This window comes from Taudactylus pleione, unplaced genomic scaffold, assembly GCF_031769625.1.
Source record: "Taudactylus pleione unplaced genomic scaffold, aTauple2 ptg000086l, whole genome shotgun sequence".
NCBI lineage: Eukaryota > Metazoa > Chordata > Amphibia > Anura > Myobatrachidae > Taudactylus > Taudactylus pleione.
Window position 1 is genome coordinate 28,602,978 of NW_028284488.1, and position 288,358 is coordinate 28,891,335.

At 41.6% G+C, this 288,358-nt stretch overlaps 1 protein-coding gene across 1 annotated transcript; it reads left to right on the forward strand.

Annotated features, from left to right (window-relative positions):
* The first annotated feature begins 90,247 nt into the window (after window positions 1-90,247).
* On the forward strand, window positions 90,248-238,124 carry HGF (hepatocyte growth factor). Its single transcript, XM_088468648.1, has 18 exons — window positions 90,248-90,566; window positions 133,443-133,608; window positions 134,669-134,781; window positions 136,631-136,745; window positions 140,569-140,696; window positions 148,485-148,605; window positions 165,851-165,969; window positions 167,180-167,345; window positions 209,704-209,831; window positions 212,391-212,493; window positions 214,382-214,515; window positions 221,238-221,276; window positions 224,796-224,889; window positions 227,899-227,973; window positions 229,030-229,173; window positions 234,244-234,350; window positions 235,677-235,822; window positions 237,954-238,124. The coding sequence occupies exons 1-18, from the start codon at window positions 90,248-90,250 to the stop codon at window positions 238,122-238,124; spliced, it is 2,388 nt and encodes a 795-aa protein (XP_088324774.1).
* The last annotated feature ends 50,234 nt before the right edge of the window (window positions 238,125-288,358 follow it).

Sequence of the window (288,358 nt, forward strand, 5' to 3'; positions counted from 1 at the left end):
ATGCCATGGTTTTGAGCAGTCATCTTCATATATGTCAGCACATTGTTTCCAAGAATTTGATGTGAAATTTAACTCCAACTAAATCCATTATCCTCTGATCCGATTTCCAGCCATGGGCCCATGGGATACACACTGCAGCCTTTTAACAAGCCGGAGACTGAAAGAAAAGGCGTAATTCTTAAAAGCAGTGATAAGGCTGTTTTTGTTGGCCAGTAAAATGTACTTTATACCTTTTGATTGAAGCTGCCACTTGAAAGTAAAAATCATCAAGAAAAAATGTGTATGTTGATTAACTTTATTACTCTGTCTGAACATTATAAACACTTTGTAGACCAGATGCACAGATGATGTGTAAAACTAAGGGAGGAGACGAATACTTTGCATAAATAAGTTATAAAACAATCCCAGTTATACAGTTCTCACTCAAATACAGGATTAAAAAAAATCATAACATTAATGATTGTTAGTAATTCTAAAATTAAGTGTTTTTATTTATAGATAGTTTTGTCAGACGCTGCAAGTGGTGACACAGTTGTTAGAACTGTGTGACAGAACTGGGGCATTTGGTTAAATTCCAACCAGAGAACTATCTTTATTGAGTTTGTATATGGCCACTTGTTGTTATGGCTGCCCTACTTTCCTACCACAATTTAAAAGATAGTAGTAGGATATTTGCCTTCTGACGAAAATTACCAGAATCCAACAGACAAAACATATTCCTTTCACTCACGGATACATGACACGCTCTTTGGAATACACTACCACTACCAATTAATTTCAGATCATCCATTTTCTAGAATCACTGCCCTCCAGATGTAAAGCATAATAATATCTGACAATGCTCCCATTTATCTACAATTTTGCACTCCTCACCGGACATTGCAAATTCCTGCTCTACCTGAGTGAATCTAACGAGTTTGAAAAATATTTTAACAATAAATGTTTGGAATATCCATATAATTGGGATGACTTGGTATTGTTCTGGCAAGATTGAGGGTAAATCATTAGTATTAGGATAACAAGTAACATAAATACCGGACTAGATATAATCTTATAAACAAAATCATGCAAAATACCTTTGCGGAATAGATAACAAAATTCACAGAGTTGATTTGCTAAATTATATGAAGGATAGACAACTCCTTCTGCTTGGTATTTGCACCCCACCCATCTGCCCTTAGGTGCTTTTAATCATTAGCACAGATTCCTACATTTGCTGGCTGAAAATTAGAATGGGCACTATGATAGGTAAGTCCTGAATAAATTGACATGTGTTAGTGACCCATCTTTTGGGGTTCACCTTGACGTGGTGGAAGGGCAAACAAATTTGACCAAACTTGCGCTAAGAACTTCACTTATACTCCATTTTAATTGTAGAGTTTATCAAGATTATTTTGACTATCATTGTTCTTAGTACTCAAAGTGTGCTCCTGTGTTCTTTAACTCCTTCAATTTTGTCTGCTTTCTATGGCACAAACCAATGGTGATTACTCAGAAAAATATGTTCTAAAAGTGGTGGATCAAGATTTGTGGGAGTTTAAGAAGCACCAGAAATTGGTGATAAAAAGCTCAAGTACAGGGTGAGCCACACCTCAACAGCTGAAATATAGCTAGCCGAACATTCAGCATGGATGCTAACTAGCTACCAAAAATATTTATGGCCTCTACACTTTCAACCTGAGTAAAAGGATACAGGATCTAATAAAGGAAATTAATGGTTGGCAACACATTCTACTTAGACATTTGGCAAAATAATCCTTTCCCCCAAACTACTTTAACTATTAAAAATGCTATACATTTCCCTTACAGTCAAAGATGAAAATCAACCTACAAAAAGACTAATTAAACTCCAGCAATGTCCTTCTGCAGGACGTAACAATTTCCCCAATAGTTTATAGAAATATTTTGGGATTGTTGTATATGTCAGATACTGGATCCTTTAAAAGGATACTTGTGTTAATCTGGATGCTAAACAATGTTTCCTACGTAAATTAGCTCTGTCCCCCTTTTTGCACCTTAAGACAAGAAATACCAGATGAGCTTCACAAAAATGAATTACTAACAACAAATTGGGCAATTTGGCATGCTGTCCAGAATAAAAATTTATGTTAATAGCCATCACTCACATTATTTGCCCCTTGTACATCATCCAGACTTTAAAAATGGACAACCCTTCTATCAGTTTAATCTGTGACAAACAAAGGGTATCATGTCTGTCAGATCACTGATTGACCTGAAAACAAAAAAAGCCTTGACAGCCACCCCAATACTTGATAAATGTAAATTAAATAGTGCAAGCAGCAGCCATTCTAGACGGATGTACCTTGGATGAGCTCCATGTACTCAGGCAATTTTTCTGCTGCTACAGTGACCCTTCCTATACCTTTTCCAGCCCCTGCTGTTTACTAACCGATCAGACATACCTTTTGGTGCCACTGGTTACGGTTATTTAATCCAGGTGCTTTCCAAAAGCTCTCTCCCATGGGTTTGGATCCATTCATCTGAGGGGCTCCCTTTATGTCAACCTTTCTCCACCTGTGTTGGTATTCCAGAGCCTCTCTCCTCTGCGCTCTATGGTCATCTGCGCCAAACTCCCGCAAATGGTGCATCAGCTCCTGGTCTGCCTGTCGCTCTCATTCCCGGCCACCTAATTATCCGCATATTGGGGCTCTCTTCCCACCACCTGATAGATGCTCCATGCCTCTGATGCTTTTGTTTCCTGGCCTTCTGCTGAGTGACTCATGGTGAAGACACCAATTTCTCTGTAAGTCCTACAGAGGTCTGCCTGCCACTTCCAGCTGCCTACTGGCTGATCCCCCTGCAGCTCTAGGCATGAAGCCTAACATAATGGGTCCTTTGACTGACCACTCTTTCCTGTGACTCGTAGCTTTGCTCTCTGCCAGCCAGAAATTCTCTGTAGCTGTCCATCTTTGACCTTTCCCTGATTCTGCTTTTGTCCCTTTGTCAAGCCAGTTGAGTCTCTTACACACTACTCCCCAGTGTTACCTAGCTGCTCCCAGGTTTGTGCAACCTGCATGACCCCTCTCTTCTATAAGGTGCCCTCTAGATATTTGCCCAGGACATTAATAATTATTCCTCTGAGCTCACTGCCCCTCCCAAGGTATTAATAACAAAATCTATTACTACGGGTGTCCCTTACACAGTTTACTGCTTATCTCTGTTGTCATGCACTGTCTTTGAGGCTTTACCCCCCCCATATTGGTACTTCCTTTGCATTGGGATACATTGAGTGTCCTTAATAGTATATTATGCTTGGCAGTCCTACAACACTCACTGAACGCCATTCGAGAGGGTCTGTAAAAAGAGAGATATTGTGTCTACTGTATGCCGGAGTAGTCCCACATGTATCTTCCTTGCTGCTCTATGGTCTTTTGCTGCCTTTCAGAGACTAGTGCTATATATCCTTTCATATGATGTAACTCGATTTCCTGGTCCTGTGTGGGGGCTAATTTCTGCTGGAACATTGCTGATTGTCACGCATTCCTCTTCTCTCTAAAACATCTAAAAAAAAAAAATCAAGTTCCCAGACCCTTGTGAATTTTCTTAAACAATCTACTCCTGCCTTAACTCGTAAACCTCCTCCATTGGCTGCATCTAGCAGTGACTCTGATGTTGATACATCTCCAGCTACCAAAGCTGATATTTCTGCTATCCTCTATGAAGTGAGATATATTAATCAGACCATTAAAGATGAGGTAGCTAAAGCAATTTCTAATCTCATGCCAGAAGTAGCTGAGATTGGCACCTGGGTTTATTAGTTGGAGAATAAACAGGATGAAATTATTCAATTTCAGCACACCCCTGACAAGGAAATGTGCTTAATGCAGACCAAAATTTCTTCCATGGCCTTTTTTAAAAAGCAAGAAGATATGGAGAATCGTGGCAGAAGGAACAACCTGTTCATTCGTAACAATCCTGAAAAGATCAAGGGACCCCTCATGATGTTCCTGATGATAGGGATGATTGAGTTCTCCGGTCCCATTCTCCGGATCCTTATACACCATGACATGTCATCCTCCATTTACATTATTTTGATGCAAAAGAATGGATTCTTAAAGAGGCTGAATCACAACCTGACATCGATGGAACTAACGACCTGATTCAGAGCCGCTCGCTAGATGCGTACGCTCGCACCCAGCATATGCAAATTCGGCTAAGTGACGGCACGGCAGGCGATCACACGGCAAAGCATAGGCATGCCCACTATGTCATGGCGTGCAATCGCTCTGTGTATGTAGATGCCCACCAGCCTTTCTTAAGATACCCACTTGTGCACATCATCTCCAGGAAGTGTATGCAACCATCAGTACATTGGGTACCATCAGAAGCGAACGCAGCGCTTGAGGTTGACTATACCCTACCTCAAGCACTGCGATCACTTGAGTGCAAAAATCAGCCAGGTGACATGTACAATGATGCTGCCTCTTAATTATGCACGCCTCTGAAACAGCATTGAGACGCTCAGGCACGCCTGTGTTTGCACCTCCACTCCCCCATTTATAGTGGTCAGCCCCTGTCACCACCCACAAATGGCTTCTCCTGTCACTCACTCTGCTGGGCAGTCTCTGCGCAGCGACTGAACACTTCCCAATCTCTAGCACTGGTTCGCTCACATGCACTGTGATGCGTACGCATGCACAGAAAGCGACAATTGGCCACCTACGAGCAAACGCATACTAGTGAGCGGGTCTGAATCAGGTCCTAAGCTTCTTATCTTCCAGGATGTGACTGCTTCAACACTTCTTAAATGAAGAGAGATGAAGAATGTGATACAGATTCTTTGTTAAAATCAAGTCAAATACTGATTCCTCTTCACACTCTAAGTACATGTGGATGGCAAGATGGCTAAAACACCCAGATGAGGCCCTGCAACTCCTCCAAAAATTTAACCTATCTGATCCCAGTACTTCATCACCCCCTGCTTTTTCTGACACCACTGAATATCTTCTGCCCCAAAGACCTACAAAGAGGACATGGCAGTGGTATCTTCCATGACTTCTTCCACCCCGACTAATTGAACTTGGCAAAGTTTAGTTTTGCTTTAAGCACTATTGTTACCAGTTTCTAATTTCTTAGTTATTTTATTTAGGTTTAAACAGTTTAACTTGTAAGTAATTGGTACACTTTTTTATCAGACATGCCCCACACTGTTAAGTTGGGGGGGTTCAGTTTCAGAAGAGATAGTTTTGAATGTAGGGTTCCTATCTGTGTAAAATGCAAAATTGTAGAAATGTCCTCACCTGAACTTTACTGAGATGCAACTGTTGCTTATTCTAGTATGTGGTATGTTTTACATTATTTTCCATTTACATCATTTTGTGCTTGTTAATGACAAATAAAGGTATTCATATTGGCAAATTTGATTGGTCTGTCGTGGACTGTCCATGTCCTCTCCAATCTGCTTGTGCCACCATCTCACCAGATGGGACTGGGGACGGGACTATTTGCTTACGAACTGGTTTCCTATTCCGAGCACCAGCTTTTCTTGGACTCCCAGAAATGGATAGCCTCTCAAGCTGCTAACCTCCAAATCATATATGTTGTTTGTTTATATGCTGTTTTTGTGTGCTCTATTGTTCTCTCTCCTTGTAGGTTCTCAGCTGCTCCATACTGCCTGCTTATGCTTTGGCATACCATTGTTACTGACCCTCCAAGAATTGATCACAGTTATTCCAGGCCAAGTGCTGAGATAAAAGACTTATATGTGTTGTTTTCACTTGGTCATTTGTTGTGTCAACATATACCTACATATACATTAAGTTAATCTGTTTTGACAGTTTTTTTTCACAGATCTGAATGCCCTCATTTTCTCTATATGCTCCACCTTTCCCCACATTTCTGAACATGTTTAAATATAGTTAACCCCACCCACACATTGTATACTCATTTGGACATAATATTTCTTAGTATAGATCCAGCACAACAGATCTTTGACATTACTATTACCAATTGCTTGTGTTCAGATCATGGTTCAGTCACAGCTATCATAGAGAACCCCAAACCCGTGCCCCCCATCTCACCTGACGCCTCCAACTTTGCTCGTAAATAGATTTGGACCTCTATCACTAAGTTTCCACTAATGTAGGCCCAGATATACTGTGAGTTGCCATAAGGCATAAGGCATTTTGTCTGCTGCCAAAGAAAGCTTGCTCATAAAAACTATTTATGGCTTCTGATCTACATAAAGCTTCTGGATCTGAGGAGGACTACTGCAAAATAGTTGTTATGAGAGAAGTGAATTAGGACTTCTGCTCACTGCAAAAGCTGAATGGTCCCTTAAGTGGTTGAATCAAACCATTTATGAAAAAGGCAATAAGGCAGACAAGTTGTTGGCATCCAGTTGGAGAACTGAATTCTCACTGGGCAATGTTCTTAAAATGAAACCCCAATTCGGAGCACTCATCTATGACCCCTTCAAAAATAAAAGGAGAATTCCATAAATTCTACTCTAAATTATATAATGTTGCACAATCATTGGCTAGCCTCCTCCCTTTATTAAGCTTGTACAATCCTTTCTGATTTAATGACACCTCCCTAACCTTTCCTCTTGTGCTTTTCAGTCTCTGAGTGCTAAGATTGAGATGCAGGAGGTTTCAGATCCGATTAAGAGCCTGAAGGCTACTTACTACAAAGCATTTTCTGTTTCTCTTTTCCCCCATCTTGCTGTGGTGTTCAATAGCCTACTTTCAGGTGGTTCCTTCTTGGAAGGCTCTTGAGGCCCGAATCATAATTAACCCAAAAGAGGGTAAGGATATCTTTGATTGCGTTCATTATGGGTCTATTTTGCTGCTGAATGCTGTCATCAAGGTACAGTCAGGTCCATAAATATTGGGACATTGACAGAATTTTCATATTTTGGCCTCTATTCACCACCACAATGGCTTTGAAATGAAACAAACAAGATGTGATTTAACTGCAGACTTTCAGATTTAATTTTAGGGTAATTACATCCAAATCAGGTAAACGGTGTAGGAATTACAACGGTTTCTATATGTGCCTCCCACTTTTTAAGGGGCCAAAAGTAATGGGACAAACTAAACAATCCTAAATCTAATTTCACTTTTTAATACTTTGTTGCAAATCCTCTGCAGGCAATTACAGCCTGAAGTCTGGAACGCATAGACATCACCAGACGCTGGGTTTCATCCCTGGTGATGCTCTGCCAGGCCTCTACTGCAAATGTCTTCAGTTCCTGCTTGTTCTTGGGGCATTTTGCCTTCAGTTTTGTCTTCATCAAGTGAAATGTATGCTCAATCGTATTCAGGTCAGGGGATTGACTTGGCCATTGCATAACATTCCACTTTTTAGCCTTAAAAACTCTTTGGTTGCTTTTGCAGTATGCTTCGGGTCATTGTCCATCTGCACTGTGAAGCGCTGTCCAATGAGTTCTGAAGCATTTGACTGAATATGAGCATATAATATTGCCTGAAACACTTCAGAATTAATTCTGCTGCTTTTGTCAGCAGTCGCATCATCAATAAATACAAGGGAACCAGTTCCATTGGCAGCCATACATGCCCACGCTATGACACTACCACCACCATGCTTCACTGATGAGGTGGTATGTTTTGGATCATGAGCAGCTCCTTTCCTTCTCTTCTCTTCCCATCACTCTGGTACAAGTTGATATTTGTCTCATCTGTCAATAGGATGTTGTTCCAGAACTGTAATGGCTTTTTTAGATGTTGTTTGGCAAACTCTAATCTGGTCTTCCTGTTTTTGTGGCTCACCAATGGTTTGCATCTTGTGCTGAACCCTCTATATTCACTTGATTGTTGACTTTGACACATATACATCTACCTCCTGGAGAGTGTTCTTGATTTGGCCAACTGTTGTGAAGGTGTTTTTCTTCACCAGGCAAATAATTCTTTTGTTATCCACCACAGTTGTTTTCCGTGGTCTTCCAGGTCTTTTGGTGTTGCTGAGCTCTCCGGTGCATTCTTTCTTTTTAAGAATGTTCCAAACAGTTGATTTGGCCACACCTAATGTTTTTGCTATCTCTCTGATGGGTTTGTTTTAAATTTTCAGCCTAAGGATGGCTTGCTTCACTGATAGTGACAGCTCTTTGGATCTCATATTGAGAGTTGACAGCAACTGATTCCAAATGCAAATGTCACACCTAGAATCAACTCCAGACCTTTTACCTGCTTAATTGATAATGAAATAACGAGGGAATAGCCCACACCTGTCCATGAAATAGCTTTTGAATTGATAGTCCCATTACTTTTGGCCCCTTAAAAAGTGGGAGGCACATATTGAAACTGTTGTAATTCCTACACCGTTCACCCAATTTGGATGTAATTACCCTCAAATTAAATCTGAAAGTCTGCAGTTAAAGCACATCTTGTTTGTTTCATTTGAAAGCCATTGTGGTGGTGAATAGAGGCCAAAATCTGAAAATTCTGTCAATGTCCCAATATTTATGGACCTGACTGTATATGCCAAAATCTTTGCTAGTCATCTGTTCTGTCCCATTTCATTCATATTAGTCAAGTTGGCTTGATTCCAGGATGACAAGATGCAATAATACTAGATGGGTAATTAGTTTAATCCTTTAAGTGTGCTCAATCCCTAGTTCTTTCCCTTGATGCCGAGAAAGCCTTCTGATCCTCCTGTACCGCAATTAAAATTTCTCCTGGTGTACCTCCAAGATTACGTACCTAGAGATTTTTATTACTGACAATTATGACTCTTTATTCTGCAAACTACGCCTTCACACCCTACTTAAATCCATGAAGCTAGATCTACTTAGGTGGTAGAAATTAGTTAACTCTTGGTTATGGAAGTTTGTGTTTCTTAAGATGACACTTCTGCCCAATTGCTCTACCATTTTTTAAACCCTTCCTGTTAAAGTCCCTATATCTACCCTCACTCAAATGCATGGATGGTTTATACAATTTGTGTGGAGACTTACTCTAAGCCACCATGAACCAGCTTCCTCAACCTCCATCTGGCCACTTCTAATGGTGGGAGGGGGTTTCCAAATGTCTGTCTTTTTTACTGCATATGGCTGCCCACTTGAATCAGATGGTGGCCTGGTCCAAATGTCTGTCTTTTTTACTGCATATGGCTGCCCACTTGAATCAGATGGTGGCCTGGTTTGTGAACTCACAGGCTCCGCAATGGACTGCTCTGGAGGCCAGTTCCTGCAATATTACCTTCCTGTCTTCAGTCAAGTATCTGCTACCATTGAATCCTCCTCAGTTTGGTCCCATCCGGTCATTGCTTTTTTGCTGCTCCATATGAGACTACTGTAAAACCCATTCTCAGACTACTATCTATCTCTCCCCTGTTACTCCCCACTTGAAGACCCCAGAGTTCTGTCTGGGCCACTGTTAAACCGACTTTCACTAGTGGATAGAGAAAGGTGTTAGGGTGGTATTCAATGTTTTTGATTCTGGTCAAGGTGCTTCTCTGGGTACCTTGAAAACTATATTTGACATCCAATCTCTCAGCCCATTTGCACACCTCCAGGTGCATCATTATGTTGATTACCTGCATAAATCTCTCACAGATAGGGCCTTGACCTGTTTTGAAAATGTATGTCTCCACTGTCTCCTTTTAAAAGGCATTGGGCCTGATTCAGAGGTGGATGCCCTGCTGATGTCAGATGTAGAGGGGGTAATTTTTGCTACTGTGCATCACACATGTATTCCGATTGTGTCCATGCAGTGTCTCAGTTATCATTTCAGGTGCATGCAGGGAGAAGTGTATTGAAAACGTATAGGGTGTTGCTGCGCATGCCAGTGAACACCCAGAGATGGGCTGTCGTATGGGTGTGTTATGGAAGTGTTACGTGTTAGTGAAAGCGTTTGCGTACACAGGCACTCAACCGCCATACATGGACAGAGAAACTGCACCTGCCACAGGGCTGATTCAAGTTTTCATGGTGCGACGATGGTGGTGTCTATGTATCATCAGGGTACCGCAGCATATATAGGAGCCACTATCCTTGCATGTGTTTTTTTTTAATATATCTGAGTGATCTTTAATTTCTTATTGCTGCAATAAGATAAACAAAATGACTGTATAGGAGTGGAGTGGGTTAAACCTCCTAGGCTGGGGGTGGACCTGTGTGGGGGGGGATCATGTGATAATAAGGGCCTATGGGTTTTTAGGTTTGCAGTTTTTAGCAGGGATATTAGAGTTGTTGGAGGTGGACTCAGCCTCTTTTGTTTCTGTCTTGAGAGTGGGTAAGTGCTCTTACCTTAGCTTTGTATCGGTGTACAGGCTGTCTATCCATTACAGTGTAGTGCTACTTCTGTTCATTTATTTCTTCTTTTTCTCTTCTTTCCTGCATCCTACCCCTTTTACTTCTCTTTTCTGTCTCTTTGCTCTCACCCCTCACACAACGACCCCCACCAAAGCCTATAGCCCATCTGCGACCATGCCCCGCCCCAGGCTCGCAGCGCAGATCCCCGCCCATTACCGGGTACCGGATGCTAGCACTGGTGCTCTGGTGGAGGCTCCTGCCTCTCATGACGGTCCGGAGGTGGCCAGTGGGGAGTCCCCAGCCCAGCAACAGCGGCAGAGGTCAGGCGTGGCTGCGCTGTGCAGCCATGAGTGAGGGTCAGGCATGGCAGCTCTGAGCCACCACAATCAGCATGTAGAGAGCCCGTGGGCAGGCAAAGCCGCCGTGAGGAGGTCGGCGAATGCTCGCCCCCCGTGGGTGCAGATTCCACGGGGGCGCGTGTGCTCGATTAGAGGGGGGGGATAACAGCAGCGCCAGTGCCCAGAGAGGCAGTGGGGATCAGTTCAAGCAATGAGGGAGGAGAGATGCCTGGCCCTGTCAGTAGTGTAAGGGCTAGGCTAGGCAGGGAGGCTGGTGGCCATTTCAGGGCAGTGGGAGCAGGTATAAGAGGGGAGGGGCTGGGAGACAACATGGAGGATGATTGGCAGGCTGTGCACAACTCTGATAGCAGCAGCCTGTCAAGTCCTGTTGTACAGTCCGAATCCACTGCTGCTGGTCAGCACTCAGCATACAGAAGAGCATTCCTGCTGTGGCAGTTTCCGGCTCTGCGGATATCCAGTCCAGTAGTGGGGTTCCGAGTCATGCTTTTGACCCTGCAGTGTTTGCTGCCATGATGTCATCTATGGCATCTGCATTTGCTCCCATGGTAGCGTCATTGGGTCCTAACTATGCAGCTAGTGCAGGGGTCAATCAAGGGCAGCGTTCAGTTTCTGCTACTCTGGGGCCTGCTGTAAATCAGTTCTCGCAGTTCAGGGCTATGGGCTCCACTGCAGCTCAGTTGGCGGCTGGACCAGAGATGTCTGTGGCGCGTACTTCTGTGTCTTCTCCTGCCGTGTTGGCTGGGTCTGGGGTTTCGGCTTTGGGGCCAGCTTTACTGTCTTTTTCAGATGCTGTTTATGGTGAGGCTATGGAGCAGGATGACAGAGTCGAGGAGGCTTCATCATCGGCTGCTTCCAGGGGTGATCAGGCTGGGTCGTCAGGTGAGACCTCAGAAGTTTTTGATGACGATGTTTCTGATTCTGCCTCCTATTCCTCCTCTGTCTCAGACTTGTCATTGTCCTCTTCCTCCTTGGCTTCTTCTGCCAGCAGTGCGACAAAGGCGTGGAAGAGGGTGCTAGATATGCATGGCGAGAGGCGGCTAGGCACGATAAGCGGGCCAAGTGGCGGCGTAAGGGGAATAGTTTGCGTAAGTCCAGGAAGTGTCAGGGTCAGCCAGGTGTGGTGCATTGCAACAATACAACTGTATTGCGGGGTTTGCACGCTTGTTGCAAGAAGAAAATCAAGAAGGGCGATTATGTGGATATGTTTATATTAACTGAGCAAGCCAAAAAAAGATTTTAAAGCAGCTAAAGGAAAAGGCAGTGTGGGGGTATGATAACTGGCTTGCTGGGTCTTGCGTATTTGCAACATGTTACTTGGAAAACCGCCCAGGGGAGCACCTGAATGTTATACATATATCCACCTGATTCACGCGATGCAGCGTAAATTGAGGGGCAACGCCTGGAGGGCCTATGATGAAGAGTTTAGGTGCAAGCAGGACAGATCCAAATGCTTAGATTTTGGGTGTAAGGATGTGGAAGTGTGGCTTGACATCACACAACCACCTAAAGGTGGAGCGGAGGAGTCTCGGGTAGGCAGGGATATTAATAGGGTGGGGTCTGGTGTGTGGCGCCCAGGTTCTGCTCTCTCCCCAGGGTGCCGGCTGACAGGCCTCGGACATCTTTATGCACAGACGCCTTTTAAAGGTAAATGTTTCGCCTTTAATAATGCCACCTGTCCCTAGGGTCAGCGGTGTCGTTTTCGACACCTTTGCTTGCTTTGTAACGGATCACACCCCGCCTCTAATTGCTTCCAGTTGTCTGCCCAACAGGGATCCAGGTCAGGGGGAGGAGCTATTCCCAAAGCCGGAAGTAGCACAGGCGCTAAATAGAGCCCCAACCCCTATCTGTTTGGATGCTATTTCCAAGTGGCTAGGGTTGTACCCTAATAGAAAAGACGCTGAATTTTTGTTTTTTGGGTTCAAGTTGGGTTTTTGTTTACCCATTATAGGCGATGTTTGAGTTGGTTCCCCTAGAAATTTACAATCTGCTCGAACTTTTCCGGAAGTCCTTCAGTCAAAGATCGAGAAAGAGGATCAGTTGGAACGTATGGCGGGCCCCTTTGCGCATCCTCCAGTGGGGAATCTAATTCTTTCCCCCGTGGGGGTGGTGCCCAAGAAAACTCCAGGAAAATTTCGGAGGAGTTTTGTCATCACAAAGCCCTTGAAAGGTTGGGCGCGTGCTGCGCTGGTGCCCCCTGATAAAAGAAGTCCCATAGACGTTTCCTTGTTACCGTCTATCCTGGGAGCTGTTGCAGACATTGCCATTTCCGGTTTCGAGACGCTTTTGTTTGAGTTAGCTTTTTCCATGGCTTTTCATAGTGTTTTCCAGGTTTCAGAATTGGTTGCTCCCTCCAAGTAGAGGGATTCAACTATGCTTTGTTCGGATGTGAAGGTGGGTGAGATCTCCTTGCTGTGCAGATTGCATCGCTCTAAGACTGACCAGCTAGGCAGGGGTCACTGGATAACATTTGTCCCCTCGGTGGATTGTCGAATTTGTCTGGTAGGCTTGGCCACTCGTTATGCATCGATTAGACCTTCATCTGAGGGTTCATGGCTGATGAATTGCAATGGGCTCCCACTGACAAAATTTCAGTTTAGCTGGATGCTGCGGTGTTGTCTTTGCAGTGTGGGCCTCTCCCCAGGGGAGTTTGGTACGCATTCATTCTGAATCGGTGCCGCCACTTCCGCCGCCTCTGCGGGATTTGCCCAGTCAGAGATTCAGGCTCTGGGCTGGTGAAAATCAGCCAGTTATAAGCGTTACATTTGGCCAAATCATTTAAATTTTATGTTGGACATGCACACTACATCTGGTCTGTTGTGCTGTGCTGAAGTGTCATTGCTGGTCTTGTTTATTTTTCCCCCGTCTTTCCTACTCAGGGATTATCTACTCGCCATTGATTTCAGTGGGATTCTGGAGAGTTTTGACAATTTTTTTTGCCTGATCTGATGGACTTTATTCGGCTATTTGGTTAATGATTATAATTATATGTCCCTCAGCAGGTTTTCATGTTTTCTCTCCGGTCAAGTTCATTTGTGTTATCCCAAAACTCCTTCCAACCCCCCCCCCCCACCTTTTATTGGTTTTAACTTATCGTCTTGTGTCTTTATGTCACTTCAGATTGGCACAGAAGCTTGTTGATAATTAAAGATTCAAATCAAATTTTTTCTTTTTGGCAGATCCTCAATAATATTTTCCCCTTTAGATATACATTCTCGAATATGCTAAGGTTTTACAATAAACTTTAATCTTTTCTTTGTTTTTTCCCTCATTTATAGGAGTGGCTGTTGATGACTGTTCTGTCTGGATAGTTGGCCATTCATTTGTTTTTTGGGTGGCTAAGTTCATGACTGCGCAGGAGGTGCCATTTTTTCTGAGATCTGGTGGAGTTAGATGGCTAGGGGTTAGAGGTATGGTTAGAGGTTTGTTGTGGGAGAACCTTAAGCCTAAACTCTTGCAGCACGTTCGGCGGTATGGCTTACTGAGAGTCTTGGTGATACATCTAGGCGGGAATGATGTGGGCAAGAGGACATCTCTGGAGTTAAGGCATGCGGTTGTGGATGATTTGGGTCAGATTATGCTGGCATGGCCATCTTGCAAAATATTCTGGTCTTTCATGGTCCGTAGATTGGTTTGGCGTGGTGTGGTTGATGGCAGAGCCATTGATAAAGCCAGGAAAAAGGTGATCCTGGCTGTTTCAAAATTTGTTTTGAGAAATGGCGGGGTGGTGGTCAGGCATCCTAGGAATAAGTTCTGGTATACTTACCTTTTTTGGTCTGACGCGGTACATTTAGCTAAGGAAGGTTTGGTTCTTTTTCTTGAGGATCTGTTTGAGGTTGTGGTTTTTGTACGTTAGTTTTATGGTGGCAGTGCAAGGTTTCTTTTAGCAGAACCGTGCTTTTGACAGGAAAGAACAGCAGGTTACAGTATCTATCAGCACGGTGAATATTGGCTTACTCTTTGTTTTGCTCACCTTCGTTGACTGTTTATGTCTGCTGGACGACCCTGCCGGGGGCAGCATCATCACCTGATCGGGTGGGTAGTCAAGGTAGAAGGCTTGAGTGTATGTATTGTGGTTAGAGTGTTTATAGTGCTAGGCTTGGGCTGTTGTTAGCTGTTGTTTCTTTGCCACCATATTTAAATTAATTTAATTAATTTTAATAACTAATTTCATTATCTGTTATTTAAATAAAATAGCTAACAAATTCTGCCAAATACAAGTCTCTGTGTCTTTATTTCAACTGAGTATGTTTTATTGTCACTGATTCACATGCGGGTCGATGGGAGGTTTAGTAGCGATACATAATGTTAATTATCGGGACTAGGACTCAATAATTAATAAATATGCCCATAATTATGTCCACCTTTTAAAGACAAACTTGCATTTGTGTTTTTATACAGATCTCTCTTTGTATGCAGGCAGTATAACTTTGGAAGACAAATGCATTAATCACACACTACTCATATTACTCTCTTGACAGTTTTTTTCTTAATAAACATTTACTGCAAGTGATGTTAGGCCAAAAGCAGGCACAACAGTCTTCAAACATCTTAACATACTGTATGCCAGAATAGTGTTATATGAAGATTTAATGTTATTTACATTATCATAATGTTAAGCACTTTTAAACTAATATTTTATACTACAAGATCTGATATTAGAGTTTGAGTTTAAACATGCTCACCCAGTTTATAAATGATATACAGGTTGTGTCTCCCATATCCAAAATGCTTGGGACCAGGGGTATTTTGGATATCGGAATATTCCGTATTTTGGAATAATTGCATACCATATTGAAATGTCTTATGAATAGGGCCCCAATCTAAACACAGAATGCATTTATGATTCATATACACCTTATACGCACAGCCAGCAGGTCATTTTATACATTTTCAATTATTTTGTGGCTCAAGCAAAGTTTGTGTAGATACATGAAATTCATTTATGTCATATACACCTTATACAAACAGCCTATAGGTAATTTTATACTTTATTTTTAATAATTTTGTGCCTTAAACAAAGTTTGTGTACATTGAACCATCAAAAATCAAAGGTTTCACTATCTCAGTCATGCTGAAAATATTCCGTATTTCGGAATATTCCGTATTTCGGAATATTTGGCTATGGGAGACTCAACATGTACCAGGATTTTTAGTTTTACATATCATTTAATATTTGGAAAGTACTGTACAAGCATAGATTGATCATACTGGAGCAGATTCAAGAAATTTTAGCAGATTCTAAGTCACACGCAAAGTGGCTGAAGTTGTGGGCAGCCATGGAAGCTTGATTTACTTCTTATGCTAATATGAGAATCGGTAGGGCTAATGCCGGATGGGGGGGTATGGTTTGTGCATCTGCAGGCGGAAAGTCATGCCGCCCACTGATTTTATGCCAACTGCTGCAACCGTCATCATTAATTTCAGCACTTGCACCAGCCCCATGCTACTGTAGGTGCAAAAGATCCAACAGAAACTGGCTTCCCTTTCCCATAAGCACAGTGCCTAGATACATGCCCACGACACTCTTATGACTCTCCTATGACAATCTCACAAAGTAGGGTGGTTCTGTGCACTCACATTGTTGCCACCCAGTTGCTGTCCCAAAATGTCCAATTTCACTTTCAGACAGATCAGACTGAGTTCCGTATGACTCAAAACTGGATGGAGTTACACATAAATACGTAAATTTGCATCTGCACATGTGCTGTATGCAAACACTCGCTGTTTGCACCCATTCCCATAGATCTATCAAACTCAGTATTAGTCTCACCATTTACACTCAATCCTGACCCCCTTCCTATTGAAACTGAAGGGATAGGGAAAAAGTATTGCAGTTTGATATAGTGTGCCAGCCATACATGGTCGCTGAGTGTGGGCCAATTAAACTAGCTCTATTTGTGTATGGTAAAGAGCAGGTGCTAAATAGTAATCCTAGTCTTGCTTAATGGCCTATTATGGTGTTTTCTTACTACAGAGGACCCGTGATACAGTAAGTTCTTTGTTAATTAATAGCTTTTCAAAGGTTGTGAAAAACTCTCTTCACCAAGAAGAGGTTTTGGTGGATTTGATTATTATTATTCTAAGCATGGGGTTTAAAATGTTAAACTGGTCATCTAATGGTCCTTAAGCCTTGTACAGACTTATACAATCATACTTCAGATACAATTCTTCTTAGAATTACACTTATGATCAAAAGTTAACATGCAGATTCATGAGAAGACACCTTTACAATCTAACTTGTCATTCGCGATTCTCATCTCTCTAAACCATATTGTGAAAAGATTGTGACTCACTATACACAATACAGATATCTGAGAACACAGCTTGAGAAGCACTGGTAGAAACATAGGACAAAACGGTTGTTAGCGTGGACACGATTTCAGGTTTGTCCAGCATTGTACCATTGCATCTGATGAATATTAGGACGTCCATGAAACCAGATCTTCAGATACAATCACTTTTCTTCCGATAAAGCATGATCATTGATGCATACATACTCTTAAGATCTGTCAAAAGATTGTATACTTAAGAGTCAATCTAGTACAATAGAGGCAGTGGGGTAACTATAAGATTTCCTCCCCCCTGCCAAAAATGTTTCTGTCGCCCCCCCCACCCATAGCATTTTGGTAAAATAATTACAGGGCTATTTATACGCAATTTGGCTCCCAGTGCAAAAGTAAAAAATGTGCTCCCACCCCCCCTAGACAGTTTGCTGTAATTTTCCTCCTTATAGTAATGCCCCTTAAACATTATGCCACACACTGTAATGCCGATTACCAAAGTGCCACTTACATATTTGCCCCCTGACACCATTTTATGCCCCACAGTAAGGCTTCTAATTACTTTTAAATTACCTGCTTGTCAGGGGTCTCATGCTCGTTATCAGGGGTTTTGTTCCCATTACAAGGGGTTTCATGCTAGATGCACAGGGTCTCTGGGTTTCATGCTTGTTGCCAGGGGTTTCATGCTTGTTGCCAGGGGTTTCATGCTTGTTGTCAGGTGTTCCATACCCGTTGCCAGGGGCTCCATGCTCATTGCCAGGGGTTTTACACTCGTTGCCAGGGGTATAATATATATATATTTATTTGGGAGTGTATGTAAATGGGGGTGCCGGTGCTTCTTTGAATTCACAGAGCATCCCTGCTAGTCACAGAGCGCTGCTCCTAGTCACAGGGCATTCCTTGTAGTCACAGGGTATCCCTTCCAATTCACAGCACATCCCTGCTAGTCACAGGGCATCCCTCCCAGTCGTATAAAGCATCCTATACCGCCAGCATCCCTCACACTGTATTTATATGTACAGTACACCATGTATCACAGAGCACCAATCATCATCACCATAATGAGCATCCTGCACAGATCATCCCTCCCGTACACAGACAGAGCACAAAAGCAGAGCATTGCTCCAGTACACAGAGACAGAGCATTGCAGCCTGCGCACAGCAGCATCTGGTACACATCCAGCATCCTGAGTGACCTGGGTGTGGGGGGCATCAGGTTGTGGCCACTGCAGACCCATCAGCTCCTCCCACCGGTGTCTGACAGCCCCGAGGAAGAGGAGAGAGAGAGAGCCAGTATGAGTATCTGTCAGACAGCAGGAAGTGGCTTTACTCCTCCATCTCTTCGGCACAGTGATGATATTGAGATGAACCTCTATATACCCCTGCCTGTACCTTCTAAAATCCTACCTATAAACCTCTAAGGATGACGTTAATTTGCGTACGCAGTCATACCATAAATAGAGACTCCAGACTCAGAACATGTGGTTGGGAAGCACAAAGTATTATTCAAGTAAAAGTACAGTCAGTTACACACTATGATCTGTGTACAATAAGCGCAAATAAATCATAAAGTCACAAGGTACAGTTGATATACATATCAATGATTATACAATGAGAGACACAGAGAGAGGGAGAGAGAGACAGAGAGACACAGAGAGAGAGAGACACAGACAGAGAGACACAGAGACACAGAGAGAGACACACAGAGAGAAAGAGAGACACAGAGAGAGAGACAGAGAGAGTGAGAGAGACAGAGAGAGAGAGAGAGACACAGAGAGAGAGAGAGACACAGAGAGAGAGAAACACAGAGAGAGAGAGACAAAGAGAGAGACACAGAGAGAGAGAGAGACACAGAGAGAGAGAGACACAGAGAGAGAAAGACACAGAGAGAGAGGCACAGAGAGAGAGAGAGGCACAGAGAGAGAAAGACACAGAGAGAGAGGCACAGAGAGAGAGAGAGGCACAGAGAGAGAGAGAGGCACACACAGAGAGAGAGAGACACAATTTAGGTGCAAAAGGAAATTATACAGACCCCAAGTACAGTATACATACATAGGCGCTTCCGGACCCAGAGATAGGCATCAGCAAGACAGCCCTTGTCATTCAGCATTCAGCACGAAGACCCAGAACCAGCATTCGTGCACTCATATTTATACCACCCAGAATAAACAGGACAATAGGGAAGTCCGTTGCTGAAATCATTGGTTCCCAGGGTGAAGCATCTGTTACAGCACATTTAACAGGATGGTTCAAACAGACTCTCCCAGCATCCTAACAGTTGCTTCTAAAATATACATTTTGTTGCTTGTAGGCTCTGCGATCCATAACTCGGGAATGTATGATGCGATCTCCCCACCGATAACACCGGAATACTGTAAAAAAGATACGCATCAGTACAACTCCAAACATGACTTGTTTAGCATGTATAATACCTTAGTTATCAAATATCTTTATTTTTCAGCATTTAAACTAACTGAACCAACTTAAATCATACACTTTAGAGCTTATTGAACCTTATGTGTGAATATGTAATGTGTGGGTATTCGGGGTTTGATATAAGGATGTTAGTTATTAATGGGTGAGATTTGAGTGCATAATTTCTCATACACAAAGTGAACATTCAGCAGTTTGGATTTCTGAGCATTGTAGTTCCATGCCCTCTGTCAGCAGGCCACCTGTCCTGTGTTCAAAGGAAAAAACCTCTTTTGTTCTCCCAGACTCTTGTGTGAACTGTGAATCAAGCTGTGAAGTTGGGGCCATCCTGTCTAGGATTCAGACAAATCCAATTGTGTAGATCAATGCCTGGATTATATTACAATTGCCACAACTATACTTTATCTGCATCCAGGGATTCCCAATTTGTATGTAAAAATACCCATTGTCTATTCTATTTACTCTTACTCAGAAAGCTTGTTCCTCCAGTTGCCCTTGGTAGATTAACAAAAACATTGCCATCTGTTCTTAGCTCCTGAGTTGTAACTTGAAATGACGCTGGTCACAAAATGGCGTCTTGCAGATTCTTGTTTCTAAAATGGAGTCTAGCTGCCATTTGCAAGATGGCGTCGTGCACGCTTCAATTTTAAACTGATCTTGTCTCAGCCAATTATTCAGCTTCGACAGTCCACCCTTTGATAGCAAACAACATGCTATCACAATCTGCTATTAGAATTTAATTTAGGCTTACATTTATATATTATTTAGTGTTATCATTGGATGGGACAAGGTGGTTCTTAATCCATCAATAATGTGTCTCTGAGTGGGGACATAAAACTACTATTATACGCACGCTGCGGATCTTGGAAGATCATGTGAAAGGTGTGGGGATGCACCAGTCTTATAAAAGCAGTCTTGAAGGGGAATTTAGACTTTACATTATCTGAGGTGTTTTAAAAATAACATTTCAATAATACATTCTATGCATGTCTAAATATAATACATCAAACGATTGTATTTCCTAGCTCAGGGTTGTAATGCAGTTCTGTATTTATCTCAGTATTCATACTGGCCACTATCATAATTTCATTCTTTCATTTTACTCTATTTTTACATTTTCCACACTTCAACACAATAGGAACACACCGGAGGCATCATATTTCTTTTGCCTCTGTGTTCATATTGTGTGTGAAGATAGGGTGACGGTGTGTATTTATGTATACCCAGCATTTCAACATGTGTGAGGGTCATAACTTCTGGAAGTATTTTTCCCAAATAACATAAAAATTACAATACTAAAATTGGTCAGACACTCCCCTGATTGGCATTGCACTCCTCCTCCTGACTCCACTCCATCAGCTCCGCCATCAGCTCACATCTCCTTTATCGGTCCCCCATCACAGACACTGAGTAGCCCCAAACAGATCATCATGACAAAAACTCTGGAAAGAAAAAGAACTAGGATGACCACAGCAGACCACTCCATTGCTGGAAGCACTGATCTACACATTTCTTTAGCTCAAATATCTCACCGTCACCTTTTTAATCCTTCCGGCACAAGCTCGCAATCGATAGGTCCACGTTATCGGCCTTGTCTCTGCCTTGTATCTCCACCGGTTGGCTAACCTCCCTATAGTGAGTGGAATGGACCCACGTATCTTCCCTGGCCACCCTTTGAGGATATTGTATCGTCAGATACAGACCTTTCCACCGATCAGTCAAACAACCTGAGCTAAAAAAAATTTGGATCATAACAAATTCTTCCAGATTTGACATCATGACAGGTTGCATTAGACATGTTAGTTAATAACACTTTCAATTTCGGTTATTCTCATTCATCTTCGTGAGACCCTGCACAGTAACCTCATTATCATATTTTTCACATGAGGCTGCCTGTTTGAACAGTATCTCAAAGGAGGGGCAAATAAAGGAAAAGACAGTCTGGGACAGTTTAATATCATTTAAACATGACCTAAAATACAACAAAAATCGTCCACATTTTACATTAGAACAGATACATTGGCAGGTTGAAAAGATTGTAAACAGTCATATAAGGCTTGGGAGAAGATACTGGGGTTACCTATGAACCCATGGGATCTCGTGTTCCTGTGTGGTGTTCTTCACTTTGCAGTACTTACTTATGTGTCCCACTTGGTGACAGTTAAAACATAATTTTGAACGGGGTGGATGAAAAGATTGTTGTGGGATTTGAGCAAGAGGGAAAGGTGGTGGGTATGGGTAAGGATAGGGAGGGTAAGGATATTGTGGGGGATATGAGTATAGGACCTGTGGTTGTGTATGATATGTGGGGTAAGGATGTGTTTGCTGTGGTGTGGGATTGGTGAGGATGTGTAATTGTTCAGGTGCTGGTGTGTTTGTGGGTGCAGGTGTGTCAGTTGGCTGTGATGTTATTGTCATTCCTACCAGAGCTTGGATACTGACAGCCATTAGTTTTTTCGCTCTGGGTCTCTCTCTTCTTTGTGATATTTTTATCATGTTCTATGGCAGACTCTATGAGGTTATCTATTGTAAGTCCCCTCCAGCCAGGCTGTGAGGTCTGAGCCCGAGTCTTTAAGTCGTCTCTCAGACCTTCCATGAGTACCATGACTATCATTCCCCTGTGGTGAGTGCTATCTTTAATATCTTCTATCCCAGTGTACTGGGTGATTGCCTGCAGAGCCCAATCGCAATAATCTTCTGCAGTCTCACTCTCTTTCTGCTTAATGGTGAAAATTTTGTTCCAGTTAACTACCACTGGAAAATATATACCCAATTGAGTAACAATGCAGGAAATGTTACCTTGGTTTACTTGGTCTGTTAAGGGAACGTCACCATCCAATACACAATCCGTGATAAATTTTGTCACGTTGGTATTGCGTGGCAGACAGGCCCTTAACACCACTCGCCAATCTTTATTTGTGGGCTCATGTGAAGTACCCAAATTTCTCAAAAATCTTTGACATTTGGCTAATTCCTTTTTGGGGTCGGGGAAATCATCTATGATGGAATTTAGTTCTGCTCTTGTCCAAGGACAATGCATTACTACTTCCCTCGTGGGCACTATACCGTTCGCGTCTGCATTTCCATTTGGAACAGTTATTGTCCGAATGGGATGCAGACCAGCAGCATTGCCACCTCTGACCTGGTTACCTGGCTGGGGCTTAATCTGCTGCTGCTACGTATGGTATTAACAACTTCCTCTACTGGTGCAGAGTGTGTTAACACTTCCCTTGCTGTTACCGATGGAGATGGCGGCACCACCCGTGATTGTGGTGATGCAGCATCTATCATCTGCACAGCATGGGAAATGGCAGACATTACAATAGGCTCATCATCCGCATCATGAACATTTTCTTTATAGTTGCTTAAGAGAGGGTACAAGTTGCTTGTTACATTTTTATGGGTATTTTTGGTAACTGTACTTGCACCTCCATCCACATAAGGTGGGGGAGGTGAACGTGAACTGCTGGCAATACATTCCACGATGCTACCTTGTCGTACGTGTGCACCATTTTGTGGCTCGCCCATATTGCTATTTAGCGTCGCGGATGTATTTTCTGGCAATGTGCTCACGACGCTTGTTTGCATCGTTTACACATTTTTAAGCCACGCATCCCCTTCATGCTGCCACAGTTTTAAACATTCAAAATATTTAACCTTTTTCTCTCGGGAGCGCATCAAACTGATGTGATCCCGGACATTATCTAACACATTTTTATCAAAACTACCAATTCTGGGAAACGGTCTAACACTCTTCCTCATCATATTAAACCATAAATCACAATACCTTATTGCATAAGTACCGTACTTGGTATGCATGATACGACGGGCCGATCCGATCGGCGCCTCCATTAGCAGCACATCATTGCCTAACATCTCTACTGTTTGCATGGCTCCCATTCTGAGACAACTCCTACACTTTTCAATAAAGATTTAGACCGGTGAAAGACAATCAAGACACTTTCACTTACCTGTGGACAATTTAAGTCGGCGGCACCCACACACCTGGATAAGATTTAGTAAGGCAACTTCCACACCTGGATAAGATTTGAAAAAGGCAACTTCCACACCTGGATAAGATTTAGTAAGGCAACTTCCACACCTATGAGAGTTTATATGTCGGCTACTCTCACGCACCTCTCTACAACAAAGACAACATGTACACCTGCTACTGTGTATAGAACGGTAAAGCTGCTTACCAAGCGGCTAGACTAACCCTTGCACCTAGCCTTTAAGGATCATACGATACCCTTAACTTTGTTCAACAAATATTCACTGTTACACACTTTTTTCCTGTGCAGAAAAATACACGTTAACCCAGATATTGGTAATGGAAAAAAATGTAAACCTCAATGGCTTTGTTTAAACACCATGGCAGCACAACCGGAAGTACGTATACTCTATTGTGCGACCAGCCACATAAAAAATAATGCTACTACCACACAACCGTATAATGACTTTTTAACTGCGTACGCAAAAGTGCGTCTTTGCTATGCGCAAGCCCGCGACTTAGCCGCATACTCAGTACTGCGACACCCCTTTAAACGTAAGGTTCTATCAACAGAGGAAAACAAACTTTTTCCTCTCTTGTCCCTGGATTCTAGTCAGCTTCCTTGATTCACATGGAGACGGATAGCGATCTTTCAGCACAAAGCGGTTGCAGGCAGACCCTGCATGTGGCCACTCCACCCTTTGCTGAAATATCGATAGACGTATGTACCATGTGAGCAGGTAAGTGACTTCACTCGATGAGCCCCCATCTGATGATATTGAGATGAACCTCTATATACCCCTGCATGTACCTTCTAAAATCCTACCTATAAACCTCTAAGGATGACGCTAATTTGAGTACGCAGTCATACCATAAAATAGAGACTCCAGACTCATAACATGTGGTTCCGAAGCACAAAGTATTATTCAAGTAAAAGTACAGTCAGTTACACGTTATGATCTGTGTACAATAAGCGCAAATAAATCATAAAGTCACAAGGTACAGTTGATATACATATCAATGATTATACAATGAGAGACACAGAGAGAGGGAGAGAGAGACAGAGAGACACAGAGAGAGAGAGACACAGACAGAGAGACACAGAGACACAGAGAGAGACACACAGAGAGAAAGAGAGACACAGAGAGAGAGACAGAGAGAGTGAGAGAGACAGAGAGAGAGAGAGAGACACAGAGAGAGAGAGAGACACAGAGAGAGAGAAACACAGAGAGAGAGAGACAAAGAGAGAGACACAGAGAGAGAGAGACACAGAGAGAGAAAGACACAGAGAGAGAGGCACAGAGAGAGAGAGAGGCACAGAGAGAGAAAGACACAGAGAGAGAGGCACAGAGAGAGAGAGAGGCACAGAGAGAGAGAGAGGCACACAGAGAGAGAGAGAGACACAATTTAGGTGCAAAAGGAAATTATACAGACCCCAAGTACAGTATACATACATAGGCGCTTCCGGACCCAGAGATAGGCATCAGCAAGACAGCCCTTGTCATTCAGCATTCAGCACGAAGACCCAGAACCAGCATTCGTGCACTCATATTTATACCACCCAGAATAAACAGGACAATAGGGAAGTCCGTTGCTGAAATCATTGGTTCCCAGGGTGAAGCATCTGTTACAGCACATTTAACAGGATGGTTCAAACAGACTCTCCCAGCATCCTAACAGTTGCTTCTAAAATATACATTTTGTTGCTTGTAGGCTCTGCGATCCATAACTCGGGAATGTATGATGCGATCTCCCCACCGATAACACCGGAATACTGTAAAAAAGATACGCATCAGTACAACTCCAAACATGACTTGTTTAGCATGTATAATACCTTAGTTATCAAATATCTTTATTTTTCAGCATTTAAACTAACTGAACCAACTTAAATCATACACTTTAGAGCTTATTGAACCTTATGTGTGAATATGTAATGTGTGGGTATTCGGGGTTTGATATAAGGATGTTAGTTATTAATGGGTGAGATTTGAGTGCATAATTTCTCATACACAAAGTGAACATTCAGCAGTTTGGATTTCTGAGCATTGTAGTTCCATGCCCTCTGTCAGCAGGCCACCTGTCCTGTGTTCAAAGGAAAAAACCTCTTTTGTTCTCCCAGACTCTTGTGTGAACTGTGAATCAAGCTGTGAAGTTGGGGCCATCCTGTCTAGGATTCAGACAAATCCAATTGTGTAGATCAATGCCTGGATTATATTACAATTGCCACAACTATACTTTATCTGCATCCAGGGATTCCCAATTTGTATGTAAAAATACCCATTGTCTATTCTATTTACTCTTACTCAGAAAGCTTGTTCCTCCAGTTGCCCTTGGTAGATTAACAAAAACATTGCCATCTGTTCTTAGCTCCTGAGTTGTAACTTGAAATGACGCTGGTCACAAAATGGCGTCTTGCAGATTCTTGTTTCTAAAATGGAGTCTAGCTGCCATTTGCAAGATGGCGTCGTGCACGCTTCAATTTTAAACTGATCTTGTCTCAGCCAATTATTCAGCTTCGACAGTCCACCCTTTGATAGCAAACAACATGCTATCACAATCTGCTATTAGAATTTAATTTAGGCTTACATTTATATATTATTTAGTGTTATCATTGGATGGGACAAGGTGGTTCTTAATCCATCAATAATGTGTCTCTGAGTGGGGACATAAAACTACTATTATACGCACGCTGCGGATCTTGGAAGATCATGTGAAAGGTGTGGGGATGCACCAGTCTTATAAAAGCAGTCTTGAAGGGGAATTTAGACTTTACATTATCTGAGGTGTTTTAAAAATAACATTTCAATAATACATTCTATGCATGTCTAAATATAATACATCAAACGATTGTATTTCCTAGCTCAGGGTTGTAATGCAGTTCTGTATTTATCTCAGTATTCATACTGGCCACTATCATAATTTCATTCTTTCATTTTACTCTATTTTTACATTTTCCACACTTCAACACAATAGGAACACACCGGAGGCATCATATTTCTTTTGCCTCTGTGTTCATATTGTGTGTGAAGATAGGGTGACGGTGTGTATTTATGTATACCCAGCATTTCAACATGTGTGAGGGTCATAACTTCTGGAAGTATTTTTCCCAAATAACATAAAAATTACAATACTAAAATTGGTCAGACACTCCCCTGATTGGCATTGCACTCCTCCTCCTGACTCCACTCCATCAGCTCCGCCATCAGCTCACATCTCCTTTATCGGTCCCCCATCACAGACACTGAGTAGCCCCAAACAGATCATCATGACAAAAACTCTGGAAAGAAAAAGAACTAGGATGACCACAGCAGACCACTCCATTGCTGGAAGCACTGATCTACACATTTCTTTAGCTCAAATATCTCACCGTCACCTTTTTAATCCTTCCGGCACAAGCTCGCAATCGATAGGTCCACGTTATCGGCCTTGTCTCTGCCTTGTATCTCCACCGGTTGGCTAACCTCCCTATAGTGAGTGGAATGGACCCACGTATCTTCCCTGGCCACCCTTTGAGGATATTGTATCGTCAGATACAGACCTTTCCACCGATCAGTCAAACAACCTGAGCTAAAAAAAATTTGGATCATAACAAATTCTTCCAGATTTGACATCATGACAGGTTGCATTAGACATGTTAGTTAATAACACTTTCAATTTCGGTTATTCTCATTCATCTTCGTGAGACCCTGCACAGTAACCTCATTATCATATTTTTCACATGAGGCTGCCTGTTTGAACAGTATCTCAAAGGAGGGGCAAATAAAGGAAAAGACAGTCTGGGACAGTTTAATATCATTTAAACATGACCTAAAATACAACAAAAATCGTCCACATTTTACATTAGAACAGATACATTGGCAGGTTGAAAAGATTGTAAACAGTCATATAAGGCTTGGGAGAAGATACTGGGGTTACCTATGAACCCATGGGATCTCGTGTTCCTGTGTGGTGTTCTTCACTTTGCAGTACTTACTTATGTGTCCCACTTGGTGACAGTTAAAACATAATTTTGAACGGGGTGGATGAAAAGATTGTTGTGGGATTTGAGCAAGAGGGAAAGGTGGTGGGTATGGGTAAGGATAGGGAGGGTAAGGATATTGTGGGGGATATGAGTATAGGACCTGTGGTTGTGTATGATATGTGGGGTAAGGATGTGTTTGCTGTGGTGTGGGATTGGTGAGGATGTGTAATTGTTCAGGTGCTGGTGTGTTTGTGGGTGCAGGTGTGTCAGTTGGCTGTGATGTTATTGTCATTCCTACCAGAGCTTGGATACTGACAGCCATTAGTTTTTTCGCTCTGGGTCTCTCTCTTCTTTGTGATATTTTTATCATGTTCTATGGCAGACTCTATGAGGTTATCTATTGTAAGTCCCCTCCAGCCAGGCTGTGAGGTCTGAGCCCGAGTCTTTAAGTCGTCTCTCAGACCTTCCATGAGTACCATGACTATCATTCCCCTGTGGTGAGTGCTATCTTTAATATCTTCTATCCCAGTGTACTGGGTGATTGCCTGCAGAGCCCAATCGCAATAATCTTCTGCAGTCTCACTCTCTTTCTGCTTAATGGTGAAAATTTTGTTCCAGTTAACTACCACTGGAAAATATATACCCAATTGAGTTACAATGCAGGAAATGTTACCTTGGTTTACTTGGTCTGTTAAGGGAACGTCACCATCCAATACACAATCCGTGATAAATTTTGTCACGTTGGTATTGCGTGGCAGACAGGCCCTTAACACCACTCGCCAATCTTTATTTGTGGGCTCATGTGAAGTACCCAAATTTCTCAAAAATCTTTGACATTTGGCTAATTCCTTTTTGGGGTCGGGGAAATCATCTATGATGGAATTTAGTTCTGCTCTTGTCCAAGGACAATGCATTACTACTTCCCTCGTGGGCACTATACCGTTCGCGTCTGCATTTCCATTTGGAACAGTTATTGTCCGAATGGGATGCAGACCAGCAGCATTGCCACCTCTGACCTGGTTACCTGGCTGGGGCTTAATCTGCTGCTGCTACGTATGGTATTAACAACTTCCTCTACTGGTGCAGAGTGTGTTAACACTTCCCTTGCTGTTACCGATGGAGATGGCGGCACCACCCGTGATTGTGGTGATGCAGCATCTATCATCTGCACAGCATGGGAAATGGCAGACATTACAATAGGCTCATCATCCGCATCATGAACATTTTCTTTATAGTTGCTTAAGAGAGGGTACAAGTTGCTTGTTACATTTTTATGGGTATTTTTGGTAACTGTACTTGCACCTCCATCCACATAAGGTGGGGGAGGTGAACGTGAACTGCTGGCAATACATTCCACGATGCTACCTTGTCGTACGTGTGCACCATTTTGTGGCTCGCCCATATTGCTATTTAGCGTCGCGGATGTATTTTCTGGCAATGTGCTCACGACGCTTGTTTGCGTCGTTTACACATTTTTAAGCCACGCATCCCCTTCATGCTGCCACAGTTTTAAACATTCAAAATATTTAACCTTTTTCTCTCGGGAGCGCATCAAACTGATGTGATCCCGGACATTATCTAACACATTTTTATCAAAACTACCAATTCTGGGAAACGGTCTAACACTCTTCCTCATCATATTAAACCATAAATCACAATACCTTATTGCATAAGTACCGTACTTGGTATGCATGATACGACGGGCCGATCCGATCGGCGCCTCCATTAGCAGCACATCATTGCCTAACATCTCTACTGTTTGCATGGCTCCCATTCTGAGACAACTCCTACACTTTTCAATAAAGATTTAGACCGGTGAAAGACAATCAAGACACTTTCACTTACCTGTGGACAATTTAAGTCGGCGGCACCCACACACCTGGATAAGATTTAGTAAGGCAACTTCCACACCTGGATAAGATTTGAAAAAGGCAACTTCCACACCTGGATAAGATTTAGTAAGGCAACTTCCACACCTATGAGAGTTTATATGTCGGCTACTCTCACGCACCTCTCTACAACAAAGACAACATGTACACCTGCTACTGTGTATAGAACGGTAAAGCTGCTTACCAAGCGGCTAGACTAACCCTTGCACCTAGCCTTTAAGGATCATACGATACCCTTAACTTTGTTCAACAAATATTCACTGTTACACACTTTTTTCCTGTGCAGAAAAATACACGTTAACCCAGATATTGGTAATGGAAAAAAATGTAAACCTCAATGGCTTTGTTTAAACACCATGGCAGCACAACCGGAAGTACGTATACTCTATTGTGCGACCAGCCACATAAAAAATAATGCTACTACCACACAACCGTATAATGACTTTTTAACTGCGTACGCAAAAGTGCGTCTTTGCTATGCGCAAGCCCGCGACTTAGCCGCATACTCAGTACTGCGACACCCCTTTAAACGTAAGGTTCTATCAACAGAGGAAAACAAACTTTTTCCTCTCTTGTCCCTGGATTCTAGTCAGCTTCCTTGATTCACATGGAGACGGATAGCGATCTTTCAGCACAAAGCGGTTGCAGGCAGACCCTGCATGTGGCCACTCCACCCTTTGCTGAAATATCGATAGACGTATGTACCATGTGAGCAGGTAAGTGACTTCACTCGATGAGCCCCCATCTGATGATATTGAGATGAACCTCTATATACCCCTGCATGTACCTTCTAAAATCCTACCTATAAACCTCTAAGGATGACGCTAATTTGAGTACGCAGTCATACCATAAAATAGAGACTCCAGACTCATAACATGTGGTTCCGAAGCACAAAGTATTATTCAAGTAAAAGTACAGTCAGTTACACGTTATGATCTGTGTACAATAAGCACAGATAAATCATAAAGTCACAAGGTACAGTTGATATATATATGTATGCATGACTATACAATGAGAGACACAGAGAGAGGGAGAGAGAGATTGACAGAGAGACACAGAGAAAGAGAGACACAGACAGAGAGACACAGAGACACAGAGAGAGAGAGACACACACAGAGAGAGAGAGAGAGATACACACAGAGAGAGAGACAGAGAGATACACAGACAGAGAGAGACACAGACAGAGAGAGAGACATAGAAAAAGAGAGAGAGAGACACATAGAGAGAGAGACAGAGAGAGACAGAGAGAGAGAGACACAGAGAGAGAGTTACAGAGAGAGAGAAACACAGAGAGAAAGAGACACAGAGAGAGAGAGACACACAGAGAGAGAGAGACACAGAGAGAGAGAAACACAGAGAGAGAGACACAGAGAGAGACACAGAGTGAGAAAGACACAGAGAGAGAGACACACAGAGAGAGGCACACAGAGAGAGAGGCACAGAGAGAGAGAGAGACACACAATTTTGGCGCAAAAGGAAATTATACAGACCCCAAGTACAGTATACATACGCAGGCGCTTCCGGACCCAGAGATAGGCATCAGCAAGAGACCCCTCATCATTCAGCATTCAGCACGAAGACCCAGAACCAGCATTCGTGCACTCATATTTATACCCCCCCAGAATAAACAGGACAATAGGGAAGTCTGTTGCTGATATAGGCCCTCATTCAGAGCCACTCGCTAGCGGCAGTACGCTTGTTCCGAGCGATGTTCGCACATCTGCGCATGCGTACGGTTTTTAGTACGCATGCGCGAACCAGTCAGTGCGGCCGAAAATTGTTGGAACGCAATATAGCAAGGGCCTGCTATTTTGAGTGACAGAATGAGGCGTATGTTGGTGGTAACAGGGGAAGGTGCTTGAAAACGGGGAGTGGAGATCCGAACGCAGGCGTGCTTAAAGGTCAAAACGGGCATTTTAAGGGAGTGCATAATTAACAAAGCAGCGTCATTGACCACGTCACTTGTTTTTTTTAACTCAGAACTGCTCGCAAAATAGCGGTTGAAAACACCAACCACAAGAATAGCGAGCAGTTCATACGCTGTACGATGTACTCGATTAATCTAATAAATAGCGGACATGACGTATGGTGCGTGCGGCCAGGGGGCGTTTTTATCAAATAAACGAGCGTATGTTTTGCTCGCTCGTTCAGACTTAGAGGTGGGAACAGACTGCAATTTGCGAACGGATCATTTGAATAGCCACCCCTTGTTTTTGAACGAACGACCGCAAATAGCGAATGGCTCTGAATCAGGCCCATAATTGGTTCCCAGGGGTGAAGCATCTGTTACAGCACATTTAACAGGCTGGTTCAAACAGACTCTCCCTGCCTCTAACAGCTGGGGGTCTTCCTCTTCACGCCTCCTGCAGCATCCTAAAAGTTGCTTCTAAAATATACATTTTGTTGCTTGTAGGCTCTGCGATCCATAACTCGGGAATGTATAATGCAATCTCCCCACCGATGATAACGGAATATTGTAAAAAGGATACGCATCAGTACAACTCCAAACATGACTTGTTTAGCATGTATAATACCTTAGTTATCAAATATCTTTATTTTTCAGCATTTAAACTAACTGAACCAACTTAAATCATACACTTTAGAGCTTACTGAACCTTATGTGTGAATATGTAATGTGTGGGGATTCGGGGTTTGATATAAGGACGCTAGTTATTAATGGGTGAGATTTGAGTGCATAATTTCTCATACATGAAGTGAACATTCAGCAGTGTGGATTGCTGAGCATTGTAGTTCCATGCCCTCTATCAGCAGGCCCCCACCTGTCCTGTGTTCAAAGGAAAAAACCTCTTTTGTTCTCCCAGACTCTTGTGTGAACTGTGAATCAAGCTGTGAAGTTGGGGCCATCCTGTCTAGGATTCAGACAAATCCAATTGTGTAGATCAATGCCTGGATTATATTACAATTGCCACAACTATACTTTATCTGCATCCAGGGATTCCCAATTTGTATGTAAAAATACCCATTGTCTATTCTATTTACTCTTACTCAGAAAGCTTGTTCCTCCAGTTGCCCTTGGTAGATTAACAAAAACATTGTCATCTGTTCTTAGCTCCTGAGTTGTAACTTGAAATGACGCTGGTCACAAAATGGCGTCTTGCAGATTCTTGTTTCTAAAATGGAGTCTAGCTGCCATTTGCAAGATGGCGTCGCGCACACTTCAATTTTAAACTGATCTTGTCTCAGCCAATTATTCAGCTTCGACAACAGTACAGCGCTTACGGGAGCCCCTGGGTGCAGGGCCGATGCAAGGTTTCTTGGCACCCTAGGCATTTCTTCAACCTTGCACCCTCCCCCCCTCTCGGATAGCTACACAAGCCCTTATGCAGTGCCCCTTATACAGTGCACCTTATACAGTGCCCCAAGTAGTGGTCCCTGTATGCAGTGCCCCTTATATAATGCCCCCAGTAGTAGTCCCCCTTATATAGTGAACTCAGTACGGAATGGGCATGATATACTGCCGGCCGCATGGCCAGCGGTTCGATTCCCATCAGCGGCAGCCCGACAGGAGCAGAGTTAGAAGCAGTGGAAGCCCAACAGCGCTGGAAATCCCGATCGTGGATAGGTAAGTATAGACTAACCTAACCTAACCCCCCTAACCCTAACCCTGCTTTGGGGTGCCTAACCCTAACTTCCCCCCCAAGTGCCTAACCCTAATCCCCCCTCTAAGTGCCTAACCCTAACCACCCCCTTCCCCACTGCCTAAACCTAGGTCCCCCGGGGGGGTGCCTAACCCTAAGTCCCCCCCCGGGGGTGCCTAACCCTAACCCTCCCTCCCCCTAGCCTAACCCTAACCCTCCCGTGGGGGTGCCTAACCCTAAGTCCCCCCCGGGAGCCCTAAACCTAACCCTCCCCACCGCGGCTGTCCACTCGCGGCGCCCGGCATCACTACGATCGTGATTCCGGGCGCCGGTCTCCCGGCATCGGGGAAATGCGGGGGTCTACATCTAGATGCCCGGCATTTCACCCATGCCAGGATAAGACAGTCGGGAAGCTGGCTGCCGGTATTTAGGCAGTCGGCTTCCCGATTGCTTCCCCTCAGTACTAACCCCCCAGCAGTGCCCCCAGTAGTAGTCCCCCCAGCAGTGCTTCCAGTAGTAGTCCTCCCCCAGCAATGCCCCCAGTGGTAGTCCCCCACCTATGCAGTGCCACCAGCAGTAATCCCCACCTATGCAGTGCCCCCAGCAGTAATCCCCACCTATGCAGTGCCCTCAGTAGTGGTCCCACTAGTGCAGTGCCCCCAGTAGTAGTCCCCCAGCAGTATCCCCAGTAGTAGTCCCACCCAGCAATGCCCACAGTAGTAGCCCCCCCAAACAATGCCCCCAGTAGTAGCCCCCCAAGCAATGCCCCCAGTAGTATTCCCCCCCAGAAATGCCCCCACTAGTAGTTCCCTCAGCAGTGCTCCCAGTGGTAGTTCCCCCCCAGCAGTGCCCCCAGTAGTAGTCCCCCCCAGCAATGCCCCCAGTAGTAGCCCCCAGAAATGCCTCCAGTAGTAGTCCCACCTAGCAATGGCCCCACTAGTAGCCCCCCCAGCAATGCCCCCAGTAGTAGCCCCCAGAAATGCCTCTAGTAGTAGTCCCACCTAGCAATGGCCCCACTAGTAGCCCCCCCAGCAATGCACCAGTAGTAGTCACCCCCAGTAGTAGTCCCCCTAGCAGTGCCTCCAGTGGTAGTCCCCCCCAGCAGTGCCCCCAGTAGTAGTCCCCCTCAGCAGTGCCCCCAGTAGTAATCTCCCTCTATGCAGTCCCCGTAGTAGTAGTAAACACCCCCCCCTGCCAGGCAGACGCACACAAAAAAAATCTTACCTTCATCCACGCTCCGGCATCTGCTCATCTGTCCAGCGTCCTTCCGGGCTGGCCTGCTCTGCATGATGGGGAGACATCATGACGTCTCTCCCATCACCCACTGTGGAAGCCGGAAGAGCACGACTCCGGCAGTGGCGCAAGGCAAGCAGCCGATGACTCTCATCGGCTGCTAAAACAAACACACAGCTGCCGGCGCCGGCGGCTGTGTGTTTGTTATACTAGTAGTGTAGTGCGGACTGCACTTATGTGCGGTCCACACTAGCAGGGCGGTAGTGTGGACCGCACATAAGTGCAGTCCGCACTACACTACTAGTATAACAAACTATGGGTGACTAACAGATGCTAGAGGTCCAGTAGGACCTCTAGCATATGTCTCCTCCTAGGCGGTGGCCATTTTTGGAGGGCTGTTTTCTGCAGATTTCATGCAGACGTCTAGTCCGCATGGAATCTGCAGCCCCCCTGCCACCGCGCCCCACATGCCTCCGTGCCCCCAAACCACCGCGGGGTCGGTAGTTACACCGCTGAATAGAGGTGACCATTGTCAACTTCCTGCTCTGAGTCAGTGCTCTGAAGTGCTGATGTACAGTAGAGCAGGGAACTACACAGGAAGGGGAGCAAGTTGATGATTTCATATTTAGACATAGGACTTATTTACCATTAATTGGGAATTGGTGACAATCATAATTTCTTATCACAGCACATCTTAGCAATAAGAAATTAAGTATCATCGGAATATATACTGTACCAATGCAGACATCAGAGGTGTAACTAGAATTTTTGGTGCCCTGGGCCAGAAAGAGCATTGGCGCCCCACTGCCCTTCCTTTTTAAAATGGGGACGTAAGGTGTACGCCCAAAAAAGGAGCATGGCTACATGGGGAAGGGGCATGATTTGTCCAGTACGATGAGTAAGGGGTACCAATCTCTTTGTACCACTTTTATCCAGGAGTCGGTGCCATATACAGTGTAAATCCAATGCTGCAGTGATGATACAATAATTATGCAGTATAACTCGCCAGGTCTAGATGTAGGGGGTTGCTGGTGAAGCTGCACATGCAGCAGTATTTATCCATCAGAACAGCCATGCACAAGCCTGGAGCTGACAGTGTAGATCAGTGGCTGAATGTATAAAAAGAGTGTTGCTTGTCGTGGATGTGCAGTAAATATCAGCGGCGGGATTTAGTCCTGGGTATGACATTATTTTAAAATGTTTGCATTAAATAAAGGATGATTTTACTGGAGTTGGCCAAATGGAGTAGAAGTCAGCCGCATAGTTGTTAGCGGCGGCCAGGAGATGCTGAGGATCAAAGAAGAAGTAGATACAAGGGGAAGCAATCGGGAAGCCGACTGCCTATATACCGGCAGCCGGCTTCCCGACTGTCTTATCCCGGAAAGGGTGAAATGCCGGGCATCTAGATGTAGATGCCCGCATTTTCCCGACGCCGGGAGACCGGCGCCCGGCATCACGATCGTAGTGATGCCGGGTGCCGCGAGCATACAGCCGCAGGGGGGGAGGGTTAGGTTTAGGGCTCCCGGGGGGGACTTAGGGTTAGGCACCCCCCGGGAGGGTTAGGGTTAGGCTAGGGGGAGGGAGGGTTAGGGTTAGGCACCCCCGGGGGGGACTTAGGGTTAGGCACCCCCCCGGGGGACTTAGGTTTAGGTAGCGGGGAAGGGGGTGGTTAGGGTTAGGCACTTAGAGGGGGGATTAGGGTTAGGCACTTGGGGGGGAAGTTAGGGTTAGGCACCCCTAAGGAGGGTTAGGGTTAGGGGGGTTAGGTTAGTGGATGCTTAGTGGACTAAGTTTGCAAAAGAAAACAGAGGAACCACACAAATATCTCCAATATCTGCTGCAGACCCTCTTCTGTACAATGATACATACATAATCCATATCAATGTAATAAAACTTTTTTTTACAGTATGCACCAACAATTCTTGTTTAAAAGGAAGTGTCTTCCATATATCACCAACCCCCTTCCCCTCACATGAAATGAATTACTAAGAGCTATGAGTCGGGATATCCACATGGAATGCTGAATATACTGCAGGCTATGTAAAGGGAATGTGGTCAATATCCCAACTGCCGGGATTCGGACGGTCAGAATGCCGGCACAGGAATCCCGACACCTGTCAGAATCCCGGGTTAGCATCCTGACCGCTGGAATCCTGAAGGTAAGTAGCAGGGTAAGGGGAAGGGTCAGTGTTAGGATTAGGGGTTAGGGTTATGCACTAGGGGGAGCGTTAGGCACTTGAGGGGGTTAGGTTTAGGGTGCAGGGAGGGGGAGGTTAGGTTTAGGCACTAGGGGGGGAGGATAGGTTTAGAATGCAGGGAGGGGCAGGTTAGCTTTAGGCACTAGGGGGGAGGTTAGGTTCAGGCACCGGGGAGGGAGGGTTAGGGTATGGAGAGGGGGAGGGTTAGCATACCTACCGACAGGTGTCGGTATCCTAATCTTGTCAGGATGCTGACGTCGGAATACTGACCACCGGGATCCTGAGCGACGGCATCCCATACCCATCCTATGTAAAGATGTAGCCCACAATGCATGAAACTAAAGCAAAGGTTTTGGGCTTTTACTGCTTATCACAAGTATTATTCTTATTCTTAATATTACTACTTTAATCAGTGTTATCTTTATTATTATTTTAAAAAAGTACACATTTTTCATGGAAACAATTTAGTTTTACTGTTCAATTGTGTATGTGTGTATACTATATTCTTTTAAAGTGTGCCCTTGTATTCTGTGCTCTCAGCAAGGCAGTCATTAGATGTTAGCATTTTTCATAGTTGTCATGTTAGAAATTCTAAAATCTGTGTATTAGTCATAGCAATGTAAATGCTAACTGAACTACACAATTAGTTTACCTAAAGTCAGTGTTCAAAGGGAGTGAAAGAGATCAAGAGAATAATGTGTTTATCTTACCATGACACAACTTGGATTGATGTTTACCCAAAAGAACATGGGCTCCTTTAATTTGTCACTCACAAAATGTTTAAATCCCCAAAAAGGGAAGTGATAATTTTAACTAAAGCATACCACATAAAAGTTTTAAGAGCAACTAATGACGCCATTAATGTTTTATTGTTAATGATCTAAACATTGTTTTTTTTGTTTATATTTTCCCCATTGCTCAGTGCAAATCAAAGCATAATGTTGGCCCTAGGCAAATTCTAGATGAAGTATGCATCTAGGCCAGATTTATGCTTTGATTTGCACTGACTAATGAGAATTTCTGTGAGGATCTTACATTTTGAGGGGTCCTCCCACTCCTAGAAGAATGGGTAACCATCCTGCCATTTCTTTTGTGATTCACTATTTGTTACTGTGTTATGCACATCAGTGCACAGACCATGGACACAACCCCCCTCTGAGAGTGTCACAGAATTTGTCAGGCTCCAAAACTGTAGAAGAAACAGATTTAACATTTTTGTCAATCATTCATTATTAATAAAAAATCATACATCATTCCACAATTACAGTTAATACAAACAGCTACACGCTGTTTGAAGTCACACCATGACTGGCCTTAGCCATGATGGACTCATCTATGGACTGTACTATAATGCCTCAATGATTAAAAATATGGGAATAACAGATAAGATGAAGAAACATACACATTTATTTGCCTTCAGTAATATCTTCAGGAGACCCCATTAGTGGGCCTACCTTCTTCGGTGGACATTTTGCCTCCTCTAGTATCGCCCAGTATTTCACCCAGTGGCTCAACCTCCTGTTAGGTGTGCATTGGGCTTCTGTGAAACATACAAACAAAAGAGCAATTGTAAATTTTTATCAAATATCTGCACAGCTGTAAGGCTAAATAGTGTTCAAGGTACCAACATTTCTATTTAAATTACATGACATTAAGCTATGAAGGACTGTGTCACACATCCCTCACATGGTGGGTATAGTTGCATGTTAATTGTAAGTTACCTAACATTAGACCCGTTAGCCACATGTACAAGTAGTGGCCATACTCAATTTTACACAAATTTGGGGGTCTATTTACTAAGCAGTGTTAGGAGACAGTGAAAAGAGATAATGTACCAGCCAATCAGCTCCCAACTGTCATTTTTCAAACACAGCCTGTGACATGACAGTTAGGAGCTGATTGGCTGGTACCTTATCTCATTTCACTCTGTCTCCTAACACTGCTTAGTAAATAGATCCCTAAATGTTCCTAAATGCTTTATGTTTTCTGTAAATTTTTTGGAGATTACACATTATTAATGCATATTTTGCCATAACTAATACTCTGGGCGGTATCCAATTAGCAGTGCTAAAGTAGCGCTGGTAATAGTTCGCGGTGGGGCTATCCTAATAGCCCTGAAGTGCCGCCCAACGCTGGCACTTATCGTGGATATTTTTCAAGACCTGATGTGTCCCTTTAAAAGAATCCACGATTACTGCAGTTTTTACACCCTAAAAAAGGCGAAAACCCATAGGTCTGCGAGCTTATTGCGGACCCTATGTGTTTTCACGAGATATATCCTATTATTTAGTTCGAAATAATAGATTAGGGTTAAAAAAAAATCAGCGAAAAACTAGGATAATCTGCAAAAAATCCCCATTTTTCGCCGACCGAGGGGATCAATTAGGGCCCCGAACAATGTTTTTTTGTTTATGTAAGCAGCAAGTGTATCAGCTGAAAGTTGCTGCTCATGTTTGCAACTTGAAGCTTTACACCAATCGTAATGCTGAGTAGATGAGGACTGTTCTTGTCAAATTCCTCACACTACTGCACTGTTATAGCAAACATTCCTGTTCAATATAATAGTAACTGTTTATTTACACACATTACACTGCACCACATTATTTATATTTGGCCCAACATATGTGAACATATACTCGCAAACAATATATAAGCCACAAGAGACCTGACACTCATTGAATTTTTGCACAATTGAAAAAATGATTGATAAAAATAAATACAAATAAAAATAAAAATGCCCAAACTTGAAGATAAGGCTTCAGTCCTCAATGAAGCAGGTCCATGTGGTGTAAATGTAAAGAGGCCTTCTCCTTCCACAGTTTAAGAACACAGCCTGATATCTAGAAGTGGTGAGAAGGATTATAAGCCCATACTGCTAGAGCTTATTCATTCCCTTTTGAAAAGGGAGCCCCCCCCCATCATCCCGAGCGGAAAAAAATGGGCGTGGTCACTTAAAAATGGGGCGTGTCAACATGACACACCCCTTTATTTTCACGCTGAACATTCCTATCCATATGCACCTTAACCCCAGTAGTACCCCTTATACAGTACCCCCAGTATGCAGTTGTGGTCCCTCTTATGCAGGCCCATAGTAGTGCCCCTTATACAGTATCCCCAGTAGTGGTCCCCCTTATACAGCCCCCAATTAGTTCCCCTTACTCAGTACCCCCAGTAGTGGCCCCCCCAAATGCAGTGCCCAACGTAGTGTTCCCCCTTATGCAGTGCCCCCAGTAGCAGTCCCCACAATGCAGTGCACCCAGTAGTGGTATCCCTTATGCAGTGCCCTTTATATGGTGCCCCCAGTAGTAGTCCCGTCCCTATGCAGTGCCCTTTATATAGTGCCCCCAGCAGTAGTCCCCCCCATGCAGTTTTCCCAGTAGTGGTCCCCTTATGCAGGCACCCTGTAGTGATCCCCCCTATCCAGTGCCCCCTGTAGTGGCCCTTCCTATTATTGCCCCCAGTAGTGGTCCCCGAGTGCAGTGCCTCTTGTAGTAGGCCCCTTTTATAATGCCCCCAGTGGTAGTTCCCCCCCAAGTAGTAGTCCCCAGTAGAGTAGGTCCTCCCAATGGTGCCCCCAGTAGTAGCCACCCCTCCCCCAGTAGAGGTCCCCCCAGTAGTAGCCACCCCTCCCCCAGTAGAGGTCCCCCCAGTAGTAGCCACCCCTCCCCAGTAGAGGTCCCCCCAGTAGTAGCCACCCCTCCCCCAGTAGAGGTCCCCCCAGTAGTAGCCACCCCCCTCCCCCGTTGTGCAGTTAGGTTTAAAAAAATTAAAAAATAAAAAAATAAATATATATATATATATATATATATAAAAATATACTTACCTGAATCTCTGCTCCTGGTCCTGCTCACGACGCCGCTCCTGCCCGGGCTGGCGCACTCAGCATTATGGGACAGAAGTCATGACGTCATGATGTCAGTCCCAATACCCACTGCATGAGCCGGACGGAAGTCCGGCTCTTGCAGTGGGTGCTGCAGCAGCCACTGGCTACAATGGCTAACTAGGGCGGGCGGGCCGGTACCGTGACCGGCGGCGCCCCCCCGCACAGCCGGTCCAACGGTGCCCAGGGCATGCACTCCGCTCGCCCTGCCCTAGTTACGCCACTGATTGCCATGCATCTCTTTATCACAGCTCTGCATCTCTTTATTACCATGCATCTCTTTATCACAGCTCTGCATCTCTTTATTATTACCATGCATCTCTTTATCACAGCTCTGCATCTCTTTATTATTGAAATGCATCTCTTTATCACAGCTCTGCATCTCTTTATTATTGCCATGCATCTCTTTATCACAGCTCTGCACCTTTTTCTCATAGATCTGCATCTCTTGATCACAGCTATACATGTCTTTATTACAGCTCTGCCTCACTTTATTTATAACAGTTTTGTATCTCTTAGTCACAGTTCTGCATCAAGCCTCCTGCATGCATTACTGATCTGAGCTGTGTACAAGGAGATCCTGACCTCTCCACTCCCCCCCCCAATGGCGGCGACACGCCTCTGTTTTGGGAAATGTAGGCCATTGCTGCCCCCTCCCCAGCCACAAATGGCAGCTGACTGTCAATCACTGACAGTCTGCTGCCGGACTGCATGCGGGATTACAGACCATGCACAGTATTGGTCAGGTGCACTTTCTGATTCCCAATAATCATGAATGTACATGATCACGGCCACTGTGTCCACAGCTGAATCACCCCCTGAAATCACTCTGCAGATCAACATTAAAGACCATGTCTAGCAGGGTTGCCATCAGGGGAGGACCAGAGTCCCGTTCCTGGACAGAATGTGGCCCGACCGCAGTGGCACTGTGTGGCTGCAATCAATCTCCCCTGCTGTCTCTAATCTATATATGCTAAGCTTTGCCAGGATCAAAGATTGTGGATTGATTATGCTGTCTGCCACAGTCTGAATGAATTGAGTGCTGAGCTGCTCATGACCTGGCCAGGCACTGTAACAATGTGTATAAAGCCAGTCCCAGTTTTATGGGATTGTGTGACAGTATGTGTATTATGTTAGGTAGGGATGATTACCTAGGAGCCTAGTTCAGCACAGCCTTGAAGGCAGGAATGTAAATAGTCCTGGAGTTGTATGACAGCTTTAAGGACTGGTAATAGGCTAGATGCAGCCGTTGGGCCGAGGTGCAGCCTTTGAGCTGAGTAGTTTGAGCTGGATGTGGCTTTTGGGCCGTGATGCAGCCTTTAGGCTAAGTTGCAGCCTTTGGGCTGTGTATCAGCCTTGAGAGCTGGTAGTCTTAGCTGGATGTGGTCTTTGGGCCGTGATGCAGCCTTTGGGTTGTGTAGCAGCCTTGGGGGCTGGTGATCTTGGCAGGATGAGGCCTTTGGGCCATGAGGCAGCCTTTAGGCCATGTAGCAGCCTTGATGGATTGTGATCACGGCAGGATGCAGCCTTTGGGCAGTGATGCAGTTTTTAGGCTGTGTAGCAGCCTTGAGGGCTGGTGACCTTGGCAGGATGATGCTTGGGTGCGCCAAGTGCAGCTGGGATGACACTGGTGGCAGTACACAAAGCAGCATACCCTGGGTACTGGGATTTGTGCAGTTCAGATGCTGAAGTGTGGCCTATGTCGTCGAGTTGACACTGGTGCTGGTATGCTAGGAAGCATACTGATGCTGATGATACTGATGCTGGAATGCATGCCGTGCCATCAAGATGACACAAGCGGCAACAGCAGATGATATGCAGACTGGGACATCTGGATGGATCAAATGGTAGTGAGGAAACACAGCAGGACTGGACTCTGGAACTTAGACATATCAACCGGAGACTAGGTGCCAATGAAACACAATAAATGCTATCACCGGCATGGAGTGAAGGGCTGGCTGGATTTTAACAGAAACAGGTCCCAACCAGAGCAAGTCTCCCTAATGACAGATTATTCAGCAGAGCACCTGGGCTGTGTTCAGACAGGAGAATCAATCAGTGTGCACCTGAAAGTGCTCACAGACAGGCAGTAATTAGTGCAGAAGCTCAGCAGCAACCAGGACTGGAATTGCAAACAAAATGCTGCTAACCCCAGATCCTAACAGGAGGAAGGAGGAGACTTCAGCGAATGCTTGCCTGGTGTTCACCCCACACAGCATTGGCAGCGCGGTGGCTTGTGACAGAACCACCCCCCGTGATGAGGGGTCATGAAACCCCTAACTCCTGGTTTATCTGGAAAGTCCAAGAAAAATCTTCTCTTCAAAGCAGGAGCATGCAAAGAATTTTCCGGGACCAAGGAATGCTCCTATGGTCCATACCCCTTCCAATGGACCTGAAACTGAAGAGATCCCCAGGAAATTCTGGAGTCTAGGATCCTCTCCACAACAAATGCATGGCACTCTTGGATGAGCACTGATGGAAGTCTGGGCTTGATTCAGAGCCGGACGCTATTTGCGGACAGTCGCTCCAAAAAAGGGGCCGGCTATTTAAATTGAGCGCTCGCTCTTTGCGGTTTGTTGATGACTCTATGTCTGAGCGAGTGAATGAAAAATGCGCTTGCTATTTTGTAAAGACGCCTCTTTGCCGTTCGCATCACACGTCATCTCCGGTATTTATTAGATTAATCGGGTACATCGAAAGGCATCTGAACTGCTCGCAGTGCTTGTGGTAGGTTTTTCTTACTGCTATCACTGCGAGCAGTTCAGGCTAAAAGACAACCAAGTGACTTGGTCGATGACGCTCCTTTACTAATTATGCACTCCCATTAAATGCCCTTTTGACCGTTTGGCACACCTGCATTCGGATCTCCACTCCCCCATTTTCAAGAACCTTCCCCTGTTACCACCCACAAACGATACAATCTGTCAAGCAAATTAGCAGCCCTTTGCTGTTTTGCGAGCACACGATTTCCGACTGCGATAACTGGTTAGCGCATGCGCATTACGACCCATACGCATGTGCAGTTGTGCGAACATCGCTCAGAGCGAACGAGCGGCCGCTTACAAGCGGCTCTGAATCAGGCCCTCTGACCAGACATCTAGGAGAAAAGAAACACCGGCTTCAGGAGGGAACAATGAAAAGTATAATTGTTTTTGAGAGTCCGGGGTAACTTCAAACGGAAAGCCACAGGATTTACTTGGGAAATAATCCTGAATGGACCGATGACCTTGGGTCCCAACTTCTGCGACCTCTGATGCAGGTTAATGTTTCTGGCGGACAGCCAGAACAAATCCCCCACTTTGAGACCACAAGGCCTACGATGTCTGTCCGCCCAGACCTTGGAGTGGCCGGACGCTTGAAGAAGGGACTAATGGACTTTCGTACAAACTGCATGTATCCTGGACACAGAGGAAGGAGAAGGACTGGTGGAAACCGGAGTCTCAAATGAATTACTTCTTGGATGAATCCTGAAGTTGCAGAAGAATGGATACACTGTGGAGGTGGAGTGATAGGAGTTGTTGTAGACAAACTCCGCAAACGGCAACAAGAACACCCAGTTGTTTTGACACCTGGAAATAAAACAACAAAGGTACTGCTACAGTGTTTGATTGGCCCGCTCCGTCTGTCTATTGGCCTGTGGGTGATACCCAGAACACAGACTGACATTAATGCCCAAATCAGCACAGACACATCTCCAGAACCAAGCAACGAATTGAGTACCATGGTCAGAGATGATGTCCACGGGAAGTCCATGAAGTCTAAAAACATGTTGAATGAAAATAGCTGCTAGTTCTTTGGCTGAAGGCAACTTACTAAGAGGTACAAAATGTACCATCTTGGAGAAGCGGTCCACAATGGTCCAGATGACTGTACAGCAGGAAGATGATGGAAGATCCACCACAAAGTCCATTGCAATATGTTTCCAAGGTCTGAGAGGAGTTGGTAATGGACATAACAGACCCAAAGGAGCGGTACGGAGGGTCTTGTTTTTAGAGCGCAAGTCACAAGCTGCCACAAACTCATGAACGTCCCAAGACATGGACTGCCACCAGACAGAATGAGAAAGCAGTTCAAGAGTCTTGAATATTCTTGGATTTCCCACAGCCTTAGACAAGTGGAATTCCTTAAGGACTGCTTTACGAGACTTTTCCGGAATAAAAATCAAACCTGGAGGCATCTCAGGAGGATCTTCAGACTGGCACTGCTTCAAATAATCTGCCAGGGTTCTAGTCAAGGCCAAATTAATCCGGAAAGAAGGGATGATGGTCTCCTCTCCAACAACAGGAACTTGGTCAAGAGAAAAACTACAGGAAAAGGCATCTGTCCTCACATTCTTAGATCCAGGTCGAAAGGGGATGATAAAGTTAAAGCATATGAAGAACAAGGCCCATCGTGCCTGTCTTGCATTCAGTCTCCTGGCGGACTCAATATAGGCCAGATTTTTATGGTCTGTCAGCACAGAAATAACATGGTTAGCTCCTTTTAACCAATGTCGCCAATTTTCAAAGGCCCATTTTATGGCAAGAAGCTCTCGATTGCCCACATCATAATTTTTCTCCACTGACTGAAACTTCCAGGAAAAGAAGGCACATGGATGGAGTTTATTGTCCTCCAAATCCCTTTGAAAAGAATGGCCACTACTCCAATCTCAGAGGCGTCCACCTCCACCACAATGGGAAGATTGGGATTAGGATGACGGAGGACTGGAGAAGACACAAATGCTGCCTTGAGGAAGTTGAAAGCCTGAACGGCTCTGGGAGACCAATTACTGACATCTGCCCCTTTCTTGGTCAGATCCACGATGGTAGAAACAATGGTGGAAAAGGATCTGATGAACCGGTGGTAATAATTGGAAAACCCCAAAAACCGCTGAATGGCCTTTAATGATGTGGGTTGTATCCAATCCAAGACAGCCTTCACCTTACTTGGATCCATGGAGAACACATGAGATGAGATTATGTAGCCCAAGAAGGAGATCTCTTTCACCTCGAACTCGCATTTCTCCAACTTGGCATACAAGCTGTCATCTAGGAGTCTTTGCAAAACCAGCCTCACATTTTGTCTGTGTTGTTCCCGGGACCTGGAAAAAATAAGGATGTCATCCAAATAGACAACCACAGAGACCCCTAGAAAATCCCTCAAGACTTCATTGATAAAGTCCTGGAAGACAGTTGGGGTATTAGAGAGACCGAACAGCATCACCAAATACTCAAAATGCCCTGAGTGAGTGTTGAAAGCTGCCTTCCATTCATCTACTTTTTGAATGCAGATAAGGTTGTAAGCACCGCATAGATCTTGGAGAAGATCACAGCTTCCTGGAGCTGATCAAACAGTACAGAGATGAGCAGTAATGGATAAGCATTCTTAATAGTGATCTTGTTCAGTCCTCTTTAATCGATACAGAGTCGGAGAGATCCATGTTTTTTCTGAACAAAAAAGAATCCGGCACCTACTGGAGGCTTGGATGGCTGAATAAAGCCTTTCTCAAAAGTGTCTTGAATATACTCCTGCATTGCTTTATCCTTGGGCATAAAGTCTACCTTTGGGTAGTCTGGCATTAGGTATCATGGCAAACCCAGTACAACAGGAGCCAATGGGCATTGTAAAAGGAGAAAAGACAGTTCCTCTTGATGAAGTGCTCCAATGGTCAACTGAATAGGAGGTGCCTGACAGGAAATGGGAACTGAATATAGATCCTTGCCATCTAGTCCAACTACCGCGACTGAAGTACCCAAAGGCTCTGGAGAGGCCCAATGTCTCAAAAAATGATAGGTCCATGAAGTTCTCTGCGGCTCCACTATCAAAGAAGGCTGAAACAGTGACCGGACCAGAAAAAGATTGGAGTATAGTGGGAAATAAGACTGAGTTTTTTGGAGATATGGATGCAAGGCCTAGATGCAACTCTCCACTAGCATCTAGACCTTCCCTTTTCCTGCCTTGATGGGGCAAAGTTGAGCCAAATGACCTTTACCCCCACAATACATGAAAAGTCCTAGGGTATGTCTTCTTCATTTCTCTTCAACAGGGAGACAGAAAGACCCTAATTGCATGGGTTCCTCCTGTTCACCCACAGGTGTCCAAAGGCGAGAATGAGGAGTTTGTGGAGGAAAATGTTTTTCCAACCGCTGCTCTCGGAGGCATTGGTCAATGCAGATAGTTAGACTCACCAGATCATACAGGGTAGCTGCTGAAGGATGTTGGACCAGGATGTCCTTTACCTGGTCTGACTGGTCCCATCAGAACTGACTCCAGAGAGCAGAATCGTTCTGTCCCACGTCTACGGCCCACCTGCGGAACTCTGAACAGTAGTCCACCGCTGCCTTGTTTTTCTGCTTCAGAGACCAAAGGCTAGCCTCTGCCATGGCCACCCTGTCTGGGTCATCATAAAGCAACACCAGAGCAGAGCAAAAGGCATACACGGTCTGTAGGGCAATTGACGTGGAAGGAAGACCGAAGGCCCAAGTTTGGGGGTCCCCCTGTAACAGAGATCACTACCCCGACTTGCTGAACTTCGGAACCGGCAGACTGTGGTCTGAGTTTAAAATAATGCTTGCAGCTTTCTCAAATGTTTAGAAAGTCCTTCCGGTTCCCTGTAAATCAGTCTGGCAATTTTAATTTGGGCTCATGCAAAGAGGGGTGAGCAGGTGCTGCCTGAGTCTCTTCCACTTTGCGGGAAAGTTCCTTCACCTTTTGGGTGAGCACCTCAATTTGGGTGGCCAGAATTTGTGCAGGGTTCTGCCCGGACACCATGGCAAGTCAACTGTAATATCACTGTGGCTGGTGATAATGTTATGTTAGGTAGGGATGATTACCTAGGAGCCTGGTTCAGCACAGTCTTGAAGGCAGGAGTGTAAATAGTCATGACAGCCTTGAGGACTGGTAATAGGCTAGATGCAGCCATTGGGCCAAAGTACAGCCTTTGGGCTTAGTAGTTCTAGCTGGATGTGGCCTTTGGGTCGTGATGCAGCCTTTGGGCTGAGTTGGAGCCTTTGGGCTGTGCAGCAGTCTTGAAGGCTGGTGATCTTGGCAGGATGCGGCCTTTGGGCCGTGATGCAGCTCTTAGGCCGTGAAGCAGCCTTGACGGCTGGTGATCTTGGCAGGATGCGGCCTTTGGGCCGTGATGCAGCCTTTAGGCTGTGTAGCAGCCTTGAGGGCTGGTGACCTTGGCAGGATGACGCTTGGGTGCACCAAGTGCCGCCGGGATGACACTGGCGATGGTACACAACTTTGCCCAATCGGATGCTGAGGTGCGGCAAGTGCCACCAGGATGACACTGGTGGTGGTACACAACTTTTCCCAATCGGATGCTGAGGTGCGCCAAGTGCTGCCGGGATGACACTGTTGGCAGTACACAGAACAGCATGCCCTGGATACCGGGATTTGCGCACTTTGGATGCTGAAGTGTGGCCTATGTTGCCGAGTTGACACTGGTGCTGGGTCACTAGGTAGCCTACCCTAGATGGTGGAGCACGCCGTGCTGCCAAAATGACACTGGCTGCAACAGCAGAAGATATGCAGACCGGGCCACCTGGATGGATCAAATGGTAGTGAGGAAACACAGCAGGACTGGACTCTGGAACTTAGACAGATCAACAGGAGACTAGATGCCACTGGAACACAATAAACGCTATCACTGGCATGGAGTGAAGGGCTGGCTGGATTTGAACAGAAACAGGTCCCAACCAGAGCAAGTCTCCCTAATGACAGATTATTGAGCACCTGGGCTGTGTTCAGACAGGAGAATCAATCAGTGTGCACCTGATAGTGCACACAGACAGGCAGTAATTAGTGCAGAAGCTCAGCAGCAACCAGGACTGGAACTGCAAACAATATGCTGCTAACCCCAGATCCTAACAAGAGGAAGGAGGATACTTCAGCGAACGCTTGCCTGGCGTTCACCCCGCACAGCATTGGCAGCGCGGCGGCTTGTGACAATGTGGTAAAGTTCAAACCAAGGCAAAAATGTAATCCTGGTCAAACTTCACTACCATGCCAAATATGGTGGGCTAGGTATAAAACTCTGGCCGTACATAAAGGACAAACAGACAGACGGACAGACACACACACTTTATCGCTTATTGTGGATAACTTGCTCCTTCTCCCCATAACTGGGCTGATGTTCCCTTTTCATGGGTGATTCTCCCATCCTCATATATGGGCCCTTTGACCAAGCTTTGTGTGGTATTTGTCCCTTACAACATTATTTGGGATGACATCCCCTCTCTTCAACAATTTAGGGCACTGTGCTACCACAGGAACTCATCCCCACCTCCCTGGAGCTCCAGGGAAGCTGTCTCCCTGTGGTTTCACTGACAAGAATTACCACCAGTAGTGGCTTTTACCTAGGGGCTGTGGGACTGCAGCCCCCCAGTAAAATCATCTAGCCATAGGGACTGCCTAGCAGTGGTAGTGACTTCTCATTTGGAAGCACTCCCTGCTGACCACAGCCAGACAGGCAGTCCCAGGGGGAGGTGTTTTCTGCAATAGGAGTGCTTCCCATGGGAAGTGCTCCTGGCTTAAGCCATGCCTGTATTTAGGCTTCGCCCTTTGTGGCCCCGGACCTAAGCCCAGCCTCCTGGTGTCATCACCGGGATGGCAGAGAGGAGGGGGCTGCATAGACTGCAGTCTATGATGTGCAGTCCCCCTGGCCAGACAGGTAAGGAACCGCCACTGATTACCACAACTCTGTATCTCACTGCCCCTCTTTCTCTGACGGGAAAAAGCACACAGAGTTAGGGATGGCCATCGGTGGTTAACATCCATCCAGTGGTACGTATACCACTGATGGTCGATATTTCTGTGGAATATGTGTGTTCTATATAAATAACTATTAATAATTAATAATATACTTACTTACTGGCACATGGGATGTTACATTTGTTAAGCAAATCCATTAGTTGTTTCTTTTTTCATTTAATAATGTATTGAATTTTACCTGTTTTTGTTTGAGTGTGATTTTTATTAAAAGGAAAATTTATAGCCAGGAGGTTTTGTATTTTAAACTATTTAATTTCCATTATCTCTAATCACTGTGGTGTATTAGACTTTGATCAATGTATTTCCTATGGTTTGCATTATCTCTTTTTCAGATTCAGTACACAGATGATGGAGTATAATAAAAATAAGGGAACCTTTTATGGAGTTAACTATGAGAGGTGCAACTTTGGTACTTTAGACTGTAAGCTCTCACAAGCAGGTCCCTCTTCCTGCATGTGTTTTGTCTTCCCTCACTTACACCATCATCTCCTCCCCACTGCCTAGAATGGCACCTTTTCCTTGGGTATTATGACTGCTGGTGCAGCAATATTTATAAACCATGTCCATGTCCTGCAGTGTTCTGTACTCTAAGTGACTTGTTCTTGTTTTGTACATACTGTTTCTGTCTATGTACATTGTAAGGCACTGTGGGCCCCTTATGGCTCACTGGGACTTTCTCTGGCTTCCCTGAGGACTAATTAAGCAATTGGAAGTTACCAATTAGCTTAATTAGTCCTTAATTACTCACCTTCCGAAACGGTATCTTCTTCATTCAGCGTCGCAAGCCAGGTCTTCTGCAGCAGGGTGAGTATGTCAGTGTGTGAGTGTATGAGTGTGTGTGTGACCCCTGGTTTGTGTGGCCCCCTCAGTGTTTGTGTGGCCCCCTGGAATGGGCGCTGGGAGAACAACATCTCTCAGCAGCCCTTGCCCCTCCCACCAGCCCCTGGAGCATCCCAGCAGCCCCTGGGACTCCCAACAGACCACTCTCCAGTGAGAAGACAGAGCTGAGACTACCGGGAGCCATGGAGACCACCGTAGACCCCCGGGCAGGTAAGTGCCTCCCGGGTATCGGGAGCGTGCATACCCGCGGTATTCAAAAATTGGGCGCCCAATTAAATATGCCCCTATGTGTCACTTATTTCCTGTCTATTAGAACTCTCCCTTAGGTAAGATCTGCTTGTTGAGTGACCATTTGTTCACAACAGCATGGTTCGTGTAATGGTTAGTATTAGTGCCTCACAGCACTGAGGTTGTGGCTTTGATTTCCACCGTGGCTCTAACTGTGTGGAGATTGTATATTCTCCCTGTGCCTGCATGGGTTTCTTCCCACAATCCAAAAAATTACAGATAGGTTAATTGGCTCCTGGAAAAAACTAACCCTAGTGTGTATGTGTGTGCATGCACGTGTGGTAGGCAATATAGATCGTAAACTCCACTTGGCCAGGTGTCTAATTTAAGATAATTAAGGTTCATAGGAGATCACATGGTTTGGAAGCCACCTGTTTGTGTTGTAATAAAGCCAATGTCATAAACTTGCAACAGAGGTTCAACCAGATAGTAACAAAGGTTTTGGGCAGAACAAAATATGAGTTTCCCATATCAAACAATTTTATATTAATAAAATATATTTGCTCATTTGGTACCATTTGCATCAGTAATATGATTTCATTAGAATTGTTTTCTTACTGATGATTATTGTCCCCCAGTCTTTTCTTCTAATAGTACCAGTGGTCCTACCATCCTCTATGTGTGTCTCTAGCACCCTTGCCTTGGTGTGTCTTCTGCCCATCCACCCCCTATGTGTCTCTCCAGAGCTGTCCCCCTGTTTCTCTCTAGCACCATCCTTCTGTGTCTACCCAATGCCATCATCCTGTATATCCCCAGCTCCATCATCCTGCATTTTCCCAGCACCATCATCCTGCATCTCCCCAGCGCCATTATGCTGCATCTTCTCAGCATCATCCTCCTGCCCTAGCACATAATACCTCCCCTCCCTCACAGACAGATCAACATCTCTCCTTAGCACGAAATAGTCCCTCTCCCCCACAGATCATAATCTCCTCTTAGCACAGAGTAGCCCCCCTCCCCCACACAAATAATCTTCCCTGAGCACAGAATAGCTCCCTCCCCAAAGACAGATCATCTCCCCCTATTAAAGCAGATGCCCCTCAGACAGATCATCTAACCCTAGTACAGAATAGCCCCCCTCAGACAGATCATCTCCCCTTAGCACAGACAGATTATCATCTCCCCCTAGCACAACAGACCCCCCTCCCCAAGACAGATCATCTCCCCATAGTACAACAGACCCCCCTACCCCTGAGAAAGATCATCATCTCCCCATAGTACAGCAGATCCCCCTCCCCTACAGACAGATCATCACCTCTTAACAAAAATTAGTTCCCCCGACCCTCCCCCACAGACAGATCATCTCTAATTAGTACACAATAATGCCCCCTCAGATCATTATTAAATCCCTCAGGGCCACCACCCCAGACATTCCCCCTGATACAGATGAGAGATAAATCTCTCCAGACTCCATCTCCCTATGATCAGACTGGCCCCGACCTGTCATGTCACCTGACAGAACAGAGAGTGAGTCCTGTATGCACCGCTGCTGTGTCTCTCAGTCCCAGTCTCCCAGCAGCCAGCCCAGCCCCATTGCCATTGTCCTTTCCCAGCTGGGAATCATCTCTTCATAAATTTTAATTTTCAATAAACCCCTAGCCCAGCCCAGGTCTTATTACCCAAATCCTCTAGCTAGCCTTCTACCAGTCCACTGCTACCAGCCCAATTGTCTCCTCTCCACTCTGCTCCCTCCCCAGGCTGTGAGATTAAACTTTAACTTCACAATTTCCTAGCCTGGTGAGGAAACAGACTGGAGGGGAGACAATCAGGCTGACTACCTGGGTGGCCCCCGACCCTTCAACTTACCCCACGCCAGCTGTCGACACCCGCAGACCCGCGCCTCCTGGTGTGCTCTCTGCACACTTCCTAACTCCTCGACAGCGCCGCGGCATGTAACGTAGATGGAGTGCTGGATGGGGCTTTAATAGGCTAGCTGGCCTCTCTTCTCGTGAGAGAGGCTCAACCGTGTGCCATGGGCAGGCACTGACAGCTGGGCTGCAAGGGAATAGTAATGCAAACTAACAGCCAAGTGACGCAAATCAGTGGGCGTGGCCACAATTGAGAAGCAGCCCCACAATCAATCGGCTCACCGGGATTTATCCCGCAAAGTATAATGGCCAATCTGCCCCTGCTTCCAGGTATACTTGCGGGTCGTGAGTATACCTGGAAGGTATTATGTAACTCGCAAGTATACCTGGAAGGTATTGTGTAACTCGCGAGTATACCTGGAGTGTATTGTGTAACTCGCAAGTATACCTGGAAGGTATTGTGTAACTCGTGACCCACAAGTATACCTTCCAGGATGTATAGACGTTTCATGTTCACAAACGTTGCAAGCTCACAGGGCCACCACTAGGTTGTCTGATATAGTTCATATAAGGACACAGGATTTGAAGACCCACTTTAATTTCTTCGTGCTTTTTAACAATATCTTAATAGGAGCAGGAATGTCATAGAGAGCAAGTTCCAAATATATGTCTGTTCAGCTCCTCACCCTTCTAATTCATCCAAGAAGTTAAGGGAAAGCACAAATAAAGAGAGTGCTAACATTCTTTAATGTTCCACCATTACAATAAAAATGCAATAATAGACTGGTAAATAAAGAAAAGATTTGTGAAAATCTAAATTTTGCCCTATAATGCAGAGATGTTAGTAGTTTATTAACAGCTGAAATACTAAAGGTTATTCAGGAAAAGTTGGAATGCTGGAGATGCTTGTTTATCACTCATAAAGTTTATGTATGTATGCATTTTATGGTATGACTGCATTGTTTAAGTATTTCTGTAATGGAATACATAAAAGATCAATTTAGCTTTGTAATTAATAATTAAAAATGAAGTTGTGCAACAAATACTGCACAATTTACTTATGAGTTCTTCTGAGATTTTAATTTGTAAAACAGACTCATTTACGGTAATCCACATAAACACATCAGTTTCAGACTTTAATAATCATTTATATGAATTCAAACACACCGCTAAGACTATAGTTAATATAATTTTAGTGGGAAAAGAGAGAGAACATTTACTTTATTATGTTTTTGAGTGTTTTATTATTTCCCAGAAGATTTATGTTAGCAAGAAACATCTGTATTGTGCCTGTGTGGATCTTAATTTCTTAGCCAAAAAAGTTTATAAGATATTGTTTGAAAAAGTAAAACAAATAATTTGTGCTTAAAATCGAGATTGTAAGAAATTTATATTAAATGTATTTATTTGATTGTCTCTGTTTTAAATTACATTTATAAATATGTAGACAATGTTTAATAATTTTGTTTCTGTACAATAGTGAAGCAACATTAACATACTTTATCTGTTCAATTTACATCTCAAGATGTGTAGAATTATTTTTAAACTATTCATAATTATGCTTGTACTCTTCTCATTTTATTGACCACAAGGAAGTAAACCATACATCTTGAAATGTGTTTGTAACACTAGAAAATAATAAAATTTTTAAACAATATCATGAGTATCTAATATGTGTTCTTATTATCACATTACCTAGTCAAAGTAAAATCCTATAGCATCCTATACACACTGTAATACATGTCTGTAACCCATTAGATAACACTGAATGCACACTTAATAGCATTACAGGTCACTTGTACAGTATGGTGTTTGTAACTTCAACTCATTTCTAGTAAGTGAGTCACTCTGAATCATTGTTTTTGTTAGTACTGAGTCTGAATAGCTGGTTCTATAGTCTGCAGGATGTGTAAAGGAGCAAAAACACCATCTTTTTACAGAAAATAGGAAAAATATAAAACAGTAGGGATCTCAAATTGTGTAAACAGATATAATAATAATAATAATAATAATAATCAGTTGTCATTATGGTCTGAGGTCTGTTTTTCTACGCAACATGCAATATTTTGTCTTAAAAGTTACCTTTAAAATGGTTGATTTTTTTTTAGCAATGCAAATTTCTTGAGACTGTTCATAGTGACTAACAGAAGAACATCTGGAATAGATGACTTTAGTATTTATTAGTCATTCAGCACAGGAATAAGCATGACTTAACATATACAAAGTTATCTTTTTTGAGATCTAATCGGAGCCGAGTATCACAAATCTTAACCTCATCACCATTGCAAAGGAAACATTGTCAGAAACAATTCATTGAACACATGGGACATAAAATGCATGCATGACCCCATGTTGTTTTGTATATTTAAATAATGTATATACACAAAAAGTAATATACTATCAGAAACAGAAATACGTGACAGAGGGTTTACATGCCAGACTTCCTTTTTGTACATAGCTACACTACTTTCAGTCATTTATAATTTATTGAAACATTGCCAGAATGCATTTTTTTCTCACTCAGGACATTACCAAAGCTGTCATCCATTCTATATTTATGTCCTTACTAAATGACTGCGACCTCCTACTTTATGGCCTTGTCTTCACCCATTTGTCCCCTTTATAATTCATGCCGTAGTGTGACAGAGATTTCTCTTCAGCTGCTCCACATCATCTACCCCTCTCTGCAAATCCCTACATGAGCTAATAATTTAGTCACAGTTCAATTCAAGCTTCTCATTAGCTCATCGCATCATACATCTCTGAGCGCCTCTCTAGATACACTATCACTTCCTATTTGAACTGCATCTGATCTACATCTTTCTTACTCTCTGGTAACCACCATTCACTTTCGTCTCCAAGAGTTATACTTTGCCAATCCCACTTCTACCACCATGTTTTAACTCCCAACTACATCTGAGCTGGTTCTCCTCTAAACTTCAATCTTTCAAGCCCCCTCTCCAAACCCACTTCTTTGCTATCTTATGCCCACTTGAATCTTTTCCTTCTGCATTGTCTACTAGCTCTAGTCTCATGACAACTCCAAAATTAATTTTGCTTTAATATGGATATCCTGTATGGCTTAATGTACATTACATTACTGTGAAATATAAGAATATTAGAAGTCACAGCACAGTTAATTGACTATGCTTACTTATATGGCACCACAACATTATGCAGCACCATATGAAAGGGAAATGGAGCATAGCATATGAAAACAGAAGGCCAACAGGCAAAATACAAAACAAGTGAAAGTCAATAACAGTGTCGGCTCTAGAGGTGGGGTTGCAGCACAGTCTAAAATTCAAATAGGGTAGCCACACCAACTGCCAGTGAGTCCTGGGTGTCGTTGTTTGGAATGGCAGTTGGTGTTGGTCCCCTATTTGAATTTTGGGCTGTGCTGCAGCCCAACCTCTGGGGTCACTACTGGTCAACAAACAAAACATGCAAAGACAAAATATATTAGATTAAAACAGCATTAATATCAAGGAATATTTTATATAATCCTGTAAACTATCTGTCTCTGACCTGCTCAGTAGATGTCAGAACTCTCCGGGAAGCATTTTTCAGAAATACTTTGTGAAACTGTAAGGCCAGCTACTGGCATACATGACATCCATTAAAATTATACAGCGATATATAAACTGTCAATTTGTAAATATGTGATTTAGATTTAGATCGATTTTTAATTGATCTTTAGTAAATGTACCCCCTAATGTCCTTGTACTTGGAAGTTGGGGTTTGTTATACTATTAAATAGATGAGGAAGAGTTTTTAACAAACAAACTGAAGAGTTCAGTATTTTATTACTACTTTCATTTAATGACTCAAACTATGAACTGCCCAGTCACTTAACTAGTGGTATTGGTTTATTGAAAGACAACAGTTACAGCTGTACTCACTGTTAAGTGTACACGAGTAATGGAGTGAAGCTTGGGTGGAACGAGGTCCTATACAGCTCACCATCCGGTGAATATGCATTGAAAATATATGCTTGCAGGTAGTGGTGCAAGATGCTGGAACAGCTTTATATCAGTTAATGATCAGGTGGTAAAATTACTATAGGTCAATTTTGTAGGTGATTTCAGACTTGACTTAAATCAACTTTGCTTCACTGTCCAAATCGCACATTTACTACAAACAAATATAAAAAGGAAGCACTGCACAGATCATTATCAACTATCTGGGGGAGGGGGTTACACTATAGAAGGGAGACATACAGCCTGAGGTCCTCCTGCCATAATGTAAACCAACCCCAAATAGGTCAGCCCTGGGTTCCCCCCTTAAAGCCCAGGGCTATTCCCTGCATGCTTGGTGGTGGCAGGTGCAAGGTTTATGGGTTAAATTGAGAAATAATATTGTTCTTTACAGTGAGATTACAGGTCCCAGCAAGCCTGCCCTGGCATGTGGGCAATTGGTGAACCTGATTTTTCCATTATTGTGTAAGCTTCAAGACCTATTTTTTTTTAATTTTGGTATTTTCATTTCTATTTTTTTTATTATAAAAACTGCATTGGATTTACAGTGGATTTGTGGTAGGATCACAGCAGGATAGAGGTTTAGGAGCCGATGGTATCGGCGTGTGTTCGTTTTAGAAAGTCAAACCAGCCTTTAATCACTGTAATTCTGTATTTTTAAATAAGAAACCACCATCAAGCCACGATGATCCCTGTCAATTTGCAAAACCCTGCAAAACCATTGTTTAGTAAATGTAACCCCAAGTTTCCACAACTCTGAGGATGCAATGCAATATTTTGCAAGGAAAAAAATACCCTGTGCATGTTTTCTCCAAGCAGGCAATGCACCTAAATTCCAAATTGCATCTTCTACTCTCTTTCAATCTCATTTAAATAATTTTTTCATTTAAAACAAAATCCTGTTTTTTAATATAGGCACATAGCTTGGCAAATTTATGCAGTTTGCATGCAGTCAACAAGTAATATGCCAAATTCCTTCATAAGTATCAAGCTAAATAGTGTAGAAAAACTATGAAACCTAGAGATTTGCTACGGAAATGCAAGTAAAGCATGAAATATTGTGGAAGGTCACTGTAGAGTCAGATGCAGATTCAAGCCAAGATGATAGCAACATGGGTACTCTATAATACATGGGAACAAGTGTGGACAGCACTGCAAGCAGTGTAGCAAGATGGAGGTCTCATGAGGAGGATACATTTATGATGTGTATTACATAACATCAAGTTGAATTAAAGCAGCAATATGAGTGATTATACAGACAAAATTATGTATGTCTCTCAGCAACTAACATCTGTTGGAGTGCAAATGGATAATGAAGAGATTGCTACAGCAATGCAGCAGAACTTGATGCCTGAGTTGGACCTCCTAGTGTGGAGTTGGAGGCATACACAGCAAAGTTAACAACAGAGGCAATTAGAGTATAGTTATTACATACAAAAAGTTAAAAAATCTGAAAATATTAATTCAAGTTTAAATTCAAATTTAATTGTCACAAGATAGGTCATTATTCAATTGAGCGGAAAACAAATAATGTTAATCCCATACAAAGAAATAAATGCAATGGCAGAGATGAGTTAGCCCTGAGTGTTACATATTTCTGGTTTACTGATTCAGGATGCAAGAAGGCATTTCAGCTGCAATGAGGAAGAGTTCACCAAGTTAACCAAATGTGACCCTATCACTATCAAATGAATTGGCAAGAAAAGTTGGGCCAATTAACAAGAACAAAAAGTGTTCTTTATGTACCAGAAATAGGAACAAATCTTATAGTTGTCAGTGTCCCAACACAGAGAGGCCACAGAGTTCACTTAGCTAACAGAAAGTGCTTTGTAAGAAACAGAAGAGGGACTGTCATAGCTACAGACACAAGATGTCAACAATTGTACATCCTTGAAAGACAGCATTGTTACATGATGATGACAATTGAGTCAAAGTCACTGGAACTCTGGCATAGAACAGTGGATGAAGAGATCAGAGATGAACAGAATTGCAGAGCCACACACAAGCGGCTGTACAATTCCATCCCTTTAAAATGCAAATGCAGCAAGTGGTGTAAGACACCTCCTTGCTGCATTTGCAATCCTAGAACTGCAACCGAGGTTGTAGCCTGAGATCACCATCGCAACCATTGTGACCAGTGGTCGCGATGGTTGCACCTTTGGTCAGGCTGCAGGAGCTGAAGCTTCCCGCAACCTGACCGGGTCCTGGTCACTTGAGAGGTCAGGAATCTGCATCTGCCAATGCAGACCCTGGCTTTGTCCATCCCAGAAATTGGGGCAACACCAGTATTGGTGACAAGACATGCCCTATCTCCACCCCCAAACACTGCAGCATGTCAATCATGCTGTAGCTTGGGGGATGTCTGTGAGCGTGATCACAGGACCTGTTCTAAATTTGCACATAACAGGTCCTTCACATGCACCGACCCAAAAACATTGGAGATGTATGCTCACCATTGGGTTAGCATACATCTCTGAATCAGACCCAGTGTTCAGAAACTGCAAAATGGGATGGTCACAGAAATGTTAGTGACTAACATAGAGAAACCTCTATGTGAGAGCAGTATTGTGGTGAAACAGCCATTTCCAAAATCAACAAGGAGAGTTACAAAACTACTTGAAAAACTACATTCAGATGTGGGTGGTCCAATATAAGTAAAGTCTATGAGTGTAAACAGATACTTTGCGACATTTATAGATGACTTCACAATCTTAAGTTTTGAAAAAGATTGCAGTTTACAAGAGATTTGTAGAAAATCAAACAGGTTACAGACTCAAGACTCTAAAATATGATAATGGTGCAGAATATCTCAACAGAGAGATGGAACAATTCTTAAGAAAATACGGAATAGAGCATCACTTGACCATTGCCTATACACCTGAGTAAAATGGTGTCAGTGAAGGACAAACCATACAAGCAAACATGCATGCTAAAGGATGCAGTACAATTATCCTAAAGGACATAACACCAATTGAAGCATGGTCAAAGAGAAAAGTGTAGGACATCTCAGAACCTATGGAGGTGCAGAGTATGTGCATATACCAAAAGAGAAGAGATGAAAACTGGATTCAAAGTCAGTAAAGTGCATCATGATTGGCTACTACCATGAGACCAAAGGTTACAGATTGTGGCATCCAAATACCAGAAAGATTGTTAAGTCATGAGATGTTATCTTTAAAGAAACAATGCAAATTGAAAAACAGTTGAAAGTTGATATGCAGAACTAATATGTGTCACTGGACATGCCAGCAGATGAAGATATATCTCAGACAGAGACTACCAGCATAGAAGTTCAACCACAGAAAAGATCTGCAGTGTCAAATATCGGCAAGCCACCTAATAGATATGATGAGGAATTTGCAAATGTCGCAGTCAGTGAGCCTCAAGGTATCCAGAAGCAAAAACCAAAGTCTGATTGGTGTAAATGGAAATCCATGACACAAGAAACTTTGTGAAATTTGAAAAACCAGAAGTGTGAAAATCATTGTGATGCATAACAGCAGTCTCAAGTTTGTAATTCAAGAGACTGTTGCGACCCATGCTCTCAGTGAAGAAACTTTTGTTGAAGTCATGTGATGTTTTGATGCCTTTTCATGTGTTTAACCCAATTTGTTTTACAGGTCGCTACAGAGAAGCTGAAATAATATGTTTGTGTAATATAGATTATCTTGTAGTGGGGGGGGGGGGTTTGGGGGTATTAGAAAGCAGTGTGTTTTTGTGCATACATTCTGGATGCTAGTACCCAGCGTCTGCAGGGAGGTGTGTTCTACAACCTGATGTGCTCTTGCACATGTGACTGCAGACATCTTAATACTGTGTAGAAGTGACATGGTGGGAGACAGTAGTCTCCTGCTTAACTCCATGTGAGATACCTGGGGTATATTTACTAAAGGTTGATTTGGGGGTTTTGTTCTATTTATAGTTGATTTTCATTAGTTCTTGCAAATTGGGGATTTACTAAAAGCAAAACTATGAAGTCGACTATAAAACTGAATCTCAACCAAAACCAAAGTTTGACTAAACATTAATACTTTTATATAGACGACTACATGACCCTCGGGTTTAAAAACTGATAAATCCCCCACACAATAGACCTGCCTGAGGCAGGCGAGTTTGTAAAGGCACTGCACAGATCACTATGCTCTGTGCAGGTTTCCCAGCTGTAAAAGCAATTGAAAAGTTACAAACTACAAAAAAAAACCAGTGTGGGGTCCATCCTAAATCCATATCCAGTCGTAAACCTTTCAGCCTGGTCTGATCATGCAAAATCAGGGGAAAACTATGTGGTGTTCCCCCTAATTTACATTTACCAGCACTGGCTGGGCTGAACCAGCCGGGGGATTCCATTTACATTATAGAATGTAGATACACAGCATGGAGTCCATCTGCCATAATGTAAACCAACCTTGAACTGGTCAGCCCAGGGCTGCCAATCCTCTAAAAATGGGATCCCCCTTCCCAAGGATAATCCCTGCAACCCTGGTGGTGGTGAGTGCAGGGTTAGTGGATTAAAGTGAGAAATAATAATGTTCATTACAGTGAGGACTACATGTCCCAGGAAGCCTGCCCCAGCATGCAGGCATTTGGAGAACCACAAGTGCCAGCAGGCACAGACAAATATTACAAAAAAGACAGGAGACACACCAAATGGAAAACTACTTTATTAAATAACCACACCCCAGATCCCTCATTCACCATTTTATTACTTACACATCCATTGGAAAAGGTCCTCTTCAGTCTATGTAGGTATCCCATGTACTTAGCAAACCCCCCTTTGATAAACATTTCTGTTATGCTTCCATTGGAAGCCCATCACAAATGACAGGTCACAATACAGCTCTGCCACAGGAAAGAATGAGAGAGCTCTGATTGGTCAGAGCATGGCAGCTCTTAGTAAATCTGGAATTTCTAATCCATTAAGGCCTTATATAATTGCCTGTGAGATGCAGGCATGAGCATGACTCCGAGTTACCACTAATTTTAAAATGGCAATAATTTAAAAGGCAAAATCAACTTGGTTTTGCCTTTTAAATTATTGCCACTGTAAATATACAGGATAACTCACCGGAATTGTGCCAGAATCTGCATCTCGCAGACTATTATATACTGTAAGGCCCTTAATGAGCCTAAACCTTGACAGAGATATTGAGTCTAAATTTTGTTCTTTCAGTTGGATTGTAGTTCTGCTTCTAATAAATTGGCAGGATGTAATCCCAACAGGAAAAACGCTATTATCCCATCAAGATTTCAAACCCATCACTTAGTGATTATACCCCTTGGTGTTAGCCTATAACACATTGCAATTGACCATTGAAATAAATCAGTTTAAAATTATACATTTATAAAAGATAGCCCAGATGTCCCCTCTGTCTTGTGACAGACATAAATCTAAACATAGCTGTGTTCTTAGGAGTAAAGAGTTTAAATTGCTGGGTGACCCTACAGTGGTAGTTAGCAAGATTTGATGTGACCTGGCTATTGTCTTGGCCATGTGTATTTGTAGCTGGTCCCGCAGTACTATAAAGTAAGTGCAGGTTAATCTTCAAAAGGGAAGCCCTGAACAATGAAATGTGTGCATCTACCTATATATAGATACTATATGGTTTGTCTCCAGCATTATTTGTATTTTTAAATGCGTCACTACAGGCTTATCTTTAATAGCGACAGGCCAGAGACATGAAATGGATTAATACTCACTGCCACAAAACATGCTGGAGAATAACAAAATCACCAAGTCCCTTAGATATAACATTTCTGGCACTCAAAGGAAACTCTAAAATGCAGACTAAGAGAAAGATTTATGAATATAAATGTATGACAACATGACTTGGAATCATGTCCTTCTGTGGGTGATTTATGAACAGGAAGAAATACAGAGGTCGAACAACTTATATTATTATAACACAATCATGTATCTATTCAAATGTTGCTTGTTCAGGTTGCACAACTTTATGCAATCTACCATAGAAGTGCATATGCCAGCAAGTGTAAAAGTGCCACAGCCAATTCTGATTTCATTATTGGACTATTATTTTTTTCTGTTTTATTCTCCTAAAAGGCAGACAGAGATTTTCACATTAAATATGCTTTAGTACTTCCAGCTACAGTAGCATAATAAAAATGTGTTATCCCACACCTTCTGTAACTAGTAACCCCCTGGCTTCATATGAATAAAGGATAATTCCACCCTAATATAATCATACAGTTTTGGGTGGAATGTAAGAAATGAAAGCTTATCCTAAATCTTTATTTTATCCGATTCAGTATTCACAAGGTTGGGTTGCATAACCCTATGCTGGTTCATGCTTACTTACACTGGCAGTGAGTCGGCATCACTTGCGCCAGTGTGTATTGATAGTTAGTTTATATTTGTCATTACTATTATTACTCCATTTGAACATTGCAGGGAAATTTTCATTATAAATCAATGATACAAATAACAATGAAGCATCTGTGGGGTGCGATGAAGCAAGTTGTTTAGAGTAAAGTTCCATCACCAGTTAATTTGCAAAAGCTATGTGACAGCTTGGAGACTACATGAACTAGTATTCCTGTGACTCACTTTCTGACACCTTGTTGAGATGACATATACTGTATTTGGCAAAGTTCAAAATATTCAGAGTTTTGAAGCCAACAGATAAGTTTAAGAAGATGAACCTTGAAAAAAAAAAAACACATTTGGAACAAATGTTTTTTGAACATTCAATTAATTAAAAAATCAACAAATTTAATACATGAACATGCCAAATAACTCATTAATCTCTTAAAAATCATAACATATAACTTTTATTTACTTTCGGTAATGTTATTTAATAAACAAATAATGGCAATACAAGCAAAGGTCAAATAACACAGTAATAACCAGAGAGGAAGGATATAAAAAGGTAATACAATTCGAGTGTTCATAACAATGTGTGCCCACTTAAGCGGACTATACAGCACACAGTGGGCCTGATTCAGAGCCGGACGCTCTGAACGAGCGCCCGCTCTGAATCAGGGTGGCTTTTTTTGGTGCGTCCTCCTGGACGCTCGCATAGCTGTGGGTTACCACCCACAGCTTATGCGAGCGTCCATGATGATGGTCGCGATGATCAAGACCATTGTGACCATCGGGCTTGCGACGAGACCCTGCAGTAGGGTCTCGCTGCCGCAAGCCCTGGTGTGATTTTGGCTCTATCAGAGACAATATCACTCCCACTGACATCACTAGTGATGTCAGTGGGGTCGGACCCAGACGGTAGGCGTTCCCATGGGAACGCCTCCGTCTGAGCAGTCACGCCGACAGCACGCCCCCTTTGGTGCGAGACCCCGAGCAACTGCTTCCCTGTCGCTCGCCGGGTCTCGCGCATGCGCATGACAGAGCTGCCTCCGTCGTGCGCATGCGCATTTGGGTACCATCGACCCGCTTGCGAGCGGGTCTGAATGAGACCCATTGTGTAGTTGCAATGTAATCAGTATAAGACTCCTCAAGGCCAGCCAGTAGGAGGAGAAATAAAAATAGTTGGAGCCACCATCCATTCTTCATTTTTCACTCTATATTGCAGTCTTGAACCGAGAACTTTTGAGAAATAGAAATTAGAGTATACTGTACAAAAGAAAAAAGGAAGAAAGAAAGATGAGACAAAGGACAAAATTAGGGTAAAGGAAAAGAAGCAGTGAGCCGAGACGGAGTAACCTAGGAAAACAGCCAGTCGCAGCATGTGGGGCAGCAGGTTAGGATAAAGGAAGAGGCCATATCTACTTCTCCTCTCCAAGGAAAGGTTGGGGGGGAAGAATGAAAGACAGAGACAGAGACCCCCTCATGAGGATACAGTATAATTAAGTGCATTTCCAGTACTGGAGGGGGCACTTAGTAATATGCTGGTTTGAATACCATTGTGTGGTCTCAATGCAAGTTTTAATTTGGAACTTAATATCATCAAGAATCAATATAGCTTTCCAAAAAGGTAAAACATTTTTTAAGCTGCGCCTCTTTTTTAAACACGAAAAAGAGATTTTCTTGAAAAAGCACAAGGGAAGGCGGGAGTGGCATTGTTGTAAATACTTTTAAAAGCTACAGCAGAAATTATTGTTAAAATCTTCCTGCTGCTGTGGGTCCTTTGAACCTCAGAACCAATGATATCCAAAATTGCCCACTCTGGAGTTAGCAGAAGAAAGTTTATCAAATCCAACACAGCATATTGTTTGATCTGGACAGTCCCAGAAGCAGTGATACAGAAGGCAGGAGAACTGAAGTGGCACACTTGAGACATTTAGGGGAATCAGTTCTATTTCTATTTACATAAGCTCTGAATGGAGACAAATAGTCATAAATAAGATATATTATATGGCATCTCTCTATAAGTTGTTGCTGGCAACGTGCAAAGCGAATAAGAGAAGGCATGCAAAATGTACATATTACTTTTCTTTAAAGACCTGAATTAAAAATAAATTACTGTATATAATGAGGCTTTCTACTATTTGATGTTATTTTGTATTAAAACCCTCCTCCACTGCCCATTATATAACTTGTAGATTATCCCTCTCTTAATACCCTGAGGTATATTGCTTGGACCTTAACTTTACACAGGAGACTACATTGTGTGCACAGGATAAACTGAAGGATAAGCAGAGTCCGAGCTGGGACTGGAGATTTTGTTAAAGGATAATTCTCCAATCAGAAAGGCTGAAGTTTATCTTTGCTTGTAGATAAATATTTGTAATGAGTGTCCTACACAGTAATGTAAAGTGTATTTTACAAAACATCATGCAACTATTTAATGCAATAACTAGTTACATTATGTTGCAGGAGATCAAATAATTAAGTATATATATATATATATATATATATATATTGCATATAAAATTCTGTGTAATGTCAACAAGCAGAGCTTACAAAACATAAATTAAAAATAATAACTATTGCCACAACATTCCCTATGTCATTTTAATCATCCTATGAGGTGGATAAACCTTTACAAACTCTTTTTTTTTTTTTTTATTACTGGGGCACGCAGCAGTTTTATTGCCTGGCTTACAGAAAATAATAACATCTAAATGAGGCTGCCTTTACAGCTTCCATATTCTAATATACTGTAGTTTCAGCCCAAGGAGATTAAGGTTGAAAGTCATTTTAATGAATTAACTCTAGAATGGCAACTACACACTATGATATATTATAACATATGCTTATATTATCACACACATTATTTACTGATAGAGGTTGCTTCTTAAGTATGGTCAGTATGGTGAAAATTAAACTTAGGGATATTATAAGAAAAACTGCTAAACTAATTAAAATGTATACAAAAAAACGATTTTGCATACATTCTAATAACATAGGTGTCTGGATATTGAAAAAAATGCACCAAATTTTGCAGTAAAATCTAGAAATAATTGATGCTGTCATTTTAGTGTTATTATTAGTTATTACTATAGCACCAGCCTACTGAATTCAGTTGTGCTTTACAATTGTATAGACATCGGCAAGGTACTGTATTTGGATCAATATTTTTACATATTACAACATTATTTTAGGTATCAGATATTCTAATATTACACTCACTACTGCCCGTGTTCTAGTAATGCTACATAAGATTTACCTGAACACATATGTACTCTTGAACTGCTCTGATCGCCGCACAATCTGAAATTAGTTGGTATTATAAAATCTGAACACTGTATATTTCCTACACCTCTTTTGCTCTTGGTTAACACTAATATGAGAGTTAAAGACGTTTTCCTTGTTCATATTGGTTGGAAAATCAATTTTGTTATGAAGAAATGTATAAAAATGTGTTTAAATGTGTGCTAGAGGGATAATGGCAAAAATACCCTATATACTACATATAAAATCTATACAGAGTTTTTATAAATGTCCACTGACAAAGCACTTACACTTGTTCCATTTGTGGACTGAGCTGACTGTAAGACTTTAAGGGTCTTTTTACCCAGTTTTTGGTGGAACATCATAAATAAAATGTACTTATGTGATGGCCTGACTAGAATAAGAAATCAGGGTTCATAGTTTTTTCCTTTACCCTCATCTCCAGGTATATAATTAACTAGCGACCTGCACCAGAGCAATTTTGAATTTACGCCGCTAGTCTTTGTTATGACATTGCCTTGTAGATGATATTAATCGTTTTTCCTCGTGACGTCAACACAAAAATATTTAGTTTTGACATGACACACACACGGGCCACGTAAAGTTGTCCATGAGCAAAACAGTCTCCACTTAGGTAAACTCCAGCCACGTTAAGTGTCTGTCCCTGAGCTTTATTTATTGTCATGCCAAAATAGACTCTTACTGGGAATTGGACTTGTTTGAAATTTAAGAATCGTTTTTCACATAAATGAAATAGGATCTGCATAGTGATCTTTGCATGCTTCTTTTTATATGTGATTCATTTAACTTTTTAGGTTCAATGTGCATTCGGATTTGAAGAGAGGGATCAAAATCGAAAGCAATTGCACCTGCCAAACCCAACTAAAAGCGATTTCAAAATTTAAATCGATATAAATTTTTAGTAACTGAGCATTTTTGGCAGTACTTTATACTGTTAATTTTGAGTTGATTTCAGTCTATTAAAATCGATATATAAAAAACTGACTCAAAAATCAAGCTTTAGTACCTCATGTGGATGTGGACAGCTTTCAACATTGGCAAAGCAAGGGGGTGCTGGATGTGGAGGGCGGAATCCAGCACTAAAGGAAAACACCTCGCCAGTCCCTCCCTTCCCTGAGTCTCCAACCATAAGAGGGGGTACTGACTGGATGGGCAATTAGGTGCTTGAGGGGACTGCTGTCTACCATCTACATAACTAGTTGGCAGGTGAGGGTGGGTGGGTTGGCACTACTTTAGCTAATGCAGCAGGCACCATGCATGACTATACACACTTAGAGTTGTAGGAGGGACCCCTGCAGCTCTCATAACACTGCTGATTCAATTCACTCCAATGAGGGTTCAGATGAGCATGTGCTGAGCTCTGATTTGAGGAGGTCATCACATGCTTCTATGACTCCTGGAGATCAACAGCTGAGCAGCGTCATGGGAGTGATCTCATCTACGGTGGTCTGCCTAATGCCATGTGGTCTGTGATGACAGGTAGAGGCAGTCTGTAATGGTTTATGGAGGCAATCTGGCATGTGTGGGGGGCATCTGGTGGCATGCATCAGGGGGTCGGATGGCATGTGTGGGGTAGTCTGATGTCATGTGTGTGGGAGGCCTGATAACATGTGTAGGTGGTCAAAGGGCATCTTGTGGAGGTTTGATGGCATGCAACAGCATGTGGGTATGCCTGATAGGTATGCAATCGGGAAACCGGCTGCCTTAATACCGGCAGCCGGCTTCCCGACTGTCATATCCCGGCGAGGGTGAAATGCCGGGCGTCTAGATGTAGACGCCTGACATTTCCCTGACACCGGGAGACCGTGCGTGGCATCCCGATTGAAGGGATGCTGGGCGCCACGAGCAGACAGCCTTGGGGGGGAGGGTTAGGTTTAGGGCACCCGGGGGGGACTTAGGGTCAGGAACCCCCCCGGGAGGGTTAGGGTTAGGCTAGGGGGAGGGAGGGTTAGGGTTAGGCACCCCCGGGGGGGGGCTTAGGATTAGCCTTCGATGTCGGCTCTTCCTATCATTGTGAAGCAAAATTCACCAAGTGTTGGATAGTTCACCCACTAATATGGAACATGAGCTGGGTTTAGACCGTCATGAGACAGGTTAGTTTTACCCTGCTGATGAGGTGTTGTCGCTATAGACACCATGCTGATGATTTTTTGTGAACATTTTGATATTTGGTGAGATCTGATGGGCATATGAGAAGGTATGAGGAGATCTGTGGGGCATTTAAGGGGCAAGTGGGGAAGTATGTTGGAATATGACGATGTATATCCTTTCTTACACCCTTTAAGAATAAATGTGTTTAATTAGGTATGTGTTGGGTGCCGAGTTGAGTCTTTGTCCTAATGCTGCACAATGAAAATGTAACACAAACACGGTATCACATGGGAGTTGCATATTGCAGTCATTTTGCAGTCTCAGCATTTAACAAATTTTGAACTGATCAAATGCTTGTACATTATCATGAATATCCTAGAGTGTTAGAGAATAGAGAGTGAAGTGGGGGAGGGCAGATAGTAGGAGGACAACTACTGTACATACAGTGCATCCAGAGAAAGCAGGACAGGTATTCCCTGTCTCCTTAGTAGAAAACCTACTTTATGATTGTGAACCAGTTGGCATAACACCAACTTTGAGCACAAATTAGATTGCAAGGGACAAAGGGAAGGCAACTAGCAAATAACATAGTTTTTCTATGTGTGGTATGATAGCAGGGAGTAGATTTGTGTTCTGGGTGACACATGTCATGAAATGGGTTTTCTCTAGAAACACCATTTCACCACATTTTTTTTAAGGAGGTGAACTATTAACCTATTTTATGTTTCACATAACAATTACTTTCCAATCAACCCACCTCCCCCTCCTAATGAGAATTAAGAAAATTAATAATAATGGTGTAAACTGTAGGCAAGTCCACCATGGGAGGAGGGGTGCAAACACATGAAAAGGACCAACAAGAAACAATTTCAAAGATTATGAGCAGGTCAATAAATGTGCAAGGTTAATTTTGCAATAGTAATAGCAATGTAAATAGTAGTACAATACAAGTAGCAAACTGCAACCTTAATGGGAACTTGAAAGAAATAAAAAAGAAGGCTCTAAACACCTACTGTATGTTTGAAAAAATAGGAAGAAAGCAAACAGCCCGGGGACAACATTAAATATTGGGGATGCTCCAGAAGTAGGGTAGGTCAGAAAACAGAATGACAAAAACAAGTAAAGTACCAGTGGAGGGTTTGGACAGTCCTATCTTGGAGATCTTAATGGAGGAGGACTTGAAGACCTAACTGAAGAGGAATCCTTCTGAGGAAGTTCAATCTCTGGAAAGTTGAAAGGCCTCATCTGGAGTTCTGGCAGAGAGAACTACCCGTACTTGTCATGGAAAATGAAGATGCTATATCTGGAGACTGCTTAGCTCAGAAATGAATTTGATCCATCATTCTGAAGTAGTGCAGCGAGAGTATAACATTCTTCAGTAAGTAAAGATCTTGTGGCCGGGGCTGAAGAAAATAACGTGCTCTGTCACAGAGTAACATGTCATCCAGGATGGAGGAACAAGTGTATGAAATAAATGGAGGAGATAGTCCTCTAGGTGAATCGGATTCACGATCTCTGGATTATTATGGATCTGAAATTATGGATCCTGAGGTTATTCTTCAGTATTCTGTTATCAAGATCTTACTGACAGCAATAGAATATAATTGCAAAATTGATTAATCTTGTTCAGGCATCTGTTGGAAATTCCTTTTGCTTCCATGACATCAACATGAAAGCCAATTTCAGTTACTGTGTGGGACCTTGATACCACTTTGTGGACAATCATGGATAGCCTCTCTAAAGTTCCTAATTTCTGTAAAGATGGTCATAATGATCACCTTAGCATAGGGTCTGGTTGAGTCATCTTCAGAGACTTCCTCAGAGGTGCAACAAGTAAAGGGACTTGAATCCGGTCTTTGAGAGTCAGCAAATTGAACCACCTTAAAATTAGGTATGAGGCCATGCAAACTCGATTTCTTGCCCTTGAGTATGGTGGGTGTCTTAGGCAGTGAATATTAAGGAATAGCAGAGGGGATGTTTGTAAGTTAGCGCTTTGGTAAGATAAAACAAACTTGGGAGTAACTGGTGAAAATATCACTGCATTTTAACAGTGGGTATGCTTTGCTGTAATGAGCTGTAAAATTCCAAAAAAGTAGTGTAGACTATTTTATTAAAAATGAAAATACTTGCAGGAGAGCTACAGCAGGTCTGGAAACCCAATTAGAGAATGTTTGTATGGTATGCAAGACAGTAAGACACAAGCACTTTTCTACACTACCATCCTTCTCTCTGATGCTTCAGAAACTGTTTCAGCACTGCACTTGCACCAGGTGATAGGTGTGATTGCATCTTTTAGCAGGTTGAGCAGGGGTGCAGTGACTCACTCTAAGTAGTGATTCCCTCTATAAGTTAGACAAACAAATTGCTCGGCCAACTCAGAACAAACCACAGGAAGCTACAAAAGAAACTCAGGCTAAGTTACACCCTATTGATTTAGGTTTGCATCAAACCTCAAGAGACTGTGCAATAAGATCAAAGAAAGAACTCATATTATCTGCCAGTAAAGGACACTGTATATATGTTAGTGGGGCTTCATATGGCAGATGTCACAATGGCTCTAAACTTGGAAGGAAGAGGGGAACCCTACTAGATGTAGTTTTCAGGGTTACTCATTACTGTGAGTATTTGTTGCAAGGCCTGTTGCATGGAGATGCAGCCTGGTGAGATACAGAGAATGGATACATCTGATTGATGGAAAGTGAAAACAGATAATGTAATGTGCAGTGTCCCTGTGTATGCACAAGCCTGAAAGTGTTAAACAGGGTATAAACTCACTAGGATGGGGTTTACAGCTGGTGAACCACTTCCAGGGGTATTTATCTGGATGCAGGGGAAAACCAGCAGATGTCAAGAGCAGGGTTATTTTACCTAATGTATCACATTTTCATACTGAAATAATGTGTGCTCACACATTGGTGTGTATCATGTGTCCTGGAGTTGCAAACTTTGTAAGAATAGTATGTGAGGATAGCTGCAATTTACACAGGGGTTGGCTCATCATGCAGGGTCAGTAGACAGTACGTCTCTGTTGGTGGAGTGCTGATATACAGTTCTGTAGGAGAGGTTCTCCCCATGGAGTAGGCTGATGGCTGATACTCAGCATGATAGGCATGGTAATGGAGCTGGCAGTTGTTATAGAGGCTTCCATGAATAGTATGTGACACTCAGGTCGATCTTGGTAGGTTAAGACGCCGTCAGAGTATGAGGGTTCAGTCCATGGCACTACAAGGTCAGACATATGCAGCAGGGTACTAGGCCACATGTTTGACACTCCAAGAGAAGTGTGGGCCCACAAATGACAATCTCAATTGCCAGGTACAGTAGTTGAGGGTAAGTAATGAGGTAGGTATAAGTAGGATGAACCAACTGAACATAGGGCTTTGAAGCTTGACTAGTATGGATCATAGTTCAAGCACATCTGTCACAAATGACCACCAAGCCACACCCCCAATACATACAATTTTGGGAAGATACAACCTCTTTAAACATTGGGTTTCCTAACTTGAAAAGGATAACAGTAAAGCAACACACAGAAATGATCTGCAGCAATGGTACATCACTAATGATACATGATGGGAAGGTAATATCAATTCATTGCTCTCTCAATTACTTTACAAAATGTGGGCATAATGTAGCTTATCAGTGAACAAGGATCATAAGTGTGGCAGTTTGATATTTAGGGAAGTTTAGTAGTGTCAATGACAGTGCAAAAGTTATGTCCTGCACATGCTTTGCCTGACAGAGTAAAATAGTTATCAGAACTCTCTCTATTCTCTCAATAAATCCTGCCTTGTTGACTGCAACCTACATATGGCCTTCAAGTCACCTGTGTTTTCCTACTATAATCAATCCTAAATTCCACAGCAATAGTGATCTTCCTCTTCACCATTCTAAAAATCTCTCTATTGGCTCCCCTTTACCTCCAGAGTCCAATTCAAGCAACTCTTTAAGAACCTCACCAACAACCCCCCATCTTTAACCTAATTAAGAGATCATGTCCCTCTTAGTTCTTCCTCTTATATGAAGCTTGCCTCTTCTATGATAATCACTTCATACTCCAAAGACATCTCTCAGGTTACTCCCCACTTATGGATCTCCAAAACTTCCATTATTTCAAGGGTTCTCTTAAAACACATCTTCCATTTGGTCAATACTACCACACCCTATGGGTGTTCTTACATCTGATTACAATTTACATAGAGGCAAACAAAGACAAATACTGGTTTCAGGGCACTCTTTAACTATATATTATGATGATATGATTAGTGGATATGAAAGGAAATATAAAACTTCACTTTTAATAAAGAAACCTTACATAAAATGAGTGATAACAAATACACTCTTTGCACAATAGAAATGTATCAAATCACATGATAATTGCAAGATGCAAAGAAAAAGGTGAAAATATATCCCTTACTACAAATTATTTGGTCACTGACCTACAGTATAGAGATACAGACAGAAACCCACTAACTGTGTTCTAGCAAAATTGCATAAATAAATTTGTATAGGTGTAAGTAAAAAAATTTTTCAACCTTATACATAAGTTTGAGCCCTTATTATCATATTCTAATTAACACAGTTGTACCGTAGAGCTCACTGGTAGTACTTTCAAATATTAGAATTGGTGTTTGGTACTAAACTTGTGTCCTTGTGTCTCATACTATAGGAAGTGTGCTATAGTGAATTAGGAGGAAGTCAAATAATATAGGTAGATTGTAATTAATCATCCAATTGATGCCTCATTACTCAAAAAATGATACAATTAAAATATTCAACATCATTCCCTGATATAGAAACCTTGTGACTGAGTAACACTCAAATTATAAGGTAGATGATGGTAAGTGTCATAATAATATAGACAATTATTTACACAGTCTCAACAATAGAATAAATGGCATATTTGTCTTTGTGTGCCTCTATGCAAATTGTAATCATGCGTATCACACAAATTTCATGGGAGCACCACCAACATAGTGTCATCTAGGATTTACCTATTGATAGACCATTACGTTGGTTTCAGTGAAATATATTTACTTTCTGACATTGTACTTTATTTTACTCATGCGGACTCACTATCTATATTACTTGTTCTTCCATCGGCCCTGTTGTCTCAGGACTGCCCTCGTCCTCTAAACTGTCCTGGCCTAAAGGCCCTGTCTACCTTTTGTTTTATATCTGCACCTCCTTTATCAAATTTGAATGTACTCTCTTGCATGATTTGTGCTTGTATGCTTTGTCATACTGACTGTAGGGGGCTGCAGAGTTTTTGGTGTCTTACCATTTAACAATGATGATAATGGCAATGTCTGCCTTTATTACTTGAAACAAATGTTTGTATGACAAACTTGTTATAACATTGCTTGGAATGCAACGGGTAATGTGCTTTTCCACTGAAGTGCAATCCCATTAAAATAATCCATTGAAGTATAATGATTCCAGCTCAACAATTTAAATATTATTTGTACACTGCCTTCAAAATGATGCCGGTGTGCTTGTGCAAATTGAGGCCAGCTAACCACTGTATTTGAGAAGCAGAACAAACATTTCCTGTTTCATAAATTACCTCCATGTATATAGAGAAAATCACCCCTGCTGTATATTGTGATTAATATAAATGGCACCAGGTCATATTAAAATTACTCCACAACTAAGTACAGTAGATTATAAACACTGTAGTTTAAATGGAGACAGTTTTACAATTATATGAAGCCTATTTTAAAATGATTCCTGTAGTACATGACAGTCAATTCAAAAATGGTAGAAAAAAATAAATCAGGTTCCTCTTCTGCCGCAGGTATTTTTAGACAGAAATTGCTAACAGACGTGGAAAGGATCTGCAATGGGTGTAAACAAAAGAGGACAGTGAGGACAAAGAAGATACAATTACCGCATGATGAAGACCAGAGCATGCACTAACAACTAATGGCAAATATATCTTTTGCAAAGTTAACCTTTGAACAACTGAACGTATTATGAAAAAACTCTTTTATTTTACAAACCTATAACAGATATTTTAAAATGCTGATGGGAACAGAGTAGTGATCTTTTATTTTAGTTGCCCTGATTTGCCTTGCAATTAATAAAATAATTTAAGTCAAAGTATAAATATTTTCCTGAAGCTGCTGGAATGTTTTGGACCAGTATATTTCTTTTGTCCAAGGAGTAGTTAATCCTTCATGTAAACATGTCCAATGAAAAGACATAGAATGTCCTGTTCACATTAATACCTAGTCAAACTTTTCCTATACAAACCAGCACATAAATGAGAGGCTATTGTGCAATTTAATGAGGAAGCCTAAAGACAAGTATTAGCATTCGTATTTCAGGACTTTAATGACGCCATGTTTGCAGAAATGCCAGGATGGAGATAAGACAACATCACAAAATGATCATGTTGGAAGTGGTACAAAATATACTGTCAGCTTGAAAATTCTAAATTTAACCATGATGAGACAAATGTTTGACATAAATGTATATGAATGCATTGTTAGGTTGCAATAGTGGGCACCAATTCAGTACATCACTAACGGACTGGTATTTTGTGCACTATTCATTACATCATTAACTGCCTGGCATCTTGTGCACTAATTCATTACATCACTAACTGACATGTCTTGTGCGCTAATTCATTAAATCACTAACTGACATATCTTGTGCGCTAATTCATTAAATCACTAACTGACATATCTTGTGCGCTAATTCATTAAATCACTAACTGACATATCTTGTGAGCTAATTCATTACATCACTAACTGACATATCTTGTGCACTAATTCATTACATCACTTATTGACATATCTTGTGCAGTCATTCATTACATCACTAACTGACATATCTTGTGCAGTCACTCATTACATCATTAACTGACATATCTTGTGCAGTCATTTATTACATCACTAGCTGACATATCTTGAGCAGTCTTTCATTCCTTCATTAACTGACATATCTTGTGCAGCCATTCGTTACATCACTAGCTGACATATCTTGTGCAGTCATTCATTACATCACTAGCGACATATCTTGTGCAGTCATTCATTCCATCACTAACTGACATATCTTGTGCAGTCATTTATTACATCACTAGCTGACATATCTTGTGCAATCATGTATTACATCACTAACTGACATATTGTGTGCAGTCATTCATTCCATCACTAACTGACATATCTTGTGCAGTCATTTATTACATCACCAGCTGACATATCTTGTGCAATCATTTATTACATCACTAACTGACATATATTGTTCAGTCATTTATTACATCACTAGCTGACATATCTTGTGCAGTCATTTATTACATCACTAACTGACATATCTTGTGCAGTCTTTTATTACATCACCAGCTGACATATCTTGTTCAGTCATTCATTACATCATTAGCTGACATATTGTGCAGTCATTCATTACATCACTAACTGACATATTGTGCAGTCATTCATTAAATCACTATCTGACATTTCTTTAAATAGCATAGCATATGTATTGATATAAGTATAAGGCAATTAACTTTTAAAACAAGTTAATGATTCACATTTATAATAATGTAAACTTAAAATTAACAAAAAGAATACAACTAATACATTACTAGTGTTTATGATTTAGAAAAATATCAAATAAATAATATAGCATAACCCAAGTGAATACATATAATGCATGCATAATCTAATGGCCTGCATGTACGATCGTTATCGTCCATATGGCCATGAGCATTGTTGGTCGTTCATAGCAAAAAAGTTAACAATATGAACGATATAAAGCTAAATTATATCGTTATCGTTCATATTGTCCTAGAAAGTCTGACTGTGTGTATGCACCATAAGAGTCTCACTGGGTTGCATTGACAACAATCTGTGGTAGAAAAATGGATTACCCTTGGACCATTACTAGCAACATATACCACCTAGAATGGCAGGAAGGTCAACCCAAGGTAAGAAAAAATAACCATCTACTGAACTCCACCCAACACAGAATTTTCAGTTTTTGGTGAAATTATATTTTAGCTATCAGGAATGCACAAAATGGGAAAACAAACTACATTGATTTGCAGTTTCACAACTACTGCCACTACTGGGATTGTAGCTGCTGGAGGGCCAGGCGGGGAATTTGCAATGGTGCCCTGTATTCCGTGGTGGCTAGTAGTAGCTATTGAAATGCAACCTAGCATCCAAAATCCCCTCATGACTGAAAGTTAAAAAGACTTAGGTTACTGTATGTTGATCAGAGCAGGCCCTAGCCAAATTAGTGCTCTAGGCAAGATTTTGGGTGGTGCCCCTCCATGGGATCCTGAAAAAGCATGTGGCCTCAGAGAAGGGGTGTGGTCACACTGTGCTGCGGTCCCTTTCCCCATTGTGCTGCACTCCCAGCATCCCTCAACCAGCACATATCACAGGACATCACCCATCACAGCACCCTTCTCCCAGCACAGTTCACAGCACAGTACCCCTCACCCAGCACCCCTCACCCAGCACAGCACCCCTCTCCCAGCACAGAGCACAGCACCCCTCACCCAGCACAGTACCCAGCACCCCTGTCCCAGCACAGAGCACAGCACCCGTCACCCAGCACAGCACCCTTCTCCCAGCACATCACCCTTCATCCCTCTCCCAACACAGCACCCACACTAACCACTAGCCATTGTCCAGATGCCCCATCCCCGCAAACTGCCGCTGCCCGCTCACTGTTTGCTATTGCCAGGCCTGATCGGAGCTGTCAGCTGAGCTCCGATCATGGACGCTGCACAGTGACAGTACCAGCTGTCATAGTCTCTGCCCAGCCAGCAGCAGGTGCCCCGGCCGTGCCTGCCCCAAACCTCTGCCGACCATAGTTGGGCTTGGGTTCCCCAAGGCATTCCAAATGCCCTAGGCATTTGCTTAGTTTGTCTATGCCTAGGGCTGGCTCTGATGGTGAAACTGGCGATCACCATCGTATGTCAAAATTAATAGCTTACCACCATAAAAGAAACACCACACCTCTATAGAGGGGATTTGTAAATATAGGGTTCAGAGATAAAGTGAAACAAGTCCATGAGAGTCAACTTTGAGAAAATGGATCTCAAAGTTGCAAGAACTGTGGGCCTGATTCAGCAAAGGATGAAATTGCAACGCCGCACACAAGCAGCTTTGCAATTCCGTCCTTGCTAATATGGTAATGCGGCAGGAGGTGGCATGCCTCCTGTATGCATCAATAATATGACCTGCGTCCTTGGATGCAGCATCGGATCATCTGGGTCATCCTCAAACGGCTGAGTGACCATGGGGTCACGCAAGCTGGCCGTTGCAAATGAGGGAAAGAGGCCAGGAAAATTCTTTGTCAGCCGACAGAGATCCTGGCCATCGCCGTCCCCTCCCCGCTCACAAATGGCAGCAGTCTGTCAATCACTGACAGTCTGCTGCTGCTCTGCGTATAGTCACGAAGGACCCATTCTGCACATGCACAGAACAGGTCCTGCGCATGTGCAGATTCCCGATAATTGGGAATCTGCGTTCAGCAGTGCACTTGCATACACTGCTGATTGAGGCCCTGTGATAATAATTAGTGGTATTGAGAACTGCTGCCATCTGAATTAAACTATGTACTTGGTTATTTCAAGGTAAAATATGATGTTTCTACTGTACCATGGGAGTGTTAGTATGAAATGTGCAAAAAATGGACTTGGTTCACATTAACGCTGAACACTAAGTAATGAAACAAAAAAGATTGCACTGTCCGTCGAATTATAAGGGGTGTCATATAAGATACTGTGTCTGTTTTCTGCCAAAACAATCTAATAATAAAGTACTACTGGGTTTATATTCTGATCAAATGTCTTAAGGCTTGTCTCTAACATTAACTGATTAAGTGAAATTTATGGAATTGCACTGAAAAAATATAGAGCATATACAGTATATCTTATAAAATACCCTACAAGAAAAATGTGCCAAAATAAGCACAAAATATTTGATCGTAGAATATAGCCAGTAATATGACAATATAAGAATATGCTTAAAATCTGCTTATCATGTGATATAAAAAAATAAAATTTTCCCTGTTTTATTACTTTTGCCTTCTGTTACTACCATTATTAAGTTCTTTAGAAAACAGTGACAGATATATATTTCTACTTTAACTACTCTCACAATAACCAGTCAGAAATGGAGATTGTCTATCTGCCTCTCAAATAATCTACTTTCAACCAGTTGAAGAATTTACTTGGAATGATCTTGCTTAAATACCTTTCTTAAGCTTATATTATACAGACTTGAAATAAGGATTTGCACAATACATGAAGATATTACTACTACTAATAATAACAACTGGGGCAAGATTCAAGTAGCTGTGATTTTGCTGTTTGCACCTCATGCAACTTTTCTAGCAAATGCATTGAAAAGCTATTTACAGTAATTGCAGTATCAGTGTGAAACAAAATCACAGGTTAAAAATTGATCATTTGTTTTTGCTCGTAAGTCAGTAATAGGTGAAAACGTTTTAATAGTGTTAGTGTCCCTTTTAAACTAAAAATATCTGGATATAGTGCACCACATCATGTAAACCCCTCCTGTACTATAGGACCCTAACAAAATGGTCTTTCCCGATTGCTTCCCCATTTAATCAGATATAGGGGAGATGTACTAAGCCTTGGAGAGATATAAAGTGGATAGAGATAAAGTACCAACGAATCAGCTCTCAACTGTCATGTTACAGGCTATGTTTGAAAAATTACAGTTAGGAGCTTAGTACATCTACCCCATATGTATTTTGTGGAGCAGACATGTTTTTTTTTCTACTTATTCATTAGAGTTAGTAAAGTGATGTTTTAACACACCAAAATTTGGCAGTGTTTCATGTAAAAGTAATAATAATAATAATAATAATAATAATAATAACAGCATGATTTACATTTACATTGTTTGTGGCAGAGGATGGCTTTGTGTGCTGTTTAAATAGACTTCAAGTTAATTAGTTAATTGATTGACTGATGTTCAGGTATGTAGGTTTTTCAGTGTTTATTCAGTGTGTGAATGCCTACCAGTAGCATACTTTACCTACGGACTGCTGGGCTGCAGCCCCCCCCAGTAAAATCAGCCACTTCAGTGAGCAAGTGCAGTCCGTGACAGCACTGGCTACACTGTGACTGGAGATGGTTTCCCATTGGAAGTGCCACCTGCCAGTCACACACAAGAGAGGCAGCACCTTGGGGAGGTGTCTTCTCCACCTGGGACTGCCAGTCCGGGCTGCGATCAGCAGAGAGCGGCTTCTAGTGGAAGCCACTGCTCTGCCTTTCAGGCAGCCCTACAGGGCTTCTCGAGGCTACAGTCAATGCAGCCCCCAGAAGCCAGTGTTATGCGCATGCGCAGCAGCACCACCGCTCATGCGCATTCGCCGGTCCCGGTGCCTGCCCGTTCTATTGTGCAGGTGCTGGGAACCCGGCCGGCCAGACCAACGAGCAGCAGCAGCAGCCCCCCTCAGGTAAGAAGGCAGTAGTTGCTGCTGATGTATATCATCCAAATACATCCAATTTCAACATCTAAACTAACATCGAAAACAGATGAATATGGTCATTCAGACAAATCCGTTTGATTTAACCAACTTGTCTGAACAACTGTTTTTGTTCATTTTCTGGTGTTTGGGACCAAATGGTTGATTGTCGTTTGCTCCCATAGATTACCAGTTTTCGACTCAACCAGCGAGCTAGTTGTAAATTCATGCTGTCGCATGTGCGGCAAGGAGATAAACCAAGGCATATTATTGTCTGGCACAATACAGTAATCTAAGTAATTATTCTTTATACATATCCTGGGGTACTCAGTCACAGCATAAGTCTCCCGAACTATATGGTGCCTCTGTTAAATAGCCAATGTAGTGAAATGTGGCAGTGTTGTAGTTAGTCAGTTGCAAGGACACAATGTAAAAGCCTGCAGCTGACACTTACTATGTCTTAATATGCTGTGTTTTGTTTTCTTCTTCAATGTTGTGTGACAATTTACATACATATACTAGTCTTGGCTGAGCTTAGAGGGAGACCCCTCTTTTTTACATTTATTTTCTTATGTTATTATTATTATTACTACTACTACTATTATTATTAATAATAGTAATAATTATTATTTATTTATTTTCTTATAAATTATACATCAACTACATGTACTACAAGTGTGACAATTTCTGGAGCAATGTGTGACAATTTCTTAGTCTTGGAGAACTTGTAGACACTCTCCATAGGGATGAATGTGGCCTGTGACAATTTATAATATAGAAGGTGCTGCACTTAATAAAATGTGCCCAATCTTTGCCTTGACTGAAATAATTTATAGACACGCATGTATGTGCAAATATTAATAGATGTATTCCAAATAACAATTGATAATAATCAGAATGCATTCATGTCTAGTAAAAAGGAAAAATAAAATGAATTAATTTATATAATTGTTTCCCTAGAGAAAATATAAAAAGAGTGTATATTCAGATTGTTGACATAATGGTTGACAGCCATGGGCCCGAAATTTGCACTGACTTTTGCCAACCTCTATATGGGTGCACATCTTAAGTTTAACACTTTTAATTTGCAATTCACTAGTTGCATGGAAATAACAAGCATTTTCATTCTCAATATCACCCTTACCACAAATAAAAGGGAAAATTAGCACCAAAACTTTTTGAATGGACATAGACTCCTTTAATTTTCTTCACTTTGAAGCTTCAACTACAAGTCATGGGTCAAAAATATCACACGTGTCCAGTTAAGATATATTTGTTGCGCTATTTTTCTGATGATGTCACATTTGGGCATCAAGCATCAATCCTTTTGGAAGCTTTCAGAGGAATTATCCTGAAGACCTACTGATCTCTGCCATGCAAGAATATAGAACTTTAAGCCTAAAGTTAAAACTCATCTGATGGTTTTACTGGCATTGATGCAGGTACTATTTTGAAAGGCCTCTCCTTATATCAAAATATAATAGTGCCCCGATAAAAAGCAATAAATTATTACTCAAAATAATTCTATCTTACTATCAGATCCCATTCTTAAGACCAGTATTCCTAATATTCCATTTGCAGTTTTTAGAGAATCTGAAAGCCTTAAGCATTATCTTGCACCTAGTTTTTACAAGAAGTAGCCAACTTTACATGTATATACTGTATGTGGAGAACTGTTTTCCAGGCGGAAAAGTATTGCGCGCGTTCCCGATAGTCCCTGTATTCAGTTTCAAAGTAGGCGAAATTGGGAACCTGCAAAACTTGGAGCGTTGAAAAATACGGGAATTTTTGGGAAAAATCGTAGGCCCCCCCTAAAGATGTCCAGACATGGGGGATCACTATCCCTGTTTTTGCCTGCAGAAGAAAGTCGGGTTTTTAAATAGCCACGGCAGGTGCATAATATGGATTTGAAGAAGGTGATGCAGAAGAGCATTTATAAGTTATTTTGGGGAAAAATAACTATGCCCATCAAATTTGGGGTACTTGAAAATGGGTGCGAGCATAATTTTTAAGTCCCTTAAATTATTTTTTAAAATTCTGCAAAAATGCACCTGCCGCATATAAGGGACTCCAAGTGTGTTCCCTATTTTTTTTTTTTTAACCCCAACATTTTACTAATTTTTTTGGGGCGTCCCTATTTTTAAAAAAAAACTTTTTTTGACACAGATCGTTTTAAGGGGGCATTCCCAAAGGTGCAGGCTTATTTTTTTAAGCCTGCACCCCTAAACCCCAATTCTGCACTCTTTTTCACCAGCAAATGGCTGGCGAACAATTATCCCTGTTTTTTAACACTGACTTTTCGCACCGGCGGAAAGTCAATGGAATCGAATATGGAGATATTGGAAATAGGCGAAAATTACGTCATCGGCGATAAATTGTCACCGATTCCAACATTTCGCCTTAAATTGAATACGAACCTATATGTAACTGTTTTGGACAACAATATTCTTTCTGGTATTTCTCTATGACCTAGCAATAAGTCCTCTTTTCCAGATTCACTTTTGTAGTGATATGCTTCTGTCAACAAAGGAATTCAGACATCTCCTAAATCACAGTTTAAAACATGAATACATTTTTCATGTACGTAATTAGGTGTTGGGTTTAGAGGAATTCAGTAATCTATATAAGATGAAAAGATCTAACATTGTATAAAGGTCACTATAGTTCTAAATGACATACAATCCTGGTTTTATTGTATTGTGTTAGTTTATTGGCTGTATTGTTTGTTAGTCTTCTCACTTTGAGCTGCCTTAACTGCCTCTTGAAAAAAATGAATTGACTTGTTTGTCAAACTTTATATTAGCAGCCAATTGTGGTTGAGCTTTAACAGAGACTCTTATGCTCCTTAAACCAAAGCTTCAAAAACGAACTGTGCTATTGTGTATAAGTACTATTTCCATTTTTGTTTTAAATACATTCCATTAAATTCCACTAAAATGATTTCTTGACTCCTGAGAAAGTAATGATAACAAAAGAACCTTTATTTTTAAACCAACACATGGCATCTATTAGTATATCCAATATTTTTTGTCCTTGACACTTGTTAGAAAACTGAAAAATATATTTTGAATCTGATCCCATATTTTAGATCAATTTACTGTAAGTAACCTTGTTTGAAAGTTACTTTTAAATCTAATCAGGCTTGCATTTTTACTGAATGAATCAGTTTCTATAGCTTGCTTCAAATCTAGCTCCAATTTTAAATAGGCTTTTCCAATGGGGATTTGTCTCCAACATCCATGCAATGTGGTATAACCCAAACTTTATTACAGATGGCCTGCTGGTTAGGTTAGTAAGTTTAAAAAATAATAAATAGACATTGTGAGTCCAACTGGCACTTCATTATTGAAGGAATTGCCAATTTTTCTCAACAGGGACCTAGTTGCAGCCTTCTTTTACATTTTCTCACTTTGACAATTGAAAAGTTTCATGCTAGATATTACTAGATTACTATAATTTAAACATTTGCAATTGCTTCAGTGATTTCTGAATAATACTTTTCATAAAGATTTGCGATAACAACAGACGTAGTTTCTGAAATATTTGAAGTCTTTAAATGTGAAAAATGGAAATAAAAATATAATGGGAAAAAATATTTAGTAAATTGCGTCAATGGTAGTTTTAAAATAATAATTACAGATGACTAATCCCAAAACATCATACAGCATGTCTTGTTACTTTGTGATCTAATTATCCGAATTCAATAACAAAGAGATGCCATTTCAAATATGCTTTAGAAATGCTTCTCCCCCCACATCCACCATTATGTCAACAGAGAAGCTGAAGAGAAGGAGGGGGTGTAGTCCAAATGAGGGGAAGGGGCTACATGACACAGTTATGCATCACCATAGAGTTAGGAGGGAAGAGAGCTACTGAGGTCTCCAGAGAGAGAAATGCAGTACTCAGCTTGTACGGAACGAGAGAGGGGTTACTATAGGGGGTGCAATTGTGTATATGGGTGTCTGCAGGGGGCAAAAGGCATATTATTATTATAACTTACAGGGGACCAGTGGCAGAGCTGCACACAATGCCCAGGTGTATGTAGGTGAAAATATTTTTGCAAATGTGCATGCGCGGAAAACCCTAAAAACTCATATGGAGCATGCACTACAGACTGTACACAAAAAGGCGCTGTTCCGATTGAGACACGCTGCATCAAAAATGTTGTAGAAAAGTAAAGGGCGTTCCTGGGCGGTGACTTGGAAATGGATAGTAATGCACACAAAAATGTTCTGTTTAATGGGCGTGTTATGAAGATGATGATAATGATGATGTCCTCCACGACGTGTTTGTCGACATTGACTCCACGACATCATCTTCTAGCGTGCGCTCTTATGTGACTAGCTAAGCCAAACTAGGTCTTGAAAATTCGGTTGCAGGCAGCACAGTACAACTGTCCGCTAGGGTTGACTGCATAGTTATAGGAGGGTTTTGAGTGGGTTTTCCAGATTTGGCGCTTGGCGTCAAGATCTTCTAAGCACAGCCTTACATTTTCCACTCGAAAGCTTAGGCGGAGGCTGTCCAGTCTTCTAATGTCTTTCCTGTAGAGGCACCAGGTCTCAGAGGTGTACTGCAGTAAGGGTAGCAGGATTGCTTTATATAGAGCGAGTTTAGTCTGCAACTGGAGATCGTGAGACTTCCATTCTCTTTGATTGACTCTGCCAAAAGCAGCAGCAACTATAGTACGTGTAGCAATTTTGGACTCGAGGCAGTTGTGGTTGCATATTAACCCCTTGTACCACAACGATCATACTACTTTCAGCTGTTTTACACCCAGGTTGACAACGGCGTTGATCGCAAGTGTACCTTTTGCAGTATCCGGGTTTTCAACACACTTATCACCAGGCTAAATTTCTGGCACAAAGCATCCAAATGGCCCATGTATTGCTGCAAGTTTTCCATGCTGTCAGCCATAAGGCAAACATTATCGGCATACAGAACATCTAACACAGAGACTTGTCTGACTTTACATTTTGCCCTAAAGCAAGATGGGATGTAGTCAGGAAACCGGCTTCCCGACTGTTAAATCCTGGCATGGGACTAATGATAGGCGTCAAAATCCCAACGCCTATCATTATCCACCCACCTAAATCCCAACGCCTGACATGCCGAATGAAGGTAAGCCGGGCATTGAGAGTGGACAGCCACGCGGGGGAGAGTTAAGCTTCAGGGCAACCAGAAGGACTTAGGGTTAGGCACCCCAGGGGGGGTTAGGGTTAGGCACCCCTCAGGAGGATTAGGTTTACGGTGCGGGACGGGGGTTAGATTTAGGCACTCATGTGGGGAGGTTAGGGTTAAGCACTAGGGGGAGGTTAGGGTTAGGCACCCCTATGGGAGGGTTGGGGTTATGGGGGGTGGAGAGGTAGGGATAATATACTAACAGGCACTGTTAGGATCTTCACCCATCGGGCTGCCGGCGTTGGGATCTTGACCGCCGGACTAACATCCGTCAGTCATATCACACCCAGTGAGATAGGTCGAAGACTCTCTTATCAGTCCTTATGTTTATTTGTATTTGTCCACTGCAGTTCTTCAGTGCATCATTCATCACAGCAGCATAGTAAATGGCGAACAGTGTGGGAGCCATTACACTACCTTGCTTGACACGGCTGGCTACTGGGAATCTGCCTGTAAAGTAATTTTCATGTTGTACTCTGGCCATCATGCTGTCATGGAATTGGCTTACTAATTTAACCAACCTCGCAGGACATCCAATCTTCTCGAGCATAATCCAAAGAGCAGTGCTCGGTACCCTGTCAGAAGCTTTCTCAAGGTCGACAAAGCACATATAGAGAGCCCAATGTTGTTCCAGGCTTTTTTCTTGAAGATGCTTAACAACAAAGATTGCGTCACGCGTGACGAAAAACGCATTGACTCTCCGGAAGAATTTGCTCTGCCAGCCTGTTCAGACGTTTGTTAATAATATGAGTCAGAACTTTACCAGCTGTACTAAGAGCTATGCCCCTATACGATCCTCAATCTGACAAATCGCCCTTGCCTTTGTACAGTTTACATATGGAAGCGATTCTCCAGTACTGAGGTATGGCTTCTGCCTCCCAGATATTCAGTATCAGCTCATATAGTTTGTGTTTTATATTTGTACAGTGGGCAGACTATTTGAGCCAGGTGTTTTACCATTTTTGAGTTTTTCACTGCTTGAAGAAATTCCTTGAAAGACGGTGGGTCTTAAAATTCTGATGCTGTTGGCAGATTCTCATGCAAGATTATGTAGGGTAGGTTTACTCCCTGGCTGACAGGGTTTGACACTTCATTGAAGTGTTCGGCCCATCATGCAAGAATGTCCTTGGGATCAGTAAGTCATTTGTCTGCTTACATCTGGGTCCAAAGACACTTTTGAGCCCTTCAAAGTACTTTATAGCCTGGTTGGTATCTGCAAAATGCTGCAGTTCCTCGGACTTTGCAAGCCACCACCAATTTTTCAGTTCTCGCACCTTCAATTTGAGTTCCTGCTGGATGATTCTGTATTGCTCATTACATGCTGAATTCGTTTGGACACACATTTATTCCTCAACGAACTTTCATATATCAGCATCAGATTCATAAACCTATCCTGGTTTTTCTTTGCCGTCTATCAATTACTAACTGGCAAACTGTCTCTAGGGATTTTGCATAACTGCGCCAGCCTTCATAAACTGATGCGCCCTTTTCAGGAATGAGTGTCATCATATTACCAAATTCAGTGTCCAGTTTATGCCGTGTCTCATTATCATGGACAAGTTTAGCAAATGCCGGTTTAGATGGAATTTTATGTTCTGCTCTGCGCAGGGACTTGTAGTTCAGCCTAATTTTAGATACCATAAGACAGTGATCTATCGAACCTTGTGCACCACGCATGGCTCTGGTTATCATTATGTTCCTGAGATCTTTTCGTCGGGCAATGGCATAATCAAGGAGGTGTCAGTGTTTAGAGTGAGGGTGCATCCACGATGTCTTGTATTTGTCAAGTAGCCAGAAATATGTGTTGGTGATACTATGGTTGAATTCTGTGTACAAGGGTAGCAACGCAATGCCATTTGCATTGCAGTTCTCAACGCCGTGCAGTCCTATCACATCAGTCTAGACATCGTGCTCAGGGCCTAATTCAGACCTGCTCGTGAGCGCTGAGCGCTTGCAAGCTGTTCGATGTTGGCCCAGTGCGCATGCGCATGAGGGAGTCGGCTCCGTCATGTGCATGCACGAGACCTGGATAGCGACGGCCAAGCCGTCTCGCTACAAAGGGGGTGTGCTGTCGATGGTGAGTGACAGCACGCCTCCTTTGGTGGGCGTGGCTGCCCAAACGGAGGCGTTCCCATGGGAACGCCTACCGTCTGGGGCCGGCCCCACTGACATCACATAGAGCCGAAAGCACTCCATGGCTTGCGGCAACGAGACCCTACCACAAGGGTCTCGTCGCAAGCCCGATGGTCGCGATGGTCTTGACCATCGTGACCTTCTTCCTGGCCGCTCGCTATAGCTGTGGGTGGTAACCCACAGCTATACGAGTGGCCAGAAGGCCGCTCTAAAAACTAAGAGGGACGGCCCTGATTCAGAGCCAGGGCCTCAGTTCCAACGCGCGCATTAAAGTCATCAAGCAGAATAATTTTGTCACTGGAAGGGATGCTTTGCAAAACTTAACGTAGGTCGTCATAGAATTGGAGCTTAGCTTGTGCGAAGTCTCAATGTCATGAGCCTGTCATTGACTCGCTTGGGAGGCTCCGCAGTATTGTTCCTAATCACAAAACCAACACTGCTGGATGATCTCTCAGTTGCAGGTTTTTCAGAGCAGGAATCTGGAAATCTGCGGAAAGGTAAGTATAATTAACTATGGGTGCAGGGTGCGTGGTGTGGGCCCCACTGGACCCATTGGCCTGTGTGCACTACACACCTTGCACTTATTATAAAGGCGCCCCTGAATGGGGGGTGGGATGTATCACAAAGCATATGTGATACTTCATGCATCCTGTCCAAAATATTAAATCAAAGTTGGAATAAAACCTCAGATATCAGAACAATATAGGTCATCTTCCAACAACATTCACAAACTTATCTGATAATTATTTAGATCAGACTATTATTGGCTATGAGTGTCATTTTGACAGCTTATATGTTGCGATATCAGGTCAAGTATGGCAGCATTAGAGTGAGCAGCCAAAAGATCATTAAAATCTTTACCAACAAATTTATATACTGTTACAATTATGTTGAATCATATGCTTTTTGTGACAAGTACTGACCGGTATGTGTTTATAGTTTTGGTAAATTGTCAATAAAGTATTTTTTTTTAAATCTAAACAACAGAGAAAACATAGAAAATGGATGCCAGTAGTTAGCTATAGTCTGTGTTGCTGCAGTGTAATTCTGGGTACACACTGACAGATATATCGCCTGTTCCATTGAACGGATGATATATCTGTAGTGCATCGGTCGGTGTGTACAGACGATATGTCTGTGAACAATGTAGTTCGCCAACAAATCGCATCTGCAATGCAGCACAGTCATGCAGATATATCAGCACATCTGGCTGTGTTTAGGCAACCTGCCACCCGCCCACACACTTTCTGCAGGGACTCGGCAAAGACTGACATCTCAACTGGGCAAGCAGAAAGTGCCAGTCATGAGAGTATACATTTAGGATTTATTATTAGTTATTAAGGTCATTCCAGATTATTGGATCAAGAAAGAAAAAGTACCATCTTCCTTAGCATGGGTGATGGTCAGACTGTGCACATATCAAACTTAAAAAAATGTGGGACTAGCTTCATAAAGTGCAGAAAGCGCCATACTCAACAATAAATTCTATTTAATCAGAAAACAATATGAATTTAAACTGATTAAGAGCCTGAGGGAATACGTAAGGCGTGTCTCAGAAATGGTAGTGCACCTACAGTACATGCTATTTTATAGGATACAGTATAAAAGACTTCCATATAGTGGTGTTAGTACTTACTGCTCGCCCAGACAGCTATTAAATGCTTCTGACCACACTTGATGCTTGACCAGACAATGAGCTCATATTAGAATATGTCAAAGGTCAGTTTGTGGATGAATACAAGCAATGATCATGTGCACAGAGCAGACTCAGCATTAAAGACAAAACATTGTTTTAAGAACTATAGTTAACTTAGTAGAGATGTGACCTGACCCATGTGTCTTAGTTTTGGATCTGGATTACATTCATACATTTTTTAAAAACAGTTAAAGTCATGCAATGTTTGCTATCCAAAACCTGAAATCCAGATTTAAAATCTGAATTCAGAACCGCAGGAAGATCAGAACCGTGAATCGGACCTGTTAAGATCTCCTCAGTAGATCAGAACTGCGACTCTGATTTGACCGGATTCACAAAATTTGGGTGGATTCGGATTTCTGGAGAACCGAACGGCACATCTTTAATAGTTAGTAACATAAAACAAAATTAAAATGTTCAGTTTACCAGAAGACTGGTCTCTACTTGTTATAAAGGTTAAATGAATTGGCTGAAGTAACCAAATTATCAAGATAAAACTAAAAGTGCTAGGAAGGAGGATGGACCACTTTAGGTACTGAGGCTGCAAGACCAGTGCTGCTGCACAATCAAAGCATATAGTATGTACAAATTCAGGGCCTAATTCAGACATATACACAAATCTGATGGTTTATGTACATCTTCGATGGTGTGACATGCAGCACTGCACATGTGCAGATCTCATTTTGCAAGATTGCTACAGTGTCCGGGACACCACAGTCTGATGGACAGGCTACGGCTGTTTGGGCGCAGAGTGGGAATGGCAACAGGCAGTGTTGCAGAAAATTAGATGTTCAGAGATAACAGCTATTAAAACTCTAAGAAGGGTAACCAACACAAGAGAGAGTTTGCTGGGAGTAACAGGCTGTGTTGGTAGCAAAAGATGGGTCGGGGAAACAATGGGGTTGATGTACTTAGCCTTGTCGATAGATAAAGTGGAGAGAGATAAGCTGGGTACACATTAGGTTGCCAACCTATCTGATGATTGGTAGGTGTATACACACTTACCAATTCGTCTGCCTGATGTGCCCGGCTTGACAGCTCAAATGGGCGGGCATTTAAATTGCCCGCCCAGTTGAGCTGTCAATCACCGCCGGGAGCCGCAGCATGCGTACAGGTGTTCGGTGTGTCATCTGTACACACCAGCAGATGGCCGATATATCTTTTAGATATGTCAGCCATCTGCTATGCTGCACAGCAGATCAGCTATGTCTGTGAACGATGTTGTTCACAGACATATCTGCTGTACACACCCGGCGATGCACTATCGATATTTTGCACATTCAAATGAGTGGGCGATAGATCTATCAGTGTGTACCCAGCATAATAGATTACCAACCAATCAGCTTCTAACTGATTGGTTGGTACTGATTCAGAGACAGACGCAAAGGCGATTACGCACACAATCAAGTGATTGTTTGCCATTGTGCATGCATACACAGCAATTGCACTGCGATCATGAACGTACGTAGGAATCCATTGCTGATTGAGTGGCAGGTTGTCTGCGTTTGGGGGTGAGGAGGGGGGTAGTCAGATGTGTCTGTCCGTTTAAACGCCATTACATGGGCGTGCATAATTTAGCCACTGTGAGTGCATACGCAGCTCTGCATGTCTTGCCACAAGGCCAAGATGGCTGCCGATGTGCGGCAATGTTACCGGTATTTACACAGGTATGCATCATCGCAGGTAGGTAAGAAGGCAGCTTTGGGTATCCTTATGCTCGGGTGATCTTTGCAGACATTAGCATATTTTCACTGCTATGTTGTGTGCGAAATCGCAGCTGCGATCACATTAGCGTCCATCTCTGAATCAGACCCACAGTCGGTAAAGTGACAGTAGCTGATTGGTTGGTAATTTATCTCTCTCCAATTTATCTCTCTCCATGGCTTAGTACATCTTCCCCTATATGTGAAACAGAAACACTAGGAAGGAGCAATCTAAGAATAGGAGCAGGATGTGCCAGAGGCACAGGGTAAGCCTGTACCCATGGCATGGGTTTATTATAGCCTCCCTGCCAAGGCAAAAAAAAATGATTGAGGTTGGGTGGAGGCTACCAATATAGGAATTAACTAATGAAAGCCATAGTAGGGTTAAAGGAAGTATAATGCATGGAAAAAGTAGGAAAGACAGAAGGCTGGGAAAAATAAGAAGGAATAGCAGAACACCAAGTGAGTTGAATAGAAGAAACAGGGGAAGAAACATGGGAAAAGAAGCAGGCAGCAAAGAATAGAGAAAAAAAATGTGCAGCAACATTGGCAGAGACAAGCCATTGGGGATACCCAACCGGAGCCCTCCGACCTGGATACACTCAATACTGGGCAGTGAAATTAGTAGAAGTGGCCAGCTCACACTATGGCACTATGACAGGAGCAGAGACTACATCAGCTGCAGGGGTTAATCCTGGCAGCTGTAAATTGGTGCAAGACTCTGAAATGGCAGCTGTGGGCCCCACAATCTCTACAAAGGCAGAGAGACTCCGCCCTCTGAATTTGATGTACAAAATCTCTGGACACCGCCGTCCCCTGCCAAGGCATCCTCTGCCAAACCATCAGGCTCATGCGGATACTGGCCTTGAAGATATCTCATGGCTTGTGGGAACACATGAGCCACAAGGAATGCAGAGGGCAGGAGAGAATGCTGGCAATGGAGGAGAAGTCTGGGGAGCAGCGTCCTTGTCCGGTAAGGCTCAGGACTGACACGGGGACAGCTCCTCAGGTGGGGCAGTTGCTACACTAAAGCTGGGGCAGTGGTAAACAGCTGATGCCAGCAGACAGGGGGAATCAGCAAAGCACCAGGGATGTGTCATGATGCTTTTGGATGAGGGGGCACTAATATTGAAAGGGGTGAAGCGAATAAAGGGGGAGTATGAGGAAAATTGGGGAAAAGACTGAAAAAGAATAAAAGTGCCAGAGGTGGGGGGGGGGGGTTTGATAAGAATTTAAGAGAAATAGCAAAGGGGGAAACAAAGTACAATAATAAAAGTAGAACAACAATATGAGGTAAAACAGCACAATAACACAGGAGTATGCTCAGTCATGGACTTTCACAACTTAAAAGAGGCAGTACAGGATACATATGGGCCTTATATAGTGTCATTCACTAAACCACCCCCCAACAACCTTAAAGGATAAAAGGAACCAATCAAAATTATAAGTAAAAAGATAATCTGCCTAGCAACCGATGACTATTACTAGCCAATCACAAAAAATTATGGACTCTTATATAGCCTCAGCTCTAATTTATTTTCGTATATTTTATTATGTTATGCCCCACAAATAGGGAATCCAAATCTGCCCCATTTTTGTAATCCTGGCAATTAGGATTGAAATAATCTCAATACCAGGATTCCTGAATTCCTGGTATTAAATAGTACAAAAATATCCCCCTCCCGACCTTCCTTCTCCTTTGTCCTTCCCAGGCATCCCTCTCCCCCCCCCCATTTCACGCTTAGTCACACAGCGATGGTCAGAAGGGGCTTCACTTGTTGATGGGAGTGTTGTTTGGTCTCTTCCCAAACTCAGCTGCAATAGAAGAGCTGAAGTCCTATGATGCAGCTGCTCTCAGTTACTGATTGGCTGGGAACACACCGCACAGTCATGATGTTACCATGCAGTGAGCTCTCTGCCAATCAGTGAGAGCAACTGCATCATGTGACTCTATTTTTTCTATGAGCACCTGGGAAAGCCTGAGTGGATAATGCGACCAGAACTAAGAAGGTTAGTATTATACCACTGCTCCCGGCCCAATCCACAATGTAATTTGAAACCCAAAATAATCGGGATCTAATGATTATAATCCTGGGTATTTTTGGGACTCAAAAACTTCTGGGGTGCCAGGATTGGCTCCCCTACCCACAAAGATAACTTGACATATCATAGTACAATACCATATAAATTGACATATCTAGAAACAACATACAGCAATAGAAAAACCGACTAGTTAGGAGAAAGACATAGTGCAAGGGAAGGGCAACTCACTAAATTGTATGGAAAGCAGCTGTAAGTAGCAGGGAAATGAGGCATTCACCACTCTATGAGCCATTTGATGGGATGTAGTCAGGATCCCGGCGGTGACCATTCCGATGGTCACAATACTGGCAGCAGAATCCTGATGGGTCAAAAATCCAGACAATCACCCAAGGCATTAGGATCAGGTTTAGGTTTAGAGCTAGACACCAGGGGGAGGGTTAGGGCTAGGCTGCAGTACGCGACAGCTAAGGTTAGGCTGCCAAAGGGGACAGTCAGGGTTAGGCTGCAGGAGGGTTGAGCTAGGGTTAGAACACACCAAAATTCATTGGGAATTTTACCGTTGGGATTCCGCTGCTGGTATGGTGAGCATCTAAATGGTCACAGGTGCGATGTCGTACCCAAACCCCATTAGACAAGGTAAGGGCTAACTTACAGTTTCAATGTTTCTGAATGGACTTGGAGACAAAAGTCAAGGAGTACATTGGTTATGGATAGTACTTAGGAAAGAGTGCACTGGCCAAGAGAGTTTACATACTCACTCATTCATATTATCTGAAATCTCCAGCTCACAAGTAGGTAGATTGGAAATAACTTGATTCTCCAACTTGAAGCTCTAAGAATGCTTGCATTAGGTAGTAAATCTGGCTTCCACTGCATCAGGCAAACAGACACTTTTCATCATACTCAGAATCAATCCCAAAGTGCCCACAATTGCAGCCTCTTTGTGTACTTGAAAATAAATGTGGATTTCCGCTTGTACTGAGAATCGACCACATCTATGTAACTGTGCCACCCTCATGAAGCCACTGGTGAAAGTAGCAGTCATCATCATCAGCATGCATTTGCACCTACTTGGTGCAAGAGATCCATCCTAAGTTGTTCAGATCTTTGCATATGCTCATGGCTCACTTATACTATCTGCAAATGCCCAGTAACACACACTCAGCCACAAGTGGAGATACGTCTGAGCAGAGCCGTAACTAGACTTTTTGGTGCCCTGTGCCAGAAAGATTATTGGCGCCCCCCCATTTTTCAAAGTGACATAACGCACCCAAAAAGGGGAATGGCCTCATGGGGAAGGGCCAGGGAAGTGATAGGGGAGGCCAGGAGATGCTGGGAATAAAATAAGAGGAAGCTACAAGTGAGAATGATAATAAACAAAAAATTGACAGGCCCAAACAGCGCTCCCTGCCCTGCGGTGCCCTGTGCACTGGTCGCACTACCCTAGTTACGGCCCTGCATCTGAGATCCGTACAACTTCCAATCATCCATAATTTCTCCAAATTGTGTATGTAGGCTCCATTGAATGCACAGTTTGTCAAAAATAGTGTGCTCCACCTGCAGAGGGAGATTCTTGCAACTCAGAATCAGGCCTTGTGCATATCTATCTTTCTATTTATCTATCTATCTATCTATCTATCTATCTATCTATCTATCTATCTATCTATCTATCTATCTATATCTATTTATCATCTATCTATTTATCTATCTAAGAAGAAAAAGTACAGGTGCACAACTCCAACATTACTAATTATATATAATACCTTATGCAATAGAATTTTGCAATACATAGAGGTTTTAGCATAATCATGGCAATGGTTATGGGCCTACCCACCGTACCCAGGTAACCTCTGAGGGTAGGTCCCTAACATACTGGGGTTGAAATCCAGAGCACAGGACACCCCCAAACAGGCCCATCTGAGCCACCCCAGGGCATCACTCTAATGAGAGAAGGTGAAGTGTAAGATAGATAAGAGCAGCTAATGCATATATAAGAAGGTGAAAAATAGAGGAAAATGTGTTTATAATGCGATGCCCTGAAGCCACCCAACCAAAGCAATCCAGGGGACCCACGCCCCAAAAATCAACCCATTGCTGCACTGCAGTATAGAAACTTATAGGACTAGAATTGTGCCTTGTACTAAGGTGCAGTCAAAATGCCTGCTTAAAACCAATGGGGGAGGGGTGCTAATCATATCTTCAGGTGTGCTATAAATTTTTATACTGCAGTATGGGGCATTAAAAACACTTTTTCCTTTTTGCACTTTTAGCACCTCTATTGTTTAATATATATGTATTATTTTTAAACCTCTATATTTCAGATATCTATTTATCTATCTATCTATCTATCTATCTATCTATCTATCTATCTATCTATCTATCTATCTATATATTCTAATTTTTACTAGGTTTGCAATTATTCTGTGATTCTGTGAATATAATTTTCTAAAACATTTCTGGATGACCCATGTAATAACACAAGGCTAAATCTATGCATCAGAAAAATACATTTGTAGTGAGTTGCTTTGAAATTGGAAAAAATTCAAATAATTGATTAGGAGAATGGCTAATGGTATGAAACAGCCTTACCCTCATTTACAAATGTTTGTGTAACTGTGCAGTATGGGTCACTGTGTAGATTTTTACTCCTTCTTATATTATTGATACCATCAACTATATTCTAATTGCAGTCGCTCACCATGAAAGAGCATTCACATTGCTGTAAACATGCTGTCATTCACTGTCAATCACTGAGGATATCCTAGTTTGCTGTTCTCTACTGTGGGTGTGGATGAATTGAAAAATATTATCTAGATAAAACACTCTTCTGTTTGAAGTCTAAATGATCAGATTTCAGATACAACTTCAAAACCACTTCCTTAGGGATACATATAACCCTGCAGTACCAGTGGAGCAGCCTTTAGGGGATGCTGCTACTAAGCAAATATTCAATGTATCTGTTACATGCAAATCCCTATAACAACTGACATTGTAACTTACAAGCAACTAAGAACTTCACCACTGCTCAGCAGAGAAACCATTCTTATTATTGCAATGGAAAAGAGGAGGAGGAGTCACTCAGCCACAGCCAGAGTACTAAGAGGAGCAGCTGAGAAACACATCTCTTTACTGAATGGTGTGCTGCAGTCAGTCAACATCCCTATCACATCTGCCAGGATCAACATGTGGGCAGCAAAACTCCTATTTGTTTTTCTATTGCTCCTATGTACAGGTGAGTAGCCCAGGTACATAATGGCCATTATATTTCTTCTGGTAAACCACAAAACTGTAGCAATGGCATTTTCGTATTTTAAATATATTATTGCGTTTTTGGGGAAAAACTGTCCTATTTTTTATTTTATTTTATCTTTGAGCCCTGGCATTTGTAAAGGTTTAAATTATCATTTTAATCGAAACTTTATAGTCAGTTTGTAAAACAGAAGTCAGCTGAACTTATTTTCTATATAGTATACCTCTTTTACAGTAATATTAAATTGGGATAATGTTATTCAGAAATGTATTACTTTGCTACATTTTGAATGTTTTTTTTTAAATAGTTAATATAATTATTATATTTAACGTTTGGTAATTTAGGACAAATGTGCTGCATAACAGTTTAGTGATTCTATATCATTAAGAAATAATTTCTCACAGGTGTAATTTACAGATCTCATGAACTTACTGTACATGTTGATTTAGATCTACTGGTAAATAAAATATATATTTAATTATATGATCAAAATATTGAAATTGCAAATGCATACAGTATTTTTTTAAAAATGGCTTTGTTTAATATTATTCTTCTGCGCCTTAATGTATCATATATATTTTAAGTTTTTTACTCACAGCAAACCTAAACTTTGTGAAAAGTTGTATGAAATTAATCAGACAGAAAACTCCCTTCTGGAATATTTTCCTTTAATAAATCTGATGTGGATTTCATCCTGGTTATAGATCAATGTAAGATTGATATGCTGGTGACCTGTAATAAAAAGAGGTCACTTACTAACTGGGTGAACTAGTGCAAATTAACTGCACACAATTTATCACACTAAATTCTCCCAATGATCTCAAAAGAATTGTTATGGGGTTTTTTCAGACAAATATCATGCTTTTGGCTTTACATTGTTTCAATTTTCCATCAAGAGAGAAAAAAATGTGTCAGGTTACTCTGTGTCTAAGTTGCATGCATGTTTGGAATACCTATCTTGAGGCTATTTTCAAATCAATAGTGTGTATAGGAGTTATTACCAACATCAATACTTATTTACCGCCCTGTATAATTTCTCTATGCAAATAATAATACATCAAAGTGGTGTTATTACTAACATCAGTACTTATTTACCACCCTTTGTAATTTCTCTAGGCAAGTAATAATACATCAAAGTTGGAATTCAGAAATGTTATTTTATTTGATTAGTTTTGCTGTTTAAACATTTTTATTTAACGCTAAGGAGCTCACTTTGGATATGTACAGTAAGTGTAAAAAACAGGTTTCTTTGAGAAAAAATGAATTACGCAGGACTGCATTAACCAGTGAATCTCCATTCCTATGGATATTCAATCATGTGAATTGTATATTTTTAGTGTTTAGCTAAGAAAACATATACTGTATATGATATCTTATCTAAAAGCAAAGCAATGAATTGTGAATAGAAAATAGAAAATTGTGACATTTCTTATATGATATTGTTTTTTCATTTAACTACCAATTTACATAATGGAATATGTGCAGCTAGTAGAGTACGTAGTATTTACAATAGTTGTTACAGAATTTACAATGGTGCAAAAAAGATGTAACTAGTAAATAGATCATATTTACTACTTTCATTTCTTTAAGTAACTGTATGATTTTTCTCTGATTTTATGTATGTAGTGAGCAACTACTGAGCATAATAACAAATCTGCTATAAGATTATATTAGTGCATTGAATCTCGTGGTAACTCAGACATCCTGTTGAAATATTTTATATTTAATTTCTACAAATTTTGTCATGTTTATTTTTATTGCATATATTATGTGACATTGTTTTTCCTCATCTTACAGTACAGAACGCATGATATATTTTTTACATTAGAGGTGAATCCCATACGTACTGTAGATATTTTTTGTCAGGGTATAGTATATCATTAATAACTTTTCATATTATCTGTAACATCAGTATCCCAGTTTAATTGCATCATCCAAAAATTTTTTTGATTTTGTTACTTGACTTATTATTACATTAGACTGCGATACAAACTATAATGATTTAAATTGAAATGTCAAATAGGAATATTAATTAAGATGGTGTATTTACATATGCAGTTTAACCATGTGCAATGATCTGTGTCGAGCTAATTGGCTTGTTCTGTTATGTTAATGACATGGAAGTGTCATTACTGATAATTGATATGTTATGTGTAATTTATTTGTTCAGTAAACATGCTGAGAGCATTCAGCAGTAACCTGTCACATATTAATGTGTCCAAGCTCCATGTAATGAGTAAGAAATGCTCAACATACTGCTAAACATAACTGTGTGTGTTACACATGGTGAGGCTGAGTCTGGCATAATGCCAGTTGCTTGGGCTTGGAGCTGCTGTATGTTGTTATCTGTTTAACACATGAATGTAAGTAATGCTATTTATAACATTTTGAGGTTACAGAAATATGGCTTGAAGCTTTAAGAACAGAACATTCCCTAAAGAATTAGATCACTTTATAATTCAATTAAAAAATGACAGAACATCTTTATGCATTCACAGGCATTTAGCCAATGTGCATTTTTGCATAGCACAGTTCACAACATTTCTTGTTAATGAAAGTTAGACTGAATATCAGAATTATCCAATCTCAATAATATTACTTACCAGAAATCTGTAATCTTAGGCCCCAAATGAGACGTGAGTCATGTGACCTATCACAAAGCAGATACGCCTTACAGGAATGTGGCTGTGCTGCTTTGTGTGGGGCTACATTGAATTATAAGTGGGACTTATTTTTATCCCATTTCTGCAATGTAAAATGTTGGGTGGTATTATTTTCATGTTTATTAGCAGTCGGTCTTCTCAACAGTGTTTATATTTGATGACATTTTATTAAATTTACTACTAGCTCTTTCACTTATTTACTTATTGTATACAGTACAGGGCTCTATTAATAAATACATATATTAAAGATGGAATTCTGAGATTAGATGAATAGAGTGAGAACGTTCATTTGACAAAAAATATGCTTTATTTTTCTAAGACTTTACATAATCAATTATGTAATTATATCCATCATGTCATGGAACTTACAGTATTTTGCAGTTTGCGTTTATAGTAAGTCCTGCTTGAATACTGATACAGGCAGTCTGAAAGTTTGAAATGCCCACTGTTTCTTTAAACAGAACCTGTGAGGAATGTGAATCACTATGACACTATGAAATGTGTAAATACAATTATTGGGAATCCAGAACTTAGTGGCCGGTTCTCTTTAAGTGGTCTATTCATCATTACATTATTATCATTGCGAGTTTAAAAAACTGTTTGGAGGCATTCATCATGTCTCGCTGCCTAAAGTATCACTTCTGTAAGGCTGCACTTTTTGCGGTGTCGCTTTTCGGAAAAGTGATATTTTTCCCCCTATACCTGCCAGGCCCTATGGATTTCTTCACCGCCAACAGTGTCTGTGCCTCCCCACACCGTAGCTGCCGTCGTCTGTGGCCCCCACTGCTGTGTTTAATCCCCAGGTCCACTGTTTCATCTCTCCCCTTGCTGCTGTGTGCCGCTTCCCGGTGTCCAGGCTGTCTCCCCCTTGACCCGTGTCCTCTCTCCACCCCCTGCTGCTGTGACCCATAAGTTTACCCCGGTATCAGCTCTGTCCTCATCCACGCTCCCCAACTGCTGCTGTGTCCCCGATGTAACTGGGGTTTAACGTTACCTTACACATTATATATACTTAGTTAATAGAGTGTTTGTATTCTGTCAGTGCCTCCAATCAAGTCATCTGGATACAAGGACTCTCTATAGCAGACTTGGGAATGCTATAAAGATATGGGTACTCTAAAGTATTGTTTAGTTAACAAACCTTCTCCTTCCAGTTCTCCCTGTAGACAGTTGAGTGCATGCAATGAATCATACTGTGATAATTAAGACATTTTATTTAGCTGGAACACTTCTTCCATACTTTCACCTGTCTTGCATTAACCACAATTAAGCATGCAACACAATTACATCTTTGTCATATTAGCCAAAATTCACAGTCTGAGTAACACAACAGTTAAATAATACAATTATTACTCCTTTTTTATTAACTCTTTAGCTTTCCCAAAATACTTATGTAACTTTCCCTTAAAACAAACATTTCACCTTTCCTTAATATTAGACACTATGGGGTAAATTTATCAAAGGTCGATCTGACTTTCGTTTTGAAGTTCGATTTAGCTCACCTCAAACCGACTCAAATGGAAAGTTCAAATCCCTCTGCAATCCCATCATTTATGAAGATTTGATTTGAGAAGCATTTCTCAAATCGAATTCGATTTGGTACGGTTTTGAACAGTGATTTGCTGTTCGATTTGACATGTTCATGTACAAATCGAACGGCAAATCACACTTCAAAACAAACTGCAAATTCCTGACAGCATAGAACTGCTTCATGCTTTCACTTTCAGCATGAGCAGTTAATATTTACACAGACACATGCAGACATCAGTGAGATGCCTGCATATATATGACTGTAACAAGCAAATAAAGAGTTAAATGTAAAAAAAAAGTGACGCGAAGTACCCCCCCAAAACACAACCAGCCCCGGACTTTTGAAAGCCAATCCTGGTTGGAAAAAATTGCATAGGGTTCCACTGTACTTAATACAACCAGCACTGGGCTCTGGGAACCAGTCCTGGTTCTGGACTTACAGGGAAAAAAATTGCATAGGGTTCCACTGTAAGTTCCAGAACCTGCACCAGACCCTTTCTAGTGGGGGGCTGATGCCACAGCCAGGGGAGCCCTATCATCGGGACCCCAGCCGCACCATCAGTCCTGACCGCCAGTCAGCCCAGGCCAGGGATCCCTGGGGAGTTGGGGACTCACCCAATAAAGGGGTCCCCCTCTCCAGGTCACCCCTAGCCTAGGCTGATAGCCCGGGGCTATCCCTGCCATACATCATACAAACTCGGCACTTACTTGTTTTTCAAACTGCAACTCCTTTGAATATGTATACAGTATATATACAGTACCAGTCAAAAGTTTGGACACACCTTCTAATACAATGGTTTTTGTTTATTTAAATTATTTTCAACATAGTAGATTAATACTGAAGACATCAAAACTATGAAAGAACACATATGAAATTATGTTGAAAACAAATAAGTGTTAAACAAATCAAAATATGTTTTATATTTTAGATTCCTCAAAGTAGCCCCATTTTGCTTGGATGACAGCTTTGCACACTCTTGGCATTCTCTCAATCAGCTTCATGAGGTAGTCTCCTGGAATGGTTTTCCAACAGTCTTGAACGAGCTCCCACAGGTACAGAGCACTTGATGGCTGCTTTTCCTTCACTCTGCGGTCCAACTCATCTCAAACCAGCTCAATTGGGTTTAGGTCAGGTGATTGTGGAGGCCAGGTCATCTGACACAGCACTCCATCACTTTCCTTCTTGGTCAAGTAGCCCTTACATAGCCTGGAGGTGTGTTTGGGGTCATTGTCTTGTTGAAAAACAAATGATGGTCCCAGTAAGCAAACCAGATGGGATGGCATGGCACTTTCAGAATGCTGTTTTAGCCATGCTGGTTAAGTGTGCCTTGAATTTTGAATAAATCACCAACAGTGTCACCAGCAAAACACCCCCACACCATCACACCTCCTCCTCCATGCTTCACAGTGGGAACCACACATGCAGAAACCATCCGCTCACCTTCTCTGCGTCTCACAAAGACGTGGCGGTTGGAACCAAAAATCTCAAATTTGGACTCATCAGACCAAAGTACAGATTTCCACTGGTCTAATGTCCATTCCTTGTGTTTCTTTGCCCAAACAATTCTCTTCTTCTTATTGTTCATCCTCAGTAGTGGTTTCTTCGCAGCAATACGACCATGAAGGCCTGATTCATGTAGTCTACTCTGAACAGTTGATGTTGAGATTTGCCTGCTATTTGAACTCTGTGAAGTCTTTATGTGGTCTCTAATCTGAGGTGCTGTTAAGTACCGGTTTCTGAGGCTGGTAACTCCAATGAACTTATCCTCTGCACCAGAGGTAACTCTTGGTCTTCCTTTCTTGGGGCAGTCCTCATGAGAGCCAGTTTCATCATAGCGTTTGATGGTTTTTGCAACTGCCCTTGAGGATACATTCAAAGTTCTTGAAATTTTCCGTATCGACTAACCTTCATATCTTAAAGTAATGATGGACTATCGTTTCTCTTTACTGAGTTGAGTGGTTGGTGCCATAATATGGATTACAACAACAGTAGTCAAATAGTGGTGTCCACTGTGTACTAACCCTACCTCTGTGCAACAAAACTGATGGCCTCAAACACATTAAGAAGGCAAGTAATTCCACAGATTGACTCTTGACAAGGCACACCTGTTAATTCAAAACCATTCCAGGAGACTACCTCATGAAGCTGATTGAGAGAATGCCAAGAGTGTGCAAAGCTGTCATCCAAGCAAAAGGGGGCTACTTTGTTTATTGTGATTTGTTTATCACTTTTTTGTTTACAATATACAGTAATTCAATATGTGTTCTTTCATAGTTTTGATGTCTTCAGTATTAATCTACTATGTTGAAAATAATTTAAATAAACAAAAACCATTGAATGAGAAGGTGTGCCCAAACTTTTGACTGGTACTATATATATATATATATATATATATATTTATATATATATGTATGGAACCTTAATGTGATTTTCTAATTACTAATGGCGGCACATATATGAGTTAACACATACACTATTATTGCTCATTACCACTCTACTCCTAACTAGCTAAATGAGTTGGCCCTGCAGATGTAAATAAGATTATGCAGACAATCTTTTCATGGTTCGTATAATACAAGAGTCCATATATGTGCCACGTGGTTGTGGTATCGTCAATTCACTCATGGGTTATTTTTGATCCGTTGCAAGTCGGCTTGTTGTTTGCTTTAGTTCAGAATCTCCATTATAACTTTTGTGATGTATTAAGACTGGGAAACAGGTAACTCTCCTATGAGATTATTTCATTAGAAAGTAATGTAGATTAAATGGTAACCATATTTCTGTAATCAGTGTGAGTTTCCTAACTCTGTAGACTTTGAGTCTTTCCTCTCTGTTGCCTTTTATAAACCTTGTATAAAAGGTTATATGATTTTGCCTCCTCCAAAGTGAGCTGATGTTTAAGTATTTGCCAGGCAATCCTTGTAAGAGTTGGCAGTTATGAACTGTCTTGGCTAGATCATGAATAGTCTATACCGCTGAGATCTGTAACAACTCACTTCTTAGTTTGGAAGCAGAGGATGATATGTATTTCTGTCTTTCTCAATGTTTTAAAGCTATAGTATTGTGCCCTTTGCTACACTGTTAGTGGTAATGTAGTTAGTTATAAGGCCTTTTCTCCTGATGCAATAGGGCTGTTTAATACTGAGGGTCAGTGGGCAGCTCAGTAATCGCATCTCCCTATCTCCTTGTCAGAATGCAGTGTAACCAGCTGGAGACATATTACATTTATTTTATTTGCTTTGATGCAGGCTGAGGAGTTAGTCAGTAATTATCTGTCTATGGCCCTCATTCAGAGCCGTTCGCTATTTGCGGTCGTTCGTTTAAAAACAAGGGGTGGCTATTCAAATGATCCGTACGCACATTGCAGTCTGTTCACACCTCTAAGTCTGAACGAGCGAGCAAAACATACGCTCGTTTATTTGTTAAAAACGCCCCCTGGCCGCTCGCACCATACGTCATGTCCGCTATTTATTAGATTAATCGAGTACATCGACCAGCGTATGAACTGCTCGCTATTCTTGTGGTTGGTGTTTGCTACCACAAATTTGCGAGCAGTTCTGGCTATAAAATAACCCAGTGACGTGGTCAATGACGCTGCTGTTTTAAATATACACACCCATAAAACGCCCGTTTTGACCTTTAAGCACGCCTGCGTTCGGATATCCACTCCCCATTTTCTAGCACCTTCCCCTGTTACCACCCACATACGCCTCATTCTGTCACTCAAAATAGCAGGCACTCGCTATATAGCGTACAAACGATTTTCGGCCGCACTGACTGGTTCGCGCATGCGTACTAAAAACCGTACGCATGCACAGATGTGCAAACATCGCTCGGAACGAGCGTACTGCCGCTAACGAGCGGCTCTGAATGAGGGCCTATGTCCTTAAATTTAGGAGTGAAATTTTCAATGCGGACTCTTAGTGGCAGCTATAAGATGCTTCTCCTTTGCTGTGTGAGTGACGGGGGATATTACTTCATAACATATGATGTCCTGCAGTGATTTCCCCACTATGAGGCATACTTGACCTAAAAGCACAGCCAGCATCAGACTTTTCTGAGCCGGTCCTGGTTGTGTAATTGCTGAAGACAAAAGATGTAAGCATCCCCCGTATTTTGCACAACTAGCACTGGGCTCTGTGAGCCGGTCCTGGTTGTGAATATATGGGGAACAAAACATTTAGGGGTCCCCCGTATTTTGCACAACCAGCACCGAACTCTCTCTATCGGGATTGTAATGCCACAGCCGGGGTACCCTTTCACCGGGTCCCCTGGTAGAAGCATTATACCTGGACGCTTTTCAGCCCAGGTCTTTCACCGGGATCCCTGGCCAAAGCATTATACCTGATCGCTAGTCATCCCAGGCCATTGATCTCTGGGGAGGTGGGGACCCCCCCAATAAATGGGTTTCCCCACTCCAAGGCACCCCAGGCCTGGGCTGATAGCCTTGGGCTCTCCCAGGCACCCCTGGCCAGTGGGTGCCAAGATGATTGTGTATAAAAATAGAATAAATAACATTGTGTGGCAGCAGGGAGTAGTAGCAGGAGTGCCCCCCGAGTGTTCAGGCCCAGGACTCCAGTCCCGGCAATCCCCCCTGATGGTGGCCCTGATCATGAATATCAAGATATTCTGTCACAAACCTGATGGCCTCTGTCAGAAGCTGAACATGAAGAGGAATTTCACCTATCAACTTAATGCCAATTCAAAGCACACCTCCAAGGAATGGCTTAAAGAAAGGGAGCACAAAGATTTTTGTGTGATTTTTCCATTCAGTTTTGCATTTGGAGATTTACTAAAGGCAAAATGGAATGAAAATCGAACATAAAACAGAATCCCAGTCAATTCGCACTCAAAATCAAATATTGGCAAAACATCTGTACTTTTACATAGATCAACATAAAAACCCCTGATTTACGAATATGAAATTTGAGATCGAACAGCAAATTGAACATAAAATCCCCAAAATAATAGACCTGCTTCATGCTAGCAATTTTAGCATGAGCAGGTGTGAGTTACATAGATGCATGCACAGTTCTATGAGATCCGTGCATGCTTCTGTATGTAAAAACATGGCAAAGTTTTATATTTTATTAAAAAAATGATTTGGGGTCTCCCACTCAAAGCACAACCATCACCAAGCTTTTCTGAGCCAGTCCTGGTTGTGAAAATACTGAGGACAAAAGATGTAGGGATCCCCTTATATTGCACAACCAGCACTGGGCTCTGTGAGCCGGTCCTAGTTGTGAGTATATGGGGAACAAATGACGTGGTGGTAATGGTACAATGGTGTGGGGAAAGTGGCCTTGGCACAGCTAAGGACTCTGAAATGTTATTGAGCATCATTTACTATAAATGCTACAGCCTACAGGAGTATTGTTGCTGAACATGGGTATCATTATCACAGTCTAATTACCTTGTAATGGCTACTTCCAGCTGAATAATGCAAATGTCATAAAGCACACAACTTTTCAAGCTAGTTCCACAAACATGACAATGAGTTCAGTATACTCCAATGGTCTCCACAGTCACCAGTTCTTAATCCAATAGAGCAACTTTAGGTTTCTTGTCTATTTCAACATGGCCCAAAATCTCTAAGTAATGTTCCCAGCATCTAAATGGTGTGTTTGGCCATTTCAGCCACACCCACAAGTGCATAAAATGAGACATACAGGCATGCAATTTTCATAGTCAAACATTAGCAGTAGAATGGGTCATGTTAGGAGTATGATAACTTTCAACATAGCACTGGCAAAGGATGCCACATTTCCAACATTCAGTTTGTCAAATTTCTGCCCTTCTAGAGCTGTGCCTGTCTACAGTAAATTTCATTAAGTAAAATGTCTATGAGCACAACGGCTCACCCTAAATGCATTAGGCCACAAAGCTCAGAGAACAGGACCGCCAATTGCTGATGAACATACAGTAGAATGTGCTAATCCATCTGTTCTCATTGTAACACTCACTACTGAGTTACAAATTAATATCAAACCCAGATATCAGCCTAGTCCTGGGGGGCCCTGGAGAGGAGAACCCTCTTTATTGGGGGATCCCCACTTCCCCAGGAATCCTCAGCCTGGGCTGACTAGTTAGAGGGGTAATTCTTTGGCCAGTGGACCCCATCAACTGTGTCCCCTGGCTGTGGCACTACTCCCCTGCTAGAAAGAGCCTAGTGCTGGTTCTAAAAATATGGGGGACCCCTATGTCATTTTTCTCCCATATTTTTAGAACCAACTCCAAGTGCCCAGTGCTGTTTAATCAATTATGGGGGACCTCTACACATTTTGTTCCCTGTCATTTTTGAACCAGAGCTGGCTCAAAGAACATAGGGCTGGTTGTGCTTGGGTGGAGAACCCCACACAATTTTTTTCTATCATTTTGAACTCTTTCTTAACTTTTACACACACAGAAGCCTGCACATTGACCTGTGCAGGCTTCATGTTTGGAAGTGTTTGCTGAGCTCAAACAGACTACACGGGGGAGAAAGCACAATTAAACACGATTGCATACACCATCAAAAAAACATTATTCTGTCAAACATGATTTTTAGTAAATTTGAGTGTTTGATCTTGAAAAATTCTCACAAATTCCAGCGATGTCAATCGCGTTTAAACTCGGCCAAAACACGATTTTTAGTAAATTTACCCCTTAGTGTCTACATTCAATAAAATATATTAAAGCACAATGCATGGATATACACTATGGGCCTCGCAGTTTGAGCACCATTATAGGTTTCTAGTTTGGCCGCACATGTGGTTATGCCAACTGGATCATATTACAGAATATGTATCCAGCATAAGGGAAGTTTTACCTCTTAAGCAGGGTACACACTGGGATGATGTGTACCTGAACGATATGGCGGCCGACATATAATTTCCGCGGTACACATCTAAATTATGTAATGAACGTCAGAACAATCACTCATTCCATCCTTCATTAACATGCCTGGCGCTGCATGCGATATCATCTGGTGCATGCGACTGAGGGAGCGTGCATATCGTGCATATACACTGCACAATATGCACTATTTGTCATTCCGATTAGGCCAAATCAACCAAATCGGAACAACATTGCTCCTGTGTTTCCCCGGCTTTAGAAAGCTCTACTCATCTATTTTACTTTTATACATGCAGTCATAGAGATTGTATCTGAACGCTGCACAGTATGTACACTTATCCCTTACTTTCCAGCTGAGCTATTAAACTCTTCCCGTCAGTTATTATTAATTTGAAGAAAAAAATTATATTTTGTCATTAAACTGTAGAAAGAACCATTTCATAAGGATGACAATGAATTATTCATGCCATAGGAAGCATTTTATGAGGAAACAAATTATTAGCCAGATGACTTGTTTTACCTTTTTTCTATGAGAACTTACAAAAATATCTTGCAGTAATCCCACCTCAACTGCTTTGAGGGTAAACAAATGTGAGAAAAACATTCAAAATTCTTTTTAAGTTTGCAGATTCTTTTTGTGGTACTGCAGCCATCTCAGAGATGGGCATAAGAAATTTCTTTATTACCAATATGACTAGGGCCCTCATTCAGAGCCGTACGCTCTGAGCAGAGCGCACGCTCTGAATGAGGGCCGCCCTCCATAATTATGGAGCGTCCTCCTGTACGCTCGTATAGCTGTGGGTCACCACCCACAGCCTATACGAGCGTGCAGTTTGATGACCGCGATGGTCTTGACCATCGCGACCATCGCCACTGCGAGCCGGAGCCTGCGGTTGAGTTTTTCAACCGCAAGGCCCGGAGTGATTTTGGCTCTATCAGAGCCAAAATCACTCCCACTGACATCACTAGTGATGTCAGTGGGCCGGCTTCTGACGGTAGGCGTTCCCTTGGGAACGCCCCTGTCAGGGAGGCACGCCCACCAAAGGGGCATGCTGTCAATCAACATCGACAGCACGCCCCCTTTGATCAGACACAACGAGCGAAGGAAAGTCCTTCACTCGTCGCGTCTGGCGCATGCGCACGACGGAGCTCCCGCCGTCGTGCGCATGCTCAGTGCACAACATCGACCCACTTGCGAGCGGACAGCCGCTTGCGAGTGGGTCTGAATCAGGCCCTAGGTTCCAAGTTTATAAATGTGGGAGCATGGGGTAGAGGAATGTGACATCCCTCTCCTCTTCCCCCCCTCCTTCACCAGCAACCATAAACGGAGAACTTTTATATGAGCGGTGCCCCATACACAGCTGTCAGCCCCACAGCACTGAGGGGGGGATTCAGACCCGGACGCTAAGCTGCACTTTCTCACAGCCAAAAGGGGCTGGGTATGCAAATTTCACGATCGCACTGTCTGGTGTAAGGACGCCCTCTATGTCTTAGAGAGCGATGGCAGAGCGAACGCACACCGGTCTAAAGATGCCCACTTTTCATTCTTAACACACGTCATCTCCAGGAAGTGTATGATTAATCAGAACCATCGAGAGCCATCGGAGCAGCATGCAGAGCTTGAGGTAGACCCTACCTCACTGCAAGCACTGCGATCACTGCAGGCTGAAAAACAACCAATTGACGTGTACAATGACGCTTCCATGCTAATTTTGGATGGCCATTAAACACCGTTTTGACACGTCTATGTTCGCAGCACCACTCCCCCGTTCACAAGCACCTTCCCCTGTTACCACCCACAAACGGCACTATCACTCAAAATAGCATCCAGTCTCTGTACTACGAGCGCACAATTCCTGAGCGCAGTGAGTGACTCACGCATGCGCATATTGATACATACGCATGCGCAGAATGGCGACAATCGCCCATAGCGTGCGTCCGCGGCTTAGCGTTTGGGTCTGAATCAGGCACTGAGGCCCTGATTCAGACCCGGTCGCTCTGACAGAGCGCTCGCTCTGAATCAGGGCGGCCTCCTGGCCGCTCGGATAGCTGTGGGTGACCACCCACAGCTACAGCGTGCGGCCATGATGATGGTCGCGATGGTCAAAACCATCGCGACCATCGGGCTTGCGACAAGACCCTTGTGGTAGGGTCTCATGGCCACAAGCCCCAGAGAGCTTTCGGCTCTAACAGAGCCGGAAGCTCTGCACTGACATCACTTGGGATGTCAGTGGGGCCGCACCCTTGTGGTAGGGTCTCATGGCCGCAAGTCCCAGAGAGCTTTTGGCTCTAACAGAGCCGGAAGCTCTGCACTGACATCACTTGTGATGTCAGTGGGGCCGCCCCCAAATGACAGGCGTTCTCATGGGAACGCCTCCATTTGGGCAGCCACCCCCCCAGCCCTCCCACCAAAGGGGCGAGCTGTTACTCAACATCGACAGCTCGCCCCCTTTATTGTGAGACCCGGAGCGACGGAGTGCCCGTCGCTATCCGGGGCCTCGCGCATGCGCACGACGGAGCTGGCTCCGTCGTGCGCATGCGCTCTGGGCAACCATCGACCCGGTTGCGAGCACTCAGCGCTTGCGACCGGGTCTGAATCAGGCCCTGAATCCCTTGCTACTATGATAGTTTTGCCTTTGACTGTTGGTATTATGAGTATCTAAGTTCATTTTCCTTGTTATGCTCACTGATTGCTGTGTTCATCTGTTTAAGTTACATTTTATTAATAAATTATGTAAAAAAAAAGCAGAGGGTCTAAGTGTAAAGAATAATGAAGAATAATCATTGTCATACAGTTATCACTGCTGAGAAATAAATAGGAATTTGCCAAAAGCAGTATTTATCTGAGGGACGAGCATCAGTAAGGATGTAAAGGTCATGTAACAGTGAACTAGATGCTAGAAAGGTTTACATGCTAATTGCTTTTGCTTTTAAATAAATAATAGTATTTGCCAAAGAGAGAGGAAATCATCTGGGTCTTGCCAGCAACATGTGATGACAATTGATTTGTAAAATATTTAAAAAAAAAGTCAAGTCATTGCGGTAGCAATTGTTAGTTCACTGGAAAATGATGATAATGAATGAATCATATGGCAATGTCAGGACAGTTTATTGGCTTGTCTGCGTAGTAGCTTGGTTAGTAAAACAGGGTTCCCGACAGCAGAATTTTCTTGAGAAAAATATAGTTTGTTTAGTCATTAAGTGCATTTCATATTGTTGTCAATGTTAAAAGTGTATAATCTAAGTATTTTAAATCATTATTTTCTAGAAAGGGGAATTGTTTATAATAAATAAACAGAACATACAATTGGGAACAAAACAGTAATAGAACAAGACTGGGTAATAACAGACAGACAGAAGAAGAGGAAAGAGGGCTCTGCTAGAAAGCTTACAATCTATAGGGAGAGATATACAGTGGAGAAGTTACACATAGCGACCAATCATCTTCTAGCCATAATTTACAGTACCTAGCACCAGGGATGTATTTATAGTGAGTGCTGGGTGTGCGGCCATTTTCTCAGCATTTTTGTGCATGTGCAGTATGGAAAACACTGGGAAAATGGCTGCCACTCCATTTCCCTTGTGACCTGCGCATGCGCTGTAGACTCTGGGCACAGACTAGTGCCCAGAGTCTACCTCTGCGCTCAGTGCGCTGCCGGCCACCAGAGAGTGAAGAGGGGGGCCTCCGATGGAGACTGTACAAGGGCCCCCTCCTATCTTGAAATGCCCCTGCTTAGCACAGTCTATAAAATGATAGTAGTTGATTGTTTGCCATGGACAACAAAACCAGATAAGTTAGCACTAAAGATTAGGTGGAAAGGTGCACATGTATTCTGTACTGCATACACCTGCATCCCAGCCTAACCAACTACTGAGCCACACAAAGCTACATTAGACAATCCAGAAGCTCTGCAGATGAACCATGCAAATGATGAACAAGAAATATATCCATGCAATAGGAAAACAACTAATATTGAAGTCTATACCTTTGGATTACAGTACTAGGTTCTGGCTTTGAAACGATGTAAGAAATGTGAATATGGAAGGATCAGACAGAAGAGTAATTGAACCAAGGGAATCGGTATGACATACCGCCAGACTTAAGCCTGGCGGATGTAATAACGACGCCGGAAGACAGAAAGCTGAAAATCCTTACTAAGGTAAGTTCTAACCCTAACCCTCTCCTCTCCCCCCCTAACCCTAACCCTCCCTTAGGGGTGCCTAACCCTAAACTCCCCCCCTAGAGCCTAACACTAACCCCTACAGGGGTGCCTAAACCTAACCCCCCCTCCTTGCACCCTAAACCTAACCTTCCTAGGGGAGTGCCTAACCCTAACCTCCCCCTGGGATTGCCTAACTCCCTTCCCCTAGCCTAATCCTAACCCTCCCAGGGGGTGCATATCCCTAAGGCACCTCAGGAGTCCCTAACCCTAACCCCCCCTCCCGTGGCTAAGAGGTGCCAACGCCCGGCTTACCTTCATTCGGTATGCCGAGCATCGGGATTTCGGTGTCTGGATAATGATAGGCATCAGTATTTCGACACCTATCATTAGTCCCATGCCAGGATTTCAAAGCCGGCGGTCGGCATTTCGGCCGCCGGCTTCCTGACGACATACCAGAACAAGAGCAGGTGGGCTACGTTCAAGGTGTCAAGTCTATAGACAGTCAGTGTCGGTTAAATGATAAGTACTTTAATTACTGGACAGAAACAGCCATGGATACATTTACAAGCAAAGAGCAGAATAACTGATCAAGCTTTAATAATTAGTAATCTTAGTGATCCTACTGATGATGCAGTATTCATGCATTTGTGAGTCCGTGAGCAATCTTATACACATACATATATGAGCATATCCAAATGCCATGCACTATTTTGATAGAGTAAGAACAGTTTTTAAATAATCCATATTATACAGTGCTATACAATAAGGGAATCACAACATGGCACAAATAAATTACATATAATGGTGTAATCAGTATCGTAAGTTTATCCCAGTCAAGGTAAAGGTAAAATAATTATGGTGCAAATCTATCTATCTATCTTTCTATCTATCTATGTTTATGTACTCATAAATATAGAGATATACAGTATGTATATATATCCCTCACACAGCTTTCCCCCGACTCACACAGCACTCCCCCCTCACTGAGATCTCCATGACTCAGATCTTCCCCTCACATAGCTCTCCCCATCTCAGACACGGAACACCCTTCACATAGCTCTACCCTTCTCGAAAGACCCCCCCACACACACACACACACGCAAACAGCTCTCCCCACTCATTCAGATCTCCACACACAGCTTTCTTTCCCCTCACACAGCTCTCTCCCCATTACTCAGCTCTCCCCTCACACAGCTCCCCTCAAACACACAGTGCTCCACACTGCCACAGATCCCCCAACTCACACAGCTCCTCTTCCATCCCCACACAGATCCCCCTCACACACAGCTTTCCACTCACTCAGAAACCCCCACACAGCTCTCTCCCCTCACTCAGCTCCCCGCCTATCAAACACACACAGCGCTCCACTTTCACACAGATCTCTCCCTCACCTCACACAGATCACCTCTTCACTGATGTCCCCCCTCACTGCTGCAGATTTCATCTCGCTGAGGAAGGATCACCTGCTGAGCCTTAAGCACATAGAGAGTTTGGTGCCTCCACACTGCGGGCAGGAGCTATGAGCACCACTCTACCCACACCATGCTCCCGGTCTGGCTCAATTGCTTCAGCCTCAATAGGTGATCAACCCCAAGCCCTCCCACTGGATAGACATATAGCAGAATGGGATACCAGGGTTAGGGTATACGTGACAACTTTGCTGTCAGTACATACCTCAGATAGAGATTGCCATTGGGCTGAGAGGCAAGCCTTGCAGATAATTCGGCCCCTGACACTGGAACAATGGAGGAGGTACCCCTTCAGGGCTGATGCCCGGTGGTGGGCACCTCCATTGTCTCTTGTAGTTCCACCCCTCTGTGTAACGCCAAACAGTCATTTGTGCTGATGTTGGCAGTGAGGAGGTTAATATAGCTACCACAGTTGTAATTTTCCTGTCAAAATGTGTACTGAAAATGCTTTGGTAAGTACATAACATGATTACTTACTGTAGTTTTGTTAGCTAAGAAAACAAAATTTCAAAACTGAAAAGGTAATTTTATCCCATTTAAAGGCATTTCAAGAATCAAATTTACTAAATCCAAAAGTGGAAACACTGTACCTTAACATTGTCAGATTTGCCTGTAAACAAGTGGAAAAACCCAAGCAGAGTGACAGTTGAACTAAGGCACCTGGCTTAGAGAAAAACTCTGTTTGCTCCCTCTGCATTTTGTGGGGGGATATGTGTGAAGTGAAATGGTGGCATGAGAAATAAGTTTACGGGCAGGAAGAAGCAGTGCAACTAAAACTTGGAGAGAGATAAAGTGTACAGTTATGAGCTGCTTGGTTCCTACTTTATCTCGCTTCAAGACTTGATACATCTCCCCCAAAGAGTCTCAGGTACTTTCATAAGTACTACAGCAGTATCTGAGGTGACTGCCAGGTAAACATCAGAACTATGCCAAAACAACGCGATGGTTGTTCCAATTTCCTTTCATCCAAGAACAAACACAAAGCAATTCTTTAAGCGACGGAACGATTTAATGTGTCATTTGATCATATATGATTTATTGATGCTCCTGTACCCACTAGATCAGGGGTGGGGAACCTTTTTTCTGCCAAGGGCCATTTTGATATATTTAACATTATTCGTGGGCCTGATGCAGGCCACGCCCTCTGTGTGATGTCACACTGGGGTGGGGCCACGATAGCCGGTGATTACAGCAATGCCCGAAGCATCCTGGGGATGATCCGGGGAGCTGTCAGGTCAGCAGTGTGACCATGTGAAGCATCCTAAGGACGCACCAGGCGGCACTGCTGCATAGATTCTGGCTGCAAGGTGCCATTATAGGCACCCTGCTAGCCAGATGAGGCTAGCATAGAAAAGCTCCGAGGGCCAGACCAAATGATTCCTGGGGCCTTATACGGCCTCCGGGCCTGAGGTTCCTCATCCCTGCACTAGATCAACCATCTTTTAAGAGAGGCCAAAAGAGAACAACATATCACCTGGTCATCCAGTTGGCCATAAACACTGCACAATGTAAACTACATCTTTCACAATATCTTCTGATTGACCGTGCAGCACAGCAACCAGAAGATGTCGTATACGATGCACAGGAGCACGCAATTGAGCGTACACACTGTGTGATCCTCAAGATATGTTGCTCTTTGCCTCTAAATGACATATCATGCTAATATCACTCTAGTGTGTAAATGGCCTTAGTAGCTGATCTGTGAGGTGAAGGGAGTTTCATCTGCTAGCAAGGGCAGAAGGGCAGCAGGCAGACCACTGCAGGAATAGGTCTGTCAGAAGATATATTAAATAGGAGAAAGAGTTATTCTCTGCACAGAGAAGTGAAATTAATAAGCTTTAGCTGCCTGGCAGTATATCTAATTTATAGCACCTCTCTATGTTATTTGATCTTCCTTGAGGCTAAATAAAGCTTTAACCATCATCATTACACTCTACCATTCTGACTGGAAATTCAGACCCTCCCCTTCCATCAAAATGATCTGCTCCCGGACTTTCCACTTAATTTATTAATGCGATCACCTGTGTTGAACTTGATACCTGATGAGAAGGGTGTATCAACACTGGTGATTGCAATCTTAAATTAAGAAAGAAGTCCAAGAGCAGAGGATTTTCTACCTGATGGAAGGGATCATGTTGTAGGATCTGGAATTAATTTTCCTTTTACCTCCATTTATACAATTTGGCGGGGACACCTACAAGTCCCTACTTCATAATTGAGATAGAGAGGATCGAAACTATTCCTCATAGAGGAGACAGCAATTATATTCTTCTATCTTGACTATATAACTATCAGAGTTATATATCATCCTCTAAGTTGTTATTGTACAGGATTGCATCACCAACATTAAGCCATAAACTTTTAAAGTATTACATTTCAGTTAAGAAATACTCTGTACCCACTATGTTCTTCATATGTGCACCACTAGAGTTATGGCCATGAAACAAAACAAAGGTTCCATAACACCATGATATTGTTAGCAAGTACTAATGCAATTTGTTACAGTGTGAGCGTGGAGTTGCATGTAAATTGTGACTATTAGACTAGAGTTTAGAGAAAAGGTTTCTTCTCTCTCTGCAGCAGTGCACCAGTAACTCACCACTACCACCCACTGTGTCACTTTGGCACCAGCACCCCACCTCGTCACTGTGGCTCTCTGGCACCAGCAACCCCTCCCTCTTTCCCCATAAGTGCGGCTCACTGGCACCAGCACACACCACCATTTCTCTCCAGCACACCAGCCCTCCCCACATTGCAGCATGCAATTTGCCACGCACGCGTTGCGACACAGTATGCCACGGTGCTGCAGAATTCAAACCATACAATCCTATGAATCGCGGGAGCTAACAAGACGCACGCACCCATTAGCAGGTGCATGTCTTGCGGCATGCATCCCTCGGCAAATTGCAGCTGCGGCAAAAATGTGGCAGACCACATCTATAACTGTGTTGGGTTTTTTTCCGGAGTAAATATGGATTGTCCTATTGTTCTTATGTATATAATAATTTCTCACTATATGGTGAATGTTCTTGATAATCTTAATCTTCCTAATCAATATAGACAGTTATTCCAGTAAGTGAAATGCTGACCACAGACTAATTGTAATGTAAGAAATATCTATGATCTGAGAATGATTATGGTGATTATAACTATTTCAAAGAAGTTAAACAACACTGTAATGACTTTTTGAAAATTGCTTGATAGGTGAACTTTGAGCTAGAAAAAAATCAGTAATGGTACTTCTGGTGAGTGAGAATGAAATTAAATAGCACTGCATATCCTCGTCACTTGTGACTTGCCATATCTTTCCTGCAAAATGAAATATTACAGCTGTGCAGCAAGTTCCCATGTATTGCTTGCTGAAACATAAAATATACATATTGTGCAATAGTCTCTGTTAAAGTAATATGTAACTTATGTGATTGTGGGCTGCGGTTGGTGGTATTATTCCGTATAATTCAAAATTAAAAGGAAATTGATTATTTTTAGTGTTTCCAAATCCTTTAAAAAAATAACAGGTTGCATATTTTTTATGAGCGTAAATGTTTTATTTGTCAAATCTCACTTACCTTCTCTGTATGCTCTAAGTAGGTTTCATGCTGCCTATTTACAGTACTGAACTTCCAGGCACACTGAAAAACTTGGAATAACCCAGTCCTGTGGCAGTATTGCAATAAATGTAGTGATGCTGTCAGTGAACACTACACTTTTAAAGATCACAATTATTTAAAACTTCCTTTAATTATCTCTTTTTTAGCACTTTTACAACATTTAGTTTATGTGGGCACTTTTCTTATACGTATTGTACACACACACACACACACTTATCCGCTGACCCTGGTATCTGCAGACTGAGCGGGCGATTAGTAAGCAAACTCACACTTACCAATATGCCGCTCGATATGTCTGGGCTTACATCACAGCTTGCCCGGCATTTACATTTGCCCATTCAGTTGAGATGTCAGTGTCGCCGGTCCCTGCAGCAAGTCTACAGATGGTCCGTGGGTTGCCCGTACACACAGCCAGCTGCACTGTTATCTGCACAAGGTATCTGTGAACGACGTCAGGCACTATGCAATATGTCGTTCATCGAATTACATATTGCGTAGTGTATATCCAGCATAAGAAGTGTCCTGACACAAATGCAACTATTGCATCCTTCTCTTAAAAAATGTAAACTTCGTTACTCACAAAAGGCTAAAGGATGTGGATGATATATATATATATATATATATATATAGTTTATATATACATACATACAGTATATATACACACACATATATAAAGCAGCAAAAACAGCAGCACTCCAAGGACTTGACGACAATTAGACTAACCAAATAGGTATTCTAATTTAGTTTGTCTAATTGTCTTCAAGACCTTGGAGTGCTGCCATATTTTGCTGCTGTGTAGGGAGTGTGAAGGGCCTCAAGGGAAGTGCACCGAGGCATTTATGAATTTAGTGTAGTGCTGGCCAACATTTCTTCTGTATATATATATATATATATATATATATATATATATATATATATGGAAAAGCAAAAAAGGTTAAATCTTTATTCCGACGTTTCGAGGGACAGTCCCTCGTCTTCAGGGATACATACACAATGAAAGGCTGTAACACAGCCATATATATACAAACATAGACATACATACAATTAACACTGACGGTGCTCACCTGTCTGTCCCCGCCGTCCTCCCCGCCGCTCGCTGTGCTTCCAGCGCATCCGGCGCGATGATGTCATCAGGCGGGGACATCCAGAGACTCCGTCGCAGGACTTGTTTCTTGGTTGCCAAGCAACCTCCATATCTATGATAAACAAATAATGCACATAGCATCAAACTGACAATCAATCAACGAATACATAGAGACAAAAAGACATATAATTAAAAACAAAATGAACCTGAGGATCCACTATAGTGGTTTATATGTTCCAGAGTATCAACGAATACTCGTCTATCAACCCCCTATTATTATATATATATATATATATATATATATATACACACAACTCACATATAAAGCTAAAACAATTGTTAGCAAAATGTTGGGTCTACCACTAATTAACCTTTACAAAAAAAAACATTGCAATGGTAACACTTCGTTTAAAGCCTTTGGATTTATGGTATTAAGTTGGTAAATCTATTTAATCTCTTTCTGTAAGAGGATTTTATCCCTATTGCCTCCTCTTTTGTTAAACGGTACATGATCAATAATAATTGAAACACACTGTGTTTTGCTATTGCACAGTGCAGGACTTGCTTTTCTATATTTGGATGTGAACATCCTAGGAGTGCACCGCAGCGTTTGAAGTGATTGAATAGAACACAGGGAGTGCCGGACTTCAGTCCATGTATTATATATATGCATATAAAAGTCCCGGCACTCCATAAGCCCCAAACTGGGCAAATACCTTGCTCCAGGTGCCCTCAGTGAGGCGGAGATCACTCCCCTCTGTATAGTCCACAGCAGATACAGCGGCACTCAGGAGACTTCACAACAGGGTGAAACAACGTGTATTTATTTCAACGTTTCGGGATACGGAGACCCCGTCTTCAGGAACACACAGAAGACGGGGTCTCCGTATCCCGAAACGTTGAAATAAATACATGTTGTTTCACCCTGTTGTGAAGTCTCCTGAGTGCCGCTGTATCTGCTGTGGACTATATATATATATATATATATATATATATAATTGCTATCAGTTTGTATTTGTAAGAATATACTATTAGGAGTATAAAGGTGCATACACACACAATGATTTTTTGAACGATTATCGATAACGATATCTTTTCTCGTTCAATCATTGAAAAAATCGGTCACTTTCTGAGTTAAAACGATGAACGATTATCATTCATGCACGTTCACATTTGTAGTTTGTAGTTCAGTCAGACTGACCAACCCAATGATTTTTAGTAAGGGAATATGCAAAAATCGTTTGTAGTTAAAAAAAAATCGTTCATTACATTTAGTAAATGAACGATTTTAGTAAACGATTTTCGTTCATTTTTCCCTTGAAAAAATTAATGAAAATCGTTTACTAAAATCATTCATTTACTAAATCGTTGTGTGTGTATGCAGCTTAATGGAGCATACACACGGTCAGATGTGTCAGATGAACATTTGAACGATCTGAACGATTTAATGAACGATTTGACCAACAATTTGAATGATTTGAACAATGAACAATTTTTGACTGCATTAAAATGAATGGAATCGTCCAAATCTGACTGCAAACACATCAGATGTCAGATATCATTATCTGACATCGGGAACGCGCATCGTTCATTGTTCAGACATGTCAGATATGTCAGATTTTCCTTCAGATATGAACGATTGAACAATTGTTTAAATCGTTATCGTTCAGATCTAAAGAAAAATCTGTCCGTGTGTATGCACCATAAGATTTATTAATACATACAGTAACTGCCAGTTATTGTATTTTTATATCTTTCAATTCTGTTGATAAACTATACATGACTGTATTTATGATTAATGGGCCTGTTTATCAATTAACTCCAAAAGACCCCCAAAACTACAATTCCTTCTCACCACATATAGCAGAAATAAGGACAAATTTTTTCGGATGTCAGTGATATCTTCTGTGTTACACAATCGATGAGAAATAATTCATTTCGAGAAAATCATGTGAAAACTGTTAATAATTAGCTGAAAATGGTAAATAAAATAAAATATAGGACAGAAATACAGAGATATTCAAAAATATATGCAAGTATAATTGTAACATAATTGTTTGGTCTTGTCTGTAGTTTCCATTGACGCCAGCTACCATGATCCCTGCCCCTAGTTTCACTGATGATAATGATGACATCACTATATAAGGGTCACATGTACACACCTCTTGGTGTCAGACAGCATCTCCCTGCAATCATGTGACAAAAATATTTGTGTTGCAGTACAAATTAATTACAGCATTCCTCATTCTAACATATCTGCTTGACTGTGTACCTCTTGACTGACATCTCCTATGAATCATCTGTTCCTTATCTATTACCTACTTAAGGCAGATAATTACATCGTTAAGTTCTTCAGTGTCTTCTAGGTACACTTGGTGGGTCCTCCTTTTATTTAAGTAATTTGAGCTTCATTTCCTGATCTGTTCAGTGTGCCTGCTGTGCTGACGGTTGGCTACCTTTATAAGTTACTTTACCTGAAGAGGACATAGTTCCACCTTTACGCCTTCAGGACCTATATCCAGGTGTGCTGCAGCCATTCCTGTTCTAGAAATACACCACAAGATTTTTTTAGCCAGTGGTTAGTGTGACAGCAGTGTAATAAAGCATAAGTAGCATAAAGCTTATATGATGTAACAGAGTATCAACACAGTTTGATAAAGTACAAAAGAGGAAGAAACGGAGAACAAAACATTGACCTAAACAATTAAAGTGAGCATGAGTATGCATATTAGCATGGATGCTAAACTGTTTAGGAAGGCGTATTATTATATGTTAATTTTAGATTATGGATATAAGTTGTTGCTCACCCTCAGATGACATTAATGTATTTGCTGAACCATGTTCTCTATTTATATTGTACTTTTCATCCTAATATTTGTATTACCCTTGAGTTGCTCTGCAGAAAGTCATAGCTTTTCCTATGCTTGATGTTAATTATATCCAGATACTCTTTGGTGGGTATTCAATTAGCCGTGGGGTTTACCCCGCGACTAATTGCCGGCCAAATTCCCAGTGTCACGCGGAAAAGCTATTCAATAAAATAGCCTTTTTCCGCGCTGAAAAATTGGGACTCACGTGCAGAAATGCACTAATGTAAACTGCGGAATCAATATTTTTTTCCCACGCACGAGCCCGATTTGGTGGTTTTTAAGTGGATTTTACCTCGCACCTCCATGAGCAGCGAGGTAAAGTCCGACTGCGGGGACTCGCGCGCGAGGAATCCCCGCTAATTGAATAGGTTCCCGCGGCTAATTGTGTTGTATACAAGAGCAATAACAGTAACCAATACTTGATGCTAATGAGACTGAATAGAACAGAAGGAAGCAAGAATAAAGCAATGAGTTTAGTAAATGTTGCCCATGGACAACTGGATATATTGAAGATGAATTAAAGTTTATGGCTAAATTAACATATTTCTTTAAATGGAAAAATTAAGTTTTTGCCAGTTACAAATTACAATTCAATTCTAGCTATCATTTATCTAGTACGTTGTAGATAATAATAGCTACAATCTGATTGGTCATTGTGGCAATAACGCTACTTTTCAATTTGAGAAGCTTTAGTAAATCTAACCCCCAACTCCTAATGATTAAATTAAAAATATACATATGTAAATGAAGAAATAAAATAAGTACGCCATTAGCAAGAATATTGCTAATATTGTCCCAATTTTGCATGTTTAAATATTGGGAGTTATGAGAGAGCTAATATTTGCCCAAGAAATATGTCTATTTATTTCTGCTTTTATAATACCTTTTTATCAGTAGCTTCTATGAATCCCAATAATAAGCTTCTTACTTCAAGAAACATTCATGTGTGATGTGCAGACCGAATGCAGTGACATTGTAGCCATGTGTGCTATAAGGTTCAAGTTCAGAACATAGCATAACTAAACTGCTTCAGAACAGCAGTAAACTTGTTCAGAATATTAAGTACCGGTAAACTAATTTAACCCTTAAACTGCTAGTTCTTGCTAATGTAACACTTTTTAACACTTAAATTGCTACTTTTTACTAGTGTAATGCTTTAGTAAACTTACTCATGGAACACTTTTCTGTGTCTTTTCATTCCTTTCTAATTTAACACTTTCAATGTCCTCAGTGTCTGGAGGATACAATGTACTTCCATGATGCCTGTTCCATCTTTGACTGGTTGACTGCCTGACTCTGACTGACTGAATTGAGAGACTGCCTCCAAGTGTTTTTCCCGCCTTTTTAAACAGCAGCTGCAGCCATGGCAATGTGACAGCTGCTAAGCTAATGGAGCCTCCACAAAGAACCCACTGCTGCTGCTGGAGAGAACCCAGAATGCAGACATGCTCCCATTGTAATGCTAATGGGCAGCGGCACTACTGCCTCCCACACAGTACCCACCGCCAGTGGCATAACTAGGGTATTTGGAGCCCAGGGCAAGATGAAGAATGGAGCCCCCCTGTATGTGCGCACCCCAAAAAAGTGGGTGTGGTTACATGGCACAAGGGGCGTGGTCACTGAAAAATTGGGGCATGTCAACATGACACCCCCCTTTCTCGTCACTCTGGGAACATTCCTTTCCATTCCATATGCACCTTAATGCCCACAGTAGTAGTGCCCCTCTTGCAACGCCCACTGTAGTAGTGCCCCTTATGCAATGTCCCCATTAGCAGTGCCCCATGTAGCAGTGCCTCAGTAGTACCCCTTATACAGTGCCCCCAGTAGTGCCCTTTATACAGTGCCTCCAGTAGTGCACCCTTATACAGTGGACAATAATGAATGGTATGTGCGCTCTAATAATCAATCCTGGTAGTATTAATGGGAGCAGCTTACTGGTTAGGTCACCACTTAACCCAAAAAGTATTCACATAAAAAATAAGCATAAATGCTTGGACCAGCGAGCGCTCAACCCTATACAATAAATAATGTAATACTGTATAAAAGGTCAACCCTATGTCTGTAGCAATTCCCCACAATAACCAGCAAATTGCCAGTGCTGAAATAAATGTGGTGTATATTGAGAACATAAAATGATCAATCAAGAGTACTAGAAAGAAAACACATTTATTCCTATATTCACTAATGGTGGGCACAGTCCAACGTGAGCATTAAGGTCAGTCCTGAGTGGCACTCTGATCCAGATTGCCTGATCTGTGAGATGGTGAATGGGAATGACCTCGGCTCTGCAGCAGCCAAGGCGGGCCCCGGTAATAGGGGGCGTGGCCTAATCTCGGGAGGCGTGACCACGCCCCCTTGCTGAAAAATAAATAAATAAATAGATTTGCAGCACTCTGAGCCCCCTCAGCCTGGTGCAAAGCCAGGGGGGGCGCGATCAGTGTGATCGCTCCCCCACACAGGCATAGGAGACTGCTGTGGCTGCTGCTCAGTAGCCACGAGCCGTCTCCAACTGCAGCTCAGCACACGCTGTGTGCTGAGCTGCTGTGAGGGAGGGGGAGGCAGCGTCAGACCCGGGCCCCCGCCGGGCCCCTCAGGTAATCTGTACCCGTCCCCCCTCTCGGTGCCCCTGCCCCTAGTAGCGACGTGTACTACCACATCAGCCGGTAAGCATATCCCTTTTACCATCTCTGGCTTGCGGTCCCCGCCTGCCCTGCTGCCGCTGAGGCTCATCCCCTTGGCCACAGCGGCATTTGGTGCGCTCCAGCAGCCTGTACGCACACGGGGGATTAGGTGAGTGAGAACGTCCACCGCACCATCAGCGGGTGCACCATCATGACTGAGGGTGTTGGAGGGCTGTTCCCACTCGCGACTGCTCCAGGCTGACCAGGTATGTTCCTGCCCTAGGGCACCTCCAGCACGCATCAGCAGTGAAGCTGATTCTGTGCGGGCCATGGCTACTGCAGAGCCTAGGTCATTCCCATTCACCGTCTCACAGATCAGGCAATCCGGATTAGAGTGCCACTCAGGACTGACCTTAATGCTCATGTTGGACTGTGCTAGACACATCAGCCTGATCTTTACAGGACATTGATACCATACTATGTATAAAGACTCATGCAGCATTCCAACAATTAGATTTTTTCAGACTAATGGTTATCTGATTACCATTTTTTACACCACAACTATCCTTGGTATTTTAATATTTTGAACATTGCAATCATTTTTGGATCAATTAAATACTAGATCCCCGATATATAATCTAATGCATCACCCCCACTTGTCCACTCCTCTCCCCCTTTCCTAGTGTGTCATGTGTATGTATTTGTTTTAAATTATTCATTGGTTTCATTGACATTCTCATTGTAGAATAATATACATCTATTAGTCCTACAACCAGAATATATTGTGCTAGCTATATTTCTATTTCTATTTCTGTTTTAGTTTGGTCTGTTTATTTTAATTATTTGATTATTTATTTAATCCTTGTATAGTACTGTACATTTGGACCAACCCACCATTAGTGAATATAGGAATAAATGTGTTTCCTTTCTAGTACTCTTGATTGATCATTTTATGTTCTCAATATACACCACATTTATTTCAGCACTGGCAATTTGCTGGTTATTGTGGGGAATTGCTACAGACATAGGGTTTACCTTTTATACAGGGTTACATCATTTATTATATAGGATTGAGCGCTCGCTGGTCCAAGCATTTATGCTTATTTTTTATGTGAGCACCCTTATACAGTACCCACAGTAGTACCTCTTATGCAGTGCCCCAGTAGTTTACCCCTATACAGTGCCCTTTATACAGTGTTTCCAGTAGTGTCCCTTATACAGTGCCCCCAGTAGTGGTTCCCCTTATGAAGTGCTCTCAGTGGTGCCCCTTATACAGTCCTCCCTATGCAGTGCCCCCAGTAGTGATTCCCCTTATGCAGGCCCCCAGAAGTGCCCCTTATACAGTACCCCCAGTATGCAGTGCCCCCAGTAGTGGTCCCTCTTATACAGTGCCCCCAGTAGTGGTCCCCCATATTCAGTACCCCCAGTAGTAATACAGTGCCCCCTATACAGTGCCCCCGGCCAGTAGTGCCCCTTACATATATAACATACACACAGACATACATATACAAAACACTTACCTGAATCCCCGCTCCTGGCGCGCCCGCCACTGTCTGCTCCTCCATCCTCCTGCTCGGTACTTTGGGACAGATGTCATGATGTCTCTCCCATTACCCACTGCAGGAGCTGAAAGGCGGAGCTCATGGATGAGCTCTAGCCCGGCTCTGGCAGTGAGCTCAGCAGGTAATGAGAGTCTGTCTGACTCTCATTGGCTGCTGAAACACACACACCACCGCAGGGTAGTACGAGTGTACTACCCAGCACCAGTGGCAGTGTGTGTGTTAATGTGTAGTGTGGACCACACTCACTGCAGTCCACACTACATTAACTTTACCGGACCAGGACCGCGTCCAACGGTGCCCAGGGCACGAGCCCCGACTGACCTGCCCTGGTTGCGCCACTGCCCACTGCTGCTGCTGCTGCTGGAAAGGAGACATGTCTGCAAAGGGCTGTTTACTAAAGCATTGCATTAGTAAGAAGTAGCAGTTGAAGTGTTAAAAACTTTTTTACGTTTTGGCCTTAGATACAAATTGTATCCAACGTAGGTCAGAATGTGTAGGAAAGGGGCAAAATCCTGAGCCCTTTAAACGAATTGCATGATCTGCACTCTCTTATTCCCCTCTCTTCCCTATTTACTAACATAGATCTTAGAAAACAAAGAACTCTCAGCCATTGTTAGTTTTCACAAAATGTTGCTAAACTCCAAAAATCAAATAACAATGTTAAACAACTGTGGATATGAACTGAATTTAACCAAATGTTTCATTTGTATGGCTTATTCAGTAGCCTTAGCTGTAGACCTTCATGTAAGTTACTGTTAATACAGACGTTCTATTGAATCAGCAAAAACTCCAAATTATCAAGAAGGATAAGTCAGTTCCAGGAACGCTTCCTATTTCTGCTGATAGAAATGTTTCCTGCACCGTCAATCACACACTTTCGTCAGAATCCTGCAAGTGCTTTTGTATATACAGCCATATGTTCAGATAGGCAGCTTAACCATTAATACTGTTATACTTATGAAAATTTGTGAATATCACATACAATACTTGCCAATCTTGTGCTGCTTTTATTCGCACACAGAATATAAGCATGCCACATATCGTTTTAATCAGCAGTAGCTGCTTGTGCGTCATATTCACATCGCTGTGCGAATAAGACACCATCTGAAGGTGAAAAGTTACACGAAAAGGCGCTGTGCACTACTGAGTCGTACGGCTCTCACGTATTATGTTTAATGCGATTTGTAGCGCAGATGTACATGGACACATCTGTATGTATATATACTGTACATATATATTATAAGGGCACAGTCATGCCCTTATATTAAGGCTGCATCTAAAAAAAAAGGATTTCTCCATAGAGAATTCCGGAGGGGGGAAGGTGTTAAAGGGGCTACACCTCAAAAGCTATTAGAGGTACGGATCTGAAATGGTATGGCTGGGTAGAACCGTCACTGGGTGCTGCATGCCAAATTTCAGGGCAAAAACATAAAACATGAGGATTTGGGAGTAATCTAAAGCTCCAACTGTCACTTTTTTCTGACATTCTCAATTAGGACCACTTTTCTGCTGTAGTCTATGGTTTTTTTTGGGAAGGCAAAACTCAGGGTAGGGGTGAAATTTAGACTTGGGGTTTGTTTTATTAGGTAGCTATTGTGCCAGGGTACGTGCTTTTGGGCATAGTTGCCGACTTTCTGGCTGCTCCTTCCGGGAGTGAGAAGCAGCCAGATCGGCAGGGCAGCGGGGGGCGTGGCCTAAAAAGGGGGCGTGTCTGGACGGGTGCCTGATGCTTGTAGGGGTCACGCGATCGCGTCATTTTGGCCCCGCCCCCGCTACACAATGCCGATAATACAGGCATTGTGAGGCAGGGGGCGGGGCCAAAATGACGCGAATTGCATCACTGGCTGCCCTCGCAGCGGGGGCTAGGACTGAATTGCGGTGGATGTTGGGGGGATCGCCTGCCTTTCCGGGGGGGTGGGAGCTGCACCCAATTATCGGGAGGCTCCCGCCCAAATCGGGAGGGTAGGCAACCCTGCTTTTGGGGTTCAGGTAAATTAGAAAGTTACAGTTTTTAAACTATTATCTCAAGAATGCGCCATTGTAGAGATAGGACTCTTCAACTTGTTGCGCAGCCGCATGTAGGAGCCTCCAGCAGGTGTAATAACTATGGCTTCACTTGGGTGCACAAAGATGGCCGTCGTTTGCAGGCTTTAGCGGTGGTGGGCTAGGGGGAAATAAATAGGCGTTAGTGCATCGCGAGCTGGCAGAAAGGAGCAGGGGGGTAGAGGGCCAGAACCCGGGGACAGTAGCAGGCTTTAGCGGCGGCAGTGCAGGCGGCAGTGCGGATGGCTGTGGGGCAGGCTCTAGGACCCAGGGGAGGTAGCAGCACACAGAATGCAGGCTCGGATCTGGCAGATCCATGATACCTGCTTCTGTGTTTTATTTTTAAAAAATGGCGTGGCCCCGCCCCCCAGAAAACAACCAGCACCGGGCTTTGGAGCCCCAGTACTGGTTGTGCTAAATACAGGGGACAAACAACGTAGGGGTCCCCCACATTAAGCACAACCAGCACCAGGCTTTTCAGAACCAGTCCTGGTTGCCAAAATACGGGGGACAAATGACATAGGAGCCCCCCGTATTTAGCGCATCCAGCACAGGGCTCTGAGCTGATCCTGGTTCTGGAAATACAGGGGGAAAAAATGCGTAGGGTCCCTGTATTTACCAGAACCAGCACCGGGCTCCTTCTAGCGGGGGGGTGATGCCACAGCCAGGGGAGCCCTTTCACTGGGCCCCCCCAGCCGCAGCATCACCCCTGATCGCTAGTCAGCCCAGGCCAGGGATCCCTGGGGAGTTGGGGACTCCCCCAATAAAGGGGTCCCCCTCCTCAGGGCACCCCAGGCCCAGACTGATAGCCCGGGGCTATCCCCAGCACCCCTGGGCGGTGGGTGTCGGGTTGATTATGTAAAGTGTGGTGCATATGAAAATATAAATATTGGCTTTTGCTGTGGAACTACAGTTCCCAGCAAGCCTCCCCCGCATGCTGGTACTTGGAGAACCACAAGTATCAGCATGCGGGGCATTATGGGCTTGCTGGTACTTTTAGTTCCACAGCAAAAGCAATATTTCACACAACACACACCGTAGAAAAGTACAATTTTATTAAAACATACATGCATACACACATGTACTCACGCATGTACACACTATCTCACATACTCACCTAGTATCCCTGAAACCATTCTGTCCTCTTCTCCAGAAGATAATCCAATGAGAAGCACCTGTAATAAAAATTCCATACTCACCTCCACCTATGCGTGGATCAGGTCCTCTTCAAAGGGGTGTATCTACCCATTGGCCAGGATGGCACTCGCCAAGGGAGCTGGCCAAAGACACAGTTGCCAGCGGCGGCTGTGTGTTTGTTATAGCAGCCAGCCAATGAGAGTCAGACTCTCATTGGCTGCTGCATCATCCATGGAGGGAAATGGCTGCAGCTCACTCATGAGCTCTGTCTTCTGGCTACCCCCGCAGCATGTGATGTGATTGACGTCAAGACATCTCTCCCATAGTGCAAGAGAAGAGCCTGGACTTGGAGCGGACAGCGGCGGTCGTGGCAGGAGCAGGGAACAGGTAAGTTGTATTTTTTTTCGTCTGTGTGTGTGTAAGCCTGGCACAGCAGGGGGGGCACTGTATAGGGGGTGGCCACTACTGAGGGGACTTTTTGGGGTGGTGCCCATTACTGGGGGCACTTTATGGGGGGCACTACTGGGGAAACTTTGTTAGGGGGCCGCTACTGCAGGCACTTTTTGTGGAGGGGGTGGCCGCTACTGGGGGCACTGTAGAGGGGGGACTACTACTGAGGTTACTGTATAGGGGGGACTACTACTGGGGGCACTGAATAGGGGGAACTACTACTGGGGGCAATGCAGCATAGGGGGGACTACTACTGGGGCACTGTATAGGGGGGACTACTACTACTACTGGGGGTAATGCAGCATTGGGGGGACTACTACTGGGGGCACTGTATAGGGGGACTACTACTACTGGGGGCAATGCAGCATAGGGGGACTACTGCTGGGGGCACTGTATAGGGGGATGACTACTGGGGGCACTGTATAGGGGGACTACTACTGGGGGCACAGTATAGGGAGGACTACTACTGGGGGCAATGCAGCATAGGGGGGACTACTACTGGGGGCAGTGTATAGGAGGAACTACTACTGGGGGCAATGCAGCATAGGGACAATTACTACTGGGGGCACTGCATAGGGGTGGAGGGGGGCACCAGTCCATTACATTGCCAGGGGCGCTTATTCCCTAGATACACAAAAAACGAGATACCCAGACCCTCGCACAAAGAACTCAAAGAACACTACTACCCAAATAGAAATCCCAGTGAGGAGCGCTCATTGGCTGAGAGAGGCGAGCCCTCTGCCTCTCAGCCAATGAGCTGTTCTCACCATTGACTTCAATGGTGAGAACCGAGCGTGCCCTTTTCAAACATGGCGCCTCAGCGTAATTTTTTAAATTCAAAGATGGTCATTGCGAGCCAATCATGGCTCGCGATGTCATCACCCTGCCTCCTCGGCTGGCTTAAATGCAGCCAGCACGACGCCCCGTCCATTCAGTCGTCGGCTGGGGAGCTGGAGAGACCAGCTGAAGCATGAAAATGCCGCGGATGCCCTGGATGGGAGACGACCACGCAAAAGAGCTTAATGGCCACCGCACTCCAGGTGAAGATGCCGTAGAAATTCTGGGGGAGCAGCAGCCATGTAAAAGAGCTTAAAGGCTGTTGCTCCACAGGTGAAGGCGTGGCATAATAAAATACTTTAAAGAACGGTGTTTGTTTGTTTTCTTTTAATATTTATTTTGCAAGGGTACTATAGGTGCCAGCAGGCCCTTAATGCCCCACCTGCTGGTACTTGTGGTTCTCCAAGTATAAGTTTACGGGGATGCCTGCTGGGACCTATAGTACTACTGCAAAAGACAATATTTATATTTTCATATGCACCACACTTTACATAATCAACCCAGCACCCACCGCCCAGAGGTGCTGGGGATAGCCCCGGGCTATCAGCCTGGGCCTGGGGTGCCCTGAGGAGGGTGACCCCTTTATTGGGGGACTCCCCAACTCCCCAGGGATCCCTGGCCTGTGCTGACTAGTGATCAGGGGTGATGCTGCAGCTGGGGGGTCCGGTGAAAGGGCTCCCCTGGCTGTGGCATCACCCCCAACGCTAGAAGGAGTCCTGTGCTGGTTCTGGGAAATACAGGGGAACCCTACGCATTTTTCCCCCTGTATTTTCAGAACCAGGACTGGCTCAGAGCCTTGTGCTGGTTGCTCTACATACAGGGGACCCATATGTCATTTGTCAACCGTAGTTTAGCAACCAGGACTGGTTCTGAAAAGCCTGGTGCTGGTTGTGCTTAATACGGGGAACCCCTACGTCATTTGTCCCCTGTATTTAGCACAACCAGTACTGGGGCTCCAAAGCCCGATGCAGGTTGTCTTCTAGGGGGCGGAGCCACACTTTTTTTTTTACACATTCAATTTTTAACAGGTGCATAGACGGATCTCACTGCTGCATTCGTGCATCTGTGACTTATTGATTTGATTTTCTCAGGTGCATACGCACTGCAAATGAGCCCTCTGTTGCCCACTGATGCCCCCTTTGCACTGCACTGCTGCCACTGCTCTGCACCACCGCTGCTGCCGCTACCCCACATGCCTCTTATGAAAACGCAGTCACAGAGTATGGATATATCAGTTATTGCACTCAGATCAAGGTATCAGATCTTATATATAAAACATTTATTTATAATAAAAACAATCAGACAAAGATTATCAACAATTGTCACAAAGACAATAAACAAACACAAATAAAGTAGATAATAATCTTGAAGGATTTGATTAGTAATTTAAACATGTAGCATTCACTGCATGATCCCTGGATATGGCTCAATGTTAATTACTTCCTATCCTCCAGGAAAGTGTGAATAGTCTTTTTAACGAAGTCACTGAGTTATTTAATAAAGGGTAAGTGTTAGTGAACCCACACAATGAGTGAAGATTTTCCTTTCAGCAATTATTACCTGCAGGCTCCTGTTCTGTGTGTATAGGGAACATATAGTAGAGGCTGGTGTATGATGTAAAACTTCTAGCCCAGATGGAGATGCGCTCAACCCGACCAGCGGGGAGCATCTTATGCCGGTGACTGGCATTTATATGCTCCTGAAGCCGCATGTGTCAGTGGTAGTGGGAGCTCTGCTCCGAGTCTGTTACAGCTCCAGCTGTCAATTTGTTGGAAGCAGGTTGCTTGTAAGTATGCTCAGGAGCGCAATCGGTAAATCCGTCTTGTACTGGTGTGCCGCTCTGCAATGGGTGATGGAAGTGCTAGAATTTGGCTTGCACAATAGCTCAGTTCTCAGCTCTGGTTTGTGAGCAGGCGATGAATCAGTGTCACACTCGTAGCCGGGTTTGACCGTTAAGCGGTCATGGAGTCTTGAAACTGCAGGCAACTGACAAGGATGAGCCGTGTTCACGGGAATGCAGTGATGCATGCACAACACCTACGCATTTCAACGTCTCAAGGACATCTTTTTCAAGGTGAATGAGTGGTTAGCATGTCCATGTATTAAATAACATTCTTAATTGGCTACATGAAGAACAGTTGTTATTCAATTAAAACCATTGATTTGGGTGCAATCATTTGTAGTAGTAATTTGAGAGATAAACCTGATTCATAAAGATTACACTAAACAATATTCAAATTGCATGCTAAGTTCCAGTGCATGAGTTCATAATGGCATTTTTTAGGTATAATATTCGTTAGGAATTTGTTATAAGTGAGCATATATTAGAAAAACAATCTTATAGATTCCAAGTCTGCTTCATTTTGTAAGACAGACTTTTCACATTCAAATAAAGAAAGAAAGATGAATGTGCATATACTGCATGCATACCCATCCTTCTTACCGTTTTAATTTAAATTTTTATTTATTTTGATTGTTATATTTAGAGGAAAACCTTTATATCCACAGGTTAATATTTAACCCCTTGTTGTGGGAGGATATAGACACATATATTTAATATTCTCTTTTTATGTAGAGAAATCCATCAGAAAAGATCGTGAATGTATAGGCATCTTAATTCAAGATTCCACCATACTGATTTAGTTAGGTGTGCAAGCATAACATTCTTAATCCCTTATTAACAAAATGTATATATACATATATGTGTAGCTCACATTCTAAATTGCAAAAACCAATTCAGAGGGAATATACCTGTATATAAACATTTAATTTCTATACCTTCTACCACAATGGGAATTAATTTCATTCACCTTCTATGCTAGTGCAGGTGTACAGTGAACTAACTTTGACAATTATGGGTAAAGGGAAAGGAAATATTTATTGTATATGTTCTGCATATATCACAGATGTTAGTAAAAAGGTATATGTAGCGGAGGAATAAAGAGTAGAAAAATGAAAAGGAAAAAAATAAGCCCAAATATAATTGACATGAGTAGGCCCTTTGTGACATATCTTCCTTTATGAACAAAGGGCTGAAGAATATGTAATCAAACAATGAAACTGAGAGGGAAGGGGAAGGAAAAGAGAAAGGATAAATTCATGCAGAAAGATACAGTATAGAGTATCTCAAAAGGTGAGTGCTCATATACTAGCTTAACTCTTCAGAAAACAGTATTTAATTCAATTTGTTCGTTTAGACCATCAGGGAACAAGCTGTTCATATTGAAAATCCAGAAAACCTCTTGTTTACACAATGCCCTATATTGGTCCCCTTTCTTAGCATGGATGGAATTGCTTCAAGTCCTGTTACTCTTAAAGAAGTGACATCTCCCCCATGTTTTTCTACAAAATGCCTCGATACGCTGTGTAAGAGATTCTTTCTCAGAATATTCCTCCTGTGTTCTAAGAATCTTTCTCAGAGGCTTCTTATTGTTCTACCCACATATTTAATATCCTAACAGCCACATGAGAGCAGATACACCACGTACTTAGTATTACTGTTAATAAACTGTTTGATTGTAAAACTTCTATCTACCCCTTCGATATTAGTGGTCTTCCTATTTGTATGTTGGCACATGATGCATTTGTGCATACCGCATTTATGGAAACCCGCTGGTTTTATTGGTAACCAGCCCGTTCCAGATTCTGAGGGCTTTTTTATCTCAGGCTTTAGTACACTAGGAGCCAAAATGTTATTTAATGATTTATTTTTTCTGTGTACAATAGTGGGTTTTTCAGGTAATATTTGTTTGAGTACCGGATCATATTTCAACAAATGGTAATTTTTCTTAATGATCTGATTAATTCTCCCTGATAATTCATTATATGTGGAAATGAAGGTAAAATTCCTTTTCTTATCTAAAATGTTGGTTTCCCTTTTCTTGGGTTGTAATAGATCTATCCTATTCATACTGATTACCTCCTTAAGTACTTTATCCAGCAGTTGTGGAGGGTATACCCTCTCTTCAAAACTCCTGTATAGGCTCTGTGCCTGTTCTGAAAATTCTGCAAGTTGTGAACAATTGTGTCTAATACGCAATAGTTGACCTTTTGGTATATTGGTTTTCCAGGGGAGGTAATGACAGCTTTCAAAATGCAAATAATTGTCGGAGTTTACTTCCTTACAATAATTTGCTGTGGTTATTTTATTATCAATTATTTCTAGGAAATTAACATGGTTCCTACTATAAGTATAGGTAGAGGACAGATTGAAGTGATTAGAATTAAGTGAAGACACAAATGATTGTGCATTGACAAGATCCCCATACTAAATAATAAAAAGGTCATCTATGTAACGGCCATAGAAGGCAGGCTCCCCCCGAATTCGCTCCCCCACACATGGCGGGACTCAAAGTCCCCCATGTATAGGTTAGCAAAACTCAGGGTGAACCTAGTCCCCATGGCCGTCCCAAACCTGTAAGTAAAATGTGTCAGTAAAAATAAAATAATTGTGAGTCAAAATAAAATGGATAGCCTAGAGAATAAAATCCTGATGTTGAACCTGTAGCGTTCCTTCTTCTAAAAGACATTTAGATACTGAATTGATCCCCAACTCATGGGGGATATGTATGTATAGCGCTTTCACATCATGTGTGAGAAAGGCTACCCCACACGCCTACAGCTGTCTCGCACTCTGCACCTCCCAAACCAACCTCCTGTGTGCTGTCCCCTCTTCCACCTGCGTTAGTGTCCCATTTTGTTGCCCTTCTCAACTGCAGGTGGCCCGGTTTGCTCATCCAAACCCTGATAGTTAATACATTTTAAAAAAGCTATGAAATTCCATAGACAAAAAACCTTACGGTTTCACATGTCCCATTAAGGCTGCTAAGACATGATCTCAAAATTCACAAAACCTTTTAATTTTCTGCCACTCAAACTTCAAAAAGCAATGAAATTATGATCATTAAGGCTGATACCTTAATGGACGTGTTCCTTGCGCAATACAGATATGGTATGCCATCACACCCTGTGGTTAACTGCAGATTCAGTACTCTCACAGAATGAGATTGCTGTCACTCACAAAATGGTGGAGCTGCTAATTCATAGAATTGTCAATTTAGGAGGTCTATAGCAATTCATATACAGGTTGAGTCTCCCATATCCGTAATTCTTTTAACCAAAATATTCCAAAAACCGAAGTATTTTGTGGCAGCGGTGATGTCATGACATGACCTGGCGTCATCATGTCACAGATCAACGACCAATCACTAGCGGCGTGGGCGTGGTCTATATGCAGCACACGCCAGGCACTATGTGACACCCGCCGGACTCTCCCGCAGCACCTGATGGACCCTATTGCAAGACCCACCCCCGCCTCACATGCCGGGCCTCACATGACACCTGCCAGACTCCACCCGACACCCACCGGATCACTCGCGACACCCACCTGACACCACCGCAGCACACGCCAGGCCTCCTGTGACACCTGCGGGACCCCTTCGCTGCACACGCCAGGCCTCCTGTGAAATCTACCGGACTCCCCAAGCCCGCACGGTATTCTGAAAACCGAAATTATCCAAAATCCGAAATGCTCCTGGTCCCGAACATTTTGGATATGGGAGACTCAACCTGTACATAATTAATGTTTAGGTCTAGGGTCTAAAATCTGCTTGTATGTGAAACAATTAAAAAGATCAATGTTCTTGTACTGTATTCCCAATTGTGTGATTAAATTTCCACAGAGGGCAAGATGAGGAAACGCAACACCCTCCATGATTATAGAAAGACTTCAGGAACCACTTTAACTAGAATCAACAAGGCACTGGAGGTGAAAACTAAACTTTTAAACACCACTGAGAACTGTGCTAAAAGATGTAGTCGTAACAAAGGACTGTCCTTTACTTGCAAGTAAGTAAACTGCATGTCTGCAACATGAAAGCTATTACTTGACAATGTAGACTAATTCACTCGGCTGTACAGTATGTGGTGTGTGGAAAAGACACATTGACATTGCTATGTCTGTCTGGAGATTTTATATAGGAGATACAAATTTGGCACTAAATTTTGGTTTTCTCAAGTTCATGTGGTAAACATATGTAGAGTTGGCTTCAAATTTTATACAGAAAGACTTTCATCAATTTCATTACATAGTTTCTGGTAATTGTTACATTTTATTTTCAGCAATGACTTATCATTAATTCATACAGTATCACTAAAAAGTAGTATTTATAGAGGAAACTTTTTTTTTTAAAGAAAACTTCTCTAATACTTATATGAAACTTCATATCTCCCACATGTTTTTAGTTATGCTATTTTAAGTACCTAGAGAAAAGTCTAGTATATTGTATCATGGTTTTGTACAGGTTGTTATAAAATGTTGTTTTTGTATATTATCATATAATACCGTTCCAACATGATAATGCACTAAAAGATAACATATTGATTTAATGTACTTTTCATGAGAATCTCTAACCAGTGTTCTATTTGTGCATAGTTTGTACTCATTGAAAAGAGTGCTGTTTGCCTTTGAACATGAAGTTGCCTATGCCTAGGTTGACTTGACACTAATGTGTGCTAGAATTTGGGCAGAAACAATATAATTACAGTACTTGTCCGTTACATGCTCCTTAAATAGGAATTCACATAACCTTTTTTAAAATGTATGTGACAACTTTTACATTTAACTTTTTACCATTTGTAGGTATTTTGTAGACATTTAACCAGTTCAATAGGTTGTAAAATGATAAATATATTTTGTTACTAAATTATGATTAATGCTGGTGCATAAAACATGTCTGCAGCCTTTGATAAAATAAATGTACCCTTATGCAGTTAACTATGTAATGAGTTAGTTCACATTCTTTTACCGCTGGCGACCTATTTAATTGGAGCACAAAAGATTGTGGTTTGAATGTAGTATTAAATAGAAATCCATGTTTAATGTTAATAAATGCATTATTCTCTCCAGGGCGTTTACTTTTGATAAAATCACAAAGAGATGCCACTGGTTCTCTTTCACAAGCTTGTCAACAGGAGTAAAGAAGAAATTTAATCATGCATTTGATCTTTTTGAAAAGAAAGGTAACATTCATTTTTATAAAATGCTTTAAACAAAAGCCGTTCTTCAGTAAATGGTGTGTTAATGTGGCTGCATGTGCAGTGTTTATCTACTTATGTAGTTATAGTTACAGTGCCCTTTGGCTAATTTAAATTTGTAAGTATTTTTGCAAAACCCAATGTGCAGTATTCATTGTAGTATAACAAAATGATACTAATAAATACCATATGTTGTTTACATATAAAATGACAATAAAATAGTAATGCTGTTGCTCAATACCAGTATTAATATTCATGTTGTAAAACATTATAATATGTGTATTTGCAAATTATTAACATTTTAATTGTTTAATTGGGTTATGTACACCTATGTATGGGTCTTTGGTAAATGAACTTGAGCCAATTCACGAACATAGCATAAAAACCATATGGAATACCGATTATCGGTCCCTGTGGAGGAGTATAAACACTGGGTCTGCTTCAGAGGAGAATGCTGTGCCGATGGTTGCGTAGTTGGTCCATGTTTTTTGTACTACATATCCATATAAGTTGCATTGTGCATGTGTCACGATGGTTTACCGTCGACAGCTGTATTGAGTATTTGGACACAGAGTGATTGACAGTCAGTGTGCATTTATGAGAGGTAACTGAGCAAGGGGGGGGGTAGATTATCAAACACGGGTGGTTTGTGGGCGAGTTGCGGCTGCGGCTTTGTAAGCAGTTTCACCGGCCTTGGCGTCTTAGTTCTGATGGACATTCTGAGAAGCCATAGCATTGCTCAGAAGTTCGATGGTGCGATCAATATGCGACCAATGGTGCATCTTTGTATGCAAACGGTGGATTAGAGATGCAGCTGATGGGCGTCTCTGTACAAACTACATTGGCTGCGGCATTAGCATAACTTCTCACTACAGCTGCATTCAAAGAAGCAGTCACAACGGTATTAGCGTCCACCTCTGAATCAGGCCCAGAGTTCATATAGTTTATTTGTATTGTGACACCACTAGAAATTTTCTGCAGTACCAGACCAGGCTGAGAGGCCCGGCTGGTTATGATTTTAGGCGGGATCTCACGCATTTCTTTTTCTTTGCTTTTAACTATTCCTGTCCTTTTATACCTTAGCCTGGCAGATAAGAGAACCTGGGTGATCCCAGCAGATAGAGAAAATGTAATATTCTTTTGCATATACTGTAAAATCAGTCTCTTATGCTTGACAGATCTTGATGTGCTCCATGCAAAGATTAAAGTTAACTCAGATTTTATGAATTAGTGCCTGTTACTACATGCTCTGCTCCTAATCTTATAGGCATTCTGCTTTCAAGAAGATAACTAGAATTCTCAAATTAATTAAGCTGTGTTTTCTACAGAAGTTTATATTATATACAAATTAGACATAAAGTAATTATATATGATTGATATACATGGAAATGCCTAGCACTTTAATGTATATTCCCCCCCCCCCTAAGGATTTATGTACCTCATGCATGCAACACATGGTTCCAACTTCCTATATGTGGGATCAACAGATAACATACTAGTACAGGTATAATGTTTCTCAATGCTGATCCTCAGGGACCACTAACAATACATGTTTTCCAGACCTTGTAACATAGATGCATTAATTACTGAATAACTCATTTTAATTTCCACAGCTGATACTAATTATTTCCCGGGTGATTCTGTGAGGAGGCCTAGAAAACATGCACTGACAGCATTTCCTTTTATTTTGATCACACTCTTGGGCATGCTTGTTTTGTAACCATGCTAGCCAATATAGGGTCAGTTTTCTGATATAGCAGTGTGGCCAGCAATAGGGACAGCAGCCAGAAAAATTGGAACACAATTAACTGTCTATTATTTTTCTGAAAACCAGATTATGTAATTGAATGTATTCACGGAAAAGGCAGTAATTACAAGGGAACAAGAAATATAACAAAGAGTGGCCTACCCTGCCAGTCATGGAATTCAATGATCCCACATGAACATAGGTAAGAATGAAATAGAAACAAGAACAACGTTTTAGCAGGCTGTGTATGTGTATTTGCAAATGCAGAGAGGTAATAGTGATGACACCTAAAAATGACTGACACACATGCAGGCATGCACACACATGAACTGAAATTGATTCTATATATGTATTTCTATGTTCAGGGGTGTGCAGTGTGGCCCCCCTGGAGCCCTTGTGCACCGCACACCCTGTACCCATTATAAATATGCCCCTGTCTAGGTGTATTCACATTTACTAATGGATAGTTTAATATATCTGCGCAGTTTACAATTTATATTACTTAAAAGGTTTGTCCAGCTTAGTCTAAACCACCGTGTTCATATACCTACCCCTCCATTGGGACTCTCACCTCCTGATATCATGGAGCATCATTGGTTTCTAGTTCTACATTCCCATAAACTGTAGATTTGATTCTCTCACACCACCCAGTTCTCCAGATCTAAAACTTGGATTTTCCCCAGGCTTAAAAATAGTTCTAGTTGGGAAATCTAGAGAAAAGCCTCATGTGTTTCTGTTTTACTGCTTACATAGATAGTGAGAAATCCTGCAAGTAAGTAAACTAAATAGTAGTTGCTTGGGGCTAACAAATTATGATCAGTAGATTACAAAGTGCAAAGATCCCATTAGTCCTGTGTGAGAGATGGCCTAAGGATACCATTTTTTTAAATAATTGCCCAGCCTCTACCCTCCGGTAATCACCTGCTAGAAGTAAAATATAAGACTGACCAGCCTGTGCAGAGCAGGGATATTAATGCATTCAGTTACAGGAGCTTTTAGGCAGATGTTTTCTCCTCTTATGCAATGTAACGGGTAGAGATGAGCAAAATTTCCAAAATTGTTGTGCAAAATATTTGTCTTCCTCTGCATTAGTCTGCGCGTGATTTGGCTGCGCGTGATTTGGCTGTGCGTGATTTGGCTGTGCGTGATTTGGCTGCGCGTGATTTGGCTGCGCGTGATTTGGCCTTAAGTGTTCTCAGTCCAATCACACAACACAGGAGAATGCATTGATTGTCATTTTGAATGTGGAATGGAATGCCATAGGATAAGCAAAAGCAGATCTTAAAGGAGATTCACACTTCAGTGAAACAGAGTACAAAATGTGGTTCCAATTAAAGTTTTTCACAACTTTACTCTTCTCTGTTCAATAGGTATTGTGTATTAGAGGAAGAAAAAATAATAATACAGAATTATCCAGAATTATAGTTGGATTTACAGTTATAAGCCCCATTCCTTAAAAAACATTGCTATTGTACATACCTACTGTAACTACCTGCTTCCTGTCCAAAAGTGTGTTTTTTTATACTGTAGGAACATGCTGGGTTTGAGATTACTACTGACGATAGACTTTGTTTCACAACTGAATTACTGATGACCATAGACATTACTAATAAAGGTCTAACATGTTCTAGCATAGAATCTTAAACTTTATTCTCAAATTCTGTTAGCAAATGCAGAAGGAAGGTGGACTAACAATACATTGACTAGAACTAATGCATGAGGCATCCATTTATTATTATTGCTTTCACATCAGGCTGTACAGTCAGAATTTACAAAGGTCATCTGACAAATGAAGTAGCTGCACGCAATTTTGTTTGTTAACCCTGAAAAGAAAATAGTGATGTAATGAGTACAGACTGATGTGCAAAGCAATTATGGGAAAGAATTAAACACCCAAACATTTGCTGCTTGTTAATGTGTGGGCTGAAATTCACAGAACAACATCTGTTTTTATGAAGGTAGTTTCCATGTTTATGTAAAGGAATCTCTTCTTCATAAACTGTAATTTGGGGCTAATTTCTGCAGATTCTTTTACAAGGCTGGTTTGTAGAAATGTTCTGTTTTATGTCATTTCCGACCTTTGCAAAAACAGAAACATGAAATTTAGTCAACCCTTTCTGGTTATTGACTTGCGTCTTTATTATTCTGGTAATAGTATGTATCACAGTGACATCCAATTACATTTCTGTATGCTTTGCACTTATTATAATTATATTTTACTGCACTAAACCTTGGAGAGTGATAAAGTGGAGAAAGATAAAGTACCAATCAATCAGCTACTAACTGTCAGTCTACAGGCTGTGTTTGAAAAACTGACAGTTAGGAGCTGATTGGTTGGTACTTTATCACTCTCTACTTTATTCCTCTCCAAGGCTAAGTGCATCTCCCCTGAGGTAATACTTTGTGATCTGTTTGTTTGTTATGTTTGCTGACCAATTTGATCAGTAGGTAATTTGATTATAGCTCATATGACTAAATTGCGCTAGTACAGCCGTTGCCACGTTACATGGCTAGATCTCATGGACTCCTCTACTTCCAGGTCAAAAAATCAACATATTATTTAACTTGATTTACTACAATACCAACAATACAATAACAAACTGAATTCCATTCCAGTTGGTCAAATTGTTATAGGGTATGATTAGAACACACAAATATGTATAAAGTCTACTGAATTTAACATACAAATAATATAACCTGAAAATGAATAACCTAAGAAATGTGTTTCTACCATCTATATGTTTAGATAGAATTATGGGACATATTCAATTCCAGGCGAAAAGTCCAGACTTTTCGCCGACATCGCTGGTTTTTAAAGCGAAAAAGTATCGCACGCGTGCCCGCTTTTCCCCGTATTCAATTAGAAATCGGCAAAAACGGGACCTGGCGGAATTCTAACATGCGAAAAGTACTGTCAGATTTGGGGAAACCAGCCTGGCACCCCCCAAAAGATGCACTGACATTGGGGATCACTCTAGTTACCCCTGAATAGCCCTGCTGAAGGTATTTGGGGTACTTAAATGTTCTCAATAGCTGCTATTTAGCGTCTTTGCATAAGTGGTGAAGAATAGCATTTAGCAGGTTTTTTTTGGTGAAAATAAGTAGTCCCAGCAAATTTGGGGTACCTGAAAAGGGTTGCTAGTATATTTTTAAGTTGCAAAAGTGAAGTTTAAAAAAACGTAAAAAAAAGTCCACCTGTCGCAAGCACCTGCAAACTTAAAAACACATGGGGCATACTTGGGGACCCACCTGGAGTTTATTTAGCTAGTTTTTACGTTTGTTCCCCACCTTTGGACTTTTTTGCTCCCAAAATGAAAGTAGTTTTTTGGGGTGATCTAAAGATTTTTTTTACTTTTTTTGACTCAGTTTTCCTTTGGAGGACTGTCCTAAGGGTGCAGGGGTTTTTTCCGATGTTTGCACCCCAAATCCCCAATTCTGCACTTTTTACAACACCTATTAATAGGCGATACTTTATCGCAAGTCCCATTACATTGAGTTTCCGCATCGGCGAAAAGTCTTCGGAATTGAATACGGAGGAAGCTTTTCGCAAGGCGAAATGACATCACTGGCGATACTTTTCCGCAGAAACTGACTTTTTGCACCGAATTGAATACGACCCTATGTGTTGTTTGTTTGCAGTGTATTTACTAACTCTATAATATCTTAGTACAGGAAAGTGCTTTACTGAGTAGGTCATTATAGTATGTTTTGCAAAATATAATTTGAAACATCTTATCTAACAAAATGCTTTCAGCTGTCACAAGATGGCAAGTAATTATTAGTATTTCCCCTGGCAGCTGCTAATTAATTTAATATTGCTAATTTTGGGAGCACTCCTATGACTAAAGTTACCTCTGACATATTTGACACATAGATGATATTAATAGAATAGAAGAGATTCCCTGTACATACTACAGTGTATTTACAGTAGTATTGTACTTCTAGATTTCAAAATAACTGTGGTAGTAACACTTACTACAACATTTGCTGTAATGTCATTTTAAAACTAGCTTTTTGCATTCGAGCTATCGAGGTAAAGACCTCAAGGAGAACAATTGTCGAAATCCCAAAGGAGAAGAAGGAGGACCCTGGTGTTTCACAAAAAATCCAAAAGTCCGCCATGAAGTGTGCAACATCCCATCATGCTCAGAAGGTAAGATCTATTTAGTATCAGCACCACCTCCAGATGAAAGGAATAGTACATTAATGTTTCTGCCATAAATTATTAATTCAAATGTAGACTTTCCCACAATACTGAAATATGCAGTCCACATGGATTAAATTAGAGCTGTCCTAAATCTTTTTTCGGTATGGGCATATAAATATTGGCTTACAGTTTGTACTTGATCACAAAACTGACATAAAAAAACATTTTAAAGACCTTATCTTGCCTATTTGACATCAATTTTGTAAGCAATGGTTAGAACACGTGCTCATAACATTTTATAAACATTCATGTACAGTAGACCTGGCAACATATTTTTGCAATAATTACTCCCTGTATAAAAATGAGTCATTTCTGCACAAAGGTGATATTTTCTATGCACAAAGTACCATCGTTCTTAAAAGATCACACTGACAATATTTATTTAGACTTTCCTTCACCTCTCTTTATCTGATCACAACAACAATGCAGAGCATTGAAAGCTAATAGATGAAACTTCATGTCCCATCATATAGGGTGAACAGAGATTATAGACTTACAAACAACAACAGGAGGATCTTATTCTAATTATTTTATAGCAACCCTGAGTGAGAAATTGCTCCAGGGAATTAGAGAACACAAATATAAATGGGGAGATAAGCAGCCATACACAGCTATCACATGAATAGATCAATAAATAGAGAGTCATGCAGCTATAGAATGCATTAGATAGACACTAGAATGTCATGTTTTCTTAACTTTGGTTATAGTGTTACTTTAAAAGTTTATTAACTGATTTCAGAGAAATACCAAGGGGAAATGTATTAGATTATGACTTTTCAGCGAGTTTAAATTCACAGACAATCGTGGTGAGATTCCCGCAATTTTTTTTTACATGGCCAGATGTAATAGAAGGAGATTTTTAGGTTTAGGGGTAGATTTACTAAAGTTTCTAAAAATGAAAAGTGGTGCTGTTGCCCATAGCAACCAATCAGATTGTAGCTATAATTTCTCTTTTGCATTATACAAAATAATAGACAGAGTCTGGTTGCTATGAACAACACCACTTGTCTGTTTTCAAAACTTTAGTAAATCTACTACTTACTGTAGCATGAAAATCGATAGCGAGTTTCAGCAATTTGTGGCAGCTAGGAATAGACTACCTCACCAGAAAACTCGCCAGAAAATGGCTCTGCTCAGAGAGGCCAGAACATAATAAAGAGCCACTTTATTTATTACTTTGTTACTAATTAGTACTCAATTAAGGGCCCCCCAAAATGTTACAAATATTGACGAATTACAATTAATTAAATAATTTATTATTGTGCTGACCATATTTAAAAATGACTAAAATTGATGTGGATAATAATACTTTCATGATAATTGGAGCCATATTAATTATTTAAAGATAGAAGCACCAAAAGTACTGTATTACATACGTGGTACAGCAGGTACCAACATAGATGTGCTTCTATCATTACTCAATTGATATGGCCTCAAAAAAAAGAAATATACTATTATCTGCATCATTTTACATGTTATTATGTTTAAATATTATTCCCCAAATAATAAAATCTTGAAATAATTATGGCTCACCAATATTTTTTATTATTTTTGGGAGTGCTTAAATTACTATTTATTAGGGAAAAAGTAATATATATGTTTGATATGGCCCTTTATTATGCTCTGCCTGGACAGATTGCATAAAATGCATGCAGTACCAGCAATCTCGCAAGCCACAGGGATCTCTTTTACTCTGCAAGTTTTTCTGACATATTTTTGATGAGTTAGCAAGTCTCAGGCTATTACATATTTGTATGTTTAACATTACAAGAATCGGGATAGAAACATGCATCCAGTTGTCATTGATGCTAGTGGATAGCTACCGACTGTGCATATAGTCACATTCTATTACATACGGTGACTTTAAAATCAGCAGAAGCTCACCAGTTTTTAAAAATTTGAGGCTATTACATGCCCCCCCCCAAGTGCCTTATTTAATGCTTGGCATAAGTTCACCTATAGCGTACAAGTTTGCATCACAGTATAGCTTTGTTTAGGTACAATGCATTTTAGTGAAACAAGTTAAAAGTCCTTGAAGTCTGCAATACAAATTGTTTTAATAGAAAACTACTATTCACACATACATATCTAAAAATTATAATAACAAAATAAATGTGCTCCCGATAGCGAACTAATTTAATTTGTCTGCTCTGTTCTGTATTTATCCATTAATGACTCATTTGCTTCTGTTGATCTTTCCCCTTATTTTTATAAGTGTAGATAAAAAATAACAATAAATTACAATATCTGACAATCAATCTGAGATATGATTTTAGAATGGAAATTAAGTTCTTAAGCGTACTAGACAAATAAACATAACTGCCCATGAATTATATGGTATGCAAGCAAAACAATTTAAAACCAGAATTAATGGGCAATAAACAAGCACAACTAATCAAACCACATTTTAGTAATAATAATTATAATAATAATAATAATAATAATAATAATAATAATAATAATAATTATTATTATTATTATTATTATTATTATTATTATTATTTCATAGCATAATTGATTTTTTAAAGTTTCTTTTTGTGTTATTTTCTAAATCCAAATCAGATGATACTGAAGAAATATATTGCTTTCTATATCTAAGCAAAGACTTGATAATACATGGTTATAATAGCCTTTAATTGTAACATCTTCTGAACAAGTCATGCTTGAAGTATGAAGTATGCTAACTTTATTTTTATTCTTATTTTATTTTTATAACAGAGAACTGGTAGAGAGAATGCTAGAACGTCTACTGGTATTTTAACTCTATCTATAATTACTTCATTATAGACCTTGAATGATTCTTCTGCTTTTACAGAGTCAGTAAACTTAACTGCTAGTTAACAAAGGCTCATCAAATGTTTTTGCACTTTCACGTGCGATTAAACTTGAGTGCCAGTGGCTATAAAGCCTTAATCTAATGAGAACTCTTCCTTGCAGGCTGTGTTTTCTAGAGCATGGCATATTTTTTTACATTGTTCTGAAGGTATTAAATAATACCATAGTAAGTCATTACATTGAATGGTATACCTCTTTTTCTTAGTACATACTGTACCACTTCCACCAACATGTTAATCCTGAATTGTCATGTGTATGATACAACAATTATTACCTTCTCTCTCCAGCCTTCCACAGTCCTTCTATCTCTAGCCAGGAAAGTGGATCCAGGTCTCCCCCCAACCTTCTATCTCAGCACTCAATCTCTGATTGATGACCCAAGCGTGGTGCTGACTAACACCATCCCCTGGCTGGGTGCCCCTTGGTGATGGGGCATAGGACAGTGCTTTTACCAAAGTCCCAGTCTGTTAACAATATCACCTGGACAGTAACTCACATATTAATTAATATAAAATGTAAAGCTAGTATACTGCCACTCTGCCACTCACCTGATTAAAACTTGCACTTCACTGTATTTATTCCTATGGAGTACTTTATTGGTCAATAATTATTAAAGTATTGCAAATTCTGTTATTCCAGAAAATTTTATTGGTTTCAGCAAGAGACCAATCTATGAAATCACCTCAGTAGAGTGGAATTTCCACAGATGCATTGCAAGCTGGAGCTTGCCTAAAGGGAAATGATGATCTCTATACATAGGTAGAGGAAAAAAAACAAAAAACATTATACTTACGAACAATGTATTTACATATTCTGAAATTTGGCAGTATTGGTGTTGGTAAGGCTTTGTGTCCTCTTTATATGCAGATTGGTCCTTCAATAGGAAGTTATCAGAAGCAGTCAAATTAGCATTTCTTCATATAACTTCAAAGATCCAGGGCAAAGCTGTTGTGGTCCATCCTCATTACTAGTTACTGTGAGGAAGTGTGCCAAATGCCAATACTGTGTCAGGATATCGATATGGCACTCACGGTGTGGATATTGAGAGGAAAAAATTGCAGAGCCATAGGGCTCTATTTACTACAATCCGCATATTGAATGCAGATTGTAGTGTGACATTAACGACTGAATTTGCAGGCAATATCACAGTGATTTACTACAGATCCCTTGCAGGGACAGAGCTTGCGATAAAGCTCTGTCCCTGCAAATCCTCTTCGGAGCCTTATCACGGTATTTTCGCAAAAAATACTGTGATTAAGTGCCTGCGCATGCGCCGACCGGTCGCTGCTGCTACCCCCCCGGCACTAAGCCCCGCCCCAGTGCTAAGCCCTGCCCCCGCAATCGCGGACCCCCCACGACCCCCCTCTCCCTTAATTACACTTACCTGCATGCTCCGGGACTTCGGTGTTCTCCCATACTGCACTGGGGCCCGATCACCTGATGACCGGGCAGCAGTGCGCTATGGGAGACCAGCTGACCGGAGGGGAGTCATCACCGGAGGCCCGATCACCGGTCCGTGGAGTTAGGTAAGTACATTTTTTTTTTTACTATTTTCTTTTTTTACAGTAATCATCTTGCGGTCTGTTTAGACCACACAGCTGATTACAGGGACTGACTCCCGGCTCTGCTCTGCCTATTAGAGCAGGGCAGGAGTCCGGTAACCAGGGGACACCCTGGATAATGCCACCTCCAGGTGGCGTTATTATCACAGGACTTTCTCCGATATTTTTTCACATTTTATTTTTAGTAACTATGGTTGGATCACATTCCCCATTACAGTTATGGGAAATGCGATCTGCTTACTAAAAATAAGTGATACTTAGGGGTTGGAGTAGAATTTTACGAATTCTACTCCAATTGCCCTGTAATAACTATAGGTGATACTAAAATAATGTGAAAAGCGTGTGAAAACACCCTTTTCACTTTATTTTAGTCAAAATAATGTTAATAAATAGAGCCCTAAATCTCTTCCAAATGGCTGTGATACTTTAAAAGATCTAGGATTAAAGGAATTAAGATTAATAGATACTTCCATTATTCAAATATCACAAGCTCTGGCTTGTGATGCAAAACATTCCTAGTTTTGAATTGATATTATTGCCCTTTTAAATCCTGTAAACAGAACTGCTGAAAAATGGCGGAACTGAAAAGCTGCCATTTATAAAATATATCCTATTGTCTTGAAAGATGGCATTCCTGCTGGTCAAAACATCTGTCTGAATAATCTCTAAGGTCCAAGCCCTTCAAATCAGTAATTCTTAGGTGTGTTTTTCCCCAAATAGTGCTATCCTCCTAAGACTTGGGGAGTACATTTTATCCTAATTCTCAAAGCAAGGAAGAGAGAATTTGACATAATACTGACATGGAGAGAGGCTTATGGTGTTCTCTGGAAAAAACACGGGTCCTCAGAAAATCTGACACCTAATTGTGATCAATGTAAAGTCTACAACTATCAAAAAGTGCATAAAAAAGCCTGTTCTGCCAAGCAGGGCAGGAACATTGAAATTCCTTATACAGTATATATCTTGGTCAATGTATACCCCTGCCCCACCAGAGTAACTTTGCAGTACAGCAGTATCATTCTCATAAAAGGGGAGGTGTATGAAACCTTATACTGTAGAAAGATAAAGTGGAGAAATTACACATAGCAACCAATCAGTTTCTGTAATTGTATAGACTGTGCTATATAAATGATAGCTAGAAGCTGATTGATTGCTATGAGTAACTTCTGCACGTTGTCGAAGTGTATTAACCTTTACAAATTTGATGATGTTTCTTCAGCTCAAACTCATTTTCCCATAACATTTGGCAGGCAGTAGGACAATTAGAATTGTTTGCATATTTTTGTCTCCTGTCTTCTTTTACTAAGTAATTTAATTTGGTGATCACTGTGTACAGAGAGGAAATAGCAATAATTCATACTTGCCTACTATTCTGGAATGTCTGTGATATTTTCAAATCAGGCCATTTTCCCAGATTGCATTTCTCTTATTAAGTGGGTGGGACGAGGCCTTAGTGATTCAATTAATGTCATCAAGCCACACCAATGCTGCATATGGCCATGATTCGTGTTGTAGCACAATATTATAATTTATAATAATGCAAATTGCATCATACCCTCCTGAGCGATGACACAAATTTGTGCCATTATGCCAAGTGTACTTGCCCCTATACAAGTCTACAATAAATATTATACTTACAGAAATTTTCTTTACCTGTTCCGGTACCACCTGGCAGTGGTCACAAGATCCCACCTCTTCTTCTGCCTGGCCCAGGCCAGTTTGATAGGATCAAAGTAAAATGTGGTTGGGAGGTAGCTGCCAGGTAGTTAGTTGCTCACACATATGGCCGGTCATTGATGATCAGTGCCATGCTTCGGAACAGGAAAATAAAATTTCCATAAGCATGATATTAATTTTCTGTTTTTCCTGTCACACAGGATCACTTCAGTGCTTAAAGTATTAGCAAGGAGCTTTCCTGAGTGACAGGAAAACTGTGTTTCCCATTCAGTGGTAAGTGATCATGTTGTACCTATGAGCTTGTAACTCTAAAATAGTATGAAAAGATTTGTAAAAATAGCTGAAAAACACACACTGTATGTGTTATCATGTGCTGACAATTACTGTATACTAAAAGGAAGAAAACACAATGCTTAAAGTGGGACCAATACTAATCAAGTAGAGAAGGATTCTACAGAAAGCCATTACAACTTGTTCCATTACAACTTGTTCCGCTTTCTCTATATAATTTAATCTGTGGAAATGAAATAACCTAATTTGGCATTCAAAATACAAACCATAATAAGGTATGATGCAAGACCAGTTCCCTAAGGAGCATGTGTAATATCACTCCAGTTATTAAACACAAAAAACTGTTCTGCTGGAGGATGTATGAAATTCACTATATGAACCCTAATTTACTATTCTGCCCTAAACAGTCACAAAATGTTGTCACTGGAGAAGTTTGAACTGCAGTTTAAATTTTTAATGTTTTCTTTTTTTTTATGGTCTTTAGATAGAAGGTCTTTTAAAGTTAACATTTGACATACTTTTCTAAGCACACATATACAGAATTGTACAAATTGGGTTCAATTCAATTAGGCTCAGTGAGCTGCCAAACATTGTTGTGATGCTCGGCTGCACATATATTTGCTAGTGACAGTAGCCTCTACATCATCAATCAGTGATGTAAAGTAGAGGTACTGTAATGTGCCATTCCAGAACATGTTGTACAGCACATTGCAGCTAATTAAACTGACCTCATTAACATTTGCTTCTGCTAGTGACTGGAGAGCTGGGACTAGGGCTGGTACAGTTGGTCTAGGGTAGGCTAAGTACAGTATGGGTGTGCAGACCATTACAGGGAAAACGCATCTGTCAATTACAGTATCTATTGCAGGTGCCTGTTCTGGTTAATCATTACAAACTAAAATCTGGTGCTTTCTGCCTTGATTGTGCATGGAGTACAACAACATTCTGTTTTTATATTTTAAATGATTTATGCTAGAGATGAAGAAGTGGATGCATCTAGCAATGCGTGTGACTTGGCACTAGGTTTTTTTGTTGGCATAAGTGTCATCCATAATGCGTCCGACTCATACATCAAGCAGAAAATTTCATTATAGAACCTTAAGTTCTTTCAATTTAACCTGCTTGTATGGTACATTTCTTTTAATAACATAATCTGTGAAAATGAAATAACCTAATTTGGCATCCCAAACACAAACCTATAAGCTATGATGCAAGGCCAGTTCCCTAAGGAACATGTGTAATATCACTCCAGCTATGTAACAAAAATCTGTTCTGCTGGAGAATGTATGGAATTCACTATTCACTTTTACCTACTTAAATACTTCATTTGTTTTCCTTACTAACACATGTACAATATGTTAACTTTTAGTGGAATGTGTGACCTGCAATGGTGAACACTACAGAGGACCAATGGATTACACAGAGACAGGAAAGCAATGTCAGCGCTGGGATTTACAAAAACCAAATAAACACAAGTTTCGTCCAGAGCGGTAAGGATTGCATACAGCTTCTAGGGCTGTCAACAATATTGTGTCGAATGTGGGAGAACTGAAAGTTAAGGAGTTAAAATCCTATATGCTGAATAACCCGCTCAGGAGTTCCTCTAGTATTTATGGCCCTTGGTCATCTAAATCCACCTTGTAAATAGTATAAAAAAGGTGAAGCAAGTGCCAATGGACAACATGCATTTGGCATCTGGCTTTCTGACTGACAAGTCAAAGCTAAAGAGTAGACAAGTATCTTGAAGTTAAATGTTTACAGCTGATTACTCTGCAAAGGGAATAATCTTGAAAAATCCAATGTAATGTCAACATGTGTCTTTATTTCTGCATGGCCACAGACTGTGTATGCATCTTGCCTCACGATCCACCCCTGTGAGGGATGTCAATCCCCTAAGCAATAACAACATAACAGAGCGTTTTAGGAAAACTATGAATACAGGGCCTGATTCACTACTGATCGCCCGATTGTTGCGTTCTGCGCATGCGTATGCATCGCAGTGTGCGAGCCGGCCACTGCTATTGGGACTGCGATTGCAGTGACTATGCAGACCCATCACAGAGTAATTGACTGGAAGTACTGTTTGTGGGTGGTGACGGAGGGGTTTGAAACGCAGGCGAGCCAGTGCGTTTGAAAGCCATTGCAGGGCCGTGCATAAATTAGCCACTGCGATGCCTTACGCAGCCTGAGGACTCATAGCGTGCGATGAAGTTAGCAATTTCTGAGTAAGGTCAGACCTTGTGCAAGTGAGCGTGAGGCTGCGATGGTGCTCGATTGTACCGATGGTTTTGCAGTCTTCCTAAACATTACGGATGTGTGTAAGGTAAAGTGGACATCCTTATCTTATGCTGCGGCGGCATAGCTCGCAATGGATTAGCATACTTTCGCAGTGGAACTGCATGCATAATTGCTATTGCAGTCGCAGTTGCTATCAGGCTCACAGTCTTTAATTTAAAGTATTTTAAAGAGAGATCTTTTGATTCCAAAACAATGCCACCTTTGGGGAGATGTATCCAGCAAGGAAAAGAGTGGAGAAATGGACTAGTGGAGAAAAAGTCAAAAGCAAACAATCAGCTTCTGCCTATCATTTATAGAATATACTGTACTTGATAAATGTCACCCGTAACAACCAACAAACTTTGAAGTATCATTTATTAAATGATACCTCAAAGTTTGTTGGTTGCTATGGGTAACTTCTCGACTTTTCACTCCTTGATACATCTCCCCCAATATTTATCTGTCTTTCTACATACATACAGTACACACACACGCGCATACACACACGCAGGCACGCACACACACACACACACACACACACACACACACTACATATCCCTCGGGCCTTGCCCCCCTTTACATGTGGGTTTTGCTGATTTTGTTAATTTTTTGTTGTACACACTGTGATTGTGAAAGACAATTACTAGGAAACTTCTTGACACCAGCTGGTCTGTATATTATCTTGTAGCACTGTTATATTCCTCCTTCAGAAGTATAATTGGTGCTAGGCACGCCCATTAGAAACCAATGGTTTGTAACCACTGATGTTTTCAGACCGATAGTCATGGTTTTTCTATTAGATTCCATTCGGGCCATTGTTGACACCATAGTTCTTTTGTTCCGATGTGGATTTGGTGATCTAATTCCTACTGAGTACACAAGGTAATGGCAGTGCTCCTTTGCACATGCGCAAACTAACTTTTATTTGCACATGACATGATTGTACCATCTGTGGCTCAAGTCACTGAATGAATTACTAGCACATAACAAATGGCGGCAGCACTTCAGGAATTGGATCCCTCCTTTCTGAAAGCCATACATAGTTACTGCTCAAATTCACAAGTTTCAGCTACTGTAACACACAATTGATTAGTGACCTGCAGTGGATAACTACTAATTTTACTGTTACAAGCAAAAGGTTATACAGATTGCTGGTTCAGGTGCACAAATTAGAATTGCAGGAATCCATTGCTGGTTTATGGAATATAAACCACAGACCAGGACACTCCAGTATGAGGCATTTAGGGCCTGATTCAGACCCCGCTTGAGCGCTCACGAGCGGGTCGATGTGTGCTCTGCGCACGCACAGCGGCCGCACTGCATGTGCGCAAGCCCCGGAGCGAGAGAAATTCTTTTGCTCTGTGGCTCTCTACAAAAGGGGCGGCTGTCGATGTTGATCGACAACTCGCCCTGTTTTGTGGGCGTGGCGGCGGGATGGCTTCACAAATGGAGGCGTTCCCATGTGAACGCCTGCCGTTTGTGGGCGGCCCCACTGACATCACCAGAAGCTCTCTGGGGCTTGCGGCCACGAGACCCTTCCACAAGGGTCTCTTCGCAAGCCCCGATGGTTGCGATGGTCTTGACCATCGCGACCATCATCCTGGCTGCTCGCAATAGCTGTGGGTGATCACCCACAGCTATGCGAGCGGCCAGGAGGCCACGCACATGAAAAAAAACAAAAAACACCCTGATTCAGAGCAAGCGCTCTTTCAGAGCGTCCGGCTCTGAATCAGGGCCTCAGTGCTTTTAATTCCAAGTAGAAGTCATGGACAATTGAACGGTGTAATCTGGCAGAATAATTTTTTTCCCACATGATCCAGAGGGTTATAATAGCAAATGAATTAAAATTACCTGTAGATTTTTTTATGTAATGTTATCTGATTTAGTCATGTCTGAAATTATATGTCCTACAGTGCACACAGGGCCTGATTCAGAGCCGCTCGTAAGCGGCCGCTCGTTCGCTCCGAGCAATGTTCACACAACTGCGCATGCGTATGGGTTGTAATACGCATGCGCGAACCAGTCATTGCGGTCAGAATTTTTGTGCTCGCAAAATAGCGAATGCCTGCTAGTTTGAGTGACAGAATGAGGCGTTTGTGGGTGGTAACAGGGGAAGGTGCTTGAAAACGGGGAGTGGAGATCTGAACGCAGGCATGCCAAACGGTCAAAACGGGCGTTTTACGGGTGTGCATAATTAACAAAGCAGCGTCATCGGCCACGTCACTTGGTTGTTTCTTAGCCTGAACTGTTCGCATGATTGCGGTAGGAAAATCCAACCACAAGCACTGCGAGCAGTTCAGACGCCTTTTGATGTACTCGATTAATCAAATAAATAGCGGAGATGACATAGGATGCGAGCGGCCAGGGGGCGTTTTTAAAAAAATAGCGAGCGCATAATTCGTTCACTCGCTCAGACATAGAGGTGTCAACAGACCGCAAGGAGCGAGCGCTCAATTTAAATAGCCGGCCCCTTTTTCTGAACGACCGTTCGCAAATAGCGTCCGGCTCTGAATCAGGCCCACAGTCCTTTAGTTGCACATGAGAAGAAATTAGTGTTTTCTTTTGGGCCTGACCAATTAAAGTGTTTTTTGTAAACAATATTGTGTTTTCCAGTCATACTTACTAAGAACATAATCTATAATGACTCAAAGCAAACACAAATGTCATTTTCTCTTCCATTTAGTGTCCATCAGTGCACCTGGTGGATTGAATTTCATATCAATGTTGAATTCAATGTTGACTTGAAAGCTCTCATACAACCTGAGCAGGAAATATAGCAGTCTCACGAACATCAGTGTAGTCACTTTTAAAATGACAACAAAATTGATGTGTTATTTCTTGTCTTGTATGTTTATTAAAAACATTGAGACAGTCTGGATATCAATTTATTTATTGAGCACTTGTTAAGTAGAACAAAATTTATAATGAATTTGAATTCATTAAATTAGTTTGAAATATAGCATTGCTGATTGCATATCATTACTTACTGTGAATTTGCACAACTTGTGATGTACTTCCTTTTAAATTATTATATCATTAGCTATGTGTTGTTGCTAAACCTGACTTTTGAGTATAGTGCAGAATCCTCTTTAGTAGGGTTATGCTTGAGTAGCTTTTTGTCATTGCAATGAAGAAAGATTTGCAAATAGTTGTATAGTAATATATTCACATGACTGACTTGTCTTGGGGGGAATCATAGCAACAGGCAGCCAGCTGTCTGTGCCATGAGGAGGCCTGCAGCCTTGATGTTTTCCCTTAGAGTTAGAAAGGCAGGAGTGTATCTGTAACGGTGCTTTCATCAGCATGAATCATTGGTTGATGTTTTCTTTTTCCTGGCAGTCAACTGAAGTTCAGTGCAGAACAAAATAAAACCCTATATGCAAATGATACAGGCTCACAGGGCCTGACTCAGAATTGTACTCTAATAGCATCACTACGCAGCACAGATCTGCATGATGCGAACGGAATATGCAGCATCAGATCACCATCGAGACTTCCGCAGTAAGTCTAAGATTACTCAGAATGGGCGACGGAACTCCTATGCCATTGGCTGGGAAATCTGCATTGGAAGACGCTCATTCCGGCGGCATCCAGGGCACTGCGATGCCTTGCAGCACATTTCGCACTGCAGAGGCAGAGCATGCACAGTCCCCAAAATATCAGCCAATTGTGACCGATAGGGCACTGTGTACAACTCTGGATCAGGCCCATAGTACCCAGTGGGATAAATTGTTTTTACCAAGAACAGAATTTGTGAGTTAAGTGTGTACTCAACATCAGAATGCACATTGTTTCTGTACTACCCTCCAGTATAGAAGCTGGAGCACCCCAACTATTTAGATAGCTGTTTAATCCAACCATGTTTAGGTTTTGCATATATCAAGTGATATAAGGGAAAGTACAGTAATAATAGCACCTTCAAGCAAAACTGACACCTATGCCCACCAGAAAGTGCTATAAAATAATTGGATTGCATACTAGCCACCAGATTGCACCCTGCTTGTATACTTTCCACTAGATTTCAGTTTTGTTTTGTATAAAAGTTACAAAAATGCACTTCTTTTATAACAGTCACTAGATTGTGATCGGACTCTCCATTCTATATTAGTCACCAATAGGTGTTCTGATATTCTACTCTCATTTTGATATTAGCTACCAGAAATGGCTTTGTTTTATTTTCCAATCGTAAGAATGGACAATGCTTATTATAGTCACCAGCCAAAATCTGCTTTGTATACTAGCCAATAGAAAGGGCTCTGTGTTTGTGTGCTAGTCTGTTTTGTATGCTAGTCACATAAAAAATGTATATCTCCTTAAAGGTAATATGGACTTAAATAGTAGAAATATATCCACTCTAGAGTTGCTATTAATGAGCGGTACTGTCATATTTAGTATTTCAATACTCCATACTTTTACACCTATCAACTAATATTTAACCTGAGGCAGGGCCAGATTAAGGCAGGGCAACTAAGTTGTGGGTGCCCCCTTCAAGCCACACGGTGCCTACAAACCACCGTCAACACACGGAGCTCCATCCCCCACCGCTGATTACTCACCTGGCTGACCTCCCAGGCCCAGCAGAGCTGCTCCCTAATTCCTTCATCAGCGTCACGGACATGATGTGTCATGTGACGCTGATGAGGGCACTCGGTCGCTGCTCCATGCTGTATGCAGCAGCACTGTCTGAGCTTCTGCGTCAGCTGAGCCTCCAACCGGGAACAGGTGCCACTGGATACCTGCTTTTGTCTGGGGGTCCCTCTGTCTTAATCCGGCTCTGACTTGAGGAGTACAAATAAATAACATGTTTCAGAGGTAGTACATTTATGCTAGCATACTATACAACCACATAATGCTAATAGCATAAATTATAATCTGCTATATACAATTCCACCCAAAGACTGTTGATAGTATCTAGTAGAATAGGTAACTTTATCATGGTGTTCACAGTTCCTGTATGTAAAGAGCCGCATCCATTTAATCCTACCTTTGGGGGTATGACTAAGGCCCTCATTCAGAGGCACTCTCAAGAAGCGAGCGCTCGTTCTGAATGAGGGCGGCCGCTTCTATTTTTAAGTGCGGCCTCCTGGTCGCTAGCTAAGCTGTGGGTTACCATCCACAGCTTAGTGACTGACCAGGGTGATGTTCGCGATGGTCAAGACCATCGCGACCGTTGACACTTGCGACGAGACCCTAATGTTGGGTCTCGGCAACCGCAAGCCCCAGGGAGCTTCCTGCTCTGATCGAGCAGGAAGCTCCCCACTGACATCACTGCTGATGTCAGTGTGGCTGCCCACAAAACGTAGCGTGCCTCTGTTTGTGAAACCACTCCCCTGCCCCACCTACAAAACAGGCCGAGCTGTCGATCAACATCGACAGCCGGCCCTATTGTAGTGAACTCCGGAGCGAGAGAGTTTCTCTCTCACTCCGGGGCTTGCGCACGCGCAGTGCATCCGCTGCGCGTGCGCAGGGCCTAACCATTGACCCGGTTGCGAGCGCTCAGCGCTTGCGACTGGGTCTGAATGAGACCCTAAGTGCATACAGAGATGACTGGGGCTTCTTGGATCTAAATTCAAACCATACACCCATATCTTAGAAAAAGTTATTTAATCATGTGTATTTAACAGCAAAGGGACTCCAAAGTAAGGCATTTCCCAGATGAATCTTTTATGCTTCATAGTTTCCTTTTAAATACTATCATTATTCAAAAGGACAGGTACGTTTTTATAATCTAGGAGTTCTCATAATTTTATTTTGCAGACTGCCTTTCAGCAAAGAATTTAGCAATATCCTTATATCTGCTAGCAGATTAAAATCTGAAGAATCTCAACTTAGACTTGTCTACAAAAAACTGACATCTGATATTAAGCAGTGAGCATTCACACACAGACGTGGATCATGGTACAGTGATTGAATCTGTTGTAGTTTAATAGTGAACACAGATTAATATTTCAAAGAACTTTGTAACCTGTTGAATTGAGAAAACGTGTTTTCATGAGACAAGCTGATACTGACATATTGATACAATAATTCAAATTAGGGTTCTGTTTATTGCATAGAAAACAAGTGCCCCAGAGGTAACATTTGCCAGGTTTCACCATTGAAAGTGATGGTGACAGCAGAAAATAATGAATAAAAAATAATGCTTCTTTTTTTTCTGTAAATAGAGCACTTTTTCTAAATGTTCTTATATTGTTCATCTATTTTTTTACATTTGTTTTTTCTTTTCAGAAATGGAACTGAAAACCTAAGCCTGGGATGTTGGTTCCACTATGCATGTGTACACCGGCTGGCTAGGTCATGAAAGCTAGAATTGTTAAATCAACCCTTAGCACCGTGGGCCTAGTATTTGCAAGGCAACTGATAAATTAAGGTGATACAGATGTGTCCTCATACATTGCTGCTGCAGTTGAGCCAAACAGCCCCTCTTGGCTTGCCAGGTCATGCGAATCTGCTAGTGCCAGTCCTCTTTTTTGACCAAAAATGCATCTTAGTCCCAATGTAATGTAACTAGGGTGCACCAGGAGACTGTACGGATTAATTTGTTATGTGACACTTGTACATATGTGTGCGTCTGAGTCTGAATTTGTATACAAAGTGCTACGATGCAGCAGCCGTGGCTTTTCTCCATGTCAGGTTCCATAGTGCTTCGTTTACAGACTCAGTCGCACACAGATAGACAAGTGTTGCACATCAAATTAATCAGAACAGTCTCCTGGAGCATCTCAGTTGCATCACATCAGGTAAAAAAAAAGGAAAAAATATGCCCGTGCTAGCAGGGTCACACGGGACCTGGCAGCTCACTCACACCAGGTGTCTCGCATCACATTGCATATTGAGACTTGATGTTTGAGGACACATCTTTAGATGATTTTCTAACGCAGCTAAAACTTAGCACTGCACTATCCATAGCTTAATGAATGGACAATTAGAATTAACAAGCAGGAGTGGCATGGTTATCTACACAGATCAGTCACATACTGTATATGCTAGAAATGAGCACTTCGGCTTTGACACCAAGTTCAGATCTCAGAACAAGGCAAAATGTCATCTTTCACAGACAAAGATGATGTTTTGTCTTGTTCTGAGATCTGAACTTGGCAAGAAGATCCAAGCCAAAACCGAAGCGTTCATCTCTAGTATCTACACACTCACAAAATACCAGAATAGGCTGGGATATATATGCTGCTACATAGTCTAAGTTTTATCTTTTAAAATGTTTGTCCCTGGAAATATCATAGGATTCTGTATAGACCATTTGCATGGTTGCAATTTAGCATGTAAGCTTTCTCATGAGTAGGGTCCTCCATACCCTTTGTTTTCCTATTGTCTGCCACTATGGAGCACTGTGGCACCTCACAAAGCTACCATAATAATAATGGTAAAAAAACAATTTCCATTTTTTGTTTGTATACTGAATGCAGTTCTCACACTTCATTCTTATTATTTAGACTTTATAACTTCATATTTATTGAATAGAACTGTTTCATATACAGTACAGTAAAATACATTAAACCGGGTTCCATTAACATACTACATTGTGGATTGTATTCCTCAAATGTCTACAAAGACCGTAGTATGCAGGCCATTCATCTATGGTCTGCTTTCCCATTTTCCAATTTCAGTGATCTTATCCACTGATGATCAGCGATTTGTCAAGTGATTGTCAAAATCCAACAAGCTAAAAATCGCTGATTCGCCAATTCCAATCATATTTGGGTTGGAATCAGAGAATCGAGATTGTTGGATTTTGCTGATGGCCTGGCCCAGTCTTCATCAGAATGGGGAATTGACCTGATACACTCCTGATTAATGGACCACACTGAATGCTGTGATGATATGCATTGCTAAGCACCAGTGTGACCCTGGATATAGTTTTCATATATTGGCAACAATGTTGCTACGTGCTTTAGTCTTTCAGTGAAGTAATCCCTTTCCTAGTGTGCATAGTGCAATTGCTACAGTGGTTTAGCTGCTTTTTGACATGAAGGGGAGCGAACATGGAAAACTGTATTGCTTTCTCTTCACCACCCCTGTGTGTATGTCTTGTACTGTGTCTCAAAACCAATGGCCCCCTCCCCCCACACACTTGTTAACTTACCTCATGCATAGAAGATGTGTGGTGTCCAAAAGCTGCATTTCCTATTACTATACCTCATGCATGCCATCCTCTTATTCTCCCCAAGTCATGTCTGCCTTCACTACAGTGGAGTGCAGATACTCTCCCAGTCTCTCAATGCTACTGGGAACTCAGGACTGGGCATCTCTGAAGGCATCCAGAACATCTACTGCACCATAGGTGCAGCGGAAGTAAAGAAAAATATAGTGATTATGCTTGTACCACTGCATATGTGATTTTCAGCTGGGGGAGTGGCACGCTTCATGCTATGCCACTGTGTATTGCCCCTTGAAGGTGTCAGCAAATTGACCTTGACATCAGTGTACTGAGTCCCAAAATTTCTGTTGCAGGCCCTGTACACATGGGGCTATTAATTAATTTATTTAGATTTTCTGCCTTTGCTCATTAGGATGCTCTTTCATTTTGTGATGCACACCCATCAAGTTTGGTGAATCATAATACAATAACAACATTATACGAAAGTTCTGTGTGCAGCCAACTCAGGGTTGGGTTGTAGGTTTTATAGAACCTTACTCATATACAGTACATTGGTTTTATGCTTTGCCTGCCTATGGTTATTATGTGTGAAAATGTACTTCTAAACAGTATAATTGCAACTAGTGAGTGTGTATGTGTGTATGTAGGGTAAAGTAAACTACACATATGTGGCATGAGTAGGAAGTGGGTGCAGAGTAGTGATCACAGGACTATTCTTTACGTGGGGGTCTTTACATTCAATACTAATTATGTTAAAATTGGCTATTCTAGCAGTCAGTAAGCATTAGGACTGTGCAGATAACTGATCCACTTCATTTACTTCATGTATGAAATAATGGACGTGCACTCAAAATTATAGTAAAGAGCTCAAAGCTATTGGCTGTAAACACAGATAGAATATTTCAAATTATTTAAAATATACATAGTAAATGAATTATCATTACAAAACTAATTGCCACCTGGTAGCATTTCATGTGAATGTAGACAGTGAAAGGTGGAGATATTCTGTAAGCTGAAATGGGCACCATGTAATAATCACATGGTGTATTTCTTGACAGTCTTTTTAACCAATATTTTAAATCTATCAATTTTGTATTATTTCCATACTATATTAGAATGATTTTTTTTAAATTGCCCCTTAGTTTCAATACACTGTGCTATACAAGATGTGTAAAGCATCTGTGTATTTTGTGGACTGTGCTAGATACACCTTTGGGTTAACTTACAGCTGCAGACATTTTTATAGCATTTTAAATCATTTGCAAATAACTATACAAAAAAACCCAGAAGCCTAAGCCTCCAGATCCATTTTATATTAATAGACATATTATTATAAATAAAATACATGCAGAAAATGTACATTTTGTAACATTAATGTCTGCAGCTGCAAGCTCAGAAGACTAGGTTTCTGTCATGATATGTGGTGGAAGTAAGTGATATACTATATTTTGTTATCCACATCTGTGTACAGCATTACAAAATATGTTGTTGCTTTACAATTAAAATATAAAGAATAGTAATAAAATTGTAAACATGCAATTCCAATGCATGCATATAATAACACTAGAAAGGACATCTAACAGGTCATATATGCAGAATCAAATTATTTTCTGTCAACAGGCTAGCAAAATACAGTGATGTTTGCCAGTTGTTAGGATATAAGTTTCAGTGCACCTCTTGGTGTGCTTAACATGGGAAACATGGCAGATGTGATTTTATTTTATATGAATGATTCTAAACTGTTCCAAAAACATATCTATTATATATTTTTATGTATGTGGATGTTTTAAATTGTTTGCCCCCAAAGCTTCAGATTCTACATGCTACTTTCCTGTTCCATTGTACAATTTCATGACTATATCCGACTACTGTTAAATAATGATTTGATTTAGATTTCTCTTCTGTTCATTTACTTTGAATTTTGTTAATTGATAAAAATAAACTATTTGCACTTCTATTTTTGAAAGCATTCTTACTTGGCAGCATTTTTTCCACATCTGCCTAAAACTTTTAGACAAGTACTGTACTGAATTTTACAAGACCAAAACAGCTTTCGATAGTGTAACAAGAATGTGATATAAAGAGGTAGGTAAAAAGGTCACCTCTAAAAATTCAATTCGATATATAGATCGATTTAAAATGTTTAAAATTAATATTTTAGCTGTTTATCATAAAATTAATTTTCTTGCAATTTATCAAAGAAAAGTCACAGGAATAGCTAATCATTGCGTGAGCCGGGGCTCCAGTTCCAGATGAATAATTATTAATAATTATAATGTCTGTTAATAAATAAAAAATGTAAAAATAAAAAAATATACCCCCCCCCATTTTTTTAATAATAAAGCCTTTTTCCAGTGGGCAATTTTGGATAAAGCCACCCTGATAAGCAGAGTCGCAGAAAGAAGGAAGACTAGCGCTTGGTACTGTATAGTCTTCACCAGCAGGTGGTTTTCCATCCAGAAAACATACTTCCCAACCTCTCACTACTGCACCACACCATGTAGATAGGTTCATCCACAGAATGTGGCTTAAAAAAACTGTTGAGTCTATTTACTTTGGAGAAAGGTAAAGTGGATGGATATTAAGTACCAACCAATCAGCTCCCAATTTTACAGGCTGTGTTTGTAAAATGACAGTTAGGAGCTGATTGGTTAATACTTTATCTCCACCCACTCTTTACTCTCTCCAAGGCTTAGTACATAGACCCCTCTGTATGATAATTTGCTGCATTCGGTAGTCTTTGACACTTCCTGAATAAGATAATGGTTACCATTCGATGTGTAGCAGAATGACTACCAGTCTCTTCTATCAATGTATCTCGCATTGTCCTGATGTAGACAAGTGTAATAGTAAAGCATATTGCTTAGTGACCCATTTGCTTGATTAACTCCAACCAGATCTCATTAGGGAAATACTTACTCTGTGATCTGCTTTGCCTTTTTGTCTGTACTCCTTTCAAGACACTGGTTTGTTGAAAATACTGTATTAAAGCATCTTTAATATTAGGTCAATGACAAATAGCAACATCTAAAGAATGAGTAAGATCTGTGTTGTTTTATGGATCTACAGTATTAAATCACTTTGGACATTTATGAGTTAAGGAAAAATAAGATAGCCTTTGAACTACAGCTTATTTTAATTATGCAGGAATTTACATATATATGAATGAGCTCTTAGTTAAATGTGTTTCCTAATCTTTTTTGAAAGCATTCTCTTTCTATCTGAGTTACTATCTATCTATGTTAGGTGTCTATGAAGTTTTAAAATGGTAAAATAATTATTGAAAGTACTGTGAGAATACAGTTTTGTGTCTTAACAAAATATGATTTTACTGTTAGATGCTTGACTACCAGCAGGTTTTGGTGATAGCAATGTGCATGTTCTGAGATACACCTTTTCAAAAGTAAAATGAGTGACTTGTTGGACCAATTAATTATCAGACTTCAGACTTCAATTTGTTGTCTGTGACAATCCTGTAACTATACTGTAGGTCTTTATATACTTTAGTTAGTAGTACCAAGGGTGTAGCTACAGCTGCTATGGGCCCAGACTGCCTCCGTGGCCTTGCCCTCCCACTAGTTAAACTTACCTCCTGAGCCCCATGGGTGGCTCACCAGTGTGCTATGATGCTGAAAGGAGATGTGGCTGTGCCTGTCTACAAGTTCATCAATTCATTCATGTCTCCTGCAAGGAGCATACAAGTAAACTGTTTTATTAGGGAACCTTAGCCTTCTTAAATATCACAATATTGGGTCTATTCATGATGTTACTTAACTTTCTAACTCACCACATGATCCAAAACTCAGCTGTCCCGTCGAGCGCCTTTACTGCCACTTTCAGAGCAGTAAATCTTTTCACTGTTCCTTTCAGAGCAGTGAGACAAGTGCGCATGTATGACCTACAGGTCAGTGACCTTTCCCAGCAGTTAGATAAGAGCAAATGCGTGACCTATCACTGCAGTGAGACAAGTGTGCATGCGTGACCGATGTCTGACTGAAGGAGCCGGACAGGGGTGGAGGGATCTGAGAGGATCTCTCTTCGCAACCTTGGAAGATGGTGAATGCTCCCGCAATCAAGCTCCGAAAATATTGTATTTTCGAAGCTTGATGAATTCTGTCCCCATACTTGTGTGTGGGGACAGTGGGCCATTCCGCAAGAGGAAGGTAAGCAGGAGATATCTGTGATATCTGTGCAAACCACATATCCAGAACCTTTCACAGTCCTGTCGTTTCCATCTCAAAAATATTTCTAAGATCAGACCCTATCTCACCCAGGATGCTACTAAAACCCTCATACACTCACTGGTCATCTCCAGATTGGACTACTGTAACCTCCTCCTATCTGGCCTCCCCAAATCCCATCTCTCTCCTCTCCAGTCTATCCTTAATGCTGCTGCACGGCTTATCTTCCTCTCCAAGCGCTCTACATCTGCCTCCCCTCTCCTACAAGCTCTCCACTGGCTCCCCTTCCCTTTTAGAACCCAATTTAAGGTTCTCACGCTCACTCACAAAGCACTCACCCAATCTTCTCCCATATACATTTCTGATCTCATCTCCCTTCACGCTCCTCTCCGCCCTCTTCGCTCAACTAATGCACGCCGCCTTTCATGCCAGCTGATTACTTCCTCCCACTCCCGCCTCCAAGATTTTGCCCGCACTGCTCCCCACCTCTGGAACTCTCTCCCACTCCCCATCAGACTCTCCACCTGTTTGCAATCCTTCAAACGGGCTCTCAAGACCCACTACTTCATCAAAGCCTTCCAGCTATCATTCTAACTCCTTGCTACATGCTCCTTCGTCCCCATCTGTGTCAACCCAGTTTGTCTTCCCCCACCTTTTTAGAATGTAAGCTCTCACGAGCAGGGCCATCTACCCTCTTGTGCTTCTCCTTACTGAAGTGTCATTTACTTCTTACTCACCACTAGGGCACCTAACACTTGGTTGCTTATGCTCTGTTGCTTATCTGGGTGATATGGTCGCTAATGTAGCAATATATATTATCCATGTCCTGTATTGTATTGTTCTGTAAGTCACTTGTATACAATTTGTATTTGTACTTTGTAAGGTGCTGCGGAACACTTGTGGCGCCATATAAATAAATGATAATAATAATAATAATATCTCCTGCATTACATTCTTAATGACTAGCCCGATAACTTAATCTCTACAATTGCATTTTTACCTGCTTTTGTGGAAATTAAGTGATGATGAATAAACCCCTTTATCAGACAAAATTAGGTTTAGGGTGACTATATCATTTTTAAAAATATATATTTTTTCATTGATAATACTTACTATATGCTTATCAGCATTCATTTAATCCTGTATGTCAACTAAGCAGGCAGATAGTGCAAACATTAGATCATTTACAATCATAGTGGAAAAGCGACAAAATAATTAGCATATATGCAAATTATGTTGCACGTAATGCTTTATGATTGTAAATGATCTAATGTTCACGCTAACTGCCTCTTTAGTTGTCATACAGGATTAAATGAATGGTGATTAGCATTACCAGTGGACATTTTACGGGGGGGTGTGGCCCTAGGTCTTTCTACGGCCCTGAACATCAGCTAAATATTTTGTTTATTTATAAATAAAATGTGATGTTAATTTGAAATTGGCTGTAAACTTGGGGCTACTTCACCTCCTCTTTCCACTGCAGACAGCTGATGCACCTGCTGCACCTTTAGCAAAGTGTTCTGATATCCTCCTGGTCAAATAGCTGTGGTGGTGTGTGGTCGTTGGGGCTCTCCTGCTATAGCTTCCTCATGCAAAGCATTTACCAAACACAGAGATAGTACATATACAGCTGGCTGCACTCCTATGCTGTAGCCATGTTAGGGTGGCGATAACAGATGTAATAAAGAAGAGAAAAATGCTTTTCAGTAAAATAAGGTATTTTTTTAGCATTCCTAAAGTTATTAAAGGATTGTTTTGTGTTTTATTTTCCAACAAACTGCAACTGGAACACTGAACCCGTGCTTCCAGTGCAGAGTGCATGTGCAACCTGATTATGCCTGGTCACTTATGCACAGATGCCCCCTGTTCAGTACCCTTATTATTACTAATAGCTAGTATATTATATAGAAGTGAGAAGGCAATTTTTTTATGTTTTAGCCATAAAGGTCTCAAAGTGATAAAAACCACTTTCCTAGTGATACTCTGGTACAGGGGCATGAGATTTTGCCCAGTGTCAGCCATGTTCCCAAATCTATTATGTCATGAAAAGGGGGCAAGGCTGTCAGGACCTGGAAGGAGCTGAGCACCCAGTGTGTCCCAAGGACTCTCTGGGTGGCTCTGTGGTGGAGACCAGTGCATCTGGGCTGTTGGGTTTGTTATTTTCCTATTCAGTATGATATTATGTTCCTTGTCTCTATGCATACTGCAAACTGCCTATTTCTTTGAACCTGAGATGCTTGTGTACACCCCCTTCCTTTTACCCGGATGTTCTTTTCCCTTTTTCTTTTTTCTATACCCCGTTTTATAATTGAAAACTAAATTAATATGAATTATTAAAAATAAAAGGCCTCTTTTTGGGTGATGATAATAAGTAGGCCTCCATAACTTAACACTTAACTATATTTTGTGGTCTAACTGTAGAGAGCAAATATGTACAATGCTATAATATCCAGGCTTAGGGGCTGATTCTGAGGTGGGAGCAAAGCAAAAAAAGAGCAAGTAACTCAACCATAGTAAAACAATGTTGCACTGCAGGTCGGGCAGATGAAAATGCACAGAGAGTTATGCTGAGCATATACTGTTATCGGGGCGATCCACCTGATAACAGCGGATCACCTTATAACTGCACTGTGTGTGCGGGTGACCAAAGGTAAAATATCGATCGGTCGGGCATGCCGGATCGTCCAGCATGCTCGTCCGATGCAATATTTTGCATGTTAAATGTCGGCCGCATCGGGGAGTGTATATCCAGCCGCGGACGACCGACAGACACTTCCCCTGTTCCTTCCCATGGAAGGAACAGGGAAGAGTCTCCTCCCCGGGGGTGGAGCGCAGATATCGGGGCCAATACACTGTGAGATATCTCGCAGTGTATGCCCGCGATATCTGCAGGGTGACAGGCTGCCAGATAAAATGTCTGTTGGTCTAACAGGCATTTTATCAAGCAATGTATGCCCAGCATTAAATTTGGGAGGGGTGTGTCCAAACTGAATTCTAAATTACAGTGTAAAAATAAAACTGCCCAGCATTTGTGGGCTACATGCAAAAGCAGTCAGTATTTGCATGAAAAAATAAAAAATAAATGCATTTGCACCCCTTACACTGAACATGGTTTGTCCAGGTGCAGAGTTACTTATTATAATTATTTTTTTATGCTTTCCTGCTAACTACGTAGTACTCATACCCCGAGAGCACTTTGGCCTTCCCCATCAGTACTAGATTTTGCTGTATGCAGTAGTATACATTTCAAATTAGAATAACAATTCTGGAAATGTTTCCTTCATTTTTGCTCTTATGGGTTACCTTTTGTTTTAAAGTGAATGGCAGTGGCCTTGAATTGTTTTAAGCATAGAGCCATCTTGTTTATGTGCTCGGACCTGGCTGTTGTGTCTGCAGGGAGATTCTGAATCTATAAATTAACAGTTTACAATAACAATATTAACTTTGTAATTTTCTGTGCCATAACATTAATCACCCAATAGTTTACAGTTAATACAATCAATGTGCCTTTTTATATAGTATATGGATCGAGTACCTATGTTGAGGCTATGGGACTATGCACAGAACATTGACCTCATCTATCCCTGGCACAGTAAGCACATAATGGGCAAGAGCAGAGAGTCCTACTGGTTTGTACTTGCGCACCGTGCGCTATAAATTAATATAATTTTGTTTTCAAAATATGTACAATTGTTGTTTGAGTAAATAACTTTATCATTGCTAGTAATATTACCTTTATAATTAATACTAGTAATAGTTAATGTTTTATATAAAACCAGTTTATGTTGAATACTGTATAATCTTGATGATATAATGTGGTGTTCCTTATGATATTGACTTTTGAGTTTTCTATTTTAATGCATGATTGCTTTGATTTTAACAGGAAGCAAGATAATAAAAGTAATGATTTAAAACAAGTGATAAGATGTAATAATAACCCTAATCCTTTTAATGCTCAAATTACAAGCAGAAGATCACAATCTCATTATCAGTTGCAAGGATGGGGTCTATTCCTGTTATCATCATCTCTCCTAATGAGTTGGAATACCATGCTGTGTTTATGAAATCCACACCTAATTGGGTGCATTAGAAATGAAAGGAGATCTGGGCCTGTCAGTCTTCTTGGATGACACATGAATGTGTTTTTTTCCCTACCTTTTCCAGATATCCTAACAAGGGGCTGAATGATAATTACTGCCGCAACCCTGATGGCAAGGCTAGACCATGGTGTTACACACTTAACCCTGACGTCCCCTGGGAGTTCTGTGCAATTAAACCCTGTGGTGAGTAGTAACCATATATATCCCTTCTATGTGAACTTCCTTTATCTTTAGTAGCATGCCAGTCTGCAAATGAATTGAAAATGTTTCAAACATTTTTTAAATCTTTACTTTCAAACTGTTTTGTTTCAGCAACTTAGTTTTCCATGTGCACATTAATATTTAATTATTTCTGCTATATTATTTATATAACTTAAAGAGCAAGTGTATATATTACATCAACATCTCAAAGCCTGCTTTAAGTTAAATTGAGTGTATTACAAACAGATAGCTTATATTCCTTGTACCATTTACCATTGCTAATAGTTGCCATCTACTTAAGTTTCTCTATTTTGGGACATGTCCTGAGCTAACATCTGAAATAACCCCTAAAATAAAAAAATCAGGTTTAAAAACTCTTTCGTACATTGTATAAAAATGCCCATTGTAAGCATTCAAATAGTTTTATATATAATATTATATAGCATAATTTTATAAGTTAATAGGCAATACAGATAAAATTGTCCATTACTTTAATAGAGATTATTATCACATATTTGCCTTGGGCATTCCAAGTCCCAGATTTAACCTTAACCCCAAAGGCTGTTTACGCTGCTACCAATTGATGTATGACTGCAACCTCCATACTTCATGTATATGAGCAACATGAATGTCACAATAATTAAATAAGTATGTGTAGTAAAATACAGTTTAAGTCAATAATGATAAAATTGTTTGTAAAAACAATAGCCAAAATAATTATTTCAATGTACTGTTTAAATCTTTAAAAAAAAAAAAAGACACTCGATATAATATCCAGTAAATGATGTTTGTCTTTGTTATGTTTACATGACATAAAAAGGATCTGGCATCTCTGGGAATTAGATTGCCAAACAAAATATCATAATACATCAGAACGTAAAATGGATTACAGTGTGATCTTGTGGTCCAGATGTTTCAGTCTTAGATATGGGAACATCTGTCTATTAGTTTAGATGGTGCTGTGGCTTCATTTTCATTTGAGTGGAAGATATGAGTTCTTTTTTGTGACCCAGCATACGGTAGTGTTGACAGGGATATGGTCTCCTCTAAGGTCACAGAATATTATATGTATTCCCCCATTATATAAAAAAATGAGAAAACACATCTCCCATCCTCAGTGATAATATTGAATATGACTTAATTTAACATATTCTGATAACATTTAATAGTTGAATTGCATGTAATTTTTCAGCACATAGCATAATCAATCACACTGATATTACAAGTGACTGCATAAAGAGCCAAGGGGAAGGCTATCGTGGAACTGTGAGAACAACGTTCAATGGATTCCAATGCCAGCGGTGGGATTCCCAGTTTCCACATAAGCATAATTTTACACCAGAAAACTACAAATGCAAGTAAGCAATTGACTAAAATAACTATATAATACATTTATTGGGTCTTTTCTGTTATCTACAATAGATTTGTGTTTTTGAGTCAAAAAGTCAGTGATGAAATCCACGTAATACAGCTGCGTAAGCACTGATGTAAACTGAGAAACTGGTCTACTGAAGACCGAGTACATTTTATTAGGTGTTGGTGCCATCAGACTATGTTTAGGACTAGTACTAGAGGAAGAAATACCTTCCAAGATACACTTTTCTTAGACATAATACAAAATATCTGTATTTTATACCATATCATCATGGTTTTTTTGTATATTTGTTCTGTAATCCATTTATAAACAGTAGCATTGGCTATATGACTAGTTCAAAGAATTTCTTGACTTTTTGAAAACATCCTCTTGTTAAATCCTGCCTACTTTCATATATCAGATACGTGGGATTCTCCCCTTTGAGCCTCTTAATCATTATCTGACATTGTAAGCAGGACCACACTGAATATGTTAAGGCAGCATAGGTGTCAACCCACCTAGTGCTCTTCAGTACAATAGAATAGGAAACACTTGGGTATGTCTGTACTCTGAGCTGCTGCTGGCTTGACATAGACAGTGTTGTTCCTGACAGCAGCAAATAACTGGGGGTCACTCAATTGGTACATACTATTTGCTATCAGGGCCGGTGTACGGTTTCTGGGCGCCCTAAGCAACATTTCATCAACCGCCCCTGCTCACTCCAATTCATAATATGCCTCACATCAGTCTCCCCAGTTAAATAACATGCCACACAGCAGTGTCCCAAATTCATAATATACTATATAGAATATTACACAAAGCAGAGCGCCAAAATTATAATGTACCTCTTAACACTGTCGCAAACTCATTATATGACACTCAGCCATGAATTATGCCATTCATTTTTTTTTGTGGACTCAGCGGCGCCCTCCAGTGGCCGGCGCCCTTAGCCTAAGGTTGCCTAATGGTAGCACCGGCCCTGTTTGCTATGTGAGGGAGCACAAATTAACGAGGGAAGGCTGTTGGGAAAAGTGGAAAAACTTTTAAACTTAAAGTTCTGCATCTTCCATTTTAAAATATTTGAATAATATAATTGTTTAATTTTAGCCTGCCATATACAGTATAACCCTGTTAATAGAAAGACAATTGAGCTTGCTTTTGCATCACGTGACTTCTCTTTGTTTCTCTGTTCTGCATGTGTTGGGCAGCACAGGTCAGTGAAGTGCATAGGATATTCTATATTTATTTAACTTACTTTATTTTTCCTTTAATTTCCTCTTTTGAAGTTTGGTGTTTGCAAACCCCTATTGAACTGGGGGCATGAGCAGGTGCACAAGGGCTCATTTAGTGCATATGCCAACTCTAAATGCTGCCTTGAATGGTCTATGATATGTGTGCTGTTCGCATGTTATGATTACAAGAATGCATAGAAATAGATTTCCGTCCTGACTAAGCACTGTACATGGATTGTTGCCAATAGAACACAGAGATTATGTATTTCATTTTCATCTAAAACATTTTGCTAAAGAGAATATTTATCTATTTGTAGACAAATGTAGATACAATATGCTGCACACCAGATGTTCTTACTTATTGTTCACCTTCAAAAAAAGGTACATTCATACTTCATTTCACTGTCACAACATCAGTGACTCATGCAGCACATGTGTGTCTGTCTCTAGTCTATACACATTACAGGTACAGAGACATGTTTGTAGCTGTGATACTGTACTTCAGTTCTATGCTTGCATTGTAATCGGCATGGTTTCACTGTGATGTGAGCAGTCAAAACTCTTTCCATGGAGATCCACTTCAGCATGGATATTATCTTGAACTCTATATGTTTGAGTCACTTCCAACTTTGCCTACTGCTCTTCTATTGTGTTTAGAACTCTAAACTTTTCACTTGTGCATTCTCTATTTCTAAATATCTTTCAGAAATACAATTCAGATATGCACTTTGCAAACTGGTTGTAGATTCATATGCCCATTTTGTCCACGTGTGTGTTTATATATGCGCTATATATACACAGATGCGCCCATAATCATTGTGGCTGATCATGCCACAAATGTGCGCACGCATCTCGCTACACACCACGGTACGCTATGGCGCGTCCCCGATTGCAGGAGTGCGTCTCCATTCAAACCTTTGGAGAGACTAATGCACGTCTCCATTAGTGGGAATCCATTTCATGCCACGCATGGCACGAGACTCTGCCCTACAGACAACAATCTAGCTGGGCATATCTGTATATATAACCGTGTATATAGGCGTCAGTCCCGGCGACTTAAAGAAAAACTCCAATGCTCGTTAGTGAGTTATCAACGTTTCAGAACTATTTATCAGTTATCAGTTATTTCATGAGGATACAAAAACAAATAATAAAACATTTTTACCTTATATACATTCTCGCACCCAGTGAACTGAACGCCAACACCTGGTCAGGACGCGGCTAATGTGACGTCAACAATCCTGCTCCCCATCATAAAGGTAACAATCAAATCTATGGCTACGGAAGCCTTGGAGCATCAAAAAGGATATATAGTCAAAACTAACTACACACAATGTAACACCTTCAATTTATACATATATCATATCAATACTTATGCTATATGTTCCTGATAAATCAAATATCTGTTTCGGATAATGCTAAACTCAATCATATCCGCAGAACATATAATGTAATAGTTTACATAACAATGATAATAATATGACTTCATAAATGGAATGATCTAAGTCTAATAACCTCCAGATTGTATAATCAGAAAATAATGAATAAATCCCTTATAAAAACAGGTGTTATATTAAAACATTGCACTATTGCTCATCACATTAGTTATCATTGATGACGTCACATTAGCAGCGTCCTGACTGGTTGTCGGTGTTCAGTTCACTGGGTGTGAGAATGTATATAAGGTAAGAATGTTTTATTATTCCTTTTTGTATCCTGACAAAAGAACTGATAAATAGTTCTGAAATGTTGATAACTCACTAACGAGCATTGGAGTGATTCTTTACACTGTATAAATATTCCTCTCACTGCAAAGAGAGGTAAAGAGGAGGGCACCGGGTGCAAGTATTCGTGTACTAACACAGGGAGTGCCGGCATCCTGCATACTGTATGTATATATATATATATATATATATATATATATATTAGGGATGTGCAGGCTCAGATAGGTTCGAGTTTGCACGTTGAGTTCGGATTTTTCCCTCCAAAAAAACGGAACTCAGAAAGAGGCAAAACGTCATCTTGCATGGACGAACATCATCATTCCTGGACAAAAGTCCAGGAATGATGATGTTCGTCCATGCAAGATGACGTTTTGCCTCTTTCTGAGTTCCGTTTTTTTGGAGGGAAAAATCCGAACTCAACGTGCAAACTCGAACCTATCCGAGCCTGCACATCCCTAATATATATATATATATATATATATATATATATATATATATATATATACATTCAGGTGCATAAATATTGTGACATTGACAGAATTTTCATATTTTGGACTCTATTCACCACCACAATGACTTTGAAATGAAACAAACAAGATGTGCTTTAACTGCAGACTTTCAGATTTAATTTGAGGGTAATTACATCCAAATCAGGTGAACGGTGTAGGAATTACAACGGTATCTATATGTTCCTCCCACTTTTTAAGGGGCCAAGAGTAATGGGACTATCAACTCAAAAGCTATTTCATGGACAGGTGTGGGCTATAGCTTTATTACATCGTCATTAGGGAATTTTTACTCACTACCCCATACTGTTGTCATGGTGTTCTTGGTCTGCAACAATGTTTAGGTACTGTAGATGGATGTGTCAAAGTAACATCCACATGAACTCCAGGACCTGAGGTTTTCCAGCAGAACATTGCAGAAAGCATCACCTCTACCAGCTTACCTTATTTCTATAGTGCATCCTGATGTCATCTTCTCATCTCCCAGGTTAATGACGCACACGCACCCAGCCGTCCACATGTTTGAAAACTTAAATATGATTCATCAGACCAGGCCTCCTTCTTTCATTGCTACATGGTCCAGTTCTGATGATCACGTGTTCATTGTGGGCACATTCTCTGGTGGACAGGGGTCACCATAGGCATTCTGACCGATCTGCAGTTGCACAGTCCAATACCCAGCAAGCTGCAGTACACTGTGTGTTCTGACATCTTTCTATCATAGGGCCTGATTCAGCACGGATCGCAAGTCTGCAATTGCATGCACCCGCTCGCTGCGAAAATATGCAAATGAATGAGATTGCAGTGCAATCGCAGCACTATACCAAGATGCCCACCACTGTATAAAGCCACCCACTTCCCATTACATACATCCACAAGTCAGCAAAAACATCTGTAATGTCAAGTAACATCGGACCCATACGCACAGCTGTGGTTGTGCTGACCCTGACTCACAAACTGCGAAACTTCCTGTCGCCATCTAGACCTCTGGCAGTGCAGGGGATTAATTATGCATGCCCCTGTAACAGGGTTCTAAAGCACAGGCACACCTGCGTTCCTTCATCCACCCCCCACTCTCCACCCCCAAATGGTGCTTCCTGTCATTAATATCTTTGTGCCGTAGCATGTCCGCTGCATTCGCATACCCGATTGCAGTAGCTGGCTTGCACATGCGCACTGCGATGCATACCCATGAGCAGAAAGCAAACATCGACCGGTCGCGTGCATCCTCAGCCTTGCGATCCAACCTAAATCAGGCCCATAGCCAGCATTAACTTTTTCAACAAATTGTACTACATTAGCTCTTCTGTGGGATCGGACATGATGGGCTAGCATTCACTACCTTTGGATGCCCATGACCCTGTCGCCGGTTCACTAGTGATCTTTCCTTGGACCACATTTGGTATGCACTAACCATGGCATAACAGGAACACTGTACAAGTCCTGCCTTTTTGGAGATACTCTGACCCAGTCATACCACCATCACAATTTGGCCCTTGTTAGAGTTGCGCAGGACCTTGCCCTTGTCCATTTTTCTTGCTTCCAACATATCTACTACAAGAACTGAGTGTTCACTTGCTGCCTAATATATTTGTTGCCTAATATATCCCTCCCTTTGACAAGTGCCACTATAATGAGATAATCAATGTTATTCACTTCACCTGTCAGTGGTTTTAATGTTACAGCTTCTCTCTCTCTTTCTACAGTAAATATCTATCTATCTATCTATCTATCTATCTATCTATCTATCTATCTATCTATCTATCTATCTATCTATCTGTCTGTCTGTCTGTCTGTCTGTCTGTCTGTCTGTCTGTCTGTCTGTCTGTCTGTCTGTCTATCTATCACAGAACTGTAACTATCTGTTGACTTGCATCAGAAAACATTATTACATAAATCTCTGATGTCTATTGATCTGTGCATGCACAGGAGTAGCATGTGGAGATCTAGTCCTGCGATGTTGGTTGCAGTGCCTCCAATTTCACAGCAGGTGGTGAAAAACGGTGAACTTTTGTGTAGTAATGAGACTTGCATTGATTTTTCTCAGGTCTCTCATTTATTTGTGTATAGAGATTCCTTAAGGGTCCTTAAGAAAATGATTATTTTCAGTTATCTAAGTATCTTTATAGTTAGTTACAATATATGTTATGCTCATAATATGTTATGCTCATAATTACCGACATTTGAAGTTTTCTCTCTGGGAGAAGTCTCCATCCCTAGATGCAGATGGGCAGTGATGAGGTCGGGCCTGAACTATGGCGTGATTAGGCCCCTTGCACCTAAATGCCGGGAATCGTGGACATTTGAATTGGGGACGGAGCCATATGACATGTTTATCATATAATCACATCATTAAGCCCTGCCCCTCCTGGCGGATCGTGGAATCATGGGAAGTTCCCCCTTATTCTGCCCACTTTACTAGGAAGTGGGCAGGATGCTGGAGAAGTGCCTACTCTTCTGGGGGGGGTTGCTACACGAAAAATCAGGAGTCTCCCGCAGCTTCTGGAAGAGTAGGCATGTATAAGTTATGCTACTATGTCTCTGCATAATACTTTCCAACTCTGGGAGACTTACAGATTTTGGGGAGCTCTCCTGGACATTCTGGAGAGTAAACCAGCCTACCAGATCCTTCCTCTTCCCCAGTGAAGAGTTTAGTCCAGGGACATGATGATGTGTTTTGTGGGGAATAATGTCATCATTTCCCCATCCCCACTGCACATTGTTGGAAATGACAGCATTTTATGGTGGGGTTGGGGTTGCGATGACATGATTCACTTCACCATGCCTCTTGTATCTACCACTCCCCAGGATCTCCCAGATGTATTATAAAAGAAATCTGCAATATGCCTTACATCTTCCCAATGTCTAACACCCTTTCCTTGTTGTGGCAGGGCACTTCATTACTATGCTATGTAAAGGGCTTCCAAGAGCTTTTTTTCATAGTACTTTATTAGATAACGTGTAAGATTTTGCATTTATGATGGAATAATTGGAGCCTAAAGTACAAACTGACACATTGCTCAATTGTTAAGGCCCACATAGTTCTATTACAGGACAGATGGCTGTTGGCTCCAATGTTTTGGCCAGTAATAAAGCCTGGATACTGGTCAACTTATCATCCAGGACACTATATGTATACAAATTAGGCAAAGGAGATTTAATTGTTATCTAAAAGAAGTTGTTGCATATTGATTAGATTAAGATCAGGCTCAGGGTACTGGATGGTATCTGAGCTCATCTTCCATGTTCATATTATCATTGTGAATACTGTATATATCAGCCATCTGCTTTCTCTGTACAATCATGAGTCATGGCCTGATCCCCAATCTTTGTTAAGGAGGGTTTTTCATAGGGTCTGTTATACAATTAGTTCAGACTGAATGCCAATGATATTTCATCTATCCCTGAGGGAAGATTGAAGATCACCTGGTCCATACTTTTTACCTCTGTTGAAAAACAGCTGTATTTTAATTTGAGGTGTAATCACAGTAATGTGGGTTCTAGTACTCTTGTTTCCATTGAGTCTTAAAAAATGTTTTCAAGTCAATTAAATCTCGGGTCAGGAATGGAATCCCCAGTTATGTTTGCCTCTGTCTTAGCTACTTTATTCCATACTCCATTGGTGTTGACGTTGTGAATCTAAGGGCGGGTGCTCAAAAGGAGTACAATTTCCTTTTTGTGGATGACATCCTGTTGTGCTTGGGGAGCCTCAGAGATTCCCTTTCACAGGTCCTACAGATTTTTGATTGGTAAGAATTCCTTTTCCAGGACTGTAGTAATGTTTTAAACTGACATCCACATACCATGACAAAGCACGTTGCATATGTGCAACTGGTATTGGCTTCTGAATGTTAGAAACCCACTCTTATCGCTGGGTTCGAGTAAACAGGGCAACTGGAAACTTTCTTCTTAGGCTTATCACTATAAAACCCAAAAATATCTACTGCAAGGGTTGTACAACTTTTGTTCACTCGTGAGGCAAGAGAAGTTATAAATCTGTATACATAGAGTTGAGCAACATTTTCATCAAACAAGGTGAATTTATATACAGTACTGTACATTTCTCAAAATACAAATGCAGAAATTAAATCTCATGGAATATGAAACCAAAGCTAAACAAGAACATTGTTTTGCTGGAAATTAGCACTACTACATAATGGCCTGTTCTTCTGTAAAAACCCAATTTGTATGGAGTTACACTGCAACTTGGGGCATCTCTTCATATGAACAGTTAATGTAACCATTAATTGATTCAATGGGCTTGATGTACTAAGTGGTAGCTTTTGTAAGATGACAACTATCAGCAGGTTTGGTCCCAAATTTTAAAATGTCAATAATATTAAATGCAAAACCAGGTGAGGTTTGTATTCAGTATTATTGCTGTTTAAAATTTTGGAGCTGCCGCATAGTAAATTTAGCCCAATGTGTTTTAAAAGTATGCGGATTATTTTAATTTATTATTTAAAAACATTACTAAATCCATCTTTTTCTGTTGTATTGTAGAGCTAACATTAAAATGCTCAAGAATTGGCAGCACAGATGGTGTAATGGTTAGCATTACTGATTATAGCACTGGGGTTGTGGGTTCGATGTGTGAGTTTAATCCCACACTTCAAAAACCTACTGGTAGGTTATTTGGGTCCAGGGGCATTTTAAGAGAGGAGGGGGCCCGTGTGCACTCCTCGTGCTGGCCAGCCACCGGAGCATTAGTAGACTCTGGACACTAGAGTGTGCCTGGAGTCTACTGTGCATGTGCAGAATGCCAGAAAAATGGACGCAGTGGACATTTTCCGGCGTTCTGTGCATGTGCTGTAGACTCCGGACACACTCTAGTTCCCAGTGTCTACTGCGCATGCGCAGAACACCGGAAAATGGGCGCGGCGGCCATTTTTCCGGTGTTCTGTGCAGCAGTGACACCCGACATGGGACCTTGGACAGGTAAGTTTAAAAAAAATATGGGTGCAGTGTGTGCGGTGCGGGGCCCGTGTGCCCTGCACACACTGCACCCATTATAGATACGCCACTGATTGGGTCCCTATAAACATGAATCCTAAGCATGTGGTAGGGAATATAGGGCCTGATTCAGAGCCGCTCGTAAGCGGCCGCTCGTTCGCTCCGAGTGATGTTCGCACATCTGCGCATGCGTATGGGTCATAATGCGCATGCGCCAACCAGTCAGTGCGGTCGGAAATCATGTGTTCGCAAAACAGCGAGTGCCTGCTAATTTGAGTGACAGGATGAGGCGTTTGTGGGTGGTAACAGGGGAAGGTGCTTGAAAACGGGGAGTGGAGATCCGAACGCAGGCGTGCCAAACGGTCAAAACGGGCGTTTTAAGGGTGTGCATAATTAACAAAGCAGCGTCATCGACCACGTCACTTGGTTGTTTCTTAGCCTGAACTGTTCGCATGATTGCGGTAGGAAAAACCAACCACAAGCACTGCGAGCAGTTCAGACACCTTTCGATGTACTCGATTAATCTAATAAATAGCGGAGATGACGTAGGATGCGAGCGGCCATGGGGCGTCTTTACAAAATAGCGAGCGCATGTTTCGTTCGCTCGCTCAGACATAGAGGCGTCAACAGACCGCAAAGAGCGAGCGCTCAATTTAAATAGCCGGCCCCTTTTTCTGAACGAGCGAGTGCAAATAGCGTCCGGCTCTGAATCAGGCCCATAGACTGTAAGCTCCACTGGGGCAGACTAATGTGAATGGCCAAATGTTCTCTGTAAAGCACTGTAGTATATGTTTGTGCTATATAAATAACTGGCAATAAATAAATAAGAATTGCTTGTCAAATTAAATACATAAGTTTTTCTCCAGTGGGGCTGCCACTTGCGATAGCATGGCAGATACCCTGTTGACTCAAGTGCAGGTGTTTGGATGACCCTGTGCTTTACTGGTTATTGGCTTATGTACAGTGGGCACTAAAGCAGCTGAGAGAAAACTCCTGTTAGCATTACTGCAAGTATTGTTAGTCTGCCAATTTCTTTTTTGCATTCCAGAGAAGTCTCATGGACTCCTATGTATAAGTGATGGTCACCTGTTATAAGTTTAGATAGTTCACAGTTGGGAATGGGATTCTTGGTTATTTGCTATAAGTTTATTTACATTTCATATACAAGAAAAAAACACACCATTTACATGTGTACTGTTTCTGAAAATCACTATTTTGTATTGGCCAGTTCTCAACAACAGTCACATATTTCTCCATAGAGTATTTGAGACCTAGAATGTCCTAAAGATAGCTGTAAAGGGATTTTTTATGATTGGTAATCATCTGAAGGCTCGGGCCTGATTCAGAGATGAATGCAACCCCTATATAAAGCAGAACGAGTGATTGTTGGCTAGTGCGCATGCACGAATGCCACACTGTGCACACGCAGCAATTGTTTTGCGACTATGATCGCACAGAGGAACCAATCGCAAAGTGAGTGACAGGCAGTCAGTATTTGGTGGCGGTAATGAAGGGGGGGGGTTTAGAAGAATGCAGGTGTGTCTGACCATTTAAATCCCGTTACATGGGTGTGTATAAATTATTCATTGCAATCTCCTTCGCAGCATGAGAGCTCCCATCGTGTCAAGAGAGCTGCAGTGTTTGCGGCTGGCCAAACTTGCCTTACATGCTGCGTGTCTACCTACTGTGCATCTATAGTACCGAAGTTTACGCTGTTGCACGTCTTCGGATGGATATGAGAAAGCAGCAGTGGGTGTCTCTATGCTCGGCTGTGCTTTGGAAGGCAATTAGTATATTTTACCAACTGATCTGTGAGAGAATGCAGCTGCGATTAGCGTCCATCTCTGAATCAGGCCCTCTATCATTTGCATGATGCAGTTGTCCCCAATACTCACTCAGAACCTGTATAGAGAATGTTGATCATCATAGGATTGAACAAAATATATTCTTTTCTGGGGCCAGCCATCAGTTCTACCATTGAAAATTTTATGGATATTTCATGAAAGAAAGAGGGGTTATATACAACTTTCCACCAAGGTTGAAATTGTCTTTAAAAGCACATTTCTGTCACTTCTGCAATTTTTTTTCTTACTCTCAGCTCGTTTATTAAGTATTATTATGTACACTTTCCAGAAGCTCTTTCAAATTATTTCCATAGGTTACAAGTTATTGAAGTAATAGCCAGAACAATTAAAACAGGTTAGTTGCTATATTCTAACATTAATTAAAGTGACTGTGTAAGAGGGCACACTGCACACTGATGTACAGTATGCTGCGCTATACTCTGCTGATTAAAGTGGCTGTGTAAGAGGGCACACTGCACACTGATGTATGCTGCGCTATACTCTGCTGATTAAAGTGGCTGTGTAAGAGGGCACACTGCACACTGATGTATGCTGCGCTATACTCTGCTGATTAAAGTGGCTGTGTAAGAGGGCACACTGCACACTGATGTATGCTGCGCTATACTCTGCTGATTAAAGTGGCTGTGTAAGAGGGCACACTGCACACTGATGTATGCTGCGCTATACTCTGCTGATTAAAGTGGCAGCATCCAGACTCACAAATGGCTGTGCTGCTAAAATGACTGAGTAAGGGGGCACACTGCACGCTGATGTATGCTGCGCTATACTTTGCTGATTAAAGTGGCTGCATCCAGACTCACAAGTGGTTGTGTGTACAAGGCATGCTGATGTATGCTGGACTGTACTCATGCCCATCTGCTTCAGTGTAAAAAAAAAAAGTAAAATAATGTTTTTTAAAAGAGTTTAAAAAGTAAAAAAACCCTCTTTTTTTGGAACTGTACTCCACTGTGTATACGAGCACCATGACTCCTTGGTCCATAGCCCATTGTGTATACAATTACTGTGACTCTGTTGACCGTACTCCACTGTGTATACAAGTACTGTGACTCCTTGGGTAGTAGCTCACTGTGTATACAAGCACTGTGACTCTGTTGGCTGTACCCCACTGGGTATACAAGCACTGTGACTCCTTGGGCCATTCCCCACTGTACTTACAAGCACTGTGACTCATTTGGCTGTACCCCACTGTGTATACCAGCACTGTGACTCCTTGGGCCATAGCCCACTGTGTATACAAGTACTGTGACTCTGCTGGCCATACCCCAATGTGTGTCCTTAACAAACAAGTATTGTGACTCCGCAGTGAGTGGTGATTAGCAAATACATAATACTAGTAAGTAGTTTTTGTACAACTTGAGTGATTTCATTAATATGGATCATGACAACCAACCGAGAGGAGAGCAGAAGCAGCAAGCAAATGCTAGCACTGCAGCTGCTGCAACCAGTCATGATGACAATACTAGTCCTTCCCTATCATCTAAAGCTCATGCTCAAGGGTGTAGAGACTTTGAAAAAAAGATTTTACAGGGGTAAAGACAAAAACACCTCTAAAGGTCAGGCCTTGGCCTTTATTTCTGAATGGTGGTTCTGCAATGGTCAGTGAGGCATATTCTGCCTCTCATGACACTGAAAGACCTTGTCACTCAGACTTTAGAAGAAGTGTAAAAAAAACTGAAAACCACTAAGACAGAAGATCAAACTGTGCATTCAGAAACAGTAATGTTACAAATCCTTGAGGAGAGTCTAAGTGCGTCCATGAGTGCTATGTGTGAGCCTGACCTTTCAGAGAAGCCACCTTCCACAGTTTCTGCTCCCTCCTCAGCATAAGTATTGTTGATGACATAGAAATTGAGGATGCCACCTTGGAATTGCAAGAGGATGAGGGGGATATTTGTGTAGCTGACGCTGGCACTAATGGGGATATTGAGGATGAGGATGTTTGTTTGTGTAAGTCAGGCATCAGTGGAAGCAGCTCTTGGCCATGATAAGAAGAAGGCCATTGTCATGCCTGGGCATAGGACCAACAAATCCACCTCTTATGTGTGGAATTATTTTTACCCAAATCCTGAAATTATTTGTCAAGCCATCTGTAGTTTTTGTGGAACCACAGTAAGTAGAGGTAGGGATGTTAGGCATCTAGGAACCTCCACACTAGTACATCATCTGCAGTGAGCTTATGACAAGTATTTTATAACATCAGAAACTGGTGCTAAAAAATAGCAACAAGCAGTCCAGCTAGCTCCCTTCTCTCTACTAGATCCCAGCACCTGCAATCTCCACCGCCAACACCTCCATCCTCAATATCCTCAGTAATGACCAGAGGTAGTTGGCAACCGATTTGTTATTACTAGGTGACTCCTCCCCTTTCCAGGACTCCTCAGAAGAATCCTTGAGTGCTTGGCCTGCTGCTGCTGCTGGGGATGGATCTTCATCCCAGAAATTGACCAAGAATGCTACTAGTAGAAGTTTAACAAAATAATTGACTGTTAAACAATCCTATGCAAGGGGAAGCAAGTATGACAGCTCTCACCCAGTCACACAGCGGATCACTGACACCCTGATGGCTATGTTAGTAATAGATGTGTCCAATATCCGCATTTAATGCAGTGGGTTTTACACAGTTAATTGAAGTCCTGTGTCCCCGGTACCATATTCCATTGTACCCACTGTCCACTTAACCAAAGATATGTGGACAAGCAGTAGTGGGCAAACTAAAGATTACATGAGGGTGAATCACCTTCAGCAGCAGAAGAAGTATCTTAGAAACAATGCTAGCTTATTCAGAGGCAGGCTACTTTGTGTTCCACTGGATTCAATAAGAGGTATACTGCTGACAACCTTTTAGAAAAACTAAGAGATGTCATAGAAACATGGCTTACCCCACTTGGACTCTACTCAAGATTTGTGATTTCTCATAATGCCACATATATTGTGAAAGCATTACAGCTGGGTGAATTTTAACACATCCCCTGTTTTGCTCACACGATCAACTTAGTGGTGCAAGGTTTTTAAAAATTACTGGGGCATGCAGGAGATGCTGTCTGTGGCCTAAAAAATTTCGGGCCATTTTTGACATTCAGCAACAGCATGCAGGAGTTTTCAGCACCTGCAAGAACAGTTTAACTTGTCCTGCCATCAACTGAAGCAAAAGGTGGTTCAGCGGGTGGAAGAACAGCAAAAAGCCATTCATAGCTATACAACAAGCCATGACATAGGGAGAGGAGGGGGAATGTACCTTAGCCCAGCACAGTGGAGAGTAATTTCTGTCTTGTGCAAGATGCTCAAACCATTTGAAGAAGCCACATGTGAAGTGAGTGCTGACACTGCTAGCTTTAGTAAGGTGTTTCCTCTCATTAGGCGTTTGGAAAATCAGATACAGAAATTGAAGGAGGAGGTTAAACAAAGCAAATCTGCAAAGTATGCCAGACTTGTAGATCAAATCCTTTATTTGGGTCTAAAAGAATTGCCCACCATTAGTGACACCTCTACTCCAAAGAATGGTGGAGGATTATTTTCATGACACCGTACATATAGACATGTCACAGAGTCCCTTTGAGAAAAAAAGGCAATTTGGAGGCCCTTGTACAAACTGGCTTTGAATTACTTAAGCTGCCCACCCTCTAGTGTGTACTCAGATAGAGTTTTCAGCACAGCCGGGAACCTTGTGAATGAACGGCGTAGAAGGCTACTTTCTCAATATGTGGAAAAGATGATGTTCATCAAAATGAAATTCCACACGGAGGACCTTTTCCAGCAATTATGTCACAGTACAGAGACTTCTGTAATGGTGGATTCCAGTGGGGATGAATTAATATTGTGTGAGGATGATGTACACACTGAGGGTGAGGATGGCAATGAGGGTGACATCTTGCCTCTGTAGAGTTGTTTCCTTAAGCCAATTGGTAGCTTGTTTTGTGGGGGCCCAAACAAACCAATCACTTCAGCCACAAAAGTGGCAGTCCCTGTTGCTGAAGTGCTTGGTTTATTAAAGTGTGCATGTCCTTTTTAATATCCAACATAAGGGGGGGGGAGGGCCCAAGGACAATTCCATCTTGCACTACCTTTCTTTACTGCTACTACTGTGTGGGAATGTGTCATAGATGTGCTTTAAACTGTGGTGTCTGTGCCACTGCTCTGTCCCTTAGTAACCAGCCAGCTCACTGCAGCCTTTGGCCAATAATGGTGAAAACAATTTTGTGAGCTGTGAGGTGGTCTAAACTGACTGGAAATGACTGAAAATTAATGTTATTGAGGTTAATAATACTCTAGCAACAACAAAAGCCCAAATTATGCTTTTCTTGTAAATTTTTGTCAAAAATCCAAATTCAAAACCAGTCACGGCAGTTTGGCAAATCCAAATCCAGCAAAAATGGTACAGTAGAGGCGCTTATACACATTATGCCCCTTACACACGTTATGCTACACAGTAGTACCCTTATACATGTTACACTACAGTAGAGTTGCTTTTTAACATTACACCACAGAAGAGCCGCTTATACACATTACTCCACAGAAGAGCCGCTTATACACATTATACACATTACACACATTATACCATTGTAGATCCCCTCCTCCTCATTCCTCATCATAATTCCTTCTTACCTTCCCCGCACTGCACCAGCACACACACAGGGTTACATAGTAGTCACCACAGCACATAGCAATCATATGGGCACAGCAGGGGATCTCTGACACCAGGGACTCTATAGGCGGCAAGAGGGTGCTCAGGGGGGGGTAAAAGGTTGGGGGAAGCTCTGAATGGAGGAGGAAATCAGGGGGCACAGGGTTGGGGGGATGCTCAAGGGAGCACAGGGTTGGAACAGACTCCCAAGGGGCACAGAGTAAGAGGGGGACACTCTGGAGCACAGGTTATGGGATCTACTAGGAAAGGAGAGCAGTGTGTGTCCTCAGCCGCAGGTACTTTAAACTTTAACTGGCTTTGAGTCCATATATTCACAGGGACCACCTGGGGCGAGAGCCAGCATTGGCAATATAAATTGCAAGTCTATCTACCAGTATCTGTGCTGGGATGCCAGCACAGACACAAAAAAAGACTTTCTCAAATATGTATATATAATGGGCTGCTACAAAACTACTTTTAAATCAACCTTAATTGTTTTATTTTTATTTTGCACAGACAGCTGTCTGGTTCATTTTTATTAATTTATGTTGAGTTTCTATTCAACACTGTTTCTTTTACATATTGCTAGAATTCATGAATTGATCATGTATTCCTTTTGCATATGGGAAGTACTGAATGTATCAAATTTATTGTGTTATTAGATTGTGTCAGTTTTCTATATATTCAATTATTCATATAAAGTATATCTTTAGACTAACAAATTCTTTGTCATATTTTTATTAGACTAAAACTAAGCGCTGTGTATTCCTTTTTTCCTTGGATCCTACAGAGGAAGCTTTCCGAACCAAAACACAAAGATCTGATGCTGGGATCTCTTTGTTTTGGTTCGTTTTCAGACCTGAGCCCCGTAGTAAGATCCGAGCCTGGACTGGAGCAGCTTGGATCCCCTAAGTTCGAGCAGGTTCATATTTCCTAAAATCCGAACCGCTCATATCTAGTAAAATGATGAGCCTTTCAAGATTGACAGAGCTGTCTTTCCTGAAAATGATCTGCAAATCACTGAAAAATATCTGTAATGTATGGGTGTAGATTGGTGGATTGGGTAATCTTTAAATTGTAAGGGGAGCTTGCTGATGTTTGGGCCCTTTAGTTGGTAAACTCTCTCCACCCTGTTCTTGCAGTTTCACTATATATATTAAGCTCAGTTGCTGTTTAGCCAGTTCTTGCCAGATTTTGAAACGCTGGAACCTTGTTTGGAAAAGCATTGATGCTATTCATCTCCACATACAAGCAGGGCACTCCAACCAGTATCAACAATAAATCAATAGCTTTCACATTTTAAAAAATAGACTTTTTTTTCCCTAAAGAGCACTGACAATGTATACCTCACAACTGTTCCGCTCAAGCAATGTGAATAGATGCTGAACACCCCCCCAAGATAATGAAAACAGGGGCGTGCCACAAGGTCCCACCCCTTTTTGGGTGCAGGCATTTTCAGCTAGGGGTCAACAAATTCACACAGAAACATGTTGGGAGTTATGGACAAAGCATTATTAGCACCCATATTACACCAGTGCAGCAATGCCCCTGTACCCATTATAGCACTTCCTTCCTTACACAGTACCCCAATACCACTCCACACCTCTCCCCACAATTAAACTAAAAGATAACAATAGCAGGGTAGTACATGTACTGTAATCCAAATCCTACCTTCCTACTACAGCATTGCATTGTTTAGATGCAGTTTTGTGTTTTGGTGAATTCTCTGCTTAAAAGTGGAAAACTAAACTATTAAACAGCTGATCCTTGAAGTTTACTTACAGCTACCCCCCTGCCAGAAATCTGTTGAACATATTATACTGTATACTTTATATTTTATTTAGAATCTTAAATTTCTCTGACAGGTGAACAACTAATATTTTATGATTGGTCCCTGATGTTGGAATAATTTATGACTTCATATTCAAAATTGAAAATAAGCTTAACAGAAAAGAGAAATATTATAGAAGAGACATTAGTGAAATTCTTGAGTAAACAGGTGAGCCTTCACTCTCAGCATTCTAAAGTGGAGGCCTCTCTAACTGTGTGGGGAACGAGTTCCATAGAGTCGGAGCTGCAAATCTCAAACCCCAGATGAATTTTGGGAGATTCTAGGTACTGCTAATAGTCCTTCATCCCAGTGATCGAGCGGAGCAGTAAAGAATCAGAAGTTGATTCAGGTACCTTGTACCCTGGTTATGAAAGTCATTAAGCAAATCTTGAAATACTGTAGATTCTCCAGCTTACAGGCACACAGTGAATGGAGTAGAAAATGGGTGTTATGTGACTGGATGGGGCTGGATGGTTAATAGCCTGTCAGCTGCATGTTGTATGTGCTGCAAGCAGTGCAATTCTTTTGCTGGAAGACCCAGGTAGAGGGTACTGCAGTAGTCTCAGCATGATGATATAAATGCATGTTAGACTTTAGGCAGATCTTCTGAATGAATTAATTTTGCTTGCTTGATTTTGTCTATGTTCCTCAGATGAAAGAATGAGGATTTGATAGTGGCTGATAACTGATGTCTCAGTGTCAAGCCACTATCAAGGACAACACCAAAATTCTGGGCATGTTTCATGTTTTGTAATTCTGAACCCCCAAGCATAAGTCCAGTTGGTGGGCTATGCTGTAGTCTTGTCCTTTTATAGTGAGCTCCTATCATAAGGACCTCTGTTGTATCAGGTTTCAATCACAGTCAACTGGCACTCATCCATTTAAGGTTGTTATTGGGTTCTTGATACCTGGAGCAAAAGACAGGTACACAGTTGTGTATCATCTGCATAGCAGTTGTAGACCAGGCCATGACGTCTGATTATTTCATGTATAATGCAAAAAGTATGGGAGATAGTATAAAACCCTGCTAAACACTGCATGGCAGTGGCACTGGTAATGATCAGTATACTCCAGAAGAAACTATTTGACCTGCTAGTGAGAAAATGATTTAACCAGCTAAGGACTGTGCCATCCAGTCCACAGAAGTTTGTCAGTCAGAATTCCATGGTCCACGGTATCAAATGCTGCAGAGAGATCCAGAAGGATTAAGATTGAATAGTCACCTTTGCCTCTTGCCATCAGAAGATCATTAAGCACAAATACCAGGGCTGATTCCATGTTATGTCTTCTCCTGAATCCTGACTGGAATGGATCATAAATATCATGGATTGACAAACAGTTTTCCAGTTCAGTTGTGACCACTTTCTCAATTACCTTTCCTAGAAAAGGAAGTTGATATCAGTCTGTAATTAGTCATGCAGTCGGGATCTAAATTAGGTTTTTTAAGGAGAGGTATAACAATTGCTTCCTTTAGTGGTGCAGGAAAAATGCCTGTCTGTAAAGAGCATTGAACTATTTTTGCTAATACAGGGCTAATTATGTCTATACACCTTATTAGCAGCTTGATGTAGACAAGGTCACAGATTGACGCAACATTCGGATAATTTCAGCAATATCTTTTACATCCATTTGGGTCAAAGGTGGTCCATGAAGACAGGCGGCTAACATTGGCAGGCTTGGAAACTTGGCACTACTTTGACGGCACTGTAGTGATTTCAGCCCAGATGGGCCGACTTTATCTGCAAATAAGTTTGCAAACTTGTTGCATCTTGACTGGGAGATGATTTCATCAGGCTACAGACATGCTGGTTTGGAAAGCATCTCCACTGTATGGAAAAGCTGAGCTGGCCTATTGGTTGCTGCTAAGATCTCATTGACAGGAACTCTGTTTTCTTGTGGATGATTGTGGATTGATATTCTTCAATATGCTTAATTATCTTTAGCTTATCCTTTACCAGGTAAGTCTTATTCCATTGTCTTTCAAGTCTATGACCCCTTTTCTTGAGCTCACTAACACTGTTATCAAACCAATGAGCTTGACGACGTGGTATGCCGGGTCGTATACTCACAGGGGGGATAATGTCCATTGCATCAGTCACAGCCCTGATATAGTAACAGACCACCCAAAACTGCAGAGAGATCCAGATTTGTTGCAAGAGCCTGGGGAGTCATACACCTTCTTGGGTGATAAGTGGTCAACTCCACAGGCAAAGTTCTATTTTGAGGGGTTGTGACTGAGAACCAAATTGAGTGGTGGTCTGACCATGTGACTGGGTTTATTTTTAGGTCAGACTTTTCATCCAATCTGAAAGACAAGATCAAGAGTGTGACCACTTTTACAGTATCTGTAGCAGAATAACCTATGTGAGACCTAGAGCACATTAGGTCTTGGCCAAGGCATGATAGCCCATCATCAACCCATGCATTGAAATCCCCAAGGACAAGCCATCTTTGATGCTCCAGAACTAGTCCAGTAACACTGTCTGCAATTTCTTATAGAAATACACCGGCATGCTACTGGAGAAGAGGACCGGATATTGGGGACAAGGTGAGTATAGTGTGAGTGTGAGTGTATGTAATAAACTATTACTTTCTATGGTGTGTGTGTCCTGTCTTTATTTTAATATTTTTTTTTACAGTGGGGTCCACCTGTTGGCACTTTTAGTTTTACATGTGCCAAAGGGCAGGCACACTGGGACCTGTAGTCCCACTGTAAAATAACAATATTACACTATGAATACTATTACCATTACCCCTGCACCTGCCACCCAGGGATTCAGGGAAGAGCCCAGGGTTTCAGCCCAGGCCTGGGTTGCTCAGGAAAGGGGGACCCCTTAAGTGGGGGGGTCTCCACCTCACCTGGGATTCTTGGCTTGGGCTGAGTAGTTTGGGGTGGCAATGCTTTGGTCAGAGGACCCGGTAATGCTTTGGCCAAAGGACCCTGGGTGCGGCATTACACCCATGCTAGTGGAGCCCAGTGCTCGTTTTAAAAGCACTGTGAACCCCACACTATTTTTACCTGTATTTTTAAAACTAGGACTCACAGAGCCTAGTGCTGGTTCATTAAATATTGGGACCCCTACACATTTTGTCCCCCAATATTTTTGAACTAGGGTTGGCTCACAGAGCCCAGGGCCGGTTTTGCTTTTGATGGGGGACCCCAGACCGTTTTTTTTTTAGCTTTTTGACACTTTTTTTTTAACACAATACACACATACAGCCTGCACGGTTCTAACTGATATGTGCAGGCTGCATGTTTGGGAATTTTTGTCTACGGAGAACAAGGGCAACACGGGGATAAACCACGATCACATACACCATCAAAAAACACAATTTAGCAAAACACGATTCTTGGTAAATTTTGATTGTTTCAGCTGATAAAAGACACCCGTGTACCTGCAATGCTGTGTGTGTTTAAATCTAAGACCAGACACGATTCTTACTATTCTTAGTAAATTTACCCTTAAGTGTTTGTAGTTTACAACTTATGTATTGCACGTTGTTGCATATATGCACTTTATTAGTCACATGAGGCCTTTACACTTTGTTCCTATTTTGCACTTTTCAAAGAACTATTAGGCGCTCAATATTAACTTCACAACTGTGGTATATATATATCTACTATACTATTATACTATTATATCTACTATATAAAATCGAAAATTTGTCCTCCTGTCATTCTGTCCTTCTGTCTTTCTATACAAATCCAGTTTACAAGCCGAGATTGTGAAATTTTACATACGAGTGTATTAAAACACGGCGGAGGCAACTAAAAAAATTTGAAATCGAAATTAATTACTGTTCATTTTTAATTAATTAAAAACCACAATTTTTGCCTAGCATTCGCCCTCTACAGGTCAGGTACGGAATTAGGAAAGGATTTAGCTTATCTGTTATTTTTTCTTTTCTATCTCTACTATCTACTAAATAAAAGCGAAAATTTTCCTGCTGTCCTTCTGTCTTTCTATACAAATCCACAGTTTACAAGCAAGATCTCTCATGGTTCTACACCTAAAACACCAAAGAAGAATAAAAGCATTGTCCTGTTTGGTTTATTGTTAGATGCAGATTCTTCTTGGGACATCTGCAAGGTCAATAATAAAATTATTAAAATGTTATTTTTATAAAATTTCATAATTTGATTTTATAACATGCATTTTGCTACATACTAAGGAATTATGGAATTTTATTCTGTAGCATAGAATCTAAGTCTCTGAACATCATTTACTATGGCTCTCACGTGGAGTTTACAGTACCTTTTAAATGCTGTATGAATTTATAACCACTATTGATTAGGGATTAGAGAATTTCGGGGATCCGGGGCGATCCGAGCCAAGCTTGGATCTCCCTGCCTGCCCCGGATCCCTTACCCGAGGAAAAACCTTGCGATCCCGCGGATGGGTCTCGAGGATTTGTATTGAGCGGGCTTAACGCTGAATGACTGAGAGAGCCGTCTGTCACGGCTCTCAGCCAATCAGCGTTAAGGCCATTTAATATGCACACAGGAAGCAAAATAAGATGGTGCCCGCCATCCCCCGCTGCCTGACACCACCGGCACCCCCCGCTTCCCACACTGCTGGCACCCCCACTGGCAGCATCCCCCACTGCCGACACCACCGCTGCCGACATTGCCGGCACCTCTGCACTGCTGCCTCATGTACTGACGACACCGTCAGTGACCCCCATACTGCCGACACTGCCAGCACTCCCACACTGAGGACACCACCAGCACCCCTGCACTGCCAACACTGTCAGCACACATGCACTGAGGACACTGCTGGAACCCCCGCTCTGCCGACACCACCGGCACCCTGCATTGAGAACACCCCTGCACTGCCGACACAGTCAGCAAACCTGCACTGAGGACACCACTGGCACCCCTGCACTGCCGATATCGCCGGTACCCTTTACTGAGGACACTTCCAGCACCGCAGCACTGCCATTCCATGTACTAAGGACACTGTCAGTAACCCCCGCACTGCCGGCACAGCTAGAGCCGGCCCTAGTCATAGACAAAATAAGCAAATGCCTAGTGCATTTGGAATGCCTAGGGGCATCCAAGCTCACCTAGGGCTGGTGGAGGTTTGGTGCAGGCATGGCCGGGGCACCTGCTGCCAGCTGGGCAGTATCCATGATCAGAGCTCACCTGACAGCTGCGATCGGGCCTGACAGCAGTGGCAAAACAGCCAGCGTCAATTTGCAGGGAAGGGGAACCTGGACGGCAGCTTGTGGTTAGCGTCTGGTTGGCTCTGGGGCGTCACACAATCAGAATGAGCTTCTGTGCTGAGGCCACACCCCTTTTCAGGATCCCACGGGAGAGGGGCGGCACACCACCCAAAATCTTGCCTAGGGCACTAATTTAGCTAGGGCTGGCTCTGGGCACAGCCAGCAAACTGCACTGAAGACACCGCTGGCACCCCTGCACTGCCGACATTGCCGGTACCCTTCACTGAGGACACTGCCAACCCATGTACTGAGGACACCGTCATCATCCCCTGCACTGCCGACACTGCCGGCGCTCCCACACTGAGGACACCACCTGCACCCCTGCATGCCGACACTGTCAGCGCACATGCACTGAGGACACTGCTGGTACCCCTGCTTTGCCAACACTCTGCACTATGGACATTGCCAGCACCCCCGCACTACTGCCCCACGCATTGAGGACTCCATTAGCAACCCCGCATTGCTGCTACTCCCATACCGAGGGCATCCCTGCACAGCTGACACTGCCGGCACTCCTGCACTGAGGAAACCGCTGGCACCCCCGCTCTGCCGGCACTATGCACTCAGGACACTGCCAGAGCCCCCACTCTGCCAACACTGCCACACTGCCAACACTGACGGCACTTCCGCATTGAGGACACCACTGGCACTCTCGCATTGAGGACACCACCAGCAACCCCGCACTGCCGACACTGCTGTCACAGTAAGTGCACTATTGGTGTATCCAACCCACACTGCATAACACACTGTATCTGTGTTGAAACGTGGAAGCTGAACTGCCACATGTTAGTGCCACCCACTGTGTTGCTTAGCTTAGTTAGGCAGCTAGCTGGATGCAACCTTTTGGCCTTAACTACATGAAAAAAATTATATTGTGAGGTGGTCAAAATTGATTGGAAATGACTGGAAATAAATGTTATTGAGGTTAATAATACTGTAGGAACAAAAACAGGCCCATCTATGTGATTTAGCGGTTTTTATATTTTAAGAAAAAATCCAGATCCAAAACCAAAACCGAAAAACAAAACACCAAGGAAAAAAATCCAAAACCAGATTCAGATCCAAAACCAGGGTAGATCCAGATCCAAAACCAAAACCAAAACACGAGGGTCGGCGCAAATCTGTACGTATTGATATTAAGCCAGGCTTATTATGAGTCTGAATATGGTAAAAATTGCTACCTGCTTCCATGAGGAGAGATCCATCTGATTTAGAATCAGGCCCATAAAGATGGCAACTATACTGGGATGCAAAAACGCAGCTCTGCAGCAAAAATTTTTATTTATACTTGCTCATGCATCAGCTTACACAACTAGATGGTGTCAATAGTGCTGACCAAAATTTTTTGTCTATCTCCTTGGTTGCTGGACCGCACTATGGAACGCACAGAAGCTACTTCCGGTTCATTCCTTTGTCAGCCCCTGAAGGATAAAACCGATTGGATGAATCTTATACACCGTGGAGACCCTGAATTCCGGAAACAGCTGCACAAGGAACTGGAAGTAGTTGCTGTGCATTTCTTAGTACGATCCAGCAACCAGGAAGTACACAGTCATCCTGGTATCAGAGCAACAGAAGCTCTTGGCCATGTTTACACTGTACATCCGACAAATTTCGAATACTTCTATCTCCGAAGTTTGCTTTATATCGTTACAAGTCCTACTTCATTCGAAGACCTTTGGACTGTAGATGGGGAAGTTTGTCACACTTTTCGTGAGGCCTGCCTAAGGAGAAGTTTGTTGGAGGATGATGTGTAAACAAACATTCTTAAAATCCCGGGCAACGGTACTCCAGTTAGTGTATATATATATATATACAAACACACATACATACAGTATACATACACAAGGCACATACACATACTGTATATAGTTTATATGTGTATATATTTTTATGCCTATAACTAGATTCCAGAGAGAGAGAGAAATAGATTGCCTAATTAAAATTTTGACAGGTATGGGAGGCCTGAGCTAGTGTCTTACCTCAGGCCCCATTTAATTTGGTTACAGGCGTCGGGTGGTTACTGAGCTAAGGTAATGGCAAATGTTTGGCTTGATTTTCCTTTGCCGATTTTCCCCTTAATCAATCTTTTTGTTCAATATTTTAATTTTAAATGCTTCCAACGCTGGCCAGTTCCTTCCCTCCAACGGGACTGAGTGAGAGTGACTAACAGCAAGGTTGGTACTGCTGATAAGGGGCAGGCTTCTTGATGTCAGTGTCTATCTCTGTCTCAGACACTGACACATAGGCCAGAGAGAAGCGAGGTGAGACTGACCTTACGCTCATTGTTCAGGTCATCAGGGGCGTAGAGAGCCACGCCGGGCCCCGGTAAAGAGGGGGCATGGCCTAATTTCAGAAGGCGTGGCCACGCCCCCGTGAAAAAAAAAGTGTTTTGCAGTGCCGGGGAGGGGGCGCTGTGAGCCCCTCAGCCCGGCGCAAAGCCAGTGGGGGGCGCGATCAGTGTGATCGTTCCCCCCTTCAGGCATAGGAGACTGCTGTGGCTGCTACTTAGCAGCCGCAAGCAAGCTCCCGCTGCAGCCCAGCACATGCTCTGTGCTGGGCTGCTGCAGAGGGAGGGAGGAAGTGAGGGAGGGGCGGCGCCAGACCCGTGCCGCCGCCGGGCCCCTCTGTAAGCCCGGGCCCGGGTAAACTGTACCCGCTCCCCCCCCTCTCGGCACCCCTGCAGGTCAGTCAGCTGATACAAACTTGCAGTAGTCATCAGAAACAGCCACTTGCCAGGCCCATTTCGGCGCAAAGACAAACCAGCAGCCGATAAGTGGACGAGCAGCAAACTGTCCCTGCTAGTCAACGATATTTGCAGTCACAAAGTATCAGTGACAGCAGTCTCATCCACATGTTATAACTACAAAAATATTTTTTTTTATAACCAATCTTTTCCCTAAATATTTTTTTCAAAACAAATATTTAAATAAGCAATATTTTTTCTTTATTGCCATTCCTACTGAGCAGTGACAGCCTATGCAGGCTCAGTGTACAGACAGAGGTTATGCAGGCTGCAGCGAAGGAGAAGCACATGTGACAGAGATCTTAGTATTGCTAGTTGAGACTAAGGCCCTGATTCAGAGCCGGACGCTCTAACCAGAGCACTCGCTCTGAATCAGGGCCCACCTCCATTAATATGGAGCATCCTCCTGGACGCTCGTATAGCTGCGGGTCACCACCCACAGCATATACAAGCGTGCAGAATGATGGTCGCGATGGTCTTGACCATCGCGACCATCGGAACTGCGAGTAAAAGCCTGCGGTTGAGTTTCTCAACCGCAAGGCCAGGAGTGATTTTGGCTCTATCAGAGCCAAAATCACTCCCACTGACATCACTAGTGATGTCAGTGGGGCCAGCTTCAGACGGTAGGCGTTCCCTTGGGAACGCCTCCGTCTGGCAGGCATGCCCCCGGCACGCCCACCAAAGGGGGCGTGCTGTCAGTCACCATCGACGGCACGCCCCCTTTGATGAGGCACTCCGAGCGAAGGAAAGTCCTTCGCTCGTCGGGTCTCGCACATGCGCACGACGGAGCTCCCTCCGTCGCGCGCATGCGCAGTGGGGAACATCGACCCACTTGCGAGCGTACTGCCGCTCGCGAGTGGGTCTGAATGACCCCCTAAGAGCCTTCCCAATAACAGAACAGGACAGAAGTTACCCTTCTTATTTTTTTTTCCACACCCCAAACTGCCTCCTCCAACAATATTTCTCCATCTGTAATCACTATTTCTCTCCTCATATGTCTGCAGCCAGAAACTATTCTGCTTCCCACCCTCACCTTCCACACCTTCCACACTGACATACACAACCTGCCACCCACAATAAATTCATATTCTTCCATGCATAGCTCTAACTCTGTCATACTTTAGTGTTCTTCTACTGATCACTATCTCAATTATTGTATTATACCATGTGATTTCACACTACCATGCCTTGTTCATTTTATATTCCATCACTTTCCCTCCTCTGCCCACATAAATGATCACTTTCTTCTCCACCCCTTCCTAACCAATCCATTCTCCCCTTTACCCACTTACATCCACTTTTATTCCCTCCACCCTTACCCATGGGTATCCCATTTCTTATTATACATTCTGCCACTCTTAGCTAAACCCCCTCGCCCACCTACATTTCCACAATGCACCCTCACCTGTACATATATTTACTACTTCCCCCCCTACTAATCCTGCTGCTTCTCCTTGTTGCCTGTAATCCTACCACACCTCTCACTTCCTTTCCCCCATTCTTGTGTGCTCTATGGAATGCTAGCTCTGTCTGCAGCAAACATACCTCCATTCACAACCTTTTGAGTTCTGATTTATTTGGCCACACCCAGGGCCGGTACAAGGCTTCTCAGCTCCCTAGGCAAAACTTCTGCCTACTTAACCCACCAATACCCACTTATGCGGAGGTGGCATCTTAGAAGATCTGCAGCCTCTGCTGTCAAATAGAGAAATGCCCCCTCCAATAAAATATGTAAAAAATCACTATGCACATCATTTGAGGGGACCCTGTAGTGTAGGGGGGACACAGGAAGGAGATAGATAGACAGACTGATAGATAGATAGATAGATAGATAGATAGATAGATAGATAGATAGATAGATAGATAGATAGATCTAGAAGGTTCTAGAGTTTTACATAAAAGTCATATACAGTAATATATAGAATAAAATTAATTTAAGCAACATATACTGTATGTCTCAACTATATGAGGGTGAAAGAAAATGGCTGCAAAGCCTCATAGTCACCTTCAACATGGTAGTCATATGCACATTGTATTGATGAATATTAACATATTGCAACACCAAAAAGACAGTGTAACGCAGTTTATTTATGATTGTCACACAGCATAAAGGTTGCAGCAATAATGTCAGAGAAGGGAGATAACCAATGCGCTGGGTTAAGGTGATGTTCTGTTCCGGACTGAATAGGAAATTACTAGTGTCAGAGGCGTAAGTTCATAAGAGGTGGATGGAGGCAAAATAGTGGCAGTGCAGTGAGGTTGTGTGGACGCTGCCCAGTGTGACCTGCCGTGTGCAGCTTGCGGTGCTTTTCTCCTTCAGCTCTGCGTGTTTATGCCTTCTCCGGTCGGCGGGATGGGCGCCCGCAGTTGGGGTAACCAGGTTTCTCTCTCCCTCTCCAAAGTAACCTCAGCGGGCCGCCCTTCAGGTCTCGGCGCCTATAGGCAGCTGCCTAAAGCTGCCTAATGGAAGCGCCGTCCCTGGCCACACCTCTCTATTTGATGACCACACCAACCCAGAGAGTGTTCATGCCCCTTCAGGGTGCCCCTTCCATTGCATTTTCCCGGTGGGCACTTCGTGCCCCAGTCCGACACTGCATACTTGCATTTGATGATGAACTCAGCACAAGAAAGGAAAAAAGATAATATCAATAGTGATGTAACGGAATGCACTAGTGTCAGGATGCAGAATATAAATAAGTAGGGAGCTGAGACTGAGCACAAAGAAACATGATAGTCAATGAACCATATTCAGGCATAGCAATATGACACATTATGCCACTAGATCATTTCAATGCTCAAGTACTTTATCACATTTAAAACATTGGTAGAGAGTGGGGATAGAGAAAACAGTCTGTTGATGAGGTGTTGTCAGATTTATATACTGAAAGTAAGAGGCATGCAGTACGTGCTGAAAAAATGCATGCTTTGGGGGATGATATAATACTTAAAGATTATTAGTAGTGTTTGTTTTGTTACCATGAAAACACAGTAAATGACATTGTAAAACATTTTAATTAATAGGTTACGAAAGTGAAGTGATCCTATACTTGAATCAGTTCCTATTACCTTGAGATACCTTTTAGAATTAGTTTTGTCAATAAATAAATCTAATTTATCTAAACATTTAGAGTAATTATATCTTTATGAAATCACAAAAGGTGAATATGTGTACAGAGGTCTGAGAAATAAATTTTACCACAATTCCAGTAATCAATCCCTGGGGTTAGGATGGGGGCATGCACAAAGGAACTGAAAGCATTGTCTGTTTAATCCTTGCACTTTATTCTTGCTTTTAATTTGTGTTCCCAATTACCCCATTGTACTGTGTGTTATTGGCCTCATGTTGGACTCTTTTTATGTTTGCATGAAATACTGTGTGCGCACAAAAATATGTATGTAGCGGACCAGGGCAGGGAAGAGGCATGTAATATAGACCTAGTGTGTCTTAACGTAATTACAGCACATTCTGTGGGGCATGCACCCAGAGGAGTAGCGTGGAACCATAGCACCAGGAGAAAGTGCATGTCATAGCGCCACCCTCCCTGTACTGAACTGTGCCAGTGGGGTATGGCCAGCCTGTGGGGGAATACTGAAGTGAAGAGTAAACAGCAAACAGTGGCAGTATCACGCTGGGTATTGAGGTTACATTGGGGGAATATAATCTGACATTAAGGGGTAGCTCCTTTGGCACTGCTTTATTTATGTATAGCACCTAGGATCTGACTTTGCTCCTTTGAATCATTGTTATTAGTCAATAGACATAATGTATTATATATTCTGAGCATTTAATTTCAATAGACAGAATACATGTGCTAGAGTGAGATTCCACAGGGTGCACAGCTTATTACTGCAGTTACTGCCCCAAGCAGCTATCACTGTAGTGGGGACACCTATGGGAAGCTCCCTTCTCAGCTATCCTCCTACTTAGCAAATATACATTGCACCTATATGTGAGTACTACTAACCATGTCATGTTCTGTCTACCACCATTATTATTATTTCAGGTCTCCTAATATTTTTTAAAAGACCTTTCAAATAACACTTTGTGGTCATGCCTGGGAACACCTCATTACTTTAAATAGCAAAGCAGTGATTTTTTTTTTAATCTAATACCTTATAATTGAAGTTTAGGACTTTATTTCAGATGTGTCACTTTTAAGTCCATTGAAGCTCAATGAATGAATGAGGAGAGAAGGAGGGAGGGGTTCAACCGTTGGAAGGGGAGAGGAAAGTGATGATCAGAGATGGGAGGTGACAGAAGCCAATAAGAAAGGAGAGGTGAGGGCAAAGGGGGACAGTGACAAAAGCCAATTAGAAAAGAAGAATTGAGGGGTAGTGACAGAAGCCAATAAGAAAGAAGAGGACAGGGACAAAGAGCCGATCACAGGGTAGAAAGGGGAGGAAATTAAAGAGGTGAGAAGGGAATGTAATCAGTCTGACAAGTAAAGGGAGGTGATAGATTTTGATCACAGAGGAGGAAGGGCCGGAGGGGAGGCAATCTGGGCAGCTTGGGGGAGCATGAAATGTAGAACCGGATCTCAGATTCATAACAGGCGGCTGGCATACTGTGCAGCGCCCCATGATTTCCTGAACCCTGGATGGCGCCCTCTGTCCATTTGGCACCTGGAGCCCATGCTCCACCAGAACCACCCTTACTACTCTCCTGTGTGCACCCAGATATATTCCTGTTAGGAAGTGTATCTTTTGTGGGTGTTCTACCCCTGGTGCAAGATACCTTCTCATGATTATTATTACCACCCACTTTGCTATTGTTTAAAAAAATATATAAACAAATTTTAATTGTTTCCCATTTCGTAGAACAAAAATAAAAGATGTGACCTGTAAAAACTAGAGCTCCTCCCAAGTCAACTTCCTGTGGGTGCTAGTAGTACATTACTGTGTATAGCACACCTACATGGAAGCAAAGCTTTGCTATCCACACCAAGATTGATGACCCTGTGGGAAATGGTGAAATATTTTGCAGGGATGTGGGAATAGACTTCATAGGTGCAAGTACCTCAGTCATGTTTTTGTTCATTTATGGAGCACTTGCATGCTCAGGCACATATAGTTATCCTATCGACAGCCTACGGCCTAAATGGAAGAGGGAAGGGGAAATGACAGTACAACCAGGTTTAGGCAGCCAGAACCATCTGGCGCCTTCTGGGCTTGTGCCACTGTAGTTCAGTACATTTCTAGTTACCAAAGCACCAATATATATCTATCCTACATAGTATCATACTATGTGAAAACAGCACCTCTACACTATACACATATTGAAATAACATAGTACATTTATTTTATACTAGCTGAAGTACCCAGTCTTGCCCAGGTTTAAATCCTCAAGTTATTAAGTTTAATTATGTGATGTCATCCAAATCTATCCAGTGGAAGGCACAGAACAGGCTCCCTGGGTCAAAGTTCTGCCCAGTGAACTCTGACCATGAGGTTTGACTGGGACCCCAACCACTCCATTAGACATCCCAGATCAATTGCCACCCCTCTGTAAAGTTTTCATACAAATTCATCCAATGGAAAGCCCGGAACCGGCTCCCTAGATCAAAGTTCTTCCCAGCATCCCGGGTCAAATTTCTGCCCAGTGTACACCAATGGAATGTCTGACTGGGACCTCAACCCCCTAGTATGTCTTCTGGAATCACATGTTACCACTCTGTGAAGTTTTCATCTAAATCCATCTGGGGGAAGTCTCTGCACAGACTCCCCAGGTCAAAGTTCTATTCAGCGTACAAATGGGAACTCAACCCCATAGTATGTCTTCTGGGATCCAATATTACCACTCTGTGAAGTTTTCATCCAAATTATATGATGTCATCCAAATTCATCCAGTGGAAGGCCCAGAACAGGCTCCCTGGGTTAAAGTTCTGCCTGGAACACTCCGTCGTGAGGTCCAGCCGGGACCCCAACCACTTCAGTAGGCATCCCAGACTAATTGCCACCCCTCTGTGAAGTTTTCATCAAAATCCATCCAGTAGAAGGTCAAGAACAGGCTACCTGGGTCAAAGTTCTGCCCAGCATCCCCAGGTCAAAATTTTGGCTAATATACATCAACAGGAGGTATAACCAGGACCTCAACCCCATAGTAGGTCTTCTGGGATCCAATGTTACCACTCTGGGAAGTTTTTGTCCAAATTATATAATGTAGTCCAAATCCATCCAGTAGAAGTCCCAGAACAGGCTCCCTGGGTCAAAGTTCTGCATGCTGCACTCAGTTGTGAGGTCCAACCAGGACCCAAACCACTCCATTAGGCATCCCAGACCAATTGCCACCCCTCTGTGAAGTGTTCATCCAAATCCTTCCAGTGGAACGTCCAGAACAGGCTATCCAGGTCAAAGTTCTGCCCAGCATACACCAAAGAGACATTCGACTGGGACCTCAACCCCCTAGTATGTCTTCTGGAATCCAATGTTACCACTCTGAAAGTTTTCATCCAAATCCATCCAGTGGAAGTGTGAAAACAGGCTTCCCGGGTAAAAGTTCTACCCAGCGTACACCAAAGGGAGGTCCGGACCTTAAACGCCTAAAACCTGTCCAGGATCCAACTGGACTGCGTCCAAATGCATAGCTGGACAGACAGATAAACAAATAAACAAACAAACAAACAGACCAATGAATTTTATATATAAGATACATATGCTACTCTCCCTTCAACCTGACATTTTCTCCATCTCCATACCCAATAGTAAATGAGGGTTACAAATAACTGTAAATTAATTTACAAAAATAATTTATATAACGTGGCAGGGGAAAGAAATTATTTATATATTGTAGCATGGGAAGGGCAATTTTTATTTATTGTGGGTTGGGAAGGGAATTGTTTATATAGTGTGGCAGGGGAAGGGCATTATTTATATAGTGTGGCATGGGAAGGGCATTGTTTATACAGTGTGGCAGGGAAAGGGCGTTATTTATATAGTGTGGCATGGGGAAGGGCATTGTTTATACAGTGTGGCAGGGGAAGGGTATTATTTAAATACGGAATGGATGTTATAATTTCTTTAGCGAATGCTACAAAGGTTATGACTCAGTGTTAAATAAAGCAATATGTATATTGTGTGGGAAGACACGGGCAGCTTGTAGCAAATCTGCTTCACAGTATTTCACCAATGCCTTCTTAGTGAAGTGTCACACAGGGAAACCTTCAGTTTCTCTTCACTATTTGCTCAGTAAAATACTGTATATATCATGATAGGCTTACTTTTAATTGTCCATGTGACATTCCTCATACCTATATTATATTCTAGTGCCTAGTGGTATATAGTTAGTATATAGAGTAAAGCTGCATACACACACAACGATTTAGTAAATGAACGATTTTAGTAAACGATTTTCGTTAATTTTTTCAATGGAAAAATGAATGAAAATCGTTTACTAAAATCGTTCATTTACTAAATGTAATGAACAATTTTTTTTAACTACAAACGATTTTTGCATATTCCCTTACTGAAAATCGTTGAGTTGTTCAGCCTGACTGAACTGCAAACTACAAACTACAAACGTGAATGCACATGAACGATAATCGTTCATCGTTTTAACTCAGAAAGTGAACGATTTTTTCAACGATTGAACGATAAACGATATCGTTATCGATAATCGTTCAAAAAATTGTTGTGTGTGTATGCATCTTAAGACATATAGCCTAGTAATAGATTTAATTAATGTCTGTATGGATTATGACATTTGAAACTATGGGGTATATTTACTAACAAGACAGTTTTTAGAAGTGGAGATGTTGCCCAGGGCAACCAATCAGGTTCTACTTAACATTTAACTAGCACTTTCTAGAAGATGATATCTAGAATCTGATTGGTTGCCATGGACAACATCTCCACTTCTAAAAACTCTCACTTTAGTAGATGTACCCCTATAACTTTGATGAGAGAGAGAGATGTGTGTACTGAATCTACGGGGCATAGTTTAGAAGGCAGAATGGAAATGGATAGTTTATTTAATAGGCAATGTTATAAAAAGCTGCAGTGGAGTGCTGCGCTTACGCCCCTATTAACAACGATAGCAAAACAGCAAATCTTGCATATAATAGCATAAACGATAATAGAGTACAATAGAACAATAGTACAATAGAACTTACACAATAAGAATTATCTCCACAGTACACTGGGCCTCATTCAGCAAGGAACGCAACTGCTAAAGCATGCATATGCATCGCAGTGTGCGGATGCCTCACTGCAATCGGGACTGCGATCATAGTGAGTACGCAGAGTTATCACAGAGTGATTGACAGGAAGTGCCATTTTGGGGTGGTGACAGGGGGTTGTTCGGGTGAACGCAGGCGTGCCAGTGCATTTTAATGCTGTTGCAGGGGTGTGCATAAATTAGCCACTGTGATGGCCTATGCAGTCTTTGGTGTCAGAGCGTGCGTGGTGTGGTAGGGTCATATCTGCCTTAAATGTGTGAGTGGCTCCGATGTACTTCGATGTTATCGATGTTTCGGCTGGATTACAAGGTATTACAGATGTGCGAGAGGGGAAGTGGGCGTCTGCATGTTGTCTGTGCGAGTGTTTTGCTATTGCAATTATTAGCATACTTTCACAGCAGAACTGTGTGCGCGATCGCATTAGCGATCCTTGCTGAATGAGACCCACTGTCCTAAGGAGAATGCAAGCTGTACCTTTTAAGATATCAATATGCTAAACTGTACCTTTTAAGATATGAATATAGCTGAGCCTTGCTTAATTGGGAAAAACCATGACCACTATAGAATCCCTCTCCACTAAGAAAGGGGCACGTCCTAAGGCAGGGTTTCTCAAACCTGGTCCTCAAGGCACCCCAACAGTTCAGGTTTTAAGGCTATTCATGCTTGTGCACAGATGGTATTATCAAACTGACTGAGCTACCTGTGCTTAAGCATGGATATCCTTAAAATCTGGACTCTTAGGATGCCTTGAGGCTTGAGTTTTGGAACTACTGTCTTAAGGCCTGAGGTAAAGGGTAATGGTGAAGGGATTAGGCCTGATTCAGCAAGGAATGAACAGGATAGAATGCACGCACTCGGCCGATGTTTTTAGCTCTGCACAGGCGTATGCATCACTGTGTGCAAACTAGCTATTGCGATGGGTACTGCGTTTGCAGAGGCTATGCAGCACATTGATTGACAGAAAGTGCCATTTGTGGGTGGTGACAGGGAGGTGGTCGTTGCGAACGCAGGCGTGCCTGTGTTTTCGGATGCCATTGCAGGGGCGTGCATAAATTATCCACTGCAATACCATACGCAGCATGAGGGCTCATAGCGTGTACTGAAGTTAGCAATTCCTGAGAGAGGCCTGACCTGCCTTAACTGTGCATATGGGTCCGATGTTACTCGATGTTACCGATAATTTTGCTATGTTGCCCAAGTATACGGATGTGTGTAAGGGGAAGTAGGCGTCCTCATGGTAAGCTGTGATTGCAATGCTATTGCAAACATTTGCATTTCCCCACAAATATTAGCAACTGCGGTGTGTGTGTTCTAGCAAAATAGCAATCCTTGCTGAATCAGGCCCTAAATCCGCTATTTGGGCAAGAAGGCCGTCTACTGCAATATTGCACTGACCTACGCATGGATGCATCGCGATGGATGCATTTGTCAGTTATTGGTCTAGGTATAATTAATACACATATTCAAGAAGCAGTGGACAGGGAAATTTAGTGGATTGGGGGCAGAGACTTTGTGATGTGAAAAGGCCTCTTTGTAGTGGTCAAGGCGAGGGCTTCTATTGTTTTTTACCTGGATAAGTGGGCCTGGACAGTTATATATGGAGGACGCCTGGGAATTGGCTGGGTGATGTGGCCCACATTTTTTCAGTCATGATACCTTGGTTTTAGACTGTCACCAAGATAGGGTATCAGATGGTTAATTTATTGGTGTCTGTAAACATGGCTATTAGATTTGGGATTATCTAGAACAGCATATGTGGCTCATTGGAACAATTTGTTACCCAGTGCTCCCCCTCCCATTAAGATTTAAATGCAAGAATTTTAATAAAAGGCTCTGACAATACTCTCTCCACTGCTTGGTGTCACATCTGTTATTGAATGACATAAATAATTGTTATTAATAGACTGTAGGACAAAGGGACAGAGAGTGTCCCTGTGTAAGGCCATATGAAATTTGCCCTTCCCAGATGAGCTATAAAAGCTGTAAAGGCCTATTACAGCAAAATTCCTAATAATTGGGCCATGTATGCTGCAATGTTCCATTGGGCCACATATGCTGCAATGCTCCATTGGGCCACGTATGCTGCAATGTTCAATTGGGCCACATATGCTGTTCTAGATAATCTAAAATCTAATAGCCATGTTTATCATTCCTCTCCTATAACGACGCTATCTACATATAAGTTGTAGTATTTGCACTAGATTTAGTTACTGCTAAAATTATTTGCATTCTCAATCTGTCTATGTTTTCTGATGACATTCCCTGACTAATGCCAAAGGCATTCCATAAGAAAGCTATAGAGAAAACAGATTTAACATACAGTACTTTCTAGATGTTTAAAAATAACATGTTCATGGGGAGAGAATAGAAAGGGTTTTTGCCAAAGTACTTTAAAAAATCTGCGTTTAATGCCTAAGAATGATTTTACGTGGGTGGAACAAATTTACTTCAATAGTATTCTTCATATTAAAATATAAGTCCAGGTTTGGAAGCCATCTATTTTCCTGGACATCTTTCAGTTTCTTTGTTTCTGTATAGAGCTCACTGTTGCTATACAAGAAATCATTAAAATGATGAATAGATTCTGACATGCAGATGGTTTTATGTTGTTTTTTTTATCACACAAATCTCTTATCCTACTATCAGTGTGCAGAATAGGTTGTGTTTCTGGCTTTATGTATAAGTAGATTTAGTATGCTTATCATGCAGAGCACATCCACTTCATTTTAATATTAAGTTCTAGCATATGACTTGTGTGTTGCTTTGAAACAAATGAACAATTATTCATCTTTGGCATGTAACATTGTTCTACATCATTTTAATGTATTGTTTTAGAAACAGTTATGTTCTCAATTATGGCACATGTATAATTATGTACCCTGTAAGCTACGCCCACTTGTGTTTTAAATAAGCATATCACCTAGAAACGAGTTTGGCCTGTTAACACAAGCTGTATTTATCCAGCTTTAAAGCATTGGATTCACTCATGTGTGAACAAGTCGCTAACCCAGCACATCATATGAATTAGAGATAAATGAAGTTGCTGAGAAATTTCAAACAAATTGAGTTTTGTGGCAGACAGGGCCGTTTGGGAGAGGTGTAGATTCACAGAGGTTTGCTTTTGCTTCGCTATTGCGAACATTGCTATTCTGCAGTGTATTTGTATGGCCTATTCATTATCACTTAAGGGTCCGTTACACATGTGGACATGCTAGTAACTGCATGTTTTAAGTAATGGGCCCTTTCATTATTAGGGGTCGTCTAGTATTCAACTCAAAACATTTTTAATGTTCAGTTTGCTAGCGAGAACGGATGCAATCTTGAGATGGTACTGGTACTTGCAGCCTTGCTTCTTCCTATGGGAAGGAGGTCTGGGGTTGCAGAGATCCGTCCAACGCTGCTACTCAGAGGTGTAACTAGGTTCTTCGGCGCCCAGGCAAGATGAAGAACAGCCCACACACACATACGCACACACACACACACACAAACTAAACAATGAGAACCTTCGGTGCGCTGCAAAAAAATGGGCGTAGCCACATACCGGAAGGGGCATGGTCACTGAAAATGTATCTTGTCACTCTGGGAACATTCTTTTCCATGCAAAAAATATGGTAGTTGCTCAGTCAGCTTAATAATATACTACAGGTGCTTGTAAAGGGCGGGGTTTACACTGAACACAGAAAAAAGAAAATTGCCCTCCAGCACACTGCAGATAAATCAAAAATACTTGAATCCTACATGATAATAGAAATTCAGAGGTATTGGTTTACATACATTTGCAAATATATGAATAAGTGCTGGGCCAACGTCAAGGCTCCTCTATACCAGCGTCCCTAACATTAAGCGGTTCACGTCTGAGAAGCAAGGCACCCAAAAAATTCCAGCCAAGGACCATCCCCAGGGCATCACACGAAATGGGGAAAAAAGGTGATAGTGAAGTGTAAAAGGATAGATGTGTAAAGATAAATCAATAAGTGTTAATGAAATGTAAAATAATTAAAATGACATAAATAATATACAAACGAATAGAGCAGTGAAAAAATATTCTATGTGAATTAAGTGGTGATGCCATGAGCAAGGTCCAGCCAGAACAACCCCGGGGGCCCCACTCCCAAATGCTCACCCCAAAATAATTATTGCTACATAATAGTAGCACCCACTCTGGGTCATATAATTACAAATTGATGTACTGCATGATAACAGTACATGTATGAGCTGAGAGCTAACTTACCTTGGAGGTACCCCAAAAAACCTCCACATGGCACTATAAGGATCAGCACCTCCTCCTAATGCTGACTCCCTTCATGCCTCCAAACTGTAAGCAAAAAATATGGTAGTTGCTCAATCAGCTTAATAATATACTACAGGTGCTTGTAAAGGGCGGGGTTTACACTGAACACAGAAAAAAGAAGAAAATTGCCCCCCAGCACACTGCAGATAAATAAAAAATACTTAAATCCTACATGATAATAGAAATTCAGAGGTATTGGTTTGATTTATTTTTACACATCTATCCTTTAACACTTCACTATCACCTTTTTTCCCCTTTTCGTGTGATGCCCTGGGGATGGTCCTTGGCTGGAATTTTTTGGGGTGCCTTGCTTCTCGGACGTGAACCCCTTAATATTAGGGACGCTGGTATAGAGGAGCCTTGACGTCGGCCCAGTGCTTATTCATATATTTGCAAATGTGTGTAAACCAATACCTCTGAATTTCTATTATCATGTAGGAATCAAGTATTTTTTATTTATCTGCAGTGTGCTGGGGGCAATTTTCTTTTTTCAACATTCCTTTCCATTACATAAGCACCTTTAACGATATGATGGTTTCTCACAATGTGCAACCTCTGAAGAAATGTATCCTCCCTGGGAAGACGGCGTCTTCAGTCAGTATTCACTATTCATGTAGGTCACATCATCACCCGGAAGATGCCGGTTTGTGTAAGAATATTAACAAGGTCATAATCATACAACAGTGGTTCAACCAGCCTTGTGACCCCTGTGTAACTTCCTGCCCCCTGCGTCTCCCATCCACACCATCATCTCCTCCCGCATTTCTTAGCCACACCACCTCCCCCTGCATCTCTCAGCCACACCATCATCTCCCCGCTGCATTTCTGAGCACACCATCATCTACCCCACTACGTCACCTCCCCCTTCATTCTATGTCTCCCTGTGTGTCTCTCCTCCCCCTTTATTCTATGCCTTTCTGTGTGTCTTCCAGTGGCATGACTTATATCTTTGGAGCCCAGGGCAAGTTGAAGAATGGCGCCCCCTCGCCGCAAAAAAAGGGCGTGGTCGCATACCAGAGGGGTGTGGCCACTAAAAGTGGGGCGTGCCAACATGACATGCCACACATTTTTCATCACTCTGGGAACATTCCTTTCCATTCTATATACACCTTTCCTATATGGTAGTTTCTCACAACATGGAACCTCTGAAGAAATGTATAATCCCTGGGAAGACAGCGTCTTCAGTAGGTATTCACTATTCATGTAGGTGACATTGTCCAGAAGATGCCTGTTTGTGTAGGAATTTTAAGAAGAAGGTCATCATCATACAATAGCGATTCTACCAGACTAGTTACCCCCTTGTAACTTTCTTCCCCTTGCGTCTCCCAGCCACACAAACTCCCCCTGCGTCGTCTCTCAGCACACTATCACCTCCCTCTCTGTGTTGTCTCTCAGCCACATCAACACCTCCTCCCCTGCGTCATCTCTCAGCCACACCATGCCTCCCCTTGCATCATCTATCACCACACAATTGCCTCCCCTTGCATCATCTCTCAGCACACCATCACCTCCCTCCCTGCGTTGTCTCTCAGCCACATCATCACCTCTTCCCCTGCATCATCTCTCAGCCACACCATGCCTCCCCTCGCATCATCTCTCAGCCACACCATTGCCTCCCCCCTGTGTTGTCACTTGGCCACACCATCGCCTCCCCCCATGTCATCTCTGAGCACACCATCACAGATACACACACTGACAAAGATACACACACTGACACAGACACACACACACTGACACAGATACAAACACACTGACACACAAACTGACACAGATACAAACACACTGACACAGATACACACACACACTGGCACAGACACACACACTGACACAGATACACACACCTCTTTCAAACAAATGCCCCCCCATGCGGCAGTCTGCCCCCCCCGAATAAAAACTAAGACACCTGGGTTCTCTGGAGCTGAGAGAGCACCAGGGAAGGAAGAGTCACTCTGTCACCTGGCAGCTCTCAGGATGGGAATGACTCCCTAGAGGGGCTACGCGCTTCTGCTGCAGGTCCCTCTACAGTCAGCACCAACAGGGACAGTTTCCTGCTCATTACATGATTAGACATGTCTTCGGTCTGGGCGCAATGGTGGCAGGGGTTGGCGGTACTGGTACGATGCCTGGCTAGTGGTGCCCTCCTCAACTGGGCCTGCCATGGCACCCAGTGCACATGCTCTACTCGACCCCCCCTAGTTATGCCACTGGTGTCTCCCCCCTTCATTCTATTTCTTTTTGTGTGTCACCCCCCCCTTTAATCTATGCCTCCCTGTGTGTCTCTCCTCTCCCTCCTCTCCCTCCTTCCCCTCACCTTCAGCCAGGAGCCGGCGGTGACAGTGAGGCCAGACATCTGGCTGAATTTTGTCACAAAAAGCAAAAAATATGGTAGTTGCTCAATCAGCTTAATATACTACAGGTGCTTGTAAAGGGTGGGGTTTACACTTCACTATCACCTTTTTTCCCCTTTTCGTGTGATGCCCTGGGGATGGTCCTTGGCTGGAATTTTTTGGGGTGCCTTGCTTCTCGGACGTGAACCCCTTAATGTTAGGGACGCTGGTATAGAGGAGCCTTGGAGGCAGTTTGGAGGCATGAAAGGAGTCAGCATTAGGAGGAGGTGCTGATCCTTATAGTGCCATGTGGAGGTTTTTTGGGGTACCTCCAAGGTAAGTTAGCTCTCAGCTCATACATGTACTGTTATCATGCAGTAGATCAATTTGTTATTATATGACCCAGAGTGGGTGCTACTATTATGTAGCAATAATTATTTTGGGGTGAGCGTTTGGGAGTGGGGCCCCCAGGGATTGTTCTGGCTGGACCTTGCTCATGGCATCACCACTTAATTCACATAGAATATTTTTTCACTTTTCTATTCGTTTGTGTATTATTTATGTCATTTTAATTCTTTTACATCTCATCAACACTTATTGATTTATCTTTACACACCTATCCTTTAACACTTCACTATCACCTTTTTTCCCCTTTTCGTGTGATGCCCTGGGGATGGTCCTTGGCTGGAATTTTTTGGGGTGCCTTGCTTCTCGGACGTGAACCCCTTAAATGATAGGGACGCTGGTATAGTGGAGCCTTGACGTCGGCCCAGTGCTTATTCATATACTTGCAAATGTATGTAAACCAATACCTCTGAATTTCTATTATCATGTAGGATTCAAGTATTTTTGATTTATCTGCAAAAATGGGCCTTGCTCAGCGGTGCAATGGTGGCAGGTGGGCAGCTGCAGCACAATGGTGGCAGTCAGTCGGTGTGGGTATGATGCCCTGGCTGGTGGTGCCCCCCTCTGCTGGGTCTGCCATAGCTCCCAGGGCATGTGCCCGCGCGACCCCACCCCCTGGTTACGCCAGTGCGGTGACCCCACACTAGAGTAATATTGAATTGCTCTGGCAATTAAGTCTCTGCTGCCGTAACTCTGGAAATTTAATTATCGGGGGCCACACGCCCACCGATATTGAATAGGCCCCTTAATACCAGATTCTGCAGACAAAATGTGTGAAATTTTGTAGTCAAATGTTTACGAATATTTTGAAGAAAAGTTTTTAAAAAAAACACTGCTTTCTCTGCAGAATCATTGGTATACAATTATTTGTTTTTAGAAAATACACTCTGAATCAATAATGGCAAAAATCCAGACGTGCTTTGCTATTGATCTTATACTGTACCTGAATACAGTATACTGACCAACGTTTCCTGTGCAGTTAGCAGTCTGTTCACACATGGGTTAACATGTACTCTAGCTGGATAAATACTGCATAAACAGGGCCTTAGGCTGATTTTACAGCCCTGAAAAATTCCCCATACACTATATTCTCAAGTTTTCCTTTGAAGTCTATGTTACAGACTGTAAAATCTAACACTCTTTCTTGTTTAAGGTCATCCCCACTAACAGAGTTCCCTTAATTTGGTGAAGAAAAATATCTGTCAAACAAATCATTCAGTTTGTCCATTCTTATACTTACATTGTATGTGAGGTTAAATGCCTCCTACCTGTAGCTTTACTCTTTGAGCATTCTTTGAGCACCAGTCAGGGCTGGCCTTGCAATTTGTTATACTATGTTAGAATGCTATTTATAATATATCTCTCCAGGTGAAAATACTCTTGTGTTTAATGCCTTAGTGTAGTAAAAATGTTTGAAGTGAATAATAATAATAATAATAATAATAATAATAATAATAATAATAATAAAAAAATAAAGCAGTTCTGGATATCATTATTTGTTGCCAGTATAACTATTGCAATAGTCTCCTTATTGGTCTTCCCAAAAACAGGCTCTCCCCACTACAAGTCAATTTTGAATGCAGCTGCGAGGTTGATCTTTCTCACCAAACGTTCAGTGTCTGCTGATCCACTCTGTCAGTCCCTCCATTGGTTGCCGGTCTTCTACCATATTCAATTTAAAATACTTACACTCACACATAAAGCTATTAACCAAACCACAACAACATACATCTCTTCACTTATCTCAAAATATCTTCCAACCCGACATCTCCGCTCTGCACAAGATCTGCGTCTCTCATCCCCGCGCATTACTTGTTCCCATGCACGGTTACAGGACTTTTTTCAGGCTGCACCCACCCTGTGGAATGCCCTCCCACGTACAATAAGACTTACCACTAGTTTCCAAACATTCAAGCGTTCTCTGAAAACTCACCTCTTCAGATAAGCTTATCAGATTCCAGGACCGCCCACCTAACCTTTTATAGCTTGCTATCTAACTCTCTTCTTATAGTAAACACCTATCACATCTTCTCTTTCTTCAATTTAACATCCTCGTAACCCTAGGCCAACTTTCCAGTGTGATTGGATTATACAGCCCACCAAGAATATCTGCAATCGGGCTGGACCAATTTGCAATATGTAGCACCTCTCCTTGTTTATCAACACCTATTTCCCTATAGACTGTAAGCTTGCGAGCAGGGCCCTCTTACCCTTATGTATGTCATGTATGTCTGTCTTTTACAACCCAGTATAATGTTAATGTTGATTCAAATTGTAAAGCGCAACGGAATTTGCTGCGCTATATAAGAAACTGTTAATAAATAAATAATAAATAATAATAGTATAGTTCATTGTAATTGCTCTATTCTTTATGTGCAGCACTACAGAACTGTTGAGGTGCAATATAAATGCAATAAATAATACAATTATAAATTAATTAAGTATTTTAAATTCCTTACAGAGATTTGAGTGAAAATTATTGCCGAAATCCTGATGGTTCGGAGTCCCCATGGTGCTTCACTACAGATCCAAATATTCGAATTGGTCATTGCTCACAGATACCAAAATGTGAAGCTTTCAATCATCAAGGTAATTTATCAGTACAACATACTAGTGTAGATATAGTAGGTTTTGTTATATTAACAATTACTTATTTATTAACAGTTATATTATGCACATGTATTTAACAGCACACCAAATTGTGGGAAGAATATACAAACTCCACACATATATTGCTCTGGTTGGAATCAAACTCACAACTCCAGTGGTGTGAGGCAGTAAAGCTGACTATTGTGCAAGCATGCTGTCACCATTCATTTTTATATGACTATTTTAATATTGTATTTACTAAACAAATTAAGCATGATAACATACAACAGGTAATTGGATATGTGCTAAGTAAACATGTTTCATGTACTGTACATGTGTTTTCTCAAACAAAGATGTCACCTGGACAATTGTTACTGTATGTAGTAGTGTACATGTAATGTATGAATTCATATTATGAGAAAAAGTAAATATAATTTTATGAAGATCACAGTGACTAATCTTCCTGAGGTTTGAAAGTGATGAGTGTGAGAAAGGTCAGAAAATATGACAAGCATGAGTTGTGTGTCTGATTGTGATGCATTTGACAATGTGAAACAATTTATGATCTGGAAAAGCAATGTAAGGAAGCAGTCATTAGTAGTTTTGTTCTGTCCAGGAGTTTTACAGACATACAATAATTACTACATTTCTTTTTTATATAACTAGTACACTGTTTTACAATTTACATCTATCACACAATAAAGTATGCAATGTGTAGGTCAGTTGTTACAGTTATGAGTGTATGAGAGTGCAGTTTGCACAATTTTAATTTGGAGAGAAACGTCACTTATTGGGATATTGTTAGGTCCGTTAGACATATATTGGTTTTGGAGAGTCAGCCACAACTATCACAAGTTAAGGGCACTAATAGAAAAGCATGGATACTCTAACTATAAGTAAAATTATCCATAAAACTTGTTTTCTATCAATTACAAACAATACACGTCTAAAACATATTCTGGCACAATAATAACATCCTTTGTTTGGTACTAAACTCTTGATAAAGTCATACACACGTAACATCATATCTAATAGTGTGAATGGTTACTTCCATGTGTTTGTAGGCTTTATAATTTGGGGAAAAAATGCATAAAATAGTAATAGGTTGACCCTTAAAGTGTCCTGGGGTCTATTTAATAAATAAAAAAATATATTTTTCCAGCATTTTAGGTGGAGAAAGCCTAAACTATTAGTTTCCAAATTAAGTCAAAGGAAAAAGTGCAGAGAAATGTTTGAATTTTTCTTGTCACAGTCCTGCAGCACCCATTGGATCAGGGGCAGAACTATGGGAGACAATGGAGGCGACTGCTGCCGGACTCCAGCTCTGAAGGGGCACCTCCTCCATTGTCCACAACATATTCACCCCATTTAGGGCTGTAACTATGTACCCAGAGTATACCGTCATGGCCACCCAATACATGGCACACCTTCCCAGCACCTGAGAAGACACCATACACTAGTGGAGAGCTCCATATCAGACCATCAGCTGCTGCCTACGTCTATCTGTAGCCTGTCTGCATGCGAATTGCTACATTACAGTGTCAGTGGAGGGGCACCAAATTATAACTTGCCTCCGGGCGTCTGGGATGAATTTACACCACTACATTGAATTTAATGGGGGCCGTGGAGGAATGCTGTTTATATAGAAGAGAGAAATAAAGCTTCTCTCATCTTTTCTGACAAACATAACACTATCTCTAGATGGCATTGTGTTTTCTTACCTGCAGAATTGGACAAAAGTAGGGAAGAGGCATTCTCATCCTAATTTTCTCCTGGCTGGCTCCCTATTTTCTGCTTCTCTGACGGATACCCGCTACCCTCAGCCGGCTCCTCGATCAGCTTTGATCTGACAATAACAAAGCTGTTCGGCGTATACGCAGTGCATGCAGACATCTTTTCGCAAATGTGAAAGATATGCAAAATCTCCTCACCAAATCAGTCCTTTACCTCAAGGACTGTCTCTCCAATTCAAAAATATAAAAGAGGAGATAATTACAAAATGATAAGTGGAGATTATTTTGTGCCACTTTCACTTCCATATTTAAATAGACCACAGGGATTTAATGGTACAATATGATACATTTTATTATGTATATACTCTGTATGTGAATCGTCTATGGAGAAGAAACAAATAGTTAACAACAGTAATATCAATAGCATTTTACAGGAATATTTGCAACATGGAATTCCTTAATTGTAAGTATCTTATTACAAAAGATACTTAAATATATTTCTAAACCATCTATGCATATGGTCACATTTCAAAACAATACAAAAAATGTATGCTGAAAAATATATTTATTTTCAGATGTCTTTTTTTTCTGTTAATAAAAAACAACTTTAATCCATTTGTGTATTTATCCAGCCTTTTGGTCTTCTTTTCCAATCAAAGACTTGTTTGATTTAAGTTGTAAGGCTCTTCTCTCTTTTGTGTAAAGTAAAAACCACTGGAACAGCTGCTGCTCTCACAGTCTCTGCTGTTTGCCTCTGGGTGGGTTGTTTTGTCAGCCTGTGTTGCTTGTAATTTACTTAGCTTTAACATATATTTGGTATTTTCAGAGTGTTACTATGGCAATGGCATCACCTACAGGGGGACAATATCTACAACTCGATTCAGACAAACATGTACTATGTGGGAGAAAAATATTAATGACTTACGAAGGTATGTGATAAGTTACTTTTAATTATGATATAACAAAAAATTATTATTTCATATATGATCTTTTTCTAAATAAATGATGATTGAGTTATTGTACATTTTAATATTATAAACGTAAAAAATTATGTTGTTGTTATTACTACTACTACTAATAATAATAATAATCATGTAATAGGAAAATATGCAAAATAAGAGTTAAAATAAGTCAGTTCCTAAAAACACATGCATTTGCATAAACGTCCTACTATATGTCTGATTATTATATATCGTTAGACTTAGACAAATATAAGCATAATATGTGTGCTTAAAAAATAGGGGTTTAGTGCAAGTGCTCTAAGGTCCTGTTTAGTTTTTCTGTACTACATAACCTTCTAATTGTTTATAGGCTACTAGTAGTGTATGGTCTTGTATTGTGAACCCTATGTATATCTAGTCTGGTGTGAACCACCTGTTGATTCTGTAGGAAAGGTGTTCTTATGGGCCAAAAATACTGTCCAGTGAAGCAATAGTCCAGTCTAAACAATAGTCCAGTAAAACAATTCAATTCTACTACAGCTGGTTGGTAAGAACCCTAGGCTGACTTTTCATCTGTATCAACAATCCAGCATAAAAAGTAAAATTTGTGGTGCAACAGTGAGTTGATGTTACAATGTGCCAAAGTTTCCCTTTTCCACTTGGTATCTGTTCCAGTGTTCTGCCACTCCACCTCGAAAACACACACAAAGGCCAGAGTATCAGGCGCTGGTGGGCACTATTTTGCAGTGTGGTAGGTAAGAAAGTGCAGACTTATCCGGGTTCTGTCCCCTTTCTCTGCTGGACCACCAGGATTCCCTGCTCGCAGCGGTTATTGTGTGTGGGTGTATAGGGCAAGAAAAACACTATGGTCCGGCTGGACCTGACAGACTACACTTCTAACATGACTGATTCCCCAAGGGACACAATGCTCTGCTCCTTGACTTTCCTCTTAATGTATGATTGCCCTTCATGCAAAATAATGCCCACCAGCTCTTGATACTCTGGCCTTTGTGTGTGTTTTCGAGGTGGAGTGGCAGAACACTGGAACAGATAGCAAGTGGAAAAGGGAAACTTTGGCACATTGTAACATCTATCAACTCACTGTTGCACCACAAACTTTACTTTTTATGCTGGATTGTTGATACAGATGAAAAGTCAGCCTAGAGTTTTTACCAACCAGCTGTAGTAGAATTGAATTGTTTTACTGGACTATTGTTTAGTCTGAACTATTGCTTCACTGGACAGTATTTTTGGCCCATAAGAACACTCTTCCTACAGAATCAACAGGTGGTTCACACCAGAATACATATACATAGGGTTCACAATACAAGACCATACACTATTAGTACCCTATAATCCAGTGGTTCTCAAATTCGGCCCTCAGGACCCCACACAGGTCACGTCTTCCAGGTCACCCAGCAAGGGCACAGGTGTATTCATTACTCACTGAACCATTTTAAAAGATCCACAGGTAGAGCTAATTATTTCACTGATTCTGTGAGGAGACCTGCAAAACATGCACTGTTTGGGGTCCTAGGGACAGAGTTTGAGAACCTGTGCTATAAACAATTAGAAGGTTATGTAGTTCAGAAAGACTAAACAGGACCTTAGAGTGCTTTCACTATGTACTAAACCCCTATTTTTTATGTGTATTGAGGCAGGTTGGAATACCTGTATTGTGAGAAGCAGCTAGAGATACAACATCAACCCTTGGAGCGCAAACGCTAGACCCATTCCTTGTATAATATGTGTGCTTGTGCTGTTATTTTCACTATACTTTGGCTAAGTTTCCGTAATTTTCTTCAGAAACATGGTTAAGTAATTTCAGTCATGATCTGTTTTTAAACCACTGAAGATTTGTATCCTTATATTATAGACATACATTAAAGGAACCAGATGTATCTATACTTGAAAAAAACTACTGCCGAAATCCTGACAATGATGCCCATGGACCCTGGTGCTATACAGAAAATCCTTCAGTACCCTGGGACTATTGTCACATTTCTCGATGTAAGAATTTTACTCAATGTCTCAGCAAGCATATAGTAGTAATTATTTGAACCCTAACATTCTTAGTAACTAAACTCTTTTAACTAATGTGATTATTATGTTAAGCATATTAAATATACTATACTATACATGTAGTATCATTCAGTGAGATATATAACAGAGATTCACAGAGGTTTACACTTAATATAGCCTACAACAAGACACAAGACAAGATTTTCTGAACTCTTGGAGATAAAGTTGAGAGAGATAAAGTACCAACCATTCAGCTCCTAACTGTCATTTTACAGGCTGTGTTTGAAAAATGACAGTTAGAAGCTGATTGGTTGGTGCTTTAATTAATTTATGGGTTAATTCCAATGGACACGTAATCTATTGCAGTAGATGTAAATGTGATACCCCGCCAAAGTGAGGATAATTAATGGTGTGAAGCGGGTGTAAGCTGGAGTTACCTCTGTAGTGGAGACACCGCCTCACTCTTCCTTCAGTGGCAACTGAGAGGCAAGGACCCCACCATTGCCCCAAGCTCAGTGACAAGTGTTATGGAAATTTTATTTTTTTTATTAAACTCCAGTCCGGGACTGCAATGCTGGGATACCTGTTCTTTTTAAATGTCGAATTTCAGTTAAAGAAATTTACATGTATTACCCAAATATACAAACTACCTCCACAGTTCTGCAGTACAATGTATAAAATAATTAACTACACTACTATCGTTTGGTTTTTATATCCTTAGCTAACTTTTAGAATTGCTCCTTTTTACCTTTACTTACTCACTACAGTATATTAGTTACACTTTATAGCACATGTAAAACAATACTAGCAATACATTTTGTTTACAGTAGGTTCTTATAAGCTTATATGCTGTCTTGAAAGGCCAGAGCAGCATTTATCACAATAGTCCTATTAGCTGCAACTAAATAGCTGATGCGGTGGTGCACATACTGCAGTGTCATTTACTTTTTGTTATTATCACATGCTTGATACCTGGTTGCTATTCATAAGTTGCCGCAGTTCCTTATTGAAACAAAAGTCACTGTTGGGATAAAGTTGTTTTACTATCCAGTTTTAATATTGATGTGAAAACTTTCCCTGTAAACTATAGCCTAATCCCGCTGCCAGACCTGACAGTAGCGCTGTTGGACACAGATGCCTCCGCCTGAGGTACCTCTCCATTAAAACATCCTCAGCATCACTTCACAGCATCGCTCAGCCCCGACTAACTGCCACCAACTTCCAACTGTCACTTCCCTGTCACCTGCCACTGATCATGTGACCTGCTCCCTGTCCTCTTGACCAGCTGCAGAGGTTGCCGACATGACATTGCACATTCAGTGGAGAAGTGATGCACAGTGTCAGATGTAATACCTCGCATAGCGGAATATTACCCAAAGAAAACAATTGCCACTCATGGAAAGACCATTGATACCCGTGTCATGCACTTTTTCTGTTTAAACAATCATATGTGAGATTACACAGAGGGAAATTCTACATACCCCTCATCATAAATGTATTATAATATGCAGTAAGACCTGCACTTTAACATCTTCATGGAGTGTGCAGACGCTTGCTCTGTGCTTAGGGCAGCCAGCTGAGAGGCAGGCAGAAAAATATGCTCCCCGAATGCTCTGATTGTGCATTGTACACAATCAGAGGGTTCCAGGAGGTAGCATCATCGACCTGACTCCCAGCCTGCAGCCACAGAGTTGGAATAAGGGGGACACAGGGGGAAAATCCCCCCCATGTCACCCTCAGTGAGCCCCCATACTTCAATCACAACTGCAGTGCAGAGCAGGAACTGCACTGTGAGCTGGAGAAGAGACTCACTGTTCTGTTGCTGATTGTACAGGATTGTCAGGTGAATCAATTTTCTCAGTCACACAGAGTCATGAAGACTCTCAGACAGCCCTGGCTGGGATGTCAGTGCTACTGACATCCCATTTGGCTTGATGCAAGAGACGTGAGAGGAGCCAGAGTAGCTGAGCAGCCAACCACTGCTAGCTGTTGATACAAGCCACAGAGCTAGTACAGCTGCACATGTTAAGATATTATGCTTATATTTTAGTAACTAATTCAGAATTTTTTGAGTACAAAAATCAAAATTCTGCTACCAATATTGAAGCCTAACCGATTTTTTTACCAACAGTAAAATAATTGCAACCATCAATATTTTTTTTCGATTCCCGTTCATAACTAAGACCAATCCCAATGTAAAGGGGGTGGAGCTGGCAGTAATGTGATGTGGGTGGGGGGGGGCAAAGGGTGGGCAATATTGTTTAGTCTAGTGGAGGTCTGACCTCTACATTTGCCCTAAGGACACCTTGTTTGGCGATGTTATTTTGTATTTTCTTTATTATTTGGTTCAAATGCAAAACACCCTAACATAAGCCCCCAATGTATTTACATTATCTAATTGACAGGATGCTATCCACCTCCCTCAGATCACTTCAATGAAAATGTCTCTGAACATACAACATCGGGTTTTTGCAGTAACCTGTTCTGGGATGGCATACTGTGAATGGCAAATTTTAACTTGCTAGTTTTAATAAGAAAAATGAAACCAAATTCAATGAGAAGCCTTTCACACAACGTCTGTTTTTTTGGCTTATCGACAGTAGTTTGAGTCACTGTGGTTATATGAAGCCACAGGCAATGATATGAAACTGTACATTTAAGGAGCTTTTTTATCATCTGCCATTACTGGTTGATACAGTCACAAACCTTTGTGACTCTATCAGACAGTGGAAGATATTGTTGCCTTGCTGCAGGAGCCAGTTTCCCTTGGTAACCAGTGCATGTCATGTAACACTAGGCTAAACAATCAGAGATCATTGGTATTAAAAAAAATTATTGAAAGGTATAAGTAATACATTTAAATATAAATTAGCTGCTGTGGCAATATAGGACTTGGGGATTTATTTATTAAACAGTGCTTTACACATACTTGCCTACTTTTAAAAATAGCTTTTCAGTGAGATTGTGAAAGCAGCACCTATGAGTGCGACGGTAAATTGGGTGTGACCTGCTACATCTGAGAGGCGTGTCATATAACTGACTTACATCCAAATGTAAATGAGCCCAAAGCAGTTAGTAAGATCTACTTGTTGATGAAAACACACTGATACTTTTCACAAAATACATGTAGCCATAGGGATCATTGTGCCTTATAACTAATGCAGGGAAATTATACTAATGATCACATTTTAATGTATAAATCTGTGTTTTTTTAAATATATAACAGCTTCATAATGGGGGTAAGGTGCAATCAGGGAGACTGCTGGACTCTTCAGGGAGACAGGGAGATTGCTACTGACAAAGAGGGAGAGTTGGCAAGCATGGCTTTACATCCCATAGAAAATCTACTATTTAGAAAATAAACCCCAACCTTTATTACATTTAAATATTTTAAATATTATTTCGAGTTGAAACAACACTACAGTTGTTTATATTGTGGAAAACATTTGATTACAATGTGGAAACTTCCTGTATGGGATGGTAGAGATTAAAAACTGAGTTTTAAAATGCTTTGAAAGTTTTAATGCTAGGAGACAGTTTGATAAAGTGTTATTAATTGCAGAAATATGATTTAGCAATGAAACAGCACAATAAAGAATTGTTTATACTTAATTCAGCATAAATCCCAAATGTCCCGATGTCCCTCCCGTGGGCCATAATGTCCCACGGGCATGGTGGGGGGGGGAGTTGAAGGGTCACAGCATCTACACAGTGCGGGGAGAGTATCTAGGGCAGCCCAACATCTCCGGGAGTGCTGTGAATGCCCTCAAAGTAATAGAAATGAGGGGGTGAAGGTCATGCCCCCTGCATGGGAGATCACACACCCTTTTCGGACAGTTAGACATGATTTATACAGCACAGATGTTGTGAGGTATGACACAGTGCCAACAGTTTTAGTAGTATTGCGCATAAACATGTGGATTACTGTTACACAATTACAGAGTAATGGGAAAAGATGTGAAGCTGAAGTGGATAAAGAAAGTGAAACATGTTTTGGGTCACAGTCATGTATTTTTGAAAATCAGAGCACCGTCAGCATCAGAACATCATTTAAGAATCACCAGAAAGTATCTATGGGGGACTGCAGCATATACAGATGTGCCCTCATGCATCTAGCCTGAATACACCATGTGGCACAAGATGCCTGGCGCAAGTGAGCCATCAGGTCCCATGAGCGAGGCGTCTTTTTCACCGAAAATTAATCTTAGTCGCAATGTGATGTATTAGGATGGACCAGGAGACTGTGTTGACTATTTTGATATGCAACACTTGTATATCTGTGCGCTACTGAGTTTGTAAATAAATCACAATGGAGCTTGGCGTGAAAAAAAGTCATGGCCAATGCATCATAGCAATCCGTATACAGATTCAGAGACTCAGTCGCATACTGATGACATCACATTTTCAGGCAAAAAAGATGCCCGGCGCTAGCAGAGTTGCACAGGACCTGCCTAACCCTAACCATCCCTTGTAAGTGCATAAACCTAAACTCCCCCTCCCTGCACCCTAAACCTAACCCTCCCGGGTGGTGCCTAATCCTAACCTCCCCCCCTAGTGCCTAAACCTAACCCCTCCTTCCCCTAGCCTAACCCTAACCGTCCTCGGGGGGGTGCCTAACCCTAAGTCCCCCCGGGGTTCCCTAAACCTAACCTCCCCATCCCCGGCTACATACATACTTACTCCCGGCGTTGGATGATCGGTCCAGCGTCCTGTCGGGGCCCCGGTGTTGGGATTAACATAGGCGTCGGCACTTCGACGCCTATGTTAGATCCCTTGCCGGGATTATGCTGTTGGTATTGAGACCGGCGGGCATGCGTAAGCCGGTTTCATAGCTGCATACCGCATTGGAGATATCTGTTTATTTCAGATAGCACTAGTGGCCTTTGGCTACACATCAAAACACCAGGAGAGTGATCCGTAGGATCCATCCCAGGAAATGGCCGTTGTACATGCGTAGTCAGCAGACCACACAGGTGCAGTAGTGTACCATGTTCCCGAAGGAGAATTGAATGATCGCATTAGTAATCACTTGAAATACTGTATATACACATCGCAGGGATGGACTCCTAACTGAGCCTCTGTATCTGTTTTATTATACTTTTCGGAATTTCTTAATTTCTTATTACCGTGATACTGTAAGTGTCTATAAGAAATTATATTTATCATGTCTACTTAATAAATATGCTCCCTTGCGATTTGAATATTTTGGCCATGTAAATTTCATTGATATATATAATAAGTTAGTGGAACTGTTTGATTATAAGGGGTATATTTATTAATGTGCGGGTTTTAGAAGTGGAGATGTTGCCGGGTGTGGTATAAGAGATAGACAAAAATGAGTTAGACAATGTCTAGATCTACCCCAGTTGTTAGAAAGTCAATAGATCGACAGGTACAAAAGGTCGACAGGTACAAAAGGTCGACACACTAAAGGTCGACATGTAAGAAGGTCGGCAGGTACAAATGGTCGACATGGACAAAATGTTGATATGGAAAAGGTCGACACGGAAATGGTCGCCACATTTAAAAAAATTTTTTTTGCATAAATACCATTCGGCCCCTTGTGGGCTCGCTTCGCTCGCCACGCTGCGGGAATGGTGGCTCGCTTCGCTCGCCACATGGATTTATTCCCCCTCCATGCCCACTTGGATGGTAGGGAATGACGTTGGATGGTAGGTTATGACGTTGGACACTGGCTCATCTTAAGTGCCTAACCCCCCCCAAAAAAAGTGTCGATCATTTTTGTGCCAACCATTTCCATGTCGACCTTTTGACCCTGTCGACCTTTTGTACCTGTCGACCTTCTTACATGTCGACCTTTAGTGTGTCGACCTTTTGTACCTGTCGACCTTTTGTACCTGTCGATCTATTGACTGTCTAACAACTGGGGTAGATCTAGACATTGTCTAACTAATTTCTGTCTATCTACAGTCCGGCATCCGATGTTGCCCATAGCAACTAATCAGATATACTTGAAATGTATCTAGCACCTTATTTAGGATAATAGATTGAATCTAATTGGTTGCTATAGACAACATCTACACTTCTAAAAACTTGCACTTTAGTAAATATACCCCTAGATCTTATTGCTTTTTTTGTAGTGTATTGAATTGTTATGTGAAAGTCTACTATAGTGTTCCCGCTTTATACCACCAGCTTAAAACATAAACCAGAACTGGTGTTATAGTGATGGTAGTGGTGTTATAAAGAGGTTGAAAAATAATGTAAATAACAATAGTCACTAACCGATGTACTGTAGAACGTACATGCCAACTTTCCAAAGTCCACTCCAGGTGAATTCCATAGGTGGCAGATGGGCAGGGGGTGTTGCTGGCATTCTCGTAATTATGGCCCCATGCCCTGCTGTTTAAAGCTTAGATTTGTGGCATTTACAATGGGAGGCAAGGCTACATGTCATTGTGGCACCGCCCCCTGCTGTTCAAAGCCACAACTCACTGTATTTTACAGTAGCGGGCATGGCTAGAATGATGCAATTCAATGCAAATTGTGTAATCCAACCTCCTGGCCTCCACTTCAGTTGAGAAGTGGGTGGCACTGGAAGACTGGCCAACTCTGTCAGGAGGCCATGAGAGACCAATCAAATTCAGGACTCTCCCGGTGCTTCAGGGAAAGTGAGCAAGTATGATGAAGAATTATGTAACATTGGAATAAATATAATATTTTAAATTGGATTCATTTATTTTTATTAGGTGATGGAGACACAACCTCTACAATTACAGCTGCAGACAGTAAGTATTATTCAATCTCTTGCTATAATTGTTATTTCTGAAAATGGCAAAGTGCAGTGTAAATGATGTTTTATAAGGTCAGACACACACTTTATTGCAATTTAATATTTTTTCTATGTATTGCATTGATTAGTGGTTCAGCGTGGTATAAAAAGGAGGGGGGGGGGTACAGGCACTTTTTCACAGAGTTTTTCCCTAATGTTATGCAGAGGTTGTCAGCATGTTTCTTACCACAAAAGGACTTTTCCTGGTTTGATGCGTCCCATCCTTGTCCCTATTCTATTATAAGACATATTTTACACCTTACAGCTACCCTATTTCTGGAGAGTGCATTTTTAGGAAAACTTCTGGCAGTGCTATAAAAATCTTCAGACACACAAAAGTGACAGACAGCCCAAATGTCTTACAGTGAATTTAGGACATAAATAAGGATAAAGCAAGCAGTATGAAAATCTATACGCATTTTCTAAAGTACCACAGTAGCCACAATAGGCTGACAGCAGGAAAACCTAGGGTACACGAGTAGTGAATTAACCACTTGCCTGGCATGGTCGCATTTTTCAGACCGACCCAGGCAGTGCATTATCTGATATGGTCGCAATAATGTGACCAGTCAGATAAACAGTGTGGGCAGCTGCGGAAAGAGAATCTTCCCTTAGCTGCTGCTCATAGAGGGACCTTCCGGTCCCTCTGCTTCCCTGCACCCTCCCCCAGTGTCTTCTGTGATCAGTCAGCACAGCAGGACCCCCACCCTGCGGCTGTAGAGATTAGCAGCCACTGGGAAAAAGTAAATTAACTCCGCCTCACCCCCTTAAATGTACCTGATGCCTGAATCCGCTGTAAAAATGAAAGTCACGATAGTCACAATGTTCATGATTTTCCGATGGTGGTGATCCGATGTTCCGATGTTTGAAAAAACTATTTTTTTTACAAATATTTGAATTTTTTTTTTTAATTAAATAATTTTGGATAAGTTGAAATAGATGTTCTACACCTTATTCACTCATAAATAAATAAACATGACAATTTCTGAGCAGTGTTTAGAAAATAAATTGTCAGTTAAGTGGTTAAAGGTGCCTGAAATAATGGAGTATGTAGAAACTTTTGTTCATTTACTGTGCTGATTCTTTTGTCCTTTTGGCTAGGCAGGACAATGTTTATCATGCAGTTCAAAGGCTGTGCCACCAATCACATTGCATTTTTATTTTTTTCTGCCTATTACTATTTTTGTGTGTTTTTCACTGGAATTATTATTGCACATTGACAGAGAAACGACAACAACCAGATTTAAGGGTTCCATTTCGAATCAACTCCGGAGTCACTTTGGGGTAATGAGTCAAACAGAGTCTCGGTTTGGATCTTCCCGTGGATCCGAACTCGGATTTAAAAACCAAACTCAGATTTTGGATTGCATGCTAACAGCTTACAATTACGTCATTTTAGCTTTTTACAAAAATACAGATCCAAAACCAAAACACGTGAGGGTGGTTTTGCAAAAACAAAATCAAAACACAAAGATGAATCCAGATCCAAAACCAAAACACGGGGGTTGGCGCAAAATCTCTAACATTGACCCTTATAGGCTCCTATATCCCAGATCTAGATGTGATTGGGTGGCCCCAATGCTCCTGCCCTCCTGGCCCCAACCATTATGAGGCTCATTTATATCTGCATGAGGCTTCAGCAGACACATACCCTCAATGGGGATTTTTGGCCATGGAGGTCAGAAACAAAGGTGCATTTTCTCTTTCGAGGAGGTCAGAATGATGACAAATTTTGTGCTTTTTTAAGCACTTTTCTTTTGCACGTTGGTAGTTTGATAACAGGTATCCTGGGCTTTTTTATAGTGAAAGGTTTCACAGAGCTGTCATCTCAATGGCATTTTCAGAAATCCTTTCTCCTTTTAAAGAACCATTTTGAAATCTAAATTACAGAAATTACTATTGCATTTCACATTTTCCCTTACCATACTTCAGCAAATTTAGCCTCAAAATATTTGGGATCTCATTCAGAGTCTCTCGCAAGTGGCCGCTCGCTCGCATCCAGCCTATGCAAATTTTTCAAAGTGACGACATGGGAAGCGATCTTTCGCCAAGGCATAAGCACACCCACTTTGGCTGTGCGAGCGATCGCTCTGTGTATGCTGACACCCATAAGCGTATGTTGAGACGCCCACTTGCACACGTCATCTCCAGGAAGTGTATTAAACATTGGTTCATCGAGCACTATCGGTAGCGATCGCACCGCTTGTGGTTGCCTTACCCTGCCACAATCACTGCGAGGACTTCAGTGTAAAAAACAAGCATGTGACGTGTACTATGACGCTGCCTGTTAATTATGCATGCCTTAAAAACGGCGTTGAAACACTCAGGCACACCTGAGTTTGTACCTCCACTCCCCCGTTTCTAGTGTCCTGTCCCTGTTACCACAAACAAACGGCCTCTCCTGTCACTCATTTCACTGGGCTGTCTTTGCTGGGTGAGTGAGCGGGCTGCGCTCGCACAGAGTAGTTCGCGCTCGTGCAGAACGAAGCGTGCGCATGTGCATTCGCAAACCATAGGCCCGCTTGTGAGCACACAGTGCTTGCGAGAGACTCTGAATGAGGTCCTTGGTATTTACCATATTAAATTCAGCAGAAGTTCAAATTGCTTCTACAAACCATGATTTCAAGTCCTTCATATTAATAGAAATAGAAAATGTTATTACTATAATTATTTACTATTAGAGTCACATATTACTAGAAATGTTTTATTCTCTCTAATTTCAACTCTATGATTATACTTTATGTTGCTATAACAACATGATCATTCATTTATAAAGAATATACTATAACTCTATTTTCTGATCACAAATATTACTTAGATGAAGATCAAAATAATTTTCCACGTTAAGTAACCCCTACACTTGATCCTCTGCTTTCCAATAATAATATGTAGGTAAGGTTCCCACCACTCACATATGCCCTATTATCTGTTGCTGGGACCCCTGTCGCTCACCTTCAGTGTTGTTCTGATTGATTTGTAGATCTGATGCATTGGCATTAATTGAGTTCTAAAAACAATTTCTGTAATTTGGAAAGGAGAATATTTAGTATATGGTTTACTAAAAGTGGGTATGTCTGGGTTATTTAGTATATGGGTTATTTAAAGTGGTAAATTGCTTTTAATCGGAATATTGATCTAGTGATGCTAAGTGAATAGCTATCTTAGGTCTATTTACTAAGCCTTGAATGGAGATAAAGTGAACGGAAATCTCAACCAATCAGCTCCTAACTACCATGTCAAAGGCTGTGTTTGAAAAATGACAGTCAGGAGCTGATTGGTTGGGACGTTATCTCCGTACACTTTATCTCCGTACACTTTATCTCCATCCAAGGATTATTAAATAGACCGCTTAAAACATCATTTTCTGTTTAGTTACATTTAGCCATAACATGATATCTTCAAAATAGTTTTAGAAATAAAGCAACTTTCTATTGTAAAAATGTACAAAATTATTTCCTCCATCCTCTGATTTTAGACCCAGGTTCATGTTCATCATCAAAGCAGGTTAGAGTTGTAAATGGGAGTCCAGCACAGGACAAGAATGTGTGGATGGTCAGTTTGAGATACAGGTAAGTCTTAGTATTCATTTGAATTAGCAAATTATGAAATTAATGACTGACATTGTACTAAGGTCCTGATTCAGAGTTGTACACTTTTAGCATGCTAAAATATGCTAATGCCGCAGGAGGCATCTTGTGTAAATAGACACCCCCTGATGACTTCTGTGATCTCTTGTTGTGTCAGAGGAAGCAGCAAATGATCTTTCTGTATGATCATTGATCCTCTGAGTAACCTTGGAATAAAATCCCAACCAATCAGCTCCTTCGGGTTACTCAGGATGGCTGGTGTTTTCCTGAAGCTGAACCCAGTGAAGCTGCGTACAAGGATGCAGCCACTGACTTCAGCGTGGGGCCGACACACTCGTTTTCTGGGACGCTGCCTGATGACAACTCTGCTCCGCCCCAAAAAGCTGCAGTCTGTCAATCAGGCTGTGGTGTCCAGGCACTACAAGAGAGCTCACAGACACAGATCGGCACATGAGCAATACAGAACCTGCGCTTGTGCCAATTGGCAACCATTTCAGTTGTATGCAAACCATCAGATGTATCAATAGAACCTATTTTGTTAAATTTGCTCTTTCAGATTAAGTATCTGCCTTTAGTATTGGAGAATAACACTTTGGGGTATATTTTCTAAAGTGCAGGTTTTTAGAAATGGATATGTTGCCCATAGCAACCAATCAGATTCTACTTATCATTTATCTAGCACCTTCTAGAAGATAATAGTTAGAATTTGGTTACTATGAGCAACATCTCCACTTCTAAAAACCTGCACTTTAGTAAATATACCCCTTTGAATCTACAGTAACATGACACGTGAAATCCATGGCAGATTATAAGGGAAATACATCACACCTTCAAGAGTAATAAAGTGGAGAAGTTCCCCATAGTAACCAATCAGCTTCTGTCATTTATCTAGTACAGTCTATAAAATTACAGCAGCTGGTTGTTATGGGCAACTTCTCAACTTTACCTCTTTTGAAGGTTTGATACACCACCCCCTGTGTCTTAAAGGGAACTGGATTTGCATTGAACTTTGAGGCAACTATTCTACAAATAGAATCAATTATATTGGGGATAATATTTTGCTTTATACCTATTTGTAAACTGTGCTAATATATCTACACTATAGCTTACTTATTTAAGCATAAAATACAATATTTTTTGATATGTAATAAGAATGTAATTAGTCATTGCCTGCTCCCAGGCCATGATCTATCTTAGTACCTGGGTGAGGGGCCCTAGATTGCACACCCTAAGCACAATGTGAGGTGCTACTTGCTGAGACTTGTAGTGCTGCAAGCAAAAAACCTCCTACTTAAGTTTTTTGATATGTAATAAGGATGTAATTAGTAATTGCCTGCTCCCAGGCCGTGACCTATCTTAGTACCTGTAAGATTCCCTCCCCTGGGACATCTTTAAATTCTGTGACAAAGATCCCTTCTGATCATGGATGACTGTAGATAGTAGGAGACTTCTCCATTTATTTATCAACATTTATCTATATAGTGTCAGGATTTCCACAGTGCTTTAGACCTGGGAACAAAATCAGTAATAAAACAAGACAGGCTATTAACAGACAGACAGGGAGGTACTGTAAGAGAGCCCTGCTTGAAAGCTCAAGATCTATATAGTTTAATACATACAGTAACACTTGCTACATACTGCATTTTGATCTGTCCATATTACAAGAGTAAAAAGTGCTTGGGTGCGCTATATTATCAAGTAATTCCATGCTAGTTGCAGAGTGGTGCCCTGATTCTTGTTCTGATGTCAATGTCACAAGATTGGAGAGTCCCAGCACATAAATTATTTCTGCACTGGAAAAAAATTAGTAATATTATTAAGATTACCCAAGGCAATAAGGAGAACACTTTGCTTCCTGCCCCTGTGCAAAATGATGACCAGAATACAGTATGACATCTCAATTATTGAAAGATCTAATAAGAATGGTTTACTGCATTTGGGGATTTTAAATCTGGTGACACCATGAGGACGGCATATTAGTCTGCATGGTCATCTACCTGAAAGGGCTCTCTAGAAAAGTGTACCATTTCATGAGAAAAATCTGCATGTGAAAAGCATTGGAAGGATTGTATTTTACAAAGCTTATTGCTTTTGTGTTCTATTTTGATCAGTTTTCTAATTCACCATATTATGCACAGAACTGTATACAGCATGCAACCGTATTGTTCACACACAACAGATCCCATATAGCTGTCATTTGTAATGTAAGCAAGGAGTGCACTCTACAGGATAACTAACAATATTAAAAATCGAGGCAAGTTCTGACATGTTAAGTATTAGGTGTGCCTCCCACTTTCTCATGCTCTTGATTGTGTAGTCTTCACCTTCCTCTGAGAATATCAAACAAATACACACCACTGGTTGTAATAATGTTGGCTATATTTGTAGGCAGCAACTATATTTGTAGGATCTTGGCAAAAGAGCCCGCTGACTAATACATTGTTTTTGCTTTGAGCTATTAAAGATTAGAACAGTGCATAAGTGAATCAGATTTGCTTAGTTTAACCAGATGTTTGATCCCCTGTCGAAAAACAGACCTACAGGAAACAAAAAAGGAAAAAAAAACAAGAAAAAACAAACAAGCATTTATATTATCCTGCCGTCTTTCTCTTGCAATAAAGATCAGCCGTAAATTAGTCTGGGATTTATCCAGTCCGGCTCTCTGAAGTTTTAAACATCTGTGTGATTTGGATTAACTGTGTAAAGCTAACCCCTTTGCTTTAATTGCTGCCCTTTTGGATTTTAGTACTAGAGTAAGAGTAACAAATCTCATGCTAGCCAGAGGTGAATTGAAACAAAATGTTTTTTCTGCTCACATAACATTTACATTCTTGGATAGGGTCCACAACATGTCACGTAAATGATAACCTCCCCATACACTCCAGTATTTCTAAACAGCAAATATAAAATGAAGAATAAGCGCACATTCTCTTTCCTTTTGTAGACAAATGCCTCAATAATTCAAATTTTATGTGTTTATTTTTTTTTTAGGAATGCACATAAATGTGGAGGGACTCTTGTACATGAGAAGTGGGTTCTAACAGCAAGTCAATGTTTCCTTTCTGGGTAAATATTTAAAGTTATGCAACCTATATAAAAAAGTATCAGAAAACATAGAGCACACTAAAGGGGCAGATTCAATTAAGTGCAAGGTCTCATAGGATATTACGGTATAGGCAGGTTGCAAGCAAAAATAATGTTTCATACTATTTTTTTTACACAAGTTTTCTATAAAACCTTGCATTTAATTCAAGCTCCCCCTAGAAGTCTGAAAACATTTCCATAAGTATTTGAACTGTAGACAAGTGCCATATTGCTTAGGTGTTTTACATGGGGGGCAATAAGCAGCTCTCCAGCTGTTGTTGAACTACACATCCCAGCATGTTTTGCAACAATTTTAGCATGGCCATATAGCAAAACTGTGGTAGGGCATGCTGGGATGTGTAGTTCTACAACAGCTGAGGGACAGCATATTGCCCACCCCTAGATCTGTCCTTATTGAGTCATTTAAAGTAGATAACATGTATAAACTTTCATATCTTGTAAGTTTAATTGGTCAAACAGTTTTAGGAAGTTTACATGAGCTTAGATTTGTTCTCTCTGAAATATATTACTAACGTGCAGCTCCCTCTAGCCAGAGCTCGGGGCGGCTTCATGCAATTATTTTTCCTCTCACAATGCTGACTATAAAGGGAAAAAGTGGGAGAGAGGTGAATTGTAGGATCAATCAGAAGTGACAATCTCTTAATTGGGATTTTGTTTTTGTATTCATATTGTTAGTCACCAATTAAAGGTGTTGAACTAAATTGATTTATTAGTTCTGTATTACAAAATCAGCAAGGTCATGGGATATCAGACACTTGATTTTCCTTATGGGGTAATGCACGCTAGCCCAACCATTCTGCGCAAAGTGCTGCAGACTCTGCATTCTAAAGCAGATTTTACCTCGCAGCTCCTGCAGCTGCGAGGAAAAAACCTCCCTCTAGGGCTTAGCGTGCAGGGTTCCCACAGCTAATTGAAACATGATGTGAATAATCATATAGTTTGGTTACTTTCCTTAGTTTATTGATTGTACACATTAAACTGTAATCATTATTATATATTTCATTTATTTCTGAGCAGAGATATTAACCTAAAGGATTATGAAGCATGGCTGGGAGTCCACAATATCTACAGCAGAACACAGAAACATAAACAAGTTTTCAATATTTCACAGTTGGTTCATGGACCAAAGGGATCGAATCTTGTTCTTCTAAAACTTTCCATGTGAGTTCAATGATATAATCGTAACAATCTTTTGTATTATGGAATAGGTTAAAATGTATCATAAATCTAAATGCTATTCAGAAAGGAACCTAGCAGTCATGTGTGATAACTCTATATATACAGTATTATGCACTAATATTGGTTAGTATAAAGGGGTTTCTGTTAGTTTACAATAATTATTAATATCACTCACTTTGCCTAAAGTCTCTGTCAGTTTTCATACAGATCCAGGATGACTAACAGAATGACTGTAGAATTTACCCACGGCACTCATGCTCATTAGTATAAACAATTGAATATCGTCCATTGGGTACCCTTTACTTACAGGCACGATAAAATAATTGAATTCCCCACACTCATATTGTTCCCAATTGTAAAGCATAACAGAATATGCTGTGCTATACAAGTAAATGTTAATAAATAAATTATGTCAGGCAGCACTATCATACAAATAATTTTGATTATTTTAGGAGACTATGAGGCATATTCAATATTGGAGCGAAAAGTCCGTGCTGGACTTTTCGCTCCACATCGGAGGTTTGAGTGGGGATAAAGTATTGGGCGCGTGCCCCCTTATCCCCGTATTCAATTTAAAAGGTGCAGAATCGGGACCTGGCGAAAAACTCACTGGCGAAAAGTACTCTGAATTTTCAGGAATTGATCTTGGCACACCCCAAAATATGTCCTGATATGGGGTATCACTAAAGGTACCCCCAATTTGTCCTACTGCATATTTTTGGGATTTTTAAATAGCCTCGGCAGGTGCATAAAAGCGGCTATGAAAAAGTGGTGAAGAATAGCACTTTGATTTTTTTGGGGGGAAATAACTATTCCCAATAAATTTAGGGTACATCAAAATGGGTGCAAGCATATTTTTAAGTCCCTAAAGTGCATTTTGAAAATTCTTCAAAAATGCACCTGCCGCTACCACCCGCATTCTTTTAAACACCTGCCGCATACTTGGGAACCTCCCCTGAATTAATTTCATTACATAAAAACTTGTTCCCTATATTTTTGTATTTTTAACCCCAAAATTAAAATATTTTTTTGGGGGGGTCCCTATTTTTTTTTAACTGTTTTTGACAGTTCATTTTTAGGGGCTATTCCCAGAATTTGGGTTTAGGGGTGCAGGCTTAAAAAAAAAGCCTGCACCCCTAAACCCAAATTCTGCACTTTTTTTGCCTGCTAAAGGCCAGCGTAAAATGATCCCCGTTTTCTTACATTGACTTTTCGCACCGGCGAAAAGTCAATGAAATTGAATACAGGTATTTTGGAAATAGGCGAAAATTATGGACTTTTCGCCCCATATTGAATATGGCCTATAAATAAAATAACACCAGGGCTATATAGAACAGTGGAATTTGTGTTATGAAAAGATGGAACTGGATTGTACAGTTAGGCAAGCTGATGGTAGCACTATTTTAGTTGCAATACCAGGATTATTTATGTTAGTTTTAATCAGAGCTTTTTATCAAGTGTAATTTATTGCTAGAAAATTACACTGGTCATTTTTGATTTGGAGAAACCACAGTGTATATTTATGAACCAAAGAAACTCTTGCTAATATATTTGTGGATTTGATTTACAGTATTCACTTAAAATGTTCCAGCATAGAGACACATCAATAATATGCAGCATGTTATGGCTAGGTGTACAGTACATGTGTTTTTCATAAAATGAAACTTGTTTGAATTGATCCCTGTAAGCTGCTGGTTCTTAAATGTACCGTGACTCACATTTTACCTTAATGGTGGTGTTTAGTATACCACTGCATCTAACCTACCTAAACTGCAAAAGATGTGAGTTACCCATAGAAAATGTATAATCAGCTCATGAAAAGTTTATAAAGGCACAGAGATGTGTTTAATTAAAAGTGTTTTAAGCAAAGCACTCTCACAATGGATTTGAGTCAGATGTGGTTGCCAATATTTTGGGCAGCACAGACTGTGTAATGGTTAGCATTAGTGACTCACAGCACTGAGGTCAGGGGTTCGATTCCCACTATGACCCTAACTGTGTGGAGTTTGTATATTCTCCTTCTGCTTGCGTGGGTACCTCCGGGTACCCCTGATTTCCTCTCACACTCCAAAAATATACTGGTAGGTAAAATGGCTCCAAACAAAAATTACCCCTAGTGTGTATGTGTCTGATAGGGAATATAGATTGTAAGCTCCACTGGGGCAGGGACTGATGTGAATGGCCAAATATTCTCTCTGTAAAGCGCTGCAGAATGTGTTTGAGCTATATAAATAACTGGTAATAATAATAAATAATAAGCAGTTGAGCAATTATCGGTGGACTGCGCAAGCATCTTACTTGCAATGCACATGTGTGGTGATTGAATTACTATCAAATGGGACTACAGTTGTAGTGATGATGTATTTGCAAGTGATTGACAGACATGGGACATTTTGTGGGAGGTAACAGTGATTGGCGGCAAAAATGTGGGCGTGTCATGACCGTTTTCAGGCATGTATCTGCCTACATCTGCAAACTCTACACAGAACATATGGCATCAGCATCTCAGTTCCTAGCTTCCATTCTGTGTGACCATAGGGTTACGCAGATGGTCGATTATCAAAGGATTTGCAAACACACAGCGTATTTCTACGCAGTTGCTTGGATGTGCGAGTCCATCAGTGGACATTTCCAGGCAGTTGTAGCATTAGTATATATGAATCAGACCCAATGTACTGTAATAAAGTTATACTATTTCATAATTTCATATACTATCATGCTGTGGTGTTACATAAAGATACAAACACATGCAGCTGAATGCTTTGAAGAATGATACAATTATGATAAAAAGACCAGATTTCTACATTCTCTGCACTATAGCGCTGATTGACTAATGGAGCATACACACGGTCAGATTTGTCAGACTTGTCAGATTTGTCAGATGAACGACTGAACGATTGAACGATTTGAACGATTTGAACGATTTTACCAAAGTTTTGAACGATTTGAACGATTTGAACGATTGAACGATTTTTGACTGCATTAAAATGAATGGAATCGTCCAAGTCTGACTACAAACACATCAGATGTCAGAAATCGTTATCTGACCATCGGGAACGCGCATCGTTGATCGTCCATCGTTCAGGCATGTCAGATATGAACGATTTTCCTTCAGATATGAACGACTGAACGATTTTTAAATCGTTATCGTTCATATCTGAAGGAAAAATCTGATCGTGTGTATGCACCATAAGAGTCAGACCACTCTTAGCCATCAGCGGACGGTTTCCGGCCTGGTGCACCCGGGCCCTCTCTTCTCTTAAAATGTCCCTGCCAGCATCTCAGTGCATTATACTGTGCCTGAATTAGCCATGATGTGACTGAATACCCCAGGCTGCGTTCAGGCGTATAAGATGTAGCAGGCCTGCCACTCCATATAGCGTAAGAACGCTAAATGTATGAGGATACATCTGTAGCTGCTCTGCAAAATAGTCCAACCTTGTACCGCTTTAGGAATACATAGGGGTCTATGTACTAAGACTTGGAGAGAGATAAAGTGGACAGAGATAAAGTACCAACCAATCTCCTCCTGTCACTTTACAGGCTGTGTTTGATAAAATGACAATTAGGAGCCAATTGGTTGGTACTTTATCACTGTCCACTTTATCTCAGCTTTTTGGAGTTGGGCCCTGTTAGTTTACACCATTTTCATATGATGTACACGCCTATGGCGGCTTACAAGCAGGAGAGAGATCTTCCGATTTCTCTCCCACAGTTTCCGACCAGACATTGCGCTGTGTCAAATTTCCATGGAGGAGTCTTTCATAAATGTGTAAGACTCCTCCAAAATGCCAGAGATTTAATTCGCAGAGAGAGTGGTTATTGCTACCACTGTTTCAGTAAGTCTTACTTAGTACATAACAGGGAATTAAAAATGAAAATATCTAACGCGAAATGGATACATAATAATCACTGCAATTCAGCGATTATTAATACATAGGCCCCTAACTATTCATTATGGCAGTGAATCAGGCAGAACCAAATGCAGTCAGTATAGCCTGTTTCATGTCTGAACAAAAAAGGCTTAATTTAAGTATGTAAATCTCAGCAGTGTTGTCCTATAACTAAACATTTTTATCTTAAAATAATTACTGATCTTTGTGGGATTTCACATCTATTAAAGTTCTATGTTCTTCAGGGATTTGAAGACAAAGCAAATGTTTAAAAGAGTGGAATGTAGAAGTGTTTAAAATAGCACATATGGCTAGTAACTATTTCCTAGGAAAACTACTATAAATAGTATCACAACTTGCTAAAAGAAACACTGATTAATGTCTGACAAAACTTCATCTAACCTTGATATTGTAGTGTGAAATTTGTGTGGCATATTTGTTTTTCTTGAATTCATTCCATTTATTTCTACACTATATTTAGATGTTTCAATTTCCTAACAAGGAGACATTATTTGGGTTATTCTATCATAGCACATGCATCTTGTCGATGTGGTCCTTCAGACAGGCATGAATGATCTTGTAATTTTATGTAAAGGAGCCATTGTATAAACAGTACAAATCACTGATCCCTACCTAAGTAATGAACAATAGTAATGCAAATGAGTAAAAGGAATAATGGAGTATATGGTGTATCCATTTTCACCATACACGTCATTAGTTAAACACAAAAAATAAAATAAATTGAACCTTTGGCAAATTTTTTAAACGTGGGATTTAGGAAGACATTTAGCTTTCTAGTGTGCTAAAATTACCAGTTAAAAATCGAGTAAATATATCCAAAAACAGAGTAATAGAATGTGTAATTAAAACGGCAAACAGGAAAATCCTGGTCCCAATCTACCATGCCAACATGTTTCCATTTTGTCAGAGCGGGTGCAGTCATAAGAGACTGGTATTAGCACAGGACTGGGAGAATTTCTGCTGATATCCATGTAGATTGAATATAGTATAATTATGTTTTACAATTCACCTTGTGATTTATTAAAACAGAATCAAGGGATGAAGGAAAAACAAAATTGTTTAAGAAACTGTGCTCTTTTAATACATTTATCCATTAATTTTCTCCATGCTCACTGATTTTATTGTTTGTTTTAAATAGGTCAGCAGTTGTTAATGAATATGTACGACAAATTAAATTGCCAAATTATGGATGCACAATTCCAGAAAAGACAGTATGTGCTCTTTATGGATGGGGACACACAGGAAGTAAGATACTTTATATATATTTATTTTCGGTATATTAGATCTCTATTTTATAAAAATTAATTTTCAAACATAAGAAATTATTTATACTATTGCATGTTCTAAGCTAAATTTACTGAAGGATGAATACTTTTGCAGCATGATGTTAAATTTTTTATATTTTCGGTGTGTTCCACCACTAAATTTGGTATCTAGAGTAGGCCCTGTGAGCTGTGTGTTTAAAAAAATATTATAAAAGAAAAACAACAGCACTGGAAATGAATCTCAGTACAATAATACAGACAAATCACAATTGTTAACTATTTCCAAAGCCACTGTTATGGTACAGTTTACATACAGCTCAAAGCCCAAGGAATTGACTCAAAGTAATTAATATCTAATATTTATTTTTATATATATAATTAAACAATAACATAACTCAATGGAAATCCTTTCTCAACAGAATTAATAAAAGAGTATTTCCACACTAACTTATTGGTATACATTATATAATAGTTTACAATTTCCTGGAACCAGTGTGATTTTGCTGATATACCGTAGCTGCTATATTTAAAATGGCAATTTACTTTAAGGCAAACAACAACCTGCCATTTTAAATTTAGTGGCTTTATCACTGAAATCATAATAGTTTTAGAAATCAGAACCTATACTCCTGTAAGTATAGCACCCCTGTCATTTAACACCCAATACATGGGAGAGAAGCTGTATCAGCTCACATAATGTGCGCTGATACCACTAAACCCCAGAAAGCCCCTTCATAAATCTCCCCCATAGTCTTTGAAATTACATTTAGAAGCTGTTTGGTTGCTTTGGGCAACTACTCCAAGTAATTAATACCACCTGTGGATCTTTTAAATATGTCAGTATGTAATAAATACACCTGTGCTGAAGCATGGGGTATGGAAAATATGTACTGTTAGGGTTCTCTTAGGACTGGAGTTAGGAAACACTGTTCTAGAGACGTATCAGTACTGTGCCTCTACTACAAGTGTACATAGGAAAATGTTGTGCAATGCAGAATTTTTATTGTATTATGCTCATTTAGTAAACTTGTATGAAATGATGCTCCTATTTAAGTTTGTTTGGCTTTCATTTAATTAAAAATGGAACACTTGCAGAAAGAGTCTTGTGTAATAAGTGGGACTCTCATTGAGTACATACGAAGGACAGATGGACTGCATGAGAACAAAAGGTTTTTCTTTACTTTGGCAAAACATTCCCAAAATACAAAACATTCACTGTAACTAGTAAACTTCTCTATGCTTTGGAAAAAATAGGCAGTATTTAATTTCATCGAAAAATTGTACTAATAAGAATTTTATCTCCAAGCAAACAATTATGACGGCCAGCTGCATCATGGGAAAGTGATTATTGTTGGAAATGAAAAATGCAATGAATCTCACAAGGGGAGGATTACCATCAATGAATCTGATATTTGTGCCATAAATGAGACTGCTAACGTAGCACCCTGTGAGGTAAGACAAACACATACATTATCTTAGAATAATTAAAAGTCTTTCATCAATGTCTACGTTCAACTAAAAAACACTATTTGCCACAAGCACATTTTTATGTTACAATAATTAAAAAAAAGATTTAAATGAAAATGTTATATTTTATAAATCATAAACAGACATTTTAAACCCCCTTGCTTCAGATCATAATCATCTGAAATCTTTGCTTATGTGGATTTTATATTCTAAGACTCATAAGTTTTATATCCTAAAACTCCTTCAAATTGAGACCACATACTTAAATATACAAATATGAGTTTAACAAAAAATATAAAAGGGAATAATTAACATGTAAATAATACTTCATGAACATTTAAATCCTAGGAATATAATTGTATGCTTCAAAATATAAGACTCAAAATATGTTTCTTGATGTGGAGTGAATTATATTTTGGTGTTTTTGAGATAAGTATTTTAAGCAATTAGCTTTTTTTGTCGTTAAAATATAACAAGGGCATTGGTCCACATTTCATTCATAAAATACTGTAGGATCTTCTTTTTTAGTAAATGATCATAAAGCCTTAAAGAAAACAGTTAATTAAAATAGTAACAAATATGTATTTAAATGTTTCAAAAGCTTATCAAAGCTTATCATAAATAATGATACTGCTTTATTCATTAGCAAAGCCTTTTCATAGCATGAATGAGTGACAATAAAATAGCGCTAAAGTTAAAAACAAGGAAATATACAATGTCATTTACAGTATGTCAAACATTTTTACTCCTTTATGAAAACTTTATTTTATATAAATATATGGTAGGAGATGCATTTGGAAAATTGTGACCACACAATAAGCACACACACTGATCATATAATTATCATGCCTATAGATATAGTTTGAAGATGACTGCTTTCAGCCTGTGTATACAGTTATTTCCCATTCCCAACCACACTAACAAGTCTAACCAACTGTGAAAGTTAGGTCATTCCAGAATAAAGAGTTTGGGTTTATTATATCTATTATTTAAAAAAACTAAATGTCCATAAACAAGCAGATTTTCTAAATTGCAATGAGTTAACAGGATACCGGCAGTCAGAATACCAATGCTGGCATCCCGATAGGGTTAGAATGCTGACACCCGGGGGTCAGTATCCTAACCCTCCTCCCCCACTGCCTAAACCCAACCTCCCCCTAGTGCTTAAACCTAACCTCCCCCTGCACATTAAACCTAATCCTCCTCCGCTTAGTGCTTAACGCTGACCCTCCCCATAATTCTAACCCTCCCCCTAACCCCAGTACTTAACATTGGGATGCTGGTGATTTGGTTGTCGGTGGCGGGATTCTGACAGGTGTTGAGATTCCGGCGCCTGCATTTTAAGCGCTGACATCCTGACTGTCGATATTCTGACCACATCCCGAATAGACATCATATTAAAAAATAACAGGCTTACTGTATAACATAGGTACATTGAACATTTAAAATATGGCAGATGTATTTAGAATAAGAACAATTAAATAATGGTATAGGAAAGGGACAGAAAGGGGGTGCCAGGTCCGAGTCATTTAAACCCTGCAGAAATGCATAATTATTCAAGCAACAAGATTCTAGAACCAAATTAGTGGGATAGTTGCCTAATCTGTATAAACACAGATTAACAATAAATAAAACTGATATAAGCATATAGTACAGGCATATAGCATTGCTTGTTCATCACCACAAGAGCCAGGATCTCTAGCAAGTGTCTCAGTGTCATTCTTAGTGCATTTAATTACTGAGCTCCTACCATAGGTTTATGCAAATTAATAATTTCCTTTGTCACAAATTCCATTCTCTACTTTATTATATTTTACATTGTATTATTAATTTAATAGTAGTTCACTATAATATAGTTTTATTATTATTTAAAGTGTATTATTTTAGTAGATCAGTTTGTTAATGCAAGCTATACTTTATGTATCTGTATATTGATTTTCTTTTCAATAATGTTTGCTTAGTAATAGTCTGTCTACAAATGTGATCAATGTATAATTGTATCTGTGTGGTTTGTTTACCATATGTGTTATGGAATTCAATGTGGACAAAAGTTCATAAACAGAAAAAAGTCTAACATGTATGATATTACATTAAATCTGGATTTCTATTTCTTTAGCGCGATTATGGTGGGCCCCTCGTCTGTGTGGAAAACAGGACAGATCTAGTACAAGGAGTAATTATACCGGGACGTGGTTGTGGTGTTCATAACAAGCCGGTTATTTTTGTTAGAGTGGCTTACTATGCAAAATGGATACACAAGATTATTTTAACATATAAAACTCCATAGTTATAAAAGGGTAATAACACATGAAGGCTAATTATATTATAGTAATTATGGTTGCTTAAACTGTACTTGATAATCAAGTTTTGTCTTTCATTGCTTTTAATTAATTTATTGTCTTGTTTTCTTATTGCTGACATAATGATTTGTAAAAAATGTGGTGACAAATTTCCTGAGTATACTTGAACGTCATTTCTATAGACAATAGGAAGTAAATGAACTTACACCGATGTTTATGCTGCTCCAGTGGCTCATGTTATATAACAAAGTAAAATTAACGCTAGATGCCATTGTAAATTTTATTCCTCAACATGTGCCCTAAATGATGTATAAATATAGGAGTTAATAGTTTGTCATATATTAAATTATTAAAGTTAAATTACATTAAATTTCTTTGGAAACATTTAGTTCAAGCCATCAAATTTAGACTAAATAAAAGGAACTATTTCATACAACAGATTGCATCATTTGAAATAATTATAGCATTCAAACAACACGATCCTAGAAAAATAATACTACCACCTCTGTGTTGAATCTAAGCAAATATTATATTAGAAATAGACTGTATATACATACAACTATGAATTAATCCCACAGTACTTTCAGTATTTTTAATATAACATGTAATACATTGAATGCTGTAATCACATTATGATCATTATTTGTGCGGTAAAAATGGGTTTTACTGTATTTATTTTCCGGGAAATTGAATTGCCCTTGTTTTTACTACACATAATATTTCCCCTTTGTGGGCAAAAACACATGGACCTAGTATAAGTTCCTGGATCTATGTGTTTTCACTATCATGGCCCTTATCAGGGATTTTGTTTCACCTGCCTCCGGGCAGGTGAAAAAACATCCTTGATTGTGCCAGCTATAGGGGACAATTGAATAACCCCTGGGGGATCAATTAGCCATGGCTAATTTAATCAGCTCTTAGTGTGGTAGGTTAATTTCTATAAACATTATAGGGCTGATGCAGAGAATGTTGGAAAATGGTGTTTAAAAAAAGCACAACTAAAAATAACTAATTTCCACAAGTCTCTAGAGGTGTATAGATCTTGGGATACATTTGGCTCCAAATCTGCAGTAAATATGCCACTGTTTACACTAAATCATCATCATTAGTTGTATTTGTACCTGGCCAGTATCTAGTTTAAAATATATGCCTTTTGGCCTGATAGACTTGTATGAGTTTTATATTCCTGAACATGCCTTTACTTCACTTAGCCTGCATTTGCACAACTCTACCGTCCCTGGTTCTGTCGCTTTAGTTTTAAGTATGCACAAGTGCCAAATATGCACAATCCTATTTTACCGTTAACTGACATAAATTGGACTCACTACCAAGTCTATTTGTGTGATGTAAAGTAGTAAAGCTTCATTGTATAGAATATATATGATCTTAACATGGCTAAGAAAAACACCTCCAAACATGCAGTTATGTACACTTACTGTGCTCCATACTAACTTCCCAACTCTCCCAGAAGGCCCGGGAGAGTCACGAATTTAGTGGGGCTTTCCTGGCCTCTCACCAGTATCGGCCAGTCTCCCGTGACTGAAGTTGGCAGCCGGGAATTTTGAGAATGCCATTCACATACTAGTCCCGCACCTGCAGGAATATGCTGCGAATAGCGGCTTTAAACAATGAGGGGGGGGTCCATGATGACGTGTACATATTTTAAAAATAGCATCTTAACCAGAAGAATGTACTACTTATACACAGAAGCATACTGTATCTCCAAGGTCCTTAGCATCACATGCAATCAAATCAGGCTACTAATCAGGATTCTTAAGGAAGACCATGTAAAAAACAAACAAACATTATACTTAGTGATCTTACATATAATTTAGTCCACAGATTACAATTTAATTGTATTGAAAGTTATGTATACCAAGGTGATATTACCATAATCTTATTATATCTATGCAGAAATGGAAGCAGTCATAGAAACATAGTTATACAAATGTGACACTTTACAATCATTACATATTTCTATTTAAACACTTTTTATTGGACATGAATAAGAGAAATGACATTTGTACATACTTAGAATGATTTCAGTATTACCCAGTGGAGATGTGACTGGCTTGTGTATGGTGGGTTCCAGAGCAGGCACAGTGTGAAAATATGCAAGATCCCTCCATAAAACCGATTTGCATTCAATCCTGCATCAGCCCTTACGCAAAGAAATAGATGATGGGTCTCCAAAGATGGCCGTAACAGTATTCCAAAATACACAAATTTACAAAGGTGGAGTAACACAACAAACAGGCAGTAGAGACCTTAAACAATACAATATAAGGAAAACAAATCAGTGTAACGTCACTTTATGGAGTAAGCATTCCTCGTAGAATGTTTCTGCAAAGATGTTTTGATTCTCATGAATTCATAGACATATGAGAAAACATTTCCTGGTGGTGGATCACCTCATTTAGAGACTACCTTTTCTTGCAACCTACATTTCTGCACCAGGCTATCCAACCCTTATTGAATTAGACTCTGGGCGTATTACACTATTATTAATTTTGTTATTTCATATATTTATGAATCCATAAGTATCAGAACATCTTGGCGGAAAAATTCTACAAAGGATACTCACCCCATACAGAGATGTTACATTTATTTGCTTTCTATGTATGGTATTGTATAAGATCTTTATCACTTTTTTGCTATGTTACCTCATTAGCTCTAAAGTGTTTAAAGCATCTTGTGCCAAAAAGATACATGTAAAAATTCTGTGGCAGACATTCTCAAGATACATTCATCTCATAACACAGCAGTGTTTCAACATTCATGCATACGCATGTTTATACTTATATGTAAGTATGTAAGTCTAACATCCGATGATAACATAGAGATACGACTTGACTGGCTTGGTTAAAAATGCGAAAGTCATATTGCGATATTTGTACGCAAAAAAATGTAAGAAAGTGTCTAGATAGTATTGTTAATAAATGTGAAAAATTCATTTTCCACATAAAAAGATATCAAATGCAAACACTCCACACATCCGCCTCTTACCTCTTTATAAAGCCAATAAGAATCATCTTTCTTGCAATAAGCCAACTGCCCAATAACCTGATAGACAGCTGCAGTTTAACATATTATAGCTGTAATGCTGATTAATGGGGTCAATTAGAACTGGCTCGATAGTGCTGCTGCTGTCATTGCCATCTTCTCAGCATGTAATTTTACACTAGGCTATCGGCACCTGAAAAAGATGCAGTATGCCTCCCAAGATACATCTCCAGTGTGCTACACTGTTGTGTACATGCTGGTTCTGTGCTAAGCTAATGCTTGTCCACACCTTTTCTGCGTCTGAAAGTAGAAGTACAGACAAATACAGACAAATTTATATACAGACACAGTAAATGTATATATCACGCCACAAAAATGGATGTATGTCCAACTCTAAATATGGCCCAATATGAGTAACTCTTTTAAGAATTGTCCAAAAACTAACTATATTATACCTAAAAAGTGTAAGCAATTTGAGGATTGTGTTTCAAATTTATAAGCCTACAAAATAAGTATACAGTACAATGTTTGTATGCAAAGACTTCATGAACTATTTTACCATGAACCAGACACTTCCACATACATTATAATATAATCATAAGTATTGGAACATTGTATAAGAATGTAACTAGCTGATTGTATGATAAATAAGGGTGCCTTGTAATAGTTTGATCATTAATTTCCCCTACACCATTCAGAGACAATCTTTCTTTACAAACTAGCACTGTGTGCTAAATCTTTCTCTACCCACTTGTGTTCATTACAGTAAATTGTGAAATAATATAAAAAAAACTTTGGTGGCAGATCCATATTAGAAACACAGAAAAATAAAATTTGACGGCAGAAGAGAACCAATTGGCCCATTTCGTCTGCCACTTTATTTTTACCTCACAGAAACATAGGGCACGATTCAATAAATCGCGAAGTGAATAGCGCCGGGAATGAGCTCCCGGAGCTATTCAATTCTTCGCAAAGTTAGGTCGGGGAAGGCTCATTCTCGCGCCTTAAACAGGGTGTTTAGGTGCGAGAACGGGCATTCTCCGACTAAACTTCCCGGCACAATGCTGTTTTCCCAGCGCTAATGGATGTGAGAAGAAATCCTTATTCGGGTTTAGCAGTGCAAATGAATTGAATAGCTTCGGGAGCTGAGTGTCGGCGCTATTCACTTTACGTTGAATAGAATCGCTCCCATAGAATTAAATGAATATACTGCAGATACATGAATGACCAATACTAATATTTTTAGATGCTCCAGTATATTATAGCTTTATATTCAATATTTACTCATGTCATTGTATATACACATTACTGAGTGATTTGACAGATTACACGATTCCTATGATGGAATACATAAAACTTCCCATAATGCAATAATTGTATGAATTTTAATTGAACTGTAATTTATAGATTTGATCATTAAATTATTTGTACACACGCAAAACAAATAAAATGTCAAACTATATAAATATAGAACTTTAAGCATACGCTGAAAATAAAATAGACACAAAATTCAGTTGTACATTGTAATGATTGATATTGGATGATCATCTTTTTTGAAAGCGGTCTTGATATAGAAAAGAAACATGTTTATTTTGGAAAAAACAGTCTGATCCTGCTGGTGTTCTGCTAAGCCCACCCACTCAATAGAAAATGTATTGCAGCATGGCACAATTAGGGGTTAAAGACAGTACTGACACACTGTTACATGTGCTCAATCATTTTATTTGTTCAGACTAAGTACACTCTATATGTAGTTTACTTCAATTCAGATCATCTATGTGGCATAAACAGTGATCATTAAAATTAATTATTTTCACTTAAAATTTAGTCCTGTCAATTCTGGTCATATTGAGTATGGATGCCTCGTGATGGAGCAGGAGCTTCTCTGTTGACTTTTTATGGTATACCCCATACTCCTCTTTCATCTGCACTCTGCCCATATTGTTCACAACAACTTAAAGAGCTGGCAAAAAGTGGTGGGCTCATAATGAAGATAACCAAATCCTCCCAGGAATGACTGGTGATGGAGATCATGCTTCAAGTCAGTGGTTCCCTAACTTTCTTGAATCACAGCATACCTGGGGTATCAGCATTTTTTTCAAGGCACCCTTAGACCAAATGTTTTAAAAAATGATTAAAGTAAGTCAATTGTTCATACCTGTTATCCTTAGGTTAAGGTATGTGTTGTGCACAAGGTTGCACTTCTGTTTGTCCACATATTTTATGATTGGTAGCCATCAGCACTGGTCTATAAAATTGATCATAAATAATTTGATTTGATCTTGGACCTCCAACCTGTGGCACCCCTGTAATTGCCCTTTGCACCAAAGGGTGCCACGGCAACCAGTTTTGGAACCACTGCTTCAAATGGTTCCTATATATTTAATAAGTGCCATTTAAATAAATATAATTCCATACTGCAAAGAGAGTAACAAAAAAATACAGACTTTCCCAGAGCCCCACACACTCTTAACCAAGCCCATGGCTGCAGAGAGCAATGCTCTTGTAAGATATTTATATTCAGTATAATTGATTCTCTAAAACGAAGCTGTGAACTGAATTATGCTATGCTTTCACTATACTATATAACTTTAGGCATTGCAACAAGAAAAAATGCTATAAGGCATATACAGACATGTTACCCAAGAGCATAATATTCCAGATCATAGGAATTTAATATGCAATTATATGTTTTAAACTGTTGAAATGAGTTATAGTATTGAACACACAGTAGCAGATGTAAACTACAATATTCCCACATTACTTCCACTTTATGCAGCATATTTTCAATCTATTTTATATTATGACATTTAGTTTAATAGTTAATATCTTGGCAGTATTATGTATATAGTCAAATAAAATGGTTAAATATTTAATCTGACTTCTCCTGCTGTGCAAGAGACTGTCAACTGTTGGTTGGTACTATTCTGTTAATGTGTAGTAAAAATATTCTGTGTAAAAATGTACATACTTATTCCAGAAGAAAAAAAATAATGAAGTGAAATATTGAGCTGTAATAGAAAAAAACACCATAACATATATTTTTTAACATTTTAACATCAATAATAGTAATACTAACAGCTATGCTATATAAAGTTGAAAGCACTCTCCATACAGTCAACTGAAAGTTTTGTGGCATTTTTGAATAAGATGTTTCATATTGTCCAGTACAAAGTTTAAATAGCTTGCCTAGAAAACCCCTTGAAAACCAATTGGAGACACTCCATAACAATAACATTACCCATTATTGTGGTCCTTTTCCTATTCCTAAAAATGAAGAACATATCATGGTGAAAGTGAAATTACAGGAGGTGGAAATTGTGATGGGTGGCAAATGGATATGAGAAAAGGCAAGAGACAAGTTAGTGAAGGTTCAATATTTCACTCTTTGTGTGGTGGTCCTAGGCAATCTTACTGCCTGCAGCCCCTTTCAAATCAGGCTGTTTCACATACTAAAAGCACAATGCAATAACTATCTCAATGTATGAAACAAACCCTCTGCTCGAAAAGTATGTGCTTAAAACACCAGAGATACTATAGTTTGTAAATAATAGTCATAGAGGTAATAGTATAGAAAGAAACTAATAAAACAATTGAAACACATTAGGAGCAATTTAATCTGTAATTCCTTATACTCATAAGTGCTCATAAATCTCTATTTTACTTACTGCTAACACACAATAAGGCACCCCAAAAATTCCATATTCATTCATTCATTTAGTACAGAGAATATCTAGTAAGAGTAGTGCATACAGTACTGTCCAACACCATTTTTTTTTATAATTCCCTAGACCACTTGAATTTATATAATTACACATACAGTAGTTACTATAGAATGGGAAAAGAACACACTATGATTATTTCAGATTTCCACATGCATACTGTGCGTAAAACAGGGGCGCATTATATTCCTGTGGATGTCTCATATTAGTACCAATGGTACCAATATAGCTAACAGTGTTACATTTTGATGCTTTCTGTTTAAAATCATGGATGATTTATGAATAGCTCTAGATAAATAAAAGAGATCTTTTTTTATTAATTGAAATTTCTGTGGTAAAATTGTATCATGTAAATTCTGTAAAAAGATGTACAATCTCTTTATAATATTTGTAATAATATTTGTATTTTTGTAATCTTGGTCTTTTTCATTTTAATAAAGTATTTTAATATGAAATGGACTAGGTGGTGGTCTTATTTGGCAACTTATGACTTCATATATCTTAATCTACTATCTTACTGTGTCATTTTAAATAAGATGTCACAAAAAGAGGGCAAAGTATTGCCAGTAAAATACAGAATATTGCTTTGCTAAGTTAAAGGAAACAGTTAAGGCTATCCCAAAGTGGGACTACTAGCCATTAAGCCATCAAATGGTCAGTAATTTAAATCATCAAATAATTATTCACAAAGTCATAGTGCAAATATAAAATATGATATATAAAAATAGATGTTTTGAAATGAAACAAAAATAAATGTTCAAGCCTAGAATTATGTAAAAGGACACAAAGGCCTAAAGCTGGCCACACACTAGACCAACTTACATCCAACCAGCCAACTTGTTAATTGGTTGGAATGAAAATCTGGTAACGGATGGGAGTAACGGTTGATCAGCAATTTGCTCCTAACTGCCAGAAAACAGATGAAAATGGTCGTCAGACAAGTTTGTTAAATGTTTGATCTAAACAATTTGTTCAAACACAAGTTTTTGTCCATTTTCTGGCGTTTGGGAGCAAATTGCTGATTTATTATTTGCTTTCATCCTTACCACATTTTCATTCCAACCAATCAACAAGTTGGCTGGTTGGACAGATAATCTTTCGATGTGTGGCCAGCTTAAGTCTAGAGTGGCAGAATGCAGGGGCAGTTTTCTTCTTTTCTTCCCTAATATATATGTTGTGACTGTTGGATGACAGGAGAGGCACAGAAGAAAAATACACAGCTGGACAGAATACTTTAATCTGCATCTGGAAAATGTTGAATGCAATTTTACTGTACCAAATATTAAATTATCCAAATGTAGCCTCCTGCTTTAATGTACAATAGTGTAGCTGTGTATGCAGAATTTTTCTTCTTACATCCCTCACTGCTCATTAATTTTGAACTCATTTTTTGCTGTCTTTATTAAGTAGAGATTATTTCTATAGTAGCTAGAGTACTTACAGTTCTAGTGTCTACTGTACAAATTCTCTAATCCTATATATGATCTCACACAACCATGTCCAAATGTGTAAGGCATCACATTGAAGCATTTGGTAGCACACTACTGTAGTACACTATTGTCACTTCTATGTCCTAGACACTAACCTTAGATTGCAAACTTGATTGGTTTAGTAAGTACAAAATAAAATTTTTGGATGCATATAATAATAATTATGACCAATTACTAACCTATTATTAATATACTAATAATAATGTAAAATTATTCAAAAAAATTGAACACATTAACCTTGAAAACACACACACGCACACGCACACACACTATTAATAATAATAATAATAATAATAATAATTACTGTATGGTAGTCTGATAGACTAACATAATAAATTGAATGTTCTATAATATTTTAATGCAATATTTACTTGAATAGGCAACTCTAAGGAGTTTCTAATTTGGATTACTGTAATAAGTAGTGATGCACTATATTTGGCCATATATATGGTTCAGCCAGTCCCAAGAAATCAAATTGTCCTCCCATGTATTTATTATGTTTTAATGCTGCCTGCCATTTATTTAGTTATTCATTTATTTGTCATATCTGCACATCATGCTTTTTTTTTAATTATTTTACCTCCCAAGTCCCCATTTTGTTGATCCAGTCCTGGCACACGGTACACCACTTATGTGCTGTTTCTATTTATTGTGTTACAAGAGTGGTTTAAATTAGTATGTTAGCTCTGCTATGTGTTTATGCGTGCATTCTCTGCCAATTTTTTGGGGAAGTTTAAATGCTAAATATAATGTAATAATAATTTATTATTGAATTAAGAACTTCTGGGCAATGATGCAAAAGTGACGTGGGAGGGGTCAAACATGTTTCCATTGCATTTATTATAGTTGATTCGGTACTGAAGTTATTTTGAGAATAATCATGTACAGTATATATTTTCTACAACATTACCAATGATTAACTTTTTGGCTACATTCACTAGTTATTGCTTAGCACTTTTCTAAGATGTGTTGCATCGAATGACAAAATACACATGATTTTATTAGTGAAGTGCAAGCTGTCTGCTACTGCTAAGTAGTACAAACAAGAGTGCAGAGAGAAGGGGAGACAAGTGGTGGTGGTGATCGTAAGGAGAGATTGGATTCTGGCCTTCTCCACCCATTTGTGGCCCCATCTGAGTCAGATTGCCATGCAGGCACATCCCTCCTAAGCTGCATGCAAAATAATGGCTTTTGTCAAAGCTGTGGGTGCAGCCAAGAGGTGATACCACACATGGTCACACTCCCCTAGGTTGAGTGTTCAGCAGTGGCTTGTTTCAAGCCACTGCTTGAAGAAAGTACAGTTTTAGGGGTATTTTTTTTGCAGAGGGGCAAATGGTAATTTCAGCTCCTCAAAATGACTTAGAGCTAATGGTCAATGGGTTTCATCCTATGCTCTTAAATGTAACAGTTATACCCCTCTATGATGAATTTTAACAGTGACACATACTTCCAGGCGCACCCCAAGCAATAATATACAGCATTTCACATGGTGTATTTAGAAATGTTGTTATTATTATTACAAAACAGAGTTCTTCCATAGTAGTGATATATGCTAGAAAATACTGTAAAAAGGATTCATATAGGAAAAACAATTTTCATTAAATTATCCTTAACATATGTGGTGTCATATATTGCTTTCTAAGCTTTTATATATCAGACAATACTAACAATTTTAGATGTTCACACACAAAATTGACAAATGTTATCATTATAGAGTCTCCAGTAGCCATTAGGACTGATTTAAATTATCCAGATTATCCAAATAATCTAAGACAGTCCTAAATAATATTAACTTATATTATTTATTGTTTCTTTGTTTCTCAATAATATTAATGGACATCATAATATCATAAATAAATAAATACATTGCAGAATCTTTGGTTAGAGCAGTGGTTCTCAATCCTTTTCAGCCTAACGCCCTTTTCTGCTAAATGTTTGGTGGCTACCACTTACTGTACATAGAACACAGGTTACTGGTGAAGAGTGAATAAAGGAATTTTCAACAAAATATACTCGTTATTCTATTATTATATCTATTTAATTTGTAGGAAATCTCAAGGTATCAAAAGGTCCCCTATTAGCTTTAGTTAATTTATTTTTTACATAGTGTGTTTCTTGAAGTTGGCCTTCATGTCTCTGAAGAACAATACATCCTTGTTGGTTTTGTCTTTGTTAAAAGATCATTGAATCTAGAAGACTTCATGGCTTCATTTGAAAATATTTTTATCACAAAGAAGACATATTGGTAATTGTTCATTCATTGTCGATGGAACAAATCCAAATCTTAAGTAATCAGTTGAATACTGGCAATAATTCACTTTGTCTACTATCTTGTCAGCCCATGTGACTGTTACTAGAAGGCTTATTTACTACCAGAACCATAACAGGGCTTTACCGCACCCTGTGTTGGCCATGCCCCTAACTGGATAACGTCATGCCGAAGGGACGGGGCCTCAGTGGTGGAATAGCAGCACCATGGGAGCATTCTCAGTATGTGCCGGGGTGCTGTAATAACACAAATAGATATCCCGTTTATGAATGACAGTCATCCTCATCTGATCCCTAGTCGGTATCACAGAAAGGTTTAAGCAGGTTGGTTATGGGATCCCGGCGATCGGTAAAAAAAACTTTTTCACGGTGCTGAGGAGGGGGGAGCTGTGATCTTCTCAGACTGGTGCAAATCTGCAGCGGCAAGCAGTCTCCTATAGCAACCCAGCACACAGCTGTGTATGCTGGGCTGCTGACATGTAAGAGGGATGGGTGGCAGTGTCGGATCCGGGCCCCTACTGGGCCCCTCCAACAAGCTTTGGGCCGGGTAATCAGTTCCCACTCCCCCCTCTCTCGGCGCCTGTGGTTGTAACTAGAATTTTGTGGGCCACATAGCAAGATATTAAGAGGCCCCCCCAGAAGTAAAAATATATATTTTCCCCCACACAGAGCCCATTCATGTTATGCCACACAGACCCCATTCAGATTATGCCACACAGAGCCCATTCAGGTTATGCCACACAGTAGTACCCCTTATACACATGTCATTATGCCACATTATGCCACACAGTAGTAGTGTCCCTTATACATTATGCCACACAGCAATGCCCCTTACACTACACAGAAATGCCTCTTACACAATATACCACACTGCAAACAAAAAATATGGTAGTTGCTCAGATCATCTTAATGACATACCACAGGTGCTTGTAAAGGGCGGGGTTTATACTGAACACAGAAAAAGGGGGATTTGCCCCTCAGCACACTGTAGCAAAATCAAAAATACTTAAATCCTATATGATAATAGAGATTCAGAGGTATTAGTTACATACATTTGCAAATATATGAATAAGCGCAAGGCCATTCATCAAGGCTCCTCTATACTGGCGTCCCTAACATTAAGGGGTTGACGTCCGAGAAGTACCTTGCTTCTCGGATGTAAACCCCTTAATGTTAGGGATGCCAGTATAGAGGAGCCTTTACGATTGGCCTGGCGCTTAGTCATATATTTGCAAATGTATGTAACTAATACCTCTGAATCTCTATTATCATGTAGGATTTAAGTGTTTTTGATTTTGCTACAGTGTGCTGAAGGGCAAATCACTTTTTTCTGTGTACATTATACCACACTGTAATGCCCTTTACAGATTATGCCACATAGTAGTTATGCCCCATATAACATATCATTCCCCGCAATATTAGTGACCCTTACACATTATGCCTCCCCAGCAACTCACCTCCCTATGTCCCTCCAGCAGCTTCTTGCCTCCCCCTGTGTGCCATCAGCATCCAGCAGGTGTGGATTTGGGGCCGGGCCACCAAGTTACAACTTGTGCACTGATAGGCAGTGGGACACATGGTTAGACAGCACTAGAGCAATTTAAATCTGGCACTGGTTGTGAGACAATCTGAGCTCGTGGACCAGAAGCAAATCAGGAGCTACCACTGCTGACTGGCTTACAGTCCACAAGCTCTGATTGCCTTGTGACCGGTGGCGCTGTTTCTCCATGACTGCCTGCCAGTGCGCAGCTGTAATCAGCTTGTGGGCCATCACCAAATCAGTGATGGCCCTGTCTGGACCCGGCCCACCTTATGTGCTTGACTGGGTGCAGGGGGTTCAGCGGGCCTCAGAGGTAACTCAGGCACCATAGCAGCCGCACCCCTTGCACCCACAGGAGTTAAACCACTGTTTGCAAGCATGTTAGCAAACAGAGGGGTACTTTTCAGGATCAATAGAATGGGGTTATAGGTGAGGATAATGTAAGCAAATAAAGGCTGCAGGTGTACTTCAGGGTCCAGTCTTCACTTGCTGTCTAACTTATCATATTCCAGGGACTATGCCGCCATACGGCTGTGTAGCGTTCTGTATTTTATGGCATTCCTTGGTGTTGTCTGTATTATATGCCACCCATTGCATGCTCTTTGTATTGTATGGCAGTTACTTGGTGTATTGAAAGGTGGTCACTTGTTTTCTATATTATATGGTGGTCATTGTAATTCTCTGCATTATATGGAGGTCACTGGTGCTCTCTGGATTATATAGTTATCACTTTGATGTTCTCTATATTATATCATGGTCATATAGGTAGAGGGTGATTACTATCTACTGGGGAGGGAGAAGGGTGGAGTGCACCTAGGTGAGTCATTGCCCCAGGTCAAAGAAAAATTCACCCCTGCTCCTCTCTCTCTCCGCTGCTCTGCCCCCATCCTCCATGCTCTGTCTATCCCCTAATTTCACCTGCCCCCTTATTTAATGTGTTTCCATCATCCTAAACCTCTTCCTCCTCCTCTCCTGCTAGGCTAGGGTCTTTCCAGTCTCCCTAGCAGTGGGAGCAGCTCCCACTGCACAGACCTTAGATAATTATTATATAGATATATAAAATGTAAGCATATTATTATTTTACCGCCTTTAATGGTAGTTTGGTACATCATTGTTTTTCTCTTCTTCACACGACAGGCAGCGTGGTACTAATACATTCATCATTACAGAGGGACATTTGTGACATGCAGTGTTTCACATGCAGTATTTAATTTATATATACATATATGTGGAAATAATGCACTATGGGGAGCATTTATTAATTACTAGTTGGGATACCCAGCATTGCCCGGGTTGAAGAATGGACCTTGCAGTGGCATAAGTTCATGCCAGGCACCCGGAGGCAAAGTAGATGGTGGTGCTCCCCCTCCACTGCAAGACTCCTGCCCCCCCTGTGTTTCTCTAGCCCCAGCCAGCCCCCAGTGTCTCTTCTGCCAACCCCCTTTATCTGTCTCTTCAGCCTGCCCCCATTGTGTCTCCAGCCTGCCCCTACTGTCTCTCCAGCCAACCCCTGCATCCCTCCAGCTCCATTTACCTGCTCCTGGGTCTTCCTGTTATGCTGTGAGACACAAATTGCACCAAATAAAACACTGGCAGACCCTTAATATAGTTATTTTGAGGGTACAAATGTAGAAAAAAATAGAACAGTTCATTAATATGCCTGTATTAAAATAAGTAAAAAGCTTTTGGAAATATTGAATGCCAGAAAATCACTTGCATATTGATGGAAATGGTTGGAAATAAATGTAAATTGTACAGGTTGTTGGGGTGCCTACCCATATACAAACTTCTCTAGTACAGTTGATTTCAAAGCTGAAGTACAGAGCCCTTATATTGCCACTGTAGGTATTGAACTTCTGGATGCTATATAGGTCAGACTGTGGCAGCCATGCTGAAAGGAATCCAGTGGCCTGTGAGCAGATCATTGTAAATTCAATGTTCCGGTTACTGCTTTTACAGCCATACTTACATTCTTTAGTAACTGGTGAATGAGTAGAGCTCTGATGTTTTGTCCAGCTTGAGGGGGTTCTCAGAAAAGGTGGAACACAGGTGCAGATACACAGGTTCCAACTTGTGCACTGAGGCTGAAGCGGGTACCGGAACTTCAGAATCTAGGGGGTAGGTCAGGAGCTGGTATGTACGGATCTATGCAGTGGTTTGACATAGGCACAGGTGTGGGTGCACTAGTTCCTGTTGATACACTGCTGCTGTTCAGTCAGGCGCCGAGACCACAGACCTGGCGTTCTATGGTCTGATGTCGGTGTATCCATACTCGGTCACTTCAGTGTCGGACCAGCGGGTGGTAAAGGAGAAGCTCACTGGTGCTCCTGTGATAGCTGGCGCCCGGAGACCAGTTAGATTCCACTGCCTCTGGGAGCTCCGCCACTGTTGGGTATGCTCAGGCAGGTTGTGGCTGTCACATGCTGCATGACGTTCGCGACCATAGAGCACTCCGGCGGCAGCATATCACGGAGGAGGAGAGCCTCTGCTGATTGGTGCTTAGTGGCTCCTCAGCAGCAGGTAGACATGGAATGGCCGAGTGACATTAAAGCCAGGTGCCCCCTTCAGGGCTACCGCCCACCAGCGAATGACTCCATTCTCTCTGGGAATTCCGCCATTGGGACCATGAGGCACATCTGCAGTCTTATCTTTTTACATTGCAAAACAACTTTGGAGACAATAGCATATGGAAATGTGCTTGGAGGAAATGAGTAACTGTCAATGCAGGTGTAGTGTGACAGTTGACCCTCTGACTCACTGCTAGCTCTGGCTGCCCCCCACTGGTACATATCAGCCTGTGCCTTCAGATCAGTGCGGTTTTAGGCACTGGAAGACATCCTAAGCGAACTTGCTTAAACCAAAATTTTAAATCAAAGACTCCATGGTACACTTGGTGGGCACCATGAAGATCTCCATGGTCCTGATGAACTTCAAACATAGCTAAAAACCTAATTCTGTTCAAGCTACAAAGGCACAAAGCTCTGGCCATGCATAAAGGACAAACAGACAGACAGACACACACACACACACACACACACTCTCTCACTTATTAGATTTTAGACCTGATAATTATAATTCTTTATTGCGACATATCACGGCAATAAAAATTTATGTACCACCAGTATTCATCAAGAATCAAATGCAGAATAGGGGCTCTGATAGGATCCTGTCCCTGCGATGTGTATAAGTATAGTGATCGCATAAGCCATTTCTGAACTATCAGTCTCTGGTGCTGGATGCACAACTGCACATGAGCGGTCTGCTGACTACGCATGCATGAGTGGAGAGTGCAGGAGAGGGACCCTACAGATCCTTTTCCCAGTACTTTTTGCGGACTGTAACCTATAGGTTACAGCGGCTAGCACAATCTTCAGATGGCATTAGTTTCCAAAGCTTGATAATTTAGGGAATAAAGCAGCACCCATAGTAACCTCTGATATCTGCTCTGGACTCCTGTAGATACATTTGAGGGATACTTAATATTTGCGGGTACCCTCTCCTGCTCATTTGGTTTTTTATAATATTATAAGTGGTGCATGCTGCATATAAGTGAAGAGGGAAGGGAAATTGAGGTGGTTAAAGGTAGGTGGTAGATATGTCCTCCATGTTGCTAGCCACACCCCATGGCACAGGCCACACACCCTGTATAGACTATATATTTTACATCACTAGTCACACGCTTTGGCATTGGACACACCCCTTGTGACGGCACACTATAGGCTCTTCATAAATTTCAGCTCCAGGCCCATGTGGGCCTTAATCTGACACTGCTTCTGCCCAAAAGCATGTTTCTAAGTTAGCTTCATGTAGCATAGATCAAGGTCTTTCCACAGTTGTGCAGTTTGTGCATTCAATTACACCTTTTTGCTCAGGCATGTATGCAATAGTCAGTTGATGTTCAATGCCATATTTATTTAGGAAAGTTGCTACATCTATTTTATCATATTCTCCATGATTTTCAGATCTCAAGACTTTAAACTTCTGACCAGTTTGAGTTTTTACTGATCTCTTGTAATCTGCAAACTTACAAATTACTTCACTTTTTGCCTTGAAAAAGTATATGTGTGTCATTCTTGGTGAAATCATCCATTAAAATTACAAATTATCTATATTCACTTATCAATTTTACTTCCATCAGTCCACATACATCTTTATGCACCAACGCTAGAGGTGCCTCAGCTCTGGTCGCTGATCTTGTAAAGGGACAGTGGGCTTGTGTAACGCATGGGCACTAGGATGACCTCTATTGAGGTCGAGAACTGGGGGGGTTAGGATAACCTGTGAGGTACATGATGGAAGACAATGACAAAGTCTTCTAATTGCCGCCAAACCCAGGTTTGGCTAGACCTTTCCAGGGGTGCAGAGTCTAACTCACTTGGTGGTTCTCCAGGGACCACTCCAATCGGGATTTGGGTTTTGCTGCTCCAAGTGAGCAGGTTGCAGCCCTCTGGACAGGTACCTAAGAGTGACAGAAGACCAGATCTATATTAAATTAATAGAATATAAACTAAAAACACTAGAGATGAACTGAATATGGGAACACTGTAGATAAGCTGAATACTTGAATACTGGTGATGAACAGAATACTTGGACCCTGGAGATGAACTTGAGAATGCTTGAACACTGGTGATGAACTAATACTGAAACACTGGTGATGAACTAAATACTTGAACACTGGTGATGAACTTGAGAATGTTTGAGAACACAGCAAAATATACTGGGAATTGTTAGAGGTCCAGGTGCTGATTTACACAGAGAAACAGAGGAAATGGACACAGGTATGTACTGGGAATAGCTAGAGCTCCAGCTGAAAGCTAACTAGCAATTAACATGAAAGCTGACACCACGAGAACACAGTGAGATGATTAGAGAGCTCAGCAGACTAAAAGACAACACAGGAAATTACAAGAAACACTGGAGTTCTGTGAGAGCTGAAGTAACAAGCAGGGAATTAGCATGGAAGCTAATATAAGTAGCACTGGTGATCAGTGTGAGGGCTGCAACAACAAACTGTAGATTCTTCTTGGAAGACACCAGAGAGCATAGTAATCACTGGAACAGCGAAATTGATCAGGCAACTTCCTGTTGCAGGAGTCAGACCTAAATTCCCCTAGGCAGTTGGTCATTGGATCATGAGATCAGTTGACAGACTGCAGGACTGCTATTGGAGGAGACTGATCAGGTGAGATGAACTAACATGGCTGCGTATTTGCCTGCTAACACAGGGACCAGGATGCACGCATGGAAGCCCTAGAAGGCCCCAGGGAGAATACTCAGCCACAACTCATCACTACAACTGATGCCTGAATGCCTAAAGACACCAATTCAGTGGTGAGTAAAGGCCGATCCCAGGCTGCATCCTGACAGCTTGTCTATCCATTATACAACTTTCACACATCAGTGTCTTTGTGCCATTCACGGTTATTCTCGTGACAATTGTGTCAAGAATATTTTGAACATTATCATACCCAAGGTGGACTAGCTGCCTGTAATAGAGTTCCACAGATTGTGAATTAGAGGTCAACACTCCTCCGTCTCATGAAGTACAGTTGTTGGCATTGGGTAGCTGTTGCTCTCACAGTCCCTCTTTTATTCTGCACAACACATTTGCCCTTTGTGAACTTTACCTTTTTTTTCCTTTCAACCCCTTGGATGCCTACTTGGCACTAGGAATAGTTTAGTATGGAATATTTTTTACAGGTGCCTTGGATGCTACAGGACAAGTGGACGTGAATGGCTACAGGGATTATAAGTGAGTATAGGCAGCAGAGAAAGTGTAAACACATACACATCCTCCACGTGAATGACTGGGACCAGTCTGACTCCTGTCATTACAGGTGCCACCAGCCAATCAGCAGGCGCCTCCGTAGAAGCTGCTCGCTAATTGGTCCTGAGCAGTCAGCATTTCTGTCAAACTTTTCCCCACAGACTTTAATGGTGGGAAAGCGCCACTGAAGTTTATGATGGGAACCGCTACATTGTAGCCTATGATGGAAACCGCAAGGTCCACCTCTATTAACCTTGTGATTCCCATCATAGGCTACAATGTAGTGGTTCCCCCCGTAGACTTCAATGGTGCTTTCCCACCATTGAAGTCTATGGGGAAAAGTTTGACAGACATGCAGATCGCTCAGAGCCAATCAGCTGGCAGCTCTTATGAAGGTTCCCACTGATTGGCTGGCGACTCCTGCAATGACAGTAGTCACGTTGGACCCAGTCATTCACGCAGAGGAAGTGTATGTGTAAGCACATACAGTACATTTCCTCCTGTCCGATCTTGTTTTGCATGCCCTTTATTTCAATCCCTTGGATGCCTACTTGGACCGAAGAGGATGTGATCTATACTAGGAATAGGTGAATAATAGTGTTGTGAATGCTACAGGACAAGTGGACATGAATACCTGTGAGTGTAAATGTGAGTGTATGTGGTGAGTGAGTCTTGTGTTTATTTTAATTATTCTATTGCAGGTGAACTAGAGGTACCAATGGGCCCTCAATGCCCCGTATACTGGTACTTGTTTTTCTCCAAGTACCAGCATGCAGTAGAGGCTTGCTGGGACCTCTAGTTCTCCAGTAAAAACAATACTATATTATTCTATTTTTTTTAACACACATTTACACAAGCAACCCGGCACCCACCAGCCATGGGTTTTCGTGGATAGCCCCAGGCTATCTGCTCAGGCCTGGGGTACCCTGGAGAAGGGGGAACCCTTTTATTGGGGGGTCCCAACCTCCCCAGGGATCCCTGGCGTGGGATGACTAGTGGTCAGGAAAAATGCTTTGGCCGAGGGACCCGGTGAAAGGGTTCCCTGGTTCTGGCATTGCACACCCACTAGAAAGAGTCCAGTGCTGGTTATTGAAAATACAGGGGACCCCTACTCATTTTGGCCGCTGTTTTTCTACAACTAGGACTGGCTCAACAGAGCCTGTTGCTGGTTCTTAAAATACAGGGAAACCCTACACATTTTTTCCCCTATATTTTAAGAACCAGGACAGGTTCAACAGAGCCCGGTTCTAGTTCTCAAAATACAGGGGAACCCTAGAAGTGAATCTGATGGTAATAATATACAGGTCTTAAGAACACCTGTGATGACCCGGTATCAAAATATTGTTTGTGGAACCCACATCTCTGCGGCTGCATTTTGTCTTTTTGGTTACCATTAATCCAATTGTATACTCTATTTTGCTCATAATCAGCAACCACTTTGGCCAGTTTCTGTTTCTTAAATTGGATCAAATCCTGTTTATAGGTAGATATCTATGCATCAAGTTTTTCAACCCAATTTACCAATGAATCAGTTTCAAATGTGCCCTTATGTTGTAATTCAAAGGCAGTGATTATTATGCACAATATTTAGCTCCCTGCCGGCCTCCTCTATTACTAATAATATGAGATCAAAGCTACATTTATTGAGCATAGTTATCCAATGTTTGCAAAATAAGGTATTGTACCGGCCTATCATAGGTGAATTTCGCACTCTGAACCCCCTTGTTATTTTTTTGTCCTTATAGTAGTCATTTAACATAATTCTGTGATAAAAAATAATCAGTCTCTCTATGTTTAAGCTTCAACCAGTCTCTTTTGAGATGTTCAATTGGCTGAGCTTCAGTCTCATCATTAAAATGTTATTTAAATAAGATATTCTCTGCTTCAGAATTTAGAGAATGTAAGCATGTCACCTTGTCTCAGGATAGCTTAATTTATAGCATCCACAACATTATCATTAACTGGTTCAGCCATTGTATGTAATGTAGAAAAAATTGTATTAAATACAAAAAAAAATTGTAAAAATGCAAACAAAAAAAATTATCTAGAAATTTGAAAAAGACAAATCTCTCTGAACCAACATGTGGTATTATAAAAGACCAAATATCATAAATTATGGGTGCTACATCCCAGAGAGTCTTCTGCCTGCTCCACAGGTACTGTAACTACCAAATGTAACTCACAGTCAGGTAGCACTCACGTGCAATGACCAACAGTCCCTGGTGCCCTCCGTGGATACTTGAAACAAGGAGTGCACATATGGCGGCACTCAGGTAAATTAAAGACGCTCAGTCACGGAGGTAGTTTCCAGCGCTTCACTGTATATTCACATTGTCATCAGGGATATGAAAAGACATAAAAATGATCTCACATTATAGCCCATGTTATACCACATGCAGCCCTGGCATCTGGAACTGAAATTATGCACCTAATGATGACATAATCACCCAGTGCCCATCACAAAAGCAGCAATGATAAAATTACTGAACAATGTAACAGCAACAAGATATACATGTATAACATGCAGCATAGACCAATATTGATACATAAGTACATATGGCATCCTGGCGTATCACTGGTCCAAGCCTGCTCAGAGGCATTACCAGTCCCAGCCTGGCATCCGAGCCTAGCAGGTCCCAGCCTGGCATCATAGCCTAGCCAAGGCCATCCTGGCATCCAAGCCAAGCTGTTCCCAGCCCGGTATCAGTGCCAAGCCAGTCCTGGCATATGAGCCTAGCCGGTTCCAGCCTGGCATCCGAGCCTAGTCAGTCCCAGCCTGGCATCTTAGCCTAGCCGGTCCCAGCCTGGTATCCAGTATAACTGGTCCCAGTCCAATCATCTCATGGTTCCAGTCCGGCTTCAGTGCTAAGCCCAGTCTGGTCACCTCCCGCTTCCAGTATGAATCCAATACTTCTCCCAGTCTGGTCACCTCCTGGATCTAGTCCAGTTACAATACAGCTCCCAGTCCGGTCATTCTAATAAACCACATACATAGTCATCACTCAGCAAATTGGTATATTTGTTGTTATTTTCCCAAACATTATTTATGAAAAATCATTAGTTTTCCACTATTGCACCAGCTTTTGTAAACTGTTATATATTTTATCTTGTGTTAGAACAGTAAGAGGGCCTGATTCAGCTTCAGATGGAATTGTAAAGCTGCTTGCAAGCAGCTTTGTAATTCCGTCTGTGCTGATATGGTAATGCAGTAGGAGGCATCACACCTCCTGCTGCATTACGCATCTGAGCTGCGTTGTCCAATGCAGCATCGGATACTCTGCGGAACATCGGCCGGCTAAGGTGACCCATTGGTCACGCAGCCAGCTGCTGCAGTTGAGAAGAAGAAGCCAGTATATCTCTGTCAGCCGACGGAGATCCTGGTTTCTTCACTACCCCCAAAGGTGGCAACACGCCTCAGCTTCGGAGAACAGAGGGCATCGACACCCCCTCCCTGCCCACAAATGGCAGCTGACTGTCAATCACTGCCAGTCTGATGCCAGTCTCCGTGCGGGATCACAGACCCGTTCTGCACATGCGCAGAACGGGTCATGCACCTGCGCAGATTCCCAATCATTGGGAATCTGCATTCAGTAGTGCACTATCATGCACTGCTGAATAAGGCCCAGTGACCACTAATTTACAGAGTTCATATGGTATGTTTTCCTGGTTAGTCTGCCTATATAGCCCTTAGAATGAATGAACTAAGTGGTATGTGTCAACACATGGGTACCATTCTTGCCTTGAGACCAGCAGCTATGATTCCTACCTTCTGGGATCTGTTCTACATTCTATGATTGGGATAAAAAGGCAAGTGACCCCTCATTTGATGCAGTAGATTGCCTAGTTTACAAAATCGTATACCATACCTTTTCAATGACTATAGTGTGCCTGTAGGCATTACAGTGCAGTTATGTGATTTCACACTAAATTAAAAATCACACAAAAAGTGTTGTATGGCTATTTGTACTCCTGGTCATGCTAAACAAATGGGATCCATTCTTGCAAGACTGGCAACTATTTTTAAAGCTTACCAACTCTTTCTTTTGCACTGTTTACCCTACTTTTTTCATAAATAAATAAAAGATAATAAAAAAAAGGCTGGGAGCCTCACGAAAATCGAGTGCCGCTCCCAGCCCTCTGGGAAGGTAGGCAAGGCTCCCGGCGAGCGCCAATCTGCCTGACCCCCCCAACAGTAACACTAGGGGGTGCGGTGACACGATTCGTGCTGAATCGCATCATCATGGCCCCGCCCCCTGCTTCCCAATGCTGTTACTGCTCCCCATGCTCCGCCCCAATGCTGCATCATTGCAGCGCCACGCCCCCTGTTTGCCGTGACATCCCCCCCACCATGGAAGTAGGAAGCTGAAAGTCGGCAGGTTTGAGTAGAGCACAGGGCAAAATGTCCCTTTGGTGCCAGCCCCCCCCCCACCAAAAAAAAAAAAATAACATTAAATATATTATCCTCCTAATAGTGCATGTTTAATATATCATCAAGCTGGAGCAAAAGTGTGTCAATTACACCTTACCTAGATGGTTATTTCTCTGCAACAAGGGCACACATTGGGCCTGCTCCAGCAAGGATCACTTGCAAATTTGTATGGAATGCAGCTGCGAATGTATGCTAATGCCTGCCAAAGCCCAGCCAGCATAAAGACGCCCCTTGCTGCCTTGTCACATGCATATGACATCGCTTACCTGCATAAACATTGGTACCATCGAGGCACCACGGCCAGTCTCACACATTTACAGCAGGTCTGACCTATCGCAGAATCTGCAAGTAATCAAGCTGTGTATGCAATCACAGTGGCTAATTTATGCACGTCCATGCAATGGCATTCAAATGGACAGGCACGCAAGTGTTTTTATGACCACTCCCCCAACACCACCCTCAAATGCTCACAGCCTGTCACTCACTCTGTGATGGCTTCCTCTGTGCATCCGTAATTGCAGTATAATTGCAGTGCACGTGCAGTGCGGCTTCTGCACATGCACAATGGCTAACAATCGCTTGATCTGTGTAAGCAGTTGCATTAGCAATCCTTGCTGAATCAGGCCCAGTGTCTTCAGTCGGTATTCATTATCCATGTAGGAGATCACATGGTCTGGAAGATGCCTGTTTGTGTAGTAATGTAACCAGTGTCATCATCGTTCAACCAGACTCGTGCTCCCTCTGTCACCTCCTGACCCGTGTCCCCTCAAGCCTCCTGGTCCTAGTACCAGGCGACTGTTAGATGACAGAAGAAACATTCAGCAGTGGCGCACCACTGGCGGGGTGACTGGGACTGCGAAAGAAGCTCTCAGACGAGGCTTCCTCGTTTGAAGGTCCGTGTCTGAGCATTCATTGGCTGAGAGAGGTCAGCCCCTGCCTCTCAGCCAATGAATGGCTCCCTCCATTGAACTCAATGATGGGAACCGCAGTATAAACTTTAGTTAGCCTGCGGCTCTCCATTGAGTACAATGGAGGGAGCCATTCATTGGCTGAGAGAGGCGGGGTTTGACCTCTCTCAGCCAATGAACGCTCAGATACGGACCTTCAAAGGAGGAAGCTGCGTCTGAGCGCTTCAGTGGGAATAGGATGGTTATTACTTAGTGCGAGGGTCGTGTTTTTTTTGTTTTTTTTAAGAAGACCATGAATGTCTACTGGACAAGGGGACCACTCCAGGTAATGTAGGTGAGTATGTGTGAATGTGTATGTATGGATTAAAACTTTACTGTGTACGGTGTGTGTGTGTTTTTTTCAACATTTCTTTACAGGTGAACTACAGGTCCCATTGGGCCCTTAATGCCCTGCATGCTGGTACTTGTGGTTCGCCAAGTACCAGCATGTGGGGGAGGCTTGCTGGGACCTGCAGTTCTACTGTAAAGACAATGTTTAACATATTCTATTTTTACACTAAATTTACACAATCAACCTGCGACCCACTGCCCAGGAGTGGCGGGGATAGCCCCGGGCTATCAGCCTAGGCGAGGGGTGCCCTGGAGAGGGGGACCCCTTTATTGGAGGGGTCCCCAACTCCCCAGGGATCCCTGGCCTGGGCTGACTAGTGGTCAGGGCTGATGCTGCGGCTGGGAGGCCCGGTGATAGGGCTCCCGTGGCTGTGGCATCAGTCCTTTGCTAGAAAGGGTAGAGGGCTGGTTCTGTGAATTACAGGGAGACCCTACGCAAATTTTTCCTTGTAATTCCAGAACCAGGACTGGTTCCCATAGCCCAGTGCTGGCTGTACTAAGTACAGGGGAACCCTACGCAATTTTTGTCAACCAGGTCTGGCTTTCAAAAGTCCGGGGCTGGTTGTGTTTTGCAGGGGGACCTCACGTCAATTTTTTTTTAAATGTAACTATTTGTTTGCTTGTTACAGTCAGATACATGCAGGCATCTCACTGATGTCTGCATGTATCTGTGTGAGAACGAACTGCTCATGCTGAAAGTGAAAGCATGAAGCTATGCTGTCGGGGATTTGCAGTTCGGTTTGAAGTGGGATTTGCCGTTCGATTTGTACATGAACATGTCAAATCGAACAGCAAATCACTGTTCAAAGACGAATCATATCGAATTTGTTTTGCAAATTGCAAAACAAATCACCATTAGTAAATGTGGTAAAAAACATTGTTTTCACTATTCGATTTGAGTCGGTTTGAGGTGAGCTAAAATGCACTTCAAATCGTCCATCAAATCGACCTTTAATAAATTTACCCCTAAGTTTCTGGGACTTTGCTCCTTATTCTGATGTGCCCTTTCTGTTAGTAACATCTGGTAGGCACAACCTTTGTAAAGCAGACTGCTATGTTTTATATACATTTATTTGTTTATCAATTGTGAGTGCATTTATTTTTGTTAATATTTATGAATTTATCTAAACAAGATTTCACTAGATATTTTTATTTTCCCTATGTACTGCGGATTTCATATTGGCTATATCTTGAGTCTACACATATTAAAGTATATATATTTATTCTATCTGATAGGAAGAAAACCATTGGGAGTAGTGGTGACTTTTACTTAATCCCAGGAGGAGATTCACCTTTTATTCCATTTGGGTGACACATGGTGAACTTCTATTATTACATACTTCACTATATACTTCTGTAATATATGTATATATATTTTACATATGCATCGAGAGAACATATTCACTGAGGAAGAGTAACAAATACTCTCCTGTATTGCAAACGCATAATGGGTACAGAAATGTACAGAAATATGCTTTTTGTGTATTGTGTGTGAATATACAGTAAAAATGCATGATTTGTCTGGGTGCTGCACAGAAAAATGACCCATAATGATGTTAGAAAGTGATAAGCTCAAATGTCCAAGCATGAAGAGGTTAAAGAACACATTCGTCCAAATTGTGCTCTATATATGATATATACAGTATGATAATGTGCTAGCACACTCCACATGTCATGGGGAACCTTTAATTGTTCTAATTGTCTAATTTCATTAAATATATAAATACAGAAATAATTTTATTAGTGTTTATTATTTAACTTAAATGTTTTCTTGGTTACATTTGTAGCATCTTTTAAGAGTGCTTTATCTGTGTAAGTGGTGTTTTTTTTTTGTTCTAAAGAGGTGATCAGATGCATAATAGATGTTTTTTCACAATTTCTTATTTGACTTTGCCTACCACCTAGTGCCCAAAACGCAGATTGCATACAAATATGGTAGTACTCTTATTGGGTATAAATTGGCATATCCCTGAGTGTTCAAGTAACTGGATCGGATTGTCATTAGCTACAGGAAACTTGCTCTCTACACGTCATTGGCACACAAAGATTTTGTTAGGGAAAAAGTTTGCACACCTGCATTACATATTGCATTATATTCATAGACACTTATTTTTAACAAACCTGACAAGCATCAATAAGAAAATATTATACTCAATTATTTTACAAAATTGCCAGAAGAATTCATTAGAGCAGTATATGTGTATTATATAGCAAATGTCATAAAACAAAACAATAGGTACTGTAAAAAGAGCTTTTCTTAACTGTTAAGAAAATATGTTTAGGCGTCTTCTTACAAAAAAAAACCCTTAAGAACCTCTTTAGCATCTTTCTGTTGATTGCAAAATGAGTTTGCTAAACAGCAGAGGTCAAGTGATCAATTCAGATAACTGGTGACTAAATCTCTGCTGAATTTTGTGGCAGTTGCTTAGGACAGGATGTAGTTGGCATCCTGGCGTACTGAAAGCTGGTGCTCACAAGCCCAGTGCCGGAATACTGACAGGGTTCAGAGTCCTGGCTCCAGAATCCCGGCAGCTGCAAATCTGAAGGTTATTTTTAGGATTAGGGTTAGGTTTATGGTTAGGGTTAGGGGTCAAGGTTAGGGTTAGGCTGTGGGCGGGTTAAGCTGGGTACACAGCTGGGTAGGTCGACAATTGGTAAGTGATGTCCACCAAGGGGCTGTGCTGTGTCCATCCAGGGGCAGTGCTGTCCATCCAGGTGCTGTACTGTGTCCATACAGGGGCTGTGCTGTCCATCCAGGGGCTGTGGTGTCCATCCAGGGTTGTGCTGCCCATCCAGGGGCTGTGCTGTGTCCGTTCTGAAGCTGTCCTGTGCTCCGTCCGTACACTCCAGTGACTGCTCCTGTGCTCAGTGCTGTGCTGTGTCCATCCATGCCTGTGCTGCCAATGCACCTGTCCAGTGTCCATCCGCTCCAGTGATGCCGATGCTCCTGTCCAGTGTCAATCCACACCTGTCTGGTGTCTATCCACTCCAGTGTTGCAGACTCACCTGTCCAGTGTTCATCCATTCCAGTGTTGCCGACGCACCTGTATGGTTTCCATCCTCTTTAGTGCTGCCGATGCACCTTTCCAGTGTCCATCTGCTCCAGTGCTGTTGATGCACCTGTCCAATGTCCATCCGCTCCAGTGCTGCTGACTCACCTGTCCAGTGCCCATCTGCTCTATTTGCTGCCGACGCACCTGTACAGTGTCCATCTGCTCCATTGTTAAAAAAAAGTACAAAAAAGTACAAAAATTACAGAAAATAAAAAAAGTTTAAAAACAATAAAAAAAATTGTAAAAAACTTAGAAAAATTAAAAAAGTAAAAAAAAAGTCAAGAAAAGTTTAAAAAAGTTATAAAATGAATAAGTTATAAAAGTTAAAAAATAATATTTTTTTGTGCTGTACCCCAGTGTATCCCTAACACAAGTACTGTGATGCTGCAGGCCATACCCCAGTGTATCCCTAACACAAATACTGTGAAGCTGCAGGCCATACCCCAGTGTATCCATACAAGTACTGTGACACTGCAGGCGATACCTCAGTGTATCCATACAAGTACTGTGACATTGCAGGCCGTACCCCAGTTTGTATCCCTAACACACAAGTTATCTGATGCTACAGGCCGTATCCCGGTGTAACCATATCAGTACTGTGACACTGCAGGATGTAACTGTCATGCTGGGAGGCGGTTTTCTGGAAGCTGAGGCCTGAGGCTGCGGGAGAAAACGGAGGCGAGGGGCCTGAATGTACGACCTCTGCATCCACGGGTCTTGGTCGTTGGCGAGACCTAGTCAAAGGTGTGGAATCTAACCCACGAGATAGTGTTCGCCAGTGACCCCACCAATCGGGATATGGGCTTGAGCTGCACCTCGTAAGCAGGTCGCGGTCCTTTGACTAGGTGACCAAAGCCTGCGGGAAAAAAGGAGAGATGAACACTCGTGGCCCAAAGGGTCGGTGCCAGTAAGGGGCACGTAGGGACACTGTACTTGAGGTACAAGGAAGTGTGCACTGCGGACACACTCTACCGGGTTGCCGGTCAGAAAGAGTGCACCACGGTGCAATACTGTAGCACGTAGGTAGAGGCCACAGAGCCCAGTAATGAGGTGGGTAGTAGTACTGGAGCCAGCCAGAGATTGTAACGCTGGAGATTTTGGTATGTATAACTACACTCAGGCTGTGATGGTAAAGCACTGGTGAAATGGATAGTATACTGCACACAGGCGAGGTGGTAACGCACTGATGAGATGAATGATATAGCTGCACACAGGCTGGGGTGGTAAAGCACTGGTGAGATGAATGATATAGCTGCACACAGGCTGGGGTGGTAAAGCACTGATGATATAGCTGCACACAGGCTGAGGTGGTTAAGCACTGATGATATAGCTGCACACAGGCTGAGGTGGTAAAGCACTGGTGAAATGGACGATATAGCTGCACACAGGCTGAGGTGGTAAAGCACTGGTGAGATGGACGATATAGCTGCACACAGGAATAGATCACTGGAAGCAAGGGAACCTGGAACGAGAGACCACTAGTAACACTAGCAGCGACAATGGTTGTTCAGGCAACTACCTGATACACAGGAGCCGGATATATATTCCTGGAAGCCCACTGATTGGTCCACAGCGTCAGCTGACCGGCCAGACTGTCAGGGAAGGAAGGACAGTCAGAAAAGGAAGTGTCATGGTGGCGCCCATGACATGGACTCTGATCCCTGCGCACCAGGCCGCCCGAGACACCAGCATCAGGGAGAATGCTCAGCACCTCCCACGTCGCCGCACCAGCCGCCCGACTGCCCGGGAAGTCAGAGGAAGCCGGCGGGACGGTAAGGGACGGCCGATCCCTGGCTGAACTCTGACAGTCCCCCCCCTTTCAGGGTGGATACCGGACACCCACCAGGTTTACCAGGAAATCTAATGTGGAAAGCTCAAACCATTTGAGGCACGTGAACGTCTGTGGCTCTGATCCATGCCCTTTCTTCCAGACCGTACCCTTTCCAGTCAATGAGATATTGGAGGTTGTTAGATTTGGTAAATCGAGAGTCCAAAATCCTCCCTACCTCGAACTCTGTACCTTGAGAAGTTTGCACTTGAGGTAACATGGGAGCAGAAGTTTGAAAACGATTCAGCACAAGAGGACGCAGCAAAGAAATATGAAAGGTATTGGATATTCTTAGTTGAGGAGGGAGTTCCAACTTATACGCGACTGGGTTGATGACCTTGTGAACACGGTAAGGACCAATGAAGCGCGGGGCTAGCTTCATACTGGGTACTTTCAATCGGATGTTCCTGGAGGATACCCAGACTTTATCTCCAACCCTCAGCAGTGGAACAGCGACACGTCATCTATCTGCAAATTTTTTGTAGTTCTTAGACGACTGCTTCAGAGAAGAATGAACCCTCTTCCAAATGGTTGCGAAAGACTCCACCAATTTAGAAACTGCAGGGACCTCTACTGTAGGTAAATTTTGAAAATCTGGGACTCGAGGATGTCTCCCAAACACCGTAAAAAAAGGAGTGGCTTTGGAAGAAGTGTGATATTTGAAGTTGTGTGAAAATTCTGCCCAAGGTAATAGATCCAGCCAGTTATCTTGTGAGGAGGAAACGAAGAGTCTTATGAAAGTCTCCAGCTCTTGGTTAACTCTTTCGGTTTGCCCATTAGTTTGTGGATGGTAGGCTGAAGAAAATTTTAACTTGGTACCACAAGTGCTACATAAGGCTCTCCAAAATTTAACTACGAATTGAACTCTGCAGTCGGAAATGATCTTTTTAGGAAGTCCATGCAACCTGAATATTTCCTTAACAAAGACTCTTGCCAACTGAGGAGCAGAAGGGAGACCCATCAATGGAATAAAGTGTGCCATCTTAGAAAAGCGATCCACCACTACCCATATGGTATTGTATCCTTGGGAGCATGGTAGTTCAGAGATGAAATCCATGGATATATGGGTCCAAGGAGTATTAGGAATGGACAGGGGTCGCAGGAGACCTGCTGCCTTCTTGCAGGGAGTCTTATGCTGAGCGCATTTTACACATGAAAGAATAAATTCTCGAATATCCCCTTTCATTGTGGGCCACCAATAGGAACGCTGAAGGAACTTGTAAGTCTTGAGGATACCAGAATGGCCAGCAAACAGAGAGCTATGAGCCCAAGTTAGTAATTTTCCCCGTAGTTCTGGGGTCACAAAAAATTTCCCTGGGGGAGGAGTCAAAATTTGAGTAGAGGCGAAGACTACAGGATCTAAAATTGGTCGGGAACGTTGATGATCCTCTTCCTGAGTGCTGGACAAGAAAGACAGTGAGAGGGCGTCAGCTTTTCTGTTTAGACTGCCAGGACAAAATTGAAGTTTTAAATTAAATCTTGAAAAGAACAAGGGCCAACGGGCCTGTCTAGCATTTAGACGGTGAGACGTTTGGAGGTAGATTAAGTTTTTATGATCCGTGATCACGGTAACTGAAAAGTTGGCTCCTTCCAACAAATGCTGCCATTCCATTAAAGCTAACCACATTGCTAGTAGTTCCTGGTCACCAATTCCGTAGTTCTTTTCGGCAATGGAAAACTTACGAGAAAAATACCCACAGGGATGGCACTTTCCATCACTTGAGATTTGAGACAGTACTGCCCCCACCCCTACTGAAGAAGCATCTACCTCAACTGTGAATGGTTTGTCCAATTGGGGTTGGCACAGGATAGGTGCAGTGGAGAAGGCTTCTTTTAATTTTTGGAAGGCTTGGATGGCAGTATCTGGCCAGCGAATGGGATTGGCATCCTTCTTTGTGAGATTTGTGATAGGTGACACCAGTGTGGAAAAATTTGGTATAAACCTCCGGTAATAATTTGAAAAACCCAAGAAGCGTTGAGTAGCCTTCAAGGATTTTGCTAACGGCCAGTCAGAAATGGCTTTTAACTTCTCCGGATCCATCCGGAGGGTCTTTCCAGAAATTATGTGCCCTAGGAAGGGTACCGAGGTTTGTTCGAAAAGGCACTTGGATATTTTTCCATAAAGATGATGCTTCCGGAGGCGTGACAAGACTTTGCGGACATGCTGGCGATGATCTTGCAAATTTTTGGAAAAAATTAGAATATCATCCAAATAGACTATAACAAAACTGTAGAGGACATCCCGGAAGATCTCGTTCACATAACCCTGAAATATGGCTGGGGCGTTGCAGAGTCCGAAGGGCATTACGAGATATTCAAAGTGGCCGTCTCTGGTGTTAAAAGCGGTCTTCCACTCATCTCCAGCTTTAATACATATTAAATTATATGCACCCCGCAGATCAAGTTTGGTGAACAAAGAGGCCCCGCGAACTTTATCAAAAAGCTCCAGAATCAGAGGCAGAGGATATCGATTCTTTACAGTAATCTGGTTGAGACCACGGTAGTCAATACAAGGCCGAAGCCCGCCGACCTTCTTGCTAACAAAAAAACCCCCTGCTCCTGCTGGAGAAGTGGAGGGCAGGATAAACCCCTTAGCTAGATTTTATTTTATATATGCAGCCATAGTGGCTGTTTCAGGAACTGATAATGGGTAGGTTCGACCCCGAGGAGGGTTCTTCCCTGGCAGGAGCTCAATACCACAGTCCCAGGAATGATGAGGTGGAAGTTTATCTGCAGCCTGTTCGCAAAATACATCTGCAAAATCTTGATAAGCTGCTGGTAGACCGGGAACAGCGGAACACTTGGGTTTGTCAGTTGGGGGGAAGCTTATATTTCCACTGGAGGACACAGCGTTAGTGCGGACAGGGAGTACTTGGATGAGACATCCATGGAAACAACTTGGACCCCACGATAAAATCTGCATACTGGACCACTCAAATGTAGGATTGTGCTTTTGTAGCAAGGGGAGGCCTAGAACTAGTTCATAGGCTGAGTCGGGAAGAACAAAAAATTCAATTGTTTCCTGGTGCAGACATCCAATCTGGAGGAACACTGGCAGGGTTTTTGAGGAAACAGATCTCCCTAGCAAGGTCTTGCCATCTACACCAGAGAGCAGCAATCTGTTTGGCAATGGAACCACCGGAATGCCTAGGGTCTGAAACAGTGACTTAGAAATAAAACTGCCGGCAGCCCCAGAATCCACAAGGGCTTTAACCATCCTTGTCCTGGACATCCTTGCTCCCAACATCAATTAGGGTTTCGCGTTTCCCGCCAATACAGGACAATTCCTTAATATGTGCTCCGGAGCAGCACAATACAAGCACAATTTATTTTGAAAATGCCAGTTCCGTTCGGCGGTACTTAACCTGGATCTGTTAATTTGCATCGGTTCCTCACTGCTAGAGAAGGAAGGAGAGGAATGACCTCCCAAGGATGGGCGATCCCGAGGACGATCTCCACGCCCCCTATTTCCCCACCGCTCTCTATGGCGAAGGTCAATTTTAATACAGAGGGATATAACATCCGAGAAGGTGGGAGGTAAATCCCTAGATGCCAATTCATCCTTCATCCTCGCAGGTAAGCCATGTAGGAAGGCTGCCTTAAGTGCTTCCTCGTTCCATTTTAGTTCAGATGCCAGGGTTTGAAATTGTACTACATATTGCCCGACGGACCGGGTACCCTGACGGACACAAAGCAAATCTGAAGGAGCAGAGACAGATCTCCCAGGTTCATCGAAGATCCTTTTGAAAGCTGCCATGAAATCTTCATATCTAGATACGAGCGGATCTGCTTGTTCCCACAAGGGGGAGATCCAATCCAGAGCTGCCCCAGTTAGTAATGAAATTACATAGGCCACCTTAGACCGGGAGGTAGGGAAATTCTGGGGTAGGCATTCGAACTGGATCTCACACTGGTTTATGAAACCATGACATCGTTGAGGAGTACCATCGAACCTCTCGGGAGTAGCCAAATGCAAACAGGATTTTTGAGTAACGACCCCCGAAGGTAATACAGGAGAAACCGTAGGTGCGACAGAAGGTGGAGCATGAGACATAGCTGCCAGAGTGTTCTGAATAGACAGGAGCTGACCAGATAATTCCTGTAGGTACTGGGCTACATGTTGCTGTGCCGCCTCTTGGTTATCCATGTGAGCCGTTAGCTCCTGGATATTCCCAGTACCTGGGGAGCCTGTAGCTTCCATTGGGCCTGAACAAACTGTCATGCTGGGAGGCGGTTTTCTGGAAGCTGAGGCCTGAGGCTGTGGGAGGAAACGAAGGCGAGGGGCCTGAATATACGACCTCCGCATCCACGGGTCTTGGTTATTGGCGAGACCTAGTCAAAGGTGCGGAATCTAACCCACAAGATGGTGTTCGCCAGTGGCCCCACCAATCGGGATATGGGCTAGAGCTGCACCTCGTAAGCAGGTCGCGGTCCTTTGACTAGGTGACCAAAGCCTGCGGGAAAAAATGGAGAGATGAACACTCGTGGCCCAAAGGGTCGGTGCCAGAAAGGGGCACGTAGGGACACTGTACTTGAGGTACAAGGAAGTGTGCACTGCAGACACACTCTACCGGGTTGCCGGTCAGAAAGAGTGCACCACGGTGCAATACTGTAACACATAGGTAGGGGCCACAGAGTCCAGTAAGGAGGTGGGTAGTAGTACTGGTGCCAGCCAGAGATTATAATGCTGGAGATTTTGGTACATATAACTACACTCAGGCTGTGATGGTAAAGCACTGGTGAAATGGATAGTATACTGCACACAGGCGGCAGTGGTAACGCACTGGTGGAATGGGGGTTTACTGCACACAGGCGAGGTGGTAACGCACTGATGAGATGAATGATATAGCTGCACACAGGCTGGGGTGGTAAAGCACTGGTGAGATGAATGATATAGCTGCACACAGGCTGGGGTGGTAAAGCACTGATGATATAGCTGTACACAGGCTGAGGTGGTTAAGCACTGATGATATAGCTGCACACAGGCTGAGGTGGTTAAGCACTGCTGAAATGGACAATATAGCTGCTCACAGGCTGAGGTGGTAAAGCACTGGTGAGATGGACGATATAGCTGCACACAGGCTGAGGTGGTAAAGCACTGGTGAGATGGACGATATAGCTGCACACAGGAATAGATCACTGGAAGCAAGGGAACCTGGAACGAGAGACCACTAGTAACACTAGCAGTGACAATGGTTGTTCAGGCAACTACCTGATACACAGGAGCCGGAAATATATCCCTGGAAGCCCACTGATTGGTCCACAGCGTCAGCTGACCGGCCAGACTGTCAGGGAAGGAAGGACAGTCAGAAAAGGAAGTGTCATGGTGGCGCCCATGACAGGGACTCCGATCCCTGTGCACCAGGCCGCCCGAGACACCAGCATCAGGGAGAATGCTCAGCACCTCCCACGTCACCGCACCAGCCGCCTGACTGCCCAGGAAGTCAGAGGAAGCCGGCGGGATGGTAAGGGATGGCCGATCCCCAGCTGAACTCTGACAGTACTCCAGTGTATCCATACAAGCACTGTGATGCTGCAGGCTGTACCCCCACTGTGTTCAGATAAGTGGTGTGACTTCACAGTGTCCTTTGCAAACAAAGTTTAAAAAAAAGTTTATAAAAAGTAAAACAATATATATATATATATATATATATTTGTTGTACTATTCCATCCAGTGGCTGTGCTGTGTTGTCCATCCAGTGGCTGTGTCCATCCACTCCCTGTCCTGTCACAGACTAGTGCTGAAGTGACTCCACAGGCCATAGCCCACTGCATTCACTAACTTCACTTAAGTACTATGACTCTGAGCAGTTTCACTTTAAAAAGAAAAAAAAAATGGTTCTATTGTTACTTGTACTATGCTGTACCACAGTAAGTTTGATCACATACAAAGGCCTTTGAATTCCCACACTGTGAGCTGAGCTGCTAATTGAAAAATGGATAACGGTCAGTTTAGAAGAGTAGAGCAGGAGCAACAACCAGATACTTTTGCTGCAGCTGCTGCCACCAGTCATGACGATACTAGTCCTTCAGTGTCATCTAAAGCTGATACCCAAGGACATAGTGGGTTTAAGTCAGGGCATCTAAAATCAAAGAACCAATAATTTAAAGTGGTAATGAAATTAATAAAATTGCCAATATGCCATTTACCACAAGAAGGCTGCAGAAATTCACAAAATTGCCAATATGCCATTTACTACAAGAAGAAGCAAGGAAAGGCTGATTCTGCTACTGTCAGTGAGACATGTTCTTATGCATTGTATGATGATGTAAGCCCTTATCACTCAAGAAGAGGTGTTAAAAAAATTGAAAACCACTAAGGTAGAGGAACCAACTGTGCACTCAGAAATGTCACAAATCCTTGAGGAGAGTCTAAGTGTGTCCATGTGTGCAATGTGTGAGTCTGACCTTTCCAATACTGTACTCAAAGAGGAGCCTTCTTCCACCATTTGTGCGCCCTCTGCAAATGTGAGGATGAGCAGCACAAGTCAACATGCTGACTAGAAATTGAGAATGCTTTTGTGGAAGTGCACCAGGATGAGGAGGATATTTGTGTTGCTGATGCTGACACTAATAAGAATGTTAATGATGAGGTTGTTGATGATGAGGATGTTGATGATGGGGATGTTGTTTGTGTAAATCAGGCACGAGTGGAAACAGTTGTTGGTCATGATAAGAAAAAACCCATTGTCATGCCTGACAAAAAAATCCACCTCTTACGTGTAGAATTATTTCTACCCAAATCTGGAAAACAATTATCAAGCCATGTGTAGTATTTGTAAATCCAGAGTAAGTAGAGGTAGGGACCTTAACCATCTAGGAACTTCCTCCCTTTACATCATTTGCAGTGCATTCTTCAAAAGTTTTTGCCAAATGCAGAAACTTTGGCTAAAAAAGTAACAACAACCAGTCCAGCATCAGCTAGCTCTCTTCTCTCTGCTAGATCCAAGCACCTGCAATCTCCACCACCAGCACCTTAATCAACAATATCCTCAATCATGATTGGAAATAGTCCTGCATCCAATTTGATAAGGCTAACTGAGTCCTCTCCTATCCCCTATCCAGAACTGAGTCCTCCCCTATTGAGAATTCCTCAGAAGAATCCTTGAGTGCTACACCTGCTGCTGCTGCTGCTGGGACTGGATCATTGTCCAAGAAGGGGACCAAGAAGACTACTAATAGTAGTTTTAAAAAACTATTGACTGTTAAACAATCCTTTACAAGGGGGAGAAAGTATAACAGCAGTCACCCAGTTGCACAGTGGATCACTGACGCCATAACATCTATTCTGGTATTAGATGTGCATCCAATATCCGCCATTAATGCAGTGGGTTTTAGACAGTTAACTGAGTTCTGGTGTCCCCGCTACCAAATACCATCTAGATTTAACTTCACTAGAAAAGCAATTCCCAGCTTATACAGGGACATTAAAAATACTTAACTAGTGCCCTCCAAAATGCTGTTGTACCCACCGTCCACTTAACCACATATATGTGGACAAGTGGAACAGGGCAAACTAAAGATTACATGACTGTGACAAACCACTGGGTTCAGCAGCACCAACATCAGCAGCAGCAGCATCTAACAAACAGCAGCTCATTCAGAGGTAGGCTACTCTATGTATCACCAGTTTCACTGAGAGGCATACTGCTGACAACCTCTTAGAAAAACTTGAGATTTGTCATTTCTGACTATGCCACCAATATTGTGAGAGCATTACACCTTGGTGAATTCCAACACGTCCCATGTTTTGCTCAGACAATCAACTTGGTGGGGCAAATTTTTTTTTTTAAATGACACGGCCATGCAGGAAATGCTCTCTGTGGCCCTGAAAAATTTCAGGACATTTTTGCCATTGAGCAGGTGCATGTAGAAGATTGCAGCACCTGCAATAACTGTTGAATTTGCCCTGCCACCAGCTGAAGCAAGAGGTAGTAATAAGGTGGAACTCCACCCTTTATATACTTCAGCGGATGGAGGAACAGCAAAAAGCCATCCAAAACTACACAATGACCCATGACATAGATAGAGGAGGGGAAATGTCCCTTACTCAAGCACAGTGGAGAATACATTCTGTGTTGTGCAAGATGCTAAAACCCTTCGAAGTAGTCACCTGTGAAGTGAGTTCAGACACTGACAGCTTGAGTCAGGTAATTCCCCTAATTAGACTGTTGGAAAAGCGGCTCGAGAAACTGAAAGATCAGCTGTTAACAAAGCTATTCCGCTAAGTATGTCAGACTTGTAGATCAAGTCCTTTATTCGCTCCACCAGGATCCAAGGTTTGTCAGGATCTTCATAATGGATCAATACAATTTGGCAACCATGCTTGAACCTAGGTTTAAGTCATACATCATGTATTTATTCCCAATGGACACAGATCTGAAGAGATGCAAAGAGCTGCTGGTGAGCAAATTGTCAACTCAAGGGGCACGTGATGCAGCGATTGCTCCTCCTTCAGTTTCTCTTGCAAGTGCGCCTGCCAGGAAAAAACTCAGCTTTCCTAGTAGACCCACTGTTGATGTAGATGAGTCAACACATCCATTTGACATATGGTCAGGTCTAAGAGAATAGCCTACAATTAATGACACCTCAACCATCACTTCATGAATGGTTGAGGATTATTTTAATGATAGCATCCAAATAGGCATGTCAGACAGTCTGTTTGACTATTGGCAGGAAAAAAAGCCAATTTGGAGGCCCTTGCAGAAACCGGATTTGCTCTGCTTGGGCTTCCCACTCTCCAATGTGTATTCAGAAAAAGTTTTCAGCACAGCCGGGAACCTTATCAGCAATCGGCGTAGTAGGCTACTTCCTCAAATGTGGAAAAGATGATGATCATCAAAATGAACTACAAATTCCACAAGGAAGACCTTTAACGCCAATTACATCCAAAAAATACAGAGGCACCTGTAATGGTGGATTCCAGTGGGGACAAATTAATATTGTGCAAAGATGATGTACACACTGATGAGGGTGAGGAATCGGATGATGATGGATACAACATCTTGCCTCTGTAGAGACAATATGTGTACGTAAAGATCATTGCCAGAAATGTCAGCTGCCCATTGGTAGCTTGCTTTGTGTGGGGCCCAAACAAACCAATCACTTCAGCCACAAGTGGCTGTCCCTGTCACTGAAGTGATTGGTTTGTTAAACTGTGCATGTCCTGTTTTATATATATACAACATAAGAGTGGGTTGGAGGGCCCAAAGATAATTCTATCTTGCACCTCTTTTCTTTGCATTATCCACTGTTTGGGGCATTGCTGACTGTGTTTTGTGTAGACGACAAACATTTTTAAGTTTATTAAACTGCCATCCTGTCTGCCACTGCAGTGCCACTCTTATTTCCTAGATGTGCCATGTTGGAAGTTGCACTGCCCACAGCGGTTGATGAATCGCAAAAATATCCAGAAATTATTATGGCCACAGACAGCATCTCCTGCATGCCCCTTTAATTTAAAAAAAATTCTAAACCACCAAGTTGATTGGGTGGGCAACGCATGGTAGATTTTGAAATGTACCCATTTTTTTTAATTGCTCCTCTGCTCCAACCACAACTGGTTGCCCCAGGACCCTGGTGAATTGATAGGCTGTTATAAATAATGGTTAAGCTCAATAAATGCCTGCCTCCTTTGTATGTAGGTGACTCTAAGTGGAATAACTGGATAATTAAGATGGTAAGTGTCATGCGAGAGACCAGAAATATAAGCAGCAGCACAGAGCATCTTCATTACCAGAAAAGGCTCAGAGGTATGGGGCAGATTATGCTTTCGTGGGGGGAAGCCTTTTTTTTACATAAATGTAACCCTTTATTTACACAGTCACACACAAAGGCACTATGCCGATTGTGACTGATCAGTGCAGTGTTTTGGCAGAATATGCAGCCCACTGGCACTACTATGTCATTCTTCTATTCTGCGCCATGTTTTATTGTGTTTTGAAAAACTGCAGTTAAAACATGCACCAGGCGCTCACTGTGGGTGTGGGGGTGTGTGTGTGATGGGGGGGGGGGGGGGGGCAGCAGGACCTAATGGAGACTCCCCTTACTCTCTTAACCAATTTGTGGAAAGGCAAAATAGATATATATGCATGGATATATATCACATAAGTTCGCCTATGGATCAGTAGTCTTCGCTAATTTCAGTGATGATACAATAAATGTAGTAAAACTCAACAATAAATGTGGTGTATGCTCATGCAAGATAAATGAACAAATAATGTTGTAATCCAGGTCCCTTTAATGAGTCACAGTGCTCTGAGAAGAGGACCACAGTATTCAATGGTGAGTGAATGGAGGGGAAGAAGGATAGGAATGAGGGGGACAATTGTATGATGGGGTACCTGGTAAGTGTTCCCCAGTATGTGTGGTCATAAGTGGTAACTGCATTGATGTGTAGGGTGTTAAGTGGATGACCAGCCGGGGGGTGGACATCCCTCACCGCCGAGAGTGGAGTCAAAATGTCAATCTTATATCACAGTCACTGGTCAATAGTCCTGGTGAGGCCTCACCTTTCCTGTGTACTGGATCTTCATTTCTTCTTCTCGTCGCCTGTGGTTCCAGACCGTATTCCAGTGAGCACGAGCTGTGCGTTCACCGACATGGTCCCTGCAGTGGCTGCAGGAGGTACGTGACTCTGGTACCGTGGTATCATGAGACTTTGCAGACCAGGGGAGCCGGAGTCCTGGGGCTGGCTGCGCGCTCTACTCACCTGGTTGGGGAGGAGACTTGTTGTAGGGGTCTTGATTTTGGTAGTTGGATGTAATGTCTTTATCCTCCTACACTTGTCAGCCATTCAGCCTTCCTCAGGGAGGGGGTGGTGGGCACCATCTTTGAAGTGGGTAATATATAGCTGCAGTCTCTGACGTGGCATATACATCACTGGGGGCATGGCACGGTCTCCGTGGTATACAGGGTGCTGGTGGGAGGGGGGATAAGCAGCTGGCAAGTCGGAGTCTGAGAAAGGTGTGCAAGAATGTGGGAGTGACCATCTTCTCCCACCTGTATATGTATTGTCATCCTGCTAATTGTGTCCCTATAAATGTGTAAACATAAACACCTGATGGATCCATACATATGCAGACAGGTGGATCAGTATACTATAAACATAGATACCGGAGTATAACTGTCCCATCTGTGTAAGGATATTAATCCTGCAGTGTTTGTCCTTATATGTTTATGTATAAAAACGCAAAGTGTATCCACCCATATAATGTGATTAGAACAGTGGGCAGTGTATTACAGACCCTAGTGTCTGCATATTGTTCTGACCATTTTCAGAGGGGGGTGATGTGAAAAACCCATAATTGGGAATTGTCAAGTAGTGGTGTGGGTTAGATGAACCTCACAGTAAATCCCCATAATTGGGAAATATTGCATAATGGTGTAAGCTAGATGGAACTGACAACAATGTAGAAATGGGGGTTTCATCTGGTTTTATGTAATAAATATTTGATCATCCTGTAACTACTGATTTCACCATGTTTAGACCATATGGTGCCAGCAGAGCCGGCCCTAGGCATAGGCATTATAAGCAAATGCCTAGGGGCGACTCAGAATGCTAGGGGCATTCCAGGGCTGAGCTCTGCCTGCCTGTCTGTCCTCCCCCCCACCACCGCCTGTCGCAAGCCGCTGCTCCCACCTTCTCCGGAGCCGGCGCTGCTACACGCTCTCTCCCCAGCGCGCTAATTTTTTTCTTCAGAGGCGGAGACATCTCCGCCCAAGGCCCCGTCTCTACTCATGAGAATCACCTCCTTTTGAGGGCCAGACCTTTACTATAGGGATGGCTTGCACAGTAAGGGCCCGCCTCTCCATTTGTGACCGCATCACGTTTGATGGGCAGCGCTGTTCTCCAGAGCACAGACCTCCCGCAGCCGGCTCAGCGCAGTGCGCTCTGCCAGCCGCGGCTCCCAGCATCAGCTCCCTCTGGCTTGCAAGGTAAACTGCACAGTCCCCCTCAGTAGCGGCGGTCTCCTCTTATAGTGACCTCCATGAACTGCTTCATTCCCACCTTCAGCCCGAGTCACTCTAGTCCCAGGCCAGCAGGCGGTGATTCTAGTCTCATTGGTGCGTGAGGCTTTTGAAGAGTTTTGCCCTCGACTTAACTGCCACACCTGCATGTATAGCTGCCTGAGGGCTCCTGCACTGTCCCCATCTTAAATAAAGAAGTCCACTGACAATAATGATGACATTTACTGTAATTATGCACAATGCCACCAAATACATATTGTCCAGGCCACAAGTCAATACAAATATAATTAGACTTGCTAAGCATACACCTGTATACTACAATTTCCTTGTCCACATGTTTACCTATGATAACCCTGATTATGGTTTACAGTGACATAAGACCACGCCTCATCCCCATAAGTTCTATAAATTCTGGACTTAAAAAATGGGGGGGACCAATGGTCATTGTGGCACAAGGCACCAAGATGTCTAGTTACGGCACAAGGAACAAAGATGTCTCCGTCTCTGCACTAGCCGTGGGTTATCCACGAACAGGGCTGCCTGGCCGCTGCTTGTTCAGCTATCAGCACTTCTGCGTGTGTATGCTATGTGTATACATGGTTTGCATGTGTCTGTATGTGTAAGTATGATGTGTGTGTATGCTATGTGTGTGTGTCTCACATGTGACACGTGCATATGTGCTATGCTGTGTGTGTATGCTATGTGTGTGTGTTTCACATGTGCATATGTGCTATGCTGTGTGTCTCACATATATACTATGTGTATATATATATATACACACACACACATACGGTGTTCATATATATATATATAGATATATATATATATATATATATATATATATAGAAACCCCCCTAAAAATTCTGTGTTTGCCCCAGCCAAGATGGCCACGGGAGGGCATGCTGTGCATGCCCTGCCGCTGCCACAACTCCCATGGGCCTTTGTGGAGCAGAGCCGTGAGTAACAATTCACGGCTCCGCCTCCATTTTAAGGCCCAGCCAGCCATTGTGAAGAAAGCAGGCCGCTGCCCGCAGGTAAGACTGAGTAAATTAATAACAACAATAAAGCACAGCCACAGCATCATTACATTTAGCTGGCTAGATGGGGGAGAGGTGGGGGCTGGGGACAAAGAGTGGTTTTGCCAGTGCTGCGTCTGACAGTGACTGACTATAAGAGGAGAGGGGGTGGTGTAATCTGTATGTGTATAAATATGTATATGTGTGTGTATATATATATATATATATATATATATATGTATATAGATATATATATATAAGTGGATAAATAGATATATATGTGTGTCTGTATTATATATATATATATTTGTGTGTATATATATATATGTTTGTATGTGTATATATATATATATATATATATATATGATTGGTACCTGTGTACTTGTACTATAATTTGTGCTTTAGCACATGTTTCATTAACAATAAAAAGTTATAAACCAATGTGTTATTTTTGGCGACCACATTGGTGGTGGGATTATATGCTAGGGGGCACCAGTCAAAATTTTGCCTAGGGCACCAAATTGGCTAGGGCCTGCTCTGGGTGCCAGGGCCTTTAAATCTACCATTCATTTAAGTTCCTCCTTGTTGATTTTCTTTGTGTAATCTCCCCCTCTCAAATTCCTGGTTATCATTTGGATCCTTATGAAGTTGAGACTTGTGGAGTCTTTATTGTGTTTATCTTTTAAATTATTGGAGAGATTACTGTATGTGTCTCGAGACCTCTGCGAATATTTCTGATATGTTCAGAGATCCTTGTGTTTAGTTTCCTAGTAGTCTTTCCTACATATTGTTGCTCACAGGGATATGTTATAAGGTAAATAGCTCCTTCACTTGTGTTGGGACCTTGTTTTTTAGATGGTTATGTACTAATTTTTGTTTAAGGTCAGGCGCTTTCCTGAATACGATCTTGGTTTTGTCTGGAAGGAAGTCAATGAGAGTTTCATCTTCTAAGAGTATGTGCCAGTGTTTGTTGAGTATACTGTTATTTGTCTATGGTTCTTACTGTATTATGTAATGAAAAATGTGATTGGTCTGTTGATTGTTGTTTTTTCTTTATAGATCAGAAATGAGTTTCTATCTACCTTCTGTGCTGTCTCAAAAGTGTTTTGTACTTTCTCCTTGTTGTCGGCTTTTTCTAAGAACTGTCGTTCCAATGCTTGGCCCTGTGACTGATAATCTGATAATTTGCTGCAATTTCTTCTTATTCTTTTGATTTGGCCAATTCAAAATAAGAAGAAAAAACTGCAGCAAATTATCAGATTATAAATCACATGTTCAGTTACTCCATGTGAATATATAAGTCCTTATGTTACAATAATAATAAATTAACATATTTCCAATATTTTAAAAAATAAATAAATTCAAATTTACTGCTGGGTAACAACTCTCCATTCTGTTCTACTGTATATTTACAGAGATTACACAGTAAAATATAAAAAAGATCTTGAGTGCTGGGAAAATGTTTTCCATTATATTCTGGGTGTGTAGGACTAGGAATTGTATGTCAAAAAGAACCTTATAACCTTGATCATACACCAATATAATTGCAAAGATGTAATAATTAGAGATGTGCGGGTTCAGTTTTACTTGATTCTTTTTGCCTAAATTATCGCAGTTTGAATTTATTTTATTGAATATCTGAAACACATGATAGCTGATAGCGAATAAGATGCAGTTTTTGAGATTCGAACATATCCGAATAAAACCGAACCCGCACATCTCTAGTAATAATACACGTGCGCTTATACACAATGTATACACATACATATTTGTACTAGGGGTGAGCGGGTTCGGATTTCTGAAATCCGAACCCCCCCGAGCCCCCCCGATCCGAGTCCGATCCGAATCAGGCTCGACTTTTCCCGCCTGACTCGGATCTGAAATCGAGGCAAAACGTCATCATCCCGCCTTCCGAGTCTCGCGGGTTTTGGATCCTATATAAGGTACCCACGTCGGCGCCATTTTCTCACTCGGCTGTGGACAGTGAAGAGGGAGGGTGGGAGTTAGGGCTGTGTAGTGTAGTGTAGTGTAGTGCTGCTGTTGTCCACTACTTCAAAGTCCATAGGGGCTGGCTGTGTTGTGCTGTGCTGCTGTTGTTAATAGGGGCTGTGTCCACTACTTCAAAGTCCATAGGGGCTGGCTGGACTGTGTTGTGCAGTCAGTTCTCCATAGGGGCTGTGTCCACTCCAAAGTCCTGTGCAGTGTCCCAGTCCTAAAGGAGTGCTGCAGTGTTGTCCAGGGGGTGCTCTGTCCATCAGGGGTGCTCCCCCCAAGTGCTAAAAAAATAATATATTTTCTGTGTTTGTGAATTGTGTGCGCAGTAGCCGCACGTGCATCAACAAAGTAGTGCCAAGCGTGCGCCTGTGTCATAAGTAAAGGGCCGGCTGGCTTGACCGTTAAGGGTGCTGTAACCCCCGAAAGTACACTCCAGTCCAAACCAAAAAAAAAATTATTTTCTGTGTTTGTGAATTGTGTGCGCAGTAGCCGCACGTGCATCAACAAAGTAGTGCCAAGCGTGCGCCTGTGTCATAAGTAAAGGGCCGGCTGGCTTGACCGTTAAGGGTGCTGTAACCCCCGAAAGTACACTCCAGTCCAAACCAAAAAAAAAATTATTTTCTGTGTTTGTGAATTGTGTGCGCAGTAGCCGCACGTGCATCAACAAAGTAGTGCCAAGCGTGCGCCTGTGTCATAAGTAAAGGGCCGGCTGGCTTGACCGTTAAGGGTGCTGTAACCCCCGAAAGTACACTCCAGTCCAAACCAAAAAAAAAATTATTTTCTGTGTTTGTGAATTGTGTGCGCAGTAGCCGCACGTGCATCAACAAAGTAGTGCCAAGCGTGCGCCTGTGTCATAAGTAAAGGGCCAGCTGGCTTGACCGTTAAGGGTGCTGTAACCCCCGAAAGTACACTCCAGTCCAAACCAAAAAAAAAATTATTTTCTGTGTTTGTGAATTGTGTGCGCAGTAGCCGCACGTGCATCAACAAAGTAGTGCCAAGCGTGCGCCTGTGTCATAAGTAAAGGGCCGGCTGGCTTGACCGTTAAAGGGTGCTGTAACCCCCAAAGTACACTCCAGTCCAAACCAAAAAAAAAATTATTTTCTGTGTTTGTGAATTGTGTGCGCAGTAGCCGCATGTGCATCAACAAAGTAGTGCCAAGCGTGCGCCTGTGTCAAAAGTAAAGGGCCAGCTGGCTTGACCGTTAAAGGGTGCTGTAACCCCCAAAGTACACTCCAGTCCAAACCAAAAAAAAATTTATTTTCTGTGTTTGTGAATTGTGTGCGCAGTAGCCGCACGTGCATCAACAAAGTAGTGCCAAGTGTGCGCCTGTGTCATAAGTAAAGGGCCGGCTGGCTTGACCGTTAAAGGGTGCTGTAACCCCCGAAAGTACACTCCAGTCCAAACCAAAAAAAAAATTATTTTCTGTGTTTGTGAATTGTGTGCGCAGTAGCCGCACGTGCATCAACAAAGTAGTGCCAAGCGTGCGCCTGTGTCATAAGTAAAGGGCCGGCTGGCTTGACCGTTAAAGGGTTCTGTAACCCCCAAAGTACACTCCAAACCAAAAATATATATATTTTCTGTGTTTGTGACTTGTGTGCACTGTGGCTGCACGTGCATCAACAAAGGAGCAGCGCCAAGCGTGCGCCTGTGTCCCATAAGTAAAGAGCCGGCTGGCTCATTTCTTAAAGGGTGGTGTAACCCACAAAGTGTACTACTCTCCAGCAAAAATAAAAAAATATTTTCTGTGTTTGTGTGCGCTTTAGCCGCACGTATATATATCAATATAACATAAATGGAGGACCAAACTTTCTCTGATAAAAATAAAATAGGGAAAGATCAAGAACCACTTCCTACTAGTGCTGTTGCTGCTGCTGGGAGTTGTTCATCATCCCAGAGAGGAAGTAGGAACATCACTACTTTTACTAAACAATTGACCCTCCAACAGTCCCTAGCGATGAGGATGAAGTACGACAGCAGTCATCCTGAAGCAAAACGTATAACTGAGGCCTTGACTGCTATGTTGGTGTTAGACGTGCGTCCGGTATCCGACATTAGTGCAGTGGGATTTAGACAATTGATGGAGGTAGTGTGTCCTCGGTTCCAAATCCCGTCTAGATTCCACCTGCATCCTCAAAGCAGCAGCGACAAGCGTGCGTCTGTCTGTTAAAGGGTGGTGACACCCTCAAAGTGTGCTACACAAACAATTAAAATATTGTTCTTTTTTTTTCTGTCTTTGTGAAATGTGTGGGCTGTAGCCGCACCTGCATCCTTAAAGCAGCAGCGACAAGCGTGCGTCTGTCTGTTAAAGGGTGTTGTAACTCTCAAAGTGCTCCAAAAAATCAAAATTTTTTTTTAATGTGTTTGTGACTTGTGTGCGATGTAGCCACACTTGCATCCTCAAAGCAGCAGCGACAAGCGTGCGTCTGTCTGTTAAAGGGTGGTGACACCCTCAAAGTGTGCTACACAAACAATAAAAATATTCTTCTTCTTTTTTCTGTCTTTGTGAATTGTGTGGGCTGTAGCCGCACCTGCATCCTTAAAGCAGCAGCGACAAGCGTGCGTCTGTCTGTTAAAGGGTGGTGTAACTCACGAAGTGCTCCAAAAAATAAAAAACTATTTTTTTAATGTGTTTGTGACTTGTGTGCGATGTAGCCGCACTTGCATCCTCAAAGCAGCAGCGAGAAGCGTGCGTCTGTCTGTTAAAGGGTGGTGACACCCTCAAAGTGTGCTACACAAACAATAAAAATATTCTTCTTTTTTCTGTCTTTGTGAATTGTGTGGGCTGTAGCCGCACCTGCATCCTTAAAGCAGCAGCGACAAGCCTGCGTCTGTCTGTTAAAGGGTGGTGACACCCTCAAAGTGTGCTACACAAACAATTAAAATATTGTTCTTTTTTTTTCGGTCTTTGTGAAATGTGTGGGCTGTAGCCGCACCTGCATCCTTAAAGCAGCAGCGACAAGCGTGCGTCTGTCTGTTAAAGGGTGGTGACACCCTCAAAGTGTGCTACACAAAGAATAAAAATATTCTTCTTCTTTTTTCTGTCTTTGTGAATTGTGTGGGCTGTAGCCGCACTTGCATCCTCAAAGCAGCAGCGACAAGCGTGCGTCTGTCTGTTAGAGGGTGGTGTAACCCTCAAAGTGTGCTCCACAAACAATAAAAATATTCTTTTTTTTTTTCTGTCTTTGTGAATTGTGTGGGCTGTAGCCGCACTTGAATCCTCAAAGCAGCAGCGACAAGTGTGCGTCTGTCTGTTAAAGGATTACATCGGTGACAGCATCCAAGTAGGCATGTCAGACAGTCCGTACCTGTACTGGCAGGAAAAAGAAGCAATTTGGAGGTCCCTGTACAAACTGGCTCTATTTTACCTGAGTTGCCCCCCCTCCAGTGTGTACTCCGAAAGAGTGTTTAGTACAGCCGGGAACCTTGTTAGCGAAAGGCGTAGGAGGTTGCTTCCACAAAATGTGGAGAAGATGATGTTCATAAAATGAATGATCAACTCTTCCAGGGAGACCAGCCTCCAGAACGTACAGAGGGACCTGTGGTTCCAGCAGGGACGAATTAATACTCTGTGAGGATGAGGATGTACATAACACTGAAGAGGGTGAGGAATCTGTGGATGAGGAGGATGAGGACGACTTCTTGCCTCCGTAGAGCCAGTTTGTGCAGGGACAGATTAATTGCCAGCTTGTTTTGTGGGGGCCCAAACGAACCAATCATTTCAGCCACAGTTGTGTGGCAGACCCTGGCGCTGAAATGATTGGTTTGTTAAAGTGTGCATATCCTGTTTATACAACATAAGGGTGGGTGGGAGGGCCCAAGGACAATTCCATCTTGCACCTCTTTTTTTTCTTTGCATTATGTACAGTTTGGGGCCTAGTTTTTCAATGCCATCCTGTCTGCCACTGCAGTTTCACGCCTAGATGGGTCAAGTGTTTGTGCCGCCCACTCGTGTCGCTTAGCATAGTCATCCAGCTACCTCGGTGCAACCTTTTGGACATAAAAACACTATTGTGAGGTGTGAGGTATTCAGAATAGACTGGAAATGAGTGGAAATTAAGGTTATTGAGGTTAATAATAGCATAGGAGCAGAAAAACCTACAAATTCTGTGATTTTAGCTGTTTTTATGCTTTTTTTCAAAAAAATACAGATCCAAAACACAAAACCCAGAACCCAAAACACGGAAGGGTGGTTTTGGCAAAACCAATCCAGATCCAAAACACGAAGAAAGATCCAGATCCAAAACCAAAACACAAAACACGAAAAGTGGCCGGTGCACACCCCTAATTTGTACATATCCTTACATATACAAATATGCACATATACTAGGGATGTGCGCCGACCCCCGTCTTTTTGTTTTTGTTTTGGATCTGTCTCTCCTTCAAGGTTTTGGATCTGGATTTGGTTTTGCAAAACCACCCTCAAGTGTTTTGTTTTTGGTTTTGGGTCTGGATTTTAAAAAAAAAATAGATAAAAAGTTTTAAAAACAGCTAAAATCATGTAAGTTATGCAATCCAAAATGCGAAATTAGGATTTAAAATCCGAATTTCCGAACTGCAAAAAGATCGGAATAGTGACCTGGATTTACCCGGATCTCCTCAGGAGATCAGAACCCGACTCGGATTTACCTGGATTAATGTAATTTGGGTGAATTCGGATTTCTGGAGAACCGAGCCGCACATCTCTAACATATACATATAAATATGTGATGCAACAGCACCTTCTATACAGCATGGTTAGTAACTATTTAATTTACATGTTGGTTAGGTTTATTGAAATTAGCAATAAAGGTGACAAAAATGTTTTATTGAAAGTAATATACTAATATATCCATAAATAGAGAAAATTCACAACAACAAAATAACCCTAGTGGATACCAAAAAGCAGATCAAAATAAGATAAATATCAAACATTTTTGGATAAGAAATACATTCTATTAGTTGGATGAGGAGAACCTATTAATATAAGTTAAGGGTGATGTGTTCGTGAAAACCTAAATAAATGAAAAATGATGAATATAAGTGACAAAATCATGGTAAAATGTAGCGTCAAGAACATGAAGATATGGATATCCCTTATAATGGATGTGAATTAAAATAGTGATGTGCACAACAATATCAAATAAAATGTGCTCTTAAGTTAGTGAAGAGTAAAGTGAAAGTAATAAAATAGGGATGCCCTATGTAGTTGTGATACTCAGATGTATCTAAAGTGTATTGCAAACAGTAAGGGGTATATTTACTGAAGTGCGGGTTTTTAGAAGTGGAGATGTTGCCCATAGCAACCAATCAGATTCTATCTATTATCTTCTAGAAGGTGCTAGATAAATGTTATGTAGAACCTGATTGCTTGCTATGGGTAGGGCTGTATCTAGGGTGTTAACGTCGGTGCTGCTGCACAGCATTGGCAAACGCAGGGGGGGTTTCTGTCTGCCTGGAAACCCCCCTCCCCAGCCCACACCATGACTACAATAGAAATAGTAATATAATAGATTTGTTACTAGTGCTGCATGTTCTTCTCAGTATCACAAATTAAATAATTAGCACCACCAGTGGATCTTTTAACATGTATCAGCCAGTAATAAATAACCTGTGCATCAACTAGAAGATCTGGAAAACATGCACTGTTAGAGATGCACTGCTATAGAGCCCAATATGTACATATACAGTATGTACAGGGCAATGCTAGGTTCTTCTGCTGCTCCTCCAGGCTCCCGGACTTGCTCCAATAGTCTGGAATGGTGCCCACATCTAAAATAAATACATTCAGGTCAGGCAGGATGGCCTACTGGCGCATTTAATGGCTTACTGTGATGACTGGTCCTGAATATGCTGGAATTAATACACACAATACACTTTGTATGATGCTTATTAAAGCTGGTTAAGTACTAATTATGCCCTCTTCATTGACAGGCCACACTGGCTCTAAAATTAAGCATTTGGAAAAACCCCCTCTGGAAATCCTGCGTTTGCCACTGCACAGAGCGCAGGATTCTCTGGGGACGGCCCCGGCCATCACCGTAATATCTATTTGCCGGGCACCCGCTGCAATGTTTATTAGCAGCGGTGTACCCAACTGTCCTGACTGCAGTGAGCTCCGCCTGCCGCGGCTCCCAGATGACGCGCCGGCTGTAGGGGGAGAGGTCTTAAAGTCTCTCCTGTTACCCCTATTCCAACACTCTTTTATACAGATCAACGTTACTCCTATTGGATGTAGTTTCAACAATTAAAATTAGTAGTACTCATACAACGTCCATTATAAATCCTAATACAGACATTTGACATAAAAATTGCTTCGAAGTACACTACAATTTATATAGATTTCACAGAACTTATAGACATCAAAAAACTTGGCAAGGTGATGATCGGAATTTTTTTTATTTATTTCATAACATACATTAATTTTTAATAATTTCTAATATATCGATAAAAAATCATTACATCTTTCATATATAAAAACTTAAAAAAAAAATATAATTAAAAATAATAAATAATCAATAAAGTATAATATTCAATATTCTACATCAAAAATCATACTCCATACCTTATCCGATATTCACCTCTGCCATTTAATACGAACTCACATAAATACTAACATTCATTAATTTAGCTGAAGAAGAAATCAGATTAAAGAAGTACTTTTATAAGTTATACTACAAAAGAAGTTATTAATTTCAGTCATTGCTTCCCATACTTCAAGGGACATAGTAATTACTGCATACCTAATAGCATAGCTCTACACCATATAAGCGATACAGAAGGGAAAAGCATCCAACAACAACCGTATCACAAAGGTACCCGCTCTACCATTTCAGCCTTGTAGAAAGGAGACTATGTCACATCCC

What these genes read in the sequence shown, in the direction of transcription:
- HGF (XM_088468648.1), top strand. Translation starts at nt 90,248, where the DNA reads ATGACAGGAGCAGAGACTACATCAGCTGCAGGGGTTAATCCTGGCAGC. An exon ending in GGGAGCAGCGTCCTTGTCCG is followed by an intron (nt 90,567 to 133,442) that starts GTAAGGCTCAGG and finishes AAATTTCCACAG; the next exon opens with AGGGCAAGATGAGGAAACGC. An exon ending in CCAGAAAACTACAAATGCAA is followed by an intron (nt 167,346 to 209,703) that starts GTAAGCAATTGA and finishes AATTCCTTACAG; the next exon opens with AGATTTGAGTGAAAATTATT.